This window comes from Lithobates pipiens, unplaced genomic scaffold (assembly GCF_037356315.1).
Source record: "Lithobates pipiens isolate NorthernLeopardFrog02 unplaced genomic scaffold, aLitPip1_a1.2 Scaffold_25, whole genome shotgun sequence".
NCBI lineage: Eukaryota > Metazoa > Chordata > Amphibia > Anura > Ranidae > Lithobates > Lithobates pipiens.
Genome location: NW_027507787.1, coordinates 187,394,243 through 187,682,600, shown reverse-complemented (window position 1 = coordinate 187,682,600; position 288,358 = coordinate 187,394,243). Strand labels below are relative to the sequence as shown.

The following is a 288,358-nucleotide window of genomic DNA, read 5'->3' as shown; positions in this document are numbered from 1 at the left end:
CTCTATCTGAAAAGACAAAACATAACCCAACCGTCAGCGACCAACAGCAGCCCCGAATCCCAACCAGCCTAACACACAAAAAACCGCCAACATTTTCCTATATATCTTATTTCATCTTTTTTTTATTTTTTTATTATTCACAAACCAACTGAGGTCGAATGTAAGAGCGGAATCGCTTAGATTCCCATCTACCCAACCTGCGCACCGCCGCCTCATCCAACCAGCACCTGGCAGCCTCAGTGGCCGCCCCAATGCGGAAGGAGTGTGAGGCGTATGCGGAACTGTCCATGCCCATCTTCCCCAAACATTTCCGTAGCACCGCCACAAACTGGAACTTCGACAGGTGCGACCCGTCCTCGTGTATCAAGAAAGGCCCCTCTCTTGTGGGTCTCACCCGTGCAAAATTCCCCACAGTCCGCACAGGGCATACCGCACACCCCTGAATAGCGTACAAACCTATCTGCACTCCCACTCCCCTTTGATCGGTTTTTGACCTCCGCAGCCGCACCGACACCTTATCCGCTAACACCTCGACATCCTGGTTACCCAATCCGCCCGCAATCCGCCGAGAAGGGCTCACCAACTCGCTAATGCGAAACGCCCCAAAAAAGGCCAACGAAAAAGCGGCCAAAAACAAAACAACCTCATATATAGAGGAATACACCGACTCCAGGTGTTCCCCCAGCATCAACAAATTCGCAAACGTAATAGGCCACCTCCCATCCTGCCTCCTGTGCCCCTTCCTGTACCCCTTCATGGTTTGCCGAACCCAAAAGTCCTTAGTCAAATCCGACATACCCCGCAGTTTAAACCAAAACACTACGCCCGCCATCTTCTTGTCAATCGATGAAGCAGACTTCCCCGCCTCCATATTCCTGGACACAAAGTACAAAACCAACAGCCGAAAATCTGTCTCACCCCCACAATCCCCCAACTCCAAAATTAACTCCGACCACTCCTGCCACACCTTTTGGTATGCCGACCACGTGGACATACTCACTGATCGTTGTATCCACCTTGCGGCGATTCCAACGCCAATTCCCAGATCCAATCCGGACACGGCACTCCTTCCTCGTCCGACTCCGGCGCCAGGGCCCTCAACCTGTCCCACTGGAAGCGAGACAAAGAATCAGCTAGGGTGTTATCCACTCCCGGAATATGTACAGCATAGAGAAAAACATTCAAATGCAAGCAGCGCAGCACCAACTGTCTCATCAAACGTATGACAGGTGGCGAAGACGCCGACACGCCGACATGCTATTGATAACCTGCACGACACCCATGTTGTCGCAATTCAAACGCAGTTTTAGGTTCCGGCATGCCTGCCCCCACAATTCCAAAGCCAGCACCACCGGAAACAGTTCCAACAGCACCAAATTCCCTAAGAAACCTGCTTCCACCCACGATGGAGGCCACGGCGCAGCACTCCAACGTCCCTGAAAAAACGCTCCATAGCCTGTAGATCCCGCGGCGTCAGTAACCAATTCTAGGTCGAAGTTGCTCACCGGGCCCGACATCCACACTGACCTGCCATTGTAATCGGAAAGGAACAGACACCAAATCCGGAGGTCCTCCCTATGTTCCCTACTCAGCCGGATAAAGTGCGTAAGCGCCCTAACCCCTGCCGTAGCGGCCGACAACCGCCGACAGAAAACCCTCCCCATGGGAATGATACGGCAAGCGAAGTTCAACTTGCCCAGCAAGGACTGCAAAGCACGTAACTGAACCTTCTTACAACCATGAACTGCCCTAAACTCCGCCTGTAAATCCCTGAGCTTCCCTTCTGGCAACCTGCACTCCATGGCCACGGAGTCGATTACAATGCCCAGGAAACTCAGCTCCGTCCGCGGGCCCTCCGTTTTAACGGCAGCCAAAGGCACGCCAAACTCTGCCGCAATGTGTTGCAACGTGGACAGAATCGCACACACATTGGACGAAGGTGGGCCCACGGAGAGAAAATCATCCAAGTAATGGATGACGGAATCCAATCCAGCCATGTCCCGCACAACCCACTCCAAAAAGGAACTAAATGCTTCGAACACAGCACAAGAAACCGAACAGCCCATGGGCAAACACCTATCTACGTAATAGCAGCCCTGCCAACAACAACCCAGCAAACGAAAACTATCGGGGTGCACCGGCAACAGCCGAAACGCCGACTCCACGTCGGCCTTAGCCATCAGTGCCCCCCCGGCCATAACGGCGAACCCATCGGACCGCCGCATCGAACAAGGTGTAAGAAACCGTGCAGGTCTCGGGGTCGATGAAATCGTTAACTGAACCCCTTTTGGGAACGACAAGTGGTGTATCAATCTAAACTTGTTTGGTTCCTTCTTGGGAACCACCCCCAGCGGGGACACCACTAAATCGTCGAAAGGAACCTGAGCGAACGGCCCAGCCATCCTCCCCAATGCCACCTCCTTCGCCAATTTTTCATAGACCACCGCCGGGTGTTGCATAGCCTACTTCAAATTACTCGCAATCGGGGGAATCACAGTCAATGTACACGGGATCCTAAAACCGTCCTGAAATCCAGCGTTGATCAACCTCGCCGCCGCTCTATCCGGGTATCTATTTAGAAAAGGCAGCATCCTTTCCTGCATCACCGGAGTCGTCCCTCTTGTACGCAGGCTCCCACGGCACGCTTTCCTTTCTTGAAGCACTTAGCGAGGGCCCCCCCACATCCCGAACACTCGTGCTTAAATCTGCAGCCAACGCCAAACTTGCAAGAGCCCTCGTTGAACTGCCAGCACACTCCCCATTTTTTTCTGGCCGGCGGTCCCGAGGAGTTGCTACCCCCGGCCCCCCCTTGAAAAGACTGAGGCGGGCCCTAGCCGACGCCATGAGCCGCATCCAAAGGCTAATATCCTTATGATCCCAGCGCAAGGCCGGGCGTACCGCCCTGCGCTGTCGAAACTGCTCATCATAGCGCAGCCATGCGGAGCCCCCGTACACACGATACGCCTCCCCAATGGCGTCCATGTAACAAAATAACGCCGAACAGTGTTCGGGGTTCTTCTCGCCGACTACACTTGCAAAGATAGCAAAGGCTTGGAGCCAACTGGCAAACGTCCGCGGAATCAGGCGGTAACGCCTTTTTTCTTCGTCCTCCTTCTTCGTATCGTCCGGTTTCACCCTGTCCAGATTAAACTTCTCAAGAGGTAACAAGGAGAAAATCTCCACATATTCCCCTTTCCAAATTTTGTCCCGGACCTCCTGCTTTAAGTGGGCTCCTAACGGTCCCTCGAAGCACACATACACCTCGCAGTGCGCCGCATCCGCGATCCTCACGATGTCGGCTCTCCCAGCTGTCTCCGTGGTCCCTGACACTGCCGCACTCACCTTCTCCGCGGCCTGCAGCGCTGTCTGGACCGGCTGCGTCTCCGCGGTGAAGGGGCCCTGCTCACTGCCAACGGCCAGCACCACGCCCGCCGTGGTGCCGCCCGAGGGGGCCTCCGTCGGCGCGGTCCCCTGACCACCCTCGAACTGGCCTACCAAAACCCTCAGACCCTCCAGTAATGCCTGTAACGGACCCCCGGCACCGCAGCCCCACTCCTCACCCGCGGTTGGACAGGACCAGCCAACAGCGTAGCGGGAGGCACCGCCTCCCCCCCGCACAGCAGCCCCACCCAATAAACCCCGCAACACATTGGCAAAATCAACATTTTCATGGGACTTACCGGGCTGACTGGGCGCCGCTCCAACAGCCGCTGAGCTGACCTCCCCCGCCGCTTGCTCCTCCACGTCATCCGACAATTCGCCCTCAGACCGACTCCCATCATCTTGACACTCGAGGAGCGGCAGCCCCTCCGATCTTCCGCCGGCGCCGAGCCGGCCAAGCGACGGCGCTGTCCTCCCTCCGAGCACGCAGGTGGGCCATCCCTGGCACCACTCCTGCCGTGGAAGTCCTGTCCACTTTCTCTCGGTGGCGTCCGCCCACCCACTGTGCCGTCCAGAGACCCACAAGCATGACCCACAGAGGCTGGAGCTGACGCTTCCCTGGTGACCCCCCCCCTCGGCTCGTGCAAAACCGCCGGGGGGTGCTCGACGTGGCCTGCCTGGAGGCCGCCGGCTTCCTCCTCTTCGCCGCGCTGCGTGACATCCCGCCACCGACTCCCTTCGGCTCGTGCAGAGCTGCAGGGGTGACTGGTCCAGCTGCCCCCGTCCCGGCTCCTTCCCCTTCCTTGCAGTGTCCCGTGCAGACCTCCCACCCCTCCCCCTCAACTCGTGCAGAGCTGCTGGGGGCGACACAAGTGCAGAGTCCCGGTCCCCCCGCCCCACCCACAAGTCCCCATCCCCCACAAGGCTCCTGGCAGCGTGTCTGCTCCTTCCCCCTGGCTCGTGCAGAGCCACCGGGAACGATCTGGTCGGGGATCTTCTCCTCCCTACCCCCGGGGAAGCGGCGCCATGTAGGCCTGTGGCCCCGCCCCCGTCACGGGGCCGTGGCATGCAGGCCGCCCAGGCCCCGCCGGAAACGCCGGCTGGCTCCTCTTCGCTGGTGGCACTGATTGGTCCCCCCTCGGACTCCTGGCCCCCCGAGAAGGCCCCGCTACAGCCCCGGGAGAGTACCTTGATGGCGGCCTCGAGATCCTGCCGCGTGTTGCTGCGCCGTCCTCTCCAGCCCGTCCGTCTTAGGCCCGCCGACCGCCCGCTTCCGCCAGCACCGCCGCGACCTGCCGCTGTATCCAGTCGGGCCCCCGGGATGCCGCCGCCGCTCTGAGTTGCTCCATCAATGCCGCCGCGTCCGCCATCTTCTTGCTGTAACGAGGAGCAGTGAAAAAACTGCCTCCTCGCGCGTTCTCCCTTCCGGACTGACCTTTTGTGGCTCTGCCCCCTTTTTAAATGGCCGTTCCCCTCCGTTTTTCTCCGCCTACCATCTCTAAACCCCACCCCTTAGTGTTTCACTTGACACACTGTCATGCCCGGCCCTCCTCTACATTCCTCCCAGCTCCATTCTCGCTCCGGTCCTCTCTAACTCTGTGAGTAATTTCTTTGTAAAAGGGACATTGTTGAAGGCCACTGAGGTTGGCAGAGGGACAGTGCAAAGCTGCCCCAGGGATTTGGAAACTTGACAATACAGATACATCAAAGAAAGCCATATCAGTGACTGCAGGTGGTATGGACTCTGCTATAAACAGCAAGATGTGGCTTGCAAAAGATGCAAACTTGGCCAACTGCATTGGCAAACAGGAGGGCACATCTACAAACCTGTGGCTGCAATCAGGTAGCATGCAGTATATCCACCAGTCATCTAAATCAGATGCCTGTGTATATAGGGCCCCTGCAGAATGCAAGCAATGCATTGGACTACACGTGCCATGCCATCATCAAGCGTTTATGTTAAATAGCACATTCATGTAACAGTTTGCCATTCCCCATTTGGTTGATTGCATTTCCTATTCCCCATCTCTTTGAAACATGATATTCAAACATGCTTTCCTCCCACTTCTCCTGAAATAACCCGCGGTCACCCAACTATGTACTTTATGGCACCAAGCTTTTAAAGTAAGGTAGATTGATATGTGATATTATAGTTTGCCTATAGTATTCTATAGTATGTTATTTGTGGTGGAGCCTGAAACTTTGAAATGTGGCTTATGCAGACTGTTCTTCTATGTAGATTTAACCCCTGGCTTCATAAACAACCAGACATTTGTAGAGCAGGATTTGTTTGATTTAAATGGTACACTGTTATACAATTTACAGTGTGTTTTTTTATCAGCTCTTTAGACCTTCTCTTGATATATAATTTGCACCTAGCCATATATATACCATGAGGGACATGTTTTTTTTTTGTACTAAATGTGACCCTGGTCACAAAGCAAATTTTATCTTTTACCAGTTTAGTACGTAAGCCAATGAAAGACGAATACTGATTGGATGCTCTGAGCTCCTTTTTTTTGTTCAACTTCTCTTGTTCAAGGTCTTGAATCCACTGTAAACTTGCAGGTATATAAAAATCACTCTTGGATTATGTTTGTCAGCATAAAAGCCTACTGCCAATGATTACAGTGGTATAGCCAAAGTTTCTAAAGGAGCATCAGAGTTAAAGCGGTAGTAAACCTCCATCGTTTTTTTATTTTAAACCTGCAAAGCAAAGTTAGAATGTGCTAGTATGCATTGCATACTAGCACATTATGTGAAACTTACCGCCTCCAGCGGCACGCTGTCACTTCAATTTTCACTCGATCTTCCTTCTGGGTTTGCGTACTCCATTTGTGTGAGTGGTTGGAGCCACGATGATGTCACTCCTGGAGTATGCACGTGGGAGTCACCATTTATGGCACAGGACTCTGAAGGAATGGCACGGTCGGCCATTCCTTCAGAATGCATGCGCCGGTGACATCACCGGCTGCATCTACAGTAAATTTTTCCTAAAAGGTGCACTTTTAAAGTGGTTGTTAAGCCACTCTAACCTGTATATACCATCAGCACTGCCTCCTGTTGTAGTATCCCCCTCTGTGTGTTATTTATAAAAATAAATGCTGCAAATACCTAATTTCACTGTCAAGATTGTAAACACATGACTGGCCAGCTTTCTCCTTTCCTCCTCTGAGAGATGCAGTGGGTGGGGCTGAGATTCCTCTGCTGATGTCAGTCTGGAGGGGAGGATAAGAGGAGGAAAGAGCTGGCTGGTCATGTGATCCCAATCTCAGCTCTTAAATTAGGTATTTACAGCAATTATATTCATAAATCATTCACAGAGGGGTACACTGCAATAGGAGGCAGTGCTGATGGTGTATACAGGTTAGTGTTATTAGAGCAGCAGGAGGGGGGTGGGGCCACTCACACACAGACAGAGAGGAGAGGGAGAGGAGGACACAAGAGCAGAGAGGAGACCAGACAGCAGGCTGCTGATGACAGAGGCATGTAAACTGACCATGTTTCTGGTCTCAGCAGCCATGATACACCGTGGTCAGTTTATAGAGAGGTGGGGAGAAACTGCCAGGATCAGCCAGGCTTTTTAGGTGTTACAGGGAGCCAAATGACACAGGACAAGCACTGTGTCATATAACATGCTTTAACTACTTCCACCCGGCCTATAGCAGAATGACGGCCGGGCGGTGGTTCAGTTATCCTGATTGGGCGTCATATGACATTCAGCAGGATAGCTGTCGGCGTGCACCCGTGGGGGCACGCATCGCTGCGATTGTTGTTGCGGCATGTCAGTCTGATATGTGTGCAACTCCGATCCATGTCCAATCAAGGCTGATCATGATGTAAACAGGAAGAGCTGTTTATTTGCTTTTCCTTGCTCGCGTGTGACAGACGCAAATAGAGGAGAGCCGATCGGCTGCTCTCCTGACAGGGGGGGTCTGCGCTGATTGTTTATCAGTGCAGCCCCCCTCCGATGTCTGCCTAGGACCACCAGGATGCCGCCGGGACCACCAGGGATGCCCACCACACAGGACCACCAAGTATGCCACCCTAGACCACCAGGGATATGCCAATTAGTGCCCAGGCAGCTGCCAATCAGTACCAATGAAAAATGCCTGCCAGTGCCACCAGTGATGCCTATCAGTGAAATTTATCAGTGTCAGCCATCGGTGCCCATCAGTACCTCCTATCAGTGCCGTCCATTAGTGCCACCCATAAGTGCCCAGTGTCGCCTATCAGTGCCGTCTATAAATACCCATCAGTGCTGCATATCAGTGCCACCTATCAGTGCTGGCTATCAGTGCCCATCAGTGCTGCCTATCAGTGCCCATCATCAGTGCCATCTTATTCTTGCCACCTCATTGGTGCCGCCTTATCAGTGTCCATCAGTGCAGCTTATCTGTGTCCATCAGCAAAGGAGAAAACTGACTTATTTACAAATTTATGTTACCAAAAAAAGCAATTTTTTTTCAAAAATTTCATTTTTTTATTTGTTTAGCAAAAAATAAAAACCGCAGAGGTGATCAAATACCACCAAAAAAAAGCTCTATTGGTGGGAACAAAATTATAAAAATTTAGTTTGGGTACATTTAGCATGACCATGCAATTGTCATTTAAAAAGTGACAGCACTGAAAGCTGAAAATTGGCATGGGCAGGAAGGTGCGAAAGTGCCTGGTACTGAAATGGTTAAAGGAGCAGTATCCTTTTTTTTGGGGTTAACAAACGCTTTAAAAGATATTTACAGTACCAATAGGTAAGCCTTATTATAAGCTTACCTATAGGTAAAATACATGCATAGGAGTTTACTCCCACTTTAAAGGAAATCTATGGTCACAGCATACACACTCATTTTAAAACATCAGCAATGTAACAGCAATACAACCAAGAGCAATTTTAGACAGTCCAATATAAGCTTACTTGAAAAAACTCCTTTCATGATGTGAGAGCAGCCTGCTGGTCAACTCTTTCCACAACTTTTTGGATTCCCAGTACCCTTTGCAGCTCATTCTCTATAGTTTACATTCAATTTTTAAGGACTACATATCCCATGGTACCTTGATACCTGCAAACAGTGATTCCTGTACTGACTCCACCTCCTAAAGCTCCTCCTTTTAGTACTTCTGTAGTTCTGAAGGCAGGCTCTGTGAATTCTGTGGCACAGCAATGCCTACCCACAGGGCATAGTGAATATGTCATACTAGAACTCAAGGAAGTAAATGTGTGCAAAGTAAGTTTACAAACTTCAGGATTGTTTAGATCAGGGGTATTGAATTAAAATTTATGGAGGTCCGATTAGTAAAACTTTCTTCCAGCCGAGGTCCAAATCGCAGTTTTGTGCGATGATTCAGATTCTTTACATCACAGCCCAGGTGTGCAGGAAATCCATTAATTTGAATGGGCTGTTGTACCTGCATTTTCTGCTGGGAAAAGGTCCTGGCACTTTTTTAAAAATGCAGTTGCATGGAACGTGCGTTTGTACCATGCAATTTCCATGTGAGGGAAATTGCACCTTTAATTTCAGTGAGTCAAATGGTACCCCTACACGTTTTCTGTGCAGCACCTCATTTTGGTGGCAGCTGCTTGTCCCCTTCACATCTTCCCCACCACAGCACTGCCCCCCTTCACATATCACCCCACACAGTACTGCCCCCTTCACATATCACCCCACTCAGTACTGCCCCCTTCACATATCACCCCACTCAGTATTGCCCCCTTCACATATCACCCCACACAGTACTGCCCCCTTCACATATCACCCCACACAGTACTGCCCCCTTCACATATCACCCCACACAGTACTGACCCTTCACATATCACCCTACACAATACTGCACCCTTTACATATCACCCCACACAGTATTGCCCCTTCACATATCACCCCACACAGTATTGCCCCTTCACATATCACCCCACACAGTATTGCCCCTTCACATAACCCTCACACAGTATTGCCCCTTCATATATCCCCCACACAGTATTGCCCCTTCACATATCCCCCACACAGTATTGCCCCTTCACATATCCCCCACACAGTATTGCCCCTTCACATATCACCCCACACAGTATAGGCTCCTTCCCCCACTCTCCATCCTTCATAGTTTATATTTTCCTCCCTTCACTCTCCTACCTTTCACAGAGCGGAGAGCAGGAGGCGGACAATCCTAAACTGAAGGCACAGAAGCACTGGGCGGGGTGCGGGAGCTGCTGGGTTGACCTTTCAGCGAACTGGTGTTTGGCTACTAGGACTGCCACCTAACAGCCAATCACCTCCCAATTAACATGACAGGCAGCTACTTCTCTCCACGCAGTGCTGGTCCCGCCCCCAGTCCAGAATTGTCCCGCCTCCCGCCCCCCACTCCTCTCTACTCTGCTAATAATAGTGAGGAGGCTGGGGATAAAAGCGACTAAATGGTGCGATCACGGCAGTCCGGAAAAAGCAGCAGCTCGGGCCGGACACGAATCGCGGGCCGCCATTTAGTGATGCCTGGTTTCGTTGAATAGGAGTAGGCTAGAAATAATTGAAATACAGTGTGAAAATGAATTTATGGTTTTACATTTGGATCATAGATACACTTTATTATAGATGCCTAATACAGATTCCTATGGTTGTGATTTGATGTTTTGAACTTTAATGCCGAGTACACACAACTGGACTTTCCGGCAGACTAGGTCCGACGGAATCAGTCCTTCTGACATTCCGATCGTGTGTGGGCTAATCCGATAATTTCTCGTTAAAAAAAAATCAGACAGACCTAGAAATAGAACATGTTTCAAATCTGTCTGATGGACTAAGTACCTATCGGGAAAACCGTTTGTCTGTATGCTGGTCTGACAGACCAAATACGACACAAGGGCAGCTATTGGCTACTGGCTATTGAACTTCCTTTTTTAGTCCCATCTTACATCATCACATTCAAAACAAACGGACTTTCGAACGATTTCCGTTCGTTTGTGGCCAAGTCCGTTAGTTTGGAAAGTCCCTCGGGAAGACCGTCGGACCTAGTCTGCCGGAAAGTCCAGTCGTGTGTACGAGGCATAAGTGTTCATCTTTTGTTCCTGATAAAGGGAGAGTTTTTATGTATCCAAAATGTGTTGGATTTTTTTCCTGGTCAAATTGTGAACTAGTTAAAACTCTTGGACTCTTCTCTTATTTATCATAAGGTCTGGTGCTGATTTGTGTATGTTTACATTTGATGTTGTTCTCTAGAACCCATTGAGGGAGGCCTGTTTGTTTTGGAAGCTGCCTCATCAAAGACGGTGAAACCAATTTGGAAATGTCTCATATTTGATCATTAGATAAACATAGGAATACCAGAGCCTCTCAAACTCTTCTTCCTGAAATTAAAAGGTCATTCCACCCAAAACTGATATTTAAATTTTTGATAGATACTGGAGAGTTTAACCACCTGAACGTTTCCTATATGTCTTTATACCAGCCTTACTCAACCAGGATTTCATAGAAGCCTAGGTTTCAGCCAGAGATTTCTATAAGTTCTTTGAGCAGTGATCAATGTCTGGTTCTCAGGTAAGTAGTAACCACTGCCAAGAATAATGTGTAAGCTTGTGATTTGTCCCACTGACCGCAAATGTAAGGGGTATATTTCCCAGTTCGCATCACACTTAATGTACCATGAGCTGTAGGGCCTCTTTCACACGGGGCGGATCAGTAATGATCCGCCCCGTGATGATCCGCTCGCTCAGCGGGGATCGCTCCGTTGTCCCCGCTGAGCCGGCTGCGGACAGGGCGGTCTCCGCACACTGTGCGGGGACCGCCCTGTCAGCTCTCCTCTATGGGGATCGGATGAGCACGGACCGTCTGTCCGTGTTCATCCGATCCGCTCTGCAGACGGATAGAAAAATAGGATTTTCCTCCGTCTGCAGAATCGGACAGTTGCGGAGGCGGACAATAGCGGGTGTCTGCGGATGCTCATCCGCAGACACCCGCTATCCCATAGGGATGAATGTATGGCCCGTATTTCATCCGCAAACGGATGGATGAAATACGGACATACCATCCGCATGTGTGAAAGGGGCCTTAATCTTTATGATATATGAATATTATTATTAGCAAGGATTACCTAAGACTGGAAAGTTAGTATCACATATTGCACCATTCTTGCCCAAATCGCACGCACTTTCTGGGTGCAATTTTGGCAAGACCCCGGAGAAGAGATAACCCATCGCTGGATACCAAGAGTGGATTACCACCGCTGGAATCTTTTTTTATTTTATTTTTAATAAAGGACTAATCCCAACTGTGTCTGTGTCTTTTTTAACTATTTTTTAAACTTTCTTTGTGAAATGGTAGGGGTACAATGTACCCGTTACCATTTCAAACAGGGCGGGTGGGATCTGGGGGTCCCCTTCTTAAAGGGGGCTTCCAGATTCTGATAAGCGCCCCGCCCACAGACCACCACAACCACCAGCCAGGGTTGTGGGGATGAGGCCCTTGTCCCCATCAACATGGGGACATAGTGCTTTGAGGGGTCACAGACCCCCAAAGCATCCTCCCAATGTTGAGGACATGTGGCCTGGTATGGTTCAGGAGACTCTCTCATCCCCCCCTCTTTTTCTGCGGCCTGCCAGGTTGCATGCTCGGATAAAGGGTCTGGTATGGATTTTTGGGGGGAACTCCATGGCATTTTTTTTTTAAATTTGGTGTGGAGTTCCCCTTAAAATACATACTAGACCTGGAGGGTCTGGTATGGATATTTGGGGGGAACCCCACGTCATTTAAAAAAAAAAAAAATTGCCACGGAATTCCCCTTAATATCCATGCCAGACCTGAAGGGCCTGGTAATTGAAATTTAACAGTTCTAAGCATGGGAAACATGCGCCCCTTTACAGTCATACTATACGCTCCCCCTAGGTACGAAATTTAAAGGAATATTACACTTTTATTGTTTCACTTTAAGCATTATTAAAATCACTGCTCCTGAAAAAACTGACATTTTTAAAACTTTTTTTTGCATTGATACATGTCCCCTGGGGCAGGACCCAGGTCCCCAAACACTTTTTTATGACAATAACTTGCATATAAGCCTTTAAAATTATCACTTTAGATTTCTCCTGTAGACTTTTACAGGGTGTTCCGCAGCTTTTCGAATTTGCCGTAAACACCCCAAATTGTTTGCTGTTCGGCAAACTGGCGAACAGGCAATGTTCGAGTCGAACATGAGTTCGACTCGAACTCGAAGCTCATCCCTAGTGATCAGTCATGTTGGAACAGGAAGGGATCATCCCCAACTGTTCCCACATGGTTGGGATCATGAAATTGTCAAAAATGTCTTGGTATGCTTACGCCTTAAGATTTCCGTTCACTGGAACTAAGGGGCCAAGCCCAACCCCTGAAAAACAACCCCACACAATTTGCACTTGGCACAATGCAGTTAGGCATGTACCGTTCTCCTGGCAACCGCCAAACCCAGACACATCCATCGGATTGCCAGGCATAGAAGCATAATTCGTCACTCCAGAGAACACGTCACTGCTCTACAGCCAGGCCAGTGGTGGAGTGCTTTATACCACTGCATCTGATGCTTTGCATTGCACTTGGTGGTGAAATGCTTGCAGCTGCTTGGCCATGGAAATCCATTTCATGAAGCGCTCTATGCACCGTCATTGTGCTAATCTGAAGGCCACACAAAGTTTGGAGGTCTGTAACTATTGACTCTGCAGACAATGACTTCTGTGCACTGTGAGCTTTAGCATGCGCTGACCCCGTTCTGTCATTTTATGGGGCCTTTCACTTTGTGGCTGATTTTTCTGTTGTTCCCAGTTGCTTCAACTTCATTTATAGTACACTTTGAATGACTCCACAAGGTCAGTTTTGAGTGGAGAAAGATGAGTTTTCATCTTTCTCCAGGTTTTTTAATTCCAGGATCAGGGGCTGAAGCTCAGAGACTTCAAAGTGCTTCTCCAATCCAAAGTCCAGATTTTACCAGGAACCAGCAGGCTGAGTGTGCAAGTGTTCACACCTGTTATAATTTACCTGGCAGTAGTTCAGGGCTCCATCCAATAGACAGGAGGTCTGTGCCAGGAATCAGGAGGACTCCAATCACTTTTCAGGAGTGGGAGAGGCAGCATGGTGTAGCTAGAGTGTGCATGTCTGCAGGAGGCATTTATAGTCTGTGACAGAGCAGCAAGGAGCTGATCGAGCGTAAGCTATGGGAAAGCGTGAGTTTAAAGTGGTTGTAAAGCCTTAGAGACCACTTTGAACTACAGGTAAGCCTAGATTAAGGGTTACCTGTAGGTCCAAGAAATATTTCCTAAACCTACATGGTTTAGGAGTTTTTTTTTAAAAGACAGGCACCGCTGTCTATGGCGCATGTGCCGTAGACAGCGGCATGCAGGCGCACTGAGTATGCCGCTTCTAACGGTGATATGCCGTTAGTTGCAGCTCCCGTGCGCATGCACGGGCATGACATCATCGCGGCTCCGGCCAATCACAGCGCCGGAGCCACGATACTGTGAAAGCAGATGGACGCTCTGTGGAAGAGGGGACAGCGGTGACATCTCTGGCTCCTATGTCAGGTAAGTGACACAAAGGGAAACAAAGAGGAAGTAAACCCATCAGGGTTTACTTTCTCTTTAAGGAACTGTGGGGTTAATTTACTAAAACTGGAGAAGGCAAAATCAGCTTCCATTTTTTTGGGGTTTTTTTTCATTAAAGCTTAGTTGAACAAGCTGAAGTTCGAAGCTGATTGACTACTGCTCCAGATTTTGCACTCTACTTTTAGTAAAATTAACCCCTGTGTGTATTGGTCCGTGAATCAGACCTTAGGTCTATGCTTGAGGCTGAAGCAGCCTGTCATGAAAAGGTCCACCCGTTGGTGGCACTGTTGGTCTCTTGGATTGCAGTACCAGTGTCCACCAGCGGGTGTCTTCTAACACCCAGGGCCTGTAATTAGAAGACCTACCTCCTGGTGGCACTGTTGGATCCTTGGGCTGTAGTACCGGTGCCCACCAGCGGGTGTACTTCGGCAGTGTAGAGCAGACAGCACCTTCTGCGCTCAGCTGTTACGTGAGGTTAATCATTGGTACTCTTATAAATACCCGGCAAGCCCTCACATGCTTGCCTTGGTATCACTCTCTCCGTGTGCCCTGACCTTGTTGCCTGAACATGGACCTTGAGCCTGTAACTACCTGACCCCTCCTGATCCTGAGCCCATCCTGGACCTGTCCCTCTTGTCTCCTGTTACCTAGATCCCTGCTCTGCAGCCCATCCATCTGTCCTCTCCCTCTCCTGCTGGTTCCCCTTCCTTACCCATCTACTGATTCCCAGATGTATGACCTCGGCCTGGCTTTTGTTGACGACTCTAGTATTTCCCATTTATTGTATATATTACTTGTTGTTTGGGGTTGGTAGTGCACTGTTTGTTTTCACTTTCTTGTCATTTATAATAAACACTTTTGTTATTTCACCTACATGCGTTTTGGGTTTCCTCTGTGCAGTCCACACAGTCTGGTCTAATAATTCCCTGATACAGCCGGTGTGGCAAGAGAGTGAGCCAGGAGGCTGAAATATTCTGTGATGGCAGAAGCCCCTGCGTGGGCAACTGATGTCTTTTGTGAAGTTTTCCATTCTTTTTTAACAAAAGTGCGCTAGCAAGCCCTTAAACAGAGTTGCTGTAGTGCCCTGAACTCAATGTTATGCACTACCATTGAGCTAAGAAATTCCCCAATGCCACTATATATACACACACATAGTGGTGGGTGACCTGATATGATCCAGTTACTGACTTTGCTCCTGACATGTTTACTGTATAAAAGATGGTGAGTCATGGTCAGCATGCTTTAGTTTATAGAGAAGGATCATTTTTCATTTTAAGATAAAGGAAGCACAGTGAGACAGTATTCACAAGTATGATCAGGAGTCAGTGAGCTGTATAACTGATCCAATAGTACAACCTAAAATGTTTCTGGGCCTTAAAAGTGAGAGGGTCCAACCATTCCCTTTACTGATCAGTTTGGTACTCTCATTACATTCAGTTCACAATAAATCACTATTTCTGTTTCTTACCTTTTCCTCACATTTATCTGCTGTTGAGGCTGTTGCAGGTGCAAAAGACATGAAAAGTTAATATTTTACCCAGATTTATTCAAATGTATCAAACCAAGAACAGAACAGGACATCGTGGATCTGTGTTTTTGCATGAGCTATGAGGACCTCCCGATTAAACTTAGCTTCCGAGCCCTGTGGTTTTTATTTGCAAAGGGCTATTTGTGCTGTATCCAAACCCCAAAAAGTCAGTCCATCCAAAATCAGCAGAAGTACACCTTTAAAACTCATTGGTTCCTTTATTATAACCAGGCAAGTGAAGTATATACGCAAATATCAACTTTCACCCTTTCCCTGCAATCTCCTATGAGAGGTGTGATGAATGGCTCAGGCAGTACATTTCTTTTGGTTTGCTCCAAGACACCATTCTGTATTTATGGAGTGATATCAAACAAGGCATATTAGCATCCCCATTGGGTATACATGATTCTGAAAGCTTTCATATAATTGGCTGGTTGAGGTCACATAGGAAGTTCTCAGCTAATGGGAGCTGGAAATGCTTGCTCTTTACAGTTTCTTAACTCTGTGTTTTGTTTGTGAACACATACTTTTCCAATCAGGGCTGGCCCAAGACATTGTGCTGATTGAGTCCATGAATAAAAAGCGGCCCCACCCCCTGCACCCCCCCCCCCCCCCCCAAAAAAAAATCATGCCCACCAAAAGGCTCCCATAACGATTATTTTATATCATGATAATTAAAACTCGAATTGAATTAATCAGGAAGTCAGGTTTACATGCAACAGCACCTTGTCTATATGCAAAATTATATTACATACCATTATGTTCAATTCCAAAGGGTGGGCTAGGGCAGTATAGGGGCAAGCTAGGGTAGTATATGGACAGGCTAGGGTAGTATATAGACAGGCTAGGGTAGTATATGGACAGGCTAGGGTAGTATATAGGCAGGCTAGGGTAGTATATGGACGGGCTAAGGGAAGTATATAGACAGGGTAGGGTAGTATATGGACAGGCTAGAGTAGTATATGAACGGGCTAGGATAGTATATGGTTGGGCTATGGTAGTATAATGGCAAGCTAGGGCTATATAGGGATTTTTGAGCATGACAGGTTATGCAACATTTGGCCATCCAGCAGATCAGCAGCCACTACTAGAAAAAATGATGGACACCTTTGTGTCCTGTCACACAGAACAAATTTATTTGACCTCTCTGTTGCTCACTCTTAGTACTCCCAGAGTCTTCAGTGCCTAGCCTCAGGCATGCCACAAAGCAGAAGAAGGAGGGTCGGGTGCAGGGCCAGCCGGACCCCCTCCTCCAGTTCCACCCAATAGAAATGCAAGCCTCGCAAGTTGAGCCTGAACATTGGCTGCTGGCGGAGCCAGTGGGGAAGGGATCGTTCACTGCTCTCTGTCTACTGTGGGTACCCGGCCCCTGTCAGTGCACACACTTGAGCTCTTCATCAGTGCTTGGGTGTTTAACAGTCGGTGTTAGACTGTGTGTGAGCACCCTCATGCTTGGCAACTATGAGTATGCTTGTTGAGGGCAGCAGGGCGGCCTTTTTACAGGGCTGCGGAGCAGCCCAGGGGGCAGTTGTTACCCTGCTCCCTGGCTCAATCTACCCCTGGATGACACACAGAACTGCTGGAAAGAAAATCTTGGGCGACAATTTGCCACCCCTCTCAAAGTGCCGGACCAATGATAGGGCCGGCCCTGTTCCCAATATTACATAAAGGCATGTACTGTATAATACTCATCATGTTATGGCTTCTTGGATTAAAGGATTTAAATCAGTTAGGTGGAGCAATACATCATTCACTTTTTTATTTCACAAATTTGCTCTTTTCATGACCACTTCCACACTTGGGTTATTTTATTCACTCATAGAATTATCTTTATTTTTGCCAATATAATCTTTATTCGACTCCAAACAGGGAGAAACGGTCCCCAAGAAAGAAAAAAAAATCAACATACAATGACAAAGTACAAAACAATCCAAAGAACCAAAATTCAGTACAATTAACGAGTGCAATTATCAGACTGTCGTACACCAGTCATATCCTGGTGAGATCTAATGAGAGTGCCGTGCCAGGGTTCAGGGACACATAAACCCCTTACTTCCCCGGCACCAGCCATCCCCATATACAGGAAGGGGGCCGTTTGTCCCACTTTTCCACATTTTCAAAAAAAAAAAAAAAAAAAGAACAAAAAACAGAAAGAAGAAGAGGAAGAAGAAAAAAAAAAAAAAATTAGGAAAGAGAAAAATAAATAAATAAATAAAAAAGTCATGATGGCAGCCACTGCCCTAAGGGCCCCATTAGGCCAATTCTGGGCACTAAGATGAGAACAGGCGGCATCCCTCCAGCGAGAATATGAAGACATTCCAACCGTCCCAAGTTTGTTTAAAGATCTCCTGTTTATTTTGTGCTGTAAGAATCAAATCCTCCATCCTTTTAATTTCTTCTACTTTCCTGACCCAATGAGTGATGGATGGAGGGGAGCTTTGTTTCCAATGGAGCGGAATACAGGATTTCGTTTATCAGGTGCCTTAGAATGGATTTTCTATATTTTTTAATGGGAATCCATGAAAGATGTAAAAGAAAAAATGCCGCCTCTTCCGGGATTGGAATTTCCGTAACTTTCTGTGTTATGCGTCTGACCTCTCTCCAAAAGTCGATCAAACTGGGGCAGGACCAGAATATATGAAGCAACGTACCCTCTTCTACCCCGCAACGCCAACATCTATCCGAAGCGGAGGGGAAACATTTATGCAGTTTAGTTGGTGTCAAATACCACCTGGTAAAGAGTTTAAAGTTTGTTTCTTGCATCTTGGTGCACAGCGAGGACTTAAAAACGAGAGTAATAATACGATGTCTTTGCTCCAAGGAAAATGTACAATTAAGGTCCCTTTCCCAGCGTGCCAGACACGGTAAGTCAGAATGCTTTGAAAGCCTATTCAGAAGCGCATATGTCTGAGAGAGGATGTGGGCCAAAGGCCCTTTACTTGTACATAGCGTCTCAAAATCCGTCTGACGGCGGTCGAATTCTTGGGGATTAGGAAGTGAGTGGAGGAAATGATGTAACTGCACTGCTCTCCAAAAAGGCAGCTGGAAATTCCCAGATGGGTCGATCAAAATTGAGATAGATGGCCATTTTCCGTCGATAACATATTTAGACGCATGATCAATTTTAGCGCGTCTGAGCGGGTCATATTCTCGGGAATAAATCCCCGGCGCAAAATTTGGGTGTCCGAGGATAGGAAATAAAGGGGAGGCCAGAGTCGTAAGTGCATTTTGGATAGCAATCCGATAACAAATTTTTAAGGAGGTTCCTATGATAGGGTGCGACTTCAAATCTTTAGGCAGATCTTTGTAGCACCACAGGGCGCTTTTCAATGGGATGCGAGAGTAAGACTGCTCTAATTGCACCCATAACTTAGTAAAATGATTACGGTTCCAGTCTAATACCCGCCCTATATGAGAGGCCTGATAATAGCGTCTCAGGTCGGGAAGGGCCAAACCCCCCTGTTGTTTAGCTAGTGTCAATTGTGATCGTTGAAGTTGGGGTTTTTTATGGGCCCATATAAATTGGATAAGCAGAGATTGAGCCTGTTTAAAAAATGAGACTGGGATCTGGATCGGGAGAGCTTGAAAAAGATATATAAATTTAGGAAGGATATTCATTTTAATAAGATTGCATCTCCCGAACCATGAATGAAGGCCGAAACGCCATTTTTGAAGAAGAACACGTATCTTGGTAACAAGGGGGGTAAAATTCAACGTAAACGTACTTGCTATGTCTGGCGGGATATATGTACCTAAGTACTTTAGAGCTATATGAGTCCACTTAAATCGAAAATTCGACTGCAAATCTGATAAAATTTCTAGGGGGACAGTGACCCCCATAGCCTCTGACTTTAAGAAATTAATTTTTAAGTGGGAGAGCCTCCCATAAATTTGAAATTCTCGGAGGAGGTTTGGCAAGGAAGTTCCAACATATCATCCGCATATGCGGAGATCTTACACTCAGTGCTGCCCATGTGAAGTCCCATTATGTCTGGGTTTTGTCGAATAGTAGAGAGGAACGGTTCCAGGGATAGAGTGAATAAAAGGGGCGATAAGGGGCACCCCTGTCTGGTTCCGTTCCTTATGTCAAAAGGAGCCGAAAGCACCCCATTCGCTTTTACTTGAGCCAGGGGACAGGAGTATATTTTACTTATCCACGACAACATTCGTCCCCCTAGGCCTATATGACGGAGGACCGAGAATATAAACGTCCAATTAACCCGATCAAAAGCCTTCTCGGCATCTGTACTCACAAAAAGACAGGGAGTCCCAGAGGATTTAGCTTTGTGCACCAAATTAAGTACTTTAATGATGTTATCCCGGGCTTCCCTGGAGGGGATGAAACCTACTTGGTCAAACTGAATGAGAGATTGTAGATGTTGTGCTAACCGTGTGGCAAGGATTTTGGAAAATAGCTTCAAATCCAAATTTAGAAGGGAAATCGGTCTATAGCTTCCGCAAAGACCTGGGTCCTTGCCCTCCTTGGGAATCAAGGAGATATGGGCTCTAAGAGTATCCCTTGGAAAGTTCCCCCCTGATCCTAGGACATTGAAAAACTGCACCAAACGTGGGCCGAGGGCGGGAAGGAGGATCTTATAATATTGCGATGTGTATCCATCTGGGCCTGGGGCCTTACCCCCTTTCAAAGAGCCCACCGCCCGCTGAACCTCCTCCAGTGTAATCGGGTCTTCTAGACGTTCCCGCGATTCCAACGATAGAATGGGCAGTCCTGAACAGGCCACATACCCATCTATTTCTTCTAAACTGGATCCAGAGGGGGGCAGATTGTAAAGCTCATGATAAAATTTCCCGAAAACCTCGGCTATCTGAGTTGGAGTAGAGGCCCAGTGTCCATTCCCGTCCAACTGTGGTATATAGGAGGTAGACTTCAACTCCTTAACAGACCGAGCAAAAGATGGTGAGTCATGGTCAGCATGCTTTAGTTTATAGAGAAGGATCATTTTTCATTTTAAGATAAAGGAAGCACAGTGAGACAGTATTCACAAGTATGATCAGGAGTCAGTGAGCTGTATAACTGATCCAATAGTACAACCTAAAATGTTTCTGGGCCTTAAAAGTGAGAGGGTCCAACCATTCCCTTTACTGATCAGTTTGGTACTCTCATTACATTCAGTTCACAATAAATCACTATTTCTGTTTCTTACCTTTTCCTCACATTTATCTGCTGTTGAGGCTGTTGCAGGTGCAAAAGACATGAAAAGTTAATATTTTACCCAGATTTATTCAAATGTATCAAACCAAGAACAGAACAGGACATCGTGGATCTGTGTTTTTGCATGAGCTATGAGGACCTCCCGATTAAACTTAGCTTCCGAGCCCTGTGGTTTTTATTTGCAAAGGGCTATTTGTGCTGTATCCAAACCCCAAAAAGTCAGTCCATCCAAAATCAGCAGAAGTACACCTTTAAAACTCATTGGTTCCTTTATTATAACCAGGCAAGTGAAGTATATACGCAAATATCAACTTTCACCCTTTCCCTGCAATCTCCTATGAGAGGTGTGATGAATGGCTCAGGCAGTACATTTCTTTTGGTTTGCTCCAAGACACCATCCAAACATATAATCACAATTTGGGTTCTGTATTTATGGAGTGATATCAAACAAGGCATATTAGCATCCCCATTGGGTATACATGATTCTGAAAGCTTTCATATAATTGGCTGGTTGAGGTCACATAGGAAGTTCTCAGCTAATGGGAGCTGGAAATGCTTGCTCTTTACAGTTTCTTAACTCTGTGTTTTGTTTGTGAACACATACTTTTCCAATCAGGGCTGGCCCAAGACATTGTGCTGATTGAGTCCATGAATAAAAAGCGGCCCCACCCCCTGCACCCCCCCCCCCCCCCAAAAAAAAATCATGCCCACCAAAAGGCTCCCATAACGATTATTTTATATCATGATAATTAAAACTCGAATTTAATTGATCAGGAAGTCAGGTTTACATGCAACAGCACCTTGTCTATATGCAAAATTATATTACATACCATTATGTTCAATTCCAAAGGGTGGGCTAGGGCAGTATAGGGGCAAGCTAGGGTAGTATATGGACAAACTAGGGTAGTATATAGACAGGCTAGGGTAGTATATGGACAGGCTAGGGTAGTATATAGGCAGGCTAGGGTAGTATATGGACGGGCTAGGGTAGTATATGGACGGGCTAAGGGAAGTATATAGACAGGGTAGGGTAGTATATGGACAGGCTAGAGTAGTATATGAACGGGCTAGGATAGTATATGGTTGGGCTATGGTAGTATAATGGCAAGCTAGGGCTATATAGGGATTTTTGAGCATGACAGGTTATGCAACATTTGGCCATCCAGCAGATCAGCAGCCACTACTAGAAAAATGATGGACACCTTTGTGTCCTGTCACACAGAACAAACTTATTTAACCTCTCTGTTGCTCACTCTTAGTACTCCCAGAGTCTTCAGTGCCTAGCCTCAGGCATGCCACAAAGCAGAAGAAGGAGGGTCGGGTGCAGGGTCAGCCGGACCCCCTCCTCCAGTTCCACCCAATAGAAATGCAAGCCTCGCAAGTTGCGCCTGAACATTGGCTGCTGGCACAGCCAGTGGGGAAGGGATCGTTCACTGCTCTCTGTCTACTGTGGGTACCCGGCCCCTGTCAGTGCACACACTTGAGCTCTTCATCAGTGCTTGGGTGTTTAACAGTCGGTGTTAGACTGTGTGTGAGCACCCTCATGCTTGGCAACTATGAGTATGCTTGTTGAGGGCAGCAGGGCGGCCTTTTTACAGGGCTGCGGAGCAGCCCAGGGGGCAGTTGTTACCCTGCTCCCTGGCTCAATCTACCCCTGGATGACACACAGAACTGCTGGAAAGAAAATCTTGGGCGACAATTTGCCACCCCTCTCAAAGTGCCGGACCAATGATAGGGCCGGCCCTGTTCCCAATATTACATAAAGGCATGTACTGTATAATACTCATCATGTTATGGCTTCTTGGATTAAAGGAATCAAATCAGTTAGGTGGAGCAATACATCATTCACTTTTTTATTTCACAAATTTGCTCTTTTCATGACCACTTCCACACTTGGGTTATTTTATTCACTCATAGAATTATCTTGCCTAGGAATCTATTTTGCTATTTTTTTTTTTTTTTTTTTGCTTTTTTTTTTGCTTCTTTTTTTTTTTGTTTCTGATTAAATTACAACTAAGTTACAAAGTTTGTCAGCACAATATAGCGAAAGGAAGGGGAAAGCAACATTCTATGCAAAGTAGTACCAAGCTAGCGACTTTGGCCATTTGCTCACTGTGAAGTAACAGCTGGAAACCAAAGTGATCCTGGTCTTTGTAGACATGATCATGCACATCTCTGTGGTTGCACACAGGGGAGACCATGGGATTGTGCACAGGCACCAAAGTAGCTCCAGCTTGTGGTGCATTAATGTGCTGCCTATTAGGATGCGGGTCTACTGTCTGTGGATTAGGATTCATTCTGGCTAGGTTAATTATGCATATGGCTTTTTACGTCTCCCAATATCTCTTGGCTGATCTTCCTATCAAAAAAATTTCACACTTCCTGCTGCATTCTCCATAATGCCGAGCAAACAAATGTTGCTCTTTTCTGGAATGGGTAACTTGAAATGAGAAATACAAATAGCAAAAATAGTCAAATCCAGTGAGGGGGTGTAAGACTCTGGATAGTGGAGACACAGACATCTCACTGCTGATGGCTCTAAGAAATAGAAGAAGCCAGGGGTGATGCAACCTGCCAAAATTCATATAAAAAGAGACATCCATTGACATAATCAAATACCTGGGGGTTCATATCTCCAGAACTCCAGCAGATTACATGTCATTGAACATTGAGCCATTATTGTCCCTAATCAAAGCTAAGATACAAGCCTGGGCCCGTCTACCTCTGGGAATATGGGGTCGCATCAATTTAATTAAAATGGTACTACTACCGAAAGTGCTCTATGTACTCTGGCAGACCCCAACCTACCTACCCCTAAAGTACTTTAAGTCACTTGAAGCCCTCCTCAAACCCTTTGTTTGGGGGAATAATAGACACAAATTTAGGTGGCAAGCGCTTAAAAACCCGACGGACGTGGGTGGCATGGCCTTCCCAGACTTCAACCACTACTACATCGCATCCCAATTATCCCAGTTTTTCACATAGACAAGACAGACAGTGTACGATTCCTCAATTTACTATGCCCAAAATGGGCACAGCAAACCACGGACCCGATCTACGCCATAACAATGGGCACAGAGACTACAGAGGCGGGAAGTGACAGAAAGTTTTTACTGTATCAGTACAGACGTATATAGGACCTAGCCACTACCAAATTAGGACTACCACCACACAATGACTACACCCCATTATGGCACAACAAGGGCCTACAGGAATTTCAACATATACAGGACTCAGAGCTCTGGATCAAGCAGGGAATATTCTATATGCACCATATACTATCAGATGGGGCCCTCAAGATTTTTAATGTGCACAGGGAAGAATTTACTCTGCACAACCGTATGTCCTTCAGTTTTCTACAGCTGAGACATGCAGCCCAAGCACATATATACACAAAAGTACATAAATATACCAAAATATTTCTTCATGAAACTCTTTTCTCAGGCAGAAAAATCATAGCCAGAAAATGGATGAGATCAGTACCCCCAGACATCACAGAATGGAAGATGGACATAAACACAACCCTCCCCTACAAGAAATTCCTACATATTAATAGAGGATGCATAGACAAATACAATAGGATATGGGACCGATGGTTACAGGAATCTAAAACTTGTGCTTAATTAATATAAGAGATCCTGACACAATCACACTAATTTTCAGTGAATGTTGTATATCTTTATTTTGTACCAAACGACAATAACTATCACATAAGGGTTCATTAACATAAATAATTGTACTATGCATTGTATACCTACCTCAAAATAAGAAAACATAATTGTATGTATATTGTATTTAATGTGTATGTACTTTTGCTCAGTAAAAACCTTTGTTCAACGAAAAAAAAAGAGACATCCATACTGAACTAAAAAAGAAACCAACTATTTGTAGATGACAGGTTTATTTGGGACCGTATTTTATACTTTGTAGGTTCCAGTACAGTGCAGGCTCCTCTGATTTTGTTCCAAAGGATTAGCCATTCCTGACTATGGTGTCCGTTTATGAAGGAGTGATCAGTGGAGATCCAGAGGATCGCCGCTGATCACAGCCCATAAACAGTATATAAACCAGAGATAATCGGGGGAGAAGTGTTTGAACTTGTTCTCCCGCCGATTATCTCCACACACTGAGAATCCTCATAGACTGACACAGTAACGGTCACTTTATGAAGCTGTGATCTCAGCTGTGATCTCCCTTTTCTTTTCCTAACTCGCTCTTTTCTATCTCTTTACTTGGGTGCAGTATAGATCCTCTAGTTGGACCCTTTGTCTCAACCTTTTCTGTCTAGGTTTTATATATGACAATATATCTTAAAGGATATGTTACTGATACATTTGATTTCTCTTAGTATATAATATTTTTATGGTAGGATAAATTAGTCTAGTGTTAGATGACATAGTGGTCACTATGTTTACTATAGTTCCATTATTATGTCTATAGCTTGCCTTGGTGGTCAGGTGGGTGGGTGTAGTCCTGCTTGACCCCTCCACCAAACATACAATGTTGGACTGATGTAAGGCCCATTGGTTGCTTGGCCTCTTTTTGGACTATAACTGAACAAGTTTCACAATACAAGTCTCCTCATAGTTGACCACTTTGGCGCAGTTAATGGTACCCATTGATGGACTTCCATGGATTACTGTTTTAACTCCTTACCCTTTAAACCTGTTATTATTGATAACTTTTTGTTTACTGTTTGTGTTGACAGAGACATTTTGTACTCTTTTATATTACATTATAAAGTTTTTACTGCTAGAGTGTTGTGTAGGGAAGGTAGAGAGGTATGGGGGTGGGTAAGAGTCAGAAATATGTCATTGGCAAAAAGTGATGGAGTATATTCATGCTGTCACAGCAGTAATGTCTGGGTGGGACCTGATGGCCAAGGCAAGAAGTTCCATACTTAGAATAAAGAATAAAGAGCAGGGGTGACAAAGGGCAGCCCTGTCTGGTAACCTCTGCAGAAGAGGAGAAGACAGCTGTACCTGGGATGAAGAGTTAGAGTATGAAGCCTGTAAGGTCTGAATAAATGGGCCTGAAAACCCGTATCTAGAAAGGGCTGCAAACATAAATGGCCAACTTAGGCAGTCAAAGGCTTTTTGTGTGTTTAGACTAAGTTCAATGGCAGGATGTTTAGTCTTGGTCAAAAGGTCTATCAGGTCTATTGTCCGTCTCGTGTTGTCCCATGCATGTCTTGTCGGAACAAAGCCTAATTGGTCTCTCTGTATTAATGTTGTCAGCAACAGTGAAAGTCTATTGGCTAATATTTTATTTGAAAATAATCAGGCAATGGGTCGAGTTTTCAGGCAATGAGGGCTCCTTACCCGGTTTAGGAATAACAGTTAAAAATGCATGCAGAAATTGTGAATGTGGGATGGTGCCTTTGAGCAAGGAGGAAAACAGGGTCATTAGGTACGGGGTTAAAATTGGGGAGAATGGTTTGTAGTAGATATGGGGGAGCCCATCTGGTCCTGGGGATTTGTGGGATGGCAAACCTTTGATCACCTCTGCTATTTCCTCTGAAGTGATAGTTGCGTTAAGCATAGAACTTTGTTCGGGGGATATCTTAGGTATGTTTGAGCTGGTCATAAAGTTGTCAAACTTTGCATGTGTAAATTGGGGGGTAGAGTCAGAGCTCAAACAATTATAAAGTCCCTGGTAAAAGTCGCAAAACACCTTAGACATGGCCTTGGGACAATATGTAGGAGTACCATCTGGCTGCATTAGATGATCAAGGATTGATACAAAAGGGCATGGTTTAGGTAATTAATCAGCATCCTATGTGGATTGTTGGCATACTCATAGACTTTTTGTCTGGACCACAATAGAGATTTGGATATCCTGCTCATATCAAATGATTTAATGCGGTTGCGGATCGAGATAACAACTCTGAATCGTTCCACCATGGGGGGTTCAAGTAGGTGAATCTCTGCAGCTGTCAGCTTGGATATGAGTTCAGCTTTCAGTTTAGTGGAGTCTCGTTTTAGACGAGAGCCCGCAGATATGCACTCACCTCTGAAAAAAGCCTTATGGGCTTCCCACAAGGTGGAAATCTCAAGCACCGAAAACCTTCATTCAATTGAAAAAATTCAGACAATTTTTTTGTAGTTGGGGTTGGATCTCTGGGTTTCGTATCAAGGATTCATTAAGACGCCAATGGCAGGTTTTTGGGCGCTGTGGCGGATAAACTAATACCTAGTTCTATGGGTGCCTGGTCCGACCAAGTGATAGGATTTATCTCTGATGAGCCTACACAAGATAGTAGAGGTGCTGTTACAAAGAAATGGCCCAGCCTAGAATATAGCTTATGAGGGAGCAATAGAATGTGTATCCTTTTTGGGTGGGGTGTTTCAATCTCCACGTATCATAAAAGTTATGAGATCTACCGTAGTCAGTTTACAGAAAGAGGCGGACAGTTTCTGAGTATGGGTCCGTGGGGTGTCTTGAAATAAAGCATATGTATCCTTGGTTGGGGACATGAACACATTAAAGTCTCCTCCTGTTATCAGAAAAGGCTGTGCAAAGGATTGCAGCTTCTCAAACACCTTTGTAAGGAAACCAATCTGTCCCACATTCGGGGCATAGATATTAGCTAGGGTAAATGGTGTATTTTGGTGACTACAATTTAGGAGAACAAATAGACCATGGGGATTTAGATAGGAAGAAAGGACATGTATTGGGCTGACACGTTTAATGGGAATTGCAATCCAGCGTTCCCAGAGGGATCGGAAGCCATAAAGGCAGTAGAGAAATGTTTGGAGGCAAACTTAAATGAAACACCAGGTTTGAAATGGGTCTCCTGAATCATAATCACCTCCGCTCTGGAGTACCTAAACTCCTTCAAAGCTAGCCTTCTTTTCTGGATGGAATTTGGGCCCTTCACATTGCTAGAATAGATCTTAAGAGTAGGGATGAGCTTCGTGTTCGAGTCGAACGTACGTTCGACTCGAACATCGGCTGTTCGCCCGTTCGGCGAATTCCGAACATTATGGGTCGTTCGCGCCAAATTCGTGTGGCGCTCACGGCCCACAATGCACTGCGTCATCGCAGTGCATTGCTTGCTCATGATTGGCCAAGCATGCACTGTGACCCCGCATGCTTGGCCAATCACAGCGCCAGCAGCGAGGAGAGACCGATCGTTTTTGGCCGATTTTCGATCTTGCTGTTGTGTAGTGGTTGTTGTCTGTGTGCCCTGACCGCAGTATACACCGCTATATTCACCTCACCTATATAGCTAGTGAAATATCTTTTATAATAGAGCTTGCAGTCAGTAGTGTTAGGAGCTTGTGCGTGCTGTCTGCGTGCTCTGTACCCAGTACACACCGCTATATCCACCTACATAGCTCTTCTCTATTTGAGCCCACTTGCCATCTGCAGGAGTTATTGGAAGTTGTGTGTGCCTCCAGCACAGCACAGTATACATCTGTATATACCCCTTTATCTCTGGTGTTCTATAAAAAAGGCATCTGCAGGAGTTAGTGGGTTTTTTGTGCCTCCAGCACAATATACACCTGTATCTACCCTTTATTGCTGTTCTCTAATAGAGGCATCTGCAGGGCTTAGTGGGTGTTGTGTGACTCAATTACAGTATACCCCTTTATCTCTGGTGTTCTATAATAAAGGCATCTGCAGGAGTTAGTGGGTGTTGTGTGACTCCAGCACAATATACACCTGTATCTACCGTTTATTGCTGTTCTCTAATAGAGCCATCTGCAGGGCTTAGTGGGTGTTGTGTGACTCCATTACACTGCTGTTTTACCCAACTCCCTTCAGGCCATTACCATGTCTGGAAGGCCAGCAAGGAGAGGCAGACAGGCGCGAGCCGATAAAAGAGGGCAAGCAGGCTCTGTGTCTAGAGACAACAGTGCTGGTCGTGGACGCGGTGCATTGTCATCAGCACGTGGCCATGGGACACGCTTGTCCTTCTTTTCGGCAGCTGGACATGTTGAACCGCAACATGCCAACGACTTGGTAAAGTGGATGACCAAGCCCTCTTCATCCTCCTCATCCTCTCTCACCCAGTCTCAGGGTACTAGCAAAGCAGCTGCCAACGCATCGTCTTCCCTCCTCTCAATGTCATCATCAGTGACTCCTTCCCTAGACCTACCACGTCCTCCTGAGGAGTCTCCTGAACTCTTTGAGCACAGTGTTGGGTACATGCTCCAGGAGGATGCCCAGTGTTTTGTGGGCTCTGATGATGACACTCAGCTAGAGGAAGGCAGTAGCGTGAGCGCAGAGAGAGGGGATGCTCAAGAAGGACAGCAATCTGGCAGTCATGTTCCACAAGCTGCAGCATACTGCCAGGTTTGCTACAGCGATGAAGAGGGAGGGGATGATGAGGGCACTGACTCCACGTGGGTGCCTGGAAGGAGAGAGGAGGAGGAGCAGGAGGAGGAGGCACATGTCCAACGAGGCAGGATGCCCTCCGGGGGCCAGCTTAGGGGCAGCACACCGACTGAATCACACCGCAGAGCTCCGCCTGTGCAGGGCGCTGCCTCTGCGCGTTATTCTAAAAGTTCTTTGGTGTGGGCCTTTTTTGAGACAAGTGCATCAGATCGCACCGCTGCTATTTGCAACATATGTCTCAAGCGTATCTCGCATTGGCCAAAACATCAGCCGCTTGGGCACCACATGCTTGACCAAACATATGTTGACCTGCCATGCAGCTCGTTGGCAAGCGTACCTCAAAAACCCACACCAAAGAACAAAGCGGACCTCTCCTTGCTCCTCATCAGCTGGCATCTCCAACCCCACTAGACCTTCAGTCCTCTCTGAAACCTGCTCTGAGAGGAATGAAGGTGTAGAATTAGGTGTGTCACAGCCAAGTGCTTCCGGGAACTCTGCTAGCGGTACACCCACGTCCGATTATAGCAGGCAAATGTCCCTGCCCCAGCTGCTGGACCGGCGAAAGAAGTTCACTCCCAGCCATCCACATGCCCAGCGGTTGAATGCTAGCTTGGCTAAATTGCTAGCACTTCAACTGCTGCCTTTTCAGTTGGTAGACTCGGCCCCCTTCCGTGAGTTTGTACAATGTGCAGTTCCTCAGTGGCAGGTCCCCAAACGCCACTTTTTCTCACGGAAGGCGATTCCGGCTCTCTACCGGCATGTGGAAGGCAATGTCCTTGCCTTGCTGGACAGGGCGGTCAGCGGTAAGGTGCATATTACCGCTGACTCATGGTTCAGCAGGCATGGACAGGGACGTTACCTGTCTTTCACGGCCCATTGGGTCACTCTTCTGGCAGCTGGGAAGGATGCAGGACAAGGTGCAGTAGTGTTGGAGGTTGTTCCGCCACCACGCCTCCAAAATGCTACTATTGGTTGTGACACACCTCTCTCCTCCACCCCCTCCTCTTCTTCTTCCTCCATGGCCTCTTCCAGTGCTCTGTCCTCAGAACCAGCGGTGCTCCGTAGGCGTTCCAGGGGCTATGCAAGTACGCAGGCAAAACGATGCCATGCCGTGCTTGCGCTGGTTTGTTTGGTGGACAGGAGCCACACTGGGGCGGATGTTTTGTCAGCTCTGCAGGGGCAGGCCGAGAGGTGGTTGACGCCACGCCAGCTTTTTATTTTTTGAAAATTGATGTTTATTGAAGATTTTTCAACATACATATAACATACAAACGTACACAAAGGTCCCCAAAACAAACCCCAAACCTCCCCCCCCCCCACCCAACAAACTCCTCCTTGTGCAGCCCTCCGCTTAACTTCTTAGCTCATTTTATGAACACCAACCGTATCTCCCATACAACAAAAATGACTCATACCGTTACTGATGATTTAAATACCCGAGATGGGGATGTAGACCAACCTAAATATAGCAGCACCCGCCCCGCCCCTCCCCCACCTCTCAAGGAGTGCACCTCCCGCCTAACAATTAGTTCACAGTATCTGCAGCATCAAGCCAGCACCTCCACACCCTCTCAAACTTAGTAGGACACCCTCTACTGAGATAGGTGGCTTTGTATAACGGCAAAGCTTTATTAATTAAACCCTTCCAGTAAGAAACCGTAGGAGGTGCAGGTTTCTTCCAACATAACAGGATAGCTTTACGTGCATAAAATAATGCCAGAGAAATCAGAGTCCTCTGCGCCTTTCGGGGTGCCAACTCCTCCACCAGCCCGAGCAAACACGTCGCAACCGTGACTGGAATCGGCACAGAAAGTACAGACTGTATAACCTGCGTTACACCCTTCCAGAACTCAACAATCTGCGGACACAGCCAAAACACATGATCAAAGTCAGCTCGGTCAGCTGTGCAACGCCAGCATCCCTCCGCACCCGTACCATAAATTCTGGCCAGTCTAGCCGGGGTGTAATATATTCTGTGCAGTATTTTGAACTGAATAAGCCTGTCTCTAGCCGAGACTAGGGTCTGAAACGGGTAGCCCCACATGTCATCCCAATCCTCCCCGTCAAAGTCTGGTACTAAGGCACTCCAAATGTCTCTACATTTTTGGATAGGCTTTGGTCTGTCATGGAACAATAGTCTGTACACTACGGAAAGAGGCTTTTTCAGGTCCTCCGTCCGCAGCATCTTCTCCAGAGGCGACACTCCCATCTCCACAGCCCCAGGACCGAACTGAGAGAGAAAAGCGTGCCGCAACTGCAGGTATCGAAAGAAATACCAATTTGGAAGATCATATTGAACCTTAAGTTGATCAAACGTTAAAAGTTTCCCCCTTCCTACCACATGCTTCAATTGTTTAACACCTACTTTGGCCCATATAACCGGATCTGGGATTTCTCCAAAATGCGGCAATTTAGGATTAAACCACAGAGGAGTGTCAGGAGACCAACTCCCCTCTGGTTGTTTCAGCAAGGCCTGCACTTTGTCCCAGGCCCGTATTGTTGCTCTCATCGAGGCCGTCAGCTCCGATGAAGCCCTCGGACCTCTATACACCACATAAGACAGGCTTTCGTATGAGCCCAAAAGAGCCGCCTCCAGTACATTTGCCGAATCCCCGTCCTCCCGCGTTAGCCAGCGTCCGGCAACCACCATTTGCCCAGCTAGATAATATTTAAAAAGATCCGGCAGTGCCAAACCACCTTGACCCCATGGCTCCTGCAAAACCCTAAGGCTTATTCTGGGGTGCGTAGCGGCCCATAAAAAGGAGCCAAAAAGACTGTTGACCCGCAGAAAAAACGAGCAGGGAACCCAAATAGGAGAATTACGCAGAAAGTAGAGAAATACTGGCAGAACCTTCATTTTAAGCAAGTTAACCCTACCAATGAGGGACAGTGGCAGATGCTTCCAAGCTTCCAACTGAACCTTAGCCCTGGTCAACAAGGGGGAGAGATTCAGAGACATATAATCGCCCACTCTCGGTGAAACTCTCACTCCCAAGTACTTAAATTCCTGCACCCAGGCAATGGGAACTCTAGTGGTTGCCAGCTCTCGCGCCCCCTCGTCGATAGCCATCAAGTTGGACTTCTCCCAATTGACCCGGAGTCCAGAGAACTCAGCAAATTTGTCGAGCACCCTGAACACTGCCTCCAAGGAGGGCCCCGCGTCCTTCAAGAAGAGGAGCATGTCGTCCGCATAGAGCGCTATGCACTCCCTAATACCCCCCACCTCCAGGGCACCTACCCCAGGTGATTGCCTCAAGGCTATAGCCAGTGGTTCTATAGCCAATGCAAACAAAAATGGGGATAGTGGACACCCCTGACGCGTGCCCCTATTGACGCTAAACTGAGGCGAGACTGAATTAGCTATTTTGATACTCGCCTGTGGCGAACTATACAGCAAAGTAATCCAGGTAACATAGATCTCCCCAAAGCCCATGCTCCGCAGAACCCTCAACAGGTATTGCCAGTCCACCGAATCAAAGGCCTTGGCCATATCCAGGGAGACCACTACTCTAGATCCTTTTTCAGTGGGTGCAATTTGTAGGTGGGTAAACAATCTGCGTAAATTAGTGTCAGTAGATTTCTGCGGTATGAACCCTGTCTGATCAATATCCACCAAAGTCGTGATAACCTTAGAGAGTCTGGTAGCCAGCACCTTCGTGAGAATTTTTAAATCTTGGTTCAGCAATGAAATTGGTCTATACGAAGAACACGCAAGAGGGTCCTTGCCCGGCTTCGGTAGCAGGATCACCTGCGCCTCCAGCAATGAGGCTGGGAGACACCTGTGTTCCAAGCAGTAGTCATACAATTGTTTAAGTCTAGGAACCAATGCTTCCATATGCTGTCTATACCACTCGATGCAGAAACCGTCCGACCCAGGGGATTTACGGGCAGGGAAGGACACTATAGCCTTTTCAATTTCCTCTGTCGTAATATCAGCCTCCAAATAATCCCTATCTGTCTCGGCCAGCCTCGGGATCTGCAATGATGCCAACACCCCGTCCAACTCCGCTATGTCATAGGTCGGTATGGGTGCATATAACGTTTTGTAGTATTCCACAAATGCGTCCAGTATGTCTGTGGGGGTTGTCAGTAGGTCGCCCTGGGCATTTTTGATACAAGGGATATTAGTCTGGACCCTTTGCTCCGCCACCAGCATGGCTAACAGTTTACCATTCTTGTCCCCTTGTTCGAAAATTGATTCCGCCATTTTCGTCCTAGACGTGTGTGTCAGGTCAGAATAATGGAGTGCTAACGCACGCCTTGCCTCCAACAGTCTACCATAGGTGACATCAGACTGGTTGTTCGCGTAGTCCATGGCACACACCCTCTCCCTGTCCTGTAATTCTTGCTCTACCTGATTGTGGGACCTGCGGGCCTGTTTAATGGCTGAAATATAGTGCCCCCGCATACAAGCTTTAAAGGCGTCCCACACAACGGCGGCATCAGCAGACCCCTCGTTGTCTTCCCAATACTGCACAAAGAGTGGCGCCACTTGAGAGGACACCTCTTCTACCTCCAACCACCCCAGGTTTAATTTCCACCCCCTCCCCGCAGGACCTAAGTTGGATCCAATATGAATTGACAGGGGGGAATGATCCGAAATACCACCCGCCAAATATTTTGCCCCCCCTACCACCTGTAGCATGGATGCATTGGCAAATGCCAAATCTATTCTCGAGGAGGATTTATGAGTTTTAGAGAGATGGGAATAACCTCTGGTGACAGGGTTCTTCCAACGCCATAGCTCCGTCAAGGAGGCAGCTGCCGCCCAGGCAGAAAGATCCGCCGAGGCCACCCTAGATGCGTTGGACGAATCCAAAGCCGTAGATAGAATAGCATTAAAGTCCCCGGCTATAAGGAGAGGGAGATGCAAGTAGGGCGCCAATTTACCATACAGAATCTGAATCTGAAATGGGGGTGGAATATAAACGTTCACCAACACCATCCTACACCCCCCCATGTCAGCTACCATCACCAAAAACCTGCCACCCGGGTCTGAGATCACATGGTGAACGGTGCACGGTACCGCCTTACTAATTAAAATTGACACTCCCCTGGAATAGGTAGAGTAAGTAGCATGTAGTGCCCTCTGTACCCAGGCTCTACGTAAGGCCAGTACCCTGCTCCCATCCAGATGCGTCTCCTGCAAGAACACCACATGAGGACTGATAGTCTTTAGATACTGAAACATTAAAGCTCTACGGAATTTATCGTTAAGACCTCTAACATTCCATGAAACTATATTAAACCTTGAACCTGCCATCATTCCCCAAATGAATCATTAGATGGTAGATGGAATACAGATGACACCTGTGACACATACAGTTGAAAACTAAAATCATAAATAATATTGAGCATATAATTAGACAATATACCTTGGAGGGCTGCACCTATCAAACCTTCCTCCCTTTGAACCCCATAAACACCCTGCTGTCGTGTAACAACACAAAAAAACTCGTACACGCAGCCTATCCCCAAACCATGTTCAAAAACAGTCCTTGAAGGCATGGCCTCGATGGGTCAAAAATGGACCCCTAGACCACTAAACAAAAACCCGAGAACCAAAAAAGGGTTCACGTGTAGACAAACAGTACAAAAAATCCTGGACATAGTGTTCATGTGCCTGGAGCTCCCGCTCCGCTGACCACCCGACAATCCGTTGGCATGTATAGCGGGACAGCCCTTTTCTCCCCCCCTCCCACCAATCCCCTGGTCCAGATGGGGGCAACAACAAAAGAAGAGGTTGTATAGTCAATCTTGGCAAGGGGCCCCACCCGAGGCAGGGAACCCGCAGGAGACCATATAGGAGAAGCGGACATCAACCGCTCCCACCCACCCCCCACCCCCAACCAAAAAAAGTCAAGCTCCTGGCAGGATAACCAAAAACATTACTGTAGGGGGCTCCACCGTCAGAAAATCGGACCACCCCTCAACTTGGCAGCAACCACAAACGGCAACAAAAAAGGAGAAAAGGGGGAAAAACAGGTGGTTGTAGGCAGCCCACTTTTGGCAATCAAGAGCCCCTCAACGGGACATTTACAGCGATTGTAGCCATTGATCTGCTTCCGCAGGCGACTCAAAGAATTTCACTCATCCTCCGTGTTGCACCCGCAGTCGGCTGGGATAAAGCATTGAATACTTCAGCTCACGCTCACGCAGCCTTCTTCTGACTTCTGTAAATGTCTTGCGTCGTCGCTGCAGATCAGCTGAGAAGTCAGGATACAGATGTACCGTCGTGTTCTCGAAAGGCAGGTTCTGATGTTTACGAGCCTCACGCAGGATCCGGTCCCGGTCCCGAAAATTGAGAAAGCGTACAAGGAATGGCCTAGGGGGGGCCCCCGGAGGACCCCGACTGGTCGGGACCCTGTGGGCCCTCTCCACCACATACGTTGGGGGCACATCCGTCAAATGTAGCAAGGACTTGAAGAAATCTTCAGCAAACTCAGCCGGACGATCTCCCTCAGCTCCCTCCGGTAGGCCCAGGACCCTGACATTGTTTCTCCGCAAACGGTTTTCAGCGTCATCGGACTTGGCCACCAGATTCTGGACCGTTCTCTGCAGCGCTTGAATGGCCTCATCATGACGGTGAGTAGTGTCTTCCGTCGCCGAGATGCGCGTTTCAGTCTCTGAGAGCCTGCCCCGGAATTTGTCAAAATCAGCTCTTATAAGGTTGCATTCCTCCGCTAGGTGATCTATGCGCACCAGCAAAGAAGTTCTGCTCTGCTCAATTGCCGCAAGAATAACTGTGGTATCATTAGCTGGCGGCACCGTGGGAGTGGATGAATTAGCCTCCTGTGGGGCCGCCTGCTCCATATCCGCCATTAAAGCCTTGAATTGATTCAAAAAGTCACCAGGATTCTGAACAGGCTGTAGCTGTGCCTTCTTAGCCGCAGACTTCCCTTTGGAGGGCATGGGGAGGAGGCAAAAGGCCAGCCGGCCTGAGGTATGCTTGCGTGCAGTGGAGAGGGTACGCCCCTTTAAGGATACTCAAACACAGGGATACAGGCAAGGATGAATGGTATAACTAGAAACACAGTTCTGGTATCCCTCAAGAACTTCTCACTTCCAGCAATAGGATGATAGATCATGCAAAGAGCTGTGCTATGCACTATGGAGTTGGAGAGTAGCCCTTTAAAAGTCTCAGTTCATGTGCCCAGCAAGGAGAGCAGCAGGGAAGGACACCAGGGCAGTCACCCACTCTCCCACACCTCTCTCCACCTCTCCTGTGCAGATACCTATACCCCCAACACAGCACTCACCGCCCCAGCAAGGATAGTAAAGGGCCTCCAGAGAGCCTGCAGTCCTCCCACCTGTGGATTCACCGCTGTGCGGCCGATGGCGGCAGAAAAGATCACTTTATCAGTGGTCGGCTGTATGGCCCGAGGGTCCCGCTCCAGACCGCTTCCCCTCCGCTCCGCTCTCCCGTGCAGCCGACGTCCGCCCGGTATACTCCACTGCGGCCGGATCCCGCAAGGCGACTAGGCCGCAATCCACGGAGCCGCCAAACGCACCGATCGCGGCACCAAAATGTTGCTCCGCCACTCCGCGGGGTGTCAGGAGTGCAGGGGGTATATTGTGGTCACCCCCAAAGTCGATCAGGCTTAGGATGCCAAAGGATTAGTTTCAGGATGGCAGGAGCTCCAGAACACGTCCTGCTCGGTCTACATCCGGCCACGCCCCCGACGCCACGCCAGCTTAAGCCAGGAATGGCGGTTTGTGACAATGGCACCAACCTCCTCTCCTCCTCTCCGCCCTCCGACAGGGACAACTGACCCATGTGCCCTGTGTAGCTCACGTCCTTAACCTGGTGGTGCAGCGGTTCTTGGGCAGGTACCCCGGCTTACAGGATGTCCTGAAGCAGGCCAGGAAAGTCTGTGTGCATTTCCGCCGATCATTTAATGCCTGTGCTCGGCTGGCTGAGCTCCAAAAGGAGTTGAACCTGCCCAAGAACCGCCTTATATGTGACATGCCCACCAGGTGGAACTCAACGTTGGCCATACTGCAGCGGCTGCACACGCAGCAGAGGGCCATCAATGAGTACCTGCGCGACTACGGCACCAGGACAGGGTCAGGGGAGCTTGGTTTTTTCTCACCACGCCAGTGGGGCATGATCAGGGATGCATGCACTGTCCTGTCACCGTTTGAGGAGGCCACAAGGATGGTGAGCAGTGACAGTGCATGCATCAGTGACACTGTACCTCTTGTCCACCTCTTGGAGCATACGCTGCGTGGAATGATGGACAGGGCACTTGAGGCAGAACAGAGGCAGGAAGAGGAGGACTTCCTTGCCTCTCAAGGCCCCCTTTATCCAGACAGTGTTCCTGCTGTGCCACCAATCACACAGGAAGAGGATGAGGAGGAGGAAGAGGAGGAGGAGGATGATTGTGTCAGCATGGAGGTGGAGGCTGGCACTCAGCATCAGCAGCAGCAGCAGTCTTGTAGGGATGATTTACAGTCCCAAGAAACACGTGGACTTGTACGTGGCTGGGAGGAGGTAGCTGCGGATCATGTTGCCCTTAGTGACCCAGAGGACTCCGGACCGAATGCCTCAGCTAACCTACGCTGCATGGCCTCCCTGATCCTGCAAAGCCTGCGGAAGGATCCTCGTATTCTTCGGATCAAGGAGAGGGACCATTACTGGCTGGCCACTCTCCTTGATCCACGGTACAAGGGTAAGGTTGCCGACCTTATCTTGCCATCGCAGAGGGAGCAGAGGATGAGACATCTCCGGGAGGCCTTGCAGAAAGGTCTGTGCAACGCTTTCCCAGAGACTGGGAGGTTACAAACTCCTGGTCCTGGACAACGTGTTGCTGAGGCATCGGTCAGAAGGAGCGGTGGAGAAGGTGGCCGTCTGACTGATGCTTTCAGACAATTTTTTAGTCCACAGCCCCAAGGTATGATCGGTTCCAGCAACCATCGCCAGCGTCTGATTTACATGGTGCAGGAATACCTAGGGGCAAGGTCAGACTTGGACACCTTTCCCACCGAAAATCCTCTGGCTTACTGGGTCTTGAGGATGGATCACTGGCCACAGCTTGCACAGTATGCAATTGAGCTACTGGCCTGTCCTGCATCCAGCGTTCTTTCGGAACGCACCTTCAGTGCTGCTGGTGGCTTTGTTACCGATCACAGGGTGCGCCTGTCCACCGAATCAGTTGATCGACTGACCTTCATCAAGATGAATCAGTCTTGGATCACCCACAGCTACCAAGCACCTGAAGCTGATGTAACAGAATAATTTTTTTTGAAATATCACATCCCATCAAGACTGCCTATGCTGATGCTGAGTGACTGTCCTGTTATGTTGATTGTCTATCCTCTTCCTCCTCCGCTGATATGTTGGAAGAACATTTCTGGTTCTGGGTGATGCCTAAGGCCCAATTTTTCTGCCCCTGTTTAACAGGGGCGTTTAATTACAATTTTTGATGCAATGCTTTGCAGCAGGGCTAATTCCTGCAATAAAACAAGAGTATATGGCAGAGGTTGCAGTGTGGTGGCACCAGCACCAGTGCCTAAGGCCCAATTTTTCTGCCCCTGTTTAACAGGGGCGTTTAAGTACAATTTTTGATGCAATGCTTTGCAGCAGGGCTAATTCCTGCAATAAAACTAGAGTATATGGGAGAGGTTGCAGTGTGGTGGCACCAGCACCAGTGCCTAAGGCCAAATTTTTCTGCCCCTGTTTAACAGGGACATGTAATTACAATTCTTGATATAATATTTCACAGGAGGGCCCCTTCCTGTGCCCACCCAGAGTAACGGTGAGGACTTATAGTGTTGTGGCACCAGCACCACAACCACCAAAGGTCAATTTTTCTACCACTGTTCAACAATGGCATGTAATTACAATTCTTGATATAATCGTTCACAGCAGGGCACTCCAGCGCCCACCAAGAGTCACTTTGAGGGCTTACAATGTTGTGGCAAAACCAACACCTTGTTCCGCCATTTCTGCAGAGCATATAGGGCAGGCCCCTACTTTCAAACATCCAACTTACAAACATCTCCTACTTGCAAACGGAAGGAGACAACAGCAAGTGAGATGAAAAAAGATGGATGACAAAACAAATTATACAGGGGTGATAACCCTTCCCTATGTTTTCCAAAAAGCTTAAAAATAGTTTTTTTGACTGGAGCTACACTTTAAAAATGTACCAGTTGAAAATTACAAACAGATTCAACTTAACACAACAAACCTACACAGTCCCTGTCTTGTTTGCACCGCCTGTATACTGCTGTTCTGAGTATATAGGGCCTGGGGGCCACACGCATTTCCTTTTTTTAATATCGGTACAGGGTTCCCCTTAATATGCATACAAGACCCAAATAGGCTGGTAATGGGCAGGGAGGGCTACCCATGCCATTTTTCTCAATGATTTTCAACCATATTGCAGGAACCAGATATAACATTAAAACCGCAAGCAGTTTTAAATGGTGTTATTTCCGTTTAATGTCATTTTGTGCAGGGACTGTTCTAAACACGGGAAACACGTGGCACTTCACAGGCATACTACAGACACCCCCCAGGCACCATATTTAAAGGAATATTTCACTTTTTTTTTTCACTTTAATCGTCATTAAAATCAGTGCTCCTGCCAAAACGGCCGTTTTTAAAACTTTTTTTTGCATTGACCCATGTCCCCTGGGGCAGGAGCCAGGTCCCCAAACCCTTTTTAGGACAGTATCTTGCATATTAGCCGTTAAAATTAGCACTTTTAATTTCGAACGTTCGAGTCCCATAGACTTCAATGGGGTTCTAAAGTTCGTACGAATTTGGGGTCCGTTCGAAAGTTCTGGTGCGAACCGAACCGGGGGGTGTTCGGCTCATCCCTACTTAAGAGCCATGATACATCAAATAGGCCTATAGCTAGTGAAATACAGCCTGTGAACAAACAAATACTGATCCATGGTGCAACAAACACAAACACATTAGAGCGTATATGTTGAAATGGTGCTACAAAAAAGCTACTGAAAACAAAAAGAAGGTAAAAAAAAAGACGTGGAAAATTAAATAAAACAAAACCAACAAAAAACTAGAAAAATTGAGAAAAACATGTAAAAACATTTTTTTGAGAGGCCTGAAGAGAAATAAATCTTCAGGAATCCCAAGCGAGGGCCTAGGACAGTGATGGCGAACCTTGGCACCCCAGATGTTTTGGAACTACATTTCCCATGATGCTCTGGCACTCTGCAGTGTACTGGAGCATCATGGGAAATGTAGTTCCAAAACATCTGGGATGCCAAGGTTCGCCATCACTGGCCTAGGACATTGGTGAGGGGCATGGCTGCCTGCAAGATATGACGGTGGGGTCCCGTCTCCTCTGAGATACTAGGTAACAAATTTCAGTGAGAGGCAACCGGCATAACTGAAGGAGTAATAAAAAACTTCAGAAATGTCAGGAACTGTAAATACTTCAAAACAGCTGGAAAGAAGTACCTCTAAGTAGAGGAATTTGACTCCCATAGTTGAGTCAGTGGCATAGACAAACGAATCACTGTTTATGGAAATGAGAAAAATCTGCTGGAGGTGGTAAGATCTCATGTTAGAAATCTGGAATGGTTAGCCCATTGAGGGGTTGAAGAGGCCTTCTGCGATCTCCGATGAACTGGGGTCCAGATCTTGGCTGGTGTCATGAGTGGTTTGGGGTTCGGGACAGGCGGTTTGAGTTCATCCACTGGGATGGGTGGGAGTCCCAAATTGAGGTCTCTCAACAAGAACTGGACACCATCTTTAGAGGCAGACAGTCGGTTTTCACGCATCCACCATCTTACGCGACGCGCATGCACCTCTTGCAGATTGCTTTTTAGAGAATGGATAAGTGTGAGCTAAAAAATAGTAGCAACAAATGAAAATGTTTACAAACTAAGTTTATTTCTGTGTTTGAACATCTCAGGACACTTGCAGATAAATCCTGTAGCGGGGGTGTAGATAAAGCCAGGTCTAAAGCATGCCATATATGATTAATTTTCTTTCATTCAACAAGCGGAGTTGAACGAAAGAAAATGAATCACTTTCTCCAGCCATTCGTCCATCCACACATTCAAGGTGGAGGGAGGAATCCCTCCCATGGAGCTATAGTATTCCGCCAGCGGGGAGACTTCCCTGCCATCAGAATACACTCATCAGTACTTCTGGCCACAGCTGATGGCACTGATCAAGAGCTGCTTTTACAGAAGTTGATCGAGAGACCAAATTCTGTACAAACAACCTGCCCATAGATGGATCGAAGTTCTTCCATGTTCAGCAGGGATCCATCTATGGCTGGCTTAGGGAGTCAAACATTTCTCTGTAGCTCTAATACTGAATAACCATCTTCATCCTCTGCAGGAGCTTCTGCATGATACAGACCAGTGTTAGTGAGGCTGCGCTAAATCCCATTGCATTTTAGTTTTCATGATAATAATCATGTTTAATAACTGGTGATAGAAGGAGAGGAGCCTGTAATTAAAAGAGCAGTATGGTACTAGTTTTTTTTTATATTTCAATATTTTTATTGAAAAAGATCTGACAGTAACAAATACCATGATTTTTTATTTTTTTTTAAGAATCACACTTACCTAGGTGGATGCAGCATTGGTCCAAGAGAGGCCACTGAGAGGCTGAGCCGGTGCCGGTCCAGGCATGTTGGCAGATCTTGGCCATATAGTCGCGATCTTTCCTGAGTCTGGACTGGCTCTGTGACGTCAGCTGACAGTGGGCTTCAGCCCCCTGGCTGCTAAAAACCGGTCACAGGAGTGCAGAATGAGCTTTGACTGCACTTCTCCTGCCGTCGTTATATGTCGACTGTTTGCAGAGGGATATCGTGGTTATGGTAGCGGCTAGCTACCATAACCCTGGTATCCTCTTCTTCAGCAGGCAGTCCGCTTTCAGATAAAAGTGGTCTCAGCTGTGGATTCATCGCAAGATCACTTTTATCGGCGGTGGGAGAGAGGACCCTTCCTGCCGCTCTCCGGTGCCCTCTGCACTTACTGGAGTCGCCAGCAGCAGCAGAGGCGATCGTGTCCTTATCCCTGTTATGTATGGAGATGAGTGAGGGGAAGATGGCCCCCACCCATCTCCATATCATTGCAGAGGGGAAGCGATGTCAAAAGTCACTTCTGCCCATAGCTCTTAAAGGGGTTGTAAAGGTTCATTTTTTATTTTCTAAATAGGTTCCTATAAGCTAGTGCATTGTTGGTTCACTTACCTTTTCCTTCGATTTCCCTTTATAAATGTTTTTTTTCTTTGTTTTCTTTGTCTGAATTTCTCACTTCCTGTTCCTCCTCAGTAAGCTGTTCAGTAAGCTGTTCTGGCTGACTAACCACCAGCTCGGATGATGGTGAGAAGTTTACTGAGGAGAAACAGGAAGTGAGATATTCAGACAAAGAAAAAAAAACATTTAGAAGGGAAATCGAAGGAAAAGGTAAGTGAACCAACAATGCACTAGCTTAGAGGAGCCTATGTAGAAAATAAAAAACAAACCTTTACAACCCCTTTAAAGCATCATTTAAAAAAAAATAAAAAATTTAAATGACATTTCATTTTTATTTTTTTACCCCAGATTTCATATTTAAGAGGTCCTGTCATGGTTTTTTACTATTACAAGGGATGTTTACAGTGTAAAAATAAAAGGTAAAATAAATAATAAAAAAAAAAATGTAAAAGCTCCCCACCAAGTTTGCGTGCAGAAGCAAACACATACGCGACTATTGCCCGCATATGAAAACGGTGTTCATGTGAGGTATTGCCGCAATCGTTAGAGCCCTAGACCTTCACTGTAACTCAAAACATGCAACCTGTAGAATTTTTTTAAACATCGCATATGAAGATTTTTAAGGGTAAAAGTTTGTTGCCGTTCCACGAGTGGGTGCAACTTTAAAGTGTGACATGTTGGGTATTAATTTACTCAGCGTAATATCATCTTTCACAATATATAAAAAAAAATTGGGCTAAGTCTACTGATGTTTTATTTTTTAATTAAAAAAAGTGAATTTTTTCCAAAAAAAGTGCGCTTGTAAGACCACTGCGCAAATATGGTGTGACAATATTAATATAACAGTATTGCAACGACCGCCATTTTATTCTCTAGGGTGTTAGGGAAAAAATTAATAAATAAATATTATAAATATATAGATAGATAGATAGATAGATAGATAGATAGAGATATAGATATATATATAGATAGAGATATAGATGGATATATATATATATATATATATATATATATATATATATATATATATATATATAACGCCATTTTATTCTCTAGGGTGTTAGGGGAAAAAATATCGAGAGAGAGAGAGAGAGAGAGAGAGAGAGAGAGAGAGAGAATGAATAGTGGTTAAGGACTCCCTTTAACAATATGCTTATGCATCCTAATTTCCAGACACTGCCCTGACTTTAAAATCTTCTTCATCTGAAAGGAAATCAATAAACATTCAAACCTGAATCATATTAAAATATAAAAAGACTAGCCGATAGCAAAAGACAAGGTAAAACCCGTCCTCTAGGGCTATACAAGAAACCTAATTTAAGTCTGTTTTCTAGGCATACTATGCCCCTATGTCCATGAATTTCTGAATGGTTAGCAAGTAAGGAATAGAAAAATGGGGCACAGTGATAGAAATCTATGGTGCGGGTTTGGATCTTTGCTGCACAACAAACTGCATGAGACATGAAAGCCAGAGAGCGCGCTGAATACAGAGTAACATTGACAGCATGTTCAGCAATTTCCTCACATTAATTTCTTCATGGAGAATAAATGAGGAAGGCAGACTCTATGTCAGCCAGTGATGATAAGCTGTGAGTGGCAGTTGAAAGTTACAGTGTAGGCCTCTGGGGACGTCTTCCGTTGTGACTGCGCTCAGCAAAGAAAGTGTGGATGTAACACGGCAAACTCGCTTGAAGTTTTTCTTCTACAAGTTGATGTAGTGGAAAATATCTGCGAAAATGTAAGGATCTTCGGGATGACAGATGGCAGTAGAAGTACGGAACTGCAAATGACATTAACAAATGATTTCAAATATTGTCTGCCAAGTAATATTTACTGTAAACCTATACATAATGACTTACTTAGAGTGCGGAAAATCACTTACAGGAATGATAGGGGCTAATTTAATTAAGCTCTACAGTAACAGCGTATATCTGGTCTATTCTTGAGGCAGGCCATAGACAGTGCAATTTTTTTCCTGCAGAAAGAAATTTGCATGATTCCCCCCCTCCATCAACACAGACAGTGCTGATAGGGGAATGCCTCTTGCCAAGGGAGGGGCAGCAAAAGCCATCTCCACTGGTAGAAGACAGTGATTATTGCTAGCTGCTATAGCATCGGATAGAGATAATTGCAAGTAAATCTGGAGGGCTGGTTGTAACAAAGTTGAGCAATCAATCAATTTGGTAAATTCAATGTGCCCATATACGGTCGAATTTGAACAATCTATGGCCAGCCTTAGATACTCTGTAGCCTGTTCCTGATTGGTTTACATTTTTTTGGGAGAAGCGGTAGTTTTCAGCACTGCTATTTCATTTTAAAGCCCAATTGAGCTATCAGTTTAAATCAGGCAAATGCATTCCAGGTGCTTCAAAATAAACAGTAAGCCACTCTCCTACTCCATCTATGGGCTACAGTGGGAGGGACCGAGATCTCCCTCTTGACATCAGCAGGGGAGGTCATGTAACCATTGTGCTGGCCGCTCAGCCCCTCCCACCATAGCCCTTAGAGAGCAGCTGGAAGTCACATGACCCACCTGAAGAGATCTGAAAAAGGTATTTTCAACAAACACCTACACAGCATGTTATGGCTACATAAAATAGAGGGGCAATTTAATATTAAATATTTTTAACCAGATTACTTTGCCACTCATTGCAGCAGGAGAGGAGGGAGGAGATGGCAGGAGAACTGACAGGCAGGGAGAGAGAGTTCCCATGTGATCCTGGTATGAACTGGCCCTTAACCTAAGTTTACACTTCTGTGTTTAGTGCAGGCTATATTTGCATGGGCACGGCAGCTGTACCTGCGTTTCTACAAAAAAAAAGGTGCAGGCACCTTTTCAAGAATGTAGCCCCAAGGAAGTTGCATGGTCTTTTTTGTTTAAAAATTATTTTACCCATTATGGGCATGAGTGGGGCCTCATACCTAAGTTTTACCTAAGGCCTCACAAAGCCTAGAGCCACCTCTAGACAAGGTACTGTTGCATGTAAATCTGAATTCCTGAACAATTTAATTTTAGCTTTAATTATCATAATGTAGAATAATGGCTGTGGGGGTGTCTTTTTTTGGGGGGGGGCAGTATTTTATTCTTGGACCCAGGCAGCACGATCTCTTGGGCCAGCCCTGTCTGCTATCATTTGGAGTATCTTGATCCTCTAAACCCTCCCCGTTCCAGGTATTCTGCAATACATATTAACCACGTAAAAACCGTCCCATAGCCAAATGACGTCTACAGGTCGGTTTGTTAACTCTGGGAGGGCGTACAGTGACCTCCTCCCAGAATTCTGCCCTTGCGCGCCCCCTGGGGCGCGCACCTGGGGCGCGCACCTGAGAACTTCCGTGACCGCCGAGTCCTCATCACAGATCATGGTGAACGGCCGGTGATCGTGGCCGTTTACCACGTGATTGCTCCATCAAATGATGGAGCGCTCACATGTAAACAAACCGGCGTGATTTCCGGTTCCTCCCACCCCTCTCCGTCCAGTGTGAGCGGAGAGGGGAGAGAGATCGTGGCAGCAGCGCTGTGAGCTGCATGTGTAGTGCCCACAGCGCTGCTTAGTGAGAGATCCATCCATCCATCCATCCATGCTCACCCATCCATACTCTGCAATACTCAGCCATACCCAGCCATACTCTGCATACCCAGCCACACTCTGCATACCCAGCCATACCCAGGCATACTCTGCATACCCAGCCAAACTCTGCATACTCAGCCATATTCTGCATACCCAGCTATACTCTGCATACCCATCCATACTCTGCATACCCATCCATAGTCTGCATACCCATCCATACTCTGCATACCCTGAATACCCATCCATACTCATCCATACTCCACATACCCATCCATACTCTGCATACCCATCCATCCATACTCTGCATACCCATCCATCCATCCTTAGCAATACTCATCCATCCATCCATGCTCAGCCATCCCATCCACCCCCATCCATAATTAGCCATACCCAGCCGTACTCAGCCATACCCAGCCGTACCCAGCCGTACCCAGCCGTACCCAGCCGTACTCAGCCATACTCAGCCATACTCAGCCATACTCAGCCATACCCAGCCATACTCAATTGTACTCAGTCATACCCAGGCATACTCAGCCGTACCCAGCCATCCCATCTATACCCATCCATACTCAGCCGTACCCATCCATACTCAGCCGTACCCATCCCTACTCAGCTGTACCTGGCCATACTCATTCATGCTCAGCCATCCCCATCCATGGCTCATCCATCTCCATTAATGCTCATCTATTCCCATTCTTGCTCATCCATGCCACATCCATGCCACTACAGTGCCTCACAAAAGTGTAATAAATAGTCAAATTAGATTTGAAACTTATGTCCCTAGAACACCTGACGGTGCTCCCTGCATGTTGGTCCTCCGTACGTGACCACACTGTGGAAAAGTCTCACACATGTGGTATCGCCGTACTCAGGAGGAGTAGGAGAATATATTTTGGGGTGTAATTTTTGCCATGTACATGTTATGTGTTAGAAATATTGTGTAAATGGACAACATTGTGTAAAAATAAAATGTGTTTTCATTTTCTTTACACATTCTCCAAAAACTTGTAGAAAAAAATTACATGTTCAAAATATTCTATGCCTCATAGATTATACATTGAGTTGTTTTCTTTCCAAAAGGGGGTAATTTTTGGGGCATTTCCATTGTCCTGGTACTCCAGGACCTTCAAAAGTGTAATGCCGCGTACACATGATCAGACTATGGTCCACCGGACAATCCACCCGTGTGTGGGCTCTGGCTGACTTTTTTTCCCAAAAGTCCGTCGGACTTAGAAAGAAGTTTTGACTCAAAAAGTCCGGCGGACAATCCGACCGTCTGTGCACTAGTCCGCTGGACTTTTGAAATGAACGGACTTTCCCGCACACGGAGAAAAGTCCATTCATTTTGAACGTGGCTCCAGGTAGACGGGACTAGCGAAAGAAGTCAATGTCGCCACCTTCGGCAGCGAGATTGACACGTCGCTGGCCCCATCACCTGGTATGGACTTAAAGGGGAAGCCCTACGCTGAACAAACGGCGTGGGGGTCCCCCCCAAGGTCCATATAAGACCCTTATCCGAGCACGCAACCCGGCCGGTCAGGAACAGTGGGGACGAGTGAGAGCCCCCCTCCTGAGCCATACCAGGCCGCGTGCCCTCAACATGGGGGGTGCTTTGGGGAAGGGGGGGCCCATGCTGATGAGGACAAGGGCCTCTTCCCGACAACCCTGGCCATTGGTTGTCGGGGTCTGCAGGTGGGGGGCTTATAGCAATCCAGGAGCCCCCTTTAATAAGGGGGCCCCCAGACACTGGCCCCCACCCTATGTGAATGAGTATGGGGTACAATGTACCCCTACCCATTCACCTGGTGAAAAAAATTTAAATAAAACACAACACAAGGTTTTAAAATTATTTATTGCACATCTCCGGGGGTCTTCTTCGATCTTGGGGGTCTTCTCGCCGGACTCTACTAGCGGAGGAGCCCGGCTTTCTTCTTTGTCACCATCTGGGGGTCTTCTTCCGACTTTGGGGGTCTTGTCCCCCTCTTCGGTTCTTCTTGCCGGGCCTCTGCTTTCTTCCTATAGCTCTTTTACTAGCGGTGGCCCGGTCTTCTGTCATCGCCGCCTCTTCTTCCGACTTCGGGGGTCTTGTCCCCCTCTGCGGTTCTTCTTGCCGGGGCTCCGCTCCTTCTTCCAACTCTTTTACTAGCGGTGGCCCGGTCTTCTGTCGTCGTCGCCGCCTTCTCTTTTCTTCTTCTTCCTTGAGATGTTGACCCGACGCTGTCTCTGGCCGTAATGACAGGGATGCGTTGTGCGGCGACTTATATAGGGACAATGGGCGGGGTCACCGGGAGATGTCCCCGCCCCTTATGATGTCACAGTCCCAGAGGATGCTATATATACATTGACTTTTGCTAGTCCCGGCTACCTGGAGCCGTGTTCAAAATGAATGGACTTTCCTCCGTGTGTGGCAAGTCCGTTATTTTAAAAGTCCGGCGGACTCCCGCCATAGTCTGGCGGACCTAGTAGTAAGTAAGAGGTAGTCAAGAAATTATATGTGTAATTTATGCTCCAAGAATGCCTGATGGCGCTCCCTGCATGTTGGGCCTCTGTATGTGGCCACGCTGTGTAAAAGTCTCACATATGTGGTATCGCCATACTCAGGAGGAGTAGTAGAATGTGTTTTGGGGTGTAATTTGTGCTATGCGTATGCTGTGTGTGAGAAATAACCTGCTAATATAACAATTTTGTGAAAAGAAAATCTTGATTTTGCAAAGAATTGTGGGAAAAAATTACAAATTCAAAAAACTCACCATACATCTTTCTAAATACCTTGGAATGTCTACTTTACAAAAAGGGGTCATTTGGGGGGTATTTGTACTTTCTTGGCTTGTTAGGGTCTCAAGAAATGAGATAGGCCGTCAGTACTTCAGGTGTGATTAATTTTCAGAGATTGGCACCATAGCTTGTGGACTCTATAACTTTCACAAAGACCAAATAATATACACCGATTTGGGTTATTTTTACCAAAGATATGTAGTGGTATAAATTTTGGCCAAAATATATGAAGAAAATTACTAATTTGCAAAATTTTATAACAGAAATTAAGAAAAATGCATTTTTTTACAGAATTTTCGGTCTTTTTTCTTTTATAGAATTAAAAAAAAAACAGCGGTGATTAAATACCACCAAAAGAAAGCTCTATTTGTGTGGAAAAAAAGGACCAAAATTTCAAATAGGTACAGTGTTGCACGACTAATTGCCATTCAAAATATGAGAGCACCGAAAGCTGAAAATTGGTCTGGTTATTAAGGGGGTTTAAGTGCCCAGTGGTCAAGTGGTTAAAAAGACATCCCCTAAACCGAGCCTGTTTTGTGGGTGTGAAACTGTACATGGAACTGTGCTGTGACCGGCAGCCTCTGTACTAGTAAGCAGGGCAGAAACAGTGGGGGGGGGGGGGGGACATCTGCCCCGGGCGCTGCATTGATAGAGGGTGCCACCGGCCTCATCCCATCTTCTCTCCCTGCTGCCCCCAACACCTGCTCTCCACATCAGAAGTGCTACAGCTGCAGACACTGAGGATGCCACGAAGCTCACCACGCCAGCCATGTATGAAGTTTATGAAGAGATGTGGAGCAGAGTGCTGGGGAGGGATCGGAGGTAATTGGCAGGAGGAGCGCTCCTCTGTTCCTATTCATCTGCATTCAATGCTAAGGAAATCGGGTGGCATGTGAGAGGCTGATGATCGCTGTGTCATCCCATCTTCTCTCCCTGTCTTCCCCACCACCAGATCTCCTCACTGTCTGACAGGTCTCCCTTCTAACCCTTATCTGCATGGATGTATGGATGACCTGGTCCCCCCCACCCCCATTGTTTGCGGTGCCTGTTCACTGCTCTTCTGACTGACACCATCCACTGCCCAACCGACTGACACCATCCACTGCCCTACTGACTGACACCATCCACTGCCCTACTGACTGACACTGTCCACTGCCCAACTGACTGACACCGTCCACTGCCCAACTGACTAACACCGTCCACTGCCCAACTGACTGACACTGTCCACTGCCCGACTGACTCACACCATCCACTGCCCGACTGACTGACACCATCCACTGCCCGACTGACTGACACCGTCCACTGCCTGACTGACTGACACTGTCCACTGCCGCCTGAATAACACCGTCCACTGCCCGACTGAATGACACCATCCTCTGCCCGACACCGTCCTCTGCCCGACTGACTGACACCGTCCTCTGCCCAACTGGCTGCCACGTCCATTGCCTTACTGCCCTACTGACAGTGTCCTCTGCCCGACTGACTGACACTGTCCTCTGTCCCACTGCCACTGTCCACTGCCCTACTGATTGACACTGTCCTCTGCCCCAGTGACACTGTCCTCTGCTCTGCTGACACCGTCCTCTGCCCCAGTGACACCGTCCTCTGCTCTGCTGACACCGTCCTCTGCCCCGGTGACACCATCCTCTGCTCTGCTGACATCAGCCACTGCTCTGCCCGACACTGTCCTCTGCCCGACACTGTCCTCTGCCCGACTGACTGACACCATCCTCTGCCTGACTGGCTGCCACCGTCCATTGCCTTACTGCCCTACTGACACTGTCCACTGCCCTACTGATTGACACCGTCCTCTGCCCCAGTGACATTGTCCTCTGCTCTGCTGACACCATCCTCTGCCCCAGTGACACCGTCCTCTGCTCTGCTGACACCAGCCACTGCTCTGCTGACACTGTCCACTGCCCTACTCACTGAAACTGTCCATTTTTAAGGTAGGCTGAGTTCATAGTTTAACAGTGACATTTAATATATGGGTACAACATTTTTTTGTTTTATTTAAACCCCTCCCATTGTTAAAGAAATTAGGCCACACCCAATGGGCGGGGCGTGTCCAGATGGAGTTTTTGCCCCTGGTGAAAAAAAATTCTAGCTTTGCCACCGCTAGTAAGTGAGACCTGATCATATTCTCAGCAGCCCATCCAGTGGTGAGACTACACTAAAAATCCAATTTGATACTGATAATGACAGCTGGCCTTTCTTTTGTATCATATGTAATATCCTATTGCCATTGCTGAAATGGTGACTAGTCTGCTGTATTATTATGGCTTTTGTGATCATAAATAATGTAGCTCTTTCAGCCTCCCCCAGAAGCATCCAAGGTTACACATGCGCCTCTTGTCTGTTCAAGGACATGACCATGAGAAGTTTAATTTTTTTTTTTTCGTTGTTGACACAGACACATATTTCATCATACTAAGCTATGAATAACAAGGACATCATAATTCAGTGCAGTAGCTTGAACTAAGAGGAATAACACTATACTAGGCATTATTCCATGAAACAACATATGGTACATTCACAAAAATACTACCAATTAGGACACTTAGCGCCATTTCCAATTAACAGTAATTATGACTGGTGCACTTCTTGAAATGTTAAAGTGGTAGTAGAGTCAAGGTTTTTTCTGTCATGTTTCCCCCGTGCCTGTCAGCAGGTCTCCCCCCGCCGTGCGCAGCTCATATCACATTTACGGTCCACTTTGTGTGCCCCAGCGATGTGACTCCTGTGCGCACGTGGGGGCGTGTCGGGACAAGTCTGATCATTGGAGGAGAGTACACTGAGTTCCCAGCATAGCTAGAGAATTGGCTATGATGTGCTCTCCTGCTTAGTGTGATCAGTTTTTAATAGGAAAGCAGAGGGACTAGCAGGAACACCAAGGATTTCACGCTAAGGAAACAATACAAAGAGAACAGGATATTTTCTCATACAAGTACATGGTACAGCAGGCACATATCAGGAATGTGAAGTGTTGGGGTAACAAACACTTTAAACCTATAGGGGGGGTCACCTTTTTTATTTTTAAAGCGGGAGTAAACCCGCTGACTTTTTTTTTTTTTTACAGCTGTAAGGGAAAAGGCATAATGAGCTAGTATGCACCACATACTAGCTCATTATGAAATACTTACCTTAGAACGAGGCGCCGGCGTCTCACTTGGTCCATGCCGAGGGAGCTGACATGTTCCCTCAGCGTGTCTACCGGGTATCGCGGCTCTGGCGCTGTGAGTGGCTGGAGCTGCGATGTCATCACTCCCGCGGATACCGGACTTTCAGCCGAGAATCCCCGGTGCGCATGCGCCACTGAAGCTCAACCGTACAGGTTTAGGAGATATTCTTTTTACCTATAGGTAAGCCTTGTTATAGGCTTACTTGTAGGTCAAAGTAAAAAATTTGGCTATACAATCGCTTTAATAAGCAACTTTACTACCACTTTTACATTCGACACGTATTATTGTCTCTTTATTTTTTACATATACTACAGACCATTTTTATTTATTCTTTTGCAAGCCTTGGTGATATTTAGGGCAGGAGTGGACACGCTGATTAAATTGATTGTGCTATACAGGAGTACCAGGAGAAAACATGTATTTTCCAGGCTGGTATCAGTTTCCTTCCACTTCTAGATTACCAGACTCCTCTATATATGCAAAATCTATACACACGCTGTTATGTAGTTTCTAACTGTAAAGCTGTTTAAATATCTTCAAATTTTATATAAAACATGGTGTCCCAGTATTATGCAAAGGAGATGCTCTGAATATGCCAAATGTCTTGTTTTTGCCCTCCTTTGTTAAGGACCACCAAGTTTCAGTAGTAGGCATGTGTCTATCCTCATGCCTGATAAGTATGATGAGTCAAGGCACATCATTTTTTAATTGCTTTGTCCAATTTGAGGGGAAAACATCAGGAAACCTGAAATTGTCACAAGATAAGCAGTAAATAAGAGAGAAATCCCAGTGTAAACTCAAAGTCGTGATTTGGCGCGTACACTGCATGAGGATTCTCTCTTTGTCTCTACCCCTATGGCACAGTGCTGGAGTATTTACTAAGTACCGATGATGCCAATGCAGCGGGTGGTACTGTGCAGTTTGAGAGAAGAGATGTGGTATCACTGGGTGTCTTAATTGGGTATTTCTCCAGAGGGTGGTACTGTGCAGCTTGAGAGAAGAGATGTGGTATCACTGGGTGTCTTAATTGGGTATTTCTCAATTTTTTCTGGGTAGATAGCTGAGGGTGGGACTGCAGGCCAGAAGGAGACAAAAATCGAATTGGGCCCCAAAGTATGGGGTGGGGGACTTACATAGAAGAAGAATAAGCAGAGGAGGGTGAATGAGTGATCCAATTACTAAATGCCTTGTCAAATTTGACTGGTCACCTCTATTCATAGAGTTAAATACAGTACTCTTCCCATATAGTACCTATATATATATATACCTCTACTCATACAGTATATACCTATAAATACTCTACTCATATATACTTCTATGCATAAGTCCCTTTACTTATTCATAAGTATTCATATAGGTAACGGGAGGAAGGTATTGACTGCTGAATTTCAGTCTTTATAATATGGGGGAGACTGCATTTTCCATTTCAACAGGATTTACCCTTTGGCATTGAGGCAGCATAGAAAAGAATTAAATATTACTGCTTGGGAACTGCTGGATTTGAATGAATTGCATTAGCAGTTGTGGGTTTAGGTCCAGGGACATACCAGTAACATTACTAAGCTTAGCTAACTGACCGACCCATCTTGTGAGCAGTAGGGTACTGAGTTTTTAATAGGTGTGGTTAGGCCATTACTACCACACTACTTACTCCTCCTATGCTGCAGGAGTTAGTATCCTTATCCCTAAGTCCCTAGCTTTTACACTTTTGGATCTCAAACTGGACCCAGAAGGAAAATATGTTTTCTTGCATGCTATTATTGATACTGTCAATATGTTGATACTTGAGGGTATATACAGTATTCCACTGCCAGGCAATGCTGCCTATTGACATCCATGATCTCTACCTACTCAGTGGGCAATTTTATAATTGTGGGTGCTTTTAACATGACACCCCGTCTGTCTTCAGACAAACTAGCGCCAAACACTGTTGTAGATCCTGCTGTATCTAAATGGGTGAACCTGTACAGTCTACAGGATGCCTGGTGCTGGAAGCATCTGAATAAGTTCCTTATTTGTACACATAACCCAGTCACTTATCAAGACCATGCAGATGGCGTGCAGGGAAGTTGTGCTTCATCGTGCCAAGGTTCCTAAGAAGCAGCAACGCTATCAGACACAGAGTATATTTGAGCAAAGAAAGAAGATGGACTGCCCCTTAGCTTGGCTTTCAAAGAAGCAAACTGCTAATGTCACCATAGCTGAAAAAAGAGGTGATGGGGGGACACTTTTATCTGACCCTGCTTCTATTAACCCAGTTTGCCTTGTTCTACAGGAGACTACGGGGGTTATTTACGAAAGGCAAATCCGCTTTGCACTGAAAGTGCACTTGGAAGTGCAATCGCTTTAAATCTAAGGGGTAGATCTGAAATGAGTGGAAGCTCTGCTGATTTTATCATCCAATCATGTGCAAGCTAAAATGCTGTTTTTTATTTTCCTTGGATGTCCCCCTTGGATCTACAGCGACTTTACTTCCAAGTGCACTTTCAGTGCAAAGTGGATTTGCCTTTCGTAAATAACCCCCTATATCTACTAGGACTCCACAACTGACTCTTGGTCCTATCTAGATGGCCTACACTACAGAGATCTATGGTTAGCACAGTTTTACCATTTTACAAATATACGTATTTGGGATGCAATTGCCCTAAAAAAATTTACAAAGATATGGGCAGCATGGGTAGAGGCGAGATTTCTGACGATATGAAATATGATATGTGCAAAGGCGCTATCTGCACCCAGTTGTTCATGGAACGGGTTCATTTCTACATGATTATATATCTGCTGTAGGCAACTAATGCTTCTTGCCCCCCTTCCCCACATCTTGGCCCCTCTCTAGGTCTGTAAGGGCTAGTGTTCAATACCTAATTGTATTTTTATAATATGCCCCTTCCACCTGGATCACTCTACTGGCATTAACCTATGCTTGTGGTTGTGGACCTTTACTTTGTGGTATGTCACATCATGTACTATTATTTTTTTGTATAATATTTAATTGGGTCTCTATAAGAATATGTGCCACAGTTGTTTGTCATGTCGTTTCTAAAACTCAATAAATCCTACATGTTTAAAAAAATAAAAAAAATACATTCAGGACTCTTTCTGATTTTCATATTCGTGCCAGTTCTGTCACTCTGATAGCATTAAAGCAGCTAGCTTAAGATAACATCCACCAACATTTTCAGAAAGTGAACAATGGTAGTCGCCATACTGCTCTTATGAAAGGTTTACTGTAGGTAAAAACAGCTTGAAGAGAAGGTAAATAACCAGCCCTGGTTATAATATGCTTGATGTTGATTATTAACAAGTGACTGATCCATTCAATGAGCATGAAAGTACTTCAGTCACTTGATAGCAGCCAGCCTTTGTTCTTCTCCTCCACGTTTCAGGAACTGGTAGAACAGGCTGCTGTGAACCAATATGGAGCTGTACCAGATCAGCAGTTTTCAGTCTAATTTAGCTGGTAATCCTAGGATAACATACTGCTCACATTTCAGCCATGTATTTATTTATTTATGTTGCTAAATACCAGGGCCATCTTTAATATTGATTGGACCCTGGGCAAACATTTTCTTAGGGGCCCCCCTCTATGCTGTTTTGCTATCCACCTGCTCTGAGATATACAATAAATAGACGCTAGACTCAAAATCAGTTTACTGAATCAGATCAGGCAGCGCTTACAATTGGTTGCTGGAGGTTACAGTGTATCATTACCGCTCACTGACTGGCTGCTAGAGGTTACAGCACACATTATGGCTCACTGATTATTTTCTAGAGGTATTTACATATTAATGCTGTCGCTATTTACATATCAATGCAGTTTAATTTCATGTAAAGACAGAGTCATCTGTATACTGCAATAGGGCAGAGCTGGGCACTATTAGTAACAGAAGTTCACACTGAGATACCGGGACACAGCACAGGTCTAAAACTTCAAGGGACAAGGGAATTTAAACTGGGATAGTTGACAAGTATGAGGCAGCTGCTTTGGGCCCCACAACAATGATGTGGCCCAAGGCAGCTGCACCTTTTGCCCTGCCTTAAAGAGGGCCCTGTTAAAGTCTAACTCCAGACCAGTTTTTTTAATGAAAAGAATAGGGAAGTATACTCTATGAATGAGAAAAACATCTAGCCTTGCAGGGGCCCCTGGCTCACACTGCAAGAGTTAAATGCTTGTTAATTCTCATGGTATCAGAATAAGGAGAAAAGGCTCATTCAGATAGGTGCTGAGACCTATCCTATATGCTGAGCCACATTTTGCTACATGTGTGTCGGTGTAGGTTTAGGAGATATTTCTTGGACCTACAGGTAAGTCTTAATCTAGGTTTACCTGTAGGTCAACGTGGTTTGTAAGGGTTTACAACCACTTTCAGATCGATGCACACGCTCCTGCTCACAAATTTTGAAATGTGACTGTGTTGGTGCTGCCACTGCATCTGCTTCAACTTCTTTGGGCTACTTGTGTACAGCTCCAAGGTGGATGCACATGTAGCAAAAAACAGCTCAGCACAGAGAACGGGTCTCAGTGCCCATCTGTATGAGCTCAAATTCTAACCTTATTCTGTGAACCAGCATGCTCCTTCCAACAGTGTGAATGGTCTCCTGCAGCCTCCTCTATACACTGTTCATGGCCGCAGTCATACTCCTACCTCCACGTGTACAGTATAGAGTTAATAGCATTGTATGTGATGATGCCAATGAACCAACCACAGACCAAAACTTCAAGAAGAAGAGGGCAGCACCAGAGTGGTGGTTAGGATAGATAATAATGCCCATTCCTATACTCCCTAGATATAATGAGCACTTAACCCATGCAAAGTGGGGGGCCCATGGCAAGGGTAGATTTTTACTAATTCCTTATGATTGGCTTTAAATTTCCGTTGGCTTTTGTCTCATGTCTGTGACCTGGGGAGAATTTCTCTCATTTCTTGTTTTGGTACATCTCTACAGGAAATTTGTGTGGTTGTCGCAAGGACAGCAAGGCATTAAAATCAGAAGTTCTATTCAAAAACTGATACTGTTCATGTTCCTGTTATAGAGATTTCTCATTACTTCCATTTCTGGCAGGAAATGAGGGAAATTGCCTCACTAGACAGACATCGATAAAAAATTCCCAAACCGCTTAAAAATAAAAAAATGCAGGCTTTAAAAAAAATATATAATTACATCTTAACCAGGCCAATAATTAGTTTAGTACAGCAATCTGCATCATAAACAATTGGAATGGTTTGTGTTTTCATACAAGGCTATTTTAACCTTTTTTGGTACTTATTTTGCTAATCTCCACCAGCCTCTTTCTACTACTTCCTGCAGGGGCGGACTGACCATTGGGCCACTCGGGCACTGCCCCAGGGCCCCATGCCACAAGGGGGCCCCATCAGGGTTGCCAGCCTCAGTAAAACCAGGGAAAGTATGTAAAAATGTTGTGTTTTTTTTTACATCTGTCTCTGAAATGTCGCTTACCGACATCCCTTTGGTCTAAAAATCCAGAGATTATAGCTACCCCACCTCTCCAGTACATTCTCAGCCAATAGAAACATGTCTGTGTATACTGTGTGTACATGTATGTGTATACTATGTGGCCCCATAATCTCCTGTTGCCCAGGGGCCCCATGAGTTGTCAGTCCGCCCTTACTTCCTGTTTACCTGCATGCACAACAGCATCGGCTGCACGTCATTGCTCAAGACCGCCATCTTGCTAGTTACAACAGTTGACCAAGCTTTTCACAATGTGTGTTTGTGCGGCCCCCCTAGGGGTGCATATGGAAGGGTGAGAACACAGGAGCACAATTGGGAGTTGGTACTCCACAGAAAGAAATGCCTGAACAAGGACCAACAACACCGATCCTCTCCTACACAGTACTAATAGTACAGACTCTGTACAAAACTACTTTTTACCAACGAATCTGTAATATGAAGGCCTACCTTATCAGGTAGATGATCACACTAAAACTAAAAGTGAATCTAAAGCAAATTATACAATCAGATTGCAACATGTGTGTTCCACCTAAGAGATGATATGTTGCTTATTGCAATGTTTCTACACCACAGTGATGTCTGGGTTTCCAGGGTGCGTCAAGCACAGGACCCAGTTTGCCCTGGATCAGTGTCATGTGCCATGATGCAGGAGGACTGGCCACCAGCACCATAACAACCAAAGATACTCTAAGGCCAGGATGCACAGCATCATTAATTGCTATGGTTATAGTGGGCAACTTACCCACACCATGTTAAAACCATGACTCAGATCCAGCCCAAGAGGCATACAGGGTCTCCCCCAACATACAGAAGTAGAGGAAGTCCACCTCCATCCAGACCTTCTCCACTATCTGCAGTGCTGCTGGAGGTAGGGCTCTGATGTAAAGAGGGAACTGTGTGATTGGGGGGGGCTGTGTAAGGAGGGCCTCTGTGGTGATGGGGGGGACTCTTATGTGATTAAGAGGTTCTGATGTGATGGGGAGAGTCCTATTTAGGAGAACTTCTCTCATACGGGGTGGAGAGTCTGATGTGACATGAAGGATGGACCTCTGATAGGATGGGGGACCTCTCAAGTGATGAGGGGCCTCTGATGTAAAAGGGGTTCTAATGTGAAGGGGAGACCTCTGATGTGATGGGGGAACCTCTGATTTTATGGGGGCTTTTCTGATGTGAATTTAATTCAAGCAAGGCTGTTGTGCGTATTGTGTACTCCCATTTTCCACTGACATTTACTTTTTTCCATTTTAGACTGGGAGTGCCTTGAAATTTTACATACTTTAAAAGGGTGCCACTGATTGAAACAAGCATTTGAGAAATACTGGCTTATTGCATGCTGCACTGTATTGTTGTATTGATCCATTAGTGGGCTGGGATTTTGATGCATAGCCTTGCCTTCCTCCAGAACTTCTGCTTCCTCTTTTTGTCCTTCTCCCGTTCCTTGATACTATCCTCAAATGAACTCTTTTTTTTTAGCCAGCTGGGTGGGGACAGAAGTATGTTTCCTTGCTGACACTCCTCCAAAATTCAGCTGGCATGGCTTTCAAGTAACTTTGACCCATACTTGGATTGTGTGCTATGGATTTAATTTGTTTATTATACTTTACATTTTTTGTTTATTTCCCTGTCTTGAAACGATACAACATAATCATTATTTGTGATATTAATAATGTAAGTATAAACTGGAATATGTTTTTATTTTATTTATTATTTTCATTGTATGAAACAAATATAGCATTTGGGCAAAATCATATTTAGCATAAGATTAAGTTCACACCTTTCCAATTTTAAATGAACATTGATTCGTGTTTTGCACATACATTGACATGTGTTTTCATGCATCATGTGTTTATCATGTTGCATAATAATAAACTTTTTCTAGGATTGTTACCAGTGGCTGAAAATGCAAGGAAATGCATGCAAAAGATGTATTTAGGCAAAAAAAATGTGTTTCCGTGCATTGCCACTGACTTCTATAGGCCTCAAAATGCATCCTATGCATTAAGGTGAAAAAACACCTGGCAGTCACCGACCTCCAGCCCCCCCCCCCCCGTTTTACTTACCTGAGCCCCTTCGTCTCCTCGGCCCGGGACGCACTATCCCTCTCTCCACGGGGTCCCAGCTCTTGATTGGATAGATTGATAGCAGCATAGCCATTGGCTCTTGCTGCCAGGGCTGGTGCAAGAATTTTTGACACCCTAGGCGAAACCTCATTTTGCCACTCCATTGGCTCCATCCCAGTCTCCACCCCCTTTGCCCTGCCCATGCGACAGGAGGCGGCGTTATACAAGAAGCATTGGCTTTACTTCCTCTAGCGCTGGCTCCAGTGCTGCGCTGTGCCTCTAATTACACTACCGCTTGGATGGAGCAGCAGCCTGAGACTGAGTTATTTACATGCTGCAGCCTGCAGAGCATGCAGAAGGAAACCAGCGGCTGGGTGCCCCTAAGCAGCAGTGCGCCCTAGGCTGCTGTCTAGTTTGCCTAGTGGTAGCACCGGCCCGCTGCTGTCAATCAAATCCAATGACGCGGGCGCCGGGACAGGGCCGAGTCTGGCATTCATGTCTATGGACGCAAATGCTGCACCCTTTTAGTGAGTGGCCACGTGTCTTATTAAACTCCCTTCCGCAAAAAAGTTTCATCCCTATTGTGAGGTCACCAGTATGGTATTTGTAAATTGAAATTGTATTCCCTCTCAAGCATCTCCTCTCCAGAGAGAATAAGTTCAGAGCTCGCAACCTTTCCTCATAACTAATGTCCTCCAGACCCTTTATTAGCTTTGTTGCCCTTCTTTGTACTCACTCTATTTCCAGTAGATCCTTCCTGAGGACTGGTGCCCAGAACTGGACAGCATACTCCAGATGAGGCCGGACCAGAGTCTTGTAGAGCGGGAGAATTATTGCTTTATCCCTGGAGTTAAACCCCTTTTTAATGCGTTATCATTATGCCAATTTTCTGTTTGCTTTGTTAGCAGCAGCTTGGCATTGCATGCCATTGCTGAGCCTATCATCTGCTAGGACTCCAGGTCCCTTTCCATGCTTGATTCCCCAGAGGTTCACCTCCTAGTGAGTAAATTGCATTCATATTTTTGGCACCCAAATGCATTATTGAAAAATTTTCTACATTAACCACTTCGGCCCCGGAAGGATTTCCCCCTTCCAGCCCATGCCATTTTTTGTGATATGGCACTGCGTCGATTTAACTGACAATTGTGCGGTCGTGTGACAAACAAAATTGACGTTCTTTTTTTCCCACAAATAGAGCTTTCTTTTGGTGGTATTTGATCACCTCTGCGGTTTTTATTTTTTGCACTATAAACAAAAAACAACAATTTTGAAAAAAAAAAATATTTTGTACTTTTTGCTATAATAAATATCCCCCCAAAAAAAAGTCTTCATCAGTTTAGGCCAATATATATTCTTATACATATTTTTGGTAAGAAAAATCGCAATAATATATATATATATTGATTGGTTTGCGCAAAAGTTATAGTGTCTGCAAAATAGAGGATAGATTTATGCCATTTTTTTTTTTACTAGTAATGGCGGTGATCTGGACTGCAACATTGTGGTGGACAGATCGGACACTTTTGACACTATTTTGGGACCACTGACATTTATACAGCGATCAGAGCTAAAAATAGCCACTGATTACTGTATAAATATCAGGAAAGGGGTTAACACTAGGAGCGATCAAGGGGTTAACTATGTTCCCTAGGTGTGTTCTAACTGTAGGGGAGATGGGACTGACTGGGGGAGGAGACTGATCATTTCCACATATAACTATGGCATGTGTGAGCAATATATCATTTAGTGACAACTTTTTGTAAACTTTTTTTTATTTTTTTGTGTCATTATTCAATCACTTGGGACAAAAAAAAAAAATTCAATGGGCTCAACATGCCCCTCAGCAATTTCCTTGGGGTGTCTACTTTCCAAAATGGGGTCATTTGGGGGGGGGTTTGTACTGCCCTGCCATTTTAGCACCTCAAGAAATGAGATAGGCAGTCATAAATTAAAAGCTGTGTAAATTCCAGAAAATGTACTCTAGTTTGTAGATGCTATAACTTTTGCGCAAACCAAAAAATATACGCTTATTGACATTTTCTTTACTAAAGACATGTGGCTGAATAAATTTTGCCCTAAATGTTTGACTAAAATTGAGTTTATTCGATTTTTCTTATAACAAAAAGTAGAAAATATTTTTTTCCATTTATATCGCAAAAAAAAAAAAATCGTAGAGGCAATCAAATACCACCAAAAGAAAGCTCTATTTGTGGGAAGAAAAGGATGCAAATTTTGTTTGGGTACAACATTGCATGACCGCGCAATTACCAGTTAAAGCAGTGCAGTGCGAAATTGTAAAAAGACCTCTAGTCCTTAGGCTGTTAATTGGTCCGGGGCTGAAGTGGTTAAAGGAGCGACATATAGCTATGGCGATTTGCGCAGCCATGCCAACCTGCCACAGTATAACTGCGGCGGCTGGTTGGCTAGAGGTTAAACCTCATTTGCCATGTAGTTGCGCAACCCATTCATTTGTTCAGATCTTCTTGCAGGGTTTCCACTTCTTGCAGAGAAGTTGTTGCCCTGCTTAGCTTAGTATCGTCCCCAAATACAGAGATTGAGCTGTATACCCCATCCTATGTTCTATTGATTCATTGAAAATGTGATTTTGTAATATAGTTACACTTTAAATATAGGCATATATTCTTAGAACCAGTTTGGCTACAAATATCATCGGTCAGTTTGACACATTTGACAAGAATAGATAGTAAGAGCATTTACCTGCAGTGTAACAAACCTTTGATTTTGTATGTACATAGATGTGGATGGGCCTTTAGTCCGTGGAATATCCATTTAATATGTAAAATAAGGAAAAGGTAATTTACAGACAAATATTTGAAGATACGGTAAGCCATACGTCTGTGTTACAGTGGCTAAATGCATTTAGATCAGGATTTCAGTTCCCACTAAAAGCTGGTCATACACTGTGGTGTTTTTTTCGTGCTGGAATCTCAGGTAGGTACACTTGGGTTCCAATTGATGTATTTGACAAAAATGTACTGGTAGTATCCCAATGGAGTCTTATCAGCTGCTGAAAAAGTAGTAAGTGCTCGCAACACAGGGTTTTACTCACCAACCTACAGATACTGTTGATTTTAAGTCCAGATTAACAAGACAATGTGCGCCCCTCCGAAACATGTTAGCTGTAGCATCTGCTTTATGTTTATGTGTGTGTGTTACCCTGATTTTCACAATCAAGGACACTGTATTCAGACAGCAGCAGCCGCTTCTGTCATTATATACTGATCAGCGGCTGCCGATCATTTCACTTGTACCTTGTAAATGTAGCTGTGACATCATCACCATGCTGCCACCCACTATATGCTGCCTGCAGGAAACTACAGGAGGGGGTGGCTCCCTCTGCTGCTAAAAGCCAATCAGGAGTGCGAGTCCCTGGAGAAGCAAGGCTCTCGTGGACATCGCTGGATAAAGAGGGGGATCAAGTAAGTATTAGGGGGGCTGGGGCACACAGAAGGTTTTTTACCTTTATGCATGTTGAGTGTGTTTTGAGGAGAGTGCTGGTTACTGGATCCAACCTTTCAGCATCCTGCACCAGGATCCATGGGATTCAACAATTTTGTTTTCAAATCCCGGGATCCGTGACCATTGTTGGGTATAAAGGTAGTGTCCCAATAGACAATTTCCTTCAAGAAAAAGCTTCACCATATCTACCAATCACTATGGCACCATGATTCACTTTTATTTAGCTGACATAAAACTTTGCCTATCATGGAAGGATTACTTGCTTGTATTTCAGTTCAAATGTTCCTAGTCCTCCCATGACCCTGCTTCCCACAACAATTTTCATTACTTCACTAAGTTTCACAGTATCTTGAGCAGAACTCAAGTCCACATTGTGGTAAGTGGGCACATACCATAATGTGCCAGTGTACCCATGTGTACCGTTACAATAAGGTACACTCGCCTGCCATAGAATCTACTCCAGTGATACAATGTGATACAATCTCCCTCATTGCTCCACTGCCTCTGCTGACATCTTTGCCCAGTCTTGTTCTGGGTTCGGCAACTTTGGCCATCTTGTTTGTCTGGCCAACAGGGGAATTAATTCTTCCTGACACCCAAAGCAGGCTGAGTGGCGCCTGTTTGGCTCAGTGTTAGGAAGAATTAGCTAGCAGGCGAGGAAGAGGAGACATACACGGGTTACTAAAACTGAGAGTGCAAAATCGGGTGCAGCTCTGCATAGAAACCAATCAGCTTCCAGTTTGTATTTGTTAAAGCTTAACTGAACAAGGTGAAGTTAGAAACCGATTGGCTACCATACACAGCTGCACCAAAATTTGAACTCTCTAGTTTTAGTAAATCAACCTCACAGAGTCTGCATTTTGTACATCTTAGTTCCACTTTAACTAAAGCGTCCTGCCCAGTGGAGTAACACTAGCTGCCCACCTGGCTGCTATGGGACCTGGGGCTGGAAATGGACCCCAGTAGGGAGGATCTTGGGGACAATTATACATGAAATGCCTCTGTGAATGTGAAAATACCACAAATCCAGCCTGCAATGGATATTATGGACAGCGGACAGAGTTGGTCACATTTAAAAAATATGTAGCTTTTGTGTCACTTTGCATCCCTGTGTGGCAAAAAAATGAAGCTACATGTCGAGTGTCAGAGGAATTGGAGATTGTCACCTCCTTTAAGTAAAAGCTGAGGTACCGCGGTGTAAACGCGTCTGTAGCAGTGTGATAACAGCGCGTTTGACAAATGTTAATCAGACATCGGTGAGGTTGAAGGTGAAATATCAGTGAGATGAAAAATCATTTGGAGGGCATTTTGGGTGTGTTTTTAATGTGCCTTATATGTGCGTGAGCACTTTACCCACTTTCATGGGTAAAAAATAGCAAATAAAAAAAAAAAATAATACAGCATATACAATTGCGACAAAAGTCATTTTGTAATTGAAAGGTATTAAAATGAACCTATCCTTTTCAATCTGCAGTACTGTAATTTTCTGTAAAGTGCAATGCAATATGGCTCCCACCCCCACCAAATTTCCTGCTTGTGTAATTGGCTCACTGATTTTCCCAGAAGTCTTCACTAAGATACAAGTCAGATTTCAGGCATCCCCCGCAACAAAAAATTTCATTTTTGGTAAGATACTCTCAGTAGGGAATAACATCTAAAGGGATGCAGACCTTGCAGTTTTCCTCATTAGAACCCTGCAGGTGTAGCAGTTGGTTGATAAATATGAAACCGCTCCCCTTAGATTCACTTACCACATGGACACAAACACACAGGGATTTCTTCAGAATAACAAAAGATAGGAATCTGCAAAAAAGTTTGTTAAAATCCTTTCAATGTTCATATCATCCAGAGGAGAATGTTTTTTTTTTTCTCAACATAAGTGGAGTTACTCTTTAAATCATATTGATGTTCAATATGTACAATCGCCTATTCATTTCTACATTGTATTTCAATTATTTCTAGCCTACTCCTATTAATCTAAACAATCCTGAAGTTTGTAAACTTACTTTGTGAAGATCCCTACAAATGGACTTCCTGTGACACATATCACTATACCCTGTCAGTAGGTATTGCTGTGTCACACGTTTCACAGAGCCTGCCGTCTGAACTACAGAGGTGCTAAATGGAGGAGTTTTAGGAGATGCAGTCAGTACAGGAATCACTGATTGCAGATAGAAAGGTACCATGGGATATGTAGTCCTTTTAAGAAAGTAAACAGCAGAGGAGAAGCTGCGAGGCATGCAGGGAATCCAGGATGTTGAAGAAAAAGATGGCTAGGAGACCGGCAGCACTCACAAAATGAAAGAAGATTCTTCAAGTAAGTTTACAGTATATAGGAATGTCTAAAATAACTATTATTTGTATTGATGTTACAGTGCTGATGGTATAATTGCATAAAATGAAAATGTATGCTGTGTCAATAGAACTTTTTTAATATAACTAAATTATAACTAAAATGTTACTAAACCCAGGAGCCTGCATTCACTATGTCTGGTCTCCCACAGTACATAGAATATGGAAATACAATAATTTTATTAAATATAAACTGCTAAATACATTTACTCATCAGCAGTATGTAGTAGTCTTATGACAATGACACTGGTGAAAGCTTTCAGAAGGAGTCTCCATTCTCCTCTGACTGTCCTATGAGGCTGCATGACCCCTGACTCTGAACAGTGCTGATTGACCCTGTGCCGATCACATGCACCCCCCCCCCCCCCCCCCCAAAGTAAGTAAAGTTTAGTAACACTGTAAGGCCTGGGGAAATAAGTATCTCAATAAAAGTCTGCACTGCCCACAGCGATCCCCCATGATATTTCAGGTGCATTGTGAAATGTAAGAGAAAATCTATATATCTGCTATTGCTGTAGACTGGAGAAAGTTATTAAAACTGATGCACACAGAATCTGGTGCAGCTGTGCATGGTAGCCAATCAGCTTCTAGTTTTTATTGTCAAAGCTAAAATTTAAAAATCTAAAGTAAGAAGCTGATTGGTTACTTTGCACAACTGCACCAGATTCTGTGCTGCAGTTTTAGCAAATCTCCCCCTTTGGGTCAGTGTTTTTCATCAGCAATAATAAATACAGCTCAATGCACACAAAGTAACATGGAGATAATGGGCAGAACGTCTTCTACTGCTTACTGTTTATGAAAGTGATTACGTACCAATAAACATCCGTCCCTTTTTACAACTATTTTTATATACTTGAAATAAAACCAAGAGTCCTTTAGTGAAATCAATTGGCCAAAAGTGAAGATCTAGTGATCCTCTCTTCCATTCACTGACACACTTTTGACCAAGAGATTCCAAGCCTGCCCACCACGGCAAGGTAGGCTCTTCTAGGGCAGGACCTACACTAAACTACACTAAGCTACCCTACTGGATGCTAGTCATCGTTTTTCTAATGTTGGATGTATGTTTGTAGTAGGCCTCATCCTATAATCTTTGTGTGCGTTCTACTCTCTCCTAATGTGGTTGTGTGTCTGTGTGCATCTCTCTAACGTATGTAGCAGTCAGTTCTGTACATCTGGACGTCCTCTGTTAGTTTAGGTCAGTGTATGCCAGTCAATGTATGTTGTCCAGTGTGTGTCAGTAAATAAATGTAAGTCCTGTTTGTTACCTTGGAACGTAGCCATGTTCCTCTGCAGTTTGGAGCTCTTCGTGTCTTCTGTCAAAGAATCTCGGTCCTCCCGATCTGACAATGAAGGAATCGCAGATTCTGTCCATCTGTGCGCAGATCCTCTGCCTAAAGATCTCGTCCCTCATCTCAGGTGGAAATGGCTTTGAAATTTCACTGTTGTTTGATTTTTTGCCTTTATGTGAAGGACGCTTGAAAAAAAAAATCCCATTTTAGTATTGGTGCACACAATATAATACCTAACATGCCTAACATGCCAAACACAAGAATTCCAAAATAAAAACAAGGGGGGATTAGAACCAGGCCCGGACTAGGACAAAAAACAGGCCCGGGCATTTCAGACTGAGCAGCCGGGGGGGGGCTTCGTCGTCACCCTGCACCCCTGGATCCCTTTACATTACACAGCACCATGTACCTCTGGACACCTTTACATTACACAGCCCCCCACAGCTTTGTTACACAGTCAACCCCCTAACAGTTATGGACCCCCTGCATGTTACACAGACCCCCCTACCCCCCTCCCTACAGTGCAGACCCCCTCTGTACAATACACTCACTACAGAACCCCCCTACATTACAGACCCTCCTACAATACAGACCCCCCGACACTACAGAACCCCCCTAAAATACAGAACCCCCTAAAATACAGACTCCCTACACTACTGAAGCCCCCCTACAGTACAGACCCCCCCTACAGTACAGAACCACCCTACATTACAGACCCCTCTACACTACAGAACCCCCCCTACAATACAGACCACCCTACAATACAGAACCCCCTACAATACAGACCCCCCTACTTTACAGAACCCCCCTACACTACAGAACCCCCCTACAATACAGAATCCCCATACATTTCAGACCCCTCTACAATACAGACCCCCCCCTTCAGACCCATAATGTACCTCAGATCAGCGCAGGACTGCATGTCGAGTCCCCTCCCCCTGTGTAGACATAAAGGAGGAGGGGGAGGCAGCTTCACTCTGCTCGGCTGTGTGAGACAGCTGAGCTGAGACTGATCAGAGCCGCGGCCACCGCGCCAGATAGAAGGGGATCGTTGCAGGTCCCGGCCCACTGATGTGCCGACGGCTGTCACTCGAGTGTGGCTCTGAGGCTTGCGCGCACCCACCCCCCACTGCAAATCGCAACTACAGCACTTAGTGCATCACTGGTGGAACATCAGCGACCGGTGTTAAAACACCGGTCCTGCATGTCAGAACCCATGACCGACTCTGCATATCCCAGACATGCGGCCCGGCAGCCCCCGGCCCACTGGGCAAATGCCCGGTCTGCTCTATGGCCTGTTCGGGCCTGGGTAGAACAGATATAATTAACATAAAAAAAGGGGTTATATTTGGTATATTTTCAGCAGTGGCAGCCTATGTATCATTGCAGGTTTCCTATGATAAAGGAAAAGTGAGGACATACCAGTAAACCTGTAGAAAGCCTCTATATCCTGGGGGGGGTCTCTGGGAGCCACAGAAGAGCTTGCAGGATGGGACATTCTCCATTGGTGACTTCTCTGATTCTCTTTGCCGGTCTCTCCTCCCCTCCGGATGATGAAAGATGTCTGCTCTTCCTTTTCATCATCTTTCCTGTCCTATTCGGGAGAGCAGTGTCTGTAATTGGGGGGTGTACAGTAGGTGTATGTTGTGGCTGCAAGGAGATTGTAAGTATGTTCAAATATTGCCCCCCCCCCCCCCAAATATGACCTTAAATGTTAAAACTACCTTATTTTATAGATATATTATCTCTATATTTATCAGAAATGGAAGAAATTGAACACAAAACCCTTATACAAACTGATCTACCTCCCCCCTCCCCCTCACAGCTGTATACAGCTAGTCCCCCACCCCCAGACTCCCCAAAAACCCCAAATCTAAACTTTTAGCTCAATAAATACTTCTATATAAATAAATACTATGAAAAAAGAACTTGAAATCAATAAAATAGTAAGCCTGTTCAGCGATTCGGATAGCTTCTGTCGTCACACAGCAATGCGATCACCATCCAGCTCTGCAGCTCTGCAGTCAGCAGCCCCCCATCTCCCCCCCAGGTGCAGCTTTTTGCTAAGCAACATTTTTATTAGGGATCCCATAACTGGACCTCATATCTCAATAAAAATAAATATATACATATATCTCAATTCACTAAAAGATAAATACCGAATATTTTTGTGTTAAAATGACTCATGTGATATTTTTCTCCAATGTAGTCAGTTCACTAAAAATAAAATGCGTTATTTACCAAATACATAAAAAATTTGTTCTGCGATATTTATCACTTAAATTTTGTCGTTTTTTGATTTTACATGCTACAAAGCGTTGTCTTTTCACATTTATTTTTTTATTTTTTTACACGCTAACACTGCATGAAAGGTTCTGTAAATAAATGCACACAGAAATGTTAGAAACTGAAAACATTCTAGTGAGCTTTCATTCACAGAACATTCTACCTCTGGAGTAATGTTTAAAATGTATTTACATTCCAGAGCTCAATGCAGAACATTCCCACACTGATACATTGTATACTTTAAGGGTCTGTTCACATTATGCTCACACAGGATCGCATAGAAACGCACGGTGCACGGTAATTCACACAGATTTAAGATGAATGGACTTAACATGTGAATTGCACAGGAAGGCACAGCTTGTTCCTATGCGATTCCTCTCCGGGTCTGGTGTGAACTGCCCATTAGGGTTCATGCACACTGGGCTTACTGCTTCTACAGGAGTTTAAATTGTTACTAAACCCAGGACCCTGCATTCACTATATCTGGTCTCCCACAGTTCACAAAACATAGAAATGCAATTATTTTAGTAAATATAAACTTGTAAATACTTTTCCTCCTCAGCAGGATATAGCAGTCTTGTAACTTCAATCAGTGTCTGGTTAAAGCTTGTAGGAGGAGTTTTCATTCTCCCCTGATTGTCCTATAAGGCTGCAGGACCCCTGACTCAGCTGAACAGTGCTGATTGGCCTTGTACTGATCACATGCACCCTCCAAAAAAAAAAAAAAAAAAACTCTCTAGAAATACACAACAAACTGAGCATGTGCAGAGTGCCCCCAAGGCTCTGTACTGTCAAGAGATGGATTAGGGAGCGGAGGATCAGAGGAGACAGGAACAAACAGCTTTTTTACATAATGCAGAGGATTAACCCCTTTGGTTCCACAGTGTGTATAACAAACATGCTTTACGGCATATACACACTGATTTTACGCTTGTGGGTTTAGTAACACTTTAAAGGCATAGTTCACCTTTACCAAAAAAACTGCCTATGCAGAGGATGTCTGTAGATAAAAACAAGCTGTACAGCTTTCACCAAAATTGAATAATGCCCTTGCTATAGGTGTATGCCATTTACAGTGGTGTGAAAAAGTGTTTGCCCCCTTCCACATTTCCTGTTCCTTTGCATGTTTGTCACACTTAAGTGTTTCGGAACATCAAACCAATTTAAACAATAGTCAAGGACAACACAAGTAAACACAAAATGCAATTTGTAAATGAAGGTGTTTATTATTAAAGGTGAAAAAAAATCCAAACCATCATGGCCCTGTGTGAAAAAGTGATTGCCCCCCTTGTTAAAACATACTATAACTGTGGTTGTCCACACCTGAGTTCAGTTTCTCTAGCCACACCCAGGCCTGATTATTGCCACACCTGTTCACAATCAAGGCATCACTTAAATAGGAGCTGCTTGACACAGTAAGGTCCACCAGAAGATCCTTAAGGCCGGGTTCACACCGCTGTGATGCGGGAACGCCGCGAATCCGCGGCGTTTTCCCGCATCGCATGACTCCCGCTGGCAGTTCACACTGCCCTATGCGGACGGCTGGGAGTGTCAATGATATGTTAATGACACCCCCAGATCCGTCCGCATATCGCAGTGCGATCTGCCGACTCGCACAGGAATCGGATCGCATGGTGTGAACCCCCATGCGATCCGATTCTGTTGCGGACCAAAAAAAGGGTCCTGTGCGAGTTTGCTGCGGGAGCGATGCGAATTCAGCCATACTATCTGTATGGCTGAACTCGCATCGCTACGGAGATCGGATGTGATTTGCGGTGCAAATCACATCCGGATCTCCCCCCGCAGCAGTGTGAACCCAGCCTAAAAGCTACACATCATGCCGAGACCCAAAGAAATTCAGGAACAATTGAGAAAGAAAGTAATTGAGATCTATCAGTCTGGAAAGGGTTATAAAGCCATTTCCAAAGCTTTGGGAATCCAGCGAACCACAGTGAGAGCCATTATCCACAAATGGCGAAGACATGGAACATTGGTGAACCTTCCCAGGAGTGGCCGGCCGCCCAAAATTACCCCAAGAGCGCAGCGACGACTCATCCAAGAGGTCACAAAAGACCCCACAACAACGTCCAAGGAACTGCAGGCCTCACTTGCCTCAGTTAAGGTCAGCGTTCATGCCTCCACCATCAGGAAAAGACTGGGCAAAAATGGCCTGCATGGCAGAGTTCCAAGGAGAAAACCACTGCTGAGCAAAAAGAACATCAAAGCTCGTCTCAATTTCTCCACAACACATCTTGATGATCCCCAAGACTTTTGGGACAACATTCTGTGGACCGATGAGACAAAAGTGGAACTCTTTGGAAGGTGTGTGTCCAAGTATATCTGGCGTAGAAGGAACACTGCATTTCATAAAAAGAACATTATACCAACAGTAAAATATGGTGGTGGTAGTGTGATGGTCTGGGGCTGTTTTGCTGCTTCAGGACCTGGAAGACTTGCCGTGATAAAAGGAACTATGAATTCTGCTGTCTACCAAGAGATCCTGAAGGAGAATGTCCGACCATCTGTTATTGTACTCAAGCTGAAACGAACTTGGGTTCTGCAGCAGGACAATGATCCTAAACACACCAGCAAGTCCACCACCGAATGGCTGAAGAAAAACAAAATGAAGACTTTGGAGTGGCCTAGCCAAAGTCCTGACCTGAATCCTATTGAGATGTTGTGGTATGACCTTAAAAAGGCCGTTCATGCTCGAAAACCCTCTAATGTAACTGAATTAGGACAATTCTGCAAAGATGAGTGGGCCAAAATTCCTCCAGGACGCTGTAAAAGCCTCATTGCACGTTATCGCAAACGCTTGGTTGCAGTTGTTGCTGCTAAGGGTGGCCCAACCAGTTATTAGGTTTAGGGGGCAATCACTTTTTCACACAGGGCCATGATGGTTTGGATTTTTTTCACCTTTAATAATAAACACCTTCATTTACAAATTGCATTTTGTGTTTACTTGTGTTGTCCTTGACTATTGTTTAAATTGGTTTGATGTTCCGAAACACTTAAGTGTGACAAACATGCAAAGGAACAGGAAATGAGGAAGGGGGCAAACACTTTTTCACACCACTGTATGTACCTCATGAAGCCTGACCTGAAAACTTGCAGTATGTTGCTAAGGATATTGCTAAGAGAGACCCAGCTGTTACTGTTCGGCTTCACCATGACAGTGTGCAGCACCCATTCATCGGCCATCTTGGTTGTTGCTGGGGTGGGTCTACACATGCCCAGTGTGGTCAGGACTCTTTTTACTGGCATTGATTTTAAAGTGGTACTTCAGGCAGAAATTAAAGACTGTGACCCGCAAGGTTTTCCTAACTACTGCACACTGCGGCCTCATGCCCACTCGGCTCTTAGTCCCTGTGCATCAAAACCTGGAGTTTTTGTGTGCCCGCAAGGCACAGGTGCAGGATCAAGCCCTGCTGTCTGCAGCCTACTGTCTATGGCAGGCTGAAATACCCTGTGATTGGGCACTGCATTCAGTGGTATTCGTATTTAGGGCCACATGCAGACTGATTTTACTGTTGTGGGTTTAGTAACACTTTAACCACTTGACTTCTGGAAGATTTTATCCCTTTCATTACCAGGGCATTTTTTGCTATTCAGCACTGCGCTACTTTAACTGGCAATTGTGTGGTCATGCAACACTATACGTCAGTTCAATTATTTTATTTTATTTTTCAAACAAACAGAGCTTTCTATTGGTGGCATTTGATCACCACTGCACTTTTTTATTTTATAAATGAAAAAAAAAACCCATATATTTTCTACTTGTTAGAATATTACCCAATAAAAATTAAAAAAATCTAATTTCTTCATAGATTTAGGCCAAAATGTCTTTGGTAAAAAAAAATCTCAGCAAGTGTATATTAATTGGTTTGTATGAAAATGATAGCTTCTATACAATGGTATATTAGAATTTACGCAGTTATAGGCGCTATACTGCATGTGGTGTCAACTGGACCTGAATTGTACTGGAATGTGGTAAAACACATCAAAAACGCATCGGAACACACCTAAACACATCAAAAATGCACTGAAACACACACATGTCCTTATTTAGACTCCATTCACACAAGCTGCAGCTGTTCACAACATGGAGTGCGGTGCATCTCCGCTCACTGACTCAGGTGTGAGTCAGGTCTGAATTTCTGCCTGAATTCACACCATAATCGAACCAGAAGACACACAGTACCCTTTTTCAATGCGGGCCGTGGGCCGCTCTGGAGCTGTGTGAACCCGGTCCATTAAAAGCCGGTCACACTTTCCTGTCATGCGAATTGGATGCAGAGAAAATCCACAACTAATTCGCATATGTGTGAACGAGGCCTCAGGCTGGGTTCACACTTGTGCGATGTGGGAAGCAGCGTGATTCCTGTGCAGGTTTTTCGCATAATACCTGAATCTGCAAAATGCTGCAGGTGTCAAAGTAAAGTTAATGTCACCCCCAAATCGGTTTGCAGATCGCAGTGCGAACTGAGAAGTAATGAGTGTACAGCTTGTATAACAGTGTAAATTTGCTGTCCCCTTCAAATAACTCAACACACAGCCATTAATGTCTAAACCGCTGGCAACAACAGGTCTATTTCCCAAAGACACCCTCTGAATATGACGCTGCACACATGCACTCAACCTCTTAGGTCGATCATGGTGAGGTCTTTTCTGAGTGGAAACTGTCCTGTTAAATCACCCCCATCAAATCATTCCCCGCAGCTATTACCTTTTGTACCACCACCCCCTCCCTCTAGAATGTAAGCTCTACGAGCAGGGACCTCCTGTCCCTTCTGTATTGAACTGTACTGTAATTGTGCTGTCCCCCCATCATTATGACTGTAATTCAAAATCAGTGGAAAGGTAAATTCTGTGAAATTAGGCTACTGCCTCCCTAGGCATATACAGAATAATCACAATTACTTTGTGGCATAAACTATTCAGGAATATTGCTCCAGGAAACAACTTTTGATCAAACTGTAGCGCCTATAGCATAACCCGAGGTCGAGGGAATTATCACCAGGGTTGATCTGGTACTTTGAGTCACTTTATGTAGCTCCCACATTGGCATCAAAAAATTAGAGGCTCCAGGACTCTCCACTTGCATTCATAAGGTAAATATCATTATACATGTAGCGCACTACCCCCTTAGGAGCTGCTGTGTTTGTTCATTACCTTTTTGTCAATGACCCCGTTTGCAATTTCATGACGCCAAACAACTCTGAACTTTATAAAGCTTTATTCTGGGTGTAATCGGTGGGCTGTTGAATGGAATATATGAGATGCCCCATCCAACCTCAGCTCTGAATACAAAAAGGGTACTGATTAATTGCTGTAATATTTGGTAGTTGAACCCTTCTAGTGATCCTTTAGTAACTCAATTTCTATTTCTGACCTTGGCACTTCCAATGTGGACCGACCACCATCACTCTGAATAATGTTGCGGATACAAACTCACAGGCCACACTGCCTATTTCCATGACTCTTGTTGTCAAATCCCTGTCAGTCCTGGAAAAGTGCTTGATACCGTGGTCCTTTGATGCACAGTATTTGTTACGGAATAGCACCACTGGGTTGCACTCCCTTTGTTCTCCCCCAATTAACAGTCCATGATCTACTCACGAAGTGTTGATTCCCAGTTTTCTCCATCTGCTTAACTCCTACTTCCTCCTTCATGATGTCCGGCGCATCCCCGCATGGGACACCCAGTCGTCTTGCATTTCTACATAGTGGCTGTTCCTCCAGGGACCAGACGTTGGTCTCACTGGACTCCTCCTCCGGCTATCCGGCTCTGGGGTCTCTGAACCCCCAGGTCTTCAAGTTCCCGGCCAGAGGGTCTGGAGACACGCCGGCCCTCCTCAACTCTCCATTTTCCAGCCTTCTGACCTCTGACTCCCCTTGGAGCATGTGACCCCCCTTTTTATATGACACCTCTCATTGACCAAAGAAATTAACCATTGGTCAATTCTCTCACATGGGTTTTCTGCCACTCAGGCCTCAGTCCTTCCTCTCTTACCAGCAAATCCACTGTCAAGCAGAGAAGGTATCCCTGAGCCCAAGTTTAGGCAGCCACACCTCCATCTACACTGACACTCCCGTCCCCAAATAAACAACCAAGCCTGGAAAAGAATAAGACCCTGGCCAAATTTACCTATCTCTACATCCTTCTCTCTCAAAAAAACATCACTAAGCACCTTCCGTGCTACATCCATAGAAGAGAAGAAAATAAGAAGAAAAGAGTACAGAAATAAGTAGCAGAAGTCAATTCCCTTGGCCTAGGCCCCCTACTGCCAAGTTCCGGGAACTATGGGGCTTGGAGGTATTTAATCCAGGGAGACCACATCCTATCAAATCTGGCTTGTTTGTCCCTAATGATGCTGGTCAATTTTTCATTGACCATGATCCAAGAAAGCTTGTGTTTTACTAATGCAAGACTGAACACTGGGGTTTTCCATGCTCGCACCATTGTAATTTTAGCTGCTGAACAAATAAAAAATATGAATAATTGGAGTTGTCTAGGGATCTTGCCCAGCAGGTCCGCAAACAGCTCCATATTACGATTTTTGGGTATATTTTGTCCTGTCACTGAATATACCAAAGCGAATACTCTGATGCAATAGCACTGGACCTTGGGACAGGACCGCCAGGCATGGAAAATAGTACCCTTTTTCCCGCTCCCTCTGAAGCAAAAGGGTGAAGTGCCAGGGTACAATATTGCCAGCCTCGCTGGGACCCTGTACCATCTGGACAGTACCTTGTAATTCGCTTCCACCAAGGAAGTATTGAGTATTCCTCTGCACCATGGTTGACCACTGCCCCCAAACCTACTCCTCTATAGTCTCACTAAAATCTGATTCCCATGCTGTTTGGTATGAGGGTTTAGTATGTTGAGTGTTGAGGAGGGCATAGAGCTCCGAGATCCCCCCACGTGACTCCGTCCATGTATGAATTTATTTTCAAACAAGTTCCTAGTAGTTGTGTCTATCTGGTCTGTACCCAGGGATTTTATAAAATGATAAATTTGGTAGAGATGGAAGGATTCTGTCTGGGCCATCTGTAGCGTCTAGCATAAATAAGACTGTTGCCTAATCCCTTTGTAATCTATGAAGTGTGCTATCCTGTAAAGACCTTTGTTAACCCACCATGTGAATTGTTGGGGATTCTGTCCTGGAGGAAAGTGCGGATTATTAAGTATAGGAGCCACAGGGAAATGGGGAGACCTCAGCTGGTATAATTTGCACATCGTGTCCCAGAGACGTAGGGAGTGGGATAAAGAAGGGCTCAAAATAACTTGACGTTCTCTTGTTGGGAGCCACATCAGGAAGTCCACAGGCATTGAGGGACTAGCTTGCAGCTCCAACCGTACCCAGTCAGGTTGGTATGTTGTAGAGAACATTTGGTATAATTGTACTAGTTGAGCAGCCCTGTAGTATCTCAAAAAATGAGGAACTCCCTGTCCACTTCTCCATTTGGAGATATATAGAGTGGAATGGGCCACTCTACATCTGCCTTCATCCCAAATGAATTTGTAGACCAGCGATTGGAGACTTTTAAAGAATGTAAATGTTATTGGAATTGGCAGTGACCGAAAAAAAAAGTATAATATTCGAGGGAGAACTGTCATCTTAATGGTGGAGTTTGTCTCCCATGGATGAGACTCAGGATCTTTCATTTTATTACTAGTGCAGGACCCACTAATAATGGGGTACTTTGACTCAGTAAGTGGGCTTAGCACTATATGACCATATAGTGCAGGTGTAGGGAACCTTTTTGGCTGAGAGAGCCATGAACGCCACATATTTTAAAATGGAATTTCGTGAGAGCCATACAATATGTTTAAAATTAAATACAAGTAAATGTGTGCATTTTATGTAAGACCAACACTTTTAAAGTACAATAAGTCTCTGAATTAAACAGGTGTTCTTTATTAAGAGATAAATCACAGAACAAAGAAATACGGCAAAGTTGCCGAACATGACATGACCTCTGAATTCTTTTAATAACGTTGTTATGCTGTTGCTAACCAATGATGAATAAAGTACTTCTTACCGTTAATGCGACTTCTGGTGCTGCGTGGTTTTGCTGATGGCTTTGTAGTCTGGTTGATACGTGGTGCGGTTAAGCTTCATGCAGGCGTTGAGACTTCCATCCGTTAAACGTGATCATAGGTTGGTCTTAATGTTCTTTTTTTTAATCAATTAATTGGCTAATTTCGATTAATTATAACTGTAATGTTGTCATCTCCCCCACTGTAATGTCCACATCCCCCTCACTGTAATATCCACATCATCTCCCCCCACTGTTATATCCACGTCATCGCCCCACTGTAATATCCACGTCATCTCCCCCACTGTAATATCCACGTCATCTCTAACACTTATGGACCGGCCGCCATCGTTTTACGTCGCTACTTTGAAGTGGAATATCGTTGTTATGGCAGCAGCAAACTGCCATAACCTTGGCATCTTCTTCTTCAGCGGTTGGTCCGCTTCAAGATAAAAGCGGTCTCTGTGGTGGATTCGCCGCAAGATCACTTTTATTGGCGGCTCTCCGGTGCCCTCTGCTACCCTCTGCCTCTTACTGGAACCGTCTGCAACGCCGAAGCCGATCACGTCTGCTCCCTAGCTTGATATGGAGACAAGTGAGGGGAAGATGGCCCCCACCCGTCTCCATATCATTGCAGGGCGGAAGCGACGTCAAAACTTCACTTCCGCCCATACCTCTTAAAGGGACTTTTTTTTTTTAAATGGCATTACATTTTATTTTTATTTTTATTGCATTTTAGTGTAAATATGAGATCTGACGTCTTTTTGACCTCCCAGATCTCATATTTAAAAGGTCCTGTCATGCTTGTTTTCTATTACGAGGGATGTTTACATTCCTTGTAATAGGAATAAAAGTGACACCATTTTTTTTTTTAAAGAACAGTGTAAAAATAAAAAATAAAAGGTAAAATAAATAAGAATATATATATTTTTTTAAACGCGCCCTGTCCCGTCAAGCTTGCATGCAGAAGTTAACACATACATGAGTAGCGCCCGCATATGAAAACGGTGTTCAAACCACACATGTGAGGTATCGCCGCAATCATTAGAGTGATGCCGCGTACACATGACCGGACTTTTCTACAGCAAAGGTCAGACGGAACGAGTCCGTTGGACAATTCGATTGTGTGTGGGCTCCATCGGACCTTTGCTGTCCAAAAATCTGATTGACTTTAGAAATAGAACATGTTTCAAATTTTTCGGCCAAAACTCCGAAGGACGCAGTTCCTATCGAGAAATCCATTCGTCTCTATGCTAGTCTGATAGACAAAAACCGACGCTAGGGCAGCTATTGGCTACTGGCTATGTACTTCCTTATTCTAGTCCGGTCGTACATCATTGCGTTCGAATCCGTCGGACTTTGGTGTGCTTGTGTGTGGCCAAGTCCGTTCATTCGGAAAGTCCGTTGGAACTCTGCCGAAAGTCCGTCAGGATGACCGTCGGACCTAGTCCGTTGACAAGTCCGGTCGTGTGTACGCGGCATGAGAGCAATAATTCTAGTCCTGGACCTCCTCTAACTCAAAACATGCAACCTGTAGATCTTTTTAAATGTCGCCTATTGAGATTTTTAAGGGTAAAAGTTTGTCGCCATTCCACAAGCAGGCGCAGTTTTGGAGCGTGACATGTTGAGTACCAATTTACTCGGGGTAACATTATCTTTCACAATATGAAAAAAAATTGGGCTACCTTTACTATTGTCTTATTTTTTAATTAAAAAAGTGAATTTTTCCCCAAAAAAGTGCGCTTGTAAGACCGCTGCGCAAATACGGTGTGACAGAAAGTATTGCAACGGCCGCCATTTTATTCTCTAGGGTGTTAGAAAAAAAAATTAATGTTGGGGGGGAGGGGGTTCTAAGTAATTTTCTAGCAAAAAAAACAGTTTTTAACACCAAATCTCAAAAAGAGGCTCGGTTAACTTTACATTGACACCGGAGGCGGTTTGCAGATGTCAGTGTGAACCGCTGGCGATTCAGGTGCGATGTGGGAACCCGCACCCACATCGCACATGTGAATGTGAAGCCAGCCTTACCCTAGGCCAGTGATGGCGAACCTTGGCACCCCAGATGTTTTGGAACTACATTTCCCATGATGCTCCACTACACTGCATAGTGCTAGAGCATCATGGGAAATGTAGTTCCAAAACATCTGGGGTGCCAAGGTTCGCCATCACTGCCCTAGGCTCACACCTTTGTAAACACAGACATCGCATGTGATTCGCACGGTATTGCTGTGCCGTTCGCATGCGATGTCTGTGCAATGCAAATTCAGTGAACTCGCATTGGATTTGCATAAAAAAAGGTGCAGGAACCTTTTCTCCCCCTCCACCCGCACTGGAATCAGATCGCATGATTCACACAAACGCGATCCGATTCCTGTCCGAATTGATAGTTCGCATTGCAATCTGAGAACCGATCTGGGGGTGTTATTAACTTTATATTGACACCCACAGCGGTTCGCAGAGATGCAATGCAGGAACCGTCACTGGAATTGCACTAGTTCCCGCATCGCTCAGCCTGGGTTCACACTGATGCAAATTTACAGCGGGTTTGATGCGTTTAGGAACACACAGATTCGCAGGGCATGTAAAAAGCATAGTATTCCATGGCTTCTATGTGTTTTGCGAATTTAGTGCGAGAAAAAAAAGATTCCTATGCGTACTGACTGTGGGTGCGATGCGTCTTCCTATGGTGGGGTGCGAATTTCATCTTCATAGGCTTCAGGTGAACTTGCTGTAATCTCGCAGCACACACTTCACATCTCTGCGAATTGTTTACTGTCTGCTTTCTGAAATTTGTGGTAAAATCACTGTAAATTCGCACCTGTCAACCTCAAAACGCAAGGCAAGTTCGCACCTCATACAGGACAAAAAAAGAATCAAATTCGCAGTACATTGCGTTGCAGTAGTGTGAAGGTGAAGAAAAAAAAGAAGGGGGGGGAATGCACGAAACACATTAAAAACGCACCGGAATGCATCAAAAACGCGCCTGCAGTAAAGCGTTTGGAAGGCATGTGGTCTGCGTTTCTATGGTGTGACCTGGCCCTATTGTATTTCCTTGTCCCTTTCTAGTACGTTCTCTGTGTATGAGGTAAAGCCATGTTCTGTTTACTTCACTGTTTACTTGAGGACATGTACGTGAGACTGACGCAGCTCTGTGAGTCTTCACAAAGTCCAGCACAGAGCTGAGGCAGAACTGAAAGTAAAGACAGGGGTCGCTGCTGAGCTACACTTCCCTTCCATTACACGGAGAGGAGGAAGAAAGGGCCGTGACGCAGCCGGAGCAAAGGGGGAGAAGTGGGCGGAGCTCTCTGGGTCTGAGTCTGCTTGCCTGAGAGCTCCGCTTCTCTCTACACACAAGGCTGAGGCGGTGACACAGGTTCGAACCCCGTCCCGGTTGGATCTATTTTTTTTTACCCCTGGCCTTTGGGGGTGGGGGGGGGGGGGAACAGATCGAGGACTTTTCCCTGGTACCCAGCCATCGTGAAAAGGAAAAAGCTGCGATCTTGGAGAGGCGGAGGTTGCATTGTGTGTGCAGGATCGGATGAAGGGGGTCTTCCTTATGTGACTCGGGACATTTAAATCTGCGAGAATAAAAGGCTACAGACAGGAAACAGATGTGGATCACCGTTGAAGACCTAACAAGGGAAGAAGAAGCACAATTACTGGGACTCATCACTGTTTTCTCATCATCTTTATGGAGGAATAATACTGATTAATGGTGATCAGCCTTCCTATACTGACCACAAAAGAATTCTCTTTTCTTTTTTTTTTTTTACAGATTTCCTTTTTTTTTGTATTAAAAAAATAAATAATCAAATTTCTGGGAATCAAACAAAATACCTGCTGATAACAAATCTACAAAAATTCCCAACCGTACAGCATTGATCCCTATAGATCAATCGAGGAGGAGGACGAGGGCGGTGTGCATTTCTACGTCTGCATGCTCAACTTCCATAAATATTTTTTATGAAATATAATATATTTTTTATTTATGACTCAGCGGATGGTGGCGGCGGCGGCGGTGGTGGTGATTGGGGGGTTTTGTAGTCCCTTGACATGCCCTGCTCAGTTGTTGCTCAGTTGATACAGTGACTTGAAAATCATTTTATTTTTTTCCTTAATTAAGAAACAGAGGAGGTGGTAAAAAAAAAAAGATACTTTTTATACGATCCGAGGGGGGGGGGAAATCTATATTTTTTATTAAAACGGATTAAGAATCAAGATGGCTGATCATAGCTATGTTTCTATTTTAATTTAGCTATAATAGACTCTGCAGGACCATTTGTGAAGTTGCCTTGATTGAGCTGAATTGATCTAAAAAAAAAAAAAAAGTGGGCATCTGAATATCCTTTAAATATATATATATATATATATATATAATATATATATATTTTTTTTTTAGTTACGTGGTTGGTTTAGTGGTTTATGACAGCAGAACCTGCGTATTTTCTTCTAAGGGTTATATTCTTTTTAAATGTGTTGATTTCCTATGTCTCCCTGCGTGGCCCCACTGTCAGTGCCCTTGCAGATTCAGTGCAAAATCTGAAATACCTTTCATGTCAGTAGGAGGGGGGGGTTGAGAGCGAAGGGGGAGGGCTGTGATTAGCTGTTAAGAAATTCCTTTTCAGTTTGATCAAGGCATGCACAGCCTAATCTACTGATTTCCACCCCAGCTTGCTTTTTATTTTTATTTTTTCTCTGTTTATTTTTGCAGATTTTTATTTATTTTTTTTTCTCTGTCCGCCTTCGTAGACTTTTATGATCATATTACATCTTCTCTCCCTACGCAAAACCTAAAAGCAATTTTTTTTTCCTCTTATTTGCGAAACAAGGAAGAGGTGGGTGGGTATTTTTCTGCTTTTTTTTTTTTTTTCTCGCTTAGGGCTGGAATTTGATCTGCGAGGCTGAACTGTCTCTTTCAAAGCTCCATCCAGGATCATTCTCTATGGAAACAACCTCAAGAATTTGGTTGCTTGGCTAATTTCAAGGAAGTCCTATTTAGGTTTTCAAATTAAAATCTGTGGTCAAAAGAACGCCTTACTTTAAATCTAAGTGGCTTCCTTTTTCTTTTCCTTTTTTTTGGGCTTTTTTTTTTTTTTTTTACCTTATTGAGAAAAAAAAATAGCATTTCGCATTTAAAAAAAAAAAAAAACTCTTTTCAATTGAATATGCACTGTGAAGTTAAAAACCTATAAACAGATTGTATTGTCAATGACTTCATCAATTTTCACTGGCTGAATATTTTTTTTTTTTTCTTCTTGATTTTGGTTAAAGGATTAATATATAATTTTGATTAGATATAATAACTGTTTAGCTCTTGAAATATATTTTAAGACAAAGAAATTTTATTGGTTTCACCTAGTCTTATCATTTTGGGTTCTGTAAACCAAGAAAGTGATCTACATTACCTACGTGGCCTAGTAGGAGATGGCGGAAAATTGGAAAAATTGCTTTGAAGAGGAGCTGATATGTCCCATTTGCTTGCATGTATTTATCGAGCCCGTACAGCTTCCCTGTAAGCACAATTTCTGCAGAGGATGCATTAGTGAGGCCTGGGCCAAAGAGACTGGTCTAGTCAGATGCCCGGAGTGCAACCAGGCCTACAATCAGAAGCCTAACTTGGAAAAGAACCTTAAGCTCACTAACATTGTGGAAAAATTTAATTGCCTCAATGTAGATAAGCCGCCCTCCATCCTGCACTGTGTGTTCTGTCGAAGGGGACCTCCACTTCCTGCCCAGAAGATCTGTTTGAGATGTGAAGCACCCTGCTGCCAGTCCCACGTGCAGACCCACCTACAGCAACCCTCCACTGCTCGAGGGCACCTCTTAGTGGAAGCTGAAGACGTCAGGGCCTGGAGCTGTCCACAACACAATGCTTATCGACTGTACCACTGTGAAGCTGAGCAAGTGGCAGTGTGCCAGTTTTGCTGTTATTACAGTGGTGCCCATCAAGGACATTCTGTGTGTGATGTAGAGATCAGAAGGAATGAAATCAGGGTAAGTTAGTCTTTTATTATTATAAGGTATATGTCCTGCTGGGCATTGACCTCTCAGGAATTGAATAGGTAAGAAATAATGAATCGTCATAAGGGTTTGGGTCTTGCCCAAAGAGCAATCATGGGCAGTACGCGAATGCAGCCAATCCGGTTTGGCCCCCTAATTGGGAAAATCTCCTGAGGTTGTTGACTGTATCTGAGGTCACGTGTCTGAAAGAAGGGATGTTTGTGTTGTCTACACCAACCAATCACATTCATTAGCATTTGTACTGGAAAAAAAAAAAAAAAAAAAAAAAAAAAATATATATATATATATATATATATATATTGGGTCCATATGGTTGCTTAGGACAGCACTCAGACCTTTTTTTTCAGATTGGAGGTACATAGATCTCTGTATTACTTACAAAAAATAGGATGTCTATGTATTGTTCAATGGTTCAACTGATTAAATAAAATCAAAAACAGTTTCAGTGCTGAGAAGCTGGCCTTGCTTATTCTTGGTACAGGGATCAAGGGTGTAATTCTGGTGCTGGTTCTCCTGATGTTTTCCTTGAGGGAAAGGTAAGTATTGATTTAAAATAATTTATTTTAGGGTTGGGTTTTAGGGGGTAAGTGTTAGGTTACGTTTTAAGGTTAAGGTGAAGTGGTCATTTTCATGGTTGAGGTTAAGGTACACTTAACAGTTAGGCAAATAGGCCTTCATTTTTATTTTATTTTTTTACCTATTTACAAAGAAGCAGCTTATACTTACCTGTCTCACTGCCTGGGCCACCAAGCTACGCTAGGTTGGATCTTCATCATCGGGCCCACTTCCAGGAATGTTGGTCAATTTACACAACGCTTTACATAAATATTGCACATTTACATCAGTCCCTGCCCTCAAGGAGCGTACAATCTAGGGTCCATAACTCACATTCATATATACTAGGGCCAATTTAGACGAGACAGTTAACCTACAAGCATTTCTTTGGAGTAGGGGAGGGAACCTACACAGGCACTGGAAGAACATGCAAGATACATGTAGGTCCATTTGCAAAGAAGCAGTTTATACTTACCTGTCTCACTGCCTGGGCCACCAAACTAAGTTAAGTTTGATCTTCATCATCGGGTCCACCTTCAAGAATGTTGGACACCCAGCATCTGCTGGCCCCTTGTGCTGTGGTTGGGATTTGAACCAACAACCCTAGTGCTAAATGAAGTGCTAACCACTTGGCCACTATGCTAGGCATCCAACATACCTAGAAGTGTTCCTGATGCTGAAGATCTTCCAGTAACCTTCCAACTCAGTGGTGTTTTGTAGTGCAGTCCATGGGACAGGTCAGTATTTGTTTTCTTGCAGGGATGCCTTCATATTCATATTTTAAAGACCATGACAGAGTCACTTTAGGTATTAGGTATTAAAACTTAGGTTTCAGAGGTTGGGCTAATGGATAAGGTTAGGGGGAGTTTCCGAACTAGGGTCAGGTTAAGCGTTTGGTTCCAGGGTTGGATTAAAGTGGTTGTTAAGGCAATAATAAGACTATGCCAGCCCCTCTATTAGCATAGCACTCTGTGTAAGTTGAATTTAAAAAACGAGACGTGTAAATACTGAATATCAGCTGTCTTCAGGCCGGTTACATCACTCGCGGTCGCTTTCCAGCTCTGATGCCTTCTGTGGGAGGGCCGTGATCTCCCTCTGACGTCAGAAGGAGATCACGTGATCGCATGTCTCTTCTGCAGAAGCCACCCATCGGAGCTGGAAAGTGGCCGCTAGTCACGTGACCGGCCTGAAGACAGCTGATATTCAGTATTTACACTGCTCATTTTTAAATGCAACTCACGCAGTGTGCTGTGCCAGCCTCTTATAGAGGGGTTGGCAGTGAGAAATTGTAATAATAAAATATTACCTAATAGCGTTGGGGGTGTGGGGCAGCACCGGGCTGGAGACACAGAGAGGGCGCTGACAGGGAGGAAGGAGGGGAGAGAGCAGACAGCCTATCACGGAGGCACTTTGACCACGGTAATCAGGGCGGAGCTGCCCTGGCTATCGTGGTCTGTTTAGAGAGGGCATACAGGAAGTGGTAGGTTTCGTGTTTTTTTTAGTTTAGAGGGGCGCTAATTACATTGCACAAGCCCTGTGTCTTGTGTAATCTGCTTTACGGGACCAGAATCTTAATTTTTTTTTTGGGTTAACAAATCTTTAAGTTTTGAGAGTTTATTTAAAGTCCAACTTTGGGCTGGTGCCAATGCAATGGAGTCCCCCCACACTGCATGGGTTAAATACTTGTTTGATAGGAGAAAAAAGGAAGAAGTACAAATGCCTTATGTGACTGGGCCTCTGAAGCCACTTCACTGGCTGATCCTGAGTCCTGTACAATACAAGTCCAGTAGTCCTGCATTGTACAGGAGGACAGCGAGGGCCCGCCCACAACCCGAATGTCAGAAGCAGACGGGAGTGCCTGTTGCTGGAGAATAGTGGGGAGAAGAATAAGATATTGGTAGTCAATCCTCACCCCCTATGAAACAAGCATTTATCCTATGCACTTGGGGATGGGGGGCAGGGGGTAAGCCAGGAGTTGGACTTGAAAGGTTATTTTAAAAAGAACTTGTATTTGGAGAATTGGCATTGCTAACATCTTATTTGAACTTTAATATATTCATATTTCCCAATAGTTCTGGGAAAGTGAATCAGAAAGTACTAACTAAACCTTTGATTCAGCATGATGGTCAGATGACTAACATTTTTTTGAAAGAGTTGTCAGCATCCATACTCCATGCAGGTTTTTATTTTGAGGGCTTAAGTCAGGGATATGCAATTAGCGGACCTCCAGCTGTTCCTGAACTACAAGTCCCATGAGGCATAGCAAGACTCTTGGAGCCACAAGCATGACAGCCAGAGGCATGATGGGACTCGTAGTTTAGCAACAGCTGGAGGCCTGCTAATTGCATATCCCTGGCTTAAGTGAAGGGGCAGTTAACTTCTAATGTCGGCCTAAGGGTTGGGATAAGGTTAGAGGTCAGGGGGTGTGGATGTACGCTTTTTTTTTTTTTTTTTTTTTTTATGCTTGTTTTCAGGATTGAGTGCAACTAACTGCCAAAAAACATTATTATACCTTATCCAAAACAATATGGATGCCACTTACATTAGCTCAGGCTTCTGATTCAAGTGCCAGGAGCTGGAAATGGTTTATTGTTTTTTTTTTTTTTTTTTTTTTTTTTTTTATGTACATCTTTTTACGTTGCTTTTTTGCCAGTTCATCCATTGTGTATAAAACTAAAGACGGGAATGTTTAGTGCATCATGTGCATTTTCTAAATGTTTATTAACAAAAGCCTGCAGCAGCACAAACTGTACGTAACAAGCTTGTATGGCTTCCAGCTAGCCTTGAACTAAAGCTAGAGGCAGCCTGGGTATACCTTTTAGGGATGGGTCTAATTTTGCTTCTGGTAATTGCTTGTATTGCAGTAGAAGAATTTATATTTTTCTTTCACTTTTTCTGTAAAAAATGTCGGAAATGGCATAGGAGAAGCCAGCAATCTTTTGTCTTGCTGACGTTCTTTAGATCGCAATGCATACTGCTGCTATGGCCACTTATATTTTTTTTTTGCCTTTTCAGGATAATTGTGACCATAGTCGGCTTAAATTTTATATGTGACACAGCTAATGAATACTGGGAAGTCTCTGGGATTATTAATGGATGGTATGATTTTTGCCATAGTAGTTTGCTGTGCACGAGTCAAGGTTTAATATTGCCTGACTTGGGTTATCAAATTCAGTGGGTTGGGTTGACAATGCCACCATGATCAAGAGTTCTTCAGGGAACTAGATTATCTGCAATCTCTACTGATGAGATATCTGGTTGTCCATAGCTGATGAGCTATGGAGGTGCTCTGCTTGGGTCCCTGATGTTACCAAGGAGCCGCAAATAATATTTAAGCGCCAGCGAGCTATAGCAGTAAGAAGCTACTGACCACCAAAAAGCAGACCTCTTCAAAGTCAAATGACCACCATCTACCTGGATGCTGTCCGTTATTTAGTACTCAGTAATGGCATTTGTACTCTGGTAAAAATTTTTATTTTTTTTGAGTTTTAGGGTACAGTGATATTCATATACAAGTGGAACTTTAGTCAGAAAATTTAGGTCCTGATTAATCATTTCATACATGCCCATTTTGCAGGGATAGCTACATAAAGCATTAAAAATAACCACCTACACTGCTTAAAATCCAGTAAAGCCCTCTCTCACCTTGCTTTGTACATGCTCAGTTGCTCTCTGTTCTAGGTACTGTGCCTAAAATCAGAGCCACTAGAGGCCAATCAGCTGACCGCTTTAAGATTTACTATTGCTGAAGGGGGAAGAAAGCAAATGGAATGACACAAACTCTGCTGAGGGAACACATTAGGGAGGGGGTGGGGGGGGGGGAAGAAAAGCGAGAGAGGGGACAGGCCAAAATTTGCTGCTAGGGAGACACAACTGGGATATTTTCTTCTCTTATGTCTCTGATATTTCTTTCTGGCAGCAGCAGCCTGTGAACTTCAGCATTGTAAAGATTCTGTCAGCCTTCCTCTCTATCTAAGGCCGGCCATACACAGTTCGAATCTCAGCTGGTTCAGCGGGAACTGGCCAAGATTCAAACCATTGGTGGGCAGGCTGAATGTACCAAGTTGATTGATCAACTTGGGTACAACCAGCCTGCCAGATTCACTTTCGATTATCCCAAGTGGCTGCTATAGCCACTAGGGATAATCACTGCCTTCGCCTTCCCCCACCTGTCCCTGCCCACCCGCCAGACATTTCCTTGGCAGAAGGGATTCCCCTTGTCAATACTGTGTCGCAGGAAAGAAATTGAGACCATCTATAGGCTGCCTATGCCAAGACATACAATCAAGCCTGGAAATTTACATATTTTATTTGAAGAAAGTGACAACACAGTTTTTGAGATGGGGGGGGGGGGGGGGGTTCCAATAAGGGAGTGACTGCAATGGGCTTCAACAAGATGGTGGCCTCCAAAAAATAAACTTGAGCAATGCTGGAGGCAATTTACAGCACACACTAATTTTGGTTGCACAATTGTTAATGTGGAATGTATGTTCTTTTAATTGTTATACAGTTATGGTAAAGTTCCGCTTTAACTGATCTCCAAAACCAGATAACTAGGATGTACTGTCTTTTCTCACCACTGATGGTTATGACATGTCAAGTAGTAGCAGTGACTACTCTACTTTTTCAGAATGTATCCATGTACAATGAATCTTCGAGACAAAAGGGGCCCATAAAAACTGTTCCTTTTTCCACATAAAGGGTTGTTTTTGAGAAACCGCAGTTACAATATATTAGGACTCTTATGCCCCATACACACGGTCGAACATTCCAACCACAAAATCCATCAGATTATAATTTTTTTAGATGGATTGTGGGCCAAACTTGTCTTGCATACACACAGTCGCACAAAGTTGTCGGAAAATCCGATCGTTCGGGACGAGGTGACGTCAAACACGTACGTCAGGAGTATAATCGGGCCAATAGCTTTCGTCTCTTAGTTTATTCTGAGCATGCGTGGTACTTTGTGCGTCGGAATTGCCTACACACGAATTTAATAGATCGGATTTTGTTGTCGGGAAATGTTATATCCTGCTCTCAAACTTTGTGCATCGGAAAATCCGACGGAAAAAGTCCGATAGAGCCCACACACGATCGGATTTTCCGAAAACGTAATCCGATCTGACTTTTTCTGTCGGAATTTCCGACCGTGTGTATGGGGGTATTAGATTCCCATAATGCCTAGTGGGGCTCTTCAACACGTTTCTGTAGCTGGCCAATGAAATCAAGTATCTAATAAGAGATGACTTTCTGCTTCCTAAGCTAGCTTCAGTTTTCACACGCCCTGTGTTGAAATCCATTTTTTTTGATGACCAGACGTGGCAGCTTGGACATTTGTTACCATGAGACATTCGGGCACATTGCCAGGATTCATTTGTGAAGACAACTGATGACAGAGCATATGTAATGATTGTAATTGGGTTTTATTTCATTTTCAGCCAACTAGAACCAGATTTCAGTAGATCCTGGTTATTGTCGGATTGTGACGGCCAAATATGAAACCATTTCTCTGGACAAGCTTAGTCATATAGATCAGTAATGTTGTTTTGATTTTGGCAAGGTGAAATATATCTGTTTAAAGTGGTTTGCATTCTCTCTCTATACAGTGTATATATAAATATGTGTTTATTTTTTTATTTTTTTTCCTTTCTGATGTCTGAAATATGCCAGAATCATTCATGATAATGCAAACAATAAGAATGACTGCAACTGCTCCCATGGTAATTTTGGGCTGGTCCGCCCTGTTCTCTCTCTCTCTCTCTCTCTCTATATATATCTATATCTATATCTAGATATATAACTTTTTTTTTTAAAGGCTGTAATGGAAGCAGAAATTTCCCAGCATACTGGTTGTAGGATTCCTGAAAATGATTTATGCTTTGTGTGAATTTGAGATTAGCTGAGACGGTCAGACGGGGCTGGGACAAGGGGTGGGCAGGAGTGAAGGCTGCCCTGGGCATGGTGGGGATCTTGGGGGGGGGGTTGTGCTAGAAAGGGCGATTAGGAGGTGGGGGATTTGTACTAGGAGAGTGAATTGAATTTCTGTCAGGCCGCGTACACACGCGCGGACTGTTCGCCCAACTTTGTCCGTCAAACAGTTTCGGCAAACAGTCCGCTCAAAATTAGCATGGACGGACATGGCCACACACGACGAACGAACAGTTTGCTGAAACCGTGCGCGATGACGTGAACGGCACGTACGACGGGACGAAAAATACGACGTCCTATACACTGCATTATAACTTTCGGCGTGTAAATCCTTTCTGAGCATGCGCGGAACTTAGTTTGACGAAAAAGCCTACACACGAGCGGACTGTTCGCTGAAACAAGGTTTCAGCGGACAGTTTTTCGGAAATTCCGTAAAACCTTGTTCGTCAAACTGTCCGCTGAAACTGTCCGCTGAAAGCCCACACACGAGCGGACTGTCCGCCCAAACACTGTTCAGCGGACAAAGTTGGACGAACAGTCCGCCCGTGTGTACGCGGCCTTAGGAAGGGGGATTTGTGGGGGAAGATTTGTGCTAGTAGGGGTGATTAAAGGGATTCGTGCTAGGAGGGTAAATTCGGTGGGAGGATTTGTACTAGGGGATTTGTGTTGGGAGAATTTGGAAGGGGGGGAGAGGATTTATATTCAGAGGGGAAATTTGAGAGGCAGAGGAATTATGCTAGGAGTGGGGCGGGGTGGGGATGGGGGCTTGCAAAGGGAGAGAATTTGAGCTGCTGGGGGGGATTTGTACTGGAAGAGGGAAAGTTATTTTGGAGGGAAAATTTTGGCTTGCAGAAGATATTTATGCTGGGGGGGTAAGATTATTGCTCAAGTTTCTTTGCAGGAGGGGAAAGGGAGAGGATTTTTGCTGACTATCTTTGCCCTGGCTAGATGCTGACGATCTTGGCCCTGGCTAGATGACCTTGTCCCAACACTGCTATAAGAGCCTTCTTGTATGGGTGGTCAACTCTACCTAGAGCAGATAATTCAGTTGTGTACAACACTTGTAACCTAAATCGTGTGTAGGCTTCTTATATCTCTCTAGAAGACTCCAGTGGTGAGAGATCTCCTTAAGAAGTCCCAGTTCTCTCCAACCACGGAGATCAATTTAAAACCAAAATGTGGTGTCACACATGCATGATGGATTCTCTGTCAGTCCAAATAAATGGATAATTGAGGCGCCCAGCTGTAGGTGGCACCTTCAATGAAGTTGTGTGCGACCCAAAAGAATATCAGACTACCTCAAAGCAATCTTACCAGTGTAGTATTTAAGAGATATAAGCAGCCATTAACCTCAGTAAATTCCACAAGGAGCTAAAATTTCCACACAGTTGGCCTTCAAAGGAGGCTAATTTACTATTGCACTCATTGGGTGATTAACCGTTGGGTAGAGCTATAACCAAGACCACTTTCTAGACAGCGGAGATTGTTAGCCAGACAACCATATAATTAATCAAGAAGTAGTTGTCTCTTGTACCATTCCTATAACCAATCGGCAAGTGTTTTTTAGTAGCATTGCTATCTTGCCTTTCATGCATATGAGCCTGGAATGTGGCCTTGGTTGGGTTTCAAACTATGTGGTCTTTTAGAAGTTATATGTGCACAGAGGATGATGGGTGTTGGTAGTGCTTAGACAGTTTTTGGTTTGGTTATTGTTGGGAGATGTTTGTTCTAGTTTGCGGCTTTGCATTTGAATCTCCAAAGTATTTCACATGAACCCTGATTTTCACTCAGTATTGTGTATCCTATGAAGTGAAACCTCTCAATGTCATATATAGTTACCCCTTGCTTTCTAAATATCTGCAGTTTTCAAGGGACTGACGTTCTTGGCAAGGTTTTGCTGAACAATACTTTTTTCTGCACATTGTCACTTTTTTACTTCATGGCAAAATGTATTATTTTTTTTTAATTCTCATGGTGCCATACATTTATAGTAACGTGCGTAAATAGTGAACCGCTTGTGACAGGTGGAGTAGATTTGAAAAAAAAAAACAATTCTATGGGACAGCTTCTTCCCTTTTTTTATTTTTTTTATTTTTTTTATTTTTTTATTTTTTATCAGGTTGGTATTTTTGTATGTCACCAGATGGAGATTCTTTCAGAGGAGCTGATAGGTGACCGTAATAAAATTCATTAAAATTTAAGTATAAAAAAAAAAAATTATGATGAATTGCAGGCATGGCTATTTGCTACAAAATTACATTAATACAGCTTAGAACAATGTAACTATGTATACAGCACAACTGGTGATCCACCTGAATCCTGGAAATCGCTGAAGTACTGAAGACACCACTACTCCAGTGATCTCCACTTGCTTCTGGGTCCTGTGGTGAGTGGCCGGCCTGATGCATTATGTATGCCTTACATTTTCTGAATGAATGCAAAGTTTTCTCTGATTGGACGAGCGTGACGTCACTGTCCGGCCTCTCTGCCTCATCCAGTTAATAATACTTTGCATTCATTCAAAAAATGCTAAGCTTTTTCTGCATAGCGCCAGTGCTGAGGAGCTGACCTCCTGTCTTCAGGAGTGCAGCCAATTGATTAGTAAACTAGCGTAGTCTACTTCAGTGATTTCCAGCTTCCAGGGGAGTTGGCCATATATGGTATGTACATATTTGGATTGATCTTAAGCTGGACCAATGTAACCATGTATAATACAGCCATTCAGGGATGGGCGGCATACACGCGCAGCAAGGGACGGGCGGCATACGTGCGGATTAAGGGACGGGAATCATACGTGCGCATTAAGGGACGGGAATCATACATGCGCATTAAGGGATGGGTGGCATACATGCACATTAATGGACAGGTGTCATACATGCTGCTGTCAGGGGAGCTGACGGAAGAGAGCATAGAACTTATCAGTATGTTGCTCTACCTTCCCAAGATCACCCAGCTTTACCGTTTTAACGTATATGTAACTCTAATCACTAAAATTCCATGTACGGTTTAACATACTGTATATAGTATACAGTATATCAATTCAAAAATAATTTTCAATAGCTTTCGGACAGATAAATATTTTGATGATCTTGCCATGAAGGTCCACACACCTTTTTGGGTTTGTGTGAATAGGGCACATATAACACAGTTGTTTTCTGTGTGTCCTTGCAGGAACTTATGTTCAACTAGTGTGGTAAAATGCAGGTCACCATACTTGCACCTGGAATTCCATTATTGTGGTTGCAATGCTTTACAGGGTCAAATGCAGAAACTACTGGCAAAATAAATAAGTAAAAAAACTGGTAAAATAAAAAAAAAAAATGCACATTTTTTTCATTTTTCAAAATGGGTATGTTTTTTTTTTTTTTTTTTTTCAAAATGCGGAAAGGTAGAAATTTCCTTTTTAACTGTAAATGGTTTATTTCACCTGGCTATGCTGTGTAGGTAGGTTTTGTAAAGCCCATCATTGAATGGACAGGAGTACAAATCTTTTGGCAGGTTTAACAGCCCCCCATGTATTTAATTGTTTAGTTCACTGTTTTCCTGGGGCTCGCCTTTGTTTCCAATTCCCACCTATCTGCGGGTGTCAATGTTAAAGAGGAAGTAAACTCTCCCATTCTGATGCTTCTCTTCATTGAGTCCATTATAATAAGTAATTATCAGACTATAGCCACTGTAATCAATAACAATATTAAAACGATACTAAGCAAGTAAGGAGATATCTACAAGCAGTGTTCATTGGGGTTTTTTATGCTGATTTACATGGGACAAAGTTGTGGGTGAGGGTTTACAACCACTTTTAAAGTTCTGGTAGTATGTTTTTTGATTTTTTGTTTAGTTTTACATTGAAGGTGGAGACAGCAGACTGGGGGAAGATCTCCTCTCCGGAGTCCTTCAAGGATAAAAGGAGCAGTGGGCGTTTCGGCTCAGTGGTGTCTATTAAAATCAGAAATGTCAATTTTGGATGGACTGACCATTTTATATCACGTTTCGATGAGTCAGCCATACATATCAAAGTACATGTGATTTGGCTATACAAGTCACAGGGCAGGTAACTGTATTTTTATCATGTAAATATGTTTTTGCAATCTTGGCTGATCTGCTTTGAAACAATGAGTGAATCATTCCAGAAACCAGGTGATTTCGTAGATACGGGTTTTTTCAGACAACATAGGAGAAGCTGGTAAAGTCCTATTTTTCCCGTCCTTCATAATGGTGGTTAAAGGGAGAAGCAAGATTCCCCATACTTAGACCTGGAAGTCCCTGGCTTTTCAGAGTTCTAGGGCAATATTCTTCTTTTCCCAGAAAGGAGACGCCGATTCCAGGAATATGACCTTGTTCACTTCTTAGAACAATTATAGGCTGACTTTTTTTTCTCTTTGGTCAGAGTAATAATTCCAGTTGAACTGTTGGCGTTGTTCTATGTAATTCACTGGATAAATGGCCTGTGAATCTCTGTGCTGGAAGCTGTTTCAGTTTTGGATTCTTCTCTGTTCCCACACAGCTGTTGTGTGAAATGAATAGCAGAGTTGACTTTTGGTACAACTAGTAAGTTTTTTTTTTTTTCTTCTTTTCAATTCCTGGTTTGTTTTAATACACAAATTTTGATATAAAGTATAATTTTGCTCTGTCTCTAAAATGCAGCTGTGTAGACGTATGCTTTAAAGGCTTGATTACACGTACAGTAAAAATAGTCGGTTGAGAAATGGTTTGGCCACCCCCCAGTCTTCCTCCGTGAGCTGCAAAGGCAACTGAATGGGGTTGTACACATGCTGCGATGCTTTGCTTTATGGCCTGGCAAAAATGATATCCACTGTTGCATTCAGCATGGCTGAATGCCTGTTGGCTGCACCTGTACCGCAATCCACTGCTGATCACATTTTAAAGTGGTTGTAAAGTCAGAAGGTTTTTTTATCTTAATGCATTTGCCCCAGCCCCCTTAATACTTACCTGAGCCCCCTCTCTCTTCAGTTATGTCCACGAGTGCCTCTGCCTCCTGGGATCTCCTCCTGATTGGCTGAGACACAGCAGTGGTGCCATTGGCTCCCGCTGCTGTCAACCAAAGTCAGTTAGCCAATCAGAAGAGTGAGGGGGCAGGGGTGAACCCCAGGGCTCCGTGTCTAAATGGACACAGGGAGCTGTGACTTGGTTTGGGTGCCCCCATAGCAAGCCACTTGCTGTGGGCGAAATCAACAGGAGGGAGGAGCCAGGAGAGCCAAAGAGGGACCCATGAAGAGGAGGATCTGGGCTGCTCTGTGCAAAACCACTACACGTATAACTACAAGTATAACTTTTTTTTCCTCAAAAATAACAAACAAAACAAGACTTTACAATCACTTTAATGTAGGCATAAAGTAAGGCTAAATGTCTTTCACATCGGTTATGGTATAGGTCAGGGGTCTCCAAACATTCTAAACAAATAGCCAGTTTACTGCTTTTTGGACTTTAAGGGGGGCCAGACTGTGGCCAGCAGGAGTAGAAAATGGTATCAGTGGAAAAAGGATAGTGCCCCGTCAATAGTGTCAATGAGAAGAATAATATTCTGTCAGCGGAAGAATAGTTCCTCATCATTGGTGTCAGCGGAAGAATAGTTCCTCATCATTGGTGTCAGTGGAAGAATAGTTCCTCATCATTGGTGTCAGTGGAAGAATAGTTCCTCATCATTGGTGTCAGTGGAAGAATAGTTCCTCATCGGTGTCAGTGGGAGAATAGTTCCTCATCATTGGTGTCAGTGGGAGGAATAGTGCCTTGTATCATTTTGAGAAATGGTGTCCCAAGGACCAAACGAAGGCATGCAAAAGGCCGCATTTGGCCCACAGGCCACAGTTTGGAGACCACCGGTATGGATAATAAAATTAGCTAAAGCTAATCCATCACACTGAACGTGTGCAGAGTTGGGTAATGTGGAGGCGATTTGCATGTGACTTGTAGTACAAGTACAGATGCAGAATCACGTGTTATTGCCCCCATAGACTTTTAAATGGTAGTGCATTTTTTAAGGCACACCCATAAAAGTCTGAGGCCAAAGAAGCTTCCTCCAAAGAAGCTTATGTACATTTTGGAACTTCATAAGACAGTTGACAGGTCACCCAAATTTCATGTGTGAACAGGCCTATTAAGAAGAATGTGATTCTTTATCTTGAACATTACCGCACTTTAGAAATCCAGTGACGAGTGTTCAGGTGTAAATCCAGTCACATCCTAGGTATTGTCACTGTATTTAATAGATCTCCTAATTACCAAAGATAGATAATGCCAGATGGAGTAGATCCTGATTACCTTGCTCAACCTGAGGCTATTAAGAAAAGCAGTAAAGGTCATGACAGAGGAGCCAGCCCTAGATATCAGGTGCTACAGCCCAGCCAAAAAGAACTAAAGCTTTCATGATTACCAAAAAATTTGAATTCCTAATTCGTACATTAAGCAAACATTTGGCCATCCTGCATTTAGTTATTCCCTTCTTTGACATTAGAATGAACTGTTGTCCTCTGGACCAGTGTTTCTCAACTCCAGTCCTCAAGGCGCCCCAACGGGTCATGTTTTCGGGCTTTCCTTTATTTTGCATAGGTAATTAACAGTTTCACTGCTTTAGTAATTACCACAGCTGTTTCATCTGAGGGAAATCCCGAAAACATGATGTGTTGGGGCGCCTTGAGGACTGGAGTTGAGAAACACTGCTCTGGACCCAGGAGCGACAAACCTTATCCATCTGTCTATTTCCATCTTTCCCCTCTTCTCGTCTTCTTTTTACCTTTTACTTTGTATGAACCCAACAGGCACTTGCCGGGTTTCTTTGGGTTTGGAATCACTGGTTAAAATATGTTGAATGTGTCAGAAACCATGAAACAGACTGAGACAGAAGTACAATCAAATCACACTTCTTTATTAATAAAAATAAAAAGGTAAATAGAAAAAAGCATAGCCAGAGTCCAGTAGCCAGATCGGGTAGTCAGCCAGTCCAAAGTTCATTAACTAGATCGGGTAATCAGCCAGGCCGGAAGTTAGGGATCCAAGGAGAGCAACCGCAAGCAGGATAAGAAGCCAGCTGGGATGTCAGCAAGCCAGTCTTGAAACAAACCGCAGGAGATGGTTCCCTGTGATGTGACCAATGCGAAGGCAAATGAAAAAGTGAGCAGGAAGGCTTTAAATAGGCAGGTCAGACGAGCATCATCGGGAACAGCTGGTAACTGTGGAAAGAGAAGAGAGCTAGCAATTAGCCAACAGCTGAGCAGCCAGCCCAAAGGAGGAAGGGCTAAGCCAGCCCTGACAGAATGTACTGCATAGTTTCTATGCCGTTGGCTCGTTTTGACCCCTCAGTATTATAGCCAACATCCAGTCATAGAATTATGGGACATCTTTCTTGCTCACATTCAGGTTTTCTGTGTATTACTATGTGTGCATTCTAGGTCTGTTTGTTACTGGAAGTATGCATGACCCCAAGTGTTTGTTAGGTTTTACAATAGAAAAATAGAAAAAAACATGGTTTTAATAAAAATTGTCAATTGTAAAAAAAAAAAAGAATGAACTGTCATTAATTCATCCAACCCACACACAGATAGCCATTTGTTATGTTGTAATATAACTCATAGGGGTTATACAGAGGGGACTCTGGATTGGACAGATGCCTTGGACAGTCCAGTCCATATGTACACACCAACAGGCTCAGTGCCGGCTATGGCCTATATCGTGTCTTAGTGCAAGTCTTCACAGCTGCAGCTGGGCTGTCTTCTGAGCAATAAAAAATGAACTGGAAGGTTACAGCCTATTGTGACCATAACTAAAATTTCAGAAGTTCCAAATATCCAAAGGCTCTTTTTGTTATTGATATACCAACAGTCCAAAAATCTGGATTCTTGCTAAATTAGGATACTTTGGAACGTCTGGGCCTCATCATGTTTCCTGGAGCCTTAGTAAGTAGAACAGCTGATGTTATGGAATTGACTTCATAAAAAGCAGAACTTGGTTAGTCAAATCAACCAGGACAGTCTTTGGTTTTATGTGTTCATCAGTTATCAACATGGCAGTGACAGTAGATTAGCGGTGTTAAAATGGGCAACTTGACCCCAATGAATCACAAAGTTCTTCCTTCAACTTCTGCTGCTTTGTCCATTTGCCTCTTCTTATTTTTAATGTTCCAGCCATGCGCCCTCCCAGCATTCTTTATGATCTCAGTCTTTTGATGTTATATGTACATGCCTGCCTGGAAATCTAAACACTGGGTTTAGGTAACCCAACAATCAGAAAGACCTGGACGCTCTCCAGTGTTGCGCTATTGAGCTCTGGCAGCCATTTTGTGAGCCGAGCCATCTTAAGAAGAATATCACCTATCTAGCTATTTTAGATCTCCTTTTTTTATTTCCAGAATTTTGAACAGACAGGTATTCTATCATACCCGAATAAAGAACAAGCTAAAGATGGGCGCTCTGTCTAATTCCATCTTCTCCAAGCTGCATGGAAGTCACTGAGGAGCGAAGGGCTGTGGCATCTGTTTCTTTGTGCTACTATATGAAGCTCAATTCCTAAAGTCTAGGTTACATGAGCATTACATTACACTGTACATACTTGTACGGGGCACTAAAATAAGCGTTATGTTAAAGTGGTACAGTGTAGGTGACTAAAGGCTCTGCATAGTGTCGATATCTGTTTTGCACATGAATACAATTCCATGCACACTTATTTATTTTTCATAAAACACTCATTAACACAAAAAACATTAACACATTAAGGTAAACCCAACTTTGAAATTCACATTTCATTTTAATTCAAGAGCATGTGTCAGAATTATCAAATCGCATTTTTATTATTTTAAGAAAAAACATACTTTTTTCTTGCCAGGAGTATAATATTATGTTATATTATCATATGCTGCCTTATGAGGTTCCCCATGTGAATTGAAGCCTAGGCAGCCTAGATCACATGGTTCCCGACTATCATGGAACATGTGCGTCAATAGAGGCCCCAAAGTATTGTTTTCAGTCCTGTCTGGTCGACTTGCAGTGAGAAAAGAAAATCAGCAAAGTGTAACCCTATAGAAGAGCCACTGTACATAATTAACAAACATGGTTACATGTAAATATCATTGTAACCCAAGAGAAGATGGCAAAACATATTATTCTAGTTTTTGATTGAATAGGGAATGGAGAACCTATGTTGTGGTGGTTTAATGCTTTTTTTTTTTTTTTTGTCCCATTGGGGAGAAGTGGGAGGAAAATTCTTCAAAGAAAGAGAAATTCCCTTACTGCCACGTGAGTTCTTATTAGATCATTTCTCCTCTATTCCTGTTTCAGTGACCACTGTACAATTTTGGATTTCCTACCCCTTCATCATGGTAATAGTCACTCAAATGCTCAAAATCTAAAGACAATAGTATAAACCAGACCGAGGGCCTAACCTTTCCTCGCTCTATCCAATATTTTAGTGTTGAAAATATTTTTATTGAACATTTCAAGTAAAAACAATAAGACAGTAACCGTCATGAGGCAAATACAAGCAGGAACAGTAACAGGACTACATTTATGAATGGAGGGCTAACGACTATCAACCACAGTCGGTCCCGTCGGAAAGTTTGGAAAACAGGGAAAACAGCCCGTTCCCGATCCACAAGGCCACAGTAGGGAAAAAATACTCATGGGTTAATACATGAGACAACGTGTAATTAGTATTACGAAGAAGACAGAAAGAAAGAGAGAAAAGAAAGGGAAGAGAGGAGCAAAAGAAAGAGGAACAGAGTGTTACAGGAAAAAATGAATATCAAGATGAGAGGAGAGGGAAATGGGGGGAAGGGGAAGAGATACGGGTAGGGGGGGGGGAAGGGTAGGAGAGAGCCCACAGCGTCCCTATGCATTCAAAATTTGTTCCATCAAGGTGTCAGAGGAAGAGAAGCGGAGCCAGATCGACCATTGAGATATAAACTTGGTGTAAGTGTCATTGTCCAGTGCCAACATCTCCTCCATTCTCATGGTGTCATTCATAATGGATACCCACCGTGACAATGGGGGGGTAGTCGTCGTCTTCCAATAAGCAGGTATCAGCTGCCTAGCAGAGGACATAAAAAAACGAAGCAATCTTTGTCTCTGCGATTTAATAGACCCGGGCAGTATTGAGAGTAATGCAATTTTCGGAGATATAGGAACCGGAGTATCAGCTAGAAGATTATAACATTCAAAAACCTGTGTCCAGAAGGGGCGGATCCTCTCACAGTCCCATCTATCCAATATTTTAAAAATGCTCAGATCCGTTCCCTTATTTAGGGCCTGTTCACATTTGTCCATTTCACTGCATGAAAATGCATTTAAAATTAAATATCCCATTCTTTCTTATGTGGTTAGTTCACATTTATGTACTACAGCATTCAACTGCATTAAAATGTTCAGGAAGCCTAAATATCAATGTAATTAAAAACTGCTGAGAAAATAGAACCCCCCTTTATTTATGTGCAGTGTAGAAGGCCCATCTCTCCTTTTTTAAGTGGAGTCCCACCCATTTAAAAGTCAGCAGCTATAAAAAGTGTAGCTGCTGACTTTTAATAATCACTCACCTGTCCCATGGTCCAGCGATGTGGGTGCAGGAAGCCTTGCTCCTCTCCGAGACATCAGCATTCTAACTGTGGGCACACGCACTGCACATGAGCAAGCCGTGCTGTGCGCTGTGAATGGCCGGGCAATCTTCTGGGACCTGTGATGTGTCCCAGAAGATTGCAGAGAGGGGGGAGAGGTGAACTTCCATCTGGCGCCGCAAAGCCAAGGGAGGAAGTGGGAGCTTGGTACCTGTAAAAACAGGGTACCCGCTCCTCCCCCCAAAAAAATGACATGCCAAATGTGACATGTCAGGGGGTCACCTGCACTTAAAGCGGAAGTGCCATTTTTGGGAGGAACTCTGCTTTAACAAGCCAGTGGGACTTAATTCAACATGCCAAGTTTTGCAGGTGGCGCAGCCTGTCAGACTCTCCCATGTAAAAGAATTTGATTGCGCCATGACTATGTGCTCAGATGCTTGGCTTGGTAGAGAACATGTATAACAATCCCTTCTGTGCTAACCAATTAGTTATTTTCTGTAAGCATTTCTTTGTGCATTTTGTAATAAAGCACTATTATTGAATGCAACAGTCTGACCACCATTCAGCTGTTAAAGTGGACCTTCCATAAATAATAGAAGCTTTACTGCCGGATCCCAACCTCCCAAACACAGATTTACAAAAAAAGAGAGCTTTAAAAAATTTGACCAGAATATAAAAGATAAAAAAAAATACTTACCTTAATGATTACCACAGATTCAGATTCTTTGGGAGGCAAGGGTGACATCACCGTGCCTCACCACCGCCTCCTGGTAAATCAGTGGTTTGCAATCCCATGATAATGCACTCCTGCAATGGGCTGGATGGCATTCTTGACGGATCTCGAGCGCCCATCTTTCTCAGGAGGTAACAGTGACAGAAGCTGAGCCATCGTATCTATTTTTTCTTTCTTCCTTTTATTTTTTATTTTTATTTTTTTTACTTTAGTAACAGTTATATTTTTTGGGGTTATTTTAAGTAAACTTTGTTTAGGAATGTGGGACTGCCAATAAAGAGCACCTTCCTTTTTAATGGAAGGACCACTTTAAGATCATGTGTGATAATGCAGGTTAATAATTGCTTAATATTTAAAGTTTTTACATAGTAAATGCATTAATATTGATGGGAAAGCAATGGGTGTTTTTCTTTTGGTGCTTTCAGAGGCATTTGTTATTGCCTGTATCCTAATGCTCATGGACATGAAGCCAGTTTGCGAAGAAAGTCTGTTTTTAGCATGCCGTCTGTTTCTTTATTCCTTAAAATCCAGGGGAGCTTTGTACCCTGTGGAGATATTTGATTGGAGATTGACATTAGCATTGTCAATACAGCTGACATTGTGTGAAAAGTATCACGCTTGTGTAACACACAAAAATAAACTGTGGTGCTCTGTGTCTTGTGTGTTTAGTATGATTTTTTTTTTCCCCCTCCTTCTCAGGAGCCCCATTGAGAAGTAAACTTGGGTAGAAATATTCTTCAGAAATTGTCTTTTGATCTAAAGGCCTATTTACACTTGAATGCTTTTGACTGGTGTTTCTGTATGTTAAAAAGCAATCTGAAAATACTACATATTATAGCCAATAATTGCATTCACTTCAATGCCTGTTTTGTTTTTCTCTACCAAAATGTATAACATGAAGTATTTAGGCTCTAAGGCTCTCTTCACATGGGCATCCAGTGGGCAGTAAAAACAAGCAGTTTGTACAACCCCCAACTGCCCACCTTCAGTGCTGTGCAGTGCTGTGCTGAAATTTATATTCAACATGCCAAGTTTGACAGGTGGCACAGCCCATCAGACTCTCCTATGTAAGAGAAATTGACTGTGCCACGGCAAATGCTTGGCTTGCAGTTGTGGTGCAGCTCCATGATATCAAATTGCCATTTGGCAGTTAAAAAAAAGAAACATGGGAAGCAGCAATATTGCCTCCTGAATCCCTACAAACCTTCTTTCACTGTCTTCTGAAAAAGTGATCCACCAGGGAACACTTTTCAGTGGGGGGGGTAGTGTAAAAGGAGTCTTAGTCAGTGGTTTAGGATCAGGAGTAGCAGGGGTTGTGGTTGTTAGCAGGCCTCTGCTCATGAGGAAGGTGGATTTCGGCCATGGTAGCTGCAGGAAGCTCCAGCCAAAATGTTCTTTTATATTGGACAGAGTGAGCAAAGGTTGGAGCCATTGTTGGGTTTATATGAGTGTTCTATGTCCAGTTCAGAGAGATCAACCCCACCTCCTATTGGGCCAGAACGTAATGGAAATGATCTCAAATGCAGAAAACACGTTTAAAATAAAATGGGTGAAGCAGGAAGGTATGATTCCTGGCTTCATAAAATTGCACATTGGCTTCTAGATCGGAAAGTGTGGCTACTGGAATTCAGTTTGAGTTTATTCACACCTTGCTTTAGCATCTGGCCAGGGTGTAGTATGTCCAGCATGATCCATTCCTTCCATACTCCAGTCCCTGACTTCTCTTTATCTTTCTCTTTTAAATCCTTTGACAGCTAACTAGACTTATCTTATGAATTAGGTCATGTTGAAGGGCACTGCCGTCAGGGTAACATTTAGGGCAAACTACAAAGCAATACCTGTATGAGGCTCACATTATACCAATGCGATCAGGCCTGTTGTACCTTGTTACCATGATCGGCATTGCCTTGCCATTCATTCTGAATGCAGTGCACCTTGGGGAATCATCAATATGATGTGCGTTGCATAGAAAAGAAAGGTATCTATCTGGTTTGGTGCAGTGGCTGTCCTAACATGACTGCCTTAGACCTCATTCACACAGAGTGTTTGCGTTTCACATCTGAATGATGGAACTCCTGGCAGCAGAAGAACCGCTTAAAAAAAACAAAAAACGGCTAAAGCCCCGTATTGCACACACATATAGGCTCACCAAGCGTTTGAGCGTTCATTGCATTGGCCAGAATGTTTGTTCCAGCCTTTGGAATCCATTAACTCTCAAAGGCACCTAAACGTGTCTAGCATTTAGACGCCTTTAGGCACAGTTAGCATTTTTCCTGCTCTTCTCTACGCACGTTAATGTGTTTTTTATTTTTTTTCAGTCTGTTAACACTCCTCCTCTTCTAATACGCCTGTAGAAGTGTGTGTTTGTATAGACACATAGGTTAACATAGAGGTGAGTTTTCAGACTGGAAAACAACTGCCAAATTCCTGGCGTTTCTTAAACCCAGTGTATGTGAGGCCTCAATGGAATGCATTAGGGGTACCGATACCGAAAATGAAGGATACACTAAGCCAAAAACCGATACCGAAAATGACAGTTTTTAATATTTATATTATTTTTATATATAATTGTATTCAACGTATTAATATGATCAATTGAAATTTAAATGAATTTATTGTTTGCTATTATTGGCACCTTTAGTGCAAGAAAGGTCAAGAAAAATGCAGTCTGCAGGCTCTAACCATCTCTTGTATCATGTCTGCAATCTCTTACTTAAACTTAAACACATTGCTAATAGTATTACCATTCGATGCCCCTCTAGCAGATATGATACAGAAGATGGTCAGAGACTGCAGACATGATACCAGAGATCAATGCAGCCTGCTTGTGCCCAGCAGCCTTACCAGTGCCCATCATATGCAGCCTGCCAGTGCCCGTCATATGCAGCCTGCCTGTGCCCAACAGCCTTACCAGTGTCCGTCATATGCAGTCTGCCAGTGCCCAGCAGCCCCACCAGTCCCCATCATATGCAGTCTGCCAGTGCCCAGCAGCCCCACCAGTGCCCGTCATATGCAGCCTGCCAGTTCCCAGCAGCCTCACCAGTGCCCGTCATATGCAGCCCCATCAGTGTCCATCAAGTGCAGCTTGCCTGTGCCCAGCAGCTTTGCCAGTGCCCATCATGTGCAACCTGACTGTGCCTGCATCAGTGGCGATCTCTGTGTGGAACTGGATTTGAATGTCCCACCTCCTGTAATCACATCATGCCGATTCAGTGTCCCACCGTTGGGTCAGTGTGCCATCTATCACAGGAGGCGGGACATTGTTAATGCGGCCGACAATTCAGCTCCGTGAAACCTGGAGATCGCGGTGAGTGGAGGAATGAGCAGCACCCGGGGTAGACCATGCCCCCTTTCGGCATCGGCTGTTTTTTTTAATTCAGCCCGAATGAAAAACAGCTTTCGGGCGATAATTTTCGGCAGCCGAAATTTCGGTGCACCCCTAGAATACATGTTTATGTACAAAATAATGCACATTAACATGTCTGCGGTAATGCACTGCAAGGCACCACCAGACAGATGTGAAGTGGCCTAAAAGAAGTATCTCTGTGTGAATCAGTCTAGCAATTTGTTGACATCTCAGTCCACCAGAGAAGAGAAAGAAGAAACAATAGGTTTTTATATATACCATAAAACCAAAAATATAATAAAGATTTCTGCCTATTGCATTATTTAGGTGTTTATTACGATTGTGCATGAGCAAGTTATTGTCACCGCTGTGGATTAGCAGCAGGTAAAATATTTTATGTGTCTGCATTTCACTTATGTACAGGGAACAGTGAGCTTTGCAGATTCTACTCCATGTAGGTTGGCTTAATGGCAGGAATTTTAACACAGGAAATTTCATTTGTGAGATGGAAGGAAGCTGAAAGAGTTGCTTAGCAGAGGCCTTGCAGATCAAGCAGTGGAAATTCTTCTCTCTAAGCAAAACAACCTACACTGTACAGCTGCGTTTGAGTTAACCCTGTCTAAACAAAGGATATGGCCGGGTTGTGTCAGTGTCTTATCGGTGCAGAGCACACAAAAACAATGCCGCCTTTGTCTGTGTGCTAATGTGTTCTAGAGCAACATGTCGCTTGCCATTTTAGGCTTTCAGTAGCAGGTTTTAACTCGATTTTTAAAGCATACTGTTGATTGTTTTAGGCTTAGCTTTTTGCTCGTTTAGAATCCATTTGTCTTTTTTAATGAATTTACATTTCTGGTAATCTCCTATAATCAGTGCCATCGTAGAAGCCGCCCTTATAATGTGATCATTGCTACATTGAGAGCTACCTTCATGGTTCCCTATGATCAGTGCCACATTGGTAGCTATCCTCACAATTCTCTATGATCAGTACCACGTTGGTAGCTATCCTCACAATTCTCTATGATCAGTGGCACATTGGTAGCTATCCTCACAATTCTCTATAATCAGTGCCATATTGGTAGCTATCCTCACAATTTCCTATGATCAGTGGCACGTTGGTAGCTATCTTCACAGTTCCCTGTGACCAGTGGCACGTTGGTAGCTATCCTCACAATTCTCTGTGATCAGTGCCACATTGGTAGCTATCCTCACAATTCTATGTGATCAGTGCCACATTGGTAGCTATCCTCACAATTCTATGTGATCAGTGCCACATTGGTAGCTATCCTCACAATTCTCTATGATCAGTGGCACATTGGTAGCTATCCTCACAATTCTCTGTGATCAGTGGCACGTGGGTAGCTATCCTCACAATTCTCTATGATCAGTGCCACATTGGTAGCTATCCTCACAATTCTCTATGATCAATGCTTTTCTTCAGCAGGGACAGGGAAGCTGGTCAGAGTTGATGGGAAGATGGATGGAGCCAAATACAGGGAAATATTAGAAGGAAACCTGTTGGCGTCTGCAAAAGACTTGAGACTGGGGTGGAGGTTCACCTTCCAGTAGGACAATGACCCTGAACATACTGCCAGAGCTATAACACAATGTTTTCAATCAAAGCATATTCATGTGTTGGAATGGCCCAGTCAAAGTCCAGACCTAAGTCCAAAAAAAGAATCTGTGGCAAGATTTGAAAATTGCTGTTCAGACGCTCTCCATCCAATCTGACAGAGCTTGAGCTATTTTGCAAAGAAGAATGGGCAAAATTTTCACTCTCTAGATGTGCAAAGCTGGTAGAGACATCCCCAAAAAGACTTGCAGCTGTAATTTCAGCAAAAGGTGGTTCTACAAAGTATTGACTCAGAGGGGCTGAATACAAATGCATGTTACACTTTTCACATATTTATTTGTAAAATAAAAAAAACATTTATCATTTTCCTTCCACTTCTCAATTATGTGCCGCTTTGTGTTGGTCTATCACATAAAATCCCAATACAATATAAATTGCGTTTATGGTTGTAACATGACAAAATGTGGAAAATTTCAAGGGGTATGAATACTTTTTCAAGGCACTGTATATACTGTAGGTAGCTGTAAAATACATAGGTAAGCAACACTTAAATGGAAAGCATTTGTTCTTTAAATGTACCATTAAAAATACAGAACAGAATACTAATTATACCATTTGTACAACACAGATAAGTCAGTTTGCCAGAATTAGAGTGGTTCTGTCAGGCAGAAGATCGCCATCAGAGCAGGAAAGGAAACAAAGCCGGGTACAGGAATGAGCATTCTGGCTGGCAGCAGGGCACAGCCCAGATTCATCCCCACTCAACCATTCATTCAATGCCATGCTTGCATTATTTTTTCCGGAATGTAATGTGTTCTGTGAATGTAAGAGACATGGATGAATGATAGGATCCCCTTCCTTCATTCATAAATAATACAAGGAGTTATGTGAATAGACAAGGGGAGGGGGGTTACCCACTCAGCACTGTCCTTGCTTTGGCATCATCTAGGATCATCGGTCTATTTCCTGGACAAAGGTGCTATTATTATTATTATTATTATAATACCAGTCGACGGAAGAAGGCCGTCACTAGGGGTAGGGAAATAGAAATGCTTTCCTCCTGCCAGACACCAGTCAGTGACATTATTCTCCCAGAATTCCCCTCCTGTGCCTAGGCACAGTCGCCTGACTAGAGATGAGGGACATTTTAATGATAACATTTTATTTTAATGATACTATTGTATATTGTGTCATGCCGGGATTATATTCATGCAGACTTGTAGACTTACTGATAGGTTTTGCTGTGTTGTGGAGACTTACAAAGCGTCATGCAGAGTACATTGTTGCAAAACATGCGCCGTTTTTAAAATTTATGTGCCTAATTTACAGAAACAGTGCGGTCGCTGCAATAATTTATATGCAACTGCAGTAAATCATCTATACTAAAGGACTTGAGCCTAATCCAAATGCGCCCCCAGGCAGGATTGAAATCTCTATAGGAAAAAGTACAATTGCTATTGTAAATCACCAGCAAATGTGAAGCAGCCCAAATTGTTGAGAAAAAGTGAAACCTTCTGAAAACCAGAGGGGAAAAGAAAACCAAGGAGTGCATTTTTTTCTTAACCACTTGCCGTCCGCCATATAGCAAAATGACGTTGGCAAAGTGGCTGCTGACAGATGCAAGTAGAGAGCCGATCGGCTGCTCCTCTGACGGGGGGGTCTGCTCTGATTGTTTATCAGTGCAGCCCTACCCGGGACCACCAGGGATGGCCACCACTGATGACCACCAGGGTTGGTATCCCTGGTGGCCATGAGTGGCAATGTGTGCCCACACATGATGCTGATGTGTGCCCAGTCTCAGTCTGGTGCCAATCAGTGCCCACCAGAACTACCTGCCAGTGCCTCCTAATCAGTGATGACAATCAGTGCCCATCATTGCCCACCTATCAGTGCCCCCCCCTTAAGAACCCATCTGTGCCGCCTATGAGTGCCCATCTGTGCCACCTATGAGTGCCTATCAGTTCTGCATATCAGTGTCGGATATCAGTGTCATCTCATTGGTGCCACCTCATCCGTGCTCATCCAGATTGCTCTGAAAGCTGAAAATTGGGCAGGAAGAGGGGAAAGTGCCCTGTATTGAAGTGGTTAAAGTGGTTGTAAACCCTTACAAACCACTTTGACCTACAGGTAAGCCTAGATTAAGGCTTACCTGTAGGTCCAAATAAATCTCCTAAACCCACACGGTTTAGGAGATATTTACTAAAAGACAGCGACAGCTGTCTATGGCGCAAGCGCCGTAGACAGCGGCATGCAGGCGCACTATAGCCGTTAGCAGTATGCCACTGCTAACGGCGATATGCCGTTAGTGGCGGCTCCCGTGCGCATGCGCGGGAGTGACGTCATCGCTGCTCCGGCGTTGTGAGTGGCCAGAGCAGCAATACCCAGAAGAAGATGGATGCTCCGGACTACAGGGGACATCGGTGACATCGCTGGCTCCTGTGTCAGGTAAGTGACACATAATGGGCTACTATACGATACATAGTAGTCCATTATGCTTTACCTTTGCAGGGAGACAAAGAGGAAGTAAACCCATTAGGGTTTACTTCCTCCTTAAGGACGCCATGTTTTCAAACATTTGCGCTGAAAGTGACCAAGTTTTCATCAAGCCTCTCCTAAGATGTATTTTTGTTGTATTTTAATAATTGAGGCCTTAATGTTTGTTTTTTTGTGTAATAGCTTGAAAGTCTTTAGAAATTGCGGTCAGCAACTGAAGTATGTCGGGACAAATGCACCGACCTAACTGACCTCTAGCTGCATTTCCTGGGAGATAAATGACGGCAGCATAGTCTGGTGTGCTGATGTTGCTCGGCCCCTGATGGCCACTTTCCCAAAACCTGTCACTGCTGTGTAGTGTTGAGGTATGTTTTCAATTAGTAATATTACAGATGCTGCTAGACTAAATATTAAACTGGTAGGAAGAATTTATGTCTTTAATTGTACGTTTTTTTTATAATGTAAGAGCTGGCGTTTGTGCTGTGTCTGCTTTCTAGAGTCAGCAGAGATTAAAACGCCGCTGGAATTTGTATAGATGTAGAATATGATCAGGTTATATATATCATGTAAAAGATGGGAACAGCGCAAAAGTGGGATTCAAAAGTTTTGTAATAGAAAAAGCAATCAAACTGAGTTATTTGAAAACGATTTTTAATGCTGAACTCCAGTCTGATATAAAAGACGCCAACGAATGCAGCTCTGTAATCATTACTATATCATTAAATGTATTTTTTAATGAAAAAAAACAGTAAGTACTTAAATTTTGCCTGGTATCAGCTTATTGCAGTTCTTGCATAACAGAGCTTGACTTTATGATGAAGAAGCAGTACAAGAAGCCAAGTTCATGTACTGACAAAAAGAATGCTGATGTAAAGAATCAGCAGAGTGACCGTGAGATGGGCTCATCACTGTGCTGCTTCTCCTTTCACTGTCCAGTCAAAGGCTGGTGGCTGATCCTGGATGACTCGGGCTTAGAGGAAGTTGGTTGAATGATGTTGGCCAGCTAGAAGGAGATAAAGTACTGCAAGGAAATTCTCTGGATTGAGGGCTTGTTCACACTGAAACCCTAACATTCCCATGTGGTCCCCTGCATTATGGTTTGGACAGCTCATTCATTTTAGTGGGCTGCCAAATGTACCAGCATGGGGAAAAAGTAGCATAAGTACTTGGTGACCGCAAACGTGCCACATTTGCAAAATGCATTTGGGGTCTCATTAACAATTAATTGTCAGCCACCAGTGTGTCACAAGAGTATCGCGTTCATGTGTGGTGTGAGGGAGGTGGACTTCACTGGCAGTATCATCAGGGGTTTGTGGGACTTTGCGGGGGGGGGGGGGGGAGCTAAGAGAAAACTGTAAGTGCATATATCCTTATATTTAAAGAGGAGTTCCATCCGCCCCTGTAAACAAATTAAAAGTCAGCAACTACAGATACTGTAGCTGCTGACTTTTAACATTAGGGCACTTACCTGTCCTGGAGTCCAGCGATGGCGGCACCACAGCTGATGTTCACATCAGCTGGTCGGGTGCTGCCGCTGCCATGGGAACCCAGCAGTGTAACCTTTTGGCTTCACGACTGGGTCCCTACTGCGCATGCACGAGGCATGCTGCGCTCTCTCACTGGCCTGGCAAGAGCCGGGAGGAGGAAGGGGGGCCGAGCTGCTGACGTACTTTGCCACGGCCCAGTTTCCCGGAAGTTCCCCCCTCCCCCCTGAAAGGTACCAAATGTTGCACCCGAAGAGGGAGGAGACGAATAAGCAGAAGTTCCACTTTTGTATAGAAATCCACTATAAGTGCTGCGGTGTATCATTTTTATAATTCCTAGTTGTACTTCTACGGCCCTATGACATGTTTTTGATGAGCTAAGGACATTACACTGTAAGGTTCTTTTTGGGGCTTTCTCCTAATTGTTGCACATGCCAAGCTGTTTGACCTGGCAGCCTGACCATATCGAGGTACAATGATGGCAGTGAACTACTGAAATGAATGTGTTTCATGCTCAATTCGTGAATAAAAAAACAACTGCGCCTTTAAAAAAAGACAAATGTTAAGGAAATTGTAAAATCTGTATATAATTGTATTCAATTTTGTATAATTGTCTATGCGTTGCACACTGCACTAGTAATGTTTGCATTCTTTTGAGTCCTGGTTAGAATTAGCCTGCCTATGTTACGCCCCTTGTTACCATAAAAGTACAATTGTAATATTAATGTGATACCTACGTATTCAAGTGTATAAAAAAACTTCAATTGCGTTCAATAAAAACAGAACAGTTATTTGGAAACATGCTGAGTGTATCTTTTGTGTCTATTGCAGTAGTTATTAATTTGGAACCACTAGTCAATATGAGAATAGGAGTTGCCTATCTAATCAAATTTCCACAACAACCCCCCCGTAGCCCCCCCCAAACTCTCCATCAGAGAGTTTATAAATATGTATTTCTATAGGGCACAGCGAACTGCATCACATCAGTCCTCGCCATTATAGGAGCTTACAGTATAATGCAGCCTTTCTCAAACTTGTTTTACATTATACATTTAAATTTAGCTCTCAAATAACCCCTGCTAAATTCATTGGAGGTCAGTGAGAAGAATGTCCCTCTTTATAGTGGTGGTCAGTGAGAAGAATGCCCCCATTACAATGGTGGTCAGAAAGCTATATTTACAGACAACTAAAGAGATCATTGCTGTCATGCCATTGGTTCTGCCAAGTGGTGATGGGCCAGAATTATAGTGGCATCATCATATTTTATAAGCCATGGCTCAAGGAACCGCTAGCAACCTCCTGGAGGAACCCTAGGGTTCTACAGTACCCTGGTTGCGATTGGCTGGTCTAATCTATATAAGTCAATATAGATAAATTCTGGGGTAAGCTTGATCAGGAAACAACCTACCAATAGAACTTGGATTGTGAATGGAAACCTATACATTGGGGGGATACAAAATTGCTGCATTATTAACCTCTAGGCAGTCCTGGAAAGATGTAATATTAAGTATAAATATAATGTTAAGTTTCCTGTAGAATCCACTCTGAGAATTGATTGCCCTTCCAGGCGTTCGGTCCTTTTCAACACAAAATGACATTGTTTCTGCCTAATTTCTGTCATTGCTTTGCACATGGCTCATTGAGAACCAAGACCTAAGCACTATTTATAGCTTTCAGTGTTACATGATTCTTGCACAAAAGCCTGAGTAGGTGTGGGGAAGAAAAAAATACATTTAAATAGTGGAAAGATATATTTAGGTGTGCTGTAATTTGAAGCACAAGCTTTGCATTTGCTGTTGCCACAGGAAACTCAGCTCTTTGCAGCAATCTAATGTTAGCACACATTAAAGAGTTCTGTGCACACATAGACCTGAATCCATGTAAAGAAGTCTTTGAAATCCTTTTAAAGAGAAATGTGTATTTTTTTTCCAATTATTTTTTAGGCAGGGTTAACATGTCTGCTTTTGCTCATTTTTTCAATGTGCGTTGTACATGCATTGTCATGCATGTTCCTTATATTGTTGGGAATCACTGGACATGAAAATGCACAAAACAGTCTGACGTGACTTATTTTTTACCAGCACAGTGCCCAGATGGGAATGACCTCTTTGGAGTCAATATATTTTATGACGCATGTGTTTTAGTGTGTTTCAAAATGCACATAAAAACATGAAGGTTTGAAGCAGGCCCTATGGTACATGTAAAAGAGATCTGCTTGATGTAAATGATCTTGCCAATGTGTGTTACTATCCAAAATTGAAAAAATAGAATGAAGTGTTCCCTGCAATAGAGAATGTATTATACTTGCCTATCTTCCTTGGATCTTTGCTCGCCTAATGCGCTAGGGCCACCCAAAGAGATTTCATATTTGAATAATTTCAGTATGTGTGTCGGATGCCTGGTCCCACTGCAGGCTTTGGTTCCATGTTTGTGTCAATAAAGGTCAAAGTGTTCCAGTTCTGTGGTGGTGTCACCCTGCCAAGTGCTCTCTACCAATGGAGATTCCAAGTGGCCATGCCGATGCACATTGCACTGGCTTGTTCCACTGTTGACAGCACCATTCTTGAGAAATCCCAAACGCCTATGTACAATGTGACATAGGGGCCACTTGGATCTTTTCACATGGCCAGGAAACTTCACAGTGTGGTATTCTTTACTTAGCATGTCAAATTTAGCAAGTAATGCCGCTTGCCAAACTTGCCCATTGACATCAACAGTACCACTCTGCAACTGCATGCAAAACTCTTGCCACGTGGGTGCGGTGTGGTATTTCAATGTACAACCCCCCCTCAAAAAAAAATAATTAAGCTGTAAATTGTCTTTCAACCATCTGAAAAAACAATCTGCTGTGGATTGTTTTTCATAGGGGCGGTGGAGTCTGTCACCTGCGTGAAAGAGGCCTTAGACAGGCATTACTGTGAAAGGCTCCCTTTTGCATTTGAATGCAGTGCCGCTTAAATGCATATGTTTCAACACAAAATTAAGTAAAAAGCTGTGTTTGATCTGCTTTGCCTGCAATGGAAATGCTTCTCAATAGGACCTGCTGTGTCTAATGTAGCATAATCTAGAAGAAAACCGATCAAATGTAGCTATGGAATTCATCCACACTTCACTATTGAGGAAATGGGAATGTTCTTCACACGTAGGAAAACATCTCCAGTCTACTTGAGCCCTTGCTGGGGTGGAAGGTCTTGTAGAAGCTGAGATAGGCCTATAGATAGGGATGTAGAGATCATAAGCAGGTGGAAATGATGATGATCTCATGTATAGTCTTCATCCATTTAGTCACTAGGTTATGCGATTATTACTGGGACAGTTAAAGAGGAACTGCCTCCCAGCCCCCGGGTAATTTATTATTATTTTTTTTATCCCCTCTTACTTGGTATGCTGGATTGTCCTCAGAATATGTACTTATACATGCATCAAATTCAGCATTGTCCTGCTACAATCCACCACCAATGACAGGTCCTGCACCACTATCATCTTTAATGACGTAATGGGGGGGGGGGGGCGCTGTCTCTTCCAGGAAGTGACAGTTTACCCTCTGATGATGTGCATCAGCGCATGCGCAGTAGAGTCCCCAGAGTCTGCAGGCGAGTGGGAAATCATTCACCTAGGTGAGAAGCCTAGAGATCCTGGGAGATGTTCCTCGAAAAAAGGTGTTGGGGGGGGGGGGGGGATCCAATTGTGAAATGGGTGGGTAGGGAACGGGGTGATGATCTGCTTAAGAAAAACAAAAGGGTGTGCAATAGGAAGCAACGTACTGTCTGCCCTTTAAGCGATGCTATTATTGGACTGTACAGTCCTCCGGTTAGAAGTCTGTAGAGGATATGACTGCATGTTATTTGAGCTACAGAGAGTCATCTGAGTCAATACACCCCTCCCCCTACAGCTCTGCTGATTTATTTTACTCATTTATATAGTGCTGACACTTTTCTGCAGAGCTTCACAGAGAGCATTGAATCATTTAGATCCCTAATGCCCCTACCACAGTCAAACAAGCATGCACAAACAGTGGGACCCCTAGAGTCTTGGATAGAATCCAATTAACCTACCAGCATGTTTTAGATGGTGGAAGGAAACTTGTGCAAACTTATGGAGAAGATACAAACTCCCAACCTTAGGACTACAAAACAAAAATGTCTGCCACTACTCCACCAATCTACCCATAAAGTCTACTACACACGATCAGAAAATCGGATGAGAAATACTGCTTTTGAAGCAAACGTACGATAATCTGATCGTTGATATGTGGCTTTTCGAGACCCGATCACGACCATTCATCCAAAATTATCCAAAGAGCCAGACACAAATTGTTTTCTCATTTTGTTCATACCAGATTGTGCAATTTTCATTTTAATCTCTTCATTTTCGATATGAGACTATGCAAGAAGAAAAAAAAACGGATGATAATTCGTCCGATATTCTCATTGTGTGTACAAGGCTCGAAGCTCGGTACACACTAGCCAACTGGAGTTTGACATTGATAAGAGATTTACACACTCTGCCACGGAAACTGTTTCATTGTCAGATCAAAGTAGTGCAGGAACCTTTTCTGAAATTTGCAGTGACTTCACTAGTGTCAATTGGAACGGCTCTTATAGAGATGCATGGCATTTTACATGTCCTGCTACTTTGGGTCTTAAGTTGGATCCTAAGCCGCTGTAATGTGAACTGAACCTAAGGCCCCTTTCACACGATTGACCCACAAAGATCTGCCTGTCCGTTTTTTCAGGCGGATCTGAGCGGGCCACCCATTGACTTATATGGGCAGGCACCCGCCTGCCATCCGATCCGACAAGATCCATTTAAAAACAGACGGATGGCAATACGTTCGCCATCCATCCAGCGGATGGGATCAGATGAAAATGCACGTGCTTCCTATAGCGAAAAGCGGGGCTCTGACCAGTCAGTCCCTGCTCAGCCGGGATCAATGGAGCAGGAGTCCGCTGAGCAAAAGGGGCCTAAATGTGAAGAAGAGCCGTATTTGTGATAGGTTACAGTGTATCATTAGTCAAAACTTTTTTAGTTTTTTTTTTAGTTTTAAGAATGGTCATGTTTTTGCTTTCTTTGTAAAGTTGGGGAGATTTTCCTTCATTTTCTGCCCTAGAGACACCAGCAGGAAGTGAAAAGAGATTTCTCCAAAGATGGAAATTCCCTCTTAGTGGTCACTGGCAGCTGTAAAATTTAGAATGGTCAGATATAGACAACAGCAACATGACAGAGGTTCTAACTATTCCATAAACTGTCTAAAACTAGATTTAAAAGGTTTGGGCTAAAAATACATGTTAATGAGAGTTGCAGATGAGGTATTTTTAATGCTAGCCAAGCTTACTTGGCTGCCGAAATCACAAAATCACAGGCCCTTGTGTGCCTCATAATACTGTAAGTAAATGATAAATATAATAAATAGTTCCTTTCACACACATGCCAAATGGCCCGGTTGGGTGTGATAAAGGTAAATGCCTGGCTAGGGTATTATATTATGTAAGGTGGGAAAATGAAGGCCCAATCCCCAGTTTGGTTTATTTGGGGTAATCATTGACATCCTGCACATTCACTGCTAAGGTGAAATTCTAGTTAATTTGGGAATTGTGTAAATAAACACCTAATGTTTGTTCCATGTAGTCTTGGCATTCATTCACTTTTTGCCTGGAAATCTGCTTGAAGGCTTCATCTGTGATATTTGAATGTTGGTAGATGTATATTGTGGGTAGAAATTACATCAAGTAACTCTTCCATGGCTGCGTCACTCTTCCTTGCAGTAAGATGGCTGTCATTTTCCGCAGTACAGCACATCTCTCCTCTCAAGAGCACTTTGTTGCTAATACGTGACAAGACGGGTATCCACTAATGATAGGAAAAGAACCTAGCTGTATTGTTTCTGGTTTATCCTTATCATGCACATTTGCAGCCTTTTGCAAAACACGTGAACAAATTTAATTCAGTCTTTTCTATAAAACTAGTTCCTACTATTGCACTGCACAGTAGCAGTATTGCATTGCAAACAATCCTACATTTTTCATTTGTTATCCTTTGTGGTCATATCCAAGTTTGTGGCATAGGACATTCCAGCGCCACAGGCCAGTGCATGTTAACGCTAAACTCTGGGATAAGCAGATGTTGTCTAAATGTATGAGGTATATGTATTACAATTTTGATGTGCTTTGTGTATTTTCTGCTGATTAAAGCATTTGTTACCCTAAAAAATAAGAAAAACAGATCCTGTCCATTTAAAGCATGAGCAACAACACAGTGCTTGTGCTGTGTAATTTGGCCCCCTCTATCACCTGAAATACCTGTCTGATCTTGCCTGTTTCTGCCCTCCCCCCTGTAAACTGACCACGGTTTATCATGGCTGCTGAGCCCTGACACTGTGGACAGTTTACGTGACTCCGCAATCCGCTCTCTCCTCTGTCCTCCTTTCCCCCTCCCTCCCTGCCTGTCAGCTCCTTACAGTATCCGCCCCTCCCCTCCTGCTGCTGAAATAACTTTAGTATTTTAAGGTAATCCCGTATTTAGATAATGCAATGTCTCCAGTGTATATGCTTTATTAAAAAAAATGCCTCTTTATACCTTATTTCAGAGCGCCGCTCAGCGCTCACGTGACCGGTCACCTCTCCCCTCCTCCTGACTGACGTCAGGGGGGGATTCTTGGCCCCTCTCTCTGTAGCTGTCAGATCGGGAGAGGGGAGAGGCTGTCGGTCATGTGAGTGGCCCTCTGAAATCAGGTATACAGAGGCATTTTAGGTTTGCAATGGATATTTCAGCTACCAATGGTTGTCCTTGCTGTATGTGCCAGTGGTTATGTCAAATAACGATTATTATAGCTTAAAATTGCCTCTAAGGTCTTCTAACCTGTCCACTCATAAGTGCCTTGGACTCTGGCAACTTCTGCAGGCAATTAATTCATAGACCTAAGAACATTGCTCAATTGGGCTAGAGTGGATCTTCCTGGCTGATATTGTTTTTTTCTTTAAAAAAAAATACAATAATTCCATTTAGGCAATGCACGCTTGTTGTTTTTTATTTCTGTAATGGTTTTCTCCCTGGGGACTCAGGGGCAGCTGGGGCAGCCATCTTGGGCACACTCAGTAGGATATCATACTACGACCAATTTAGACAGGCACTTAACCTACCAGTATGTTTTTGGAGTGTGAGAGGAAATCCATGTAAGTACAGGGAGGAAAAGCAAATTTCATGCACATGATGGCTTGACTGAGCCCCCATGTACACACAGCATACTTTGACCACCAGCCGCAGAAAAACACAAAATAAATGCAAAATATGATTTTGCCATGGTTGCACTGCGGTGTGCATTTTCCGGTGGTCAAAACGTTCCTATCCTCAACGTGATTCTTCCATGTACAGTAGAGGGAGTTTAAAGCTCCCCTAACCGCAGCAGCTACTAAAATATGATAAAAGCCTATGTGTACATTGACACACAGGCTTTTATGGAGTTGAGTTTAAGAGCTTTGGCAAAAAGTAAAACGCCAAAAGCTCCTAAACTCAATTTTAAGAGCTGCTAGTGTAGGAAGCCTTAGGCTTAGTTTTTTTTTATGTAAAGCCTTATGCCCCGTACACACGAGCGGACTTTTCGACATCCAAACTCCGACGGACTGAGTCCGGCGGACTATCCGCTCGTGTGTGGGCTGCAACGGACTTTAGCTTCGCAAAAGTCTGACGGACTTTAGAAATGAAGCATGCTTCAAATTTTCCCGACGGAACTCCGCCGGACCTGGTCCCCTTCGAAAAATTCGCTCGTGTGTGTGCTACTCCGACGGACTAAAACCGACGCTAGGGCAGCTATTGGCTACTGTCTATGAACTTCCTACGTCGAATCCAGTCGTACGTCATCACGTTCGACTCCGTCGGAGTTTGGTGTGATGGTGTGTGGTCAAGTCCGTTCGGTCGAAAAGTCCGCCAGAACTCCGGCGGAACTCCGCTAGAACTCCGTCGGAAGTCTGTCAGACTTAATCCCTCTCGTGTGTACGGGGCATTAGGCTTATTTTTTTCTTTTAATTTTATTTATTAAATTTTTTTCTTATTTTTTTTTTCTTTTATTTTTTCAAAATAGCCAAAAATGAAAAACGACTGTAAACGAAAAGCGGCTAAACGCGAGTTACCGCATTTAGAAGCGTTTGGCGCTTGAAATGCCTCCAAACTCAGCTTTCCGAACCCATTTTTTTGCGTTCCAAAAAAAGCCTCTAAACTCAACTGCCTTGAAATGACTGTAAATGAACCTGGGTACATGTACTGATAAGATAGTCTTAGAGGGGAGTTCAGGAGCAGTTGAAAAAAATGTCCAGCTGCTCCTAAACGTCTGTTTACCAGCAGCAGTGTATCATTCATATTTGGAAAACTCAAACCACATCATGCTAAGGCCTTGGCCTCAATGCTTGTTGAGTCACCAACCTAGAACAAGTATACAGATAAAGCAAGCCATAGATTATGTGATTTTCTTTCCTGTAACCATGGGTTGCAGGGAAAAATAATAATTGCTCAATTCCCCCATCAACACAGTTAGTGTTGATGGGGGAATCCCCCCCGCACTGAGCTATTCTGCCGAGAGAGCACAACGAGTACTACTAGCGCCTATAGCAGTGATGGCAAACCTTGGCACTCCAGATGTTTTGGAACTACATTTCCCATGATGCTCAGCTAGCTGAGCATCATGGGAAATGTAGTTCCAAAACATCTGGGATGCCAAGGTTCGCCATCACTGTGCTATAGCCATTGGCAATAATTGCATGCTGAAAATCTGACATTCTGCTTGTCATTGGACTGAATTGGCTACAGTCAGCTTGGCCAAAAATGTATCAAATCTCGACCGATCTCTGCGGAACTGGTAGAGATTCGATCCATCTATGACATGGCTTTAGACGTGTCAACGTGCGGATTTCTGACTTCATCCTGAAACCAACGTGCTGTATCCTTTTATGGGGGGCTCTGACCCAAACGTGTTGAAGCCAGAGACGGCCAGGCAACTCGTTTTTGGAACAAACCCATGACAGCCCCCATATTTCTCTCCTGACAAGTGAACTTTAAAAAGAACCAGATCTGTCAGATTATCCTCCATTGCTTAGGCTGCCTTCTGATCTGTACGGGGTTATTGTGTGTGTTTGCTTTCAAGGCTATCAATTAGCCAGTGAGTCCATTTCCTACACGTAAATCTTATATACCCATTTATACCACTTCTAATGGCTGTTTCCAGTGGATACAATTTGCAATGTTTTTCCCTGTCTTCATGGAGGTTAAAAGCCCATAATATGTTTGTAAGTAGGTTGAAAAGCAGCTAATCCTTTTATTTCCTTGCCCTGTCCATTAGTTTGCAGATGACAGAATTTGAAAGTACCCATAATTTAGTCTCTAGAGCGATGCGTGTTCCTGGGAAGGCATTGGTGACCTTTGTATGGCGGAGAGGCGCAGAGGCTCACTTTGACCCCGCTCTTGCATAAAATATTAAACATATTCAGCTCTGGTCTCGAAATGACCTCGGTGCTTTATTATTTGCCTATAGGAGCACTTTTCCTGAGATTGAACTCGGTTCTGATGAATGCATGGAAGGATAGGTGTATAGCGTTTAGAGAAAAAAAAAAAAGAAATCGTTCTGAGAAAGCGACTCGAACAGCCAAAAGCTCAGAAATCCAGACAAAGAGATTCTTTCTCGGCTCGTATCCCTTTGTTCTCCAATAGCAGTGCAGTGTTTTGATGGAGGAAAGTTAATTTAGCTCCTCTTTGAAAATGTCTTTCCTTAAAAATACACTTTGCTGTTTTATGAGGAATTTATTTTCTGCCTTTCAGGGACTGAAAGACAAAATACAGCCTGTTTGATGGGTTTAGAAGAGGGAAAAATCTTAATAATCAAAGGATTGCAAATAATTTGTGGCCGTCTGAAAATTATTATTATTTTTTACCCCTTTCATTTTGTATATGGGTTAGGGGGAATCTGTGATCTTGTGTAGAATATGTTTATGTTCTTTATATAAGTAAAGTTGGTTGAAGGTCAATATGATTTATATGTACTATTTTAGATCCATAATTTTAAATTGGAACTGGAATGACAAAGACTTTCCTTTCACTTTCCCTTCTTTCTCTTTCTAAAATGTAAAAAATTTAGATTTGATATCCTGAATGTGGCCTTTTCTGCTTCACTAGGACACAGCCCATTGGAAGAGCAGGTGCATTGCATGTGTACACGTTGGCTCCATTGGCTGTAATGGGAAAGTTGGTACATTGCTAATGTATGGATCTATGGGCTACAGCCTAAAGAGTGGCATTGCATGTGTGCATGCCACTGGCTCCAGTCTTTTAACGTGGAACTTCACTCTAGACTTAATCTATGAACATTGAGCATCTATATCAGTGATTCTCAACCAGGGTTCCTCCAGAGGTTGGTAGGGGTTCCTTCAGCATTGGGCAATTTTTGTCTCTCAGATAAGTTCCCAGTGACACCATTGATCTTTTTAGCTACCTGTAAGGAGGTAATTCTTCCCAATGATCACAAGTGTAAGGATCATTCTTCCCACTGACCTTCACACTAATGTTTCAGGAGTTGTATATTTCTATTTTTTAGAAGGGGTTCCCCCAAGACCAGAGAACTATTTCAAGGGTTCCTCTGTGTTGAAAAGGTTGAGAAAGGCTGATCTATATAATAAATGTACCTTGATAAATGCATAGCACCATGTTTGACTTCTGTCCACGCCCCAGTTGTCCAGCAGTCAACACTGAAAACTGTCAGTCATTTATGAGCAATGCCATGCAATTCATGGTCTCCCTCCTGTTGTCTATGTCTTTGACAGCATCAAGGCACAGAGGAAACATTTCTCAGTCTGGCTTTGCATTTAGAAGACATAGATTGCATTGGGGGAAGGAAGGTGTGGGGGCTGGGGGGGGGGGGGGGGTGGTAGCATGACACCATGAGTTGTATACTCATAAAAGGCTGGCAGTTTCCAATGCTGTGTGCTAGACAATCATAGTACAGACAAAAGTCAAAGGCCTCTTTCACACGGCCGATCCGTTCAGGTCCGCCTGTCAGTTTTTCAGGCGGACCTGAACGGATGCTCCATAGAGACCTACTCCTATACGAAAAAATGTGATGGAGGAAAAACCTAGTTTTCCATCCGTCATCAGATCGGTTGACGTTGGACACTGCGGTCCGTCGTCATCCAATCTCCCATAGGGGAGAGCGGTGTTCTGACAGGTCCATCCCTGCGCAGTGTGCAGGGATGGACCTGTCTTCTTCCTGCTCAGCGGGGATCCCCGCTGAGCAAGCGGATGTCCACGGGGCAGATCATCACTGATCCACATAGTGCTGTGCATTTATTAGGGTACATACATGTATGGCAGTTTAAAATGGATGTAAAGGCTCAAGGTTTTTTACCTTCATTCATTCTATGTATGAAAGTAAAAAACCTTCTGTGTGCTCCCTGTCCTCATTGGCTGAGACAGCAGCAGGAGCCATTGGCTCCAACTGCTGTCAATCACAGCCAGTGAGCCAATAAGGAGAGAGTGGAGGCAGGGCCGAGCTGCAGCTCTGTGTCTTATGGACTTACAGAGTAGCGTTCGGGAGTGAGTACGCACCAGTGCCCCCATAGCAAGCGGTTTGCTATTGGGGGCACTGGTCAAGGGGGAGGAGCCAGGAGCACCAGTGGGGGACACAAGAAGAGAAGGAAAGGGGCTGCTCTGTGCAAAAAACACTGCACAGAGCGGGTAAATATAACATTTTTGTTATTTGAAAAAAAATCTGAACCTTTTAATACCACTTTAATGATAATAGCATAACTTATAGGGTGAACTTCCACTTTGAAGGATGATGCAAAGGTCCAGCTGGGTGAAGGGGGAAATTACACTTGTCGGATTTGAAATTTTTTATTTTTTTTTAAGAAAATGTGTTCATGGGAATGAGTGAGTAATAAATGTTTTGGCATTTTCCTTTTAGTTTTATTTCCACTTTAAAATAAGGAGAGTAGCATCCAATCAGACGCCAATAAAATCTGGGTGCCATAGGTTAGTGTGCTTTTACACATTAACGGTCGGACATTCCGACGACAAAATCCGTTGTATTTTTTCTGACGGATTTTGGCCCAAACTTGTCTTGCATACATACGGTCGCACAAAGTTGTCGGAAAATCCGATCGTTCAGAACGCGGTGACGTACAACGCGTACATCGGGACTATAAAGAGGGCAGTAGCCAATAGCTTTTATCTCGTAATTTATTCTGAGCATGCGTGGCACTTTGTCCGTCGGAATTGTCTACACATGATTTGAATTTAAACGATCAGATTTTGTTGTCGGAAAAAATCTTAGATCCTGCTCTGAAACTTTGTGTGTCGGAAATTCTGACGGAAAAAGTCAGATGGAGCCCACACACACGATCAGATTTTCTGCGAACAAGATCCAATCACACGTTTTCCATCGGAAAGTCCGACTGTGTGTACAGGGTATAACTCTCTAGCTTTTGTTGCACTGGCTTATTATTGAGACCTGCTAGTGTATAGGTGAAACTACTATAAAGTCAGATTTCTTGTCTGTGCTGGAGGGAGAATGTAAATGGTAGATTGTTGTATATGAAGCCTCATGTAATAATAATGTAAATTGAGAGTTCCTGTATGTAAATATTCACTGTACATACTTTGTGATATAATTGAAAATCTAAATGCAACTTACGTTCTAGGCGTCCAACCATTTTGAGCTCAGGAAGGCTTGCCCGCACCCTCCTACCGTGAGGTTCATTAAGTTAGCATTGCTTTAAAAAAAATTCTCATAAGGGTCAAAATAATACTTTCCTTATCATAAAGCCAACCTAATACCCAGTTGAAATCTATGTACCGTATATACTCGAGTATAGGCCGACCCGAATATAAGCCGAGGCCCCCAATTTACCCCCAAAAAAACTGGCAAACTTATTGACTCGTGTATAAGCCGAGGGTAAGACATGCCTGTCCATCCCTGTGTGTGTGTCCGTCCATCCCTGTGTGTCCGTCCATCCCTGTGTGTCCGTCCATCCATGCCTGTGTGTGTGTGTGTCCATCCATCCATCCATCCCTGTGTGTGTGTGTCTCCATCCATCCATCCATCCATCCCTGTGTGTGTGTGTCTCCATCCATCCATCCATCCATCCCTGTGTGTGTGTGTATCCATCCGTGTGTGTGTGTGTGTGTGTGTGTGTGTGTGTGTGTGTGTCCAGCCTACCTGTGTCCCGAGCCTTTGTCCCGAGCCTCCGTCCCGTGCCGAGCCTCCTTGCCTCCGTGCCTCGCCGCCGTGCCTTGCCTCCGTCCCGTCCCGTCCCGTCCCGTGCCTTGCCTTGCCTCCGTCCCGTGCCCTCTTCGTTCGTCGGCGCCTCGGCGGCCATTGTAAAATTCAAAAGCTGCGCCGCCGCCTTCGCCTGTGATAGGCGGAACACTGAATTTCCCAGCAGCCTGTGTTCCGCCTATCACGTACATCGTATCATCCTCGTCCGTACGAGGATGATACGATGTACGTGATAGGCGGAACACAGGCTGCTGGGAAATTCAGTGTTCCGCCTATCACAGGCGAAGGCGGAGCCGGAGGCGCGGCTTTTGAACTATAGAATGGCCGCTGTCTGTCTGCTCGACACGCTGATCGAGCGGGCAGACAGCGATGACTCGAGTATAAGCCGAGGGGGGCACTTTCAGCCTCAAAAAAGAGGCTGAAAATCTCGGCTTATACTCGAGTATATACGGTATGTAAATTGTTTTAACTGTCAAAGGATTTGCAGTCTTGTAATGCATACAGCACAGCCAGATACATGACCTCCATGCAGACTACAATAGCTTAGCCATGGACCTGGCCTAGCCGTGATGTAGGCAGTGAAGGAGCAGTAGCATACTGCAGCCCCGTGTTCCACCACCCACCATAAGCATGTTCACAGTGTTAAAGTGTCGTTCTAAACAATAGATCTCTAATTGGTTCTGGGTCCTGTGTGTTACCCCTCTTCTAGGTACACTGTGCTATACCAGCAGTCTGGTATCAAATCAGATTTAGGGAACTTTGCCTGGTTGTAGCCTACACACACATTGAATGTTTACTACATAACTAAATTAAGCAGTATTTTTTTCTAACTGCTTCAAGTTGACAAATCACTTTAAATATGTGAAAAATATAATGCATTGTTATGTAAATCAAGTTTTAATTTGAGTTTACTGACCCTTTAAAAATTTCAGGGCAGTTTAGAGCAGCAGTTCTTTGTCAGTTAGACATTTACGGTATATCATGAGCCGCTTTCAAGGTCATTGGTTCAGTAGAATCCCAGGTCAACCATTTCCCATAGAAGGCCAAGAACGCAGCAAGCCCTGTTGGTCACCTGGGCCCCTCTCCTGGTTTGTGTTGCTCTAATTGTAAGGTCTGATTCGCACCTATGTATTTTGCTGATTTGCTCTACAGTCAATTTAACATAGGTTTTCTATGGAACACGTTCTGTAGTAAAATATGCAAAAGGCAGTAAAAATGCATAGGTGTGAATCAGGCCTAATGTGGTACGTAGAAGAAAAGATGTGTGCAAAAAATAATAGGGCAATGCATCCAGCGTAATCTAGATATTACAGCCAAAATGGCATTGCATCAAGGCACATATAAGATGCCTGTTGGCTGATACCTGTCATTTTACCTAATGTTAGACAGCGTTTGGGGTACCAACAACCTTAAAGGCCTATTCACACTTGTCTTTTTTAATGCAGCAAAATGCATTCATTTTGCAGCATAAAATTGCTTTTCTTGTAGAAACCTCATTCTTTTTTACTTGGCTCATTCATATGCATATGCTGTAGTTTAGTGTGAAAGGGAAAGAGAAACTCTTTGGACCCAATCCAGCATAAGGTATCATTGTCCGATAAAGTCTAAAGTGGCCATGATAAAAGTGATCAATCCTCCATTGTTCTTTAAAGTGGTTGTTAACCCACCAATGTAACGTTACACCACGTTATGTAATGGCCCCCTGTGATTGTGCTTTATAAAAATAATGCAGTATATACCTTGTTTACAGAGCATTGATCTGACCTGCTGCCTCTCTCCTCTCTCGGCCTGGCAGATGCAGCGGGTGGGGCTGAGGCTCCCCTGCTGATGCCAGGAAGGGAGGAGAGAGGCGGCCCAGCCCCTGCTGCAGCTGTCATGTGAGAGAGGAGAGACGTGCCAGGTCAGATCAGCACTCTGTAAACAATATATACACTGCATTCATTTTATAAAGCACAATCACAAGGGGACATTACATACATAACCAGAGAGGATAGTGCGAGAAATTAATAGTAATTAGAGCAGCCAGAGCGGAGGGGGAGGGCACAGACATGGAGCTGACAGGCAGAGAGGGAGGGGGGAGAGAGCACAGAGGAGGGCAGAGGGCACAGCAGATGATGGAGGCACATAATCTGACCATGGTGCTCAGCAAGCCTGTTACATCGTGGTCAGCGTACAGAGAGACGGGCAGATAATGGCAGGAGAGAGTGGATGGCGGAGGCACGTAAACTGTCCACAGTGTCAGGGCTCAGCAGCCATGATAAACCGTGGTCAGTTTACAGGGGCAGAAACTGGCAGGATCAGCCAGGTATTTCAGGTGATACAGGGGGCCAAATTACGCAGCACAAGCATTGCGCTGTTTTTTTTTTTTTATGGCTGACCATAAACAATTGAATCATCTATGGCCAGTTTAAGTCACATGCTTCCCTTATACCCAATATCACCACATATATTGCAGCAGGGGCCACAGATAAAGGATGAGGTGTGGGAGAGCTGGACAGATGAATGTTAAAGTGGCCAGGGGGGTTGGGCCATACAGACTCGGTGCACTAACTGGCAAAGCGGACAGGGCCTCTTTAAGGCAATATTAAAGCGAGGGGATAGATGAAGTATGCAAGATGAGACAAACCAAGGTGCTCCTTGTACAAAGGTATTTTTCAATACAGGTTTGTCCATGTGATTTGCTGCAAAGGTGCTGGTATTTATTTTTTATTTCTACTATGCGCTCAAACCCATTGTAGGTAAAGGGTTACTAGGACCTCTTGTCAGGTTTTTATTGCTGTCTGTGTATCAGGTAAGGAGATTTCCCCTCATCTGCTGGTTACTGGCCCAAAAACTCAAGACATAATGCAAAATTTATCCCTTATGGGCACTACTACAAATTCCTCAGCACTCAATCCAGCTTGCTAGAACAGGAAGCCTAAATATATTTTATGTTTATTGCTTTTAGATTTAAAGCAAATGTTTTTGTTGCATAGATTTAGCATTTTATGAAAACTCAAGGAACCTTTTCAGGTCAATATCTATAGTAGTAGTAATATTAGTAATAGTATATACATATATATATATTGCAGGCAAAGACAGCAACCGAAACACTTAGTAGTTAGGACACTTTCTGTACCTTCCTGTCATAGTAAGACCCATTCCTCCCAGTTCATGGGCAGAGGAAAATTTAACTTAATATAAGAGGCATCAGCACAAGGGATGCATAATACTAAAGGTAGGTTAAAGGAGTTGTAAAGTATTTTATTTTTTTTAAATAACAAACATGGTCTACTCCGGCCCCCAATCCTCCTCTTCTGGGGTCCCCCAGCGGTGCTTCTGGTTTCTCCCTACGTCGAGTGCCCCCTCTGAGACCCTCATTCCAAGGGGACACCCATGCTGGTGCACGCCCGAGTCCTGCTGCTGCATCCATTGACAAAGACCCCACCCCCCCCCACAAGCTCCTGAGTCATTGGTTTTGATTGACAGCAGCAGGAGCCAATGGCTGTGCTGTTATCAATCTATCCAATGAGGACCTGAGACAGCGGCTGGAGCTCCTGTGCTTGTCCCTGTCGATGGAACGATCCAGTTCAGGTAAGTAAAAAGGGGGCTTTGGGGGGGCTTCTGCACTGGAGAAGGTTTTTGACCTTAATGCATAGAATACATTAAGGTGAAAATCTGCAAGGGTTTACAACCCCTTTAAGTTCCTTGTGTTTATTTTTTATTTTTTTTAGGCTACACTTAAGCTGGGCATAGACAGTTCAAATCATGTATGGGCAGGCTGAATGTACCCAAGTTGATCGATTAACTTGGGTGCAACCAGTCTGTCGGATTTTTCATGCCATTATTGCTAGCGGCTGTTACAGCTTAGGTTTCACAGTTTACGACATTGCTTTTTCCTGCATGGGCATAGCACAGGTTAACTTCAAGCATCGTGTAAGATACATTATAACAGTGCACCAATTTCTTATACGAGATCATATGAAAGTGTAATTTAAAACAGTGTTATGTAATATAGGTATGAATGCTACATTGTTAAAGCAGGGATATCGGTGAAAATTGACGAATGTACTCTTATTTCCACAGCTTAAATAGAAGGGAAGATTCGGTATATAGTTAGTCATATAAAGAGAAATGTCATCTGTGAACCTCTGCCCTACATTTCCTGAGCGTGAAATGCCATGATCTGAACTATGACACTCTATTGTCTGTCTCCGCTCAGAGCCAGTCAGCAGTCTGTGGATGGTTCCGAAACAGAAACAGCATCCTCCTTGCCGGTAAATGGATGTTGATGCTCTCATGAGGCTCTCCGAAATATTTGTACCTTTCTAGATCAGTAGAAGGGGCAACTCCGTTGTTATTACTGTAATGTTACAGTGCCAGGGTCCTTGGTTCTAATAGCATTAGGGTGTTTAAAAAAATAGTTTAGCAAAGTTGAGAAGTGTTAACCCCCTGCCAGGTTTTTACTGCTGTCTGTGACAACTTTCAAAAAGTTCTTAAAGAGGAGTTCCCGTAAAAAAAAAAAAAAAAAAAAAATTTAAAGTCAGCAGCTACAAATACTGCTTACTAATCAGACACTTACCTGTCCCAGGGTCCAGCGATGCGGGGGAAGCCCCGCTCATTCCCCCCAGCGCTCTGCGGCGCCTGCATTGCTTCACAGCCGGGTACCCACTGCGCATTGGCACCGTGAGTGGCCGTGCAGTCATCTGGGACCTGTCACGTGTCCCAGATGACTGACAGGAGGGAGGGGGCAGAGCTGAGCCCTTCCTGCGCCAAGGGGAAGTGATGTCACCACCCAGGCACTGAAGGAGGCAGACTATGAGGGACCCCCTAGCAAAAGGCATTTAGAGGTGAGTCAAAAAAAAATTAATTTCCAAATGTTTTTTTTTTTGTTTGTTTTTTGTGTGGAAAACCACTTTAATTAAAACAAAGATTGTAATCTTTCTCAAACTATGCAGCATTACAAAATGTATTGGCTAGACCAGTGGTCTCCAAACTTTCTAAACAAAGGGCCACTTTACTGTCCTTCAGATCTTAGGGGGCCAGACTGTGACCAGTGGGAGTAGAAAATGCCCCAGCGTCGGTGGAAGTAAACAATGCCCCTTCATTGGTTATAGTTGAATGAATAGTAACCTATTGTTGGTATCAGTGGGAGGATTAGCACCCCATCATTAGTGACAGTTGTAGATGTAATAGTGCCCCAAGGGCTGGATAGAGGCAAGAAAAGGGCCACATCTGGCCCCAGTGCCGCAGTTTGGAGACCACTGAGCTAGACATCTACCTAATGTGATTTAAAATAAAATTTTACCCAGATTTGAATGCTTGGGAATTAGCATTCTTTAAAGCTGTGACTCACATTAAAATGAACCTGTACAGCCTGTCTTTATCTACAGGCGCCCTTTACCTTGGCAGTTTTTTGATAAAGGTGAACTATGACTTTAAAGTCCAACCTTACTTTCAAGTTAAATTGGCTAAATACCTTCCATAAGCCTCAAAACAAAAAGTGTTCAAATTCTTACATTTCATTTTCTTTAGAAAGCAGCCACAGCCTGAGTAGAAAAGCACGTCCCCTGCCAGCAGCTGCAGAGTGGGACCCTTGCTCTCTATTTTGAAGCAAAATGTTTCTGCAAAGATCCAACATGCCCCTGCTGAGGCAAATGCTTCCCTGTTCTGCGTGGCATCGGTATTGCAGCCGATCCTATAGCTGCCGTGTTGTCACTCTTGGTGTGGTCTACTGAATGTTCTTCATTCCCATCAGGCAGTCCTCAGATGCTAGGCTAGCAATGGTAATTTTAATGTCTCAGAGCCTAGTATTTGATATTCATATTTAAAAATGCATACATGGTGTCTGTTTGCACCTACGGTATTTTTATTGCTCTGCATGGGTGGGGGCTCCCTGCCCAAAAGACGGGAGGCATGCTAATTTCAGCCTGGAAACCACTTATGATGGGTGTATCTATCAAATGTATGTGTGGGAGAAGCCTAACTCAAAGGGCCAAACTGCATTGCACTGACTTCTGTGTGTTCCTCAATTGTCAACTGTTGATTTGTGCTAGAGCAGTGGTTCTCAAATAGAGTTCCTCCATAGGTTGGTAGGGGTTCCTTCAGCATTGAGTAATTTCTGACTCTCAGATATGTTCCCACTGACCCCATTGATCTTTTTAGCTATGTGTAAGGAGGTAATTCTTCCCAATGACCACAAGTTTAAGGACCATTCATCTCATTGACCATCACAGTAAGGTATCTTGAGTTGTAAATTCCAAATTTTTAGCAGGGGTTCCTCAAGACCGGATAATTATTTCAAGGGTTCCTCTGTGTTAAAAAGGTTGAGAAAGGCTGTGCTAGAGACACATAAGAAAGAAATAGAATTATTTGTGTCATATACCTCTAACTGCCATGAATTGAATATGGCAACGCCTGGAGAAGTAACAATGTACAGCAATCCTTAGTAGCCATAGTTCCCTTATTATACATTTAGAGCAGTTACATGAGTTAAAGATCATTGCTGATTGGATGGTATGTGTAGAGCTTATACATGTTGGAAAAACTTCTGTCGCTAAAAATGATGATGACGACAAAGTCTTGCAATGCATGATGGAGATAATGGCCGAAAACACAATTGTGTGTGGTCTTTAGTACTCGAAGGGGGGCTGTTTTCAGAAAGGGGGCTGGAAACAAAGCTCTGAAAAAGACAACCATATCTCTAAATTCTGGTTGGATGTCAGGAGAATCCTAATTACAGCAGCATGTGCTTTATGTTTAAAAGCCTGCAAAAAGTCCTCCCCAACACTCCTCCAACCAACCCATGATATGTTTTATTCAACTGAAGCTGGCCGTAGCTTCTAATATTATTCTCGTCCACCTCCTTGCCCTATCCACACTATAAAATGTGAATGGAAGAATCTGCTGGCTGTTCAGTTCTGACAGCTGGTGACTGCAGATGTCAGAGTACCCAAACATTGGCTGCATCAGATTAGATGCAGCTGCTCTTTGACTGTTGATTTACCATTGATTTGATCTTCAGATTGAAGGATATCAGGTGGGAGGGTGCAGACTGGGCCACCCACAGCTTATATTTTGGTTGGTTTATCAGAAACAGGCCAACGTTTGCTTGGTGTATGGCCAACTTGAGTTGCAGTAGCTGTACCTCTTTCATTTATCCTAAAGTAGTAAGTCTGGTCAAAAACTTAACAGAGCTTAAACCTGCTCCCACCCCATTCTAAGACCTATACTGAATACCCTGTAACGGCAAAATGCTTATACTTACTTAATCTTAATTACCTTACCCAATCAGCATTCTCTGATTAGCTCCCAGCACTGCCTTCAGAGGAATGGAGGGACAGTCAACAATGGATGCCCTCGTAGAAAGCATATAGGTGACGTCACCACCCAGTGTCTTCAGCCATTGTGAATGTTCTCTTCTGAAGCTGGTCACTGGGAAGGTTACGTGATCTAATTAGAGCTCCTTTAGATTAGGTAGACCTCTTTCCTTTACAGCAGGGATATGCAATTAGTGGACCTCCAGCTGTTGCAAAACTACAAATCCCATCATGCCTCTGCCTCTGGGTGTCATGCTTGTGGCTCTCAGAGTCTTGCTATGCCTCATGGGAATTGTAGCTCTGCAACAGCTGGAGGTCCGCTAATTGCATATCCCTGCTTTACAGGGTAGTTAGTATAGGGCTTAAAATGAGGGTGGGAGCAGGTTTAAGCTTAGTTTTGGCTGGACTTCCACTTTAAGTTTCTATTGTTAGATCCTATTTATACTAAAGCCACTATTAGTTATCCATTTAAAGTCCAGCATGTTAAAATACATATATAACCTTGCTGTATACAATAGTGCTTGTTAAAAGGGGTAGTGGAGATGCCAAATTTCTCAATTTGATGGTTTCATCCCCAAGTGACTCCTCTATATAGTCAGCTGTTTGGGTCTTTGCCTTTCCAAAGGCACCTTTCATGTGAGTGGAGACATATGTTTTTTTGAAGTATTCTCTTTCAATAAAATGACAACACTATACACTTTCCATTTTTTGGGCCTTTTTATTTTTCATATTCCTGATATGAAAGCAACTAATGAGTATTATGAAAATATTTGACGGCTCTCTGAAATCCTGGATGTAATGCAGGCCATACATGGGTTGAGTTCCAAATAAATGTTATTTAGAAAATCTGAAGTTTAGTGAGTTTTGTGATCCAATGGTGCCACCATTGATTTCAAAATGCGACCAACCAAGCCTTCAATTTCACCTCATGTTGCTATAGAAACAAATTTTCATGGCTGGGAACCTTCTTTTCTTTCCAGGTCACAGCTCATGCATATTTATTTATATTTTTATTCTTTTTCTTGCATGATTCTCCCATCGTTGATTAGAAATTCTTTGTTTTTCCCAAAATGTACAACATGGCCGATCACATGCCCGCAAATTTGACCACGCATAAATCAAACGTTGCTGCAGCCTACTAATGGTGCAAAATTCGAAAGGAAATTCTTTATTACGATTTTCATAAGAAAATGATTACGGAATTTGACCCACGTATGATCAGCTTAAAGTGGTTGTAAACTCTGTTATACCACTTGTACCTACAGGTAAATCTATAATAAGGCTTACCTGTAGGTACTTTAAATATCTCCTAAACTTGCACAGTTTAGGAGATATTCACTATATACGCTTTTGCCGATGTGATTGGCATATGTGCACTGAAGAAACGGCCCGCTGGTGCCATTTCTTCATGGTGCATGCCTTGTCGTCATCATGGCTCCGGTCAATCATGCCGCCAGAGCTGGCGAACCCGGAAAGCAACTCTGGTGAAAGATGTCGGCCATGTACTCAGTGTGCCGGCGGCAATTCAGGGCATCATTTTAAGGTGAGTATTTCATAATGAGCTAGTATGCGATTTTTTATGCCTTTTGTCTTGCAGGTTTTTTTTTTTTATGGTTGTTTTTTTTGGAGGTAAACCTCTTTAAGTTAAAGTGCTTGTAGATTGCTGGTCAGCCTTATTGATCTGGTGAGTGCAGTATTTATTGACAGGTGGTGGAGCATTTGTTGGGTGTCAGAGAAGAAATAGTCATTCATTTATGTGCACAAGGCGAGCGCCCATTTGCATTTAGTTACATACTCTATGTGTCATGTTTGCACTTAAAGGGACGACTGCCTTATAGATAGGTTTATAATCGGTTGTCGCTCTCTCTCATTTTTCTTGTGAAATTTAAAAAAGTGCTGTGCTGTGTAGAAGAACTGAATACAGGCAATCAATGAATGTTGCAATATAAATTATGCTAGACACAAGGAAGAGAAAAGAACCACCATAGCAGGATTCAAATAAACGGAATCCTTATTTATTGTTATGGAATACTGCACTTTGACTATCATCAGTGCTCTGCACCAGCTTATTGTATAAGCCCAATCATTTTTTGTGTCGTTGTCTGTAAATGGGGTTCTTCCAGCTTCTCCCTCAAAGCAATCTACCGATCCCTGTTCTGATGACTGTGGAAAACTGCTCGGGGCTGAAGAGTGAGCACATTAAGGGTTTGGTCTGTTTGTTTGTGCCAGGATTTTCCCTCCCAAAATTGTTGGCGAACATCTCACAAATATCAAGGAATACACTATCCTTTTCTTCTATCCTGCTTTTCCCTGTAGAATTAAACACGTACATTGTGTGTATGTGACATGTAGATTGTGTAGATGCTACTGTGGCTACCACTAAACTCCAGTATAATGTGCAGGCTGTTTAACTAGATCTGTAACTTTCATCCGTATTCTTATTGGTTTTATCTATTAAAGTGTTACTAAACCCAGGAGCCTGCATTCATTATATCTGATCTCCCACAGTACACAGAACATGTAAATGCAATTATTTCAGTAAATATAAACTGCTAAATACCTTTTCTCATCAGCAGTATCAGTCTTGTGACTTCTATCAGTGTCTGGGTAAAACTTGTAGGAGGAGTTTTCATTCTCCTCTGACTGTCCTATGAGGCTACAGGACCCCTGGCCCTCTGTCTGGGCAGTGCTGATTGGCCCTTTGCTGATCACATGCACTCTCCCAAGAAAAATACTAACTCTGTAGCAATACACACCAAACTGAGCATGTGCAGCTTGTCCCCAAAGGCTCTGTACTATCAGCAGATATATTGAGGAGGACAGAAGAAGGGGAGGATCAGAGACACGATCAAACAGCTTACACAGTGCATAGGATCAATCCCTTAGGTTCCACACTGAGTATAATAAGCATGCTTTACTGCATATACAGACTAATTTTACTGTTGGGGTTTAGTAACACTTTAAGGCTTTGTTCACACATGCGTTAAAAATAGGTCACGTTTTACCACTTCCTGACCGCCTATCAACGCAAGTGACAAATGAGGTGTACACAACGCAGGAGGAAGAGGGGGTGGCGTTGTACACACCACAGTGTTAACATTGCCTCACATTGGTAAAAGGCAAAAATAACACTGCCTGCAGAGTTTGACGGGTGTTGACACTTTTGCAACTGCCTCCATTCATTTATATTGAAACACACCATAAACGCGTCTATGACATTTTTACACCACAGTTAAGGTGTAGGCACAGAGTGTCAAAAGTGATCATTTGCCATCTTAACATTGGAAAAAAAAAATCTCATGGGGCGTTTGAGGAACATTGCTTGATGCGACTTACAATGTCTGTGCATCGCATGCAAAACACTCATAGCTTTCCAAAATGTTCTGCTTAAATGACAGCTTTAGGTATCACTGGGTACATTTGTCGGGGACAAATATACACTACATGGGAAAAAAATTGTTTCTGTTGTAATAAAACTAAGCAATATTTCTCTGCCGTATTTGTATTTCAGGAACATGGAAAGCAGCAATTACAATGACCCATCACTAATATCTGTTGTAATTTGGCATGCAGAGGGAGATGCATACAGCCTATTGGCTCACAGTGCTGCTCCCTCTTCGTGTCTGAAGTTTGCTGTACCCAGCTTGGATTTTGGCTGATTCCTGTGAATTCGGACAAAATTAAAGCTGTGGGTGGCCCTGCCGACACCACACGGCTTGGCAAGTTTTTCAACATTATCTGGAATTCAGCTCAAAATGTTGATTAAACTGCAATATATATAAAGTTTTTGTGGTTTATTACCGCTTTAACGCGCCTAATATACACTATGCATGCTCCTACGGCCACAGTATTGGCGCTAACGTTCCTCAACCACGTGAGGCTGTGTGAAGAAATCCACACAGAGCAGCCGATGCAGGATGCAATACGTGGGATAGATTACCGAATGGATATCGACACCTCCTAGGAAGTGTCGGTTTTTGCAAGGTGAACTTCGTGAATAGTAATTGATTTTAAAAGTACTGTACTTGGTGGTCCTGATGTTTATTAAGAAAGTAATCAGTGGTGACTGGGTCTCTTTAAAAAACAAAGTTTCCTCCTTTGATTATACAAAAAAGTTTCCTCCTACATCAGTAGCAATTGTCATTACTGCCTTATACTGATCAGAGTCCAGGGGTCTCAAACCGGTGGCCCTCCAGATGTTGCAGAACTACAAGTCCCATCATTCCTCAGCTTGAGGGAGTCATGCTTGTAACTGTCAGCCTTGCAATGCCTCATGGGACTTGTAGTTTTGCAACAGCTGAAGGGCCGCCATTTTGAGACCCCTGGATCAGACCCTAGAAGACTTCAATAAGACAAGGAGCAGTGTGCATAGTGCAGCACAACACATGGCAGTCAATCAGAAGTCATCTCTGTAGTGATCAGGCTATTAGAAGCTAGAATTCAGTTGCTATGGGTTACATCACTTTTATGCATCATTTGATAATTTTATCTTGCATTTCTTTGAATAAGTTTGTAAAAGTAGCTTTGCAGTCCAGACATGAAAATGGAAGGAAGGATCTGTTTTTTCCTTCAGACGCTTTGGTAAATGTTTTCCACTGCTATTACTTATGGACGTCCATAAGGTAAATGAATCCAGGAAACTTGCTAGGATGTTGTATGAGAACGGAACACTATTATTGTAATACAAGATTTATATAGTGTCACTAGTTTGTGCAGCACAATCTAGAGCAGTGGTTTCCAAACTGCCCTGGGGGCCGGATGTGGCCCTTTGCTTGTCTTTATCTGGCCCTTGGGGCACTATTCCATCAACTGACACCAATGATGGGGCACCATTTCCCCTACTGACACCAACAATGGGGCACTAGTCTTCTCATTGATCTCCACTATGGGGAACCTTTTCTTGCATTAAAACCAACGATGCAGCACTGATCCCAGGGCATTTTCTACACCCACTAGGCACAGCCCAGCCTCCCTAAAGCCTGAAGGACACTAAATTGGCCCTTTGCTTAGGCTACTATCTAGAGCTGCACGATTCTGGCTAAAATGAGAATCACAATTTTTTTGCTTAGAAGGTAGATCACGATTCTCTCATGATTCTCGTAGCGTAACATTATCTTTTACATTAAAACAAAAAAAAAAATTGGGCTAACTTTATTGTTTCATTAATTAAATTTTTTTAATTCATTGAAGTGATTTTTTCCCAAAAAAATGTCGTTTGAAAGGCCGCTGGGTAAATACAGTGTGACATAAAATATTGCAGCAATTGACATTTTATTCCCTATGGTCTCTGCTAAATATATATATAATGTTTGGGGGTTCCAAGAAATTTTCTAGCAAAAAGCGGATGTTCACGGGGCGGATCATCACGGAAAATCACGTGTGAAAGAGGTCTTAGTTACAAGATTTCATGTTAAAAACTTAGCAGACTGCCCAGATGTTTTCTTTTGACAGCTGACTGAGCAGATAAGTTTTTCTACTTATTATATGAAAGAATCGGCAAACTCTGCAATAGAGATCGTCAGAGGGGTTGAATCGAGATCACAATTTTTTAACGATTAATTGTGCAGCTCTACTACAATCACACTGTAGCCATGGCCGCGTTATTGGTAAAGCATTGCTTGTTTTAGTGGTGCTTTTCGGACGCTAACGTGTCACTTTTAACCCCTGCTAGCGGTCGAAGAAAGAAGTAAAACCGCCCGTGTTGTGGCGCTTCTGAAGCCCTTTTCAGGCACTTCAGAAGCGCTGCCCAGGCATTCCTAAGGGGTGGAGCGGTTTAGGAGCGATTTATACACCGCTCCTACACCGCCCCAAAGATGCTGCTTGGAGGACTTTTTGTAAAGTCCCACAAGCGCACCGCCCCAGTGTGAAAGCACTAAGCCCACGTACACACGGTCGGAGATTTTGCCAACCAAATCCGTCGGGCCAAGTTGGCGAAAAATCCGATCTTTCAGAACGTGATGACGTAATTTCGTTACGATGGGACTACATTCAGGCTAGTAGCCAATAGCTTTGATGTAGGAATTTGATCTGAGCATGCATGGCACTTGGTCCGATGAAAATGCTCTACACATGATCGGATTAGGTCCGTCCGGCCCAGTTGGTCGGGAAATATTTCCAACATGTTGGAAAATTGGGTCGGATGGAGATTCGGACGGAATCAGTCCGATGCATACCACACACAGTCAGATTATCTGACGACGCAGTCCGATAAGACTCATTCCGACAGATTCTCCGACCGTGTGTACAAGGGCTAAGACTTTCACACTGGGGAAGCATGGGAGGCAGTTTTCAGGTGCTATTTCTAGCGCTAAAACACCTGAAAACCACCTTCAGTGTGAAAGGGATCTTGGGAAGTTTGGAGACCCCTGATCTAAAGTATATGAGGCCTTTTATGAAGCAGGATTCAGACACTTTTTTGGAAAAAAAGAGGAATAGTTTTAATTGGCAGGATACCTTTTTATCAATGGCATGTTGATTTATGTGATCGATCATTAAAATAATTTGTTCCCAAAACAAAGGATGGGCATCACAAGGCAGGATATCCCCTTTAGAGGAGGAAGAAATGCAAAACGGGTCCATTCATTTCATTGTTTTTTTTTTTTTTTTTTTTTAACATAACGGTTACTCAGAATGACCCCTTTTGACTTCTAATCCTTTCATCCATTCCCAATTTAAAAATAGATACAAGTCCTGGTTTCCGCGTACCATTGTGACGCCGGGATGTTCCTCTGCTTACCATTATGTAGGCCACACTGCTGTTGCTATGGTTACCCGAGTCTGACTTGTAGCAGCCGAATATCAGGAAGTGTCTGAGCCGCGGAGTAATTCCTTGTGACATCATAAAAGATCTGCTATTTCCTGAAAGCTCAGTCACAGGGGAAAAGATGTCATTGTGCATTTCTCTGCGATGGAATTATTGCCTCATACTCGCTATGGACAGTCACTGTAATGTTAACTTGTAACAACCCAGTAATGTTGCCAGGGGGGAAAAAGATGGCAAATACTGAAATGTGTTACTTTCATCTCCGTGTGACCGTGTTGTTTTTCTGCATGGGCAATCTCTTGTAATTTCTCAATCTTATACCACTGAATAACTAGCTGGCCTATTGTAGAGGAAGATCTTATATGTATCGAATGCAGATAAAGCATGTAAATATATATACAGTCCTTGTTCACACAGGCATACTGCAGTGTACACCCATACATGGGCCACGCTTGACTGCATGGGGGTGCATCGCGTTCCATGCCTCCCCATGTAAGCAGTCCCATACATGTCAATTGGGACTCGGTGGCTGCAGTTCTCTAGCTATGCTGGGAACTCTGCCTGCTCCCCTCCAGTGATCAGACATGTCCTGACATGTGCCCCCCTTGCACAGCCAGCTTATCCTCCCCCCAGCTCATATGCAGCTGAGAACGGAGGGAATGCTATCACTTATAAAAAAAAAAGTGAGAAAAAAGGTATTTATTCCTTTCTTTTTTTCCCTTTATTTGATCCAGTTAGTAAATCTGTTATTTTTTAACTTGAACAGACAAAACTGTCCGGCAAAAGTGGCAGTTGGAGGGTTGAGAACTAACCATTGAACATTGGTTTTAATCATTTATGTAAAACCTTTATTTCAAAAGATTGAAAAACAGTTCCCCTAAGACCTCTTTCACACTGCCAGCATTTCTCAGGCACTAAATTGCTAATAATAGCGCCTGTATAGCGCCTGAAAAAAGCGGCTCCTTTCACTCCAGTGTGAAAGCCCTCAGGCTTTCACACTGAAGCGGTGCTCTGGCAGGGCTTCACAAAAAGTCCTGCCAGCAGCTTCTTTGGATCGGTGAACTCACCGCTCCTCCACCACTGCTCCCCATGGAAATCAATGGGGCAGCCCTACAATACAGCCGGCAAAATGCCACTCCGGTGGCATTTTGCAGGCTGATTTAACCCCTTTACCGTCGTTTTAGCGACGCTATTCAGTTGCGGGTTTTAACCCCCAGCTAGAAGATAAATAGCGTCGCTAAAACGGCGGTAAAGCAGCTCTATAAATAGCACCACTTTACCGCCAACGCCCCCCGCGGCTCGGTGTGATAGGGCTCTAACTGTTTAAGAAGTGTTAGGGCTCATGCACACTGGACTTTTAATCCCGATGTAAGAGATCCCGATATTTTGGTGCAAGCAGAAGCCACAGGCGTCCAGCCCCGCTACTGGCAGCTTGTAAAACTTTATGAAAGGCTGAAAGCTGCTGCGGTTGGACGGTGCACTGCAATATCATATTTGTTATGGCCTTGGAGGGGGGGAGAGGTCCAAATTTATAATTACAATATCTTACCATTGGCATCTCTGCTACCCATAAAAAGCAGGTGATATAGCACACTGTTGCACACCTGAAACTTAGATATTCATTTAAAAAAAAGTAATAAGCATGATTAATCTTAAATCTGTACCTGAGATGGTGGCTGAGACCCGCACAGGAAATTGCTCTGGGTGCTGACTCTGTAAGAATTGCCCTTGTTTTGTTACTCAGCATTCTCAAGGTTAATAACAAAAACCTAAATCAAGGACGTGGTAGTGTTTATGTTTTTCTATGCTTTTGCATGACTGACTGGTTTCTGTTCCCTTTTCCTTTTTTTAATCGCTTTTAGCTGACTAGACTTTGATTAATTTTGTCACAAAGGTAGATTAAAGGGATTGTAAAGGCTTTTTTTTTTTTTTTTTTTTAAATAACAAACATGTCATACTTACCTCCTCTGTGCAGTTGGTCTTGCACAGAGTGGCCCGATCATCCTCTTCTGGGGTCCCCTGGCAGCTTCTCCCAGCAGCGTTTAACCCCCTACGAGAAGCGCTCTCCCGAGGGTTAACTTGCAGGCGCGCTCCCGAGATCAGCATTTTGCATAGACGCAGAATGTAGAACTCGGCCCCAGCTCTAGCGTCATTGGATTTGATTGAGAGCAGCGGGAGCCAATGGCTGCGCTGCTATCAGTCTACCCAATCAAGAGTCGAGAACCCCGGGCAGAGAAGGTGAGTGTGTCTCCACTGAGGGAACAAATGGGCTCAGGTGAGTAAAATGGAGGGCTGGGGGGCCGGTCACTATCAGAAGTTTTTTCGCCTTAATGCATAGGATGCATTAAGGTGAAAAAATAATAGGGTTTACAACCCCTTTAAAGCCTGGTGTTGAGAAATTTGTGCGCACTGATGTGTCATTATTTATAATGGTGGAGTTTCCATTAACAACTGAAGGCATTGTCAGACTGCTTCAGTCTGACAGTGACTCCATTTTGTAGCTTATATCTCATTTAAGGGTCATTCACACATAGGCCTCATGCACACTGGGCATCACAAATACCACTTTTAAGGGCATTTGTTTTTCTGCCTCTGAACGCCCCTCCTTGTTAGCCTATGTGTCCATACACACAAAGGCGTTTAGAGGCAGGAAAAAGCCCCACCACTTGTGCATTCAAGAAAGGAGTGTTTCAGGCGAAAAACACCCAACGTGCCTAAACACGCCTAGCGCATTTGAGCGTTCATTCATTTCAGTGGGCAGAATAAATAGATTTTCTGGTCAGTGTAAGGAATGAGCGCCCAAACGCATGGTGCATTGAAAGCGCTTGGGTGCCGCAGCTTTAGGTGTGTTTTTTTATTTTTTTTTATTTAAGCTGCTTTTCTCCTGCCAGGAGAAAAAGCATTCATAATAGCTGGGCAAATTCCCTGTATGCATGAGGCCATATTTGAACTGTGGTTTTCCACACTGGGTCAAAGCAGGTTAATACTAGAGAAAACTATTGTTTTTTTTTTCTTTGTGCCCCATTACCACCACAATGCTGATCTGATGTGTGGTGTGGAAAATTGCAGACATGCAGGGACTAGGGATGAGCTCAGGCGTGTTTGCATAGTCCCCGTGCAGAGCCTGCCAGGAAGTCGGCGCAGCGCTGTGCTAATCACAGGTAGCGATCTCTGCAGCCGCGCATCGGGGCAATGTCTCACTGCCTGTGATTAGCGCAGTGCTGTGCCGACTTCCTGGCAGGCTCTGCACGTGGAGTATGCGAGCACGCCTGAGCTTATCCTTAGCAGGGACCTGAATGTAGTGTATTTTTTGTACACTTCCAATAAAGTTTAACAAAAATGTAAAACAAAAAAAAGGTAAATAATGCTTTACATTGTAAAAAACATTGTCCCGCTTGTTACTGCTGTTACACACTGAAATAAATAGTTTTACCGTGCGCTTATGTGAATATAACCTTCATTTAGTAGCTTCATTAAAAATGTCAAAATATGATACACCACAGTTTATTTTTGGAGCTAGTCAGGCCAAGAATGGGGGTTTAAATGTCAGTCGTAGAAAATGTATTTTTACAAAAAAGTGAGGCGCCAGATGTATTTTATTTAAGGAGCATCGGCTGCCTGGCAGTGTCCAGGCCTAGATTAGAGGCCACCTGTTTCTCTTCCAGGCTCATACACAGTAGACATTTTGCTTTTTCTCACTTACAGCTGTGTTGCCATGGCTGGGCTCAGTACAACCTCTATTGTTTGTATTTATGTGACTGGAAAACACAGAATGTGGGAGATTTCTGTATGTGCATGGACGCACAGGTAAATGCAGCATTACATAAAGATCCCTCATTGTGAAATGTATCCTATTTTGACCAATGTAGGAGGTTTATACATGTAATGAAAGCATTTAGTATAGGATTTTTTTTTTTCACACAAGATTTTAGGCAAAAATGTTTCCTTTAGTTTTGGATAGAGTGAAGAAGGGTTATAACTTCTGTCAAGTTTTTATTGCTATCTGTGTCCCCATTAAGGACCCCCCCCCCCCTCCATTTGTACTGGTGGCCACAGTAATTTTAATTTTTAGAGTCATCTCCAGAGGAAGAACTGAGGGGAAATCGTCCAATAGGGACACCTCTTCCAGGGAATATTGCATTTCTGTGATAGAAAGTGAAAGGAACGTTCTCCAGTTGTACACTGGAGTTTTTAGCTTCTCCTTACCCTATTCAGAGATGCACTTTAAATCAGAACTATACTTACTAGTGATATGACATCCTCGCCGGGTTCTTCCTGGTTTAGGATCTTCAGCCATCTTGATTGGTCAGGCAAGGATGATATAAATCCAGTCTATGCGCACAGGGGTTTATTCATTCCTGCACCCAGCAGATGCCGGGGATTGTACCTGAGCTGTGCATGCGCAGCTCGGTGTACATTTTGTGTTTGCAAGGGGGAAATTAGAATAGTTTTATTGTAGAATAAGCATATTAGGGGTGATTTACTAAAGGCAAATAAACTGTGCATTTGGCAGAGTGCAGTTGCCCTTTGCAAGTACAATTGCTTCAGAGCTTAGTAAATGAGGCAAGGCTTCACTTTGCAAGGTGTATCCAATCCCATGCAAGGAAAATGAAAAAAAACAGCAGTTTTGCTTACACGTGATTGGATGATGGAAGTCAGCAGAGCTTCTGCTTATTTACTAAGCTCTGGAGCAATTTCTCTTGCAGAGGGCAACTGTCTTTTTCCCTTTAGTAAATCAACCCCTTTATGTCTATTCTGCAATATAAAAATAATTGCAGCTCACAAATTTTTATATTTTTGTCCGTTCCAGCAAAGGAACAGGTTTGATTTATCAACCCCAATCCCCAACAGCATAAGCTTACCCTTCCTTTGTTCAATTGCAGTGCCATGAGCCAAAAGAAGTACCCAGAACCTTATTGGGAGGACTGTCTTAGTGCATCGGCAACCCCTGGGCACTGCCCAGCGGCCCCAGGTGCATGGTGGCCCCATGATAATCTTGCATTACATCATACATGCCAACTGTCCCGGATTTACTGGGACAGTCACGCTTTTTACTAAGCTGTCCCGAGATGGCCCCGAATCTTATTTAAAGTACTAATAAATATGTTTAATTCTATCAACTATTTATACATTAATTCTTGAGAGTAGATGCATTATTTGGGACAGGCTGGTAGAAGGCCCCAATTCATTACTGTGCCCAGGGGCCCATGATGTTATTAAGACGGCCCTGCTTACTGGACTAGGTAACATTCAACTCCTATCCATTAACCTAAAATGTTTTTTACATACATAAGGCAATCTGTATACCAGTTAATGCACAATATAATCTATATTCGCTTATGCAGACATGGGAAATTTCACATATGTATTTTCTTTAATTTATCTATTGGTCTTTTTAAGTAAAGACATAATGAATGTTAAATGTCTTTTCATTTTCTGCAGCAGAGACCCAGGGTCACATTGTGCAGTATAATTAGCCATTGATGCTCTTTAATTTACACATATTTCCTAATTTCGTAGCTACGTGCTTGGTGCAATCTCACACACAGCTCCCCTATGCGTCACCTCCTCCTCTTTTTCATCTGAAGCACGTTTTTGCCTACTTTAGACAGATACAGTTGGCAGTATTGCTGAACAGCTGCTACATTGAAAAACTCTCTTCTGGGCCCTTTAACAATGGGATTCATGAAGATTAGCATCTCTTTCTTTGGAATTCTCAACAGCCAATCAAAATGAAATGATATGAGAAAAATAAAAATTCTTGATCCAAGCAGTTTTAGGTGCCAGCTGAAATCACTTACAGGAAGCAAAAGGGTTTTTTACCAATGTGCTTGTTTTATATATGATCGTCACAATGGTTATATATCTGGGTTTTCTCATCCTCATTATACATTGTGTTTTTTTTAATGATTTTAGTTGGGCAGTAGACTATATGCAAGCAATTAACATAATTGCCTAATACAATTTCAGAGATTATAATAAAACCCACACGCAGGTCTGGGCAGTTTAATATACAGTATATGTATTTTTTCTTTTGTTACCACTGTTGTGTTTTAAAATGATAATTTCGCCTTAAAACAACACACTTTAGATAGTTTGAATTTTAATAGCTTAGTAAAGCTAAATGTATAAATGTATGTAACCTCTGTTTCCTCAAATAGGATTTTCAATTTTGTTTAACCAGTTTTGTGATTCAGACACCTTTGCCAGACAGACCAGCCAGGTCATAGACATCGATGCAGCCTACACTGTGTTTAAAGTGTATGTCAGGCCCTTGCCCAGATTTCCTCTAAGCCCCCGTACACACAGTCAGAAATTCCGACTACAAAATCCGTCAGATTTTTTCCAACGGATTTTGTCCGAAACTGGTGTTGCATACACACGGTCGGACAAAGTTGTTGGAAAATCCGATCGTTCGGAATGTGATGACGTTCGTTCGTTCCGACGGGACTACGTTCAGGGTAGTAGCCAGTAACTTTGCTCTCGTACTTTGATCTGAGCATGCATGGCACTTTCTCCGATCAGAATTCTCTACAAACGATTGGAAAAAGTCAGATCGGATTTTGTTGTCGGAAAATTTGAGATCCTGCTCTCAAATTTTTTCCATTGGCACATTTACCGATGGAAAAAGTCCGATAGAGCCCACACACGATCGGATTTTCCAACAATATAATGCGATTGAACCTTTTCCCTTCGGAAATTCCAACCGTGTGTACGGGGCATGATACTGAAGTGCAATTCCAGGCATCCAGTCAATGCTAAACAGGAAATACTGAAACTGATAAAGACATAAAAATAGATTTGTAATCAACTATAGTCAGATTTCACAAAGCTCCTCACGGGTGCAGGTTGGAGGTAGGGTGGTGAGCAAAATGCAGTAGAGTAAAGTCAGGTTGCCAGCCTATATTATTGATTTCTTTTACAAAACCTACAATCCTTTCTCTCTCTCTCTCTCTCTCTCTCTCTTTATATATATATATATATATATATATATATATATATATATATATATTAATAATAATAATAATAAATATATATATAATATATATATATATATATATAATCAGTTATCAATGTAACTGCAAACCTTACAAGAATACAATTATCCAAATAACATCTTACATCATTTTTATACAGGAAAAATCCAATATATCTCTACTGAATTATATATAAAATGATTGTATCCGTATATATCATGCACATAAACCAAACGCATAACTAAACTAAACAAAATAAAAATTCAGCATGCATTATAAATCTTACAAATATGTCGTATAGCCATAGACAATATAATAACTAGCAGATCAGCATGACTACCCAGGAGGCTGATGCCCTCCAATATAGGACACACCAGCCAGTCTCTCCAATAATCTGTTCAAAATAAGTGGAATCTGAGCTAAGCCTGGGGTAGCAAGCCACCTATCCCAAATTCTTCCATTTTGTTTGGGCAATTTCTGTGTTGGTTAGCTTTTTTTTCGACGAGGATATGATTTACTTTACTTGTGTTTTCAGTTCCTCCTATGGGAATTGGGCAATTAATTTACGGGCTTGAAATAACGCCTTGGTGATATGAACATATGTATTTTCTGGTAAAGTGGTCTCCTCCACCATATTCAGTAAACATATCCCTGGATCTTTGGCTAAGTTCATCTTTAGTGTTTATCTACACGTTAAACGTAAGTCTGTATGTATTACCCGACAATGCCCCCCTTTTCAATACACAGAATGTGACATTTCCTCCACCTACCCTAACTTTATGCATCTTTTCTTGTTTCACCCTTAAATAGGATTTACATTTTTTTTTAAATCAGTTTGTATTTAATCAGTTGGCGTTAAGGTTATTAAAGCTGCCATGTATTCCAGTTGTCTTCTTCAGATGCTATGCGCCCCGTTGCCTCTCGTGACACTTGTACATAAGCTCATGTTTCTTTGCAATAAGACAAAAATGAAAACCATACCATTCTGTTGCCTGCCTCCTCTACCCACAGCTCTGGTGGACAGAGAATTTGACGAAGCTTGACACTTGCGAAATGCGTCTTCAGCTGGATTGGGAGAGACACAGAGCTGAGAACCAAGCCAACAGATGCATCAAGATTAATAGCCAACTTGGCAGCCTCCTGTGGTGGGAAAACCTGCATTAACAGATAAACCGTCTTAGCTACCAGTGTGTGCCCGCAGGTGCCAATAGAATGAAAGGGCAAATGGAAGGCAGAAAGTGGCTGGAGTATCAGGCTACTGTTTTATGTAGCACTGTATGGACAATGTACGGAGTGTTTTATCTAAGGCATAACAAAAAGCCACAGGTCCTTAGTAGAGGATCAAAGCAGCCCCCTATATCTCTACAGAAACCTTTGAGAATCCCGTATATCATCTAAAGGTGACACCATAAACATAGCCATGTAAGGAATGCAGAGAACACCCCATGCCTGCTCATAGATTGTTTTTCCTCCAACATTGCTGTACTGCACTATTCCTTTTCCCTTACCTTTGTTGGTAATTTTAAGACCCAACAAGCAGTGTAGCAGGACTTTTATCAAACACCCTTTGTAGGACTTTTGTTGTCACTTCTATACAGAAGTCCTAAAGTATTGGAGTCAACTGGAGCTAAAGCTGAACTTTTCTTTAGATTTACCTTCAACTATGTAGTGCAGGGCCTGCCTGATTGCATACACATGTTTAGGTTTGATTTCATATAATATGGTTTTGGTAAATTGAAAGGAAAATTCTATAATGTACAGCCAGCCTAAAGCTGGCCATAGACTGGCTGCATCTCAGCCGGTTCAGCAGGAACCAGCCAAGAGTTGAACCATGTATTGGCAGGCTAAAAGTTAATCAATCAATCGACTTTGGTACAACCAGCGTGTCAGATTTTACATGTGATTATTGTTAGCAGCTAATCACTGTGTTCTCCCAGCGGGAGAAAAAAGACATACAAAAGAAAAAATAAACCGTAGGATGCAGTAATTATACCATACCTGGTGCGAACTGAAAATGAGCTTCCGTGTAATATATAATCCATTTCACGGGCAGTCTGATTTCCCTGCCAAATTATGCCAGTTTGGGCAGACTTTGCTGAGGACCTCTTTGCACAGTTCCCTTTGCCTTACTAAATAAGGTGCACTGTTTTTCAAAGAAGGTTTTACATTTTAGTAAAGTGGGGACATAACTTATGGTGGGCATTTGGTTCTTCTACTGTATATATTGCATCCAAATATTTGAAATGATGTTTTTATAGTCAGCTAGTGTTCTTGTTTTGGAGTTGGTTGCGCACAAGCTAAAGATTTTCTATGGGAGGCGCTGTTCTCAGAGTTGTCATTTAGTAGGTGGGTGGGAAGGCTGTTTAGGAGGAAGGAGGAAGAAATGGCTTGGGGGGATCTTTCTTGTAGTCGAAAAAGCAGGCAATAGTCTGGAGTCTTTAGAATTGCAAGCTCTGTTATGCTCCATATGTTCTGCAGCCAAATAGCACACTATGGTGGTCTTTGATAACAAGGGTACATGCATTCCTATGAAACATTTTGGCAGGTAAACTGTCCCTGCACATGTGTCACAATTGTTGATTTAGGCTGCAGGTACACTTTAGTAGTCTTGGATGGAAAGTTTCTTTAAGATGATCCGGAGTACTGTGACTCATTGTTACTTACTGCAATAAACAGTATTTATCACCCACAGACAACTTTGTTTGGATATTAAACATTATAATGGACCTTTACTTCCAACATTTTACTGCAGCAGGTGACTCTAGCTACAAGCAGGCTACAGCCTTGACCTTGGCTTCTATTGGCGTAACAATTTTTCCGGAAATATACAGAATCTTGACTTGAACAGCAGCTGTCCTGCAGATATTGAGAAGTATTTTGCAACGACAGCTGCTATTTCTTTAGGAAAAAAGAACATTGAGTGACCTATTGTTAGTACGTTTATATAGTAATTGTATATAGTTATATTGAACCATGGCTTGTCACAGTCCCATTTTGTGTCCTTTTTTTTAACTGTTTGTTTATATTGTAAAAGTGACCGCCGCAGTCCTTGATAGGAGAAATAACTCACAGGAGGCAGGGCACTATTGAAGAATTTGAGGACTTCTTGTTCCTGGCATGCTTAAGGGGATTGTAGCCATATTCGTGTACTTGCAGCAACACTGTGTGCTATCCGTGATATTTTTATTTTTTTTATTTGCACTAATAGTTACACATTTAAGTAGCAGCTTTTGTGGCCTTCTCGCTTCTTCTGAGGTCAAGAAATAAAGGGCAGGAACACAAACCTTTCCGATACAGAGAGGCAGCATAGGGACTGATGTTGGGATCAGTAAATACAAGTGGGCACTGGAGTGCAGGTCCAGTATGTGTGCGGTGGGAATAAAGTGCAAGTTTGGGACTATAGCAGGCAAGCGAGAGAACTCTTTGTCCCCCATCAAAAGGTGGAAGGCTGTCAATGAGGTTTAGATTCTAGAAATGCCTAATCATCCCCAAACTGGATTTTGCAACAAGAGAATTTTCAGGATTGCTTTGTTGACTACAGCTGACAGCACATGGAGGATCAGGAGTACCGATTTTGATGCAAAAAAAGCAATAGACAAGTATAATTGGAGCACTAGGTATACCCAGAAGCAGCAAGACTGGGAGAACAAGTCTTGATAACCAAGAGGAAAAGTCGAAGGCAAAAAAAAATATATCACAATAATCATATACAATAATTTACACTTTATTTGTGGGCCTTGTGGCCTATGCATCCCTGGTAGGTACACCCCAGACAGTCGGTTATTTGTTGTAGTCTGCACAAAGAACTTAGATGCACCTGCCAAGCTGAAGAACATTACTGATAGAAATGTCGGTGAATAGATCTTTGTAATGGATGAAAAATATAATGGCATTCACCTGCTTTCTGAGGGTAGCTTTGATCTGACCAGGGATGACATTGTGCTTTGATTATGAGAATTCTGGGTATGGGAGAAGCTTGGCTCGCTGAATGTGGTTGCCTCGCCCTCCCCACGGTGGAATGTTTCTCTTGCGGAATAGCAGCAGAGACAGGCTTCAGATGAGGGGCCAGCTGAGGTGTCTGCAAGACAATTCTGTGGCTGATTAGAAAGTCAGATGTGCTCTTTTGGCATCTTGAAAGGGAACACGTCAAAACAGTGACATTAGCTATGGCTCTTATCCAATACTCACAGCCCTTGCCTCTTTCTATGGGGAGGTGGCTGGGGATGAGCTGTAGGGAGCCCAGTGACAAGTATGCATTAATGGCTAATGCAGGCTGCTCTCATGCCAATCCCTAAACGCTAATGTAAATTTGCGTAGTTTGCATGTTAGGTGGATGGAGTTTTCAGACGAAAGATCAACACATGAAATACACCATGCAAATTCCTGCAATTATATGCAAGAAATCTACATTTGTAAGATAGAACAATAAAAAATTGGAGACAAAAATTAATGTTTGTCCCAATAACTCTGTGGGGTGATCCATTGCTTGTGACCCTTAAGAGCTTTTAATATTATACTGTTGCTTAACAGTAAAGTAAATGGTGAAGGGTGAATCTATAATCTCAGGATGAATTGTATGCGAGGAAGAAGTGGAAAGGATATTTTGTTCTAATTCCTCTTGTATTGAATTGTATTGTTACTGTACTTTTTTTTTAAGCTGCACAAACTGTTGGGTCTGTATAATAATGATAATATTGAACTCCACCCTTTGCATATGGCAGCTGTACGGAATTTGAAATGGACGTTTCTGATGTAATTTACAGTGATGTATGGGACTAAATTACGCACAGTTGAGTCTGTCACACCTAACTCTTTCACTAGCTAATCTGTTAGTGCTGTCATGGTAACAGGCAAAGAGCATGGAGGCGCAAAGGGAGGCACAAAGAACTGAAGTGTGCACTAGACACACCACTCTAAAGTACATTACAAAACATTAACTGCTGACTGAACCAACTATAACTTTTACATCCTTGTCGTTCTTTTTCCCAGTACTGCTATAGTATTACATTAAGTCCGCAAATGAGTTGGGATCTTAGCTCATTGTACTGGGGCTTTGCAGTAACGCAGTCCAGCCATATGCATAGCTGCAGCAATGACCAGTAAAATAGAATGGAACCTGGTTGCAGGTTCGGGTCTCATGGAATGAGACACAGAAGCTGAAGTATGCAATTGTAAAACAACATTAAATAAAATGATTAATTAAAATGGATGCCAAATTAAGTCATTAGCTTAAGAATCAGACCTCTCCGTAGGCTATCCCCTCTTCCGTATATCATGAATGCTGCTGCCAGACTTGTCCACCTTACCAACCGCTCAGTGTTTGCCAACCCTCTCCTCCAATCCCTACACTGGCTCCCAATCACCCAGCAAATTAAAATCAAAATACTAACCACAACATACAAAGCCATTCACAACTCTACCCCGAGCTACATCACCAAACTTGTCTCCAAATATCACCCAAATTGTCCTCTCCGTTCTTCTCAAGACCTCCTACTCTCAAGCTCTCTCGTCTTCTCCTCCCATGCTCATCTCCAGGATTTCTCCCGCGCCTCTCCCATCCTCTGGAACTCGCTACCTCCACTGGTTTGGCTATCCCCTACTCTTGCTACCTTAAGGCGATCCCTGAAAACTCATCTCTTTAGGAAAGCCTATCACGTCTCCAACTAATCTACCGCTTCCATCAGCTTATTCCCCACAGTTGCAACCTTTTTTACCACCTGTCCCACCTTATTAGATTGTAAGCTCTTCTGAGCAGGGCCCTCCTAATCCTCTTGTATTTTATTTAATTTTTATTGTAACAGTATTGTCTCTTTTTATATTGTAAAGTGCTGCGTAAACAGTTGGTGCTATATAAATCCTGTATAATAATAAAGAGGAAGTAAACCCTGAAGGGTTTTTTCTTCCTCTTTTGTTCCCTGCAAAGTAAAAGCATAATGGGTGATGCATACTAGCCCATTATGTGCCACTTACTTGCAAACGAAGCCTGCGATGTCTCCGATGTCCACACTGGTGGCCACGTACATTTTCATTCCTCTTCCTTCTGGGGGCTGTGGACTACGGCTGTGTGGCGGCTGGAGTCATGTGATGTCACTCCCACGTGGGAGCCGACGGTCATGGCACAGGTCCTATAGAGACAGCACGATTGTGCCCTTTCTTCAGTGCGCATGTGCTGATGACATCAGAGCAAGCATATATGCACGGTTTAGGAGATATTTCCAGTACCTACAGGTAAACCTTATGATAGGCTTACATGATGGTAAAAGTGGTAGGTAAGGGTTTGCAAACACTTTAACACAACCTTAGTATTAATTAAGGGAGTATACTATGTATACAACTTGAGATCCAATTCATACATTCCAAATTAAAATTTCCACAGGGACAAACTCCAAAATGTTTTTTGTAGGGGAACAGAGATAACGATTTTCGTTTAATGTGTACAGTTTTCATACAAGAAAATCCGATATGGAAGACTGCGCAGGATCAGAAATGATACACAAAAAAAAAAAAAGCCTTTGTCGTATGAGAATTTTCGTACATTAGTTCTATCCTCGGTTTCGACTTGCTGTGACTTGCCAAGTCAGAACTAGAAGGATCCTTTTATAACCCAGGCTGACAGGTACACAATAGTAATACATCTGCTGATAGAAAAATTACCTGGCAGACATTTCAATTTTAAAACTTTAATCGGTCATCATCAGTTACAGGCCAATATCACATTTTGTTATAAAGACCAAAAAGACCTTCTAGTACTCGTATTAGGCAGCTCACTTAGGCTGACCATACATGTTCAGTTGTATTGTACCCTTAGATTTACCAAAAACCATATAATATGAGGTCAAAATGAAACAACTCTCATTTGTATCCAATTATTGTATCCAATTAGACGGGCCCTTGCACTACATATTTTAACGTAAATCTAAAGGAAAATTGTGCAAGACAATTAAACTTGTATGGTCAACCTTAGTATCTATTTTATATTATTGGTATGAGAGAGCATCGAGGTATAAACAGACCAAAGAGCCAAGGGGGGATATCTAGGAGGTGGTGGACATTCTAATTGTTAAGGAGGGGGCTTCCATTATATAAATAAATGAAGACTTTTTCGCAGGCGAGTCCCAGGAATACCATTTGTGCATGTTTAATGGCCATTTTAATGCTTTAGTAGACTTTCCCTTCTTTATATAATTTAGTAGGGGCAGCAATTTAGCAGTAAGGAATCCAAAGCAGGTGCAGCCCATCAATAAACATAGATCAGCCAAAAACTGAAATATCAGTTTTGCACCCAAATTCATATCTGACTTCTCAAGGCTGAAGAAATATAGGGCTAAGGTATGTCACTAGATCTAAATTATTGAACACTTCTATGGCCCATATATTATTAGAACCACATCCACAGAATCTGTGCTGTAAGGTTTTTTTTCTATTCTTTTCTCTACATATAATGGCTTTATGACCCTTGTGAGGCAAATGTAGGGAAGTCATAAGAGAGATCAGCAGAGTGGAAAGGTCACATGACTCGATATTGCTTTGCTTGGCGGTGCCTGAAGCCTCTTAGCTGACCTCTTCAGAATAGGCACTTGTCTTAACCATTGTTGTGCTGGCAAAGCCGGCTGTTCATTACTTTGTGGAGATGATTTATAGCTTACTTTTTTCTTTGGCATCTTATTCAGTGTGAGGGGAATAGAGAATCTCATAACAACAGGGTGGAGAAATGTTTGGCTCGTTTCCTGAACTGTTCTCTTGCTCTTCTTGGTAAGAATGCTATTGTGGCAGAATATCAGCCTTATGTTCATTCTGCTATCCAAAATAGCGTAGTGAGGCTTACGGGAAAACTCCCGTCCAAATACAAAATTCAACAATAAATTAGTTTTGTGAGTGTTATTAATGTTAATTTTGTACAGTCACCCCTCTGTAAGGTGCTCTGACTGTCAGTTCATGTCATTTAAAAGGTGATGGCCACTGTTTTCCTTTATTTTTCTATACTCCAAGTATTAAATCTTTTCTCTTTATCCTGTATACACCTTTTTTTGGGGTCTTCCCATTTTTCCTCCCTTTACCCCTATGGCCTTTGCAAAAGACATTTTGCTTTTTATTAGTTTATGTAATCTAGAAATGCACGACTTTGTGGTCTGGCAGGGGTGCCTGGATACCAAGATTGTCTGACCGGAATTAAAAATTCTCTAAGTAGGTAAACTCCGAAATGTTTTTCAGCATTATATTTAATGTTTAAAGTTAATTGAATTTTATTATATTTAACGTTTGTCTGGAGTTTAACCTTAAAGCAGCACTAAACCCATCTCAAAAAACTTACATTCCCGGCACACTGTTACATTGGTTGTGTTCTCAACCAAACCATCAAATGGTTGGTATCATAACTAATCACATGTACAGCATCATGGCAGTTGCAGATTAAACAGGCCAAGATGGCAGCTTCCTTGGCTGAAAACGATAGGGGGGTTTAGTTCTTCTTTAAAAATAACTAGAGCATAATGACATTTGAATTGTTCTAACTGATGTGCCCTTCCATCTACACAGAAAACATTATAGAGGTTGTTAAATGGGTGAATCCCAACTAACATCTAAATAACTGGTTTACCGCTGCTTAAGCAGTGCTTTTCGGCCGCTAGCGGGGCGCTTTTAACCCCTGCTAGCGGCTGAAGAAGGGGTTAAAAGCGCCCGTGTTTTGGCGTTTCCAAATCGCTTCTCAGACACTGCCCATTCATTTCAATGGGCAGGGAATTTTAGGAAACCGCCCCAAAGATGCTGCTTGCAGGGTTTTCCCTAACGCCCCGTAAGCACACTGCCCCAGTGTGAAAAGTAACGCTGAAATGAATAGGAGGCGGTTTTCAGGCGCTTTACAGATGCTATTTCTAGCGCTAAAACACCTGAAAATTGCCTCAGTGTGAAGGGGTCTTAGGACACACATTGCACACTTTGTATGGAGAAATAATGTGACCATACACTGAGACGACCCACCTAAAATAAAGTAGACCGCACATTGAAATTTAGTTCAGCAGCTTTTCAGGCTTCTAAAATGCGCCATAGACTTTTATCATACTGTTAACTTTGCACGCTAACATTTTGTTGCTTGTCTCTCAAATACATATTTTCATTTTTCATTAGTCATAAAAAATGTAATAAAGCATTACTTTTTATTCTGGGAATATTGCCTTTTCTGCGTATATGATTGATTCTATCAAATATTCTATAGTTTTAAATATGCCATTGAATATTAATGCAAAGCTATTCCCGTGAATTATTTATTGAAATAGTGAGCCGTTAAAAAGTATTTGAATAATTGGAGAGCAGACAGTGCCTGGGCCTGTGGCAGGGGACCCTGTATCTGTGTGTAGGTGGAGGAAAGCAGCTCTAATGTATGAAAATGTGAGCTTCATAAGAAACAGGTATTTGTTGTCAAATATTTGCCAGGCTTATGTGGCAGGAAGTAAGTGCATTTATTCAAACATCGCTCAGTATTTGTGAAATTATAATCAGGGTTTTTCATGCAGAGGCAAGCCGGGCAATGAGTCGGTTCATTATTGTGTATAAAGTACAGAGCTGGGTCAGAATCCTTTCTAAAGAATTTTTTTATTTTATTTTTTTATTTCAGTCGTTTAGAGGGTCGGTTATTGCAATGTGCAAGGTGTCATTCAGAAAACGTGACATTTCCTGTGCAGATGAGTGCAAACTAATGTCATCTGTTTCAGGCTGAGGAAAAACTGCTTACAGTATCTATCACTTGGTGGTCTCAACTGACTGAAAGGCTGTTACAATTATGAGCAATGAAAACTGAGTTTGGAAAAATTGCATATGCATAGTATTTAGTCTCAAACTGCATCAAAATGATCAGTAGATTCAGATATAAGCAACTAAAGTTCTATGCAAATCTAAAAAAAAAATTTTTCTGTAAAAGCCGAGCTTGGACCCAAATTTGCCTACCTCCCGAGCCCCTCTATTGGTTAATGAGGCCATCCATTACATTAAAAAGCTGCTTAGACCAAAATGGGCAGGGCTGTGTGTGATTTGTTTTTCCCCAAGCAAAGCAGAGATTTGCATATAACTTTAGCTGCCTATATCTCTGGACCTGCTGATTATTATTTTTTTTTCACAGAGTTTTGTAGGCTTGTTTAGGATTTATATTTGCCCCATATTTTTTCTTGCCATTTTTTTTCTGAGAATAAATCATCTAGTGATGAGCCAGAGCTAATAAGCCTTTCAGTTTTCTGATCTCGTGCTATAACATATGCCATCTTTTAGCGTGATTAACAGTGCGAATAACAGAGCTTGTAACCATAATGGTACTTTATTTTTGTTTTCACTGTTAAATGCACTGAGGAGCTGGAAATAGCGTTAAAGTGATTGTAAAGGTAAATTAATAAAAAAAAAAACATATACTTCCACTGTGCAGCTCGTTTTGCACAGAGTAGCCTCGAACCTGCTCTTCTGGGGTCCCCCGGCGGCTCTCGCGGCTCTTCCCCACATCTGATAACCCCCTCGGAGAAGCGCTTCCCCGAGGGGGTTACCTTGCAGGCACGCTCCCGCGTCCAGCATGCGGCATCCATAGAGGCCGAATGCAGGACTTGGCCTTGCCCCCGGCACCTGCATCATTGAATTTGATTGACAGCAGCGGGAGCCAATGGCTGCGCTGCTGTCAATCTATGCAATCAAGAGCCGAGAATCCTGAGCAGAGAGAGAGCGCATCGCCATTGGGTCAGGTTCAAGGGTTCAGGTAAGTAAAACAGGGAGCTGGGGGGCCAGTCACTGATAGGTGTTTTGCACCTTAATACATAGGATGCATTAAGGTGCAAAAACACAAAGGTTTACAACCCCTTTAAACCTGGTACACACTATGAGGTTTTCTTTCTGTTGAACCCAGTGGGTTGAACAAAAAAAAACCTGTCTGCTCCAATCGCTGTGCTATAACTGTGCATTTAGGTAACTTGTAGGGGCGTAACATGTAGGGGGCATAACTGTGCATTGTTAGTACAGCAATCTCCCTCACTGAGCTATTGTATTTTTACAGGGGGATGGCCACCCCCCGCCAGAACACTTCGATCAGTGCTGAGAGTGCTGATCGGAAGCCAGTCAGCTGCTGATTTTCCAGCATACTTGTCCGACAGAAGCTGGCCAAACGGCCTACTTTTGTCGGACCGGTTGCCATACGCATGGGCCGAATGTTGGCCGGTGTTTACTGAACTGTGCGATGTGGTCTGGCATTTGGCCCGGGTGTATGGGGCTTTAGCTTGAGGTCTAGCAGTTGACAGGTTCTCTTATGCAGCCGGACTGATCAACAAGCAAAGAACATGTGGCTTCAAAACAAACCTGTTTAGCTGATTCAGGACAAAGCAACTCTTGATATCCTGCCTCCTACATTGCTGATACGTGTCTTCCTTGTGTTCCTGGTCAGATCTGGGTCAGAACTTACACAAGGCTGACATCCCTCTCTCTGCCCCGGCACTCAGGCCTAGAGATTAGGAAGGGGGGAGATTCACATACAGTCTCACTAGGTATTGTTTTAATGAAAGCCATCAGCCCAAAAAATAATAATTTAAAGTAACATTTGATATGACATGATTTATTCATCAAAATTTATATTATATTTTAGTGACTGGGTTTAAGTTTAAGATTCTGTGGATACTATCCTGTAAGTGTAGGAGAGTTGCACTGCATTATCCAGCACTGTACCTTTTATAAACCTAGGCAGGTGTGAAAATACTAACGGGTAAGAGCAACTCCACATTCTAGGGCCTTATTTGCAATTTGTTGGCTGAGTTTGGTTATTTTTTTTAATAATTCTGTAAATTGTCCTTATCTGTCTTGTGTTAAATAAGCACAGTCAGTATAGCCCACTGTCATCAATCATAATGTTTTGTCCTGGCAGTTGAAATATAAAAAGTTTGAATCTGATTGGTGGCTTGTCAGAGATGACTGAATCTAGAAAAAAATAGCTCTGCCAATAATTTTTCTGAGCTGGTCTTGCACTCGTTTGCTGGGTTCTAGTCTACTAAGAAAAATTGCTATCTGCCATTATTTGCCAGGGACAGTGCCCACTGGTTCAGTCTGATGGTCTGACCCGTATTGCATAAGTGCTGCAGCGACCAGAATATGATGCTGCATGTGCGCCAATTATTAGACAATAGGTTATCTTTGCCTTTACAGCTTTTGGACTTAAAAAGTAATGGTTTGCAAGCGCAATAAGAAGCATCCTCATCTTATGGTGTGTTGAGCTTTAATCTCCTATACCCAAGAGAGTCTGGTAAATAATTGGAGCTTATTACAGCGCAGATCTTGTTACTTACAATTTTATAATGTAACCCTATTCACAAATCAGAAGAGACATTTTTGCTGCAAAGACAAGCTCCTATGATTTGTCTGTAGCAGCGCTTTTCTATTTTTTTAGTTCTTATGGAATAAGTGAAGATAGCTTTCAGTTACTAAGCTACTCACTCCTAACCCCAGCACTTTGTGTGTTGCTTTTTTCTGATCTCTGCATTACAAAAGCCTAACCCCCGCCCCTCTGTGTGTTAAATGCTCCTGACCTATTCACTCTGTGCATTACACACTCCTGACCCCTGCACTCTGTGCATTACACACTCCTGACCTAGGCACTCTGCGCTATGCACTCCTGACCCCTGCACTCAGTGCATTACGCAGTCTTGATCCAGAGCAGAGTAGTTGTACTCATGGTGCCCAGGGCACATTGTCATTATATCTGAAATGTCTGCCTCCTGTTCCAAATTGTGACCAATCATTTTATGGTGTTAAAAATGGAGTGGAGTTTTTTGTGGTTGTGGCTACAAACAGGGGTGTTATTATGGAAGTATAAAAGCGGTTGCGGCCAGTAGGGTGTCCCTAATTTATTTTTTGGAAATCAGGTCACCCTAGGCTTCATGCACATGGTTGTTTACATGCTTAACAGTGCTCAAGCTTAAACTTCCTCACTCTTTCTCTGCCAGAAGAGCTACCGGTGGCGTGTACAGCTGGATAGATTACGTTTGAGGAAGTGGTGTGGTGACATCCAGACTGGCCCCTTTCTCCTAAAATCCATAAATGATTGAGTTTAAAAATGGTGGAAAATTATATTTAAAGTAAACATGTCTTTCAAAAACTTAAAACTAAAACTTAAATTGCTGCCTAAGAGATACTTGATATCCCGCCTATGGTTCACTTGTAGCACTAAGCTCCAGGCAACAGTCCCCTGCTTGGTACCCTCGATGGACAGAGGCCAGGGGTGGGGAACTTGTGCCCCAGGTAAAGATGTTGGGGCACATACAAGCACTTTTTATCAAGAAAAGCTAAATTTTTTCCTTTTATTTGTCTAAACAAACTGGCCTGACTGAATGGTAAGCTTTGTAGGATATGAATGACAGGTACACTTAAACTACAAAAGATTGTCTTTCCTTCTGTAGCCAGAGACACACATGACTTGTTCTAGTTGTGATATGACGGGGGCATGTCTCATATGTCAATGAGGAGTGTAATTGGTATTTCCCCTCCTACACACAGCCCATAATGAACTATACTAAGTATAGTTCCAAGCAGTGGGTGTCCATACATAGATTGTTATAGAGTTGAGCCAGGTGACAATTTTGGCATTTGCTCTTCAAAAATGCTCTCCGGCATTGGTCATTTCATGTATGGGGTATTGTCCAATTTAGGCCTAACCAAAAACCCATTACCCATAACCCCCTGAAATAAACAATACCAGACACCTGTATTTGGGTTTAAATGGCCATAGCAGCCTTTTATTAACCAAACATAACAAAAACACTTTAAAACATTAAACTCAAAATTACCAGAAACCATATATATATATATATTGCCGAGGGTTTTTGAAGGCACCAATGACATTTATTTTCTGTATCCGGCCCACCCTTTTGCCTCTTACCCGGCCCCTAGCCGTGACTTACGCCAGCACAGAGACAATAATTGGCAAAATTCACCCAGCCGATACAGCCACCTCTCACTTCTGCCCTCCTTAGGGCAGATCCACTTGTTTAGTGATGGGCCCAGCCCATCTTCCTCCGAATACCTTTTACCATCCCCGCCTTCAAAAACCCTCCGACCACCGCCAGCTGCTACGACTGTAGGAAAGACAACACAAAACCAGACAAATACTTGTCAGACACCAACTGCACTAAAATTTGGGGCGGGCGGGCGGGAGAATGTCCCTGGATGGCTGTCCTGACTGCAACTGCTCTCAGGCTCCCCACACCCCACATAGCAACCCCCTAGGGACCACCCTGTCCCACCCTGCCACACCCTATCCTCCACCAATGACCTTTTACATAAGACCACACCACCTTTCTGACCTCCCCCTGCTCTTACTAACTTGATTAACCCTTATCTTGCTAGCCTTTCTGTCCAAACCCCATCATGCAGGCCCTCCACCTACGTTTCACTATGGTTCCTGGCCTATACTGTATCTACACGTCATTTATGGAGAAATATTGTACAGGCTCAATATGGAATGTACGTAAACAAATGCCAGGCTCAATATGGAATGTACGTAAACAATATAGATAAGGCAATTGGCATTTTTTTTTAACCCTTGGACATCTAACAAAAAAACTAAAAAAAAGAAGATTCCTTTAGCATGCTGGAAGTACTATATTCAGGTATTACGTTTGGCTATGTTAATTTTAGTGTTAAGCTGTGTTTTGATGCATTCTATGTTCACTTATATTGGTCCATCTTTTTTACATATGAATACATCTGCCATTTAGTGGTCTGCTTTGTTGCAGATGGTCTAGCAACAGGGGCAGACTGATAACTCATGGGGCTCCCGGGCAATAGGAGATTATGGGGACACAAAGTATACACACACACACACTATACAATCACACAGTATACACAGACATGTTTCTATTGGCTGAGAAAGTACTGGAGAGGTGGGGCAGCTATAATCTCAGGATTTTTAGACCAAAAGGATGTCAGTAAGGGACATTTCAGAGACAGATGTAAAAAAAACACAGATTTTTACATACTTTCCCTGGTTTTACTGAGGCTGGCAACCCTGATGGGGCCCCCGGGCAGTGCCCGAGTGGCCAAATGGTCAGTCCGCCCCTGTCTAGCAAACACCCGGAATAAAAAATCTTGTAGTGGAACCTTAATAAGCATGGAGACGCTTCCCCATTGACAGTACTATGACTAAAGAAAGTCGCATAGGGGAATTTTGTGAAAACATTCAAAGGCTACCTGTTATGGTGAATAGCGCAGATCTTTTTCAGCAAGTTGTAATGAGTACTTTGTTTACAAGAGAACCCCAACATAGCAAGCTATTTTTCCAATAATTGCCAGAGATGTTTGAACTGGGGACATCACTTGCATCCAATCACATTTCACTTTTTATCTAGTTAAGCGAGAACAATAAACCAGAATTCCTAATTAGGTTCTGTGGATTAATGTAGTCCTCCCTAGATAAATGATATGCTAAACAAGGATCTTACAAAATTTTTTTGCTAGCTACCAATAGTCTTAAAAGATGATATAAGCCTTAACGTGAGCTTTGCAAGGGGGGTCTGCATTCATTATCACCGCCCGAGTAGTCTCAGTATTACTAAAAAAAAAAAAAAAAAAAAAAAAAAAAACAGACCCAGTATTCCTTTTCCTATGCAGGTGCCTTAGATCTTAAAAAAAAAAATAACTACAATTTGACTTCAGGCTCTGTACAGACTTTCTGGAGGGAAGCATTAAATCAATCACACAAGTATATGATTTCTGGTGTGTACAGAATGCTTCTGGGTTGCCATATTTTGCAAGACCGCAATAGTTAAAAAAAAAAAAAAAAAGTTCAGTTTAGGAAATTAATTGCAGCTAGAAATGTAGAAAGAATGGTCACTTTTATTAACATTCCATTTTTTAAAAAAATCTCTGATTTAGCGATCTTATGTTTTCTATCTAAAGTAACGTTTCCTTTAATTCTTTTAGGCTAGGTAAAGCCATTTTAAGCTGTAAAAAAAAACGAATTTGCTTCTATCGGTTATTTCACATCACAGGTGTATGCCTTGTGGGGTTAAAAATTAAAACCGGTCTAAATTAAGTTTTATGAAGACATTTGCCTCAGTGCCAGAATCTCAGCTGCTCTTTCCATCCGCAAAGCTTTTCCCGGAGATGGAATAATTTACTGTTGCTAATAATCTGCTGAAAATTTGTATTTTTTTTTATTTAAATCTTCCCCTCCCCAGTTTATTTCAGTCAGCAGTCGCTGTGCCTCCAAGCCGGTGACATTCGGTGATGCCAGGAGCACCGATGGAGATTATCGCCATGCAGATCTCCTTAGAATCTGCTGTGGGCGCAGAGCCATGACAGGCCTTGGCTGGAGCCAGAGCTGATCCTAAACCATGACTGAGGCCTGCGTTTTATTTTTATACCAGCCACGCTCTAAGCCAAATAAAATGGAAGCTAATGAAAATAAAGATGTCGAGCAATGTCACGAGTTTATAATAAATCCATGCCCTGCGCCAAAGCGAAAGATTGTGATGGGTGTCTGAATTGACAGCGTGCAGGACAATGCAGTCTTGTTTGGCCTAGTGAAAGGCCTGTTCCTTGGTGGTAGTACAATAGAAAACATTTTACATGTTAGCGAATGGGATTTGATCGCACTGCGGGGGGGGGGGGGGGGGGGGGGGGGTTTGAGGTTGTGATGTTTGAGGATCCTTCCATGGATTTAGGATCAGGATCAGGTTAGCAAAACTATGAGATGAGCGGGCTTGCCGCTGCTTTTAATATTCAACATCTAACCAGTGAGACTGAGTTCTAAGTACTGTATTTCACTATATAAGCTCACTTTACTATAAAAAATAAGTGTAAAATGCAAAACTCCGGTGGGTGTAATAAGATGTCCGCTTTCACCCTTCTCAGTGTATCCTTACTATGCACGAGTGCGAGGTGCAGCAAGATGGCGGCGAAGCAACACCACTTCCGTTACAAAATCTGACAGGTCGCCAAATCTGATGAAACAACAGCTTTTAAAAAATATTGCATTATAGATGTAACATGACCACATCCATCTATTATAACTGCATTATGGTATAGTTAGAAGGAAGTGATGTCATTGCTCATATTTTAAGAGTGGCGTCTCCAATGTTATTTGGAATGCTACCCGGCCTTGTGTCATATAGCAAGCTCCGCTGTGCGCTCCAATAATTATCCTTATTATTAGAACATTCTTGTTACTCTAAAAAAAAAAAAAAAAAAATCCCAAGAAATGAACCCACAATATGCTGTTTACCTTTGTTGGTCTTTTATCCAGGAAAAACATACTCACAAGTCCAGCGAGTCCTGCGTTGACCCTTTTCCACCCCGCCACTCTTCTGCTTCATCCTGTGCTGCCATCTTTGTTTACTTTATTATCAGGACAACTGTCTCTTCCAGGTTTTTGCAGTCAGCCTCTTGATGATGCTGCACCAGATGAATGATGGATGATGAGGCTTTAAAATGCAATTTCAGAAGTTCAGGTCTTATACATCTGCAGCTTTCATTACGTGTACCAAGTAATACCTGGTGATCCTGCCATGAAGGTCCTCGTTCAGGCACTTCCTGTTATGGGGGTGACATCTGTGTGCAAATTGTGCTCCTAGTTAGTAACATTCTACAGCTGACCACAGGTTATTTGAGCACCTTTCCTGAAGAAGTGGTGAAGTTGTGCTACGAAACGTGGTGTTGGTATTACAATATATTGTTCTCTAGAAAAAAAAATGTATTTATATTACAATTACCATTCATACATGGTTCTTGTTGTTTTATAACAAACAGATCCTCATTTTGGTACTAAATGAATTTAATTGCAAAATCAAACTCCTTCCCCACATTTTTGGAATATATACATTTTTCTGGGAGGGGTGCCTGTGCTAAAACAGCCACAGTTTTTTAGGGCATTTTTTTTTACCCAATATCTGTGTGACTGAATACGTGATTTGCAGACTCTCTCGATAAATGATTTAATTACAAGAAATTCTACTCTGAGAAGCTAGGCTGAATATTTTAAACCTATTAGAGACCAGAATGTCAGCTATTCATTCTGCGGGGAATGTCTTTGTGTGCGCCTAGACTACGCCCACTTATGTCGTGATTCACTTGGAAAAAGTTCTTTGTGGCAGTGCTTAACTGGAATTAGGCTTAGTAATTGTATTGAGTGCTTTTACATGTGCTTTGGGCTCAGCAGTTTCAGACTATATTTGCTTGCACATGTCACAGTCAGTAAACATGCTGCTCCAGTCACATAAGGATTCTACAGTGTCCATTAAATGAGTGTGACCGAAAGTGTGTGCTTCCCTATGGATGACAATATATTATACATGATCATTCCTTATAGTACAAACATTTTTGCCCCCAAGCTCTCCGACATTATTCTATGCATTACCCCTAGTAACACCTGTTCTTAAGAAGATCTATCATTATAATATTTTGTTACAGTTTTGTCCCCTATGGAACAATGTACATGTACTTTTTCGCATGCTTCTTCTTCTTTGTGCTTTCAAACTCTAATTATGAGGTCCAACCTGCCCCACTTCCCTTCTGCCACAGTTGACCCGACAACAACTCTGAAAGAGACTTCTGATTGAAAAGTGTAGTGTGTCTCGGCTGTGAGCACTTTCCACAAACAGTGGCAGGAGGAATGCCTGATACGTCCATCCTCCATCTGCATTCCTCTTGCCATTGCTTGTCTTGGGAAAGCGCTCACAGCCCAAGCTGGACTTATGAATCAGCCATCTCCTTGTTGATGGATCAGTTGTGGTAGGAGGGTTGGGGGGCATGTCAGACCCCATAACTAGGGTCAGAATGCACTTAAAGCATTTGTTAACCCCCCAAAAAATGCAGATCCTATTCCCTTAGGCCCCATTCACACCTGAGCATTTTGTAGCTTGAAGCCTACAGCTACAAAACGCTGGAGGGGAAAAAAATCTATTATAATCAATGGAGATGGTTCACATCTCCACCCCATGTCGCCTGAAGCTTAAACAAGTTCTGGACCCTTTTTTGTTGCTCAAATTGGGCAGATTTGGGTGTTTTTATTCTTTTTACATTGGTGACCTTTTGCCCTGCACAAAATCGTGGCAAAACGCAGTAAAAAACGCCGCAAAATCACGGTAAAAAAGGCCACAAAAACATGCAATTTTCTGCCTGAAAATGCTACGTACAGGTGTGAATGGAGCCTTAAAGCATGTTTTACAGCGCAGCGTTTGTGCTTTGTCATTTGGCCCACTGTAATACCTGTCTGATCCTGCCTGGCTAAGCCCTTCCCATGTATGCTGACCACGATATATCAGAGCTGCTGAGCCCTGACACTGTTGTCAGTGTATGTGCCTCTGTCAGCCACAGCCCTGCTCTCTGTCTCCTGTGTCTTTTTTTTTAGTTTTAGCATTGACTTCCACTTTAAATATTCATATCCTCTTTAATATGCTAATGTTATTTCAAAAGTCATTTTCAATGCTGTATTTATAAAACTGAAGCTTTCATCAAAATAATACTGGGTAATCCTACCATGGAGGCACCTCCTGTTCTAGGGTAACACACCCTGTCGCATGTACTTAAAATGGATACTATAAACCGCCATACCAACACAGATTACACAGGCTTGTTCACTTGGTTGTCACCATCAGGATGCCTGACTAGACCAATCACTGCATGTAGACAGGAAGTAGCTGCAAAGAAGCTAGAGGCTCAAAGAAACAAACATGACTCTTGTTTTTTGATACAAAGTGCTTTATCACACTGAATGTTATCTAGTTAGAATTTACATCTACTATAAACAATAACTAACTACAGCATAGCAATTGCTTTTAAATCAGTCTAATAAATATTAGTTGCCCCCTTAACTACTGGGCCCCAGAGCAGTTACGTGATCTGTGGCTATAAGGTACACTCTTGACTGGGCCATATAGTATTTGATAAGGAAGATGTTCACTTGGCAGATCAAACACTTAATCAACTGTGTAGACACTGTTTCCTCTCCATTAGGGCTCATTTACACTTGCTTTGGCTTCAACACACATTAACGGCTAGTTTACACTTGCTTCAAAACAAGGCTTCGGACAGGCTTTGTTAAAGCTCTCTGAACGTCACTGAAAGCTCCTGTCACTAAATAAAATGGTTAGCTTATACAGTCCTGTTTACACCTTGCTTTTGCTTTGCTTTGCTTCAAAAATTATACCCCATGTAGCTTTAGTGGTGCTTCAAAGCGTCTTCAAAGCCTCCATAGAAGTCTATGACAAAGCTTGCTTGAAGCCCCACCGAAGCCTCTTCGAAGGCCCATCAAAGCCCCATTGAAGCCCCACCAAAGCCAATCGAAGCACCAAGCAAAAGCAAGGTGTAAACAGGCCTGTAAGCTAATCATTTTACTTAGTGAAAGGAGCTTTGACTGGCGTTCAGAGAGCTTTAACAAAGCATGTCCGAAGCCATGTTTTGAAGCAAGTGTAAACTAGCCCTTATAGTGAATGCCAATTTGGAATGGGCTAGACATTTCCATGTCAGCAGATCTGCTTTCCAGCCTAAGCTGTTCTCTGGAAAGGGGAACTGGCAAAAAATGAACATACAGAGTGTAAATAATTGCATTATTCTTTGTGTGCTTTACCTGTTTGCATGGCTCAACACTATTTATTGTATGAATATGGCTCACAAGCTGATGAAGGTTGGGTCCCCTCCTGTTTAGTAATGTACACGCTGTACATGTTTGAAATGGTCACATTTGTTAACACCCTAGTAAGCAATGTCTGCATTACGAGTGACCACTTAACATAACTCAGGTGAACATCCGTTCTTTCTGTGAACAATAAAACTGCGAGCCTTCAAGGAGAACATCTCAAAGATGGACTTGTGCTTTGTCCATGCAGTTTGAAGCAACAGCTTCTCTCTAACGTGGCCCTCCCCGGCAGCACATACTTGTCTTTCTTCCATTGCATTCAGCTGCTAGCACTAAGGGCCTATTAGTTACCAAAGTCTTAACTGAACCTGGCCATACACTTCTCAAATTTTGACAGATTCCTGCCAAATCAGGCAAAGTTTGCTCCACGGGAGGCCCTGGCATCCCAAAGGGCTGCACAAGAGGCAGTCGAGATGTGTATGCCAATCTGTACACAGAGCTATGGACTTCTGGTCTGACAAGAATCATTAACTCAGCTGCGTCACATGCTCCTCCATACCTGGAAGTGCTGAGTATTTCCTTCAGCTTCTGGTGTTAAATAGAGCTGCAGGGGACTGAGGGAATGCTAAGCATACAGTATGTTTGGGAAGGGGGGCTAAAGCAAAGCTGTTAATTTGCCATGAATGGTCGGAACACGGATTTGCTTCAAAATCTGTATTTTCTTATACTGCTAACTACTTATCTGAAAATGTCTTTGGCTAAAGCTAGCCAAACACACAAAGATTCCTTTTGTTCAGCCTGTGAGGTAAATGAAATAAATCTAACAGATTCCTCCATCCTCACTAAACACCCTGGATGGAGCAATCCCACTGGTGCCAGCTGTCAGAATACTCTAAGCCCTTGTACACACGGTCGGACATTCTGACAACCAAATCCATTGGATTTTGTCCGACGGATTTTGTCCGATGGATTATGTCCCAAACTGGTGTTCCATACACACGGTCAGACAAAGTTGTCGGACAATCCGATCGTTCAGATCATGATGACGTTATTTTGTTACGACGGGACTACGTTCAGGCTAGTAGCCAATAGCTTTGGTCTAGGAATTTGATCTCAGCATGTGTGGCACTTTGTCCAATTCGGAATTCTCTATAAACGATCGGAAAAAAGTCCGATCAGATTATGTTGTCGGAAAATGTTACAGCCCAGCTCTAAAACTTTGTCGGTCGGGTATTCCAACGGAAACAGTCCAATAGAGCCCACACATGGTCGGATTATCCGACAACACGGTCCAATCGGACATTTTCCATCGGAATGTCCGACCATGTGTACAAGGGCTTACAGTGACTGCATCTGATTACCTGCAGTCACTGTTCAGCCAACAAAATCCATCCTCAGATCAAAGTTTGATGAGCCAGGTGGTGCCAGCTGTGCCTTCTACGGATAATTTTTTTGCCACTTCAGAAAGAAACAGATGAAATTTTATCCATGTATGAGGAAAAAATATCAGCCACACTCCAAACTTAGCTCCTCTTGCTGTGTTTTTTGATTGTTAGAAAAGTGACTGAAAACCAACCTTCCTTGACCCGTTTCACCAATCCTGGCTTGCTCCCAAGGATAAGGGAAGTCTATTGGTAACTGTATGGCCAGCTTTAGTGGCTCAGACTATTAAAGGATGTGGGGCAGTGTGACAGCCAGGCAATTATCGTGATCTATCAGCAGTGGCAGCCCCCACATTTCCTTCTGGAAAGGTTTCCATTAATTAAAAAGAAATATTATTGGGCTTCCCCGTTTTACACTTGGATTTGAGGATATCAGCTACAGCCATATTGCTATTGTAGTAGTAGTAGTAGATCTTTCCAGCCATATTTCCATCCCTGGGGGATCTCTTGATGCAGCTCCCCTTTGATATTATCATCTTTTATACCTGAACATTCTCTTGTTTCGCTTGACCTAACCCAGGTGCATTTTGTGAGAATATATAAAGAAACGTCTTAAAAAAAAATTTTCATCTGCAAAAAAGTGCATAGCCTACTGTGTCTGATGGTAAAACCAGCCTTGGTATTGCATGGAGGGCTTCTGTTATAGGAAAACCAGCTACTGCTGTGACATATTTTCCATCCACTTGCAGTTAGGTTTAATGCTTTAGTAATGTCGGGTGATTAGCTGTCCTTTTCTTGTAATGACTAGTATTCGTTTTAGTAACCATTTTATAACCATTTTATTTCACACCCTAACCCCACGTATATACAGTTATGATATTCGGGGATAAGGAGTGGAGAGTCCGTTGGTGGTGTATTGCGTTTTCTTGCTGGCTTATAGAGTCTGACTAACGCGGTTGGGTTGGTGACACATAAGCCACAACGAATCTATTAGGTGTATATAACACATTCAGACAGCTAACAGTATTTATGTAATGAAACCAGATCCGGTTGAGTGTATTAATAGTCACAATAAGAATAATTTAGTATTTCGGAAATTTTTTGCCTTGTTCTTTTACTAAATCCTATCTTTTTTCTGTCTTTTAGAAAATGCTTATGAAACAACAAGACCGCCTGGAGGAGCGGGAACAAGACATCGAAGACCAACTGTACAAACTGGAATCAGACAAGAGACTAGTGGAGGTCAGTACAAGTGTATTTGTAGAAGAGGCAGCCATTTTACCTCTGCAGTCTATCAGTTCTCTGGATTCCCAGGGAAATTACTAGCTGTGTTGTTTTTTTTTAAGCACCCAAATACAGTAACCCATTGGACACAACCAGAGATCATAATTTTTTCTTTAAGTGATGAATGCAAAGTATATTAAAGGGACACTCTGGTGTATACTTTCCACTAGCCCTCCCGAATCATTAAAGCGGGATTCCACCCTAAAGTGGAACCTCCGCTGAACGGATCCCTCCCCCCCTCCGGTGTCACAATTGACACCTTTCAGGGGGGAGGGGGGTGGAGATACCTGTCAAAGACAGGTATTTTCACCCACTTCCGGGCATAGACTCCCGTGGGAGTCTAAACCATTTCCTGCCCTGCCGCGCTGTCTGCTGGGACACACACGGGTCCCAGTGACAGCGCGGAGATTTCCTATTGCGCGGCGCGGCTCGCGCATGCGCAGTAGGGAGCCGGGAAGTGAAGCCGATTCGCTTCACTTCCTGGTTCCCTCACCTAGAATGGTGACTGCAGCAGCCGAGAGCCGAGCGATCGATCGGCCTCGGCTGCCGGCATCGCTGGAACCCGGGACAGGTGAGTGTCCATTTATTAAAAGTCAGCAGCTGTAGTTTTTATAGCTGCTGGCTTTTAATATTTTTTTTTTTTGGTGGAATCCCTCTTTAAGTATAAGATTTTGACCATTCTGTGTACAGCTTGAAGAAAGTATTGGCATGGGGGAGAAGTTACATATACCATACTTTAGAAGCAGCTGTACTGCAAATGTATCTACAGCAGCCCACCCCATCTAGTTATGCATGCATCAAAAAAAAAAAAGTATATGGCCTCCTTTTGTGTAGGTTTGATATGCTAATGTTAAATCGGGTAGTTAAAAGCTATTTACTCACAAGTGCACTTTTCCTTTAAAGTGTGTCGAAACCTATAAATCACTATGTGCTTTTGTTTTAGGGTCCATTTGCACGTATGAGCTTATGCTGAGGTTGTCCGTTTCTTTTTTATTGCTCTAGTTTACATCTGTGCAATGCACCAATGCACCACATCAATTCATGACAATTGTTATGCTCAAAGCAGTACAAAAACACAGGAAAATGCATGGGTGTGAATCTGGCATTATATGTACCTGGTGATCCTGCCAGTAATCAAATACCCAGAAGCTTTTTGTCATCGGGTGACAACATTCCCAAAGGTGTTTCCTAAGCAGGCGCAGCATTGTTACCCTAGGATGGACATTCCTGCTGTGGACTACAAGCTGAGTCACAGCACACCAGCACATACTAGCTGTTAGTGAGGCATGCCTTGAATGGGTAAGGGTAGGGCATCTTGGAACATGTAATCCAAGATAACCTGACCACGTCAATAAGAAGAGATATGTACCGGCATTGTGGTCATAAGAAGCTAAACAGATGGGCAGTCTCAGAAAGCAAGTTAGAAAATATATTTAAAATATTCTAAGCAATACAACTTATAATGATACAAAGTATCAGTAAAACATTTTTTAGGAGAGTTTAGCTGTACTTTAAAGTGTTGAAGTAAAATTCAGAGACAATTAAGTACTGTCTGTGATTTTGTATTTGCACTAAGATACAATTTTTCAGGACAAACTTTTGGGGTATGTCCCCTTCTTCAAGGATCCAGTAGTACTCCTGGGACCTTGGTCTGCCCGGGACCCTGAAGAAGGGGACATTCCCCCCGAAAAAAAAATATCCTGAAAATTTTTATGTTAGTGCAAATAAAAAAAGTATCATGGCCAGTACTCAATTGTCTCTATCGTAAGTCCACTAATACGGCTACAATCACTTCAAGCAGGAATAAAATCAGAAACAAGATATTTAGTATTTCCCTGCACTACATGCATATTTCTCCTGTTTTATCCCTTGCAACCTGCAAGTACAGAATAATATATGCTGATCTGAGTAAAATGCACTCCTAATTTCCTGTTGTGAGCTGACACAACATATTGATGGCTGAAGCTACAAGTAGTGGGGTCAGCGTTGCCCAGTTGTCTTTTGCTTAACTACTGGATCACCCCTACTCTCCATAACACATAGAAAAGGGGCGTCAAACTCGATTTCTTCACAGGCTGCATTAACATTATGGTTGCCCTGAAAGGGCCGGTTCTATCTGTAATAGTATATAAGCCATGAAAAATCAAGAGTCTCCAACTGTCCCTTACATCACAGTGCAACCCCCCCCCCCCCCCCCCCGCCTTGTGCTGCCAGGAAGAATCTGGGGGTGAAGCTGGGAAGAAAAAAGTGCAGGGTCTGGAGGAGGGACAAGAGAAGGGCTGGAGTCAGCTGTTGGAATCTGCTGAGACCAAGGGAGGCTGGGATGCAATGGTGCTATGGCAGCACAGGTGCAGGATCTGTAGGCAGAGTTCTTTTGTCCTCTGCTTCTGACTGCTGAGACAGGGAAATATGTCAGAAACTAGCCTCTCCATGGCTGCACGGAGAAGCACAGGATCTGGTGGAGTTCTGTCCTCCTCTTTGCTAAGACAAGGTGGGGCAAGGACAGGAGGGGGGGGGGGCGTCGCAGCTGCAGGAGAGGTGTGAGGGCCACATTAAATGGCCCGGGGGCTCAATTTGGCTCGGGAGCTTGTGTTTGACATGTGATATAGATTAATTGTCAGGTAGTCCAGTATAAGAATTGGGACGGGCTAAATATACTCCTTGAGATAACACGGGAAGTTCACAGAACCGCTCTGTATTTCAGATAAGATTGACAGATATTTTTTTGAACTTGCTGAACAGAGATAACAATATACGGTAATGGGAAGGAGGGAGCACCCACAATGCCACATCCATAATGTAGCAAGGGAAAACAAAGAAGATACCAAATAGATATCAACAGGTCGGACTTTTAAGGCATGGAAGCAAATAGGAAAATAGAAAAAAATATTTATTTTATTGAAAAATACAATATCATAACAGTGTTCAAAACAATATAAAAAATCATATGAAATGATAAAATTTGTACTTTGAGCCCTTGTGCCTCGCGTCTACGCGTTTCACCATAAAGGCTTCCTCAGGACACGGAAAAAGGTTCAAAGACGTAGCAAGAGAGAACAATAAATCTCACTATCTGAAATGAGATATATTAGAGTTAAAATTAAAAAACAAAGCATATATACATAAACTTTGCATTGTATGTCACATTTAAAAAGCATGTGCTCAACTATCCAGAAAGCAGGGAGGCAAGCATAATCAAAAATGATGGAGAGAAAAAAAATAATAATAAAGAAAATACCTTCAAATGAGCTGCTCCTCAAGTACAAATGTCATAGCAACCAGGACAGATCCAAATATATGGAGTGGTCAACCACAATGTGATAGAGGGGAAAGCAAATGGGAATATACGGTACTTCAATGGTATATTTAAAAGGCTTAAAAGGAGCAAATAAAATACGTTTAGTTTTGAGGTTTACAAAGAACTATCCTTTTTCATCACTAACAGAGCAGGATCGAGTAGGAAAACACCGAGAAAAGATGGTATAATCTCTGCAGCCCTCAGCTTTGTGATAGGCAAATGCTGGTTGGTAATATCCCTTCCTCTTCTATTTTAGTCTCAGATTAATTTGTAGTCCTAAACCTCTCATTATACTTCCTAACCACACAGCAAAATTTCCATTTATCTGGACTTATTTTCATTAATTTGATTTTTGAAAGTCAGCAGTGACTTATTATGAAGTTACCGTTTCTGTAAAACCACATGAAAACCCGGAAGAAAAAGGGTTAGCTCAAATACAGAAATATATTTTTGCAATACCTTTAGATTTAGGTGCTATTATTTTTTAGAGAACCTCCTCCAAAACAATTAAAGTTTCAGTCCCCCATGACCGATCTTTCATTTTTTGATAGATGAAAGAAATTTAAGCTTCTGGTTTATGGGTAAAATCCTTGCTGGGTTGAAGAAGAAAAAAACTTCTGGTGTGTACGAGGCTTGAGAATCCAGGGGTTCACTTGCCCCACCAAGCTCTACCGACATGTGCCAAGCATGGCCAATGTGTCAACTTTCCCTGTCTAAGGGCGGACAGGAGGTTTGAGCCATTATCGCACACCACCATTCCTGGCTCCAGCTGACATGGTGTGAACCACAGCTGGGCCTGTCCCTGCAGAGCTGCAAGAATCTCTGCTCCGGTGTGGTTCCTATCCCCTAAACACACCAATTGAAGCACTGCATGGCACCTTTTAGCCTGACTCTGGGACTAGCCCCTTGAATTATCACTTCCGGGTGAACTGGGCATTGGGCCTTTCATTTTGTTTTGAATAGATGGTTGTTGGGTAGACCATACATTTCAGGCTTCTCTTTAAAGAGGATCTTCACTGCGTCTGATCACCACAAACCAAAAACACAATTTAATACACATTTTACATTTAATGCAAACTCCCCTATCCATCCATGTCTCCTTGCTTTCTTTTGCTGAGAAATCACTGTGAAAAACAACCCTCTAGCATTTCTGGCCATGGCCAACTTGAGTAAGAGCAAATGATTCATGTAGCATTTACTCCATGGAATCCATCTGCCCTTAGTTCAAGCATGCATGCAGGAGAGTGTGCTGAGCTAAGAAAACCCCTTCTCTCTTCCCCTCCTGAAGAATTGTTGACCCTCATGAAGACTCCTGAGATGTATGACATCATTTCCCTGGGCAAGAAACCAGGAAAAAACTGAAGGAATGAAAAAAAAAAGTTTAAAAAAGTAAATATGATATATTTTCCTATCTATATACTAATGCTAGCAGCATGAGGATTAAAAAATAAAATCTGCGTTGATTGGGATAGTGAAGTTTTACTTTAAAGATATGCTGCACTGCCAATTCATGATTGAGCACAACCACGGATGGAAAATGTATTACTGTTCCATGATAGATGAGGCTCTTTACAGGAAATGTAAATGAAAGTGACCTACTCTACAGGTTGCTGTCAGTTGTAAAATTTAGCATGATGCTACAGCCGTTTCTGTGTCCCACAGGTTCCCATGACCCTTGTGGCAGCTGATTAAGCTTCATGGGTCAGTAATTTCGCTTCTTATGTCTTCTCATTGGACAGTGAATCTGCATCATCTCTTCTGTTCAATGAACAGGGCTCTAACTTGGGAAGCAGCGAAGATAATCAAAGGATCAGCAGCGTGACCAGCATGAGTATCACTAGAATGACTAAACTTGTATAAGGTTTAGAAACATAACCCATATGTTGTGGCAACCACATCCATGTAAGACATGACAGAACAAAAAACAGGAAATAGGACTTTAACGGTTACCACCTATAATCCCAAGTATGAGAAAATAATGTATAAAAATGAAACAAAGCTTATTGAACAACATAGTTAAAATCTCATAAAAGCATGTAAAAAAAACGCGTTCAAACTATTTCGTATAGTCATCCCCCATGATAGAATGGCTGAGCTGCACATATATACAGAGAGACCTATCTGAATGGCCCACTTCAAACGGATCTGGTATGGATGAGGAAGAGAGTCAATCCTCCGTACGCAGGGCCAGACGTAGGAATCAGTGAATCATCACCAATAGAAAACCCTACGTGTTTCGCCAAAAGCTTCTTCAAGGAATTCTATTGTTACTGGGAGATGTAATGTATAGATAGATGTATGTAATTGATACTCAACCTCATATAGTTACAAGCACGCGTGTATTAAAGCTGCACAATTCTGGCCAAAATTCGAATCACAATTTTTTCTTTTTAGAATAAAAAGATCACGATTCTCTCACAATTCTCACAAAGTAAAATCTTTCACATTATACAAAAAAAAAAAAAAGGGCTAACTTTATTGATTAGTATATTTTTTTTTTTATTCATTAAAGTAATTTTTTCAAAAAGAAAATTGCATTTGAAAGATTGCTGCGCAAATAGTGTGACATAAAATATTACAACTACCATTTTATTCTCTAGGGTTTCTACAAAAAAAAAAAAATATATATATATATATATACAATATTTGAGGGGTTCTAAGTAATTTTCTAGCAAAACAAAAAAAATATTTTAACTTGAAACCAACAAATGTCAGAAAAAGGTTTAGTGCAGAGGTCCCCAAACTTTCCAAACAAAGGACTGTGTCTGACTGTGGCCAGCTGGAATAGAATATTTTTCTGGCATTAGTGTGAGTAAACTGTGCCCCATCTTTGATATTCGGGGGATAAAGAGTGCCCCATTGTTGGTGTCAGTGGCAGGACTTATGATCCATTTTTGGTGTCAAAGGGCAGAATAGTGTCTTATATCAGTGGTGTGAATAGTGCCCCAAGGGCCGGATAAAGGCAGGCAAAGGGCCGCATCTGGCCCCCAGGCCACAGTTTGGGGACCCCTGGTTTAGTGTTTAAGTGGTTAAACTTTTTTCACTTACACACAGTCTGTTCCATTGACAAATTGTTACAATGTTTATACTTAAGTTCAACTGATAAAGAATGTTTTGATTCTTGGCACACTGGCCAGTTTTTCTCTTCCTTTCTTTTGATGGCTGTGGCTTCAGAAGAACAGAGAAAATTCTTTGCATAGAAAGAATTGTGAAATACTTTATTCAAGATCGCGATAACGATTCTTGACGATTAATTGTGCAGCTCCAGCGTGTATACTTGTGTGTATATACATTCGAAATATAACAATTGTAACAATCATATAAGACTTTACATATCAAAAAAGAAAGCAAACTTCTCTTATATTTGAGTACTCCCGTATATATCAAGTAGACCTGGGAGCCATAGAATGACTAAACGTAGAAATCCTTTTGCAGCTAAAGCAGTAAATATATATTTAGCGGTTTGCCTGGAGTTTCACTTAAACTTTTATGTAATGTAAGTTCAGCGAACAACCATAAGAGTATTGGTGATTGTGGGTTTCCAAAGTATCAAGTATGAAACTGGCCAGCATCACTTCCATGCACTTCTCTGCTAAATTGGGTTATAAATGCACTTTTTTTCACCATCATGGTTGGGTGTTTTTTTAATAGAATCCCAAGATTGTGAACAATAAAGTAATTGTGAAGCTAGGATAACAGGCAACCAGTCCCTGTGAATAAAAGGTCCTCTTCAAAGATACCTGTTCCTGCAAGCCACATTTTTGTTAGACTTTAGGTGGCATCTTGCATGGCCGTTGCTTAGATAATGACGCACTTTCCACTGACTGCCATTGTAACAGCAGACTACATACCACAACTTGCTGCACTATGTGCACTGTTCTATACATAGCATTCCCAAGGCCGCTGAACTCCTGTACATCCATAACAATTCAGTATTTAACCCCGCTCAACAAACCCGGACATTTTTGCTAGCGTTCCTTTTATATTGTAGGCCTATATAAGATAGCTTCTGTGGGTAATTAGATACTCTCAGTGTCTTTCCTTGTTGAGAAGCTAAGCAGCTCATGAGTCTGTAATTAAAAAGATGAGTTGGCAACCCTTCACAGCTATATGGGTATCTCTGTGGTTTTGCAGCATATTGCACACGGTGGATGGTGTTGGCGATTAAGGTAAAAAAGAGAGCCCGACTAAGCCCATGTCTCAGGTTCAGTGAACTTGTGGTCTTCCCCAAAGGCTTTTACTATGTCATTCTATAAGTACAGGTCTATGTGGCTTCACAGGTCCATGCACTTTTTCTATAACAAATATCTTATGTCTGTGCTATTAAATATTCAATTAAGCATTGCAGACATACATAAAAAGGTCATAATATAATGAAACAAGGGAATATAGCCAACATAGGTTTCAGCCAATGCAATCATTCTAGAAATACTGACACAAGTAGATGAAAATGTGTAACTAGAAGAAGAAAAACCTCTTTTTATTATAACAGCATCTGATCTATGGTCAGCCCGCTCACTACAGAGGGTAGGATCACTATATTGTACACAGGGAATTTGCACACAACAGGTGTCATGCTGGCATGTGTGTGGATAAACTAGGCCTCATCCGCAAACACAGATGGCATGACAGACTGCAGTGTGTCACTCATCCCGTCTGTGTCTAAAGGACAGAGCGCTAATCTGGGCGACTGCCTCTTATGAACACCAGCTCACTGGACAGAAATATTCATTCGGGTAAGCTATATCCCTTGCATTTTAATTTAAAAGAAAAGCTTCCAAACTGTTATATCCTAAGAGTGGTTATGTATCTTACATCAGCAAGCAATCATCCTTCATTGACTACCAGTTCAGGAAGCAAGACTAATTATTGGGATTTGCAAATAATAATCATTCTGACATATAGTATATCAGTCTATTGACTTGTCTCTCTGTGGTCTACAGAACACCTCGCCCCTATGTTTTGGAGAACAGAAGAGGGTAAGGTGTATGCCTGTTCTTGTGGGACGGTGCTGCTCTGCCATAGATACTGTCCTGTGAGTGAGCATCACTGCCCTAGGACAGGATCATTGGCAGGATCACCAGTTGAAATAAAGGGAAAAAAGCCTGAAAAAAATCAAACCACCATGTCTAGTAGGCTGCAGTATATTAAAGGTTTTTTCTTGAGATTAGATTAGCTTTAACGTGCAGAGATATTTGGCTTGATTCATCAGGCTGCCATGGCAGTTGTAGTATGTACGAACAGGTCCTCAAAAAATATATTCTATATAAACCTATAACTAGCCTTTGCAGTAAGGTGCACATGGAAGGACAATGCACATCACAAAGAAACTACAATTTCCCAGTACACTTACCAGCCAGCCTGCAAGCACACCAAGGTGACCCTTTCTAATAATTCACATTAAAAACAGAGGGTTTTGTTGCACACATTTACAAATAAATGTGGAATCCGCAAAGCCCACCAAGTCTACTGTGGTTCTAACTCTTTCTAACTTTTTAAGTCTCCAAGTTGATTTATTGTGCCCCGATCTCCAGGTCTTTATGAAGTGGTGGCTACATCTTACATAAAACAGGTATTTATTTAGAGTAATAATACCTATAGTTTGCATGGGTCTAGAGAAGCATTAGGGATAAAGTAGATATACAGGTAGAGCAGATTAGTTGAGATACAAGGATATGTGAGTGTAGCCCTCATATAATCACATCTTGCTTCCCAGTTGTTCAGTATCTGGTATCTGTTAGGTCAGCGGTTTACACTCAGCCTGATTAGTAATAGAAGCTTTGTTTTCTTCCCCAGGAAAAGGTAAACCAGCTGAAGGATGAAGTCCGACAGCAGTATGAGAGATTGCACCAGATTCTGGATGAGGACATGAGGAAAACCATGGATGTTCTGGATAAGGCTCAAGCCAAATTCTGCAATGAGAATGCAGCTCAAGTTCTTCAGCTAAATGAACGTATGCAAGAAGCCAAAAAGCTACTGAGCTCTGTACAGGTCATGTTTGACAAAACAGAGGACATCAACTTCATGAAGGTAGGTGAATGGCCGTCTCATATTCTGCATTTTCCAAACTTTGCTCAGAAGCTTCAAGATTTATGATTTAATTAGTACAATAAAGACAGCCCGCGTTTGTTAGTTCTAGAAATCCCATAGTGCTCATGCGTGAAGGCTGGACAGCCTACAGCATTTTAGGTGAGAATGTATTTCTGTATCCCGGCTATGCTGTATAATAATGACTGATGGAAAAATGCATGTTACAATACATTTGCTATAGAAACTATTGCTCTTGGTGTCTACAGAGATAGTCACGTGATAAAATGTAGGATCACGGGTCATATTATCTCTGCTGAAAGAGAGGACCAGATTGCTGGAAAGCAAAATCATCTGGCTTTGCCTGACCTTCAGTCCACTAAGCACCTTTGGTTGAGGTCACACGATTAGATGTAGGCGTTTTGGCACAGAAGGAGCCATTTCTTTAGCAAAAGCAGGTAATTTGGGTACTCTTTTTTTTTTTCTCTGAAGTTTATTTTTTTCTCTGAATTTTTTTTTTTTCTCTGAATTTTTTTTTTTTTCTCTGAATTTTTTTTTTTTTCTCTGAATTTTTTTTCTCTGAATTTTGTTTTTTCTGCAGAATGGTCAGGGTATCAGTGCTTTGGTTTTATAAAATGAGTATAGGTAAAATATTATGTCAAATGATTCCACTGCATTGCACCATTATAACCTTTCTCACAACGTGTCTTTCTATTTTTGCAGAATACAAAGTCTGTGAAAATCCTGATGGACAGGTAAGATTAGCATTTGCAATGAGTCAGTGTGTACAGCATGCACTGTTTACTTGTGTTTCCTAGCTAGATTGCATTGTTTATTCTCAGTGATTGAGGACAGTGAGCGAGGGTAGAGGTCTGCAGAAAGCATTTTCTAGCCAATATCCAGGTTTTATACTGCTATATAATGGATAGAGACTTGTGATCACTATATGCTCTGCAGGGATAGTATGGCCAGTAATTCACAATCCATATACAACAAAAAACAATAAACTATCTAGTATTAAATATAATATAAATTATATGTGGGCTTTTGTGATTTAAAAACAATACAAAGAGCAATAATGTTAAGTAAACCAAGATAAGCTTTTGACGTCTGCTATTTACATAGTGACATAGTTAATTTGGTTGAAAAAAGACACAAGTCCATCCAGTTCAACCAAAATAGAAAAAAACAAAACGGACAAAAAGAAAATCTCCATATATACCTGTGCAATCCTATATCTGCAGTTTATCCAAAGGAAGGCAAAAAGAAAAAATAGAACAATGGGTTGCTGCAGGGCACTAATAGACTATGGGGCCGATTTACCAAAACTGGGGCTTGCAAAATCTGGTGCAGTTGTGCACAGGAACCAATCAGCTTCCAGGTTTTTATTGTCAAAGCTTAACTGAACAAGCTGAAGTTAGAAGCTGATTGGCTACCATGCACAGCTGCACCAGATTCTCAGTGCTCCAGTTTTAGTAAATCACCCCCTATGTGTTATTTATGGCCATTGAATTTTTCTGCCTGCAGATGGCAAATGCAAACTTCCAGGGAGTTTTTTTTTTTTTTTTTAATGCATCTCGATAATAACAGCTAAAATGGTAACTCGTTAAGTGTTGGTGATTACCTTAATTTTTTTTTTTGTTTGGCTTTAAGGATTACAATTAATCTGAGTCCAACCCAGGCAAGGAAATAATTTAAAGGGAACTTTGTAGAATTTCTTTTAGGGGGCATGTATGTAAATGTTTAAAGTTACAATAATTCATTATTGGGATTAATTATAAAAGAGTATAACAGAAGGGCTAAAATTATTGGCCTTCCTGTCAGGAATGCTGCTCTACAATCCCTTGAGTACTGACCACATGTTATAAGCCTAGGCACTTGATTATATTATCTTTGCTGAGGGGGCTATCAGCATATGGTCATTAATGAGGGGATCGTAAAACAGCATTTTCTCCAGGAAAAGAAAGGATTTCTGCCCTTTTATTATTTACTGTTATTATACTGTAGACTGTTATTATAGCTTGTTATTCAATTTAAAGCGGAGGTCCGCCCACCGCTGCAAAAATTAAAAGCCAGCAGCTGCACATACTGCGCATACTGTTTCCATCAGCTGTCAGGTGCATGCCGCCTCCATTGCGAGTAAGGCAACCCAGCAGTGAAGTCTTACGGCTTTATGCCGGGAACCCTACTGCGCATGCACGAGGCTCCTCGCTCCTACTGGCTCGGCGACCGGGGGGAAGGAGGAGGGAGCCCAGGCAGCGACGTCAATACCCGCAGCTGAGGCTCCAGGAAGTGGGAACAGGATACCTATGAAAGACAGGTATCCTGTCCCCCCTCCCCCCCGAAAGGTGCCAAATGTGGGGGGAAGGAGTACAACGAGCCGAAGTTCCACTTTTGGGTTGAACTCTGCTGTAAGAAAAATACACGTGTTGGACGTTCTCAGGAGGGATTCAGTTAAACTACCAGTATTTAGTAATATAAGTACTGAATGCGTCACCATTTTTCTAGGTAAATATATCTCTAAAGGTGCTACTGACATGAAATTTTCACCACATGTCGGTAACAACCCATGCAATCCATACATACAAAGAAATCAAAACAAATAAGTTCAGAAATGAAGTTATGTGTAATAAAAAAGTATTGAATATGCATATTACATTTATTTATTATTTTGTACAAAATCGTTTATTGGTAATGACCGCTTCAAGGCGCCTCCTGTATAGAGAAACAAGTCCTATGCGTTGCTCAGGTGTGATTTTGGCCACTTCTTCCACACAGTCTTCAAGTCTTGAAGGTTCAGTAGACCTCTTCTAGATCTTTAGTTCTTTCCATAGATTTTCTATTGGATTCAAGTCAGGTGATTGGCTGGGCCATTCTAGAAGCTTTATTTTCTTTCTTTGAAACAAATTGAGAGTTTCCTTGGCTTTGTGTTTAGGATCATTGTCTTGCTGAAATGTCCAGATTCATTTCATCTTCATCATTCTGGTAGATGGCATCCTTCTTTCAATGACATGAAGTTTGCCAGTACCATATGCTAAAAAACATCCCCACACCATGATGTTTCCACTTCCAAACTTCACTGTTTGTACGGGGGTGTTTTTGGGTTTATGTGCAGTTCCACCCGACCTCCAAACATGGTGTGAATTATGTCTTCCAAAGTGTTCAATTTTGGTCTCATCTGACCAGACTATATTCCTCCAGTATATTCTCCCAGAGCAGAGACTGCAAACCAGGCCTTCTTGTCCACATCAGTGCCTGGTCGCGCAAATGCACATCTGGAAGAATGGTCAAACATTCCCATATACATGCTCCTAAACCTTGTGGACAACCTTTCCAGAAGAGTTGAAGCTGTTATAGCTGCAAAGAGTGGACCAGCTCTATATTGAACCCTACGGACTAAGACTGAGATGCTATTAATGTTCATGTGCTTGTAAAGGCAGGTGTCACAATACTTTTGGTAATATAGTGTATACAGTGAGGGAAAAAAGTATTTGATCCCCTGCTGATTTTCTACATTTACCCACTGACAAAGAAATGATGATCAGTCTATAATTTTAATGATTTTAATTTTAAGAGACAGAATAACAACAAAAAAATCCCCAAAAAACGCATTTCAAAAAAGTTATAAATTGATATGCATTTTAACCTCCCTGGCGGTAATCCCGAGTCTGGCTCGGGTTGGGATTTTACTAACAGGAGCGGTAACCCCAAGCCAGACTCGGGATCGCATCGCTGGATACAGGGGAGGACACAGGGAGAGTTACTTACCTTGTCCCCTGGATCCAGCTGTCCTCCGTTCGATTCACACAGTGCTGAATGCCGCCGAGCTCCGTTCCATTGTGACGTTACGGTGCACGGGAGCGGAGAACAGCGGCAAATTCAAAAAAGTAAAAAGACACAAAACACACACAGCACTGTAATCTTACAGATACTGTATTACAAAATTACACACCCCTCTTGTCCCTAGTGGTCTGTGCAGTGCCCTGCGTGCACTTTTATATTATAAATACTGTTTTTTATGGCTGGAATTTGGAGATTGTCCATAGCAACCAGAAAGTGTCCATTTTTCAGTGTTTTAGGATTTGATTACATTATTGAATACTTTTTATTATTATTTATTATATTATAAACTTTATCATACCCAGGATGTCTACTAGAATCTGGTTTGAACAGATTTAAGAGAGTTATTCCTAATAATTACAGGACTACAATATAACACGCCAAATTTCCATGCAAATTAATTGTACCACTTTCAGCACCTAAAACCAGACTGAATCATACCGCCAGAGAGGTTAATGAATGAAATAAGTATTTGACCCCTTTGCAAAACCCTTGTTGGCAATCACAGAGGTCAGACGATTCTTGTAGTTGGCCCCCAGGTTTGCACACATCTCAAGAGGAATTTTGTCCCACTCTTCTTTGCAGATCCTCTCCAAGTTATTAAGGTTTTGAGGCTGACGTTTGGTAACTGAAACCTTCAGGTCCCTCCACATATTTTCTATGGGATTAAGGTCTGGAGACTGGCTAGGCCACTTCTGAATCTTAACGTGCTTCTTCTTGAGCTGCAGGATTTCAGTCCTTCACAGCGTAGTGTGTTACCAATTGTTTTCTATGTGACTATGGTCCCAGTTGCCTTGAGATCATTGACAAGATTTTACCGTGTATATCTGGGCTGATTCCTCACTGTTCTCATGATCATTGAAACTTCACAAGGTGAGATCTGGCATGGAGCCCCAGACCGAGGGAGATTGACAGTTTAATAATAATGTGAGAATAATCTGTTGTCATCCTCTCACCAAGCTGCTTGGCGATCGTCTTGTAGCCCATTCCAGCCTTGTGTAGGTGTACAGTCCTGTCCCTGACATCCTTGGACAGCTCTTTGGTCTTGGCCATGGTGGAGAGATTGGGATCTGCTTTATTTATTTTTTTGAATTTTTTTTATTCACAGATTTATTTAAAACAGCAAAAAAAAATAAAAAATCACAGAAACCCACATAAATTGCCCTCTCCCCCTCCCCATTGTGCAATGTCCCAGGTATAACAGGCAGTTAAACGCAATCACGTGCCCTCCAGCCTACTCAAATCAATTTACAGTACATGCTCAGGTAAAACAATGACCACAATCGCCTAGTAGCTATACGGCCTGTCTCATCTTTTAAATGTTGCCTTTCATGTAACATTTAGCCCATCACTCATGCAGTAACTCAAACAGTACCATCTGAAGTGAGCCAGCACTGCCATACCTTCTCAATTTTTTTGGGGCAACCCCTACTTAAGTACGTGGCTTTATATAAGGGTAGTACTTTATTCACTATGCCTTTCCAGTAGCCCAAGGATGGGGCCTCAGGTTTTTTCCAGCATAAAAGGATGGCTTTGCATGTATAAAACAAGGTGAGTGAGATCATAGTTCTTTGTGCCCTAAGTGGTGCTACCTCATCCACCAGGCCCAACATACATACTAATATCGTCATGGGGACAGGTAGCAAGATCAGCCCCTGGATGTTTTTTGTAACCCCTGTCCAAAATAGCTGTATGAACGGGCACTGCCAGAATATATGATCAAAATTCACCCCTGCTGCATTACCACGCCAGCAGGTGGCGCTATCCAAGCCATAGATGCTGACTAGTCTCGCTGGGGTATAATATACCCTGTGAAGTATTTTGAATAGGATGCACCTTTCACGGGCCGATACTAGGACCTGAAAAGGGTGGTCCCACATATCGTTCCAGTGGTCCCCTTGAAAATTGTTGACTAATGAGCTCCATTTCTCTCTACATTTACTGAGTGCCACAGGCCTTTCGGCAAATAGCTCTTTATATGTTTCTGACAGCGTCTTCCGCACAGATTCATCACAGAGCAACTGCTCTAAAGATGAGGATTGCAGTACCACTGCTCCTGTGCCAAATTGTGCAAAAAACATGTGCCTCAGCTGCAGATAGCGGAAAAAGTACCAGTTTGGGAGATCGTGGTTATCTTTCAATTGGTCAAAGGAGAGCAGCTTCCTCCCCCCTACTATGTTCCTTAATTATTTGATGCTGACTCTGGCCATATTACTGGATCTGGGAATTCACTAAAATGGGATAACCTGGGATTGAGCCACAATGGTGTGTCTGGGGACCAGGCCTCTGTGTCCGAGTGCATTAGCACCCTTGCCCTGTCCCACGTGCGAATAGTAATGCGCATGGAGCCAGTCAATGGCACCGCTGCCTGTGGCCCTCTATACACTAAATAGTAAAGACTCTCATAGGATACCACCAGAGCAGCCTCCAGCACTGTCACTGCATCCCCGTCATCTCTTGTTAACCACCGTCTGGAAAATACCATCTACCATCTGTCCTGCAATAAAATACTTGAACAAGTCAGGAAGGGCCAGTCCTCCCTGTCCATAGGGTTGTTGTAATGTACGGAGGCTCACTCTAGGGTGTCCAGAGCCCCACAGAAATGAACTAAATAGGCTGTTTACGTGTTGAAAGAAAGAGCAGGGGACTCAAATGGGAGTGTTGCGCAAAAAATATAGGAACACTGGTAGTATCTTCATTTTAAGGAGATTCACCCTAACAATTAAGGAGAGTGGGAGATGTTTCCAGGCCTCTAATTGTATTTTAACCTTCGTGAGCAGGGGCATTAGGTTAAGTGTCAAGTAGTCTGTAACTTTGGGGGACACACATACACCCAAATATTTTATCTCAGAGACCCAGGCAATGGGCACCAAGGGTGATGCCCGTGCCTGAGCCCCATCATCAATGGCCATGATATTGGACTTTTCCCAATTCACCCATAGCCTGAGAAATTTGTGAATGTACTTAAGATCTCAAATACTGCCTCCAAGGATGGACCCGGGTCCTCTAAAAAGAGGAGCATATCATCTGCATATAGGGCCGTGCATTCTTGAATGCCGCCTACCTGAAGGGCTTTAACATCTGTTGATGCTCTTAGAGCAGGGGTGTCCAAACTTTTTTCAGAGGGCCAGACTGGATGAAGTGAACATGCGTGAGGGCCGACCATTTTGCCTGACATTCTTTGAACCATTAAAATTCGGTCTAAGTGTGTCCGTCCGAGCACTAATACACTGCCCAACTAGAATTCTATTGCCTTTGTTGCGCTCGTTTCCGACACACAGACGAATGCTCTGCTCTTTAAGGGTACTGTTAATTCTTAATGGCACCCCACACATTAGAAAACATGGGTTGCTTTTGGTGGCAATAGCTATAGGCTCTATGGCCAAAGCAAATAAAGCTGGAGAAAGGGGGCGGAATATGCTTTGATTACTTCTATGCACAGGTGTCTTTTAAACGGGTAACAAGCTGAGATTATGCACACTCCCTTTAAGAGAGTGCTCCTAAACTCAGCTTGTTACCTGTATAGAAGACACCTGGTAGCCAGAAATCTTGCTGATTGATAGTGGATCAAATACTTATTTCACTCATTTAAAAGCAAATCAATTTATAACTTTTTTGAAATGTTTTTTTCTGGAAATTTTTGTTTGGTTTTCTGTCTTTCACTGTTAAAATAAACCTACCACTAAAATATAGACTGCTCATTTCTTTGTCAGTGGGCAAATGTACAAAATCAGCAGGGGGACAAATACTACTTTCCCTCACTGTATCATCTTCTATACAGGTGCTTTTATACATAAAATTAATGTTATTAGTGGCCTTTTTATTTTATGCATAGGCAGTTATTACTTATGTTAAGGTATAGCACTTTAACTTTAACAATCCAAGTTAAAAAAACAAGAAATGTAAGGAGTTTTTTTTTTTTTTTTAACTCCTTATATTTCTTGTTTTTGCTCCTTACAGTTCTTGTTATAAAGCAGCAATATGGCCATGCTACTGTTTTTAAATATATTCCACCCTATTTAGAAAGCACAGCAATGTGCTTTACAGATGTATGTTTTGCTTTGCGTGCTTCATAATTGAAGCAAGAAAAAACATTCATTCTATAAGGGAGGAAGGAGTGTCGGGAGGGGGAGAGCCTTTCATATCAGAGTAATATGCATTATGCAGAGAACACTTTGTGATGTTTTTCAATCTATGTCATACTTTGCATTTTATGAACTTGGTAAATGTGACCATGGCATTGAGAAAACACAGCGGAGTCCTGCTAATAGTAGAATCCATTGCAGGTCTGAATTTTGCTAAAAGCTGATGTTGTATGCAATGTATTCCTGCAGGGCAGCACACAGAATGTGATAGTGGAAATGGTTTCAATGCACTGTATAATTTGTGTAAGCTAGGTAACAGTGTGATTTTGTTTTTCTCATATGACAGGACTCAGAACTGTACCGGGGGAAGCCTTCCTCCACCGAAAATCGGGCATCTGAACTCCAAACTTTTCCTGACAGAAATTGCCAAGAAAGAGAAACAACTGAGGAAGATGCTGGAAGGTACTGTGTTGTTTTCTTCCTTGCACAAGGCCTTCTGATATGATCCAAAGACACTGGGCTGTGTTGTCAGAGTTTATCCCTTCATCAGTACAGAACACTACAAAAAAAAATCTATTAGGGTGCTTCAAGCAGTATAACGTTTAGTCCCTTTAGATACTTGATATAGAAGTCCAGTGTTTCTTTTGCTAGGCATTATACAACAGTTTGAACGTAATGAGACTTTGCAAGTCAGGGCAAAGTGACAGGTTCTCTTAAAAGAATAACCCAAAACTGCTGATAATCATAGTCACTGCACTCCTCTGCTACTCCAATCATTCATCAGAAGTCTTCACCTTGAGTAAGCTCCGTGTCAGATGATGTCAGAGATCACACAGGGTTAATACTTCTTCCCTTTCCTTAAGTGACAGTGTTTAAGCCTCGCAATTAACCGCTCAGGCCTGAGAGCTTTATGGAAGGAGGTCACGTGCTCCCCCATACCGCGTGGGCACTGGTTCAGCAGAAGAATGGACCTGCAGGTGTGTGGAAAAGCTGAGTATTGGCAAGTGGGAACTCTGCAGCACTTTGGACATTCATCCTTTCAGTGGTTCTTTTAGATACACCTTCCACATCCAGGTGTTACTAAAGCTCCTTACTTTTAACGTGAGCACTGAGTTTGCAGCATCATCCAGCATGCACGTGTCTACCTGATGCAGTGACTGTAAGGCTTCATGCAGACCCTACCAACATTTACCACGGTCTTGAGGTAATGCAAAATCAGAACACAAATTTGCCACAAACTTGCCGCATTTTGTGTTTTCCCACGTCCATCGGTCAAAGCGCTCCTATCCTGAACACGATTCTTCTGCATTCAGGAGAGGGAGGTTGAACCTCACCTAACCAAAGCAGCTCATAAACTCCTCCTCCTACATTGACACTTTTATAGAGTTTGGTTTAGGAGCGTTGACAAAAAGGCGCCTAAACGCAAGTTTAGGATCTGCCAGTGTACATGAAGCCTAAAGGTTTCAGACCGTATCCCGTTCAGAACATTTAATTCACCTTTGAGCATAGACTTTGGTCAAGCCATTTATTGTCAGGTACATCTGTTGTGCTGTGTTATACACAAAGCACAATATACACGTTTTTCTACAAATATTCCTACTGCAGTGTACATGTATAATTTAAATAACAAATGTAAGCTCTTGATTGTGTCCACATGTGGATGTAGTGTGTGTCGCTTTACTATTTTTAATTTTTTTTCCTTTTCTGCTTAGGTCCATTCAGCACACCTGTGCCATTCCTGCAGAGCATTCCTATGTACGCCTGCAATGTAAGCAGCTCAGGGGCAGAAAAGCGCAAGCATTCAACTGCATTCCCTGAAGGCAGCTTCCTTGACCCGGCACCAGGAACTGTTAGCGGCCAGTACATAAGCCAGGGTTCTTCCACTGGTGAGGGCCAGTCAACGCAACCCATGGTGCCTTGCAGCTCCACTCAGCATATCGTAGGACTTCCCAGCGGCCCACAACCGGTCCACTCCAACTCTGTCTTCAACCCCTCCCACTATCCGAATAGCTCCTCATCTCAGCAGTCTGTCCTTTCCCAGTATGGAGGACGCAAGATCCTGGTCTGCTCTGTGGACAACTGTTATTGCTCCTCAGTGTCCAATCACAGTGGACACCAGCCGTATCCCAGGTCTGGCCACTTCCCATGGACAGTCTCTTCCCAGGAGTACTCTCATCCTCTTCCACCTACCCCATCTGTAACACAGTCTCTTCCAGGACTCGCTGTGAGAGAATGGATTGATGCTTCCCAGCAGCATGGCCGCCAAGATTTCTACAGGGTCTATGGGCAGCCAGCCACTAAGCACTATGTCACCAGTTAAGTCTTAGAGCAAGCTAGCCTTGATAAATATGCATTTCAGAAAAAAAAAAAAAGACACCCTCAACCTGGAACTGAATACCCCAGCCTTGTTTAGCGGTGGATGACCTTTCCACTCCTGAATACAGCTACTATTGGATTGTTTCATAACTTTTGCTTTTATTCCGATACATTTTTGGACTATGGTGTATGCCTTTTTCCCCACCTGAAGAGACAGTGATTTCATTCTTTTCCAGTGCTTTGAAGACTTCTGCTGATCTTTTATCATTTGTGCTAAATGACCTTTTAAAGTTTTTTTTTTTTTTTTTTCCAATTTTTCCTTTGTGTGTGTTTTATTTTTCAAATTAGATCACTGTATTACTTTAGAAATAAACCGTCTCATGTGATAGGAGTTTTAAGTTAAAAGGCCACTTATCATATAGACAGTTTTTTTTTTTTTTGCTTTTTTTTTCTTGTTTTTTTTTCATTTTGAAGATATGTGTAAATATACAAAGATTAGAAGAAAATGTGCACGTGCACTGAAAAAGGGAACGGGGGTCATTTTTTCCCCAGAAAATCCGCATGCTCCTGTGAAGCTTTTCAATCATGCAGTAATGGACTTTATACTCAACTGGAGCGCTGAACTGCATGTTCTAACTTTGAACAGTAGAGGAATTTTAATATTTCTCTGTTCTGCTCCTTTACTTGAAGCCTACCCTATCAAATAAGACTATATTTTTTAATACATTGGAAATTAAAATTGCAGGGACAGGGGCAGATGCGTTAAAAGATACATGTTGTAAATAAAGGAAGAAGAAATACAGGGTAATTTTTTTAACTTTTAATCCTATATGTAACTCTTTAAAATCAGTAAAATGGTTAAAAAAAAAAAAAAAAAAAAAAATCTTCAGTATACAGTCTCATGGACCAAGGTAATTAAATATATATACATACATGAATTTGTAGGCCCCCACATGGTAAATGGTCTTTTAGCTTAAAAACAAAAAAAAAATCTTAAACTTTTTGTTTATTTTTTTTTTAACATTCCAAATTCATGTTAAAAAAGTGCAATTCAAATTTTCTTCACTTAAAAGTGGAAGGTTTTGCTTTATAGATGACAAATATCATTTCTGGAGTGCCACAAATGTAATAAAAAAAAAAAAAAAAGAACAAAAAAAATACAAAGTGTATGTATGTACAGATTAAGGTCCAAGCACTTTTTTCTCTCTTTTTTTTTTCTGCAGCATTAACTAATGAACCATTTAATGCCATATTGTAATATTACAGCAATAAGACTTTGTACTGTATGTTGCTAAGGGACTCTAATGGCTAAAAAAAAATACATTTGGGAAGGCACTTGTGACGAGATGGGCGCCAGTTGGACAACTGAGCATTGAAGTAGCAGATACTGCATGACAAACAGCAGATAATGCGCTCCTGTGATTTCTTGCATTTTTCTATATCCGTGTTGGATCTGGAGGTAAAATGATCATACCACGCTCCTCTTAAAGCAGCAGTCCCGCTTTCTTGGTCAAAACAACAAAAATGAAATAAAAAAATCTTTTTATAAACTATGCAATGAGTTTGTATCCTGTTATTAGCATTTTATAAAGTGCTGTTATAATTGAACGGAAAATTATCTTGGGAAAGTGCTAGAATTGTACATTGTATCAGCTGAGACTTGACGTGCCCAAGGGACGGGGCAACTACACATGAACTAGTTTTTTAAGCTGTATGACTGATTTAAAGGTCAGTGGTAATATTTATTTTCAACCAAAAAACGGTCTTTGTTTAGGAAGGTATTCAAGTACAATGCATGTCAGTACACACCAAAACACAAAAAAAAATAAAAAAACAGTAGGAAGCACGAACATGGTGACATTTCTAAAGAAACAGAGAATTGTTGGATTCCCCATACATAGGGGCAAATAAAATAAGCGATGCTTCTCAATTATGTCTACAATACATATATACTGTATAGAGCGCAATTACCAAACAGAGCCCATGACTACCAAGGGAGAATGCAGCTTGTACACCCCAATGCGCCCCGTGGCAATAATTATTAAGTCATGTTGGTGTTGGAAAATTATCAATAAAAAGAAGGCGAACATTTTTGGATTCTTCCTTATCCCTAAACTACAAGCACTACATGTGTGCAAGAATGAAATATCAGCTGAGTTGAGGAAAAGACTGCAGTAGGTTTGACAGTGCAGCAGTCATGGAGCAAATGGACAGATTTATCTGTCCATGGATGATCTTCCTACAAATGGCCAACCTTCATACACACAAAATGACAGAGTTCATACAGTACAACCAAACAGGGATACAGGAAAACATCAGACCCTGGCCTATGTTGCCTAATGCTGCACGAGTAAAGTTGGCCATAGGTGGTTCGACTCTCGGCCTGTTCAGCAGGAACTGACCGAGATTCATCTATGGGCAGGCTGATTTTACCCAAGTCAATTCATTGATCGACTTGGGTACAACCAGCATGTCAGATTCCTAGCATTTCGATTATTGCCAGCGGTTTTAACCACTAGCAATAATCGTTGTATTCTCCTAGAAGGACTGCTGCCAGGCACCCCCCCTTTCCCGCCGGGAGAAGACAATAGCTTCACGATAGGGATTCCCCCACTAGCAATACTGAAGGCTAGTACACACAGGCCTAATATTGGCAACATCAACTGGTTTAATAAAAACCTGCCACCGTTCGGCCCATGTGTATGGCAGCCAGTCCAACAGAAACCAGCTGGTTTCTGTCGGAAAAGCATGCGGGAAAATCTGCAGCCAGCTGGCTCCTGATCAGCGCTTTCAGCCAATGGCTGAAAGCACTGACCGGAGTGTTCTGGTAAGGGGGCCGTCCCCCCATCAGAACACAATAGCTCAACAGAGGAGATCGATGTACTAACATCAGATTGTTAGTACAACAGCTCCAACCTGAGCTGTTAGTTTTTTTTTGTTTAAACAAAAAAAAAACTAGTGGTGTGTACCAGGCTTGATGGGGACATTAAGCAAATTTTCTAGCCAGGCCTTAAAGCGGGATCAACTAAAAAAAAAATATTAAAAGCCAGCAGCTATAAAAACTACAGCTGCTGACTTTTAATAAATGGACACTTACCTGTCCAGGGTGCCCATGATGTCGGCAGCCGAAGCTGAGCAATCGCTCGTCTCTTGGCTGCCCCGCCGCCATCCTCGGTGAGGGAATCAGGAAGTGTAGCGTTGGGCCTCACTTCCCAGTTCCCTACTGGGCATGTGCGAGTCGCGCTCTGCATCCTCAGTGGTCCCCACTGTGTTCTGGGACCTGTGTGTTTCCCAGAACACAGCGGGGGGTGACGTGAAGGAGCGTGACTATTATACAGGTATCTGCACCCCCCTACCCCCAAGAAAGGTGCTAAATGTGACACCGTAGGGGGGGAGTGTTCCGAAAAGTGGAGGTTCACTTTTTTTTGTGAACCTCCGCTTTAAGGCTTACTTGCCACCAGTTGCCCCACCCAACCCGACCATGCTCCACCCCTAAACACGCCCTCATAAATTAGCTCATGAGTTGACACTGAAATGTTTTATGCAGAATTAAGTTGCAAAAATAAATATTACCAACAACTTTATCAGTGCCCCTCAGCAAATCCTCACCAGTGCTAAGCAATGCAGCATGACCTGTGCCCATCAATACAGTCTCACCTGTGCCCCTCAGTTCAGTTTCACCTGTTCCCATCAGTACAATCTCACCTGTGCCCATCAGTACACTCTCACCTGTGCCCATCAATACAGCCTCACCTGTGCAGAGGAAGAGTCGAGCTGGCCGATCATCAGAGAGCGGGGATTTCCCCCTGTGACAGCTTTCATTTGAATTACTGGGTTCCCGACGCCGCTCGCGTCACACAGTCCTGCCTCTCTCCTGGCGCCTCCTGTCACTGTTTTGTCTATCAAATGCGCTAGGGCGAGGAGGGGGGGGGACTGTGTGACGTCAGCGGCGCCGGGCAAGGAGGCGTTGCTGTATGTAATGGTGAGCTGCGTCGGAAACCCAGCAATTAAAATGAAAGCTGGTACACCGAGCAATCCCCACTCCCTGATGGTTGGCTAGCTCGACTCTTCCTCTACTCTCCTCTCTTCCCCTGGCTGGGAGAATGGCTCCCGATCATCGCAGCCTGCACGCCCCCCTTCCTCCGAGGCAGGCCACGCTCTCGCCAGCCATCATTTTCCACTCACAAAATGCGAGTAGGCGAGTGGAAAATTTGAGGGCTGAAGTACCTATAGGTAAATCTTAATATAGGCTTAACTATAGGTAAAAATCATGCATTGGAGTTTACTCCTACTCTAAGCTTTGACAAAAAAAATATGGAATCTGATTAGTTGTAGACCTGCATCAGATTTGCACTCTCCTGTTTTACTAAATCAACCCCATATAGTATATTTAGTAATAGCTGCACTGGTTCAACTAGCTAATTGCTCTTCTGCTTTCCAAGTTGTGCAAGTACCAGCTGAACAACCACCTCCTTGTCATCTGAGCTTCAGCAACAATGATAGGTGGTAGTATTGGGGCACTCGCTGGAAATTACAGAACAGCTCAAATAAGAACAGAGATTATATAGCCAAACTGTAAACTGTTTAGAGGGGTTTCAAAATATGAAATACTAGCCTCTGGTAATGTAAGCATGATTACATAAAAATAGCATGCCAGTGTTTGCAATAAAAATTCCAGTAATTAGAAATGTCTAGACAGATTACTTAGCTCTTTGTTGCAATGAGACTTGCTCACTTCCTGAAATCATAAACTCCTTATCCTAAAGGTGTAATCACGACTGCATGGAAATGATATTCAAATTGTATGTTTAATTTCATTAGCATCCAGAGAAAGGTGTGGGAAATCTTGGGTCCCTTATGAAGTTTCTTACCTGCACAGGCATGGAATTCCATTAACCTTTTCTTTCCTAAAATTAGCATAGCTAGGCTGATGTTTAGGAAATACGGGGACTGGCTTCTGGTTGGCAGTGTAGGCTGGGATCTGTATTTATTCTGGTTATGAGCAGGCTTATGTTGCCCAACATCAATGTAAACTCTGAGTTAGGTAAATACAAAAGTATTTCGAAATTAGGTTATCGTTAGAGAACAAGGTTTCCTAAAAGAGCAGCTTATAGGCTTTAGTTGTCGGTGTATAAAGCATATGAAAATATGGATGTAATGTCTTTAAAGTCCTTGTTTTTGTACTTGTTATGCAGTCAGGTTATATATATTACAAGTAAAGAATATTTTTGTATTATGTGTTCATGATTACAAATTTAAGAAGCTGCCCTGTGCCAGCAGTTTACTGGAGAGATGGACTCCTATTACACAAGTGCAGCATACTGGGTCTCCAGCGGTCTGACGCACAGTGCTCCGATCAACAACATTGTACATAGGCTCTACATAGGCTCCATTCACACTTGCGCAACTTGTCATGCAACTTTGGACATCAAAGTCGCATGATAAGTAATTCCCTATGTTTCCCAATGATAACCATATATATATATATATATATATATATATATATATATATATATATGTGACTTAAAGTTGCAGGGATTTCAGAGTAGTTCATGCACTACTTTGGTCTGACTTTCATGCAACTTGAGAGCCAAATACTTCAATGTTAACTCTCAAAAGTTGCATGAAAGTCATACCTGAATGTTATACAGTGCAGTTGTTGTTCATGATCACTGGTTATAGCCAAAGTTGTATTCAGGTCACACCCATCCAAAGTTGCACTCCAAAGTCGGCACAACTTTAGAATCATACAAGTGTGAATAGAGCCTTAGTCTGAGAGTTGTAGAATGGTGCACTGTGTAGGGCATTGGTGCTCAACCCGTGGCTCTCCAGCTGTTGTGGAACTACAAGTCCCATGAGGCATTGCAAGACTGACAGTTACAAGCATGTCTCCCGAAGGCAGAGGAATGATGGGAATTATAGTTCTGCAACATCTGGAGGGCAACAGGTTGAGCACCTATGGTGTAAGGGGCATGTTGAACCTCAGGCACACATAAAAAAAATTTACTCTTTACTATGCAGCCTGACTTCATAACAACTATAAAAATCAAGACTTCATTTAGGCTTTAAAGGGAACCTGGCGATGCCAGAACATGCCTCAGGATTGCTAGCCTTAGCCTGGGGACACTACTTGGTATGTCACTGACTTGGAATACTTGATAGGCACCTGCCTGTTCCCAGGGGTCAAGTCCTGGGAAAAAAAGTGTGGGAACTCCCACCCAAGATCCAATTCCCCACCAAAAAAAAAAATGATACGCTCATATGCACGAACACTTAAAATTTTTTATTTTTCATCCAATTTTTGTATTGTGTGTATGAAGCTTAACTGTTCGTACATAAAAAATAAAAAAAAACAATCCTCAATAAACATAAATACGGTAACTCCCTGAATAATCAGCATTCATTCAATTGTGCTTCCATGCAAATGTGAACATCATGTTCTGATCTTTATTGGGGAATGTTATTTTGTATATAGAGTGTTTATGTGGTGAGTTTACACTTTTCATTAAACAGAGTTTGGATAACACAGGGTAAAATGGAAAGGTCACAAATTAACTGCACAATATCTGGACAGAATGCTTGGGGAGATAGTGATGTGTTCCTGCTTAGGAGATGTATGTTAGCTTGGGGGGCTGCAAACTCTGCAGGGCTCCAACACTCACTCGCTGCTATTCCAACCCTTCACATATTTCCACATAAACTTCCCTCCTGGCATTAAACTTTGCCCGGTATTGTGCTCAGCTTACCACCCCAAACTGATGTTCCTCCCTCAGCTCACCTCTCTCCCTGCATGTCCTATGAGCAGAATAGCTGTGCTCCTCCTCTGGGTTCTCTCATCATAGGGCACTAAAGATAGAGGAGGGGGGGATTCAGCGGGACGCACAGAGCAAGTATGCAGGAGACTGGGGGGAGGATGAGGAGACAGAAAATCAGGAGGGGTCGGCGGGGAGGAACACATCACGAGAGGTCTGACTAAATATAATCTCTTAGCAGCAGGGACCTGAGCTATCCGTCAGCTAGCTGTGATTGACAGGTAGATCGAAGAGGAAGCTGTCATGGGGCCCCCTACTGGCAATGCCTGAATGGTCATTCCACCCCTGGTGTGCGGCACTTACTATTGCGAGCTGTGTCGGCGGCTGCTGGTGTAGTAGCTGCCACACAGCTCGTATACTTCAAAGTCTTGCAGGACGCGGCTGCTAACGGGAACTGAGTTCCTGTTGTGGAAAAAGTACAGGAACTCCGTTCCCATGCGTTCCCACAGCACTTGAGCCCTGCCTGTTCCAGATCAGTCACTCGCAAAGTAGTGAAGTAAAGATTAGGACATTTTAGGCTTCACTGGTAGAATCTTTCCAAGGAAAGATTAGGATGAGGCCCTGAGCATGCACTTAAAACAAGTCAGCCATGGAAGTTCCCACATTTCGCTTCGAACAGGGTGGTATTAAAGTAGAACTCCATTAAAAACTTTTATTTTTATTTTTTTATGGATAGAGTGGCTATCCTATTCCCTTAATTTACTATTTTGGAAACCGGTCAGGAAATGTGAATAAATCAAAATCCTGTCAAAACTAACAAGGTCCCAACAAATCAAAGTTCTAACTTTGGCAATTTGATTTTTTTTTTTCCAATTTTTTATTTCAATCGGCAATATGGTTATACAGGAACATCAACAATGTTGAACATACAGTGGATTATCTACACCTATAAGGCTACATGCCCAGTCATCACAGTGTCATCATTAGGTAAACATAGGAAGTGCGTTTCAGACAATGGGCTTCAAGGAGTAGGAAGTCTCTGTATATCGCACAATTTTTTTAATGGTCAACACCATTTTATTTATTTGCTGAAAAAATAAGAGAAAAAAAAAAGGATTGAGGGAACAGGTAAGAACCAGAGAGCCAAACAGCAAGGAGAGCAATAGCAAAAATTATGAAAAAGAGGGATTGAAGGGGGAGGGGAAGTTCAACCACCAGCCAGCACCCCCAACAACGTCTGGGGAGCCTTTCCATTAGTCCCATCCCCCAGGGTAGTTAAGTCACCAGCTCTGCATGTTCCTCAGAGTAGACGAATTTGTGCCAATAAAACCACCAGGTCCTCCATGGCATTGATCTCGGCTACTTTTTTCAACCAGACTGCAACCACCGGTGGCTGTGTCTTCTGCCAGTACAGTAGGATGCAGCTGTGAGTAGGAGAGGCAAGATAGATTTCCCATAGACCTTGCTTGGAATCTTGTGGTGGTAAAGGAGGAAGAATTTGGGGCTCTTGGGCAGCTCACAATCTGTAAATTTCTGAACAATGCAGTGAATCTCAGTCCAGTAGAGCAGCAAAAGGCAACAGGACCAGAAGATTTGTAGGAGAGATCTGGTTCCTCTCCACACCTCCAGCATAGATCTTTACTCTGCGGGAACATCTTGTGGATCCTTACTGGTGTATAGTACCACCTAGTCAGTACCTTGTATCCCATTTCCTGGTGGTTAGCACAAACAGAGATCTTACAAGAGAAGAGGAGAAGTCTCTCTACTTGCCTTTCTGTGAAATGAAGACCCAAGTCCTGCTCCTACTTAGATATATAGGAAGGTCTAAAATTAGGAGCAACTGGTAAGTCTGGGATATAACGTGGCGCCTAGGGGCCTGTTCTAGATACAATAACTCAAAGGAAGTAAGGCTTCTCTTGTAGGGTTCTGGGGGGAGGTAATGTGCCAATGAAATGGGCTAACTGTAGTTTTTGCCAGAAGGAGAGCTCTGTCAAAGATGGGTATTCCATGATTTGTTGCCTGGTCATCCATTGTCCATTTGTGAGGAGGTGCTGGACCTGGGATAGTTCAGTCTCCTTCAGATCCTGAAATCTTGGATCGCTGAGTCCAGGACTGAAGGCAGGGTTTCTCACGACAGGGATGAGCAGCGAAGGGGTGGGTGTGACATTTTGCCAATTTTCACAGGGACTGGCATCCCCTGTAGAATAATACTATTAGTGACAACTGTAAGGACACATTATTAGGATAAATTTCCCCACTGAAGCACAAAAAATGAAATTTGACAGAGGTTCTAAACCTTCTAAACTTTATCCAGAGATAAGGGAAAACATTTTATATGAAGATCTACTTTAAAGTGAAGATGTGATCAGGCTAAGGGCATTGTACAGGACGTCTGGGACTGTAGATATGTATCACCGTTGTTTGGTTATATTATCTTTTAAGGGGGATGAAAAAGAGCAGTTTTTAAGTATTGGGGATTAAACTCACCTATGAGAGAGGCCTGAAAGGGCAGGAAACAGCTACCAGGTTAACGAGGTGTTGCATGGAGCTGTATAAAGGGCTGTGGGCTGTAACCCATAAAAAAATTATAGGAAACTGCTCTAAAGCCTGGTACACACAATATATTTTTTTTTCATTCAGCTCAGCAGACTAAACAAAAGAAAAAACAGAGGAGCTCGCAAGGAGGTCCTGTACTAATGTTGCAATATCAGTACAGCAATCTCCCAACTGAGCTATTTTGTTCTGACAGGGGGACTGATCCCCGCCAGCCATTGCCTGAGAGCACTTTTCAGCTGCTGGTTTTCCAGCATGCTTGGTCGATAGAAGCTGGTTGTGAGATCGGCTTCTGTCAAACAAGGATCTGTACACAAGGGCTGAATGTTGACTGGTATATACTGTACTGGCTGATTTTGGCTGATATTCAACCCGTGTGTACGGGGCTTAAGCAACTGTGTGTCCCCTCCTGGTGACTCCAAAATTAAGACAGGTTGTCAGCATCCAGAAGGCCTATGTGGTCTGATATCGCTACCCTCTAATGGAGTTGCACACGATAGTCTCCTCCAATGCCAGGTCACCTCTATGATTAAGCCCATGGAAGGGTAAATAATGTCAGAGGGATGTGGTGTTGGAGGAGACTAGCTAAAGCTAGATTTCACATTTCCATTACTGGGCTGATCTAGTGTGTGTGGCTCCATTCTTTCTTATTAGAGGGCTGCAGGCTGTTTGTCTGCTGAGAAGCTGCTGAACTTCTGTGATCCTTTCTGGTCCTCTAGAGTAGGTGGGAACTTCAAAACCCTGTTGTGGGCTAAGTTTACGTTGGTGGTGAGTTGAAGCTTTGTGTTGTACCAGAGTGTATGGACTATTTCGTTTGTTTTGAAGAAATTACGCTTGTTTTACAAAAGATACAGCTGGCTATTGATCCAGACCCTGAAATACCACAACATCAATGTTTTACATATTAACATGCAGTAAATGGGCTTTAAAACAAGTACTTATTGAAATTGGAGAAGCCGCGCTAAAAAAGTCTCAATCAGTAGGTCCAATCAAAACCATCAATCATATAAAAAGAGTCCATAGGAAACACTTGTAAATCTTGATATTACCACAGTGTGTACACGCAGAAATGAGAGTGCCCAACCACCATAACTAATATCTGCTTACCAGATGGCAAGCATAAAGGACAGATGGCTATAGTCCAGCGAAGACCTTTAGCTTGTAGATGTCAACACTGGTGTCGGTGGGCTGGATTGTACAGATCACTTCCTCTCTCCACCTATGGTATTCATCCTGTACTCAAATGGGTGCCCCAGAAGAAAACAGACTGGCCATAGCGTAATACTGTCTAAACTGTATTTATTATAAGCAAGGTAATGCACTTACATTTAAGTAGAAGATTGCATTATTATATTAAAAAGATGCCAGCCAGCACAAACACACGAAGCCTGTCCTCCTAGTTAGATTGTGTGGTGACGTCACTGTGCGCTTTTCCTACAGAAGCATTTCGTCATTAACAGACGCTATCAATGGAGAACTTATTGACCTCTGTGGCTGCAGGCAGGCATTATCAAAGTTCAAAGCAGAAGCCCTAAAGTCTTTCAAGTCAGCTTTCTACATTTCAGCTTCCTTAGGTCTCCCTCCAGCCCTGTGCTTAGACTGGAGAATAGAAGGCTATTGAGTCAATGGTGGAAGGGGTAGCATTTAGATGTTTTGACAATGAAGAAGTTTCACTGTGAAACTTGAGGATGAATTACTCCACAGTGTCTGTGGCTACAGAGGTGAGTGATTTATTTTAAAGGCAAAGAAGTATCACAGCACACCATAGTCGCGGTGGGACGTAAATTTCTTGTTTCCAGTTTTCTACAATCGTGTGCTGTAGAGATACCTTATTACCTGGACTGTCTGCCAGTGCCATCCTTATTTCACCATAACACCCAAGACTGTTTGGTGTTAGCTTTATTACATAACTACACAGATATTGGGACATTTTCATGAGAAATTAATGAAGGCTGCCATTACTGAACTCTTCTTTGAGAATGCTAGTTCCCTGGCTTTCAATCTGATTCTTTTAGTTCAATGATTTTTATGGCAGGACACATGATGAGGTAGTTCTGACACTTATTTACAGCACGCTTGTTTTGGGTCTGTGACTGAAACATACCGAAAACAGACATGACATAATGCATCTAGCATTCGCAGATGGAGGCCTGCAGTGTCACCCCCCCCCCCCCATATTTCTGTCATGGCAGAGTCACGTTTAAGCTTGTGTACTACATTTTAGAATAGAAGCTTGAATGGCCATTGCTCATTGTGAATAGCAGAACTCGCACATTAAAGAATATGTGAACCCAACATTTCATATTCCTGATATATGCCTGCTGTACCATGTACTTGTATGAAAAAGTATCCTGTTCTCTTTGTATTGTTTCCTTTGTGTAAAATCCCTGGTGTTCCTACCAGTTCCTCTGATTTTCTATTAACCACTTGACCACTGGGCACTTAAACCTCCTTCCTAACCAGACCAATTTTCAGCTTTCAGTGCTCTCACACTTTGAATGACAATTACTCAATCATGCAACACTGTACCTATATGAAATTGTTGTCCTTTTTCACACAAATAGAGCTTTCTTTTGGTGGTATTTAATCACCACTGGGTTTTTTATTTTTTGCGCTATAAATGAAAAAAGACCGAAACTTCTGTTATACAATTTTGCAAATTAGTAATTTTCATAATAAATTTTGCCTGAATTTTATACTGCTACGTTCTTTGGTAAAAAGAATCCAAATCGGTGTATATTATTTGCTCTTTGTGAAATGTATAGAGTGTACAAGCTATAGTGCCAATCACTGAAAATTGATCACACCTGAAGTACTGACGGCCTAGCTCATTTCTTGAGACCCTAATAAGCAAGGACAGTACAAATACCCCCCGAATGACCCCTTTTGGATAGTAGACATCCAAAGGTATTTAGAAAGAGGCATGATGAGTTTTTTTAAGTTGTAATTTTTTTCCCACAATTCTTTTCAAAAATCAAGGTTTTTTCTCTTTTTTCATGAAAGTGTCATATTATCAGGTTATTTCTCACACACAGCACATGCATACCATAAATTACACCCCAAAATACATTCTACTTCTCCTGAGTACAGCGATACCACATGTGTGAGACTTTTACACAGTGTGGCCACATACAGAGGCCCAACATGCAGGGAGCACCATCAGGCGTTCTACGAGCATAAATTACACATCTAATTTCTTGACTACCTCTTGCAATTTGAAGGCCCTGGAGCACAAGGACAATAAAAACACCCCCAAAATTACCCCATTATGGAAAGAAAACACCCCAACATATAATCTATGAGGCATATCAAGTCTTTTGAACATGTCATTTTTTTCTACAAGTTTTTGGAAAATGTGGAAAGAAAATTAAAACGCATTTTTTTTTTACACAAAGTTGTAAATTTTTACAATATTTCTAACACATAGCATGTACATACTAAAAATTACACCCCAAAATAGATTCTACTCCTCCTGAGTATAACAATACCACATGTGTGAAACTTTTACACAGCCTGGCCACATACAGAGGTCCAACATGCAGGGAGCACCATCAGGCGTTGTAGGGGCATACATTTCAAATCTAATTTGACTACCTATTACAATTTGAGGCACTGTAGTGGCATGGATGAGCCGCGGATGGGGATGGCTAAGCATGGCTGAGCCATGAATGTGGATGGCTGGGTATGGCTTAGTATGGATGGGGTGGCTGAGTGGGTATGGCTGAGTATGGCTGGGTGGGTAGTGATGGGATGGCTGGGTCGCATATGGCTGAATATGGCTGGGTATGGATGGGATGGCTGGGTCGGGTATTGCTGAGGCTGGGTATGGCCGAGTATGGATGGATGAGTATTGCTGAGTATGGATGAGTATGGATGGAAGGATGAGTATTGCTGAGGATGGATGAGTATGGATGGATGGGTGAGTATTGCTGAGCATGGATGAGTATGGATGGCTGAACATGGATGAGTATGGATGGCTAAGCACAGATGGCTGGTGGGCGGCACAGTGGTGTAGTGGTTGGCACTCTCACCTAGCAGTAAGAAGGGTCGCTGGCTTGAATCCTAACCACAACACTACCTGCCTGGAGTTTGCATGTTCTCCCTATGCCTGTGTGGGTTTCCTCCGATTACTCCGGTTTCCTCCCACAATCCAAAGACATGCAGGTAGGCTAATTGGCTTCTGTCCAAAATTGGCCCTAGTATATGAATGGGGACCTTGGATTGTGGGCTCCTTGAGGGTAGGGACTGATGTGAGTGTGCAATGTACAGGGATAGGGACTATGAAACTATGAGTATTGCTGAGCATGGATGGATGGATTAGTATTGCTGAGCATGGATGGATGGATTAGTATTGCTGAGTATGGATGGCTGAGCATGGATGGATGGATGAGTATTGCTGAATATGGATGAGTATTGCTGGGATGGGCATATGTCAGCGCTGTGGGCACTACACATCCAGCCCACAGCGCTGCAGCACTTGATCTCTCCCCTCTCTGTACCGATCAGCATAAGGAGGGGAGAGAGGAACCGGATGTGACGCTGGTTTGTTTACAAGTGATCGCTCCGTCATTTGACGGAGCGATCACATGGTAAACGGCCGCTATCAGCAGCCATTTACTGTGATTGGTGATGCGCTGGGTCCTCGGGACCCGGCAATCACAGATATTCCAGGGTGTGCACCCCCGGGGGAGCAGGATTTTGGGAGGACGTCCCATGCAACTGAGAACAGAGGGAATGTGACCACATATAAAAAAGGGGGGGGAAAGGTGATTATAATTTTTTTTTATATCTATACACAAATGTATTGCCTTTAATTTCTATTTTAAACTGAATGGGTTATTTTTCGAAGGTGAGGGTTCACACATACTTTAAATACAGTTGTCAAAGGCTAACTAATACACTGTGGGTACATAGCTGTGGATCACAAGCCATAATAGGGTACAGTAGTAAACCTGAGCTTCAAGACTTACAAATAAATGTATTGGTTAAAGCCCTATCGTTACACATTTTTCAGCACAATTCTTGCCTCCACACTGCCAAGCAGATCTATTTTATCACTCTCATTAGCACATTCTCATCCAGTCCCCGTCACATATTTCCTACCTCAACACTTTTACTTTGTCCTCCACCAACTAACTCACTTCCCAGGAGATCAACAATCACTTCAAATGTAAGAAGATTGATTAAATTTGTGATGAAATCTCCACTCTACAGATATCCCCCCCCCCCCCCCCCACTTAACACCCCATGTCAACAGGTACAATCAACACTCCCCTTATTCAACCCTGCTACTATAAATGAGGTTGCTAAATGTTTTTGTAACTCCCACCTAACCAAATGCCCCCTCAAACCTGTTCCTTCTCTAATACTGCAGTCACCCTCTGGCTCTACCCTACACTGTAACCCACAGCTTCAATCTCTTCCTCTCTTCTGGCATCTTTCCCAACTTTTTAAAACATGCACCGGTCACCCACATAATTTAAAAGCCCTCCTTGGACCCCACCAATCTTAACAACCTATGCCCCATCTCCTTGCTCCTCTTTTTCTCCAAACTCCTTGAATGCCTGGTCTACAATCGAGTGACCACCTCATTAAGAATAGCATTCTTGATCCCATTTAGTCTGGATTTTGCACTCAACACAAAAACTGGTCTTCTAAATCTCACAAACGGTTTACTAACAGCAAAAAACAATGGACACTATTCTGTACCTCTACTTCTGGACTTTTCGCCTGCCTTTGATATGGTTAACCAACCCTCCTTCTCAAAAAACATTACTCCTTTGGTCTCCGTGCTTGTGCTCTTCCTTGGCTCGCATCCCACCTATCCCACCTCACCTTCAGTGTCACTTACAATTCTACTTCCTCCTCTCCTCTTCCTCACTCTGTAGGGGTCCCCTAAAGTTCTGTTCTTGGACCTATCCTATTCTCTATCTACACCTCCTCCCTCGGTCAACCTCCCATGGCTGTCAGTATCATTTCTACACTGATGATACCCAAATCTGTCTCTCTACTCCTCAGTCTACTCATGCATCACTAATTTACTAACAGACATATCAGTCTGGATGTTCGTCAAACTCAACCTTTCCACAACTAAGCTTATAATATTTCCTCCCCCACGTGCCCCTTCCCCTGACTAATCTGTCAAGATCAATGCCACAACCATCAACCCATCCCTGCATGCCAGGGTGCTAGGTGTTATCCTGGACTCTTCTTTTGGCCCCATATCCAATCACTTTCCAAAGCTTGTCGCCTCAAACATCTGCAACATTTACAAAATACGCTCCTTCCTAACCAATGACACCACAAAGCTCCTAATCCACTCCTTGGTTATCTCTCCTCGACTACTGCAGCGTCCTCCTCATTGGCTTAAATAGGTTATCCCCTATTCTGTCCATCATGAATGCTGCTGCCATACTCCTCCACCTTACAAACTGCTCAGCGTCTGCTACCCCACTCTGCCAATCCCTCCATTGGTTGCCACTCACACAACTAATTAATTTCAAAATACTAACAATAACTTACAAAGCCATCCACAACTTGGGCCCCAGCTAAACCACTAACCTAGTTTCAAAATACCAACCAAACCATTCTCTTCATTCCTCCTGCTCTCTCTGGTTCATTTGTCACCTCCTCCTATGCTCAGCTCCAGAATTTCTCCGGAGCCTCTCCCATCCTTTGGAATTCCCTTCCCTAATTTGTCCAACTATCTCCAACACTATCCATTTTTAGGCGATCCCTGAAAACATTTGTCTTCAGAGAAGCCTATCCTGCCTCCACTTAACAACTGTACTTTTATTTTCTCCATCAGCCCATCCCCCACAGTCATTTTCCTTTTGTATCACTTGACTCACTGATTCCTCCTGTATGGAATTGTATTGTAACCATAATGTCTGCCCTCAAGCTTTAAAGCGCTGCGCAAACTGTTGGCCCTATATAAATCCTGTATAATAATGATGTCAAATGTGGTTTCAAAAAGCAGTAGACTTACATTTGGAGCTGCAGTGAAAGCTGAATGCCTAAAATGATCATTATCAGTATCACTGACAAAACCAGAGGGGATGTGCTAGTGAACCTATTTTGCCCATGAATTTTGGTCGGAAAAAGCTCTGATGGTTTTCTCAACGGAATTCCAACGGGATTTAGTTCAAGCTGTCTTGCATACACATGGTCACACCAAATTCCGTCCGTCAAGAACGCGGTTACGTACAACATGTACGACGCGACTAGAAAAAGGAAGTTCAATACCCAGTAGCCAATAGCTTCCATCTCGTAGTTGAATGTGAGCATGCGTGAGTTTTTGCGTGTCGGAATTGCATACACACAATCGGAATTTCCGATTTTTTTTTTTTTCCGAAGTTTTCCATCGGGGAAAATCGAAAACATGCTCACAAATTTTTGCTGGCAGGAATTCGGCCAGTTAAATTCCGATGGAGCATACACACGGTTGCATTTTCTGATGAAAAGCTCATATTGGTCTTTTGCTGCCCGAAATTCCGATAGTGTGTACGTGGCATAAGGGGGATCAACTGGACTCTATTGCTGTGATTGCTTTGGACTGACAATGTGGTCCTCAGATGCCTACCATGTACAGAACCATATAGTATTGCACGTGTTAGATGACAGTAGGCTCACATTTACTTTATTATGCCTTTAAAAAAAATGTCCATTGCTCAGTGTAAATAGCAGAACTCGCACATTAAAGAATATGTGAACCCAATATTTGCCTTTAATTTCTATTTTTAAAGCTGAATGCCTAAAATGATCATTATCAGCATCACTGACAAAACCAGAGGGGATGCGCTACTGAACCCATTTTGCCCACTTCGAAGGGGAATCTAGTGGACTCTATTGCTGTGATTGATTTGGACTGACAATGTGGTCCTCAGATGCCTACCATGTACAGAACCATATAGTATTGCACATGTTGGATGACAGTAGGTTCACATTTACTTTATTATGCCTTAAAGAAAATGGAATCTTTTATTGTACTGCCTCTTTTTTGCCTGACATGGAAGATAATGCAGAGCAAAAGCCTGGAGAGAAAATTCCATAAAGGTCTCATGTTTCTATTTGTATGCAGGTGTGGTTACTTTTACATGCATATTTGTGATTGCTTTGGGTGGCTCTTATGCTTGGTTCACATTGCTGTGATGGCAAAGTCGAATGACTGCGACTTTGGCACGTGGCATTCTTCTGAACTGACCTGCCTTGGATGCTATTTAGGAGCCTGTACAAGGGCCGAATCACAGCTAAGTTGAACCAAAGTAATGCAGGAACCATTTTTTAAGTCGGAGCAACTTGTGTAGTATCAGTGAAGACTGCTCTTATAGGGAAACATTGAATATGACATGTCATGCGACAATTCGGATCGCACGTCGCAGCAATGTGAACTGAGCCTAAATGTAAAATAATCTGGTTTTATTCGTATATCTCTTTTAGAAGAGTTTAATTTCCTTGGAAACAATAGAGGGGAACAATTATAAATATATATTTTTTTTTTGCAAACACCTGCAGGCTTATTCAACACAGCGCTGCAAAGATCACCGGTAATGACGCGTAGCAACCATAGCAACACATGAGGAATGATAGGACTGCAGTTAACTACAAACTGGTTGTTATAGGTTACTGTAAGTTGACATCATCATTGCCTATATATGCTGCATTAATGAAAAAGCCAAACATGGAAGAATGTGGCCCAGGGCCAGTATGGAAGGGGAGCATTTGTAATTATAAATACTTGCAAGTTGATTTAAAGATGAAACAATGTCAGATGTAATGTTTCTATAGCCAGGAGATCTGCGTGTTTGTGGCCACCCTATGGATTCCTTTTAAGTTGAGATTTCTGCACCATGGGATATGAGTTACATGCCAGTATCACTTTCTCTGAGTGAACTTGCCAAAGGCCCTCGACCTCTTGTCATGTGAAAAAGATTTATTTGAGAAATGTTGCCTGACATATACAAAGCAGAAGGTAAAGCAAATACATTATTTCCTGTGTGTATCATTTCCTTGACAACTAATATGACAGCGCATCCCTGTTTCTTGTAAGATTTGCTATAGTTACATTTTAAAGACTCATTCCAGGCTGCTGTTAAATCTCCCCATGTAGCGAGGTTACCAACCCCACCCTCGCCCCCGGGAATGTTAAGCCCCCGTTCACATCGGCATGTCAAATCGCAGCCTATTGCTGACAATGGCACTGTACCAATCGGTGCAGTGCCGCACTGATTTCAAAAAGTAGTTCCTGCACTACTTTTTGCGACTTCTGGGGGTGATTTCAATAGACATATGTGCTTGAACTCGCACAGATGTCTTTCTAACCGCCCTGAACTCACAATGAAATGCGGGTTTGAACTTCAAACCCGCGTTCAGTGTGAGCATACCCTTTAGGCCCTTTTCACACTTGTGCGGCTTTTCATGCGACTTTGGACATCAGAGTCGCATGAAAAGTCGCACCCCATGATTTCCAATGATAACCATTTATATCTGTGCAACTTCAAAGTAGTCCCTGCACTACTTTGGTCTGACTTTGATGCAAGTTGAGATCCATAGACCTCAAGTTTACACAGTCATTCCCTGAAATCGTAGCAGTATGAAAGGGGCCTATTGCTAATTTGGCTGGGGGGGGGGGGGTAGCAATAAGGTGATATGATGATGATGGCACTGTAAATATTTCAGTTTAAAAAAGTACCCTTTTTCCTAATTAATAAACAGCTGTCACCTGACCCAGATCTTCCCAGTCTGTCTGCAGGGAAACATAACTAGGAGGAGCTTCTAGCTCTCTGTTGCTGGTCACATGTTCAAAATAAAAAAACAGCCTTTGGGATACAGAGTAAAAATAAATAATTAACATCAACAAACTATTTTAAATTATCATACAAATATATGTTTGAGATCAAATCTTTATTATTTTTGGCAATACAGAGTAAAAATAAATAAGTAACATCAACAAACCGTTTTAAATTATCATACAAATATATGTTTGAGATCAAATCTTTATTATTTTTGGCAATAACATGGTGTGAGCAGATTTCTGCCAGTCGCAGGCCCTCCAACCTGTGTCTTAGAATAAGAGGGAGGTGAAGCCTCCATTAATATGTATGTAATATCCCGCCCCCATTGTGTTTAGCTGGTTAGTGGGCATGGAGGAGGAGGGAGGTAGTGGGCTGTAATTTACCACTGTTTATACAGCCACATGTGTAACTCTATAGTCACATGGGCTGCTTAGATGTCATAAGGAGGAAATGCCCAGCAAAGAAATTCACTGTAAACTGAGCATGTGCAGAGTTGCCACTACAGCTGCAAAATCTTTAGTTGAATTGGGTACAGAAACAGAAGGTGGAGATAAAAACTAGCGGGATCAACACATTTTTTGCAGAATACAGAAAGAAAAGTTTTAAAACAACCTATTCAGTTTACTGTATGTACATGAATATATATTACAGGCAAGGGACTTAGAGAGGTGAGGGTGAAGACTGCAGGATGCAAAGAAACAGCTGTACACTGATCTTCCCAGTAATTAGCTGTGCAGGGGTGTGTGTCAGCACACTTCTGACCATTAGAGCAGGGGTCCCCAACCCCTGGGCTATGGACTGGTGAAAGTGTGTTGCCTTTTGCTGACCGGGCTGCACAGCAGGAGATAAGCAGTGACCACAGTCCGAACAGGGCTATCGCAGTCCACGGTCCCTGCTTACCTCCTGCTATGCGGTCATGCCCATGTGTCCTCTCCCGGCTCCTCCGCCCGCCCAACAATGCCATCCTATCAGCGGGCCAGAGGGCAGGTGGAGCTGCAGATCAAAATGGAGAGCTCCTCCCGCCCACCGGCCTTGCTGATAGGATGACATCATCGGCTGGGCTGGCGGGAGGAGGAGCTGGGAGACGACACACAGACTGTTAACAGCCTCTGCCCTGCAGGTAGGAGTCCTGAGCAGGATGAGGTAGAGATTGTTGTTGGAGAGGAAAGGAGGGGGGGGGGTAGAGACTGCAGGGGCACTGTAATGTAAAGAGGACACTGTAATATAAAAGGGGACTGCAACGTAAAGGGGCACTGTTACAGTGCAGTCCCCTTTACATCACAACTGCCTTTTACATTACAGTGCCCCCTTTACAGAGCAGTCCCTGTTACATTAATGTGAAGGGGACTGCACTGTAAAGGGGTACTGTAATGTAAAGGGGGGCTGTAATGTTAAGGGGGAACTGAGGACACCATGGGACTGCTTTAAAGGGGGAACTGTGATGTAGAGGGGGACTGTGGACACTGATATGAAGGGGGTACTGTGCTGTAAAGGTTGGGGGCCGCTGCATTAGAGGACAGGCAGGCTGAGCTTCCAGCACAGCCAGCAAACTGATCACATTGGAATGAATGTGATTCCAAGCCTGGCATGTTCAGTTTGAATTAGGGAAGAAGGGGATTGACAAGATCACATGATATTTCAAACAAAGGAAGCAATGCAAAGAGAAGCAGATACTTTTTTAATACACGTGCATGGTAACACAGACACATAAAAGAAATATGAAATGTTGGGGTAACATACAATTTAAGATTTATTCACCATATTTTTAAATCTCCACATTACATGGCTGCCAAGATTTTATGATGTTTCAAGCACACTCTAGCAGTATTTCCAAGACCTATTAATAGTAGATACACACAGCTTTCTGCACACAGAATTTTAAGACTGGCTTTACATTTGTGTCTTGCATTAAATACATGGTAAGTGCGCTTTTTACTGCACATTACCACAAATACTACACGTTAATAAAGTGATTTGTTATGGTGTCATTCATTTTCATTTGCACTCCAATGTACATGCGTTGCAGAGCCTGTACATTGTGGCGTGGTGCATTTAAAAAAAAAAATACTTGTCCTATTTCAGTTGCGTTGTGGTTCATTGACAAACAAGTTAAAAATGACTGGAATGCCTTAACGCAATGCACCGGAGATGTGTGAAAATTGCCTTGGAGATAAATGCTAAATCAAATAGGCATTTACAATTTTGTATGCATGGTTGGCCCTTGTCGGCATCTGATGGATGATGTTCTACAACTCCAATTCAAAAAAGTTGCGACACTGTGTGAAATCGACATAAAACAGAAAGCAATGATTTGCAAATCTCATAAACCCATATTTTATTCACAATAGAAAATAGAAAAATATCAAATGTTTAAACTGGAAAAATGTACAAGTTTAAGAAACAAATAAAGTAATTTTGAAATTTATGGCAGCTTCATGTCTCAAAAAAGTTGGGATAGGGAAACAAGAAGCTTGCAAAGTAAGTGATACTTTAAAGACCACTAGGAAGAGCTGGAAGAACATTTTGCAACTAATTATGTTAATTAGCAACATATCTTTTACATTGGGTATAAAAACTGTATTTTAGAGTCAGAGGAGCTGATTTACCAAAGCCGTGCGCCACCAGTAGAGGTGTACGGTGAGGCGCAATACACATTTCCATATTTCCAAATGGTAAGCTGGGAACAGAGAGGGAATCCCCCATTTATTATAGTGTTCTCGGCGCACGGGAGAATGCAATCTGTGCGCCACTATGAACATGATGCACTGCATCTTCAATTCAATATTAACAGAAGATGGAGGTGCCAATATTATGGGGTGATGTGAGGAAGTTTAGTAACAACTGCCCAAGTAACAAATATTCCCAAAATAGAATGCGAAAGTAACTTTTTCAGAGAAAGCCTACTGTGCCCGCAAGTACATTTCGAACTGCGTGATATCAATGCAAGCAGTGTGCATGCGCAAGCGGCTCTTGCACTCATTCAAATGCGTTTGTTCACTGCGCGGCCAAAATATTAGTAAATGTTAAGCAATGTACATGCAATTGCACAGGTTTTGTGTGATATAATCTAATATCTCTTTCCAGTATTCGACAATAGCCAGGCAGATCCAAAAGATGTGGGTGAAATCACCAGGAATCTCACCACATCGCCAACACCGGGGGGGGGGGGGAGTCGGGGTTCATTTTGTGCAGTCTATGAGGAGTGAAATATGCCCAGTGGACTATCTTGAATTGGATCAGTCAATCTCAAAGAGACCAGGGAGCTAAATGGGAAGTCCAATATATCGTCCCAGTCATCGTTGTCAAAGTTGGGGATGTCGTGGGACCATTTGGATCTTAGCTTCTCTAGGGTTGGAAGGGAAGTGATAATCAAGTATGAATATAATTGAGAAGCGGTTTTTTTTTCACAATCTAACCTAGGGAGGTCCTCTAGTGCTGAGGAGGAGAATCTGACAATTAGCAGATGAAAGCATGGGTAAGTTGAAGGAAATGAAAAAAGTAGGACTGCAGTATTTTAAAATCAACATTCAGTTTGGAAAGCGGGGCCAGAGATTGACTGGAGATGATCTGTGTCACTGTTTTGATGTTAAATTTGGTCCAGGCATAGGGCTTGGGCAATTTGTAGATGTGTTCCAGGGTTGGGTTTAGCCAGAGGGGGGCATTGGGTAAAATTGTTTGCCAAGGGTATTTTTCTATTTTGAGACCTGCCCCCCATGCACGCAGCGTAGCCAATTTTCAATTTTCCAGCCAGCCAATTTTCAGCCCTCTAACATGAGGAGAGGTGTGAAGGGCCTCCGCAAGTGGCTCCATCGCAATGAAAAATAAGGCCGGAGAGAGAGGGTAGCCCTGCCGCATGCCTCTGGATAGGTGGAAGCACCATGACAGGCCCCCTCTCAGCTTAATGGCCGAGGTGGGGTCACGGTAAAGAACCTTTATCCACTCAATGAAAACTAGGGGGAACCCCATCCTCCGGAGGACCTCCCACAGAAAAAGGTAACTCGACAGTGTCGAGGGCCTTTTCAATGTCCAGGGAGGACACCACCCTAGATCCCTCATTGAGATGTTGTGCGTGTATGTTAGCGAACAGACATCTCAAATATTACGTCTGTTGTCCTGTTGGCCATCAAACCAGTCTGGTCAGTCTCATGATAGTAGGGGCTGTGGTCTCGTGGTGAATAATTTAGTGAGGATCTTGAAATCTGTATTAAGTAGGGCGACTGGCCTGTAGGAGGCGCAGGATGTAGGGTCTTTAGATATTTTATGGATGAGAATGATGTGAGCATGGCCCATGAAAGCCAGAAGGGCACCATCAGCCAAACATTGGCAATAGAGCTGGGCCAATTTTGGGGCCAGTAAGTCCCCATGACTCTTGTAGAACTCAATGGGGAGTCCATCTGGGCCTGGAGACTTCCCCATGGGGAACGACCTGATCGCCTTCAGTACCTTCTCTGGGGCAATTAGCCTCACAAAGGACTCTGTTTTCTCATCTGAAAACCAGCAAAGTGCCAAGGTGTTCAGCCAGAGTGCAAGTCCAATGGCCGGAAGTCCGAGGGCAGCACTGAGGTATAGAGCGAGCTATAGTACTGGCAGAAGGCTTCCAGTACACCTGGGAGGGAAGAGACTGATTCCCCCGAAGGGGACACCACACAAGGGAACAACGTCAAGGGTTTTTCATGTTGTGCCAGCATCGCCAGAAGGCGACTGTTGCGGTCCCCCTGTTCATAGAACCGTTGTTTGTTTCGATAAAGGTCAAGTCTGGTAACCTTGGTGAGGGGGAGGTGTAGCTCACGTTTTGCTGCATTGAGGGAGTAAAAGTGTGTATCAGTGGGGTCAGCAGCATAGATGTCTGAATGGGATTGTGCAGCGGTCTGTAGGGCAGTTGTGGTAACAGCTCGCTCTCTCTGGATCCCAGCAATAGAGGAGATGAATTACCCTCTGGTAAAAGCCTTGAAGGTGTCCCAGGTCACTGCTGTGGAGGAGGTCCCCGTATTAAGATCCCAGTATTCCGCTAGGCATGGTGGGATGATTTGTCAGGTTGGCATGGGAGAGCCAATGGGTCCCCAGGCGCCAAAAGGCCGAGGAACGGGAGGAGGGAGAGCGAATGTTGAGGAGTAGGGGGCAGTGATCTGAGAGTCCGCTTGGCAAGTATGAGGCGTCCAATACATCTGACAGCATGGTCAGGTTGGCAAAGGCGAGATCAATGTGGGAGGAAGTTTTATATGTATTGGAAAAACAGGAGTATGCTCTGGTTGTGGGATGTTTCCATCTTCATACCTCAGATACACCCAGTGTCTCTGCCCAGGAGAGCAAGTCAGTAGAAAATTGTTTGGGGGGTAGGTCTGTCCAGGTGTGGGTGTGGGAGGAGCACACTCTTTTTTTTAGTTTGGGGTGGTATTTTTCACATGGCGGTTCTCATTTTAAGCTTTAACAGATGCCAATGGCCTTGTATGTATTGGGGGCAGGCTATTATTTGTTTTGGGTTAAAATCTTGCAGCTGCAATGTAGATTTGTAATTTTCTCTAAAGCTGTACATCTTTGGCTTACTCTGCCTTTAAGCTCCCCAAGTTACTAGCCTTTAGGTGATTTTGCACTTCTCCTTGTTTCGTTTTTGGGGTTGTCCAAATTGGTGACATTGATATATGTCCCTCAGGGTGGGACCTAGGCCCCCATACCCATTTTAAGGCCAATAACTAGAATATAAGCCAGCCAAGTGGGCATCCAAGTGGGGACTCACAATATTAAGTCAGGTACCATAGACTGCAATGGTATGTGTTGTATAACTTTTGTCCATGTTCTTTGTTTGCCCCCCTGGACCGGGGGGTGTTTGTCCCATCTGTAATTTTGTAGCATGCTTGATGATGTGCTAAATTTTGGACAGGGGGTGGCTTATTTTGTGCTAGCTGAATTTGGGTTGTTTGGGCTGAAAAACAATATTTGACGACTGTGATCTTCAGGGCAATGCATTAAAAACAGGTATGATTCTGTGATGGACATCACTGCATGGGCTCAGGAATACTTTAAACAATCACTGTCTATGAACAGAGTTTTCGGTGCCATCCTAAAAAATGCAAGGCAAATCTCTGTCATGCAAAGAAGAATACAGAAATGCTGACATCTTCTTTGGGCCAAAGCTCCTATAAAATGGTCTGTTGCAAAGTGGAAAACTGTTCGGTGTTCAGACAAAATTTTATATTATTTTTAGCAATCATAGGTGCCGTGTCCTCCAAGCTAAAGAGTAGAGGGACCAGTGGTGGCCTGTAATGCAGGGCGCAGGGGTGCCACCCCCCCTATTCATGTATCTGGCCCCCTAATTTACATGCATGGCACTGGACACATGGATTCCAAGGTTTTTTTTTTGAGGGGGGGGGTTTAAGCACATGATTAGAGGCAGAGGCTCTAATAGGCTTCAAAAAAGGTTGACAGTTGTGGGACAATAGCGACTGAATAGGCGCTATTGTCTTCCTGATTCTCCTGAGTCCAGAGACCCATCACCCACTTGGCCTAGAGGAGAAGCGATCCTATTTGCCGCCTAGGAGGAGGAGACACACGGCGGAAGCTGCCATAATGCTGAGGAGGAGGAGATGCAGGGGAAGCCATTGCTCTGAGGAAGCACTGCCCGTGACCTAGATTGTATAAGTGCGGGGCTAGCGGCTGACTGACTGGGAGGGACCTTCTGGCTTCTTGTCAACACTTAATTCAAAAGTTTGCATCTCTGATGGTATGAAGGTGCATTAGTGTGTATGGAATGGGGGTCTTCCACATCTGGAAAGACACCATCAATTCTGCAAAGTATGTCCGGTTCTTAGCCCACGTTCACATCGGCCCCATTTGGCATGCGTTTTGATATATCAAATCGCATGCCAAATCGGTGGTTCCTGTTGGCAATGGCACCATTGGAATCTGTGCAGCACTGACTTTGCGGCACAACACTGATTCCCAAAAGTAGTACCTGTACTACTTTTGGCGACTTCAGGGGCAATTTGAATAGACACCTGTGCATGAACCTGCAGAGATGTCTGTCATATTGCCCCCAACTGCATTGCTGGTTTGAGCAGAACTCCAGACAGTGGGGTTGATTTACTAAAACTGGAGAGTGCAAAATCTGGAGCAGCTGTGCATGGAAACCAATCATCTTTCAGTTTTTTGTCAAAGCCTAATTGAACAAGCTGAAGTTAGAAGCTGATTGTCTACCATGCACAACTGCACCAGATTTTGCACTCTCCAGGTTTTAGTAAATCAACCTCAATGCCTTTTTCAGGGAAGGCCTTGTATATTTTAGTAGGACACAGGCTAAACTGCATACTGCATCTACGACAACAACATGGCTTCTGAAAGAGTCCAGGTGCTTAACTGGCCTGCCTGCTGTCCATACCTTTCACTAGTTGAAAATATTTAGTGCATTTGTAACAAAAAAACAAGACCCAGGACTGTTGAGCAGCCCTTTCCCAACTTTTTTGAGATGCCATGCTGCAGTCAATTTCAAAATGACCTTTTTTATTTCTTAAAATGGTAAATGTTGTTTTTCTATGCTCTATTATGAGCAAAAGATGGGTTTATGAGATTTGCAAAGCATTGCATTCTTTTTTATGTGGATTTTATTCAACCATACTAACTATATAACTATGTTTCAACTTTTTGGGAATTGGTGCAAACTCTATGGGGCCCAGAAAGTCCAGTATTATGTGACTACCTAAAGTAACTGTCACAAAAAAAAACATCCTATAAAAGAATACCTTACCTACCCTTTCACCCTTGCCCAGATTACTGGTGAAGAATATTGGCCTGTTGATCTAGGATGGGATTGCCTGATGGGTACATAATGACTAGTCTTAAAGCTAACCTCCAGGTATAAAAACTTTTGTTTAAATATGTTCCTCTGTACTCACAAATGATGTAACTCTGCATTGTGTGCACCAAATATCTTTGAAAACCAGGATATAACCTTGTAAAACTAGTGATGACATCATCACTCTGCTGTACACAGACTATGCAGAAAGCAGCACTGTGGGAGCGACCCAACAGGTCCGCCCACTACAGGTTGGCTGTAGAAAACTACAGTAGAGGGCAAATAGAAGACCCTGCACAAGACCCTGCACAAGGAGAGGGAGCAGCAATTACAGGAAGCTCCTGCACAGAGGCTAGTTGGAAGCTACTTGTGAGGTAATTTGGACAATCCTCATTAAATTTAATAGGTACGATACCCGGCGGGTGTGGAGAGGCAACTCGTTGTACATCTTGCGGCATGTATGCGTTCCTTGATCATCCGATCGAGGGTGAATACTGCTGTGCAAAATGTAAGCGCATTGTTTCCCTGAAAGCCCAGGTTCTGTATCTGGGGAAGCAACTGTCAGCACTGAGAAGTCCCTCCTTACTAAAGGAGAGCCAGGAACGTACACGGCAGGTGCTGGCTGGGGCCAGCACAGAGGTGGGTGGAGACAAAGAGGTGCAGGCACTAGCAAAGAGTAGATGGGTGACAGTCAGAAAGGGTGGAGGGGGAAGTGCCAGGGAGGCCGATCCAGGGCTGAAGCATCCCAATAAGTATGCTCCATTGAGTGAAATTGGTGAAACCAGTCAGGGACCAGCACTGCTGGAGCTGAGGGACTCTCCTAGCTGCCAGGGGAAGAACTCCTCCAGTGAGAGTGGGGGGGGGGGGGCAAAGGGAAAGGAAACCAGAAAGGCAGATGGAGATTAGGGAAGTAAACAAGTGGCTGAAGAGCTGGTGTAGTAAGGAGGGGTTTGGGTTCCTGGAGGACTGGACCGACTTCTCAGTCAATAACCGGTACTATAGAAGGGATGAATTGCACCTAAATGATGAGGGTGCAGATCAGCTGGGAATGAAGATGGCCAAAAAGTCAGAAGGGTTTTTAAACTAGGCAATGGGGGGAGGGTCCAGAGGTAGAGATAGCCAGCACGGAACATATTCCAGAGGGTAGTATTGGGGGCATTAGTGGTAGGTTGACCAAAGCACATAAATCCAAGGTAAGTATAGTAGCAAGTCCTAGTTGCAATCTTGGAAACACCCAATAAGAGGATAATATGAGACCGGTCTAAACTACATGGCATGTTCACCAATGCCAGGAGCCTGGCGGACAAGATGGGTGAACTAGAGATACTGTTGAACAAGGAGAATTTGGCTTTTGTGGGAATTTCGGAGACCTAGTTCAACAGCTCTCATGATGGCTGGCAAAAATTCAAGGGTATACCATTTATCTCAAGGATAGATAAAAAAGGGGGATGGGTATATATCAAGAATAATGGGAGTACTGGGAGTATGCTATAGGCCCCTAACCTGAGGAAGGAAGGGGAGACACAATTTGGATTAGCAGCAAGGATGGAAAGTGTTATCATAATAGGGGATTTTAACTATCCAGACATAGACTGGGCGGAGGGAACCACGCATTCATCTAAAGCTCGCCAGATCCTAAATGTCTTGCAGGACAATTTTATGGGTCAAATGGTAGACGCACCAACTCAAAATAAATTGCTACTGGATCTACCGATTACCAATAATAAAGACCTGATCACGGATGTGGAAATAGGAGGCAATTTATTTAACAGCAATCACAGGTTAATTGGCTTCAGTATAAATCACACAAATAAGACACTGAATTTCAAAAGAACCAATTTCCCTAAACTATGAGCCTTGCTAGAAGGCATAAATTGAGATAAAATCTTAGGAACAAAGAACACAGAAGAGAGATGGGTTTGCTTTAAGAGCATATTAAATAAGGGCATTAGCCAATGCATCCCATTGGGTAATAAATTTAAAAGAGCGAATAAAAGTCCTGGATGGCTTAACTCCAATGTAAAAATTCATATACAGTAAAAGCAAAGGAGAAGGCCTTCAAAAAATACAAGGTTTAGGGATCATCATCAGCATTCAGACTTTTTAAAGAATGCAACAAAAAATGTAAGGGTGGAATAAGGATGGCTAAGATAGAACATGAAAGACACATAGCAGAGGAGAGCAAAAAAAATCCCAAGAAATTCTTTAAGTATGTAAACAGTAAAAAAGGGAGGACAGACCATATTGGCCCCACAAAGAATGAGGAAGGACATCTGGTTACAAAGGATGGAGAGATGGTGAAGGTATTGAATTTATTCTTCTCCTCAGTCTTCACGAGGGAATCAGGGGGCTTAAGTAACCGAAACCGCAGTGTTTATCCTCATGACACATCACAGGAAGCACCTGCATGGTTAACCTCCTCCCGCCCGCCCTATAGCCGAATGACGGCCTTAGAGCGGGCGGGTTCCTTCGCCTGGCCGTCCATGGACGGCCTGGTGTTTACTTCCGCAATGCGCGCTGCCGGGGGCGCGCATCGCGGAAGTATTGTATTCGCCGTGTCTCCCGGAGACAGGCAAATACAGATCGCCGTGAACGGCCAATCAAAGCGGCCGTTCACAGCGCGATCGCAGCTGCCAATGGGAGATGATCTCATATGTAAACATATGAGATCATCTCCCATTGCCGTGTCTCTCCCTCCTCACACAGAGACAGCGTGTGAGGAGGGAGAGCGATCTGTGTGTCAGCCCCAGTGCCAGTGTCAGCCCCAGTGCCATCTGTCAGCCCAGTGCCATCTGTCAGCCCCAGTGCCAGTGCCATCTGTCAGCCCAGTGCCATCTGTCAGCCCAGTGCCATCTGCCAGTAGTGCCAGTGCCGCCAGTGCCACCTGCCAGCGCCAGTGCCTGCCGTCAGCCCCAGTGCCGTCAGCCCCAGTGCCGTCAGCCCCAGTGCCGCCAGGGCCAGTGCCACCTGCCAGCGCCAGTGCCACCTGCCAGTGCCACCTGCCAGCGCCACCTGCCAGCGCCAGTGCCGCCCGTCAGCCCCAGTGCCGCCCGTCAGCCCCAGTGCCGCCCGTCAGCCCCAGTGCCGTCAGTGCCATCAGCCCCAGTGCCGCCAGTGCCGTCAGCCCCAGTGCCACCTGCCAGTGCCACCTGCCAGCACCAGTGCCACCTGCCAGTGCCACCTGCCAGCGCCAGTGCCATCCGTCAGCCCCAGTGCCGTCAGCCCCAGTGCCGTCAGCCCCAGTGCCGCCAGTGCCACCTGCCAGCGCCAGTGCCACCTGCCAGCACCAGTGCCACCTGCCAGCGCCAGTGCCATCCGTCAGCCCCAGTGCCAGTGCCGCCAGTGCCACCTGCCAGTGCTACCTGCCACCACCAGTGCCGCCAGTGCCAGTGCCGCCAGTGCCACTTGCTAGTGCCACCTGCCACCTGCCAGTGCCACCTGCCAGCGCCAGTGTCACCTGCCAGTGCCACCTGCCAGTGCCAGTGCCATCCGTCAGCCCCAGTGCCGTCAGCCCCAGTGCCGCCAGTGCCACCTGCCAGCGCCACCTGCCAGCACCAGTGCCATCTGCCAGCCGCAGTGCCATCTGCCAGCCCCATTTGCCAGAGCAATTAGCCAGAGCAAATAGCCAGCACCATCTGCCAGTGCCATCTGCCAGTGCCAGCCCCAGTGCCAGCCCCAGCCCCATCTGCCAGCGACATCTGCCAGCCCCATCTGCCAGCCGCATCTGTCAGCCCCATCTGCCTCCAGTGCCATCTGCCTCCAGTGCCATCTGCCTCCAGTGCCATCTGTCAGTGCCACGTGTCGCCAGTGCCACGTGGGGTCACTTTGTGGGCATTTCCATTGTCCTGGTGCTCCAGGGCCTTCAAAAATGTAATAGGTGGTTGAGAAATAAGATGTGTAATTTATGCTCCTAGAACGCCTGATGGTGCTATTTCAATATTGGGCCTCTGTATGTGGTCAGGCTGTGTAAAAGTCTCACACATTTGGTATCGTTATACTCAGGAGGAGTAGTAGAACGTATTTTGGGGTGTCATTTGTGGTATACACATGCCATGTGAGAGAAATAACCTATTACATTGAAAATTTTGTGAGAAAAAAATAAATAAATAAAAATCTTCATTTTGCAAAGAATTGTGGGAAAAAGATGACAACATCAAAAACCTCACCATGCATCTTAGTAAATACCTTGGAATGTCTACTTTCAAAAAAGGGGTCATTTGGGGGGTATTTGTACTTTCCTGACTTGTTCGGGTCGCAAGAAATGAGATAGGCCACCAGTACATCAGGTGTGATCAATTTTGTGCGATTCGCACCACAGCTTGTAGACTCTCTAACTTTCACAAAGACCAAATAATATCCACTAATTTGGGTTATTTTTACCAAAGATATGTAGCAGTATAAATTGTGGCCAAAATTTATGAAAAAAAAATTATAATTTGCAAAATTTTATCACAGAAACAAAGAAATATGCGTTTTTTTGTCAAAATTTTCGGTCTTTTTTCATTTATAGCGCAAAAAATAAATACCCCAGAGGTGATCAAATACCACCAAAAGAAAGCTCTATTTGTGGGAAAAAAAGGACACAAAATTAATTTGGGTACAGTGTTGCATGACTGAGTAATTGTCATTCAAAGTGTGAGAGCACCAAAAGCTGAAAATTGGTCTGGTCAGGAAGGTTGTTTAAGTGCCCAGTAAGCAAGTGGTTAACAGAGGACAGAATTACAATTAGACTTGGTAAACTTAACATTAATAAATCCCCGGGACCAGATGGCTTGCACCCGAGGGTACACAGGGAACTCAATCAAGTAATTGCCAGACCATTGTTCCTCATTTTTACTGACAGTCTACTGACTGGAATGGTACCAGCAGATTGGAAAATAGCCAATGTACCACCAATATTTAAAAAGGGCCAAAATACATCCCTGGCAATTACAGACCAGTTAGCCTAACATCAATAGTATGTAAACTCTTGGAGGGGGTTTTAAGGGACCGTATACAAGATTTTAATAATGAGAACATATCATTAGCAGTAATCAGCATGGATTCATGAAGCATCGTTCTTGCCAAACCAATCTATTAACCTTCTATGAGGAGGTGAGTTGCCATCTAGATAAAGGAAGGCCATAGATGTGCTGTATATGGACTTTGCAAAAAGCATTTTACACAGTTCCCCATAAACGTTTGCATGGACAATAGGGCGAGTACATGGATTGAAAACTGGCTACAAGGGCGAGTTCAGAGGGTGGTGATAAATGGGGTGGATTTACTAAAGGCAAATAGACTGTGCACTTCTGCAGTTGCTCCAGAGCTTAGTAAATGAGCAGAAGCTCTGTTGACTTCCATCATCCAATTATGTGCAAGAAAAAGATGCTGTTTCTTTTTATTTTCCTTGAATGTGATTGGGTATTCTCTGCAAAGTTAAGGTTTATCTCATTTACTAAGCTCTAGAGCAACTGTACTTGCAGAGGGCAACTGCACTTTGCGAAGTGCACAGTCTATTTGCCTTTAGCAATTAAATATTGTCTGGTAGCAGCACAAAAAAAAAAGGGCACCCTTGAAAGTTTACCCAAGTTTATCAATTTACAAGCAACAGAGTAAATTGCGAAAAGGTTGCTTAAAGTGGAGCAAATCCTTCAAATGTTTTGCCTATTATTTGCTGCTGTTAAACTAGCTAAAAAGGAATGTAACTAATGCAAAGCTGACTTTCCTGACACTAATCTGTTGACAGTCACGGGTTTCATCTGTCAGAAAGACATACATTTTCTTCACAATCCGGCTTGCATCACAATATACTGTAGGTCAATGTGCAATTTCCTGGTTTGACAAAAAACGCAGCATATATGTCTTTACTTAGAATATTTCTGACCAGACTCTGATTATCTCCAGAGACTCTGGAACTAAATGCCCCAGAATTCCTTGCTAGCAAATCGCTGCAGGTCTGTCTGTATACAAAAGCCTAATTCCAAGATCAGTATCTCAAGAGATAGCTTAAACTTGAATTTGGCAATTGGCATTATTTACAAATGTTAGATTTGCAGGCAGTGGTGGCTGCTCCATTAGGAGCGCAGCCCCTCAATCCATTTGCCTGGCCCCTAATCTACAGACAGGGAGCCTCAGCACATGATTAGAGGCTGAAGCTCTAATTGGCTTAAAAAAAGGGTGGGCTTGAACCCACCCAGTTGTGTGACATTAGCAAATTAGTATTCACTAATATCTTCCTGCCTCTCCTCTTGGCCAATCAGGAAGCAGGTCCTGAGACCTGATTGGCCATCGGGTCTCAGGACCCACTTCCTGTTCAGCTGTGAGGAGAAGCAATGGCCCCTCTGCACTGATCGCTGCCTTCCCGGCTCCATAGAGCTCGCACTGGTACCGTCCTCCTACCAGAGCCCATAGCTCCAATGAGCGGGTCCTCCCAAGGAATGATGTCATCTCTGTAATAAGAGCTGTTCGGGAAGAAAGAGACAGAGCGGACGGGTGCAGAGAGTGTCCTGATTGCAGATGAGAGGATGAGCGGGAGCCGGTGCAGAGAGTGGGGACCAGTGTGAGTACCAAGGACGTCATGTGCACTAAGAAGGGAGGGGGTTGACGTTATGTGCGTGGTTGAAGGTTGAAGGAATGGGGTGTACTTATTCATCATTCTGGCAGTCTTTGGGTGCTTGTCTCTTCTTTCCAATGCTCAGAGTTGTTGGTGGGTCATCATCATCCTCATGTACAATGAACGACTATTGGTCCTGCATTGTATGTAATGTTAGAGTTTGACCACCGGCCAGAGAACCTTAGAGGAGAGGCTTTGGGGGGACCAGTCACACAGTGGGGAGGATGCTTGCAAAACAGACAAGAACACATGCACACTGTGGAACCACTTACGTTTTGATGAATCCTATAGGCAGATTTGTGTGTCCATTTCAGCTGTTAAACCACTTGCTTACTGGGCACTTAAACCCCCCTCCTGCCCAGACCTATTTTCAGCTTTCGGCACTGACGCACTTTGAATGACAATTGCGCGGTTATACAACACTGTACCCAAATGATATTTTTATAATTTTTCCCACAAATAGAGCTTTCTTTTGGTGGTATTTAATCACAGCTGGGGTATTTTTTTTTTTAGAAACAAAAAAATTGAACATTTTGAAAAAAAAATCATGTTTAATAGTTTGTTATAAAATTTTGCAAACAGGTAATTTTTCTGCTTCATTGATATGCGCTGATGAGGCGGCACTGGTGGGCACTGATAGGATGCACTGGTGGGCACTGATAGGCTGCACTGATGGGCACTAATAGGTACAGTTAAAGCGGCACTGATAGGCACAGATAAGGTGGCACTGATGGGGACAGATAAGTCGGTACTGATGGGCACAGATAAGGTGGCACTGATGGCCACTGATAAGATGGCACTGATGGGCACAGATGGGTGGCACGGATGGGCACTGATAGGTACCACTGATAGATGCCACTGATGGGCACAGATGGGTGGCACGGATGGGCACTGATAGGTAACACTGATACATGGCACTGATGGGCACTGATATATGGCACTGATGGGCACTGGTAGGTGACACTGATGGGCACTGATAGGTGGCACTGATGTGCAGCATTGTTCCAGCACTGATTGTTGGCACTGATGGGCACTGGTAGGTGACACTGATGGGCACTGATAGGTGGCACTGATGTGCAGCACTGTTCCAGCACTGATTGTTGGCACTGACAGGTGACACTGTGGGCACTAACAGGTGGCACTGTGGGCACTGACAGGTGGGGCTGGTGGGCACTGGTAGACGACACTTATAGGGGGCACAGGTGGGCAGTGAGGATCTGGCGGCACATTGCAGTGATCGGGACTGATGTCCTGCTCACTGCCACCGTGATCGGCTTTTTTTTTCCTCCTTGCGCTGTCAGTGCGAGGAGAAAAAATAGCCGATTACCGGCTGTGTTGACATCACATGATCAGCTGTCATTGGCTGACAGCTGATCACATGGTAAGGGGTCGGGATCGACCCCTTACTCCGATCTGTGATCCAGCGAGTCTCATAGACTCGCTGATTACAGAGCACGCCGCGCGTGCCCTTCAGGGCTGCTTGTGCACAGGACAACGTCAATAGACGTAGTCCCGGCAATGCAGGTCCACGCTGTAGCCGCCATTTGGCTATAGCACGGATCTCTAATGGTTAAAGTGGAGCCCTATGCTAGGAGGGCTTGGATGGCCTCTTAAATGTAATCTACGCCTTCCCCTAAGATGGTTTTATGTCACTGTCACTTCAACAGAAAAAAAGCTACTGGAATATACAGTATAGCGTGCCTAAGGCACCTATTGACACATGACTAAGGTTGGTCACCTCACTGACCAATAGAGGAAGTCAGGCAAACTCTTACACCACGAGAAAAGCTAAAACTTTTCCCTATCAAAATTAGAGATGATTTTTGAGTCGAACCAGTAACCCTTTTTTGTTTGTTTTTTGCTGCTAGGTAAACCACTACACCACTGTGCTGCCCAAGTAATGGTACAAAGGGGTTCCCAGCACACTTTAGGCCTCATACATACAGGGTGTTTCCCTAGGTCTTCTAAACGCCTTTTCTCCTGGCAGAAGAAAATTGGAGTTAAGATTTTTTCCCAAAACTGTGTTTTGCAAAAACATTTAGGTAAGTTTATGCACGTTCAGGTGCATCATGCGTTTAAGTGAATATTAATTTATTCTGGCAATTGAAATGAATTAATGCTCATATACTAAATGCGCCTAGTGCTTAGGCACGTTTACACATGTTTATGCAAATTTGGAGTTTTTTCTACTGGAACACTCCTCTCCTGAACATGCAAGTGGTGGGGTTCCTTTTCTGCCTCTAAAGGTCATTGGTGTTGCTCCATTAATGCCCATCAATGCAGCCTATCAGTGCCCATCAGTGCAGCCTCAACGGTGGCTCCTCATCAGTGCCCGTCATTGCCACCTCATTAGTGCCCATCAGTGCAGCTACAACAGTGGCTCCTCATCAGTGCCCATCGGTGCCACCTCATTAGTGCCCATCAGTGCAGCCTCAACAGTGGCTCCTCATCAGTGCCCATTGGTGCCGCCTCATTAGTGCCCATCAGTGCAGCCTCAACAGTGGCTCCTCATCAGTGCCCATTGGTGCCGCCTCATTAGTGCCCATCAGTGCAGCCTCATCAGCTCACTTCATTGAAGGAGAAAAATTTTATAACAGAAACTAAGAAAAACTGTTTTTTTTATTTCAAAATGTTCAACCCTTTTTCATTTGTTTATCGAAAAATAAAAAACCCAGTGGCCACCAAAAGAAGCTTTATATGTCTCAAAAAAGTATAACAATTTTGTTTGGGTACAGTGTTGCATGACTGCACAATTGTCATCCAAAGTGCAAAAGTGCTGAAAGCTGAAAATTGGCCTGGGCAAGAAGAGAGTAAACGTGCGCAGTAGGCACGTGGTTAACATTCAATCTTGGAATAAATGTAATTTACCAAAGGAAAACCACATTCATTGTTAAAAATGTGTTAATTCGTGAAAAAATTTCTATCCTGCACCTTTGAATATTCTCATCATTATAGTAGAAAAAGATAGATTTGACCCCACAAACCATCAGAAAATTGAACAAATGTTTTTAAAATGAAAATATTCTAACACAATTCTACTTCCTATTAAAAACTGACCACACTAAGCAGGAGAGCAAACGTGGTTAGTTCTCTAGCTGTGGCTGCTCTCCTTCAGTGATCAGTCTTGTGCTGACACCCCCCAAACTGCACAGCCATTCACTGGGAAGATCAGTGTTCTGCTGCTTCTCCTCCCCTAGCTCTTATGAAAGGTATTATAAAAGGCATTTATAATGTGTTTTTTTTTAAATATATACAAAAAAGTTTTGCATTTAATTTCTATTTTAAACCTGAATGGGTTGTTTTAAAAGGTGAATCTTTACAATCACTTTAACTCTAAACTATCTGAGTTTCCATCTATGGAACAGTGATGCTGGGAATAGCATCTGTAATCTAAAATGCTGATATTTTTCCAGAAATGATCATATAAATCTAGTGGTGTCGATCTCCATTTATTGGTAGGTTTGGCTTGTCCCAGTCTGACAATGTTCTTATGTTTTTGTAAAATGCAAACTGCTGTTGCAGAAGTCAAGTCCGGACCAGTTTCATGTATTCACATTATCTCTGCATGGCATATTTTACAAAGGCGTGGCTCCATTTTTTCGTTTTTTTTTTTTTTTAGTGGGCTGCATTTTAGGAAAGCTTTGTATTCCCTCAGTCATCACAGACAGAAAATTTGAAGAAATACGGATGGTGGAACTGAGCGCGGCCAATGTGGCAGTTGAAAGAATGAATGGTCATTGTAAACAAAGAGAACAGCGTGATGGAGCCGGATGTCATTACATCTGAACAATGATTGATGGCAGGGCACATATGAGTGATGTCCTAGAACAATGTTTAAATAAACAATCCCATGATGGTCCACAAAGCAAAATGAGGACCCCCCCCCGCACACACATCCCCCCCGCTCAGATATTCACTATCCATACATGAAAGCATGGTTCTCAAGTGTGAATTTTTTGCCATCAAAACTATTTTGTCCAGAGCTGTAACTTTAGGGTTTGCGAAGATGAAAAGCTCTATTTATATGTTCTTACTAGGAAAAAGACTTCTTCTCCGCCACTAATCAGCATCAGATCAGCCCTGAATGTGGCTGTGAGAAATAATTAAAGCGTTTGTTACCCCAACATTTCATATCCCTGATATGTGGCTGTGGGAAATAATTAAGTTGCATGACATGTCAATATCAATGGTTCCCTATGAGAGCCATCTTGACTGGTCCGACTTGTGTCAGTCCAACTTTGAAAATGCTTCCTGCGCTACTTTAGTCCATTTGCCCCTAGAGGCCCAATTATTTGGCTTTATATGCCGGTTGTGGACTCTATATGTTCATCGTTATCCACTCAAGAAGATCTCTGTGCAGGTGTTAGTGCATGTCCGGATCAGTGAGACCTTTACTTTACCTCCCTAAAATGTGTCCTGAGGAAGCGACCAAGCGAAACATGTAGACGCACGGGGCTCATGCATTCTTTGATGTCATTCTGTATATTGTCCTCTCCTTCTGGCCCCTCCATTGGCTGCTAGTGGACACATACCTTTTTATAATTTTATACTTTTGTATGTTTATATGTTTATACTTAATAAAATATTTGAAATGTTACTGCTGTTCCAATCTGCCTCTAAAGTCCGACTGAGTGGGGGAAAAAACGTTTTCTTCTCTAAATTGTCAGTTAAAGTCAGTTAAAGTGGAGGGCCACCCTGAAAAAAAAAAATACATAAAAAATTCGAAAAAAATCAGAAAAATAAATGAAAAAAATTATTTTTTTAACTTACCAGAAATGCCTGTTGCTAGGCACATCATCCTAATCTGCCTCTTCCTCCTCCGCGGAGATCTTCTATCTTCTCTCCGCCATGCGGGGTCTTCTGGGTAATGGGTCGCGCTGTGTTCTGGGAACTGTGTGTCCCAGAACACAGTGTGCCCCATTCACAAAGCACTGCACGACTCGCGCATTAGGAAACGGGCAGTGAAGCCGCAAGGCTCTACTGCCTGTTTCCCTTAGCCAAAATGGTGGTGCCGGGACCCGAGACCGAGGGACGGGTCAGCCGTGGGCGCCCTGGACAGGTAAGTGTGCTTATTAAAAGTCAGCAGCTACAGTGTTTGCAGCTGCTGACTTTTAATTTTTTTTTTTTTAAAACCGGCCCTCCTCTTTAAAGTAACGCAGCACCATATCACAAAAAATGGCCTGGTCATTAACCACACATGCCATCCGCCATCGTTTGACGGCGGCAGAATGGCTCCCCTGCACAAATCGTCTTAAAGTGGTTGTAAACCATTACAAGCCACTTTGACCTACAGGTAAGCCTATATTAAGGCTTACCTGTAGGTCCAAGAAATATCTCCTAAACCTACACGGTTTAGGAGATATTTACTAAAAGACAGTGACAGCTGTCTATGGCGCATGCACCGTAGACAGCGGCGCGCAGGCGCACTATCGCTGTTAGCAGATATGCCGTTAGTGGCGGCTCCCATGCACATGCGCGGGAGTGACGTCATCGCTGCTCCGCCACTGTGAGTGGCCGGAGCAGCGATACGCGGAAGAAGATGGATGCTCCGGACTACAGGGGACAGCGGTGACATCGCTGGCTCATGTGTCAGGTAAGTGATACATAATGGGCTACTATGCAATGCATAGTAGTCCATTATGCTTTACCTTTGCAGGGAGTCAAAGAGGAAGTAAAAACCATCAGGGTTTACTTCCTCTTTAAAGGGTTGTAGGGGGCGCATGCCTGCGTCACTGAGGAGCCGATGCATGTGCCCAGCACCCACAATGTTACCTGGGCATCCGCGATCGCTCGTGACAGAGCAGGAATGTGGATCTGTGTGTGTAAACACACAGATCCATGTCCTGTCAGAGGAGAGGAGACAGATCGTGTGTTGCTGGTATATAGGGACACCGATCAGTCTCCTCCCCCAGTCAGTCCCATCCACCCACAGTTAGAACACACAGTGAGGAAACACATTTAACCCCTTGTCAGTCCCATCCACCCACAGTTAGAACACACAGTGAGGAAACACATTTAACCCCTTGATTGCCCCTAGGGTTAACCCCTTCCCTGCCGGTGACATTCATACAGTAATCAGTGGCTATTTATAGCACTGATCGCTGTATAAATGTCAATGGTTTCAAAAAAGTGTCCGATCTGTCAGCCACAATGTCGCAGTCCCGACAAAAAAATCGCAGATTGCCGCCATTACTAGTAAAAAAAAAAAAAAAAATGGCATAAATCAATAACCTTTGTAGGTGCTACAACTTTTGTGTAAACCAATCAATATACACTTATTATGATTTTTTTACCAAAAATATGTAGAAGATTACATATTGGCCTAAACTGAGGGAAAAAAATAGTTTTTTTTTGTATTTTTAACTGACAATTGCGCAGTTGTGCAACATTGTACAAAATTGATGTCCTTTTTTTCCCCACAAATAGAGCTTTCTTTTGGTGGTATTTGATCACCTCTGCGTTTTTAATTTTTTGTGCTATTAACAAAAAAACTGCGTAAATTTTGAAAAAAAACACAATATTTTTTACTTTTTGCTATAATAAATATCCAAATTAAAGCGATGCAATGCCGTATCACAAAAAATGGCCCGGTCAGGAAGGGGTTAATCCTTCCGAGGCTGAAGTGGTTAATATATACAGTATACTGTTTTGAATTTTTTTTAAAAGCATTTTTCATACAATCAAGAGGGAACTTGTGATATGGATATTTAACTGCTTCTGGACCAGCCACCGCAGTTTTACTGCAGCAGGATGGCTCCCCTGCACGAAATCACGTTACTGTACATGATCTTGCAGGGTTCAGGTAGCAGGCGGGCCAGCGCCCCTGCTGCACAGCGAGGGGGCCTATGCTTGTGGCCGACGGTCGCAATAACCGGCAACCACAAGCAATCGTGAACCAGGAGACACAGAACAGGGAAGTGTGTGTGTAAACACACACTTGCCTGTTCTGTTTTGACAGGAGTGACAGATCATGTGTTCCTATTAGCTAGGAACCACGATCTGTCACTACCTGTATTTAGTCCCTCCCCTTTCAGTTCGAATCACCTCCTAGGGAACACAGTAAACCCCTTCACTGCCCCCTAATGTTAACCCCTTCACTGCCAGTGACATTTTTACAGTAATCAATGCATTTTTAGTTGCACTGATTACTTTATTAATGCCAATGGTTCCAAAAATGTGTCAAAATTGTCCAAAGTGTCCGCCATAATGTCGCAGCCACAATAAAAATCCCAGATCCCGCTATTACTAGTAAAAAAAAATAATAATAATAAAAATGCTATAAATCTATGCCCTATTTTGTAGATGCTATAACTTGTCCACAAACCAATCAATATACGCTTTTTGCAATTTTTTTTTTACCAAAAAAATGTAAAAGAATACATATTGGCCTAAACTGAGGAAAAAATCATTTTTTTAATATATTTTTGGGGGATATTTATTATAGCGTTTTTTCCAAATTGTCAGTTTTTTTTGTTTATAGCGTAAAAAATAAAAACCGCAGAGGCAATCAAATACCACCAAAAGAAAGCTCTATTTGTGGCAAAAAAAGGACGTCAATTTTGTTTGGGTACAACGTCGCACGACCGCACAATTGTCAGTTAAAGCGACGCAGTGCCGAATCGCAAAAAGTGCTCTGGTCAGGAAAGGGGTACTTTTTTCCGTGGGGATTAAGTGGTTAAAATGTACTGTAATTAACATTTAATGGAATGTTTCTAATAAAAGTATACTATTTGACTACAAGACTGTAATTGAGAAGAACCATTACTGTTAAAATTTAAAGTGGAACTAAATATAACTATTAAACAACTGCAGATTTTTTATTGCAGAAGAGACATGCAAGGTCTCTGCTGCAATAACAGCTGCTTACCCACTTGCTCTCAGTCTCCTATGTGCACGCGCGGCTCAGCTTGCATTCCCACCACACTCCTGTGCTGGATGACTGACTCCTGTGTACATGAGTGGGATGCTGTCATCCCTCTACCGGCCAATCAAAAGGCTGAAAACCTGGCACCTGGGAGTTGCTGGGGAGAAGATGACAGCAGCCAGCAAGGAATGCAACCTCCATATTGATGGAAGGAGAAGTCGAGTATTTCTAAGGGTGTAGTTCCACATTACAGTGATTGTAAATGCATGTTTTTAAAAAAAAAAAACAAGTGTATAGTTAATTTCTCTGTGCAATGGAATGGTCCCATACCAGCGATATTGGTTCCTCCTCTCCGGCAAGTGGGGGTACTCGTGGGGGCTCACTCTTGAGCCTTGCTGTCTGCATCTATAGACGCAGATAGTGGGACCCTGTTCCCTCATCACTAGCTTCAATAGACTGCAGTGGGAGCCAATGCCAATGCTTATGCTGCATCAGCAAAGCCAGTGAGATCATAAAGTGAGGGGAGAGAAGAGCTGCAAACGGGCATGGTGCTGGATCGAATGAGGACCCAGCAGTGGCGGCTGGTAAAGTTTTAGGATGGGGCGACGGACCCCACCCTTCCTTTTTGGCCCCTCACATTTTTTATAAGCTCCACCCCTTTTAGAATCCACCCGCTCTGTCCCCTGTATTCCACTTACTTCCACCCATAGTGTCAGGAGTATACATCCCCAGCATCACAGGACAGAGTATACAGCTCAGCCTCACAGATCAGGGTATAGAGCTCCAGCATCAAAGGACAGAGTATACAGCTCAGCCTTACAGATCAGGGTACATAGCGCAGCCTCACAGATCAGGGTATATAGCTCAGCCTCACAGACCAGGGTTTACAGCTCAGCATTACAAATCAGGGTATATAGCTTAGCATTACAGATCAGGGAATATAGCTCAGCCTCAGAGATCAGGGTATATAGCTCAGCCTCACAGATCAGGGTATACAGCTCAGCATTATAGATCAGGAAATTCCTGCATTACACATCAGGATACATAGCTCAGCATCACAGATCAGGGTATATACAGTACCTTACAAAAGAGTACACCACTAATATTTTTGTAAATATTTTATTATATCTTTTCATGTGACAACACTGAAGAAATTATACTTTGCTACAATGTAAAGTAGTGAGTGTACAGCTTGTATAACAGTGTACATTTTCTGTCTCCTCAAAATAACTCAACACACAGCCATTAATGTCTAAACCGCTGGCAACAAAAGTGAAAATGTCCAAATTGGGGCCAAAGTGTCAATATTTTGTGTGGCCAAAATTATTTTCCAGCACTGCCTTAACCCTCTTGGGCATGAAGTTCACCAGAGCTTCACAGTTTGCCACTGGAGTCCTCTTCCACTCCTCCATGATGACATCACCGAGCTGGTGGATGTTAGAGACCTTGCGCTCCTCCACCTTCCGTTTGAGGATGCCCCACATCCTGTCCTGTATATATCATCTGTCCTGTATACAGCTAGTTATATACACCCACCTTCCTTTCTGTATATAGAGACCTTTCTCCATCATCACTGACTGCAGATATACACCATCTGTCCTGTATACAGCTATATATACAGTAACAGGACAAATAATGTATATCTGCAGTCAATGATGATGGAGGAAGGTCTCTATATACAGGAAGGAAGAAGGTTGGTGTATATAGCTGTATACAGTCCAGGACAGATGTACTCACTGACGCCCTGCTGCTCCAGTGCCTAGTCCAGCTGTTCATCACTCATCAGCCCTGGCCCCAGGCTGCAATGAGTGCCAGTGGAGAGACCTCATCCAGTAGAGCAGCGCAGGGAACTGACTGAAGCACACTGCAGAGCACTGCAGCTCGTGGGTGTCCGTCAGCTCAGCTAGGAGGAGAGAGATACTTCACTGAGTCTGAGGCCCGCCCGCAACGCTGTATTGCCAGTGTATGGGTACCAGATTGTGTCAGGGCCTCAGGGGGATTGTGTTGGAGCATTGCTGCTACTAGGGGCTTACCCATTAAGAAGATCTGCGCTCCTCAATCCTTCCACTTTCCACGCATCGGTCACTCAGGCAATCTCAGTCGGGGTCAGTCCACTCCACACAGGACAGCAGTGAGCCAGGAAACCGGAAGTGATGCTGCGCGGTGCCACAAAAAGCACTGCCCAGTGTCCACCGTTCTCCAGTCCCACTGGCAATTAAAAGATAGGAAAGGAGGACAGAGACAAAAAAGTGTAGAGTGGGGAGTGTTCGGGTCGTATCGCTTGAACCCTGAACATTCCCTAAACATGGGCAAAACAGCTTTACAGCTTGCAATAAGCCCATGCGCCCACTATGGACAGGTCGCCATTGGGGCCCAGGTATGTAAAAGGGGGGTGGACAGAGGTGGATTACACCTAATTGAAGAGATATCAGCACAAGGGACACAGCCCACTTACTAAACTACAGTTAGGTCCATATATACTTGGACACAGGCACAATTTTCATACTTTTGGCTCTGTATGTCACCAGAATAAAATTAAAAAGAAACAATCCAAACAAATTTGAAGTGCAGACTTTCAGCTTTAATTCAAGGGGTTGAATATAAATATCAAGTACAAATTTTAGGAACTGCAACCATTTTTATACACAGCCCCCCATTTTCAGGGGCTCAAATGTAATTGGACAAATGAATATAATCATAAATAAAATGTTTATTTTTAATATTTTGTTGAGAAACCTTTACTGGCAATGCCTGCCTGAAGTCTGGAACCCATGGACATTACCAAAGACTGGGTTTCCTCATTTCTGGTAATTTGCCAGGCTCTAACTGCAACTGTCTTCAGTTAAAAAAGAAAAGAATTGCGCTAGGTGTGAAATAAACAATACATAAATAAATGAATATATAAACCGTGAAGGATACCCTGCAGCTAAGCACTATAACCCCGATATAGGGCACAAAGAAATATAAATTGACAAAAAGTGCAGTGCTGGGTAAGAAACTAATAATGCAAGTGATTATGAATAAAAACCGTGATTATACAAAGGAGTATTCTAAAAAAAAGTGATAAAAAAAAATCATAATAGTCCATATGTGTTAATATGATCAATCCATGAGCAACAAACACGTGTATCAAACGCAAAAACAGTTCATGGGTGAAATAATCCATCAACCAGCCAGCATCTTTCCACAGACGCTGGCCGGTTACCTTTGTGGACAGTTGGTGGTACTTCAACAGCAAGCCTGCTGTTCTACTAAGCCTTATGTGACTCCCCTGAACAAGAGTGTTCGCTGGCTTTTTGGTAAGCCTCCATTGCTTATTTCTAGGTGACGTGCTGCACTAGTGGTGGAAACTTATTATTTGGATTTCATTTGTGAACACTTGTTTTGTTGGATTTTGTTTGTATAATCACAGATTTTATTCATAATTACTTGCATTATTCGTTTATTACCCAGCGCTGCACTTTTTGTCTATTTAACTGTCTTCAGTTTTTCGTTGTTTGTGGGCCTTTCTGCCTTTAGTTTTGCCTTCAGCAAGTGAAATTCATGTTCAATTGGGTTGAGGTCAGGTGATTGACTCGGCCATTGCAGAATATTCCACTTCTTTTCCTTCAAAAGATCCTGGGTTGCTTTTGCAGTGTGCTTTGGATCATTGTCCATCTGTACTGTGAAGCGCCATCTAATCAACTTTGCTGCATTTGGCTGAAAGTATTTCTCTAAACACTACAGAATTCATCCAACTGCTTCTGTCTTCTGTCACATCAACAATAAACACCAATGACCCAGTGCCACTGGAAGCCATGCATGCCCATGCCATCACACTACCTCCACTATATTTTACATAATGTTGTATGCTTTGGATCATGAGCTATTCTAAGCCTTCTCCATGCATTTTTCTTCAGTCATTCTGGTACAGATAAATCTTAGTTTCATCTGTCCAAAGAATGCTTTTCCAGAACTGGTCTGGCTTTTTTAGATGTTTTTTGGCAAAGTCTAATCTGGCTTTTCTATTCTTCAGGCTTATGAATGGTTTGAACCTTGTGGTGAACCCTCTGTATTTGCTCTTGTAAAGTCTTCTCTTGATTGTAGACTTTGACAATGTTACACCCACCTCATGGAGAGTGTCCTTCTCCTGTCTGGATGTTGTGAATGGGTTTTTCTTTACCATAGAGATGATCCTGCAATCATCCACCACTGTTGTCTTCCGTGGACATCCAGGCCTTTTTAGGTTGCTGAGCTCACCAGTGGGTTGTGTCCTCAGTATGTACCAAACTGTTGATTTGGCCACTTCTAATTTGCTGCTATCTCTCTGAGGGATTTGTTTTGTTTTTGAAGCCTCGCAATGGCCTGTTTCACTTGCATAGACTTTGAGTGCATGATGTAGGTTCACAGCAATAGATTCCGAATGCAAATACCAGACGTAAGCCTCATACACATGGTACAATTGTTGGCAGGGGTTTGTCTGTTGACAGACTGTTGTCCTAAAATCTTACCATTAGTTCACTTCTTTTGACAATTGTTGTCCAACTTTCGGCCAGCAAATGTTGGTTGGCAGACTAGAAAATTTTCGGCAGACAACAATGCATGCTCACAATCAATGCTCACCAAACACGAAATTAGCAGAAGGGGCCCAAAGGCTGGCACTCAATAGCTGAAATTCCTTGTAGTACGTCACTACATTTGTGTTTGTTGCAGACAAGATCCTGGCACACGCCCTTTTGACAAAAATCAGATGCTTGGTTGGCCAACAATTGTACCGTGTGTACGAGGCTTTAGAATCAACCAGACCGTTTGCCTCCCTACTTAATGAAGAAATAAGAAAGGAGTAGCGCACACCTGGCCATGAAACAGCTTTTGATTCAATTGTCCAATTACTTTTGGTCCCTTGAAAAAGGGGTGGCGGCTATTCTTAAAAGCTGTAATTCCTAAACCCTTCCTCCAATTTGTCCTCACGATTTCACACAATTTAATTCCCGCATGTCAGTCCTGACTTCGGGGGCGATTTCAGAGACATCTTTGTGGATTGCTGTACAGATGTCAATGAAAATTGCACCCAGAAGTCGCCAAAAGTAGTACAGAAACTACTTTTGGGAATCTGCGTTGCACCGATTCGGATGGAACCATTGCCAGCAATTGCCGCCGATTTGGCATGTGATTTGACATGTCAAATCACTCCAATGTGAACCAGGGCTAATACTCATCTCTACATAAAGGTGACATTTGAAACTACAACCAACTTCTTATCAAGGCCAGGGAGTCTATATATAAACTCCTTTTTTTATAAAGTGTTGCTGTGGGAGACCTGTGGATCCAGACAGGCTGGTGAATATTGCACTTTGGGCTGATTAGTGTTCTTGCTACATGTGCAGTGCATGTACAGCAGAGCTTAGACTGGGAGAGCGAGAAGTTGTACAAGTATATGGTGCAAACAAGGGTGCTGCTCCTCTTTACACTGTGCAGTCACAGGCTGGGGAAAGGCAAGTGTAGGGCTGTGCTTTGTGACAGAGCTGTGTAAATCTCAGAACTAGATGGACAGAATTGCAAAGTTCTCGACAGGTAAAAAAGATCCCATTTATGCATTTTATTTGCGTATTTAGCTGTTTGCCTGGCGTTACACTCTAAATGTGCGGATACCCTATGACACAAACAGTATGTACATATGGACACAATATGTCCATTTATCCATGTAGTATATTTACCTCTAGTGCATATGTAGCCTTCAGTTTTACAGCTATGCAGCTTTTAATCTTTCACAATTGTTTACTTGCGAGGAACTTCCCTGTTTCTGTATTGGGCAATCTATTTCTTTCTTGGCATTGGTCTGCGCTTTCCAAGTTTTTGATAGGTGGAGTCACTTAACATATGTAGTTTATGTATTGAATTGAGGATAAAGATTCTCTGCACACTCCCTTATTTTCTTCACCACGTCTTTATAGATTTGTAATTTCTAATTAGTTCCCTTCTTGGCCCATGGGTATGCACCCCACCCTTTGATATCAAATACGCAGACTTATTCTTCTGATTTCTAAACATGTGATGTAAGTAAATAAAATATTCAAAGTACCTTTTCCTTCCTCGTGGTTTCTTATGCCCTCTTTCACACTGTATCCTTTGTCACCTAATAATGAATTCAGACATGGAGCCACATGTTTACATGAGCTGAATGGCACAAATGCTATCATTCAACAATCTGACATCATATAGGCAGTTTCTGCAAATAAGCACTTGCCATTGGACCATGAATTAGCTGGGTTGGAAAATGTCTAAATTGTATTTCCACTTTTGCAGTCAAATTGGGATAATACCTACTTTATATTTCTTACATATTCTCATTCACATAGCCTAACATTAAAAAATAAAAAAATAAAATGTGCTGCTTAGCTTTTTACTTGCTTTTATATTTTACTTATAAACTAAATTTTCCTGTGGAATTGAAGGGTGGTGGGGGAGTTAAAGCGGAGTTCCGGCAGATTTTTTTTTTTTTTAAAGTCAGCAGCTACAAATACTGCACCTGCTGACTTTTAAAATATGGACATTTACCTGTCCAGGGCGCACCGATGTCGGCACCCGAAGCCGACCTGTCCCTCGGCTCTCATCTTCAGTAAGGGAATCAGGAAGTGAAGCCTTGAGGCCTGCTGTCTTCTGGGACCTGTGTGTCTCCCAGAAGACAGCGGGGGGAATGGAGGAGGCGCCGGACATGGCGTAGATATCCGCGCATACTGCGGCTATCTATGCCTGGAAGTGGGAGCAGATACCTAGATTAGACAGGTATCTGCTCCCCTCTATCCCCTGAAAGGTGCCAAATGTGACACCGGAGGGGGGAGGTTTCCGAAAAGCAGAAGTTCCATTTTTGGGTTTAATGTGTACTGGAATTAACCCTGTCTGTACTGTCTGTGCTGGTAGATCTCTAATATCAGTTGCAAACCAGATTGAAAGTCTATCACTTTATTCTTAAAAAAAAGGGTTAAAGTTTTAGAAGATGGGTTTCTCCATTGAATGATAGCTCAAAGTGTCCCCAGTCTGTGTGGGGACAGATACACTATATGACTGTTCGGAAATGCTTGAATTCAAACATGAAATCTTCTCTTCAGAAACAGCTAAAAAGTTTTTTTTTTTTTCATTTTGGGCAGGGCTTTTCTCAGCGGGAACTTGGGGGAACGCGGGGAACACAAGGCACCTTCAGCACTGGAGGTACATAATGCTAAGGGGTGCTGGGGGATCTATTCCTGCTGGGGGATCTATTGCTTCTGGGGAGGTCTATTGTTGCCGGTGAGGGGAATCTATTGTTTCTGGGAGAGATCTACTGTTGAGGGAAGGGTCTATTAATGCTGGCTTTTGGTAGATCTATTGTTGCTGGGGTGGATCTACAGCATTGTTGCTGGGGGGGTCCAATTTGTGTGGGGGGGGGGTCTATTGTTACTGGGGTGTTCTATTGTAGCTGGTAGTTTTATATTGTTGCTGGGGGTCTATTTTTACTGGAGGGGGTCCATTGTTGCTGGCTGCAGATGCTCTGTTTTACTGCCTTTCTTTAGCAAATTCCATACAAACTACTTAGTACCAAAAAATACTTGGTTCTGTATTCTTTAAAAGGGGCAGTACTGGGAGGTGGGTAGGGGGTGGAACTAAGACATTGCTAGGAGGCTGGCAGGGGGCAGAGACAAGGGGTAACCCAAAAGGGGGGAGTACCTGCTCCTATGCTCTGAGAAAAAAAGCCCTGATTTTAGGTATGTGTGAATAGGAACACATAGCAAACTTATAGTGTGGTTTTATTAAATTTAACTACAAAAATGCATATACACTTTAAAGAGGAAGTAAACCCTGATGATTTTACTTCCTCTTTCATTCCCTGCAAAGGTAAAGCATAATAGACTACTATGCATCGCATAGTAGTCCATTATGTGTCACTTACCTGACACAGGAGCCAGCGATGTCACCGCTGTCCCCTGTAGTCCAGGGCATCCATCTTCTTGGTGGGTCTCGCTGCTCCGGCGCTGTCATTCGGCGAAGCCGCGATGACGTCACTCCCGTGCATGCGCACGGGAGCCGCCACGCGTGGCATATCGCCGTTGACGGGTGCCGCGCTCAGTGCACCATAGACAGCGGTGCCTGTCTTTCGGCAAATAGAGATATTTCTTGGACCTACAGGTAAGCCTTAGGCGTACCTGTAGATCAAAGTGTGTTCTAAGGGTTTACAACCACTTTAAATAAGTCCTTTCACCTGAGCTGATTAATCAGAGATTAGAAGACACTAGGGTTGATTTACTAAAACTGGAAAGTCCAAAATCTGGTGCAGCTCTGCATAGAAACCAATCTGCTTCAAGGTTTTATTTATCAAAGCTTAAATGAACAAGCTGAAATTAGAAGCTGATTGTCTACCATGCACAGCTGCACCAGTAGGGATGAGCTTCGTGTTCGAGTCGAACGTATGTTCGACTCGAACATTGGCTGTTCGTCCGTTCGGCGAAATCCGAACACTTGGTCCGTTCGCGTCAAAATTCGCATGGCGCTCACGGCCCACAATGCACTGCGATGGCGCAGTGCATTGCTGGCTCATGATTGGCCAAGCATGCACTGTGACCCCGCATGCTTGGCCAATCGCAGCGCCAGCAGCGAGGAGAGCCATGATTGGCCACAGGCAGGATGCCTGTGGCCAATCATAGCTGAGGCTGTGTAGTGCACGCCCCACACTATATAAGGCCGCCATTGAGGCGGCCTCGTGTAGTGTGTTAGCATCTGAAGCAGTGGGTGTTCTGTGTACCTTCAACACAGTACACACCGATCGTTTTTGGCTGATTTCCTATCTTGCTGTTGTGTAGTGGTTATTGTCTGTGCCCTGACTGCAGTATACACCACTATATTCACTATTCACTTCACTATATTTATATATCTTTAATAATAGAGCTTGCAGTCAGTAGTGTTAGGAGATAGTGCGTGCTGTCTGCGTGCTCTGTACCCAGTACATACCGCTATAATCCACCTACACAGCTGTTCTCTATTTGAGCCCAATTGCCATCTGCAGGAGTTATTGGAAGTTGTGTGTGCCTCCAGCACAGCACAGTATACATCTGTATATACCCCTTTATCTCTGCTGTTTTCTGGTTATTGTCTGCGTGCCCTGACCGCAGTATACACCGCGATATTCACCTAACCTATATAGCTAGTGATCTATCGTTAATAATAGAGCTTGCAGTCAGTAGTGTTAGGAGATAGTGCGTGCTGTCTGCGTGCTCTGTACCCAGTACATACCGCTATAATCCACCTACATAGCTGTTCTCTATTTGAGCCCAATTGCCATCTGCAGGAGTTATTGGAAGTTGTGTGTGCCTCCAGCACAATATAAACTACCCAACTGCTGTTTTACCCAACTCCCTTCAGGCCATTACCATGTCTGGAAGGCCAGCAAGGAGAGGCAGGCAGGCGCGAGCCGATAAAAGAGGGCAAGCAGGCTCTGTGTCTAGAGACAACAGTGCTGGTCGTGGACGCGGTGCATTGTCATCAGCACGTGGCCATGGGACATGCTTGTCCTTCTTTTCGGCAGCTGGACATGTTGAACCGCAACATGCCAACGACTTGGTAGAGTGGATGACCAAGCCCTCTTCATCCTCCTCATCCTCTCTCACCCAGTCTCAGGGTAGTCGCAAAGCAGCTGCCAACGCATCATCTTCCCTCCTCTCAATGTCATCATCAGTGACTCCTTCCCTAGACCCACCACGTCCTCCTGAGGAGTCTCCTGATCTCTTTGAGCACAGTGTTGGGTACATGCTCCAGGAGGATGCCCAGTGTTTGGTGGGCTCTGATGATGACACTCAGCTAGAGGAAGGCAGTAGCGTGAGCGCAGAGAGAGGGGATGCTCAAGAAGGACAGCAATCTGGCAGTCATGTTCCACAAGCTGCAGCATACTGCCAGGTTTGCTACAGCGATGAAGAGGGAGGGGATGATGAGGGCACTGACTCCACGTGGGTGCCTGGAAGGAGGGAGGAGGAGGAGGAGGAGGAGGAGGAGGCACATGTCCAACGAGGCAGGATGCTCTCCGGGGGCCAGCTTAGGGGCAGCACACCGACTGAATCACACCGCAGAGCTCCGCCTGTGCAGAGCGCTGCCTCTGCGCGTTATTCTAAAAGTTCTTTGGTGTGGGCCTTTTTTGAGACGAGTGCATCAGATCGCACCGCTGCTATTTGCAACATATGTCTCAAGCGTATCTCACGTGGCCAAAACATCAGCCGCTTGGGCACCACATGCTTGACCAGACATATGTTGACCTGCCATGCAGCTCGTTGGCAAGCGTACCTCAAAGACCCACACCAAAGAACAAAGCGGACCTCTCCTTGCTCCTCATCAGCTGGCATCTCCAACCCCACTAGACCTTCAGTCCTCTCTGAAACCTGCTCTGAGAGGAATGAAGGTGTAGAATTAGGTGTGTCACAGCCAAGTGCTTCCGGGAACTCTGCTAGCGGTACACCCACGTCCGATTATAGCAGGCAAATGTCCCTGCCCCAGCTGCTGGACCGGCGGAAGAAGTTTACTCCCAGCCATCCACATGCCCAGCGGTTGAATGCTAGCTTGGCTAAATTGCTAGCACTTCAACTGCTGCCTTTTCAGTTGGTAGACTCGGCCCCCTTCCATGAGTTTGTACAATGTGCGGTTCCTCAGTGGCAGGTCCCCAAATGCCACTTTTTCTCACGGAAGGCGATTCCGGCTCTCTACCGGCATGTGGAAGGCAATGTCCTTGCCTCGTTGGACAGGGCGGTCAGCGGTAAGGTGCATATTACCGCTGACTCATGGTCCAGCAGGCATGGACAGGGACGTTACCTGTCTTTCACGGCCCATTGGGTCACTCTTCTGGCTGCTGGGAAGGATGCAGGACAAGGTGCAGTAGTGTTGGAGGTTGTTCCGCCACCACGCCTCCAAAATGCTACTATTGGTTGTGACACACCTCTCTCCTCCACCCCCTCCTCTTCTTCTTCCTCCATGGCCTCTTCCAGTGCTCTGTCCTCAGAACCAGTGGTGCTCCGTAGGCGTTGCAGGGGCTACGCAAGTACGCAGGCAAAACAATGTCATGCCGTGCTTGCGCTGGTTTGTTTGGGGGACAGGAGCCACACTGGGGCGGATGTTTTGTCAGCTCTGCAGGGGCAGGCCGAGAGGTGGTTGACGCCACGCCAGCTTAAGCCAGGAATGGTGGTTTGCGACAATGGCACCAACCTCCTCTCCGCCCTCCGACAGGGACAACTGACCCATGCGCCCTGTGTAGCTCACGTCCTTAACCTGGTGGTGCAGCGGTTCTTGGGCAGGTACCCCGGCTTACAGGATGTCCTGAAGCAGGCCAGGAAAGTCTGTGTGCATTTCCGCCGATCATTTAATGCCTGTGCTCGGCTGGCTGAGCTCCAAAAGGAGTTGAACCTGCTCAAGAACCGCCTTATATGTGACATGCCCACCAGATGGAACTCAACATTGGCCATGTTGCAGCGGCTGCACACGCAGCAGAGGGCCATCAATGAGTACCTGTGCGACTACGGCACCAGGACAGGGTCAGGGGAGCTTGGTTTTTTCTCACCAGGCCAGTGGGGCATGATCAGGGATGCATGCACTGTCCTGTCACCGTTTGAGGAGGCCACAAGGATGGTGAGCAGTGACAGTGCATGCATCAGTGACACTGTACCTCTTGTCCACCTCTTGGAGCATACGCTGCGTGGAATAATGGACAGGGCACTTGAGGCAGAACAGAGGCAGGAAGAGGAGGACTTCCTTGCCTCTCAAGGCCCCCTTTATCCAGACAGTGTTCCTGCTGTGCCACCCATCACACAGGAAGAGGATGAGGAGGAGGAAGAGGAGGAAGAGGAGGAGGAGGATGATTGTGTCAGCATGGAGGTGGAGGCTGGCACTCAGCATCAGCAGCAGCAGCAGCAGTCTTATAGGGATGATTTACAGTCCCAAGAAACACGTGGACTTGTACGTGGCTGGGAGGAGGTAGCGGCGGATCATGTTGTCCTTAGTGACCCAGAGGACTCCGGACCGAATGCCTCAGCTAACCTACGCTGCATGGCCTCCCTGATCCTGCAAAGCCTGCGGAAGGATCCTCGTATTCTTCGGATCAAGGAGAGGGACCATTACTGGCTGGCCACTCTCCTTGATCCACGGTACAAGGGTAAGGTTGCCGACCTTATCTTGCCATCGCAGAGGGAGCAGAGGATGAGACATCTCCGGGAGGCCTTGCAGAAAGGTCTGTGCAACGCGTTCCCAGAGACTGGGAGGTTACAAACTCCTGGTCCTGGACAACGTGTTGCTGAGGCATCGGTCAGAAGGAGCGGTGGAGAAGGTGGCCGTCTGACTGATGCTTTCAGACAATTTTTTAGTCCGCAGCCCCAAGGTATGATTGGTTCCAGCACCCATCGCCAGCGTCTGATTTACATGGTGCAGGAATACCTAGGGGCAAGGTCAGACTTGGACACCTTTCCCACCGAAAATCCTCTGGCTTACTGGGTCTTGAGGATGGATCACTGGCCAGAGCTTGCACAGTATGCAATTGAGCTACTGGCCTGTCCTGCATCCAGCGTTCTTTCGGAACGCACCTTCAGTGCTGCTGGTGGCTTTGTTACCGATCACAGGGTGCGCCTGTCCACCGAATCAGTTGATCGACTGACCTTCATCAAGATGAATCAGTCTTGGATCACCCACAGCTACCAAGCACCTGAAGCTGATGTAACCGAATAATTTTTTTTGAAATACCACATCCCTTCAAGACTGCCTATGCTGATGCTGAGTGACTGTCCTGTTATGTTGATTGTCTTTCCTCTTCCTCCTCCGCTGATATGTTGGAAGAACATTTTTGGTTCTGGGTGATGCCAGCAGCCCAATTTTTCTGCCCCTGTTTAACAGGGGTGTTTAATTACAATTTTTGATGCAATGCTTTGCAGCAGGGCTAATTCCTGCAATAAAACTAGAGTATATGGCAGAGGTTGCAGTGTGGTGGCACCAGCACCAGTGCCTAAGGCCCAATTTTTCTGCCCCTGTTTAACAGAGGCGTTTAATTACAATTTTTGATGCAATGCTTTGCAGCAGGGCTAATTCCTGCAATAAAACTAGAGTATATGGCAGAGGTTGCAGTGTGGTGGCACCAGCACCAGTGCTTAAAGCGGGATTCCACTGCCGTTTTTTTCTTTTTTTTACCTGTGTCACTGTTGGGCGATTCCTACCGGGTCTTTGCAGCCACGATCGGCGTCTTTTTAACCCCCGGCGTGACGATTTCATTGCTAAGGAAAGCTTTTACAAAAAGCAGTCCGGCGGTTTCCATTTTCACTGTGGGCGTTTGAAGCCCACAGGCATTTACTTCCTGGATGCGATGACACTGAGCTTCCAGCATCCACCACTCCATCTCGCACATGCTCATTGAGTGTCCTCTTTGTTTTCCTTCCTTTTGCCTCCTGTGCTATAGTGGTAATGGCTGATAGAGCTGCCTGCCCACTTTCAAAATGGCAATTTCGGCTTGACTGTGTCCCCCATGGATTCCTGGGAAATAGCTAAAAAAGTTCCCAGGGACCATTGCGAAGCCGATAAACACGCCTACTCCCACGGGAGGAGAGCCCAGAAGTCGGCATAAACATTAAAAATAAAAGGTAAATACTGCATATTATTTTATTTCAATGGTCATAACTGCATCTATGTTCCAAAGCCATTTGAATAAGATGAACTTGCAATTTTCTGTACAAAACCACTTTAAGGCCCAATTTTTCTGCCCCTGTTTAACAGGGGCGTTTAATTACAATTTTTGATGCAATGCTTTGCAGCAGGGCTAATTCCTGCAATAAAACTAGAGTATATGGCAGAGGTTGCAGTGTGGTGGCACCAGCACCAGTGCCTAAGGCCCAATTTTTCTGCCCCTGTTTAACAGGGGCGTTTAATTACAATTTTTGATGCAATGCTTTGCAGCAGGGCTAATTCCTGCAATAAAACTAGAGTATATGGCAGAGGTTGCAGTGTGGTGGCACCAGCACCAGTGCCTAAGGCCCAATTTTTCTGCCCCTGTTTAACAGGGGCGTTTAAGTACAATTTTTGATGCAATGCTTTGCAGCAGGGCTAATTCCAGCAAAAAAACTAGAGTATATGGAAGAGGTTGCAGTGTGATGGCACCAGCAGCAGTGCCTAAGGCCAAATTTTTCTGCCCCTGTTTAACAGGGACATGTAATTACAATTCTTGATATAATATTTCACAGGAGGGCCCCTTCCTGTGCCCACCCAGAGTAACGGTGAGGACTTATAGTGTTGTGGCACCAGCACCACAACCACCAAAGGTCAATTTTTCTACCACTGTTCAACAATGGCATGTAATTACAATTCTTGATATAATCGTTCACAGCAGGGCGCTCCAGCGCCCACCAAGAGTCACTTTGAGGGCTTACAATGTTGTGGCAAAACCAACACCTTGTTCCGCCATTTCTGCAGAGCATATAGGGCAGGCCCCTACTTTCAAACATCCAACTTACAAACATCTCCTACTTGCAAACGCAAGGAGACAGCAGCAAGTGAGATGAAAAAAGATGGACGACAAAACAAATTATACAGGGGTGATAACCCTTCCCTATGTTTTCCAAAAAGCTTAAAAATAGTTTTTTTGACTGGAGCTACACTTTAAAAATGTACCAGTTGAAAATTACAAACAGATTCAACTTAACACAACAAACCTACACAGTCCCTGTCTTGTTTGCACCGCCTGTATACTGCTGTTCTGAGTATATAGGGCCTGGGGGCCACACGCATTTCCTTTTTTTAATATGGGTACAGGGTTCCCCTTAATATGCGTACAAGACCCAAATAGGCTGGTAATGGGCAGGGAGGGCTACCCATGCCATTTTTCTGAATGATTTTCAACCATATTGCAGGAACCAGATATAACATTAAAACCGCAAGCAGTTTTAAATGGTGTTATTTCCGTTTAATGTAATTTTGTGCAGGGACTGTTCTAAACACGGGAAACACGTGGCACTTCACAGGCATACTACAGACACCCCCCCAAGCACCATATTTAAAGGAATATTTCACTTTTTTTTTTCACTTTAATCGTCAGTAAAATCAGTGCTCCCGCCAAAACGGCCATTTTTAAAAACATTTTAGGCATTGAACCATGTCCCCTGGGGCAGGAGCCAGGTCCCCAAACCCTTTTTAGGACAGTATCTTGCATATTAGCCGTTAAAATTAGCACTTTCCATTTTGAACGTTCGAGTCCCATAGACTTCAATGGGGTTCTAACGTTCGTAACGAACGTGGGGTCCGTTCGAAAGTTCTGGTGCGAACCGAACCGGGGGGTGTTCGGCTCATCCCTATGCACCAGATTTTGCACTCTCCAGTCTTAATAAAACAAGTCCACTGTGTATAGTGTACAGTGCAAAGTCTTGTGTTTTTTTTTCAAAATGCTTAGATGTCTTATATAACAAACTACCTATAACAATTTCCTAGTTATTTATCAGAATACCCTGCGCTGTTATAGCCCAACTCCAGACAGCTTTTTTTTATTCGTTTTGGATTAAGTAGGAAAAGAGTTAGAACCTCTGTCAATGTTTTACTGCTGTCTGTGTATCCCTTTTAGAGATTTCTCATGATTACCAGTCTTTTGGCTGGTGTCAGACAAAGCGGGAAATGAGAATATATCCTTTGAATGTACTGTGATGATTAACCAGGTCTCTGTCACAGCTCACCTGGACTTAGGCCCCTTTCTTTCACACTGGGGCGATGCAGGCGTCGGCGGTAAAGCAGCACTATTTTTAGCGCTGTTTTACCATTGTTGTAGCGGCGCTATTCAGTTTTAACCCCCACTAGCAGCCGAAAAAGGGTGAAAACTGCCCGCAAAGCACCGCTATAGCCGCACTACCCCATTAATTTCAATGGGTAGGAGCTGTGAAGGAGCGGTATATACATCGCTCCTTCACCGCTCCAAAGATACTACTAGCAGGACTTTTTTTACTGTCCTGCTAGCGCACCGCTCCAGTGTGAAAACCCTTGGGCTTTCACACTGGAGTGAAAGGAGCAGTTTTTTTCAGGCCCTATACAGGCGCCTGAAAAACGCCTTAGTGGGAAAAGGGCCTTAGGGAGTACAATGACTCTGGACACCCTGTTCAATAAGGTCTGGCCTGTGTCCCAGGCACTTCAGGTTATCTGCTTCCATGAAGATATAAGGACTTACCCACTGGTGGTGTCTTTGTACATTAGCACCAATTGGGGAACTGTTGAACATGAGGTTGGACTAGTATAGACAGGACTGATAAAGATGGCAATGATTGGGACTGCTTTTTGTCAACATTCCAGTGTCTCAGGCTTCCATTGGGTTGTTTACCTTTAAATTGGTATATGAACAGAAACCCTGGGATTGTTTGACCTAGTGAAGAATGAAAGAGTGAGTTCACCTCAGAAACCCTGGGATTGTTTGACCTAGTGAAGAATGAAAGAGTGAGTTCGCCTCAGAAACCCTGGGATTGTTTGACCTATTGAAGAATGAAAGAGTGAGTTCACCTCAGAAACCCTGGGATTGTTTGACCTAGTGAAGAATGGAAGAGTGAATTCACCTCATGCCGCGTACACATGAACGGACTATCCAACGGACTTGGTCTGACGGACCAGTGTCTTCCGGACAATCTGCCCGTGTGTGGGCTCCAGCAGACTTTTTGTTCCCAAAAGTCCGGCGGACTTAGAAAGAAGTTTTGACTCAAAATTGTCTGCCGGACAATCCGCCCATTTGTGTGCTAGTCGGACAGACTTTTGAAATGAACGGACTTGCCCACACACACGGAGAAAAGTCAGTTCATTTTGAACGTGGCTCCAGGTAGACGGGACTAACGAAGGAAGTCAATGTCGCTGCCTCCATCAGCGAGATTGACACCTCGCTAGCCCCGTCACCTGGTATGGACTTAAAGGGGAAGCCCTACGCCCCCTTATGATGTCACAGTCCCAGAGGATACTGGGACTAAGACAACATAAGGGGGTGGGGTCACCATGTGACATCACCCAGTGACCCCGCCCCTTGTCCCTATATAAGTCGCCACACAACGTGTCCCTGCCTTTGCGGCCAGAGAGAGTGTCGTGTCAACATCGCAAGGGAGAAGAAGAGAAGAAGGCGACAGCAACAGAAGACCGGGTCAACGCTAGTAAAAGAGCTATAAGAATATAACGGAGGCCCGGCAGAAGAACCGAAGAGGGGGACAAGACCCCAGAAGAGGGGGACAAGACCCCGAAGTCGGAAGAAGACCCCCGGACGGCGGTGGCAACGAAGAAGAAAGCCGGGCTCCTCTGTTAGTGAAAGAGCTAGTAAAAGTTGTCCCGTCTACCTGGAGCCACGTTCAAAATGAACAGACTTTTCTCCATGTGTGGGCAAGTCCATTCATTTCAAAAGTTCGACGGACCTAGTCCACCGGAAAAGTCCGGTCGTGTGTAGGAAGGTCCGCTCGGAAAAGTCCGGCGGGCCTTCACTGCAAAGTCCGATCGTGTGTACGAGGCATGAGGAACCCTGGGATTGTTGAATCGCTGATAGGTGTACTCACTCTTCCATTCTTCACAAGGTCAAACTATCCCAGGATTTCTGTTTCAAGAATACTATACGTCTCCCAAATGCAAGGAAGCATCACCACAAATGCGATGCAACTGGTCAAAGAACATGCTCTGGACAGTAGGTACATATGTCCATCTCTGTTTTTCAGGTTAACAGATAAGAGGGTTAATAAGGAAGTAGAAGGTGGAGATAAAATGAGTAGTGAATGGTTTTATGCTATTTTAGAGTGGTGCCCTGTAGCGCCATGCAAATGTGAGTACCCTGTAAGGGATCTTTACTGTGTTCATAATAAAAGTTTTAACATACTACACTATGAAGTCCTCCATTTTCTATTGATATTACTGAGGCACAAAAGGGGACTCCATTACCATATTGAAGCACAGGGTGAGGCTACCACAGGAATCCAGATTTACCACTGAACCATTTACAGGTTCCAATGCGTGCATTGACCAAGCCTAATCAGCAAGGTCACACGCTCTAAGGTGAGCGGCCATTACCTGGGGGGAACACATGAGTGCACACGCAGCACCTTAATATTGGATTGATATCACAGAAACCACTGAATCTGAGCACTTTTGAACTTTTTTGGATTGCACAGCACATTGGAGCACCTTTTCTCGCATATATATATATATATATATATATATATATATATATATTAGACATATACATATTATTGTAATAAGGATTTTTTAGTTTGGTTCACCATCATATAGTTTTTAGGATTGCTTTTTTCCTCACCATATGGACGTTTTATCATATCCTGCACAAAAGCACATTATTTGGAATATTGTTTGTAAATTAGCACGTTATCACTTTATTGCTGTTGACATATAGCACATCTTTACATTTTTTCATTTCACTATTTGGATTTTATGTTTGAAAGCGCAGCGTACTTTAGAATATTGGATGATCTTTGCATGGTTTATGAGACATGTGCAACGCTAGCTGCTGATTCAAAATAACAGTGTCATTTGAGAGACCTGATTTGGGCTTTTAGTATAGAGGTGGCTCACAGGATATTACATTGTTTGTAAGTTATAAAAATATATCCTAAGCTTTGAACATCTCAGAGAGCACTGTTAAATCCAGCATTCAAAAATTTAAATTGAAAGAGTACGGCACAACTTCAACCTACCAAGACTTGGCCATCCACCAAAACTGACAGGCTGGGCAAGGAGAGCATTAATCAGAGAAGTAGCCAAGAGGCCCATGGTAACTCTGGAGGAGCTGCAGAGATCCACAGCTCAGGTGGTAGAATCTGTCCACGGGACAACTATTAGTCGTGCACTCCACAAATCTGGCCTTTATGGAAGAGTGGCAAAAAGAAAGCCATTTTTTGAAAGAAACCTATAAGAAGTCCTGTTCGCAGTTTGCAAGAAGCCTGGACTTTTTCAACCTCATCTACTATGTAACTATGTGGAAGAAGGTGCTCTGGCCAGATGAGACCAAAATGTAACTTTTTGGCCTAAAAGCAAAATGCTATGTGTGGTGGAAAACGAAGACACTGCACATCACCCTTAACTCACCATCCCCATCGTGAAACATGGTGGTGGCAACATCATGTTGTGGGGATGCTTTTCTTCAGCAGGGACAGAGAAGCTGGTCAGAGTTGATGGGAAGATGGATGGAGCCAAATACAGGGCAATATTAGAAGAAAACCTGTTAGAATCTGCAAAAGACTTGAGACTGGGGCAGAGGTTCACATTTCAGCAGAACAACAACCCTAAACATACAGCCAGATAAATTGGAATGGTTTAGATCAAAGCATATTCAGGTGTTAGAATGGCCCAGTCAAAGTCCAGACCTAAATCCAATTGAGAATCTGTGGCAAGACTTGAAAATTGCTTTTCACAGGCACTCTCCATCCAATCTGTTAGGCTGAGCTAATTTGCAAAGAAGAATGGGCAAAAGTGTCGCTCTCTAGATTTGTAAAGCTGGTAGAGACATCCCTAAAAAGACTTGCAGCTGTAGTTACAGTGAAAGGTGGTTCTACAAGATAATGACTCAGGGGGGCTGAATAAAAAATGCACGCCACACTTTTCACATATTTATTTGTAAAACATTTTGAAAACCATTTATCATTTTCCTTCCACTTCACAGTTGTGTGAAACGTTGAGGGTTATTTACTAAAGGAAAATCCACTTTGCACTGCAAGTGCACATGGAAGTAAAGTCGCTGTAGATCCGAGCGGGACATGCAAGGAAAATAGATTTTAGCTTGCACATGATTGGATGATAAAATCAGCAGAGCTTCCACTCATTTCAGATCTACCCCTTAGATTTAGAGTGACTGCACTTCCAAGTGCACTTGCAGTGCAAAGTGGATTTGCCTTTCATAAATAACTCCCTTTGTGTTGGTCAATCAAATAAAATACATTTACGTTTTTGGTTGTAATATGACAAAATGTAGAAAAATTTTAAGGGGTGTGAATACTTTTTCAAGGCACTGTATATAGTAAGACCTAAGAAAATGGCAACCAAATATTTTACCTTCTTCATTTTCAAAGAAGCACTTTGATCACCACTCTTGTTGTACCTTTGTCTGTAATGTAGGGTTAGTGCAATTTATGGAATCTGTTTGCCACAAACGCAGTTTACTATAGACCGATTCTGACCAGCTCAGATCCCTGGAGGTTCCTTGAAGATGTTAGCCAAGGATATATTTTAGTCAGGGACCCTGACAGTAATTTCACATTCCGTGGCTCTCACAGTAATTCCATCTCATACTGCATATACAATTTTCATGACTAGGTGTTGCAAACACTGAATAAAAAAGCCTGATGGCATTATGCAAAAACCAAAATCAATTTTTAACTTAAGTGGCTTCCAGCAGCTACATATAAGAATGGCCCTGTTTAGTTTATTAGGAGTAGCCTGGTTCTTATTAATTTTTCATTCAGAGAAGCATATATACAGACGTGCAGACATAATCAGGCCACACCATACCAAGCTTGACAAGTTCTCAGGCTATGTACTGTACATCCTCACTGCATGTGGGTAGCAGAGGTGATAAAGCAGATGTTCTTTTACTTTCCACAGAACTTAAAAGATACCAGTAAGGAGAAAAATATGGAGGCTGACACTGATGTGATGACCTCTGTAAAATACTAGTTGCCTGGCTTTTATAGTAAATCACTTGCTTAAACCCAACTGAGTCACACTGATCTACTTAAAATATAGCAATAAGGATGATTTCTAATCCAAATACATGTTTAGTGGCTCGTTAAATATTAAAGTGTGTTAAAAATGTGGCACTCAGTAATAATATGAACGCAATTAGTAAAATAAGTTTGTCTGAAAATTAAAGAAAATAGTAAGTGTATATAGTCCAAATGGTTAAAAAAAATGTCCACCAAGCAGGAACAGGTAACCATCCACCATATCAGATAGAAGAGGAATAGTAGGGTCCCATCTCCTTCACCCAATACAACTGACCCTTACCGTCAGTTCATGGGTAACAAGAACGGCTCAGATAATGAATCCTCCTAATCAGCCTGTTGTTGTGGACTCCCTCACAACATAGGACGTTGGAGACCTCTAGATATGACTCAATAATCATGGAAATACAGAAAAAAACATCTTGAATTAAATTCAGCGTTTAATTAAGGTAAGAGGATACTCTCACATTTTAAAATTCTGAATGTGCCAAAATACGAAGCGACCCTTGTTTCTATCTTACAAGGTAGCCGCTGTGCTGTGGTCCGTTCACATCCCGCGTCATACGTGCTCCACCCAACGTTTCGTCATTAGCATGCATCATCAGGGACAGGAAATATTAAAGTCAGAGATAAAGCTAAGCAGCCAGGCAATTGTCATTTTCAAAAGGAAATTAGAAATGGCAGCCTCCATATATTCACTGAGCAACAGCCTTTTCATATTTGACACACGGGTGTGTACCATGCCTGCCTCTTCTGCATTCTGTGGTTCCTCCCGCCAGCCACATGTCACTACTGCATTCCACAGTGACATATGGGCCATAAGGAGGAATCACAGAGCGCAGGACACAGGCATGAGGCATCTGACACTCCTGGAAGTGTCGAATGTTTAGATTCTTCAGTGAAAACTTAAACCTAGTGACAGAATCAATTTAAAGCATAATTCATTACATTTTTCTTCTGGGTTTAGATAAGCTGAGGAAGCCTTTACATTTTTATAAGGTATTTATTTCTGTTTCCACATTAAGGAGATTTTCCCCCACTCACTATCCCTAGTGCCTGCACCGGATCACATAGTACATTGTACCATGAGATTCAGTTGTTGTGCATTTTTTAATGAAGTGCATGCACTACTTTTGGTGCTGTCCGGCATGAATGAATGAGCTAAAATCACACTGCACCTGGATTGCATGTTATATACATAGTTATATAGTTGGTATGCTTGAATAAAGACACCAGTCCATCCAGTTCAACCCACATGGGGGTGTGTATGTGTGTGTTTATGTCAATAACATTTCCCATATCCCTGTAAATTGTGTTTCCTAAAGCCCAAGACACACGGGCCGAAATTTCAGTTGAACTGGCCGACATTCGGCCCGTGTGTATGGAAACCAGTCTGACAGAATTTGACTGAACAGCCGGCTTCTGTCAAAGGGACATGAATGAAAAAGGTCTACCAATCGGCTCGCAATCAACGCTCTCAGCCAATGGCTGAAAGCACTGAGCAGTGTATTCTTGTGTGTGTGTGTGTGGGGGGGGGGGGGGGCAGTCCTGCTTGCTAACACTGCCAACTGTGGAAGGGAGTTACACATTCTTGCCGCATGTAAGCCACATGGGAACGCACAGAGCTTTTCTGTGTGATTCATGGTGTGAACCGACCCCTAATACATATACAGTATGCTTGGGGCACAAAGTTTTATGGTTTGGATTATTTTATCTGAATGGTTGTAATATTTCTCTAATGGCAGAAAGATAGGATTAAGTAAAATGTCATCTGAAAAAAGGACAGAGGCCAGCTGATAAAGTACCGGGGGGTCAGACAATTCAGGCTCCCAAGGCCTTGCAGCAGTTAGTTCTAAAAAAATCTGCCTTAGAATCAAATTGAGATAAGAGGACAAACCCAATGTTGGTAGGTTATGTACCCTCTTAGGTCAGTAACAAAAGCATAAGTCAGTAACAGTCAGTATAATACCCATTTAAGGTCTTTAGAACAGTGGTTATCAACTCCTGTGCTCAGGGCCCACTAACAGGCCAGGTTGGCAAGATAACTGAAAGGTGATATAATTTGCTGCTCAATGATTGCAGTATTCTAGTCTGCATCTCCCCAAGGTAATACATAGAACCTGAGCTGTTAGTGGGCCCTGAGGACAGGGTTGATGACCGCTGCTTTAGAAGACCTCCATAACAGGTGACTGACATCAAGCTTCCCTTAATAGATGTTCAGCTAATCATACTTTAATAAGGGATCCACGAGACACATGCAAAGTAACCGTAGGAAAATTACTAAAGGCCCGTACACACGGTCGGACTTTTTGACAACAAACATGCAAATTAGCTGTTTTGGAGCAACATCCGACTGTGTGTACGCTCCATCGGACAAACTTTTTCTGTTTTCATCGGACTTTTGTTGGCTGTGCGAACGGACAAACTTTCTGGCAACAAAAGTCCGATGGAGCAAAGTCCGACCGTGTGTATGCAAAAGCATCGGACTTTTGTACAAGGTACAAACACGCATGCTCAGAACCAATGCAAAAGATCAGACTACAATACAGAAGTTCACCAAAGGTGGCGCTGGAGTCATTGAACGTCCTCTTTTGAAGTGGCGTCAGTACGTTGTGACGTCACTACGTTCGTGTTTGTTGTCAAAAAGTCCGACCGTGTGTATGCAATACAAACTTGTGGACCACGCCCTTTGTACAAAAGTCCACGGGAAAGTTTGTACAAAGTCCGATCGTGTGTATGGGGCTTTAGAATGTGTTAGAACTCATGTTACCCAAGGCATCCAATGATACCTTATTTTTCAGAGGATACAGTGCCTTGAAGAAGTATTCATAGCCAAGAAGACCATTGGTAACTCTGGAGGAGCTGCAGAGATCCACAACTCAGGTGGGAGAATCTGTCCACAGGACAACTATTATGGCCTTTATGGAAGAGTAACAAGAAGAAAGCCATTGTTGAAAGAAAGCCATAAGAAGTCTCATTTGCAGTTTGTGAGAATCCATGTGGGGGACACAGCAAACACGTGGAAGAAGGTGCTCTGGTCAGATGAGACCAAAATTGAACTTTTTGGTCTAAAAGCAAAATGCTATGTGTGGAGGAAAACTAACACTGCACATCACCCTGATAACATCATCCCCACAGTAAAACATGGTGGTGGCAGCATCATGCTGTGGGCATTCTTCAGCAGGGACAGGGAAGCTGGCCAGAGTTCGTGGGAAGATGGATGGAGCCAAATACAGGGCAATCATAGAAGAAAATCTGTTAAGAGACTGCAAAAGACTTGAGACTGAGGTGGAGTTTCACCTTCCAGCAGGACAACGGCCCTAAACACACAGCCAGAGCTACAATGGAATGGTTTAGATCAAAGCATATTCATTTGTTAGAATGGCCCAGTCACAGTCCAGACCTAAATCCAATTGAGAATCTTTGCCAAGACTTGAAAATTGCTGTTCACAGACGCTCTCCATCCATTCTGAGAGAACTTGAGCTATTTTGCATATGAGAATGGGCAAACATGTCACTCTCTAGATGTGCAAAAATAGTAGAGACATCTCCAGAAAGACTTGCAGCTGTAATTTCAGTGAAAGGTTGTTCTACAAAGTATTGACTCAAAATGTGAAAACCTTTTATAATTTTCCTTCCACATCACAATTATGTGCCACTTTGTGTTGGTCTACCACATAAAATCCCAATAAAATCAATTTACGTTTTTGGTTGTAACATGACAAAATGTGGAAAATTTTAAGAGGTATGAATACTTTTTCAAGGCCCTGTAATGGTCTCTTTTAAGCCATAAGATTAATGTGACCATAATATATGCTTAGTCAGACAAAAAGCATTAAAATGTAAGCCTGCAAATCTAATTTCACGCTGAAACTATAAAACACATACAAACCTAGATGAAGCTTAACGCTGTCTTAAAAGCAAGATGATTAAGGTTCTTACCTTAGACCCCAAGCCAGCAAGGCCCCTGCATGATGATATATTTATTTGTGATTGCTGCTGATTAGAGGCTTGAAAATGATGGCCGAGGCACTAAGGCTAGTTGTCATGGTGATGTGCAGCAACATTACCTTCTCTACGGTCTTTAGTTGAGGCTGTAGCTGGATGCTAAGAGAACCTATATTGCACCCATAATGTAGAATGAAGATGTTCTGGATCAAGGCTTGCTGAGACTTCCATCATATCCTCCCAAGCATCATAACCACATATTATACGTATACAGGTACCACAACATGATAGTACATAGTCAACTATTACCTAATATATTTTTACAAGTCTAGTTTGATGTTATACGTTTACAGACAGCAGAGGTTGCCATTATATGTATTTCCCTATATAAATTTCCCAATTATTAAATGCTTTAGCATTTGCATTCTGACCCCATCCTTCACTTTAAAAACATCACATTTCTTTTTTCACTATAAAAAATATTGACCTTAATCTTTTCAGAACTGTTCTCCAGTGAAACTGCTAAAAACAAAGCTATAATACATGCAGTGAGCAGTTTTATCTTATAAAGGATTTGTATTTCTGCCCATTCATTCCTTAAGTTTATACCATCCTGCCAGGCAGCATAGCCAGCCTATGACTTAAAATAGAAGTATGGCTTTCTGAAATTAAAAAAAAACATTTATACTCACCTAGGTGGATGCAGCTTCGATCCGATGCTGCATCTGTTCCCTGCTGGCTCTTTAGTGAGAACTGAGCGATCAAAGACCACTGATCGCTCAGTTCTCCCCCTCCGCTCTTAGCAGAGAGCAGAGGCTGAGCCAGGTTCCGGGCCAGGCTTCTGGGTGGATCCCGAACATCTTCCCAGTGCAAGGAAAGGTTATTCTGGTGCGTTGGAGGGGTCAGCAGCCTCAAGGTCTGAGCACCGAGCAGAGCTTTTATGTGGGAAGGTTGCAGCGCGTATACGCCTGTTTTCCTCCATGTTCCCAGTGCCCGGGCTGGCTCTGTGACGTCAGCCAACAGCAGACTTTAGCCCGCTGTTGGCTGAAAATGGGTCACAGGCAGGGCCGGATTTCCCACAAGGCCAGGCCTCGGGGTGGCAGTGGTGCAGGGGCGGAGCCGCTCCTGTGGCGACTTCTCGACTTTCACGGCCGCCCCCCCCCGCACTAACATAGCCCTCGGCGGGCTGCGGCACTTGCTATTTTGCCTAGGCTGTGTGAGGCCGTGAGAGAGACAGGTGCACATGCACGATGACTCCCTAGTGGAGAAAAAAAGTGAGGTAACTGGCGGAGGCGGAGCATTACCCTCCTCTGTGCCGACTGCGCGGTCGGGAGTGGGGGTCTCTGTGACCAGTGACATGACTCGTGACGTGAGGAGAAGAGACAAGTCGGCTGGCATCATCTCCCCAGGCCAGGAGCGGGGGTCTGAGACTGTGACGTCACCACCATCACCAGAAAAAAAAGGAAAACCCCCAGGCAGCAGCAGCCGGCAGGGATCATTAGCACTGAATGCAGCCTAGCAGGTACCTCTTGAAGATGATTGATGATCATGTTGCACAGTGCACGTGTGTGTGCCACTGTGCCAGGCCCAAGTAGAAGCAAGCAGCCAGTTAAATATTATAGTGCTGGATTATATAAATATGCATAGCACTAGCAGGACATTTGATAAAGGTGAAGCTTCAATTTCAGAGCTTTACAAAACATTCAAAGCAGAAAAATTGCAGGTTATTTACCTTAATATTGATATAGCAATGAGTATTTATCTTTGCACTCTGGTTGCTAACTGTTCAGCAGAAGAAGTAAAGAACTATTTACAATCATCTTTGGGTCAAGAAAGACTGAACATTTTAGCTTTACTTGCCATTGAGTCAGAACTTTTAAATACTTTGTCCTACGAAGATATTATCGATGAGTTTGCCAAAAGAAAAGTTAGAACTAAAAAATTGTAGGGAGTTTCTTACTGCTATAATCTTTAAAAGGCATTTTCTGCATTACAGAGTATTTTCAGTCTGTACAATTAAAGCCAGTTATTTTCAGTGTTCTCGTGTGTGGAGATATGTTTTTAATCGATCTATTGTAGCAGTCATCGATAAAGGACGAGAATGGTGGTGGTGTGTGTGTGAGTGTGGGGGGGGGGGGGGGCTTTATTGAAGGACCTGGCCTTGGGGCGGCAAAGGGAGTAAATCCTGGCCTGGTCACAGGAGTGCAGAACTAACTGCACTCCTGTAATCCATAAGAGAAATATAGCCAAAAAAAAGCTTTGGCTATACTTCTTCTTGAGGCCGGGTTCACACCGCTGCGATGCGAATCCGCGGCGTTTTCCCGCATCGCATTACTCCCGCCGGCAGTTCACACTGCCCTATGCGGACGGCTGGGAGTGTCAATGATATGTTAATGACACCCCCAGATCCGTCCGCATATCGCAGTGCGATCTGCCGACTCGCACAGGAATCGGATCGCATGGTGTGAACCCCCATGCGATCCGATTCTGTTGCGGACCAAAAAAAGTGTCCCGTGCGAGTTTGCTGCGGGAGCGATGCGAATTCAGCCATACTATCTGTATGGCTGAACTCGCATCGCTACGGAGATCGGATGTGATTTGCGGTGCGAATCACATCCGGATTTCCCCCCCGCAGCAGTGTGAACCCAGCCTTAATAACAACTAGGTCTTATTCCTGCTTCCAGCTTGAGGCTAGACAGTAAAGGAGAAACAACAGACCTATGACCTTTCCTCCTTGTTACTCCTTGTTCTCACCTTCTAACATCATACTTTTGGTTGGCACATGAGCATTGCAGCACAAACATTTGGCTTCCGGTGCAGCTTCTCTCTCTCTCTCTTATTCTGAGCTCTGCTGTAAAAGCAATTTTCTTTCCTTCCACCACAGGTGGCTTGCCTAACTGCACTTTTGTTGACAAAAAAATACCCTCTGGGTGAATAATGTACATTGCAACAATTTTAATAAACGAGTCCTACCCTTTTCCTTGCAAGACAGATTCCTAAATGAGGAGGCATGTGGTTATTATAACCACATGTTGTACTTTAAGCCCTTGTACACACGGTCGGACATTCCGACGGAAAATGTCCGATCGGACCGTGTTGTCGGATAATCCGACCATGTGTGGGCTTCATCTGACTTTTTCTGTCGGAATGTCCGACCAACAATCTTTGAGAGCTGGATATAAAATTTTCCGACACCATGATCCGATAGGATTTTGTCTGATCATTTGTAGAGAATTCCGATTGGACAAAGTGCCACGCATGCTCAGATCAAATTCCTAGACCAAAGCTATTGGCTACTAGCCTGAACATAGTCCCGTCGTAACTTAAAAACGTCATCACGTTACGAACGATCGGATTTTCCGACAACTTTGTCCGACCGTGTGTATGCAACACCAGTTTTGGACAAAATCCGTCGGAAAAAATCCGACGGATTTTGTTGTCGGAATGTCTGACCGTATGTACAAGGGCTTAGAGTTCTAATGAGGAACATTGTCTAACCCTAAAGGCCGCGTACACACGGGCGGACTGTCTGTCCAACTTAGTCCGTCGAAACACATTTCAGCGGACAGTCCGCTCGTGTGTGGGCTTCAGCGGACTTTTTCAGCGTGCAGTCTGGCGGACTAAGTATTTCGGAATTTCCGTAATATTGTCCGTCCAACTTTGGTTTCAGCGGACAGTCCGCTCGTGAGTATGCTAGTCGGACGGACTAAGTATGACGCATGCCCAGAAAGGATTTACAGGGCGGAAGCGCTCGGTCTTGTAAAACTAGTGTTCGTATTGAAGCTAGCATATTCGTCATGCTGCTAATTTTGTGTTTTTTTAATATAGCCCATTCTTTTCTTCTTCATAATGCAAGAAAAGTGAAGTAGCTTTGCTGCTTATATTCACACAGAGTTATCCCAAATGTTTTTATTCATCCTCATCCTATGATTAATATTCTAATTTGAGAAAAATATTTTTAAAAAAATATATATATATATATAAAAAATTTATAGAATTTATCTATTACTATATATTTTTGGAACTACTATTGTCAGTTTAAAATTATTTATTTTATTTTTTTTATTTTTTTGTGTGTGTGTGTGGGGGGGGGGGGGGGGGGGGGGGTTGAAACAAGATGGACTTGCGTTTTTTTTTGGCCAAGCAGGACTATGTAAGTAGAGATAGATAGATAGATAGATAGATAGATAGATACCCAAACCAGCATTTTAGCTTATACATGATTGAATGTTCAAAATCAGCAGAGCTTCCCCTCATTTCAAATGTTAAGCCTCAAATTTACAGCGACTGCACTTCCAAGTGCACTTGCAGTGCTTTAAAAATTGCACTTGAAGTTAGCATATTTATATTAACATGAACGTGTGTTTTGTAAATAACCCCCATAGTCTTTTGACATGTACCTGCCTACTCACAAATAAACTCAGTTTTTTTAAGCCAAAATAACAAAAAAAAACATACAATATTTTTGGAAATAATAAATATTTATTTTTCATCAGAACAAAACAAAATCAAGAGGGAGGCAACACTGGAGACAATTTTGAAGTTTGTGAAGCCTTTTGTCCCCCAGGCACACATCAAGTGAGTGGCCACCAAAATTCCGAACCTGTGTAACATGTAAATAGGGAGCACAACATGGTCCTAGAATCCCACAGACCAGGAACAGCAGCAGATGAGATCTATGTCTCCAGACTGTGGTACTACAACAGCCTGCGTCTTCTTTCAGAGCAGACTGAAGCCAGGCAGTCACTTCCGACTCTTCCGTCTAGCCTTCCCTCCACGCTTCGCTGGAGGCTGTGCCTCTGGTGGTGGACTTGTGGTAGGAGGAGGAGGAGGAGGAGGAGGAGGATGAGGAGCAGTAGGGTCTGTGTTGTACAGTCTGGTGGTTGGTGTTAGCTCACCCTTCAGACCCCGTTGAATCGTGTGAAAAAAAATGGCTTCGCACAAGTTGCGCTGTGCCTTCTCCATTTCTAGCAACTTGCTTGCCAAATATGTACCGTAGGCCTCCTCAGGATTGGGGGGTTTGCTCAGCACTTGGGTGGCTTGGCGTATAAGTGCCAATGACTCCTCCTCTGTCTGCGTCATCCTCCTGGGCATTTTGCTGGCTAGGCGGAGGGGAGGGACCTGACTTTCGGTCCGACTCCTGCTGGGCCCAGCTAGCTCCTGTGTGTGGCTGGTCCCGGCCTCCTCCTCCATACCACTGGTCCCGGCCTCCTCCTGGGTGAGCTCATCCTGTGTAAAAAACAAAGAAATCAATAAATAAAATATGTCTATATTTTGAAATCATCAATCACTAACAATTTTACAGTTCTCATTTGCAAATACATTTGTCTTGAAATACAAAAGGCTATCATTTTGACACCATCATTTTTCCATCAGTTCACCAAGATTTGAGCCACATTTGTGTAAACTACTGTATCCTTATATCTAATTTAATTTGTGATGAAATCCTAGATTTGGAAGCAATTCAAACATTGAACTTTACATCATTAATATTTGAGCAATCCTAACTTTAGTAACTAAAATATACCTGGCTCCAGCTGGGCGCATCAACTTCGTCCAGCAAGGAAGGGTCTGGATCTTCCAGGGATGGCTCACCTGAGGTGGAGGGAAGGGTGGAGGGAAGGGTAGACGGAAGAGTGGAAAGTGACTGCCTGGCTTCTGACGTGTCATCCAGAAAACGCAGCCTGTCATAATACCACAGCTTAGGTACATAGACCTGACCTGCTGCTGCTCCTGATGTTTGGGAGTCTAGGACCTTTTTGCGCTCCCGCCTATACACGTTACGCAGGTTCTGAATTTTGGAGCTCACAAAGTTAATGTCTGCCTGGGGGAGTCGGGTTTTCACAAACGTCAAAATTGTCCCCAGTGTCTTCCTCCGGCCAGGACGGCTGGAATATTGTGGGTGCTTGGAATCCCACAGGCTCATGTGCGACTCTAATATATCTATAAATGTGGAGAGGAAGGCCTCCTCCTTAAAGGGGTCTGGAGTATACTTTTGCATTTTGATTTCTGAAAAAAAAAAAACATAAATACTAATGTCAGACCAAATGCACACTATTTATATTGTGACAATGTAGGCGAGACCCACACTACACCCACACACACACTACCACACATGCTACCCCCCCACACACACACTACCCCCCACACACACACACACACACTACCCCCCCACACACACTACCCCCCCCCACACACACTACCCCCCCCACACACACACTACCCCCCCACACACACACTACCCCCCCACACACACACTACCCCCACACACACACACTACCCCCCCATACACCCACCCCCATACACCCACCCCCACACACTACCCCCCCCCCCCCATACACCCACCCCCACACTACCACACAAAACACCAACCCCACTCAACCACCAACCCACATAAAAATCAATTAACCATCAACAAGGTGAAATCTCACTATATACATTCCTAACACAGGCTTAAAATAAAAATAAAATAAAAAGATAACCATCTTACCGTCGCGTGTAGCACTCGCTGCTTCCGTTCGGACAAACGTACGGCCTCGCGGTAACGCTTTATATACAGCGCATGCGTTCAAGCTCCGCCTACGTCGCCCACGTTGCCCGCCCCTGACGTTCCGTGTGACCGTATTTCCCCGCCCCTTTTACCCTCGTTCCGCTGTGGGAGATTGATAGATGAAAATGGCGGACGGAATTTCAGTGAGCAGCGCGGAGGAAAGCCCTCAACCCCATGCTTCCGGAGCAAGGAATAGGTATAAGGCCACAAATATGGCCTTTGAAGAGATGGTGGAGATGGTGGATATATTGAGAAGGGAGGATTACGATGGGGAAAATGGCCCGTACCCCAAACCCAATATCCGCAAAAGCGGCATCATGAATCTAGTTGTCGAAACTTTGCAAAGCAAATTTGGGGTCCGAAGAGTCAAGGATCAGCTCCGGAAACGATGGTCCGACATCAAGTCCAGGGAGCCGGACCAATACCATAGAATCAAAAAGGCCCTGAAAAAAAGTGAGTAAACTCCGCGTTTATCGTGACTGTCGGACATAATCGTTCGTATAGGTATACTATATATATTTGTAAATCTGGCGAATTTGATCGTTCGTGTGGTTAATAGTTCATGTAATGAGCGAATATGCTTGTTCGTATATGTGGACGTAAATAGCATGAATTTGTATATGGTGTAAATTTATCTGGTGTTGGATTAGATTTTAATTAGTTATTAATTTTTTTGTATTGTTCATGATAAACTGAATTGTCACACTCAGTTTAAGATATAAATTTTTAATAAAGTTTCATAAATGTGTAATGTGTAATGTAGTCTAAATAAAAAAATGAGATAGATAGATAGATAGATAGATAGATAGATAGATAGATAGATAGATAGATAGGTAGATAGGTAGATAAAATGCTGGTTCAACATCTGGACTGGGAATCATTTAGTGTAGTTTGGGACATCATAGAACATTGTTTGACATAATCACACACAGGTACTCCAGGGGATGATTCGAGTGTGTCCGTCTGTGAAACTTGGACAAAAGATATAAAGTATCACAGTTTGGTTAAAGGCTAGGTTCACATTGCTGCAATGTATGAGATCGAATGTGATTTGCACCGCACTGCAGTGCAAATCACATGTGATCTCTGTGTGATGCGATTTCAGCCATACATATAGTATGGCTGAATTCGCATCGCATCCGGCCCAAACTTGTACATGGCCCTTTTTTTAGTCCACAGCCGAATCGGATCACATGGGTGTTCACACCATGTGGTCCAATTCCTGTCCGAGTTTAAAGATTGCACTGTGATATGAGAAATAATTTGGAGGTGTCAATAAAACTTTACACTGATACTCCCAGCAGGTCACATAGGGAAGTGTGAACTGCCTCCGGGAGGCATGCGATGCGTGAAACCACAGTAGATTTGCAGCGTTCGCAGCAGTCTGAACACAGCCTAAATAAAAAAAATTCATTTTAATGATGTATTAAACTAGGATCTTGTAATAACCAGCTAATAATTGTACACCACTTCAAACCAATGTTTCAGATTCCAATTTCTGAACTCAAATATCACTATGCTTAAAAGTATACCTTTTTTTTTTGTTTTTTTTCATTCTCATAGGGGAACAAAGACTCAGACAAGAGGCGGAGCAGCCCAGGACCCCCCGACCTCACCAGCCTGATTGGGCAGTTAGCCCAAGCCCAGTGTCCGTGATGGAGCTGCCCAGCCCAGTGTCCGTGAGGGAGTAGCCCAGCCCATTGTCCGAGCTGAATCAGCCCAGCCCAGGGCTAGATGTGGAGGAGGAAGAGGTGGTGGAGATACGCACCCCACAAAGTGAGTGTCTGACAACCCAGCTTAAGGTAAACAATTAATGGCTGTATATTTTAACCAATTTTTTATCTACACATGTTTTTAGGTGATGATCTGGTTGTGGAAGGACAAGCCGCGGAGCCATTTACCACTGATAGTGCCCAGAGACTCATTGATCAGATCATGGCCTGGAATGGCAAGATCGATTTGATGCAGAACAACATCATTACCATACAACGAGAACTGGACACTATGAGGCAGGAAATGAAGAACATGATCGATGTTTTAGGGAGAATCTAAGCCCCTTTTCCCTAAAACGAAAGATCATGTTCTTCATTTCCTTGTCAAAAAGTTTTTAATGTTTTTAGAACATTGTTTTTAGAGGCCAAATTTTGAAGATGCACACGGTGTGTCAACATGTGCTATGTGCCATCAGAGGATCGCAATGTACGCATTTGGTGTTTGCAAACCCTTCCTCATTCTAGTATGTGAGAGGAAGGGATTGCACCCACCAAACACGTCCATTGATCACTCATGATGGTACATAGCACATGTTGACATTACCAATTTTTGGTGTGCATCTTCAAAATTTGGCTTTACCCCTTGTTTTCTGTAAATAGTTAAAAATTCGATTTTATGTATTTTTTTTTTATAATTTTATTTTATATATATATATATATATATATATATATATATATATATATATATATACATATATATATACATATATATATATATATATATTGATATGTCTACAAAAAAAACATTTTTACAAAAAAAACAAAAAGAAAAATATCTAAAAAAGAGGCACTGGTTGGAATGTGCACTATTAAAAAAAAAAAAAAAAAGATGTGTGTGTGTCTACTTCTTTCAATACTCAATACCAGTTTGGGAAGTCATTTTGTGTTTTCTGTCACAAAGGGCCTTATTTACTATTGGCAAAAACCACTTTGCAATACAAATGCACTAGGACAGGAATATGCAATTAGTGGAAATCCAGCTGTTGCAGAACTACAAGTCCCATGAAGCATAGCAAGACTGACAGCCACAAGCATGAGACCCAGAGGCATGATTGACTTGTAGTTTTGCACCAGCTAGAGGTTGGCCAATTGCATATCCCTGAATTAGGAGAATGTAGGAGACAAGCACCGTGAAAAGCAAACAAGAACCAAACTTAAAAATTTGAACAGACAATACATATTTCAAGAAAAATACATTTTTATTGGTCAGCTGGCATTGGAATAGCCCCCCTACCATTAAGGGCTAAGCCAGGATGGGCATGATCCAGCCCTGTGAGTTCAGGTAATATTAGTCCAGCCTCAGGCCCAATTGGTTGCAGGTACTGGTTTCCTGAAAGTTTGCATAGAAAATTGTGCAAAATGCAGCAGCAAAGAATTACATAATTCAGTTTATACTCTGCTAAGTTGATTGCTGTCATAAACAGACGGAACCGGCTGCCCATAATACCAAAGGCATTCTCCACAACCCTTCTTGCTCTGGCCAGCCGGTAATTAAAAACACTCCTCTCCGGGGTGAGGGTCCTTTGGGGGAAGGGTTTCATCAGATGGTCACTCAGACCGAACGCTTCATCAGCAATAAACACAAACGGTAGACCCTCCACATTCTCGGCATCTGGTGGCAAGTCCAGGCCACCAGTGATGAGACGGTGGCAGAACTCGGTCTGCCTAAAGACTCCTCCGTCAGACATCCGGCCGTTCTTCCCCACATCCACATACAGAAAGTCACATTGTGCTGACACCACCGCCATTAACACCACACTATGGAACCCCTTATAATTCCAATAGTAGGACCCCGAATGGGGTGGGGGCACAATCCTCACATGTTTCCCGTCGATCGCCCCTCCACAGTTGGGAAAGTCCCAACGGGCAGCGAATTGGGAAGCCACAGTCTGCCATTCCTGTGGCGTGGAAGGAAACTGGGGAGTCAAACACAGGAAAAAAAAATTTGTCATTAAATCCAAACAATGCATAACAAATAAAACTCCAAAACATTTTGGAACAACAGTTAAACAGAAATATTGAAAAAGTTTTTCATCAAAAAAAAAAAAAAAGACGGCCCAATTCACAGATTACTCAGCCCTCTGATGGACCAGGGGACATAAGTTAGGTGGGTGAGTGGGGTGGGGGCCTAATTAATGAGTATACAATCCCTGCAACCAATTTGAGTGGGGTGGGGGACTAATTAATGAGTATACAATTCCTGCAACCAATTTGAGTGGGGTGGGGGACTGATTAATGAGTATACAATCCTTGCAACCAATTTGAGTGGGGTGGGGGCCTAATTAATGAGTATACAATCCCTGCAACCAATTTGAATGGGGTGGGGGCCTAATTAATGAGTATACAATCCCTGCAACCAATTTGAGTGGGGTAGGGGACTAATTAATGAGTATACAATCCTTGCAACCAATTTGAGTGGGGTGGGGGCCTAATTAATGAGTATACAATCCTTGCAACCAATTTGAGTGGGGTGGGGGCCTAATTAGTGAGTATACAATCCTTGCAACCAATTTGAGTGGGGTGGGGGCCTAATTAATGAGTATACACTCCCTGCAACCAATTTGAGTGGGGTGGGGGACTAATTAATGAGTATACAATCCTTGCAACCAATTTGAGTGGGGTGGGGGACTAATTAATGAGTATATAATCCCTATATATATATATATATATATATATATATATATATATACACACACACACATACACACAAAGGGTGTATACAAAGAGTATACAAAGGGTGGGGGGGGCAGTAAAATAGTACAATGGAGCTGACAATATGAATTAGAGAAAAACAGTCTCGGCTGTGGGTGTATAGGGGCCCAGGATTGCATGCTGGGGACGTTAGTGAAAGCAAATATGCACGTGGGACACAAAAAGGTAAAAAGCTCAAAAAAAATGACACAAAAAAAAAAAAAAATACATAAAAAAAAAAAAATGCATGCATTCATATAAAGGGGACATTCACAGCATATTCCTGTCATGGATATTAAAAGTCATGATGAAATTAATACAAACATACAATGCATATAATGCAATATTAAAAGAACAAACTTACCTTCATATATTCCTTCTGCAGGACCCGAATAATGGCAGAACAGGTCTCTGGAATAATGATCCCCAGAGCCTGGGGGGAGATGCCTGTCGAGAACTTGAGGTCCTGAAGGCTTCTCCCTGTCGCCAAGTAGCGCAACGTGACAACTAGCCTCTGCTCCGGAGTGATGGCTTGCCGCATGCAGGTATCCTGCCTGCTGATATAAGGGGTCAGCAAAGCCAGCAGACGGTGAAAAACGGGGTCCGTCATCCTGAGATAATTCCTGAAATCATCAGGATTATTCTCACGGATCTCACGGAGTAAAGGCATATGCGAGAATTGGTCACGCTGGTGCAACCAATTCTTTGTCCATGAACTCCTCCTCACCCTGTTCACAGACTGGGCTCGGGTCAAAGTATTAACCCCAACACCAAGCCCCAATATAGCACGAACTCGTTCCCGAGTACGTCCACTCTCCATGGCTTTGAAACGGTCGGCTGGACAAACAAGCTCAACTGAACGCACTGAAGAACAGCCAGACCTATGAAGAACGACCTGAAACCCAGAAACGAGCGTACCAGAAGCGCCTAACAACAGGTACCAACTGATCCACGCGTACCGAAAGGCAGATACAAACCTCACAGGTAGACTGCGCCGCAGTAAACGGACAAATTAAGCTGAAGTCTGAAAAGCGCGAATCGTCTCTAACCAAACTTCTACTAACGCAAAGTCAGCAGAAGGAGCCCAAAGGGTGCTTTGCTGTGTCTTGGACTTCCTATTTCTAGTCCCGTCGTACGTGCTGTACGTCATCGTGCAAGCTTTCGGCGGACTGTTTGGCTATCAGTGTGTGGTCAAGTCCGTTCATTCGAAAGTATGACAGACTGTCCGTCGGATTGTCTGACGGACTATGTTGGCCAGACAGTCCGCCCGTGTGTACGCGGCTTTAGAGACTTAGTATCACCAAAAATGAAAATTCTATTGTAGGCGACGCAAAAAAATTGTACATAGAAAATAAATTAGTCAATTACAGAAACAGGATTCTATACACAAAGGGTCTACATGATGTTCCCAGGTTGCCATAGTGCATTGAATTTTTGAACAGTTTTAGAAAATTAAGAGGCTTCAGATTGAAATGGAAAGGTAATTTTCAATAACATTAAATTACAAAATGGCTTGTTTGAAAATTTGTCTGTGCTCTATTGTTTAATGTAAGTGAAACTCCCCTTTTACGGAATCCTTAAGTGTAATAGAGGCTGCTATGGCTCAATTACTGGCTGTCATGCTGACCCTCCTGCCACACCTGGAGTTACTAACCCAGAACAAATAGGAAAATAAGATCCTCTGACTTAACTTTGACTTTCCTGACTGTTCCTGAATATTTGTGACTCCAAGCACTAAGGCCCCTTTCACACTTGTACGACTTGTCCTGCAAGGTGGGACTGCAAAGTCGCATGACAAGTTGATCCCCATGATTTCCAATGACAACCATTAATATTAGTAAAAGTGGTGCCGACATCAAAGTAGTCCCTGCACTACTTTGGTCTGACTTTGATGTGAGTTACAGGCATTCCCTGAAATCGCGTCAAAATCGTGCGACTTTGAAGTCACAGTAGTGTGTACACATGATCCGAAAATCGGACAACAGATCGTCTGACTTTTTTAGCTTTAGCCGCAAGTAGAAATTGAATAGGTTACTAAAGTCACAAATTCTCATACGGCAGAAAAAAAAAATGATGTCATGTGTTGTAATGTATTTGTAACTGTGCTGACTAAATGAAAATGGTACGATCTGGTATCGTACGAGGGAAATTTTCGTGCTTGTCCAATCGAATAATATCAGATGGACTGTCGTGATTGGTTCTCAAAAGCCCCAGTTGAAGACCCATAGAGTCGAAACGCGTCGGGATAGCCTATCTTGTGCTTTTCACGTTGCCTTTTTTATATGTATTGAGATCTCTTTTTATTGACACATCTTGTGTTTGATGTGAATAAACCAATTTTTTAAGTTTGACATGCACCATCTGAATTTTTCAGTTTTTTTCTGTATCTCTTTTCCTTATACACTGAAATTTATTGATGGTACCGTAAGTCTCCAGTCCTGATGTCCATCGATCTGCACTGGGGTTGTCATGATCCTTACTGTCTGGTTCCGGTCTTGGAGTTTGTCTTACCTTAGCGCAGGAGGGTGAGCGCTGAAAGCCTGTATGACACACTGCTGTAGGGTGGATGTGTCCAACGGTTTTGGTAAGAGTACCTTAATTTTTCTACTGTGACACCATCTGGCAAGTCTGCTCGAGTGTCAGCGTTTGACTACATAGAGACTCCTATAGACACCCATTGAACACTTGGCACTTTTTTGGACACTTTATTCAATTTTGGAAGTAGTTGCACATTGATGCAATTACCCATCTTATTCATTCACAACCTTCGTTGTAATGGTTTATTTACTGTTGTTTTTTGTATACTCGTGAGTTCTGGCATGTATATGCTTTTACTTTAATTTACAGATTCTAGCGCCACAATTTTTGTTTGTATATGATTTAGTACTTTGTTAGTTTGTAGGCAGCTTTTTGTCTGTACTATTTTGTGGTATAGCGCAGTCTTTTTTGCTGTCTCGAAAGCTCTGTACTAACGATCCGATTATCGTACGATCGTGTCGAACGCAGTATTTTTTGTCCAATATTTGGATCGTGTGTACGGGCCATTAGGCCCGATTCACACCTTAGCGTAGCATTTTTAGGCAGAAAGTCCCGCGATTTTGTACAGGTCAAAAGGTCACCAATGTAAAAAGCAGAAAAATGCCTGTAATCTGCCTAAAAAAAAAAGTTTCAGAACTTGTTTGGGCTTCAGGCGTTTTGGAGCTTCTGGCTTCAAGCTACAAAAGGCTCAGGTGTGAATGGGGCCTAAAAGTAGAGGATCAGCATAACGGCTAGGCAACTGAGGTGGTCAGCAGTGGTAGCCCCCATATTTCTCTTCGTTGTGTTACGTTTAATATGATCTTATTTTGCTCCGGAGGGTAGAAAAATTATTATTAGACACAGTATTCCATTTAGTTATTTTTTATGGAACGCTAACAATTTTTGGCCTTAGGCTTTACTGAGATATGAGCAGCACAGAAAACTGGTCTCCACTAGAATGACATCCTGTGCTCTTCACAAAGTACTGTTGTGCGTGCTTGCTACAAATATGGATGATGTGTCATTTTATTTTATTACATTCTTCAGATATAAATACTGCATGATATCACTGGTTGTTAGTGTGTCATATTTATCCTAATTATAAACATGGAGAATACGATTAGAACTAGGGTTCAGTGAAGTCTAAAGTCTAAATGTATAACCCTGATGTAGTCAACTACAGACGACATATGTGAAATCACATATAAGCTTTAACATAATATAATTTTAAAATTCATGTTCAATATTTTTAAATGTGCAGCTTACATTAAAGGAGAAGTATGGCCAAAACTCTTTTGGCCATACTTATCCTGTGGGTCACAGGAGTGCACTTACTGTAGTTCTGCACTCCTGTGACCAAGAATTTGCAGACAGTAAGCTAAAGTCCCCTGTCGGCTGATGTTCCAGAGCTGGTCCAGGCTCTGCAGGGATCTCGACAGTAATGTTGGGATCCGCCCAGATTCCTGACCGGCAGCTGGCTCAGCCTCTCAGCACGCCACTGGTCTCTTGAGCCAGCTGCTCCTGCCCCCTCCTTTCAGTGAGAGCTGGAGGGGCTGAGCGCAGAGTGGATCAGAGAACTGAGTGATCAGCAGTCTTTGATTGCTCAGTTCTCGGGGTAGAGCCGGCCAGGGACATATGCAGCTCAGAAGAATGCTGCAGCCATCTAGTTGAGTATGTATGTTTTTTTTTTTTTTAGTATCTCACACTTCTCTTTTAACACCTGCTAATCCTGCAATTCAGGTCCTTGTGGTCAGGATTCCTATCATAGGATGACAATCTAAAAGAAAATGCAGCAAAAAAGACTGCTTCCCATGAAATAAGCACAAACTACAGTTAAAGCAAAAAATCACAATGATAAGAACAAAATAAATGCAAGTTAATGTTTCCAACCACTGCACTTCACAGAGACAAATCACAGTTTTTTTTACAAATGCAACCCGAACGGTAGCTGATAACTGCTTCGGAACTTACTCCTTTGTTGCTGCTGTGTTATCCTTCTGCAATGTGAACAGGGTTAAAACAGAAGAATGGGGTATTTTTTTAGAATCATGCTTACCTAGGTGGATGCAGCATCTATCCCCTGCCGGCTCTAAGGCTGAGAACCGAGCGATCAAACACAGCTGATCGCTCAGTCTTCGATGCTCCCTGATCAGAGAGTTAGGGACCGCCAGTCATCGATGTTTTTTATGCCCCCTTGCTCACTGGAGCATTGGGCTGTGTGTGGAGCGGGGGGTAGGCAGGTGCTGGTCCAGGCTCCTGGGCGAATGCCGACCATATGGTCAAAATATTTCCCCAGCCTGTACTGGCTCTGTGACATCTGTCAGCTGAAAACAGGTCACAGGGGTGCAGAACAAATTGAACTCCTGTACACTCGCTAATCCTCTTTTCTTTTAGGCTATGCTTGGCTTAATAAACGATTTGAAATAACTTAAAGCGGGAGTCCGCCGGGAGTCCGCGTTTTTTTTTTTTTTAAAAGCCAGCAGCTACAAATACTACAGCTGCTGACTTTTAAAATAGTGACACTTACCTGTCCAGCACGCCCGCGATGTCGGCACCCGAAGCCGATCTCTCGATCGTCTCTCGAGTGCTGCCGCCGCCATCTTGGGTATGGGAATCAGGAAGTGGAGCCTTTCGGCTTCATTTCCCGGTTCCCTACTGCGCATGCGCGAGTCGCGCTGCACAATAAGGATGGACCCGCTGCCTCTGGGAACTGTGTGTTTCCCAGCAGGCAGCGGGGGACTTTCGGAAAGGGGCGTAATCTACGCCCCTTTCCGCAGAGAGCTATCCCGGAAGTGGGTGCAGATACCTGTACTGTACAGGTACCTGCACCCCCCTCCCCCCTGAAAGGTGCCAATTGTGGTGCCGGAGGGGGGAGGGTTCCGATGAGCGGAAGGTCCACTTTAGGGTGGACCTCCGCTTTAAGGTGCGTCCGTAAGTGCTGGGTAAAATAGATGTGTCATCTTCAGGTGCACAGAGAGGTCATAAAACAATACAGCGGCTCCTCCGGGGGTAGCGCTACACATAAAACCAGCATTTGTACCTGAATCTCTCTCGATCGGCAGTGCACAACACTATAAGCCAATTAACACTTTATTGCATTGATCCATGCTTGTTAACCCAACGCTAAACATTTTTACAGGATCACAAGAATGACTTTCAGGTGTGCTTCTGCTCCTTTGGTGTCCAATCAGAAAGCTGGGCCAGGAGAGATGTCTAATAAGAACTCAGTTTTTCTTTTACTCATCCATCAGTTGACTAAATGGTGTTTTCAGGATTTTGGGGATAGAACAGTGATGATGAACATTGTAAATTGAAAATATCTGCTGCTAAAAAAAAAAATCAGGCAGGACTTGCATATAGTGCATACAACTGAGATTAGTAGATTAAATTTACTAAAGGTAATTAGGCTGTTAACTTTGCAAGTGAATTGTAGATTAAATTTAAATACAATACACTTAAAATACAATTTAATACAGGAGGAATCAGAGGGCCTTGCTCATTAGAGCTTACAAGTTAACACTCATATCTCAGAGAGTGTAAGCAGATGTCTCCATTAAGCAATGGACTAGGGGTAGGCAACCTTTGGAGCACAGTTTGCTGAAAAATGTTTCCATAGAAATTGAGCATGCCGATTTTATAACAAAAAAAACGCCACACTCTCAATCGCAAAAAGGATTTTTTATAAAGTAAATGCTGTAAACAATTTGAGTAGCAGTGAGAAATTAACATCCAGAGAAGCCTGGAGCGTGGTGACACGCAGGGAAGCTTGAGCGTAGGGCTGGGCATGACTAGGTGCCCAGTTACGCCCAGGGGAGGAGGTAGGAGGAGCTAAGGCGGTTTGGAGCGGTCCTATATAGGTGGGGGCGGAGCCGAGGGGGAGCCAGTCGGAAGGTTTCAGTGAGCAAGGAGGCGGTTTTCCCACCCATCCTTCCTTGTGTTTGGTTGTTTAATTTTCTCTATTTTCTTTGGTTTATGTTGTCATTCCAGGTTCGTTTACGGAAGGTCGTCATGACAGCTGGGGGGTTGGCAGTGTTTGTTTGTTGGTCAGTGACGGGAGCGGTAACAGATGTGACAAAAAGGGGTGGGGGGCTCATCGGTAGTATGGCCTCTCCGGTGTATTCATCAAATGGTTGGTGAATACTGGTGGTTGCACTGCGTGAAAAAGGGGGTGTCTCCGAGTGGTACGACTGGAGGCCTATGATGGTTGGTAAAGGTCCCGCTGTTATGGCCATTTATACTCCATAAGAACAGTGTGGTCTCTTATTCAAAGAAGGTGGGAAAAGGGGTATGAAGGGTCTGTAACAGTTAAAGGGAAGTTTATCTGGGTTGCACTGGTCATGCACTCTCATGCCTCAGATCAGCCCCAATTCCTGCAACTCTACACTTCAGATCACTGTCCCCCCTGCAAGTCTGTTTCACCACTGTACCCCCTGTGCATCTGTCCCACCACTCTAACCCTCTGGACATCTGCCCCATCGCTGTACCACCCTGCTCTTCTCATCCACCACTGTAACACCCTTTCTTATCTGCCCCACCACTGTACCTCCCTGCACATCTGCGCCACCGCCGTACCCCCATGCTCGTCTGTCTCACCTCTGAACCATCTTCTCATCTGTACTAACGCTGAACTTATTTGCTCATCTGCCCCACCACTGTAACCCCCTTTCTCATCTGTCCCACCACTGTACCTCCTGCACATCTGTCCCCACTCTGTTCCCCCTGCTCTTCTGCCCCACCACTGTAACCCCCTGCTCATGTGTTCCACCGATGTACCTCCTTTCTCCTCTGCACATCTGTCCCACCTCTGTACTCCCCTGCACCTCTGCCCCACCGCTGTAACCCCCTACTTATCTGTCCCACCAATGTACCTCCTTTCTCCTCTGCACCCCTCTGCACATATGCCCCACTTCTGTACTCCCCCTGCTCTTCTGCCCAACAACTGTAACCCCCTGCTCATCTGTCCTACCAATGCACCTCCTTTCACATCAGCCCCACCACTGTACCCGCCCTGCTCTTCTGTCCCTCTGCTGAACCCCCTTCTCATCTGCTCCAACACTGAACCCCCCCGCTCATCCTTCCCACCACTGCAACCACCTTCTCATCTGGCCAAACGTTGACCCCCCCCCCCACTCATCTGTGCCACCACTGTAACCCCCTGCTCATCTGCTCTATCACTGTACCCCACTGCTTTTCTGTCCCACCGCTGAACCCCCTTCTCATCACTCCCACTACTGTACCTCCTGCACATCTACCCCACCATTGTACCCCCCTGCTCTTCTGTCCAACCACTGTAACCCCGCTGTACATAAATGTACCCCTTTTCTCATATGCCCAACCACTGTACCTCCCTGCACATCTGCTCTACTGCTGTATCCCCATGCTCTTCTGTCTCACTACTGAATCTCCTTCCCATCTGTCCTAACACTGAACCCATCTGCTCATCTGCCCCACCACTGTAACACGCTTTCTTATCTGCCTGACCAATGTACCTCCTGCACATCTGTCTCACCTCTGTCCCCCCCCCCCCTCTTCTGCTCTACCTCTGTCATCTACCCCACCAATGCACCTCCTTTCACATCTGCCCCACTGCTCTACCCCCCTGCTTTTCTGTCAAATCACTGAATCCCCCTGCTCATCTGCCCCATCACTGTACCCCCCTGCTCTTCTGTCCCACTGTTGAAGCCCCTTCTCATCTCTTCCACCAATGTACCCCCTGCACATCGGCCCAACTGCTGTTCCCTCCTGCTCTTCTGTCCCACCTCTGAACCCCTCCTGCTCATTTTCCCCACCGCTGTACCCTCCTGCTCATCTGCTCCACCACTGTACCCTCTTCTCATCTATGATATGCAGAGTGGTGAAAGGAAGTATTGATGAGACACATCTACCTGTCCTGGCACACTCATCCTGCTGATCCACTTCTCGCATCCAGCCCACGTGCTTGTATGTGATGTCACATACCAGCATCTGGAATGGATGCGCAATAATGAGCTCAGGTCAGGGACATTTTATGAAAGCAGTGGGCCTGTGTGCAGGCTCAAAAGTTGGGCCCCCACAGCTGAGAAAAAGTGTGGCGCCACAGGGAAAGTTGGGTGTGATTTTCATTGCGCTAAATACTGGCTCTGGCTTAAAGGGACACAAAGTGCAGGAGTTGAGTGATAAGTGACGCAAAGTTTCAGGAATGATTTTAACAAAGTTCCCCGAAGCTCAATAGTAATTGTCACCTGATTGTGATTTTCTCAATCACAATGCATTCCCTTCTTTCTGAGGTTGGTAGTGGCAACCAAGTGAGTCATCTTCCTCCAGATGGCGGACGGCGCTAACAGGACTGTGATTAGCAGTGACCATTGACAGTCCTCCTCCTCCTCCTGGAAACAGGGACCGCCCCCTTAGCAGAACTGCACCCAATCTCTTCCCCGACACAAAAGCTGACAATCGCAGCTACAGCAAAGTTAGAGAACCACACAAAGTTTCCCATCTTTTACAATGTGTGGGGGCGCAGTGCCTCCCCCTCAGTGCAGATGTAGCGTGGGTAATTCTGAAATTGGAATGCATTAGTGTCTCACTGACACTTCCCTGCTCTGCTTTTCTGATGGGGAGGGAGTCAAGTGCTGGCAAAAGAGGCTTTGTGTGCCACTTGTGTCACCCGTGGCCGGGGGTTGCCTACCCCAGCAATGGACGGTATTAAAGTGATCTCATTGTTAGCAGAATATAAATGTGACTTTTGACTGGCATGTTAATATACAGCCATGACCCTGAATCTCATATATTGCTTTTGACCATTTCAAATTCTCACAGGACTTTCCCAGGGATTAGACTGGTCTGGTCTGGATAGCAGAGGTGAATATCCTGTTCATATGCTTGATCACATGTGTCTGGGAATGCTTTGCTTATCTCCAGGATCTTGAGCTGCTGAGAGGCCATGCAGCAATGTAGGAGAATCACTTGGTGCTGAAAGAGGCCTCTTTTTGCTTTTCTTACAGAAATATTTCATATGAATGAGAAGTAGACAATGCCAAATAAAAAAAAGCGCCAGGGCTTGATAATGGAGCTTCGCTGAGGGAATTTTAGATCTAAAGCTGTATTTTGCTGCTTTAAACACATTTAATCTTAAACAATTACCTTTAGGCCTCATTTACATGGGTGCACGGACCTGCACACCACTGCAGAGGGCCATGTTAGCCCAAGTCAGGAGGCACTGGTGGTCTGTGTGGCTGCATGCAGCCAGCCTGTAAACCAATGACAGGCAGATGGCTGTGTGGATCTTCAGGCGCATTCCTGCTTGTACATGCATGCCGGACCAATGCATGGCTGAGAAAGCAGGCCGACTGCGTTCAGAGTTGTACATTGGTCCCACACGTATGTACACTCAGGAATGTACATGATGATTGTGAAGACTTAAACAGACATTGAACTGGCTGGCTGCACTGACCATCTGTGACTCCCAGACATATAAACACAACCCTCTGCACGGGTGTACTGATCAGTGCATCCCTATGAACGAGCCCATACTAATGTGTTTAGATATTCCTCTGAAAGTAATTGGTTTAATGTAAATAACCTTATCAGTATGTATTATTGTTCTAAAACCTTTACCTATGGCTATGGTTTCTAATCTTAATGTGTTTGGGGCCGGCCATGTTTGCTCCTATACAGGCTCTGGTTTCTGCTATCCCACGGTGCTTGTGTTTTTCTGTTAATACCACAATATAAAGGAGAAGATTTGCCAGAAGTTTAAAACCCTTGTTGAATCCCCCAATCAATAGAGATTAGCGTAGTGGCTGGCGTGTGTTTGTGTGGACTTGTGTTTTTGTGAATGATGATGCTCCTCTCCAGCGTGGTTATTCACAACAACAAACCACCAGTTACTATGGTAGTCTCTCTCCTCCAAAATAGCAGACAGGTCTAGGCTCAGTTACTTTTTCTTATCAATACGTTTTGATATCCATTAACATACATTTTACATTCAAATGCAACGTAATGTTATGGTGTGAATAGGACACATTGAAAATTATGTGTTTTCATATGTCATTCTGTTGATCTGTGTTTTACAGCTGCGCTGGTGTGAATTAGCCCTTGGTCTCAGTCCAGTCTGACTCATTGAAAGCAAAGGCCCTTTCCATCTGTAAATCCGGCCTTGAAGGCTGTAGATATGGAGCCCCATCTCCAACCTGTATGTCCTTCACCAGTTGATGAAAATATTAAAGTGGTTGTAAACCCTTACAAACCTCTTTGACCTACAGGTAAGCCTAGATTAAGGCTTACCTGTAGGTCCAAGAATTATCTCCTAAACCTACACGGTTTAGGAGATATTTTCCAAAATACAGGCACCGCTGTCTATGGTGCATGCACCGTAGACAGCGGCGTGCAGGCGCACTGAGAGCGCCGCTGTCAATGGCAATATGCCGCGAGTGGCGGCTCCCGTGCGCATGCGCGGGAGTGACGTCATCGCGGCTTCGTCGAATGACAGCGGCGGAGCACCGAGACCCACCGAGAAGATGGATGCTCTGGACTACAGGGGACAGCGGGGACTTTGCTGGCTCCTGTGTCAGGTAAGTGACACATAATGGACTACTATGCGATGCATAGTAGTCCATTATGCTTTACCTTTGCAGGGAATCAAAGAGGAAGTAAACCCATCAGGGTTTACTTCCTCTTTAAGAGGGGAACCAAGAAAAAAAGGGTCCTCAGTGGCAACAGACACCACACTGTCTCCCATAATTCTGATTTGTTGGATTGCTCATATCTCTTAAACAAACAGGGAGATCATCAGTAGTAGGGATGAGCCGAACACCCCCCTGTTCGGTTCGCACCAGAACCTGTGAACAGACCTAAACTTCGTGTGAACTTTAGAACCCTATTAAAGTCTATGGGACTCGAACGTTCAGAATCTAAAGTGCTCATTTTAAAGGGTAATATGCAGGTTACTGTCCTAAAAAGTGTTTGGGGACCTGGTTCCTGCCCCAGGGGACATGGATCAATGCAAAAAAAAGTTTTAAAAACGGCCGTTTTTTCAGGAGCAGTGATTTTAATAATGATTAAAGTGAAACAATAAAAGTGTAATATTTCTTTAAATTTCGTAGCTGGGGGGTATCTATAGTATGCCTGTGAAGGGGCGCATGTTTCTGCTGCTTAGAACTGTCCCTGCACAAAGTGTCATTTGTGCAGGAAAAAAAGTCTTTTAAAATCACTTGCGGCTAAATTGTCGGCTCCCCGTAATACAGAGAACACTCAATGAGTGTTCTCTGTATTAGCCGACAATTCATTCATTCATTGATGAAAAAAAAAAAAGCGTGGGGGTTCCCCTAAATTCAATTACCAGGCCCTTCAGGTCTGACATGGATATTAAGGGGAACCCCATGTCAAATAAAAAAAAAAATTGATGTGGGGGTCCCCCTAAATATCCATACCAGACCCTTCAGGTCTGATATGGATATTAAGGGGAACCCCGCATCAAATTTAAAAAAAATAATTAAAAATCCATACCAAAAAAATCCATACCAGACCCTTTATCCGAGCACGCAACCTGGCAGGCCGCAGGAAAAGAGGGGGGGACGAGAGAGCGCCCCCCCTCCCTCCTGAACCGTACCAGGCCACATACCCTCAACATTGGGAGGATGCTTTGGGGGTCTGTGACCCCTCAAAGCACCTTGTCCCCATGTTGATGAGGACAAGGGCCTCATCCTCACAACCCTGGCCGGTGGTTGTGAGGGTCTGCGGGCGGGGGGCTTATCAGAATCTGGAACCCCCCTTTAACAAGGGGACCCCCAGATCCCGCCCCCCCCTGTTTGAAATGGTAAGGGGGTACAAAAGTACCCCTACCATTTCACAAAGAAAGTGTCAAAATGGTTAAATAAGAACACAAACAAACTTTTGAAAAATTCCTTTATTAAAAATAAAAATAAAATAAAAAAAGATTCCAGCGGTGCTAATCCACTCTTGCTATCCAGCGACGAATCTCCGGGGTCCAGCGATGGATGATCATATCCAGCGACGGGGGATCTCTCAGTCCAGCGCTGTCCATACATCCTTCTTCTGTCTCCATTGCGGAGACACTGCGGAGATCCCAGCGCTGACGTTTCTTAAATTAGGAGGGCGGGGCCACTCGTCACCTGACCCCGCCCCCTCTGACGCTGGTGAAGTTAGCCAGGGGTTCCCCAGTGACGTATGGGTGACCCCGCCCCCTCTGATGTAATGGAAACCTGCGTTACATCAGAGGGAGCGGGTCACCCACACGTCACTGGGGAACCCCTGGCTTCCCTCTCCAGCGTCAGAGGGGCGGGGTCAGGTGACGGGTGGCCCCGCCCTCCTAATATAAGAAACGTCAGCGCTGGGATCTCCGCAGTCTCCGCAGTGGAGACAGAATAAGGATGTATGGACAGCGCTGGACTGAGAGATCCCCAGTCGCTTGATATGATCATCCATCGCTGGACCCCAGAGATCCGTCGCTGGATAGCAAGAGTGGATTAGCACCGCTGGAATCTTTTTTTTTTTTTTTTTTTTTTTTTAATAAAGGAATTTTTCAAAAGCGTGTTTGTCTTATTTAACCATTTTGACACTTTCTTTGTGAAATGGTAGGGGTACTTTTGTACCCCCTTACCATTTCAAACAGGGGGGGGCCGGGATCTGGGGGTCCCCTTGTTAAAGGGGGCTTCCAGATTCTGATAAGCCCCCCGCCCGCAGACCCTCACAACCACCGGCCAGGGTTGTGAGGATGAGGCCCTTGTCCTCATCAACATGGGGACAAGGTGCTTTGAGGGGTCACAGACCCCCAAAGCATCCTCCCAATGTTGAGGGTATGTGGCCTGGTACGGTTCAGGGGGGGGGCGCTCTCTCGTCCCCCCCCTCTTTTCCTGTGGCCTGCCAGGTTGCGTGCTCGGATAAAGGGTCTGGTATGGATTTTTAGGGGGACCCCCACGTCAATTTTTTTTAAAATTTGACGTGGGGTTCCCCTTAATATCCATATCAGACCTGAAGGGTCTGGTATGGATATTTAGGGGGACCCCCACATCAATTTTTTTTAAAATTTGACGTGGGGTTCCCCTTAATATCCATATCAGACCTGAAGGGTCTGGTATGGATATTTAGGGGGACCCCCACGTCAATTTTTTTTTAAATTTGACACGCGGTTCCCCTTAATATCCATGTCAGACCTGAAGGGCCTGGTAATTGAATTTAGGGGAACCCCCACGCTTTTTTTTTTTTTTTTTTATCAATGAATGAATGAATTGTCGGCTAATACAGAGAACACTCATTGAGTGTTCTCTGTGTATTACGGGGAGCCGAGAATTTAGCCGCAAGTGATTTTAAAAGACTATTTTTTCCTGCACAAATGACACTTTGTGCAGGGACAGTTCTAAGCAGCAGAAACATGCGCCCTTTCACAGGCATACTATAGATACCCCCCAGCTACGAAATTTAAAGGAATATTACACTTTTATTGTTTCACTTTAATCATTATTAAAATCACCGGCCGTTTTTAAAACTTTTTTTTGCATTGATCCATGTCCCCTGGGGCAGGACCCGGGTCCCCAAACACTTTTTAGGACAGTAACCTGCATATTACCCTTTAAAATGGGCACTTTAGATTTCTCCCATAGACTTGTATAGGGTGTTCCGGCTTTTCGAATTTGCTGCGAACAGCCCAAATTGTTCACTGTTCGCTGAACAGGCGAACAGGCAATGTTCGAGTAGAACATGAGTTCGACTCGAACTCGAAGCTCATCCCTAATCAGTAGGCCTCGTATGAAATGCTACCAAGCATCATATGTTTTCAATTGATAAAAACATCAAACATAAAAAGAAAAAAGAGTAAGGCTCGGTTCACACAGGGGCAGCACGACTTGCAGCGCGACTCACAGACGCGACCTGCACACGATCAGCGGTGACTTGCAAAACGACTTCTGTATAGAAGTCAATGCAAGTCACCTGAAGTCGCCCCAAAAATAGTACAGGAACCTTTTTTCTAAGTCGGAGCGACTTGAGTCGTTCCTATTAGAACGGTTCCATAGTACAGAACGGAGCGCGACTTGTCAGGCGGCTAAGTCGCCTGGACAAGTCGCTCCTGTGTGAACCGGCACTAAGGTACAAAACTACCACATGATAGTGATCCAACATACTTCCATCTCAAACCGAGACTAATCAGTAAGGCTGTTGGTGGGCAAAATTTTCATCCTGGCAGGGAACATTTTGCCTCTTTCTCAGCTCTCTGTATTTTGGAAAGATGAATCCAATTTTTAGACTGCAAAAACAATTGGGATGAGTAAAACTAGAACAGTTTTTCCCCAGGCATGAATTGAGATGTCTCACTCTTATGCCGCGTACACACGATCGGAATTTCCAACGGGAAATGTTCGATGTGAGCTTGTTGTTGGAAAGTCCGACTGTGTGTATGCTTTATCGAACATTTGCTGTAGAAATTTCCACACACAAATATTTGAGAGCAAGTTCTCAAATTTTCCGACAACTTCAAATGCTGTCGGAAAGTCCGATCGTGTGTACATAAGTCCATCGCACAAAAGCTCACGCATGCTCGGAATCAAGCAGAAGGAGGCACACTGGTTATTGATCTTCCTTTTTCTTGGCTCGTTGTACGTCTTGTACGTCACCGCGTTCTTACATTCTGAATTTCCGACAACATTTGTGTGACTGTGTGCATGCAAGACTAGTTTGAGCCAACATCCTTCAGAAAAAAATCCACAGTTTTGTTGTTGGAAATTCCGATCGTGTGTACGTGGCATTAGATTCTAAATTAGGCTTGGGGGCAGGGGGACATGTGACCCAGATACCGATACAAGTAATACAAATTGGGCTGGTGGCCCTGAGTGAAAACACTGCCCTATTCAGACCTAAATCAGGCCAGAACCTGCAGTCAGTGACAGCTACTGGCTGATACACCGTATAGCTATTGTTTTTCTGTTCAGACACCAATCATAACACACAATGCAAAAAATTCATTAGTAACCCTGAAGCCTAGAACACACGGGCCGAATGTTGAGGGGTTTCTATTGAACCCGCTGACATTTGGCCAGTGTGTACTGCAGCCGGCTGACTGTTGATGGGGCATGACCGAAAAAGGTCTGCCGATTGACTCTTGATCTGCGCTCTTAGCCAACGGCTGACCATTGTCTTTAGGCGGGGGGCGGTCCCCCTGTCAGAACATAATAACACATCAGGACAGATCGCTGTACTAACATTGCATGTTTAGTACAGAGGCTCCTCAGAAGCTGTCAGTGTTTTTTCCGTTCAGCCCTGCTGGGTTGAACGAAAAAAAACTACTAGTGTGTACTAGGCTTTACTCTTACAATTAAGCTGAATTGCAGACCTTAGAACAGGTAGTGATGTAGCTGGTAAAAGTGGTCTTTTCTGAAGATCTACAGAAGTATAGTGAGGGCTGCAGATGCATCATTCCCTTGTAGTGCATTTTCATATAGACCTTATTCCTGATATCCTGTATATTAGATTCTAGTATTAAGTTGTAAGTAACCTGACAGAAGCATCAGTGAATGTACTCCTGCAGATTGCCAGAAGAACACAGTTGCAAACATAACAGCATATTCTCTGATTTATAGGAATTGTGTATGTTTTCCACAAACTTGCTTCCTTATCAGTTTTTTGACAATATTCTACATCTTCAATCACTCGCTAGCACCCCCCTGAGTGTCCTTGGACTCCTGTGCCGCTGCTGTTTGATTCTGTCCTTCACAATAGCGTACTAATAGTAAAATATGGAGCACAAAAATCTTCTTTGCTACGTTAAAAAAACGAGACAAGTACCAGGCATTGTTGTTACAAATAGTCTACATTGCAATGGGTATATTCTAAAATTTCTGGAATAAGTTTTCTTAGATCAATGTTGAGAATTATTTAGCAAAGTTTTCAATTAATTTCAAGCTAAGCTATTGCAGATAAATATGTTTGTGTATACACACGCTATTTATATGTGTGTGTATGAATTTAACACTGAAATCAACGTTCGCATTCTTATGAAATAACACTACTAGAAACCAACTAACCCCTTAACAAACTGCTATGTCATGGCCGTTCAATTGGTGACCCATGGAACCTTCTTTTGTGGTCTTTGCGTTCTGCAGTGTGACCTTTACCTAACAGTTAGAGAATAGTTCCTTCTCCAAATACAGAGCCAGAGCAGCATTGCAAGTATGTGTGTTCAGGTGCATAAACACTTAACATTAATGACGGGCCTTATTTCCCTCCCACTGATTCCAATAATGGGACTCATTTTACTCCTACAGAACCCAATGATGGAGGATGGGGGAGATACATCGGCAGCACACAGTACAATTTTGTTGTGGGTTTTATTTGCAATGACAGTAAATTTTATCTTATCTTACACAGGTGAAGAAAAGAGCCTCTGAAGATGGAGCTTCCTAAAAGGGGATTATCCCTTTTACATGCATGTCTTATCCTGTGTAACGCTTACCACTGAAAGAGCCGCTGCTTCTTGGGTCCTCTGTTCCTGTGCCCATGATTCTGCAAATAGCACCAAGTCGCGGCGCACCAATTTGTGCCTCTGTCATGGCAAATCATTGCACCCATTTCATTTAACTTCCCTATAACTCCAAGTTGAATCCAGTCGCTTCCGCTACACTGTCACGTACCTTACAGCGGAGTCAGACTGCTGAGGGTGGCCTCTCGCACGGTTCCGGTCACCACGCCCCTGAAGATGGGAACAGGGAGTGTGAGGACACGAAAGGGTGCAGGTGCCTGCAGATGGAAGTAGAAGGCCTTGGAGATGCTGGGTCCTCACGGTAGAAGAGGTGTAGACTGGTTACGTAGGTAGGCACCGGAAGATCAGCAGGTGTGCAGGGAGCACTACGTGTCTGGAACAGGCAGGATCGGCAACTGGCAGGCAATGCGGTACAATAACAAGAGACAGGTGCGTAATCAGGAACAAGCAAGGGGTCTAGTAACGTGCAAGCAAACGAGGTACAGAATCAGGAGACAAGCCAAAGTCGAAAGTTCAAGCCGGGGTCAGAGGTAGTCCAGGAGATAGCAACACGGGGAATCCAAGAGTGGGTATCAGGAACGGGTCACAGGAACAAGGATCACAGGAGCAAGATCACAGGAGCAAGGTCTCAGGAGCAAGGTCTCAGGAGCAAGGTCACAGGAGCAAGGTCACAGGAGCAACGATCAGGTCTTGCAGGAACAGCTGAAGACGATCCAGCACTGGTGTCAAGCCAGGACCCTGTTCATATAGGGGGAAGTGAGCCAGGATTGGTGGAAGTGGCCGTCCGTGCGTGAAGACGTACATCCGTTCAGTTTGCGCCGGTGTTTTCGCGTGTTCGGATTGGTGTACATCCACGTGTTCGGTTTAGCATACGTCCGTTCGTCCTGAAATTCGTACGCCTCTGACGGAGACACCGCGCATGGCGCCTGGAACGAACGGGAACTGCTGCTATACGGGGACGGGCATACGTACGGTGAGTTCCCTGACATACACACCAATTCGTTCTGGCGTGTTCCAGTTGTTTTGTTTCATTTTTGTACCGTGCTCCACAGTCCGGTACATTGTCAGTCGTAATTGCAGCACACCGATTCATGCCTCGGTCATGGCAATCATTCCACTCATATTATTTTTTGTACCTGTCACTCCGATTCGGATCCACTCGTGTCAGCAATGCACCAATTCGAACCCAGCATTTCAGTCTTACAAGTGTTACTTGCATATTGCCTGTCTTTTCCTCAGGTTCGGCAGTCGCTTTGTGTCGAGTCATTTGTGCATTTTCTAGTATCTCGTCATGGCTCCACTGATGCTTGATGTCAGTCTCCTCTACAACGCAACGGTCCAAAAAAATAGGAAACAGCCTCGTCTTATCATGTCACCCCTAGTATAGGTTTTGGTTGATCGAGTTTCGACCTCAAAGACAAGGACTTTGCATCTAGGGCACAAGTCACCCAGAGTCATGTCACAGGCCAGCAGCGAAGACCTCATGTCAGCCCCTCTGTCACCTTCCCCGGTTGCAGAGGGCGGCAGCATGCAGTCCCTCAGGGGATGGACCATCCCCAAGTTGACAGCGGAACCAAGGAGCTGGCGTGTGCTCTCCCCCGCTACAGCCTAGAGGCCCAAACTCTTCAGGCTCCTCTTCACTTCGCCAGCCACAGATGGGCCCAGCAGGCATCTCTCCAATCTATATCTACCACTATCTCTCAGCTCCACACCATGGTGTCATCCCTGTATACCACAGTCACGGACGTTCAAGCCAAAGTGGCACTCTTGGAGGGTCGCCCGGCCATGGCCATCCCTGACTCGGTTGCAAGACAGGTTCTGACACCCCCTCCTACAGGTACCACAGGGTAGAGTTTCACTATCTCCCCAGTTCACTTTGGTCCCAGCCAGCATCAGTAAGGACATTCTGGATGGCAAGGACATCAACATTGCCTCCCTCCTCATTTCGGTCCATGACCTGGCAGAAAATAGATCTTATGACTGGGGAGACATATCAGTGGACCTCAAGGCCAAAGATCCTAGGCTCAACCACAAATTATCCATAGCAGAGTTTGCATTGGCCTTTGGGATGCCAAGGGATGTCCTGTGCTCAGCCAGTCCCAGCAGGAGGAAAGAGCTGGACCTGTATCTCCACACCGTGGTGGACCTGGGCTATAAATACGGAGGGTTCTCGTTTTACAAATATCACCGTTCTTTTGCTTTTAAGCTTCAACCCATCCACCCTTCCCTTTGGTGCTGGCACGGCATTAAATGGAAGGAGTCATACTACTTCGCTACCAAACTGACCTTTGGCTCTAAGAGTAGCCCCTGGCTCTTCGACACTTCCGCACAGTCTCTCACCTGGATACTGTCGCACCAAGCTCAGTGTCAAAAAGTCATCCATTACTTGGACGACTTCTTGCTAATCGAACAGCTCGGGGTGCTCCCAGGAGACCTCGATAGGTTAAGAGTCATCTTTGGGAATCTCAATATACCCATTGCGGAACACAAAGTGGAAGGCCTAACACACACCATCTCCTTCCTCGGAGTCAACCTAGACACTCGCTCTATGCAGGCCAGCCTTTCCCTCGACAAACTGACCCGCATCAGGTCAGTTATTCAAGACTTCACTTGTACACAGGGGTGTACTAAGAAGCAGCTTCAAATCCCACTTGGGAATGCTCAGTTTTGAAATGAAGATCATTCCCTAAGGGTTGATCATTTGTTTCACACCTCCTGGTCTTTCTCTCCCAGACAGAGGACCCCAATCAGATCCTTAGCTTAGACGCCGTGGGGGTAACAGATCTGTCAATGTGGGGGGAGTTTCTTTCTAGTTGGAACAGAATATCCATGTTTATACTATCAATATTGTGCCTATCACCGCAGGTAGTGACAGATGCCGCAGCCTCCACAGGCTTCGCTGCAATTTTTGCCCACCATTGGTTCACGGGATCATGGCCCCCAGAGATACTCCTAATCCCGGGTTTATCTGGTCTTCCTCTCTGTTTGAACTATACCCAATTGTGGCAGCCACCCAGCTCTGGGGTCATATCTGGACTGCACAAACTGTGGTCTTTGCCACAGACAATGAGGCCACGGCTAATATTATTAATAAAGGCGACCCAGCTCATTAATCAGTCTTTATCCCGCGATGCGCTCAATGCCTACCACACAGCTTGGAACATATTCAGCAAGTTCCTAGCATCCTGCTCCGAGGCAACATCAACAGACACCAAGCACATCCTGGCTTATCTCATGCTGGCCCTAATTAATTGGCCCTATATCATAACACTATCCGACTATACTTAGCTGGCATCCAACACTTTCTGGCTTTACGAGATCCCGCAACACCATCCTTGTTCGCATCCCATGGGATCCGGGCCATCCTACGTGGCATTCAGAAACAACAACCCATAACCAGTGCCAAGCGTATACCTATAACGGATGCCATCTTCAGGCATATGTCTACTATCCTTTCTAGTTCTCCGTTTGGCCTTCTCCCCAGCCTGGTAATATAAGCAGCCATCTACCTAGCCTACTACGGGTTTTGCGGCCTACCGAGTTTACCTGCAGCAACCCCGCCGGCCAAGTTCTGTGTAGACATCACCTGGCTCGATACCAAGACCATTTCATCCTCCACCTCGCAGTATCCAAAACCCAACAATCAGGCTTCGGGGGAGACATCCATCTCTTCAAAACAAACAATGTCTGGTGTGCAGTAACGATACTCGACCGCCTACTGTCACTCCTACCAGAGCAATCAAACTCTAGTCCCCTACTACCTTTTCCAATCAAACTCCTGAGTGCCTGCCAGTTCATCAAATGCATGAGAAATCTTCTACGCAACCTACACCTCAACCCCAGTCAATACTCCGGTCACTCATTCTGAATCAGAGCAGCCTTGGCACTGTCCCAGCATGGGGTCCCAGATCACATTATTAAGAGATTAGGCAGGTGAAAGTCTGCCTGCTTTGCCCGGTACATCCCTAATCCTCAGATAGAAATGGCACGAGCATTCACCAAGCTTGTGTAATGAATAAAGCTAAACTAATAAAAACTGCATCCCTACCTGAATTTTTTTTCCCCCGTATTTGGTACCCAAACCATCAGACCAGGGCACACTTCAGGTCCATTTCATGTTGTAAGTCTTATGGCAAGTCTATGTTGTTCACATCTCTATCGGCCATAAGGCTTCGACAATAAATATATATATATATATATATATATATATATATATATATATATATATATATATATATATATATATATATATATATATATATAAATATATATATATATTGTGGCAGCAGGCAGGTAAAGTCACCTGGTTGTATCCAGGATGGGAAATATGTGTGCCCTAGATTCAGGCTTTATGCAGACTTGTACAACTAGAGGGGAAGAGTTAATGAGCCCAGCTGAAGTAAGTGGGCTCATTAAGACCTCTACAAAAAACCCCAGCATGCTTAGGGAGATGCTCCATCCTGGAACCAGTTTTGTGTTGTATAGACTGGGGAGTGTGACACCTGTTCTGTGCGGTGAGTTAACGCCTGTGTAGCAAACCTCTACAACAGAGACAGGGACTGGTGCAGCACAAGGCTGCACTCAGTTGTTAGACAGGGAATCTAAGTGTGTAATTAGAGGTCAAGCTGACCAGGATTTATTTTCATGTTTTATTTTTGTTTGGCTGTTATATGTTTCACTGCATGTAGCATAAATAAACCGCATCTTTTGTTTTTTGCACCTACAACGCTGTCTGCTGTGCCTGATTTTGTGTTGTGAACCCATCCAGGGGGTCACACACACCCGCTGCCAAGCTAACCCCTCACAATATATATACATTATCTCACAAAAGTAAGTACACCCCTCACATTCTTGTAAATATTTTATTATATCTTTTCATGTGACAACACTGAAGAAATTACACTTTGCTACAATGTAAAGTAGTGATTGTAATGTACAGCTTGTATAACAGTGTAAATTTGCTGTCTCCTCGAAATAACTCAACACACAGCCATTAATGCCTAAACCGCTGGCAACAAAAGTGAGTACACCCCTAAGTGGAAATGTCCAAATTGGGCCCAATTAGCCATTTTCCCTTGTGTGACGTGGCTCATTAATGTTACAAGGTCTTATGTGTAAATGGGGAGCAGGTGTATTAAATTTGGTGTTATCGCTCTCACTCTCTCATACTGGTCACTGGAATTCAACATGGCATCTCATGGCAAATAACTCTCTGAGGATCTGAAAAGAAGAATTGTTGCTCTACATAAAGATGGCCTAGGCTATAAGACGATTGCCAAGACCCTGTAGATGAGCTGCAGCATTGTGGCCAAGACCATACAGCGGTTTAACAGGACATGTTCTGCTCAGAACAGGCCTCTCCATGGTCAACCAAAGAAGTTGAGTGCACGTGCTCAGCATCATATCTAGAGGTTGTCTTTGGGAAATAGACGTATGAGTGCTGCATAGGTTGAAGGGGCGGGGGGTCAGCCTGTCAGTGCTCATACCATACGTCGCTCACTGCATCAAATTGGTCTGCATGGCTGTCGTCCCATCTAAAGATGATGCACAAGAAAGCCTGCAAACTGTTTACTGAAGACAAGCAGACTAAGGACATGGATTACTGGAACCATGTCCTGTGGTCTGATGAGACCAAGATAAACATATGTGGTTCAGATGGTGTCAAGCATGTGTAGCGGGAACCAGTTGAGGAGTACAAAGACAAGTGTGTCTTGCCTACAGTCAAGCATGGTGGTGGGAGTGTCATGGTCTGGGGCTGCATGAGTGCTGCCAGCACTGGGGAGCTACAGTTCATTGATGGAACCATGAATGCCAACATGTACTGTGACATACTAAAGCAGAGCATGATCCCCTCCCTTCAGAGACTGGGCCGCAGGGCAGTATTCCAACATGGAAACAACCTCAAACACACCTCCAAGACGACCACTGTCTTGCTAAAGAAGCTGAGGGTAAAGGTGATGGACTGGACAAACATGTCTCCAGACCTATACCCTATTGAGCATCTGTGAGGCATCCTCAAATGGAAGGGGGAGGAGCGCAAGGTCTCTAACATTCACCAGCCAATGTTGTCACATGAAAAGATATACTAAAATATTTACAAAAATGTGAGGGATGTCAATCATTACATATATCACAATATATTGATACAGCATATAGATCCTGTTCATTGTACTCATCTGTTAAAAGCTTGTAGACTTCCATAAAATCTCTAAAATTTGCCCATTTTTACTAATGAAACCACCAAGCCACTCATTCGCTCCTTTGTTATCTCTCCTTGACTATTGCAATTTCCTTCTCATAGGCCTACTTCTCTATAGATTGTCCCCTTTTCAGTCTATCATGAATGCTGCTGCAAGACCCATCCACCTACCAACTGCTCAATGTCTCTCTGCCAATCCCTCCACTGGCTTCTGATTGCCCAGCGAATTTAATTCAAAATACTAACTACAACATACAAAACCAGCCTCAACTCTACCCCACGCTACATTACCAATCTTTTCTCCAAATATCATCCAAACTGTTCTGTATGTTCCTCCCAAGACCTCCTGCTCCCAAGTTCTTTTGTCTCCTCCTCTCATGCTCATCCTCAGGGCTTCTCTAGAGCCATTCCCAGCCTCTGGAACTATCAAGGCTGGGCTCAGCCCATCCTTATCAAAGCTGGCTGCTCAGCTGTCGGCTAATTGCCAGCTCCTTTCTCTCCACGGGGACTCACCTGTTGATGATATCCTGCTTGTCAGTCCTGCCTACTTAAGCCATCCAGCCCAGATGATCTCTGCCTTTGCCTTGGTAACATCTCTAGAGACACTCTCCTGTGTTCCTGTCAAAGACTTGCTTGGCTGACATTCCTTCTGGCTCCAGATCCAGGCTTGCTGTTCTACTACGCTCATCTCTGGCTCCCTGACATTTTGGCTTGTCTAACTATCCGTTTTGGTTCCCGAACTCTGGCTATGTTTTGACTACATTTACCTTTTTATTATTATTATTATTAAAGTGTGATTTAACTTCTGTCTCAGTCTGATTCAGGATTTCTGATAGGAACACTCTTCCTCAAAATGTCTGACTATCTTCTACTCTGGCTGCCTTTAGGGGATCCTTGAAAACTCATCTTCTCAGGGAAGCCTATCACACCTCCAACTAACTAAACTTTTATCTCTTCCATCAGCTCATCCCCCACAGTTATAACCTTTTGCACCACTTGCCCCACCCAATTAGACGATAAGCTCTTATAAAGCAGAGCCTTTTAATCCCCTTGTATTTTATTGTATGGTAACTGTACTGTCTCACTTTTAGGGCCTTTTCACACGTGCGGTCAGTTCAGATCCGCCTGTCAGTATTTTCAGCAGATCTGAACGGTCGCTCCATACAGCTCTGGATCCGCCCCGATCCGCAAAATCCAGACAGATGAATGTCCTATTTTCCATCCTACTGGCGGATTGGATCGGATGAAAACAGACAGACCATCCGTAATCATCCGATCCCCTCATAGAGGAGAACGGAGATCTGACAGGTCGATCCCTGCACAGTGTGCAGAAACGGATTTGTTATCCGCCGGCTCAGCTGGGATCAATGGAGTGATCCCTGCTGAGCATGCAGATGGCTGGATACAGATCCAGCACGTGTGAAAGTGCCCTTAGATTGTAAAACATTGTGCAAACTGTTGGCGCTATAAAAATCCTGTATTATAATATTGTTAATGCATATATAAGATTGGGTGTTGGAGATGGCTAAATGGAGTCCAAGACAAACCATTTTGAACAAAATTCCTTGTCATAATTTTAATCATGATCCCCAGCTTTTAGTGAGGTTGTTACTAAAGCCGCGTACACACGGGCGGACTGTCTGGCCAACTAAGTCCGTCAGACAATCCGACGGACAGTCCGTCCTACTTTTGAATGAACGGACTT

General features: G+C 43.9%; 1 protein-coding gene across 1 annotated transcript; it reads left to right on the top strand.

Moving 5' to 3' along the window:
• The first annotated feature begins 80,014 nt into the window (after nucleotides 1–80,014).
• TRIM8 (tripartite motif containing 8) lies at nucleotides 80,015–188,031 on the top strand. The gene is made up of 6 exons (XM_077455301.1): nucleotides 80,015–82,678; nucleotides 166,775–166,870; nucleotides 176,007–176,240; nucleotides 176,961–176,992; nucleotides 184,509–184,624; nucleotides 185,875–188,031. The coding sequence occupies exons 1-6, from the start codon at nucleotides 82,109–82,111 to the stop codon at nucleotides 186,480–186,482; spliced, it is 1,656 nt and encodes a 551-aa protein (XP_077311427.1). The 5' UTR covers nucleotides 80,015–82,108; the 3' UTR covers nucleotides 186,483–188,031.
• Nucleotides 188,032–288,358: the final 100,327 nt, after the last annotated feature.

Coding starts and splice junctions, on each gene's coding strand:
- TRIM8 (XM_077455301.1), top strand. CDS start 82,109: ATGGCGGAAAATTGGAAAAATTGCTTTGAAGAGGAGCTGATATGTCCC. Junction 166,871..176,006: donor CAGACAAGAGACTAGTGGAG/GTCAGTACAAGT, acceptor TTTCTTCCCCAG/GAAAAGGTAAACCAGCTGAA. Junction 176,241..176,960: donor AGGACATCAACTTCATGAAG/GTAGGTGAATGG, acceptor CTATTTTTGCAG/AATACAAAGTCTGTGAAAAT.